Genomic DNA, 288358 nt, shown 5'->3' with positions numbered 1-288358 from the left:
TAGGAAGCAGACGACAAATCTCCGTGGGGCTTCAGACACCAGGTTTGTCTGCTGGTGTCTGTTCCCAGAAAAAGAATTCAGAGTGGAGAGAGAAAGGATTGTTCTGGTCAAGTCTGAAGATGAGGTTAAACCCTGACTGATGATGCTTCGTGGCTGATGAGAACACGACAGAGTTTTCGGAATCGTTATACAGTATGAGTGTATGTATTTTTTACAGAAGAAATAGAAATTGTCCCATTAAATGTGGACTATCCCAGACCTTAGAGCCACCAGGAGAATCTCTACAAAACAGGAGTGCGTGACTAAAAGCATCTCTGCGTTCTGGCGGCCGGCTAACTTTGTCATAGTCAAAAGCTCCCCCGAATACTGAATTTCCCTAAATTTATAAAAGTGGCTAGAACAAAGGTCAGAGTTGTTGCCCTTATGGTGACCGAATTTGAATGTGTAAAGGATGAATCAGCACAAGAGAGACAGAGCGAAGTAGAAACTATTCACCAAGTTGACCAGCAAGCTCCTTGCCACCCAGCCTGTCCCTACCCATTGTACGTGTCCCAGTGGAGATGCAGGCTCCCGGGGCAGCCAGCCTGGACTCTAACCTAATTCTGCTAATTCTCGTGCGAAACAGCTCTGCTTCCGAGCTGCCCTCATGTTCTACACGGTCTCGACAGGAGCTACCAAATTTCTCATCCATTTTTCATAGTGCATCCCATCCATGTGGCAAAAGAATTTGCTGTTGACTTCGGGTTTTGTTATATTCTCCCTCCCACGATTTGTCATCTATTTTTCCTGACTTTTAAATATCACTTCAGCTGATGCGCCTACTACATGAAACCGGTCGATTCTGCCGAGGTTCTGTTTTTGCTGTTTACCCTGCCAGAAACCTCAGGATTATCTCATTTAATCCTGTCCTTGGGACCACAACTTTACATTTCCCTGCGGAATTCTCAGAGTGACTCAAAGTTTGCTGCTGCCCCTGATCTGTGAAAGGCTTTTAGGCTCTTTTGTCCTCAGCACCAATGTTCACATTTCTCTGTCGCCCGGTCCCTTTTTACATACATACTGGTTCAAATCATTTATCCGTAGATTAATTCAAAAGCCTCTAAACATCGAGTTGGAGTCCCAAGGTTTTTGCTGCTCTTTATCATTTCTTTTTCCTGTTACCACTCACTGCAAAATGAAATCGGCATAAATTCCTTATAATGTATTTCCTTTATTTCTCATCTTACCGCAGAAAGCTGGCCTCAACCTGGATGCTAGCTGCCACACGATTATAGACATCGAAGAAGTTTATCTTTTGAAAGAAGAATTATTGTTTTTGACCCATCATGTTTTCCTATCGGCCAAGACACGGTACGAAACTTCTAATAAGACTTTATCTGAGAAATACCTGTTTACATATCAATCTTCACTCCTAGGTGTGACAGGTACCTGGCCTGGGTCCCCGCTGGATGAATGGATGCAGGAGTCTGAGGCAACGCCCCCACTGCAGTCGCTGAGTGTCATGTGACCGCGAAGTGGACACTTGACCTTTGAATGCCTCGGGGTCATCTTATGATCTTTGTCCCTTACATTTATGGGTTGATTGGTTTGTTTTCAAACTATAGAGGTGTCAAGAGCTCCTTAGTCTAAGCATTATATAAAACCGAGGAATCTGTAAGAGAGAAAGAAAGTTTGCTTTTTGATTAAAATGTTGAATAATCACTTTTCTCTCGACAGACATTTTCTCTGCAGAAGAGCAGAAAGTTTGCTTTTTGATTAAAAAAATCGAATAAAGGGAACCTTGAATTTCTTCAGGGAGACGAGCGGCACCATATAGACATAGTATATGTTACACAGACTTATATCTGCTGCTGTAGACACATGCGTGGGTGGCAGCCCTCTCTGAAGGTGCACAGTGTCGCTTTCTGCCCTCGGGAGAGGGGAAATCAGGAGTCAGCATTGCCGCTCCACGCGGGCGATCAACCAGTATGTGGAGGGTCCTCGCGACCCGCGTCTGCGACAAACCATGACCCCCTGAAGTACAGTTCCCCCTTCCTGATTGATGCTAAAGGCCTCTGGCCTTCCCAGCCTTCCCTGGACCAAATTCACGCAAATGTGTAAGCAGCTCTCTCCAGAAGGGCTCAGCTGACTGCGATGCCAGGACAGTCGTGCAGCTTGTACATTGCACAAGGCAGCCGACCCAGGGGGAGGTGCGGGCTGGGATCCAGCTCGCGGTTGGCTTGCCAGCCCTGAGCCCTGGCACTGGCTCGTGTCCAGGTGGAAGAAGGGGTGCCTTTCCCTTCACACAAAGGCGCGGTCTGCTTGCCAACCCCCGTACCTGTAGGCCCAAGGATATCCAGCGGTGGCACACACGAAAGTCCAGCCCAGGCTAGTGGGAGCCCTGGACGATTGTCCAGAGTGTGTGCACACGTACGCATGTATGTGCATTATAGTCACACGCGCATGTAGCTATAAGTGTGCCACCAACGGGCAAAGTGCCTGGCCTGGCTGCTCCATTTCTTTGCATGACGTGAAAAGTGCAGCATGACCTCCTTGGCATTTTCTTAGGCCTCCCACTCGAATGCTCTCCAGGTCGTCAGAGGGTATTCATTCCCTAACACCCCCCTTCTCTTTCTCTCCTCTTAAGCCCCACCCCATAAGATCACTTCCTAGCCTCCTCCCCGACGTCCCAATCCTCCCTAAACAGTGATAAAGTACCACGATTCTCCCTCCTTACCTTGGCATATTCCTAAATCACAGACATTTGCTGAATGCCAGGGTGTTTCTTAGTTACTCGTTAGTTATGAATTCCTCGAAACACAGCAGTTTAAAACAATGAACACTTTTCTCTCGACAGACATTTTCTCTGCAGGTGCAGAATCCAGAAATGGCTTAGCCGGGTCACTCCTAAGGCTGCAGACGAGCTGCGAGCCAGGGCTGCAGTCACATGACTGGGTTTGGCAGAGACCGCCCAGCTCACCGTGTGGCTACTCTAAGCTCCTCTTTGGCTGCTGGTCGGAGGCCTTAGCTGCTCACCGCAAAGGTTCCTCCCAAAGCCTGTGATCCTAGAAAGACAGAGAGTCAGTGAGTGGGAGAGCGCCCAAGACAGAAGCTGTAGTCTTTCATAACCTGATCTCAGAAGCGATACATCACTTCTACCAAACACTGCTGGTCACACAGACCAACCCTGAAACAATGTGAGTGAGTAGGAAACTACACCGGGGTGTCACTACCGGGTGACAGGGACAACCGGGGGCCATCGTGAAGGCTGGCTCCTCCAGATGCAATCCTTTGCTCAATGCTACTACTAACTCCGTAGAGGAAGCATGGTCCACCCATCATCCACTGAGATGTCCCAGATCCCATTTTTGTTCTTATTTTGAAGGTGAGGGAATTAAGCCTTGGACAGATTAAGCAATTCACCTACAGTCACAAAACTAATAACAAATAGATTCCTTTTGTCCTTTCTCCGACATAAATTCTTACTCTTTCATGTTTATAGTATTCTTTTCTGCCCTCCAGCTCATCCTTTATGCATTTATTGGAGTTATCTTCCTTCTCAAATATCTTTCAACTCAATAGAGGATCGAATCTCCCCATAACAGCACTGAAAGCCTACAGGTTTGCTGCCATCTACTTACGGTGGTTAATTTTATGTGTCAACTTGGCTGGGCCACGGCGCCCAAATATTTGGCTAAATATTATTCTGGATGTTTCTGTGAGGGTGTTTTGGGATGAGATTAATGTATAAATTAGTGGAGCTTGAGTAAAACAGATTGCTCTACCTCTCATGGGTGGGCCTCATCCAATCAGTTGAAAGCTTGACTAGACCAAAAGGTTGGCCTCTCGGAACAAGAGGAAATTCTCCAGCCGACAGCCTTCAGACTTCATCTGTGACATCGACTCGTCCTGGTCCACCAGCGGACGGCTCAAATTGAAACTCTTTCCTGAGTCTCCAGCCTGCCGGCCTCCTCCATTGGATTTTGGGCTCACCAAGTTTCTACAATTACGTGAGCCGATTCCTCCAAATAAATCTCTCTTCCTTCTTCTCTCTGTCCCGCCCCAGTCTCCAGTACAGTGCTTTGCTTGCTAGGACTCAAAGAAATGAACTGAATTCTTCATCTGTTTTCAAAAGATGTCCATATTTTATCACATCTCACTATATCCAAGGCAAAGGAAGAAATATATGTATATATATAAACCGAGACTGATATGCTAATAAATATTTTTAAAACAATAGAATAAAAGCTCTAGGAAAGGGACAATATTCTACCTCACCACTATTTAAAAACAAAATGACACATCCTCTGGAAACCTGGTGTGCTGGTCATCAAAAATGACCCTCCTGTTAAAAACAACTAAAAATCTGGGGGAAAATAAACATAATCTCCTTAAAAGCATCAACGAGCTGGCAAAAATGTGAACAATAACCAGGCCAGGGACTGAGCGAAGTAGGACTCACAGAGAGGCAAGAGGAACAATGAGCCTCGCTTTTGCCCTAAGGGTAAACTCGACTTTGGCTTTGTTTTTTTTTTTTTTTAGCATAAAGCATGATGAACCCCAAACTCAAGAAAAAGCCAGAAATTATATTCTTTGCAACCATGTAAAATCGCAATGTGAAATTTTGTAATGTTAACTTTCAAATGTGTGAAGGAGTACATAGCTTTTCCAAATCCTTTTGGGGGTTACGCAAACAAAAATATGAAGCACTTTGGATAAGGGGCATCATGGGAGCGAGGGTGATGAGGAAGTCGGTAATTTTTTTCCTTAAAAACTAGTATTTCCAGTTACAATACCTGGAAAGTTGACCTCATTGGATATTTTTAAGCCTCTCAGCAATATTTCGACAAAAAAGATATCGTCAAACTTTAATTCGATGCCCAAAAATACCAACGCTTTTTTTTTTCTAAAAACGCTTAACTTTTACATTCATGTTCTTCTTTTCAGAAACTTCGTCAATGCCAGCTTAGTTTTATTTCCTGTATTATAATGCGTTCTCTCTTTCCGCCTGAGATCACTTTCCTTCTTCCTGCAGAATGTCCTTTAAATTTTCTTTAGCAGGGTCTGCTGCTGGCCAGCTCTCTGTTTCTGCCTTCTTCCTGTTGAGCCTGTTTTCACCTGGATAGAGGGGGTAGAAGATAAAGACCAAGGCAAAAACAGAAACTCTGAACTCCAAAAGAGAACCCATTATAATGTAGGAAACCAAAACTAAGCTGCATTTAAAAAAATCATTATAATGCCTCGAGCTATTAAAAAAATATAAGGAATTTTATTTATATGTGGAATCTAAAAAACAAAAATGAACAGAGACAAAGAGAACAGAAACGGGGTGGGGGGGGCCACAAAATGGGTGAAGATGGTCAACGTGTATACGTTTCCAGGGGTAAATAAATAAGTCCTGTGATGTACAGCTGTGCATGTGACTATAGTTAATAATACCGTAATGCACATTTGAAAGTTGCCAAGAAAGTAGGTCTTAAAAGTTCATATCATGGGAAAAAAAATTCTATAACTATATACGGTGAGTCCTAACTAGATTTTTGGTGGAGATCATTTCACAATCTATACAAACACTGAATCATTATATTGTCCAACCAAAATGAATATAATGTTATGTCAGTCATACCTCAATAAAAAAAAGAAAAAGATAACATTAAAATACAGAACAATGATATCGTATGAATTGGGAGAAATAGAGTTGGAGTTACTGCGTTCTAAGATTCTTGTATTTTTGAGAGGAAAACAAAGATATCAACTAACTTAGACATTGTTAAATTAATAAGCTTGTTTTAATTTCCAGGCTAGTGACTAAAGAGACATAAAGTATACGACTTCAAAACTAGTAGAGGAAAACAAAGCAGAATGGGAAAATAAATTACCAATCAATTCAAAGAAGTCAATAATGGACAGAAACACATGAAAGATTTAAACCCAAATACATCAGTAATTACATTAATGGTAAACAGACTAATGTTTCCAGTTAAACACAAAGATTGATACACTTTATAAAACAAAGTGAAATCCAGCCATAAGCTGTTTTTAAGCAATACATCTAAAACAAAATACAGAATGATTGAAAAGGAAAGAATGGAAAAGAATACAAATTTAAATATTGACCAAAAGCCAAGGGGATATAAGCTATGTTAATATCAAATATTTATTTTTAAAAAGGGTCACTTCATAAAATGAGACAGTGAAGTCACAAAGAAGATAGAACAATGGTATATCTATTTGTACCTCATAACATAGGCTTAAAATACATAATGCGAAAAACTGACAAAACTATAACAAGTAATAAACTAATCTAGAATCATAGCGGAAGATTTTTCGCACAACTCATTCAATAACTGATACAGCAAGCAAATAAAAAATGAGAAAGAATATAAACTTTGAGCAACATGAGCAATAAACTTTATCTAATAGACATATCTATATAGGACATTTCACCAATTTGTGTAGGATACAAGTTCTTTTCAAGTTTTTATAAAATTTGACCATATACTGAGCTATAAAGCAAGTTTCAACCAATTTCAAAATTTATCATGTTATCTCATCAGAATGTAATTAACTGTAAATTAAAAACAAAAAGATAAGTAGAAAACCCCTAGGTATTTAGAAATTTAAAAAGGTACCCTTCACAATAGCCTTTTCCAGGTTTATTAAATACCTAAATGTAAAAGGCAAAATTTTACAACTTTTAGAAGAAAAATACTTTAATGACCCAAGGTATTTTTTATATTTTTTATATTTATATTTATATTTATATTTATATTTTTTAAAAAACAAGATATATAAAGGTAAACCATAAAGTAAGCGATTGTTAAATTCAACCACAGTAAAATCAAGACTTCTGGTTCGTCAAAAGATACCAGAAAGAATGAAAAGACAAGGGAAGAGTTCTTTGAAATATCAATAATGGGCTAGCATCCAGGGAATGTAAAGAACTCCTGTGGATCAATAAGCAAAAGATAGATAAACAATCCATTTGAAAAATGGGCAAAGACGGGACAAAAAAATGTACCTAAATTGTCAATAAACATCAAAGAAGCTCAACCTCGTTAGTCATCGGGGAAAGGCATATTAAAACCAGACTGGCAAAAACGGTTCAGGTCTGAAAATACCAAATGTCGACAGTGACCCAAAGCAATAGAAATCTCATACGCTAGCAGAGGGACTGTAAATATGTACGACCGCTTTAGAAAAATATTGCTTGGCAGTACCTAGCCGAGGCAGAATCCGTACGCCACGTGACCCAGGAATTCTTCTTCTAAGTATGTACCTTAGAGAAGCCTGTGCGTGTGTTCTAGAAGCATGCCTAAGAATGTTTGCAGCAGCATTGTTCGTATAGCAAAAATCTGGAAATAATCCAAATGCACACTAGCACAGGTAAATCAGTGATCATATGGTCACACCACAGAATAACCTACAGCACACGCTCTGTCTAGCCACTGACGTCACTTCAGTATTTACAACCACCTCGTCAGTCCCTCAGCTGACGAGCATATTCGAGTGCCAAAAAGATGCGAAATGTCATCTGGCTCTCAGGTGACCCTGGACAGTTCCAAACCCGTCCTGAAACAAATCGTTGGAAGTTTTCAGAGCCAGGACATTATGGCAATGTGACTTTTCACAAGAACAAGCCCTGAAAGGGAAGTGGCGAAATCTCCCATTTTTCCTTGATTTAATAACCAGACACAATCAAAGAAAGTTTAAAGGACATGTCGATAGGTAGCAAACAGGACTGCCATTGTTGGTACCATTCCATGTACGTGGAGCGTTCAGAAACTACTAGAATCTGGATCATCGAGACATGAAGTCTATGAACTGGACCAGGGGTCAGCAAAATTCTTTGTGTGCAGGGCCAGAGGGTAAAAACGATGGCCTTGCTTTATAATTATGCAAAGATCCCTATGGTAATTACGAAAATGACGTGCACGGTTGTGTCCTAATAAAGCTTTGTTCATAAATACTGAAGATCTAATTTCATATAATTTTCTTATGTGTCATGAAATAGTATTGTGCCTTTTAATTTTTTCTTGACCATTGAAAAATGCAGAAACATTCTGAGCTCACAGGCTGTACAAAAACACATGACAGGATGGCTTTACCCACGGGCCTTTCTCCCACGAAGGCAATAGGAAAGCTTTCTTACGTAAGCTTTCCTATTGCCTTCGATAGCAAAGCCCGGCTGGTCTTGGCCAGTTGTTTCGTATGCTAGAAGATGGTATATTCCACCCCAAATCATCTTGCTTAGCTAACGCGGGATGCCTTTAACACTTTAAATAGTGGAAACGAGATATGTAAAAACACTGAGAGATAATACAGAACAAAAACAGAGAAGAAAGGCCCGGATCGAAATCCCAGTGCTGCTTCTAATAGGCTGCGTGACCTTGGGCGTAATAACTCAAACCTCTTTCATTTCCTCATCTATAAAAATGGAAATAATAATACATACACAGGCATTTGTTATTTGCAGTTATGGATTCTTCTACCCTTGAACTTCGAAACCCATTCTTTTAAAATTAACTACATCCTGCTTTACTTTCCTGTCCCCGATTTATGTTTCTCCAATGTTCCACTCAGTTATTCTTTTATGCAAAAGCTTGTGAGAGTTCAGCAGGGCGCTAATACTCGCATTTCTTAATGCCCTTGGCATTTTGGTTATGGGACTCGAAAGGTCACCTCCCATTTTTGGCATAACTGTGCAGCTCTACGGTCCCCTGTCTGCTAAATCAGAGCGACGAGAAGGAACGCAGTTTAGCAATAGGTACCGATCGCCTTAAAATACTCTTAAAAGTAGTTTGACCCGGTACTTTTGCTTTGAGGAATCTATCCCAAAGTAACCATCTGAAATATAAACCAAGATTTATGCACAGAGACCACCACCAAGGCATAACAATATAGGATAATAACAATAACATAATAACAACGAAAGGGACTTTGAGGAAATTCTTCATTTCTTTTGGAAGAAATATATATATATGTATATATCTGTAACTCTTTATGTGCTTCCCATGGGATTACGTATATAATGTATCTCACGTATTATGTATATTACATTGTGCATAAAATCGCATGAATGAGACCGCCTAAAGCATGGATTCTATTTTAACACTAATATTTGCACTGTCTAGAACTTCGGCATCATAGGCAACCAGTATAATGGCGGAGTCCACGGACCCTACATCATTACATTTATTGAGACGCTCATCTGACTCTTGGTGAAACTGAACCTGTGATACAAGAAGGTGCTTTATTTATGAAGAGTGTCTTGTCATAAGTTATAACATTTCTCTCAAGATTTCTTTGACCACCTCAGCCATAAAGGACAGAGTACCAGATTTTATTCCACCATCCCCACATCGTTAGGTCATTGGGCCACGCCAAACACAGGACTTCTCTGAGAACCATGCGGTCTCCTCACATGATGCACTAGCCTGAATTTAATTGGACAACACCAAAGCCACATTTGGAAGTTCAAAGACAGCCTTTCTCACTCTACATGACCTGAGTTTTGCAAATCAAGAGCACTCACTGTTACGCTGCTGTCCCATGATGGATTTATAAGGCCTGATGTTCAAAGTCAAGGCCAGGCGAAACCATCTTTATTTGTCTACGTTATATCTATCATCCCTGAAAGCAACAGAGGTCCGTATTTCGACAGGTGGAGCTGTGGGGAAGTGGGAAAACTTAGGAGGTAACTAGGAATGAAAACACATTGATCTAATATTTTCAAAACCGTGACTTCTACTACCCCGCGGAAATCTACCTCTTCACTTAGCAGTCGTGAGGGCTGCGTGAAATGATGTCCCATGCCCAGCAGGTGTCCAATCTCACAGGATGCATCAGTAGACATTAGCAAGGAGGTGGAGAAGGTGAGGGAGCCAGCCGCTGAGGTATCGGAGCGTTGCAGAGAGAAGGTACACAAGTGCCAGCGCTCATGGCTAAGAAAGAGCACAGAGGCCAAAGTGTGTCGTTGGCAAGTTCAAAGCAACGAGTGGGTCAGGTCTCTTCGCCATGACGGGAGGGTTCTGGCCGGAAATCCTCGGAAGGTTTTGAGTAGAAGAGATTTTAAAAGGGCCACGCTTTTGGCTGTCGTCTTGAGACTGGAGTAGGAGAGCAAAGGTGGAAGCAGAGGACCAGGTAGAGGCCAGCTGGCAATAATCCCGGTGAGAGGTGTCGAAGGTCAGATGATTTGGGGCCTCAGAAACAAAAATGGTAGTTAGCATGAACTAAGATGGCAAGGCTGTGCCGGGAGTAGGTTGGGAGAGGAGACCGTTTGAAATCCGGTTTTTAGGCACGTTACATTGGGGAAGCCAAGTGGAAATGTCAGGTGAACAGGCAGACGAGTGACCTGGAGTTCGGAAGGGAGGTGCAGGTGGAACACGCCTCCAATCGGGCATTGTCAGTTCCAGAATCCGTGTTTCAATTCAGGAGACAAGACGATGGCACGAAAGGGGACAGATGAAGAACACGAGAGGCCCGAGGGAGGGGCCGGAGGGCACCCTGACAAAGAGCAGTCGGGGGGATGAAGCAGCAGCCCCAAAGACTGGGAGTGAGCAGCCCGTGGCAAGAAGAAACCAACCAAGTACGCCGTGCAAAAAGTTAAAAGGAGTCTTTCGAGCTGCGACCTCCTGCATCGAAAACTGCGGATAGCTCAACAGCGGCGAAAATATCTTCACGACAGCAGCGGAGTCGGTGACCGAAGCCGAGCATCGAATATAAAATCCTAAATCTAGGCTATTATATTCTTGAGGTTGAACTTTATCGTTCCCGTTCTCATACTCGAGGATTCAATAAAGGCCACTCTCTGTAAATCTTGGTTCGATTTTTAAAAATGTTCAATATCTCTTCAAATACCTAGAGTGATTAATAAGAAACAAAGATAGATGAGGTGCTGAGAGCCACTGAGATCCAGATGGGATTTAAAGACCCCGAAGTAAGCAGACGAGAAAGGAAGCTCCGAACCACTCGCTGAAGAACACGTCCTCCTTACTCACCTGTTTGGCAGCCAATTGGTGGCGAACTTCCGCTCCTTCGGGAAAACGTCAACAGCGCATTTAAGCAGGACTGCTTTTTAAAGTGACAATACCTATCGCTTCAGGAAGACATTATTTTTAGAAATGCCCAGGGCATCGAACCATCTCCCTCCTTCTGTGCCCAAGTTCCTCCTTCTGTCTTTGGCAAGTTCTTTCCCAGACCGGCTTATGCCACCTTGACAAAAATATTCCATTACCTTTAGGTGACCTTTCCCTGAGACTTGGAAATGGAGTGTTTCAGTGACAGGTCAGGCACTGGATGACTTTACTGGTGCTCTCTGAAAGACAAGGCTGATGAATAGCATTTGAACCCTGTTTCCCTAATCCTTCAGGCAGAATTAGAGGCTCTCTGTGGGGGAAAGCGTGAGTGATTCATGATGCCTGCTCCATCCAGCACAGTCGCACATCATATAAATACAAATTGACAGTTCGCACACACTGGCCTCATCATGGTATTTTCTTAAAATCCTCTCGAGTGCACTCCCCATGGCGGCCGTGGGGACAGCTCTCTGGTTAAGGTTAGCAAACAAAGAGGCACCAGCTTGTCATCTCCAGCCCCCAGACTTAAAAGAACACAGGGGTCTTTTGAACACTCAGCTCTGTTTTCGTGTCCCTTGGCATTTAATGGCCATTGGGTTGGGCAACTGGTTTGTTAGTTGGTTGTGAAGATAGTCCTTTAACAAACAAACAAATGAAAAGGCAGTTAACTGGGACCTGTGGATAACCTCTTCGGCTGTCCTAAAGTTTCAAAGATGGAACAAAAAAAAAAAAAAAAATGAGCCTAGGAAATTGTAATTGAGGAGGGGAAATCCTGGGCTATTACTAACCTGCTGAGAGAGAGTTTGAGACACTTGGGAACGCTATAAAGCCCTAATCGTTGACGATGTGAAGGGAAAAACTCACACAGAGACCCCCAAGAAAACATTTAATTCTGTTATCTTCCCAAAGGAATCCTGGTAGATAATAAAACTCCGATAGGCAGGTATCAATCAATGGTTCTTGATGTCCATCGTGTTTTCAACACTGGCAACCCCAGTGCCTCGAAGAAAATGTCAAGAACAGAAACACCACTCGCTTAGAGCGATGTCAAAGTCATCCACGCAGTAGCATCCTGGCTGCTAACCCTGGGCTCAGGAGGGAAAGAAAATATGAAGCAGGATTTGGAAAAGAGTGGAATTCGTGTAAATAAAAGCAGAACCAACTCGGAACCGCCTCGATGCTGGCTCTTAACACAGGCTCCTTTGGTGGGTAAACGCGGTGTGAAATAATCTTTTTAATGGTCACGGGCAGACTTGATTTCCTTTGTGTGTAAGCCCGTTATGTGTTTACTTGAAAGAGTTCCCTTCTCCTTTCTGGCTTTCTCTGACATTCGCCCTAATGCTCCCCCTTTTCTTGTCGGATCATGAAGCAGCACCCTTCGGAGATGAGGGTGGAAAGAACGTGCCACCCAAGCAGACAGAAAGCTGGCCCGACTCCAGCAAAGGCTTCTGGGAGGGAAGCTGCTTTCTTCAGGTCACCTGTTTGTACGCTTCGTGCAGGAGGACAGGTACGATATTATTTTATTACTGTTCTTAATTGGTAATCAATTCCCTTTACCATTTGGATCACCTCTTTGCCTCATACACCTTACCTTGAAGTTTAGAAGGCAGAACAAAAAAATCAAGGCTACGGATTAAGTAGGAAAGGATGAGCTACTAATTAAATGCTGAGGGAGACGCGGACTCTCAAGAGCACTCATAAAGCCCATTGAGGCTCTGCAGTGTGCTCACTGCATTCTGACAGGCACACAAACAACCTCCGTAGAGACTCTCATCATCGAGGTGCCATTTGCTTATGGCCTGACTGGTCTGAAGGTACAAATGCCCAGTCATCGGTTATAGTAACTATGCTCACAGGGCAAGTGGCCAAAGTTTTACAGTTTATATAAAACACAGTAATAATTTTGCCTTTTCTGAGTACATATAATATCTAATCCAACAGAGTCTAAAGATAAACTATACCAAAATCACAATATCCTTCTCTTTCTACAGACAAGCAACAGACTGGATGAAAATATTTGCAAAAGACACATTCGATAATGATCTGTTATCCAAAATATACAAAGATTTCTTAAAATTCAACGATAAGACAACAAATAACCAGATTAAATACAGGCAAAGACCTCAATAGACACCTCACTAAAGAAGCTCTACAGACAGCAAGTAAGCATAAGATAGATAAGAGGCTCCACATCATATGCCACCAGAACATGCAGATTAAAACAATGAAATACCAGCTCGCCCCTATCAGAACGGCCAACATCCAAAACACTGAAAACACCAAATGCTGGCGAGGACGTGGAGCAATGGGCACTGCCATTCACTGCTGGTGAGGACGCGGATGGTACAGACCCCCTGGAAGACAGTGTGGTGGTTTCTTATAAAACTAAACACACTTTTACCTCATAATCCAGCAATCCTGCTCCTTGGCATTTACCCAAAAGAGTTGAAAAGTTACATTCACACGAAAACATTCACACAGGTGTTAGAGCAGCTTTATTCATAACTGTCAAAACTTGGAAGCAACCAAAATGTTCTTCGGTAGATGAATGGTAAATAAACCGTGGTCCATCCAGACGATGGAATATTATTCAGTGATAAAAAAACATGAGCTATCGAGCCATGAAAAGACATGGAAGAACCTTAAATGCATATGACTAAGTGAAAAAGGCTATTTAGGGTGTGATTCCAACTACATGACATTCTGAAAAGGCAAAACTATGCACATAGTAGAAATATCAGTGGGGAAAGGATGAGTACAGAAGATTTTTAGGGCAGTCAAAATACTCTGTACGATACTACAAGGGTGGACACATGTCATTTATATGTTTGTCCAAACCCACAGAATGTATAACGTGAAGTGTGGACCCAAAGGTAAACTGCAGACTCTGGGTGACGATGACATGTCAGTATAGGTTCATCAGTTATAACAAACGTACCATGCGGTGGGGGATAGTAGTGTGCGGGAACGCCGTGTATGTGTGGGGGTGGGGCTCCTCTGTACCTTCCTCTCAATTTTTCTGTGAACCTAAAACTGCTCTTAAAAAAATAAAATCTTAAAGTTAAAAAAACAATCCGACAGTCCAAGGGCATTTAGATTATATAATTTGTGCAAAACGAAGCAGGGACATGTTCATATCTGATGGCAGAGGGGTCAGCATCCTCGGGGACTTGAGGAAGCCAGTGTCCCAGTCTGGGAAAGTGCCTGCATATTCCAGAGGTGACCTGGTTCACCTTACAGTCAAGCCACCTCGGTCATTCAACAAAGTGTGTCCAACAAGCATCTGTGGGGCCTCACGTGCGTTCTCATGTCCTCTGAGTTTTCATTCGGTGGGACCTACTGTCCTACGGTGCTCACTCATCCACATGCTCGGTGATGCCCTTTCACAGTGAAGGACTCTGAATTGCCTCCTCCTGGGCCCACCCCTCAAAGAGGTGAGCAGGTGAGAAGCATAAGGAGAAAGCTGGGTGCCTCAGGTACTGTTTCTTAAAGGTAATGTGAGAAAATTCTTACTTATTACTCAAAGAACAACTTGTAGAGTGGACCCTCGGGAAGTTTATGCAAGCCCACCCTCTGATCCTGGAGCCCTTTGTGACGAAAGGAATCCAATCGTCATCAAGCTCTGCTGTAATCAACAAGTTGACAAGTCTGCCATAATTTGCCTCTGGACGGGAATTCCGGTTGACACAGGAAGTCCCATCTGGGGGAGGACCTTTGATTGACGGGAAAGAAGGACTCCAAAGAAAGGAAGACCGGTGAGTAAAAGATGGTGTCACAAAAATTTTTCATTTCGACTGCGACGCTCTCCCATTCTCCCCTTTAAGTTATAAAGTGTGAGTTCGAGTTTTCGCAGTAACCCGGGGGAGCTCCGAAGGCCACTGACCTGGGAGAAGGATGGTAAGATTTGGAAGGACTGAAAACAAGAGTGACAGAGGTGGCCTCTAACGACAGTGAGGCCTGGAAATTGCCTGCAACAGAGACTGGACAGTACAAAAGTTAAACCAAGAAGCTTCCTGCGTGCAAAAGAAGAATTTGACTGGCAGGGGGAATCTTGGCTTCCGAGTGCCATTTCCTGGCTTTATTTTCATTTTATATCTCTTTTTTTTTTTTCGCCCCCAGTAAGTGTTTCTAACAAGGCAACTAACAAGTGGATTGAGCGAGCCACACCGTCCCCAGGAGAGAGAGGGGGCAGGGCAGGGAAACTTTGAACACCGAAGACACAGAACCAACAAAAATACCAGAGTCAATGTTTTTCTGGCGAGGATGTGGCCACGATGTCGTTAGATGATTCTGAGGTATGGTAGACAAGTTCGGCCCCCTCGGACTTTTTAACGTATGAACCTCCGAGTTTATTTTGGGAACGCACGACGCTCGCCACCCTCCAGGTGTCCATTAGCACATTCCCGCGTTTCATTACAGTCCTTCCGTCCTCGTCATTTGGGGTATTCATTTTTCAAACAGGTGAAGCGCGATCCTCAGAAAAGCAGAGTCATTAGCAGTTAAATAGAAGGGTACAAATAATTAAACAACGTCTCGAACACCACGAGGGCAGCTCGAACGGCGTTTTTCTTCCAACTCAGCCTAGAGGTTGACCTGAAATGGGGCAGAAAGATTCGGATTCCAGCCCTGAGAAGAAGTTACCCTTCTGGCTGCAACTGTTGCCCTTCGCATCCAGGAGAGTCTAATTCCCAATAGGTAAACAGCCCTGGTAGAATCGCGACTAGTTGAAGCCATCGGAATGCAGTCACATCTATTAAATAGAGCGTGGTGGGAAGGGCTAGGCCACCAGGACAGAAGTCTGCATCTGCCAGGTGCTCTGTCGCTGGCCGTGAGCCCCCTATAAATAGCGTGAGCAGAAAATGTATTAAAGGCTGTTAGGAAGCTCTCAGAAGCTCCTGCAGAGTCAGGCTCGAAAGCCATCCAGCCTAGGACAGTCCCCAAATTGCCCCTCCAGAGTGCTGCAGGCACAGTGCCAGACAAGGGACCCACAGAGGCCACTTCCCATCAGCAGCTCATGGAAAGATATGGAGAGGAAGAATATTAGGCCATATAATTTAACGGCATCCCTTCTCCATTGCTCTTCATGGATTCATTTCTATCGTTCCTTGCTTTCTGCTTTCAGAAATAATACATGCTTATTGTGAAAAAAGTGCAAGATACCAAAACAATATCCTAACCTTCTGAAATTTTATCGTATGTAGAAAACGTACACATCTTGCTGTGCATCTTGACAATCTGCGTATGACACACACACGTTCTGCACATACGTACTCAGGTTACTTTCCACGTAATTATTTTATAATCTGGATTTTCTTTTCTTTAAAAATGGAATGACAATTTTTTATCATTATAAAAGCAATGTAGGCTTATTATAAAGATGAAAATAGTAAAAACACTAAAGAAAAAATAATAAAACCATCTAGAAACCCACTACCAAATGGAAACTGGTGCCGTCAGCATTTCATCACAGTAGCTACGTTTTTCGCCCTCTTTACGTAAACAGATTAGACTAGAGAGAGATTTTTTTCTGATAATACTTCATGTATTCTTTTCTAATTTTTTTACTAACAATATAGTAAGATGAACAGACCTCGTGTTGTTAAACATTCTTTACAACATGAATGTGTAATGGCTGCACACAATCTTACCACGCAATTGTTCTACCATTTACTTAACCGTTTCTCTAATGTCCTAGTTAGGTAGTTTGCGATTTTTTACTATTACAAACAACTCTGTGGCGAGCATTATTTTCAGTTACCCTTTGCTCAAATTCAAGTTTTTTAGGGTAAAATCGTGAAGATGACATTATTGAGAATATCACCCTACTCTTGTTGCTCACGGAAAATCTGTTAGGTTCAGCGCACGCCGCGTGTTAAAACGCCATTCATCAGATTTAGTTTTGAGATAATCTCCATTCTCTAAAAAAGCCAATTGATTCCCTCTTTTTCAGAAGACCAAAAAGATATGAAATGATGCAAAATGAAAAGCGGTGGTGGAGTCCTGGGCGTGGTGACTGGATCTGAGCTGTTTGTCACACAAAGGCCCTCTGGTCTTGAGCAGAAATACCTTCAGCTCCCATGGGGCAGATGAGACTGTCTGCCATGACTGCCCTGCTCAGCTGGGGGTCTCCTCCCACACCCCACTCCCTCTCTCCCTCACTCATCCCTTAAACTAATGTCCGTTCTGCCCCTAGCCCTTTTTTCTTCTGTATTGTTAAATCTTCTGATGACCTCTGCTTTTAAATGTGTATGTATTGGAGAGGAAAAGCATGTGTATGTGTGTGTGTGTGTGTGTGATGCACGAGCATGCATGCAGGCGCACACGATTGTAGTGTGAACATTGCATGCCTTCCTTAGTCAAATGGGTGACATAACTTACTAACATTTGACTACACTTCATCCACGTGGTGAGTCTAAAATGCTGGGTTTACGTACGCCACCCATGGTTTGCGTGACCCATCGTCATGCGGGATTCGTAGCTACCACGGGCTGTGAATACTAACATATCTTTCACACTGAAGATGCCAATTGTTCGTATTGCTGAGTGGAATTTGTCTCATGCAAATATAGCAATCAACTAAATATAACGTTGGAATATTTTTTGAATTGTAACTTACAAATATCATCTTAAATACTCAGAAAGGTGATATAACTAAATGATTAAATGTATTTTAGAGCTTATACATTTCCAAAGATGATTATTAAAAGCTTAAAATGGGAAGACTGTGGGGAAATTGTCATTTTACTTATCGGAAAGGTACGTAGAAATAATGCATATTATCATTAAGATCAGAAAATAATTTAGGTCTTATAACTACCGATTGCAAATGATTAAATTTATTTTTACAGCTAGATGTATGTAAACATGAATATGGATTATGTAGACGCAGACAGAGATCTGTACCAGCCAAGTACAAAGCACTGCAAACGTTGCCTTTTATAACCTTCGTACGAGTCCAAATTCATCCTTAGCATCATGGGCTCTTTGAAAGTCCTATTATAGGTTACGTATTAGGGTTGTATTGACCCTTTAACCTTTAACAGGTATCTTTAATGCTAGTTTCATAAATCTCCCTAAAGTATGCCAGTGTCGGAGGAGGAATACTGCCGATATAAGAATTTAATTAATAGTGTTTTTATACAATCTACGCACAGAAACGAGGCATTCTAGCTCCTTCTACATTTGCAACCCTCCGCTCCCTGCCCTGACATCACAGGGGTTTCATATCTCTCCCCTCACATAACTACCCGCCACCTTGGTATTCTCAAAGTGGCAAATCATGGCCGACGTCCAATGCCCAGAGCCACCAGCCCTATCTTCCAAGAATAGACCCCTCTCTCTTGACTTAGTTTGCTACTTACGTTGACCACTACCTCCTTCTCCCCACCGATCCACAGTCTGTTTCTTCCTTACCTTCAGCTGTCCCCAAGTGTCCAAGCCCAACAGTCTATCTGAGCATCTTCGGGAAGAGTCGGCCACCGGACACAGCCAGGGTCTTCTCCTCACATCTAAAGCAACGAAGGAGACAAGAACCTCTGTCATCTTGAAAGAAGTAAGTCAAGACCCAAAGGTATCTGCCTAGACAAAGTAAGAAACCGCTCAAGTTCAAAGTAAACTCTATATTAAAACTGATGAGGGAAGACCATAGGCGTCTTCAAATTTATACAAAAATGGAAGTCAAGTCAGGGAAAAAACTCGTATTTTAATTCTAAAGAAAGGATTCTGATAACGTCCTTAGTGAGACCGTAAACTTACATTAACAGTTCCCACCACCCACCACCTCAGGTGCAAAATTTAAGGACGTGCAAAAAAATTCTGTAATCAAGATCGAAAAAATATTTTAACGCGACATTTTTAAAGTAGAAACTGATATCAAAATATGTATGTAATCCAGGATCATTTATTTTTTTGCTTTTAATTTTTTTTAATATCACATTAAAGTAGTCTTTATCTCGATTACTGAGTTTGCGCCTGACTCAAGTGTTTCTCTCTCTTCACCCTTGGATTCCAGTCTCCGGTGTGAGTTAAAATCTCGTCTATCCCAGGCAAAGAGGAAGAGGGTGGGCAAAGCAGCCTTTTCCTACAACCCTAGGACTATCTCAGGCTCAGAATTTAGCAAATAAAAATACCCCATGCAATGTGAATTTCAGGTAAGCAAGGAATACCTTTTTTAGGATAAGTATATCCCAGGCAATATTTGGGACATACTTATACTTGAAAAGAAAAATTACTCATTGTTTATCCGAAATTCAAATTCAGATGGGCATCCTGTATTTTATCTGGCAGCCCTACCTCCACTGCAATCCCACGCCTCCCCCAGGAAGCCTACCCTACCGAGAGAGATGGTCACTCTGAAGGCCCCTGTAGCAAGAACAAAAGAAATAAAAACAACAAAGGAACTGAAAGCCAGCCCAACGCGGAAAGAATGTTAGTGCACATTTGCTGACAGAGACCGAGGGAGATTCCAACATAAACAAGGAAATTTAATCTCTCATTTGCAAAAGCTTCCCATGTGCTAATTTGTTAACTGCTCATGTAGAGACACAGAACCGAATGCATTTCATCGAGCTGCTTTTTTCTTATATTATGCAAATCGAAGCAATCCCTGCTGATAAGTGCAGCAAGAGATACCAGAGGCGGTGGCTGGGGCTGTACCCCACGGCTCGAAGCTGTTTTATAAGCTAGTCGAGTCAGTCCAGTTAGCTTCTTTTTCTCAGCTGAATGGATTGTTTGGCCAACCAACTTCGTGAGTGACTTCAGACAAAAGTTGTGCATTCTGCCATTGTTGCGAGGCTATGAATGACCTCAGACCCCAAATCAAGGTGGGTTTGCCGGTTCATGCTCATTTTGGTCCTTCGGCCTGTTCTCTGGTTCCCAGGTGAGAGGCAAGGGCATCATAAGCCCCTAAGGAAGGCTCCCCTCCCACAGCTTCCTCCGCTGCTTGAGAATAAGCGAACAGGCCACGGCAGCTGGCTGCATCCGAATGGTTTTCATCGAGACATAGTAATTTCTCAGTCAAGGCTCTTCTTTCTGCTCTCTGAATCTGGGCTGCTGCCACATGTGGTGTTGAGGACTATCACGGTCCTGTGAACTCGATCTTCTACTTCCCAAGGAGATGCCCCTCACTGATGTACATTTAAGCTGAAGATCAACTAGAAAAGATGGTCTCTTCTCTCTTCTCTCTCTCTCTCTCTCTCTCTCTCTCTCTCTCTCTCTCATAACGTTTATTGCTCTTGTCATTTTCTCTATGTAGCTTTCCTTTGTTACAAAATTGGATTATATTTTTGTAGGCGATTTTGTATCCTGTTTACACCTTTGCCCATTTACATTAAAAAATAAATAAATAAACGCTCTCCACCTCCGTAGCATAGAGAAATAAAAATAAGGACTTATGCGCGTGTAAAAATTTTGAACAACCAACTCTCAGCCAAACTGTCCTTAAAACTAAAAAAACTGTCACTTCTATTTGAGACTAGAATCAACACCTCAGGTTCTAGAATGTGGAGCTGGACAAGTCAGTTCACAGTTTAGGCCTTCATATCTTCATCTGTAAATGTGAAATGAACCATTTTTACAAACGCTTCTAGCTCTGAGATTCTAAGCTGAAAACATTTCTGGTATTACTTTTTAAGGGTTTAAGAGGTTTGACCAACATGGGTATAGTAAAGAGAGTCTTTATATAGGAAGTTATAAGTCCTGAGGATGTAATATAAAACATGATGACTACAGCTAACAATACTGTGTTGTATATTTGAAAGTTGCTAAGAGAGTATATCTTAAAAGTTCTCATTGCAAGGAAAATAAATTAAGCGAGGTAATGAATGGTAACTAAACTTATCGTGGTAATCATTTCACAATATGTACATATATCAAATCATTATGTCGTTATCTTAAACTCACACAGTGTTATGTGTCAATCACATCTCAATACAACTGTGAGAAAAGGGAAGAAAAAGAAACCTGTGCTTATGAACACAACGTGATGTCGATATTAGGAGACTAGGAGTTATTTCAACAATATATCCTTGCTCAAAAACACCTCCAGTTAAACTTCCGTCTCAGGCAACCGAAAAATCTTCCCTACTCTATACCACTCTCAAAATATCAGTCCCTGACTTTATTGCAGCCATTACAGAATCAGCGAGATTTTTTTTTTTTTTTTTTTTTAATGAAAGCCAGGGTTTATCACCGGCCTTTTTTATAAGCCTACTTTCCACGCAGCACTTGGGTGCTTCTCGAAACCAAACCTATCAAAATATAAAATTCCTTACCTTTGTGTAAGTTCAGAGGAATATGTCATGGGCTGTGAAGGTGATATAAAAGAGAATTCTGTCGGAAGCCAGCCGACAAAGTAATTGAGGGTACCTGAAACGGGGAGCATGGACTGAGGAAAAGAAAGAAGACAGACAGAATTGCAGGAGGGAGCACAGATTCAAGCTGTGTCCCCGAGTTTATTTAGAACACACTATTTATAACATTACAATAAGAAAGACAGTAGTCCAGAACCAAGGTTAGCCAGATTACTATATCTAGTAGAACAATGAGATGCTCACAACTCAGAACTCTCTGCTAAACTGTAGCAAGGAATGTGCAGTGATGGCTATGTGAACAGTTACCTCCCGGTTTTTCCCAGCGCTTTACAATCTCAACTTCTTACATTGTTGCCAAGTACACAAATGTCCTTGTTCCTTGTTATACGATTTCACATGTCCATAAGTGACTCCCCACAGAATTCGAAAAACGGGGCTAGCCAATGGCAGTGTGGTTAAAATAAACATATAGCCCACCGAAGCTACCACTTAAAGCAATACCGTATTCATTCACGTGTCAACATCCCAGAATCTGTTTCCCAAAACATCTCAAATCATGGTCTCCAGTTATAAAACGGGTTTAGAGACAAACATGCGATTGTCTCCAATCTCTCCTGAAACCCCAATAAAAATAACAGTGAGGAGATTTATGTTAAGGAACGAATCCATAAGGACAAACTAATAGGAGAAGGGGGAGAGACAACAATTTTGGAAGAAGGATGATGCAGTAGGTACGAGCACGCCATATCGTTAGAGGTGCCATCGTGCTGCGAAACGCAGCGGCCTCGACCCTAAACCACAGCGGGGAAATCCAAGAAATGACATTTACCACCCAAACCCCCGAAAGGCTCAGACGTGACTGATAGGCGTCCCTGCAGTGGGAAGGGGACGCAAGGCTCTAAATAGGAAAGTGGGGTGAAATCATGTAAGAAGGAAGGAGACCCATGTTCTCTACGGTCAGGTAACTGCCCTTCCCCACCCTCACAGAAATCTGAAGGTTGATTCTCTGCAGAAGCTAAAACGAAGGATCTCTAGATTGGGGTAATCAAGGCACGATTAAAGTGGGCAGTGCCGCAAGAAATCAGAAGGATTAAAAAGCTGACATTCCACAGATGGAGGTCCCCCGCCCTCTCTCCCACTCACCCAGAACATTGGCACCTAAGTTTCTTCTTGTAGAATGGAGACTAGGCCAGTCCAGGACGTTATCCTCTAGATAAGCTGAGGAGCTTATAAAAAAAAAAAAAAACAAGCTTAAAATCTGATGTGGGGATTTCCCAAACGAATGGTCCAATCAGGTTACACCACAGAGACATCTACGATCAACACTCTCATGAGTACCGAGAATCCAATTAGTCTTTTTTAGCTTTCCGCCCTTAAAATATCAGCAGACACTCAAAAGAAAAGCCTTTAACAGGAAAAGCAGAGGCCAAAACAAATAAAGGCAACGAGGAAGAAAGACACACTATGTAGAAAAAGGAACACTTCAAAAAAAACCATCATCGATATATTTAAAAGGAGAGCATTCCTTTTAAAAAAGAAAAGTTGGAAAATCAAGAAAGAGCTCTTGAAAGTTAAAAATATATTATCATACGATGTTAATTATGCCTCAGTCAAAGAAATATATACATATATGCTATCAGAAATAAAAATCTCAGTCAAAGTGGTTATAAGTTAAGGCCTGAAACTGCCCCAGAACATAGAGCATAAAAATGCAAAACAGAAAATACGGTAAATGAAAACTAGAGACCGGTTCTGGGATTCTACAAAGAAAGAAAAGAGTAAAGAGAGATAAGGGTGAAATTATCAAATAAATTATTCAAGAAAACTTCCCAGGGTTTAGAAGCACGAGTTTCCAGGTTCAAGAGCCTGAATGCCCACCGGGTAGATGAAGAGAGAGCCTCACCGAGGCACAGCTTTGGGACGTTTCAGTCACTGGAGACAAAGAAAACAAAATCCTAAAATATCGTGGCGAGGGAAAAGATTCACATACACAGGATCGAGAATCCAAATGGACTCCAGGATCTAGAAGATGACGGGTAATGCCTTGAAAGCGCTCAGGAAGAGTGATTTACCACCGCACGCTTTACACCAAGCCCATTAAGTGTGAGGCGCATCTAAGGACATTTTCAGACACGTATGGTCTCAGACACTCCTCTCCCAGGCACCCTTCCCAAGGAAGCTACTAGCGGAGGCTCTGCCACAGGCGAAGTGAAGAAAGAGGGGGAGACGTGAAGACAAGGGAAGCAGGAAACAGGGTTCCGAGCCCCCAAAGGAGCACGGGAACCCCTAGGACGAGGCGAATGGAGACGGCAAGGCTACACAGTGATGTAATTGCCAGATTGATTGTCTATCGGAAGGAGAGGACTCTCCGAAAAAGTGAATGAAGAGCAGACCTGATGAGTCTGACTATATCGAGAGGGCATTAAAACAAGTGGAAGGAAGTTGGGAAGTTAGCGGTGATTAAAAACTAAGTGAAAACAAGACGATTATTAACTCCAGGAAAATGAGAAAGTTTTATGAGAAGGCAAGGTCGTCATGGTTGCGACCAGCATTTGCATAACAATGTAACAGACACCATCCAGAATGGGGAACCTGGATAGAGAGAGAGAGAGAGAGAGAGAGAGAGAGAGATTGAGAGAGAGAGAGAGAGAGGCGAGGGGAAAGGAGGGGAGGCTCGAATTTGGTGAAAGACAAGAAAGGTTTCATCTTCGAGAGTGGCAAGAAAATAGAAAACGCCTAATAGCGAGACTAAAGAAAGAATGCTAGAAAACGTGTCACTTTGAGATAATGGAGGTTAATACCGAAAGGAATAGTGAAAACAGTTGAAGGTGATTTCCTCCAAGAATCACGGTGTGTGTGTGTGTGTGTGTGTGTGTGTGTGTGTGTGTGTCGGGGTCGAAGCCTGTTGGGGTAGCTATTAAAAAAACGCTGAACACTGGGTGGCTTCTGTCTCACAGGTCCGAGGCTGGACACGTGGGAGCAGAGAGTCGCCAGGGTTGGAAAGGGTTTTCTTTGGGGTCTCAGACGTCTCACGGGGGGAAGGCATCTAGGGAGCTGTATGGAGTGTCTTTTATAAATGCACCGATCCCATCGCAAAGATGCCACCTTCGCGCCCTAAGCCCGCCCCAGTGGTCTCACCTCCTAACGCCATCACCTTGGGCCGGGTAGGGAAGGTAGGGCTTCAGCACGTGACTTTAGGGGCGACATAAACACTTAGACCATAGCAGGCGGTATCGGGCCAGGGGATGCCATCTATCATAATAAGCCTTGTAATCTGACTCTTTGAACGATGTGCATATGTAACTTTAATAAAATCTAAAATATTAAAACTCAGATAGGTTATGGCTACATCATTTAGAAAACCCAGGCAAGATGTGTAGACTAGGAAAAAAGTAAAAAAAAAAAACAAAAAAAAAACAAAAAAAAAACCACTGGTAGTCACAGGGAGAATACCACGAAATATTTGGTGTCAGCTCTTAGGAACATTAGCTGGAATTCCTCAGTTACACAACTGAATGAAAGCTAGTTGTAGATCATCTGTCTAAAAGCAATATGGCCTCTCTCTAGACATATTTGGTTGCCCATATGCAGTGCATTAAAAGCAATAATAAAGCTAATCAGAGGGGCCTCCCACACATATTTTTTGCTACGTAGACCAGACCACAACATTTTTCCTACTGCTACAAAAATGTCAGCGGTGATGTGTCAATGGTGGGAAGCTGTAACGACATCACAAAGTCTACTACTTTGTAGTAGGCTTATATCTTATTAAAATTTGTAATAACCGAAGGCCATAGAGGCAGAAAAGTAACTGCCTTCCCCTGGGAAGCCGGAGTATAATTCCACTCGAACGTGTTAAGTGAGTTGTATAACAAATTAAAATAGTCAACATTTATTGAGCGTTTTGTTTACTGTGTGCCAGGAACCGTTCATGGCTTTGTGTATATTAAGCCCGTCCATCATCATAGCAACTTTATGAAGTAGGTTCAATTTCTCTCATTTTAGAGATGGACAGGAGAGGCACAAAGAGAGGTAACTGGCTCAAGATGTCACAGTGGGAAGCGACAGATCAAAAGCAGACCGACACGCCTGAGCCCCGCACTGGCACGGATGGAAAGATGCTGTCCGCCCCTCTTCATCGGGACTGACCTCCCTCCCGCGTGAATCCCTTAACCGGGGACCAGATCTCGGATGCTACTCGCTGAGTCCTTAACACAGGCCAGGGCTCTGCTCAGCATCTCACAAGCGAGATCCCTTCTTACCTCCCAGCAGTCTAAGGAAGTCAGCATCCCCACGGCCACGTCCAGGTGGGCAAAGCGAGGTTCCCGGAGGAACACGAACCCCCTAGGTCCACGCTGTGATGAAGCGACAGAGCCAGGATACACACCCAACCGTCTCAGTCCAGAGCCTCTGCCTCTTCCAAACAGAAACGACCGATGGGGGAAAACAAAACAAAACAAAAAACAAAAAACGATAGGTCAAGGTTGAGGACGCCACAGGAAAGAACCCGGAAGTTCTTTGGCAGTAACGTGGGTGGCCGTCGCAGCCCGGGTCTTGTTTTCAGTCTTTTGTTGTTGTTGTTGTTGTTGCCATTGTTAAGAGATGATTTTCTGCTACATTTTAACTTAAATGACTAATCGCTAAAAATTTAACCACTTAAATGTAGGTGATTTAACTTGCTCACCATGAAACCGTCGGTAAGTGACAGAGACACAGGTGCGAGGCTCTGGGCTCGATGCTCTATCTTTGTGACCGCCCCCCTCCCACTGGCTTCTGTGCTTGAGAATGTTGATTTCCCACGTGCAATTTCAAGCCTCTCCTTAGAAAAACGTCTCGTGTGGTTAAGACGACATTCACTCAAGAGTCGTCAGAGTCAATAATTCCATTTTCCAGCGTGCACTGCAAGTTAAAGCTGAGTTAGAGGCAAAATCGCCATCTATGCTTATGAACTCCAAGAGAGGGAGAGGCAGGGAGGGGAAGAGAGAGATTAGGAGAGAGGAAGTCGCGCCTCTGGCCCCGGGGCAATCAGTCCTGTGGGATGGCAATGTCTGTCTTCGTTGAACTTGGACCGTAGTTTCTGTCTGTGTCTTTCCTTTGGGGCTCAGTGCAGGTACTGCTTTCTGTCCTTTCTGCCTGTTTAACTCTCCTTGTGTGAGAACCTTACTTTCCTCCAAGCACCTGGAGGGCTGGGACCTCGCTCCATCCTCGTCCGTGTCCCTGACCTCCGTGCCTTTGCACAGCTCAAGGCCACATACAGCCCGCAGCCTGACAAATACTTGTCGGATTTACTTGTTCTCATGGGAGGAGAGAGAACCGGATGAGAGCAAATGGTGGTACTTAAGAGCAAATCCACTTCCGGTACTGGAAAAAAAAAAAAACCCGGCTCAGAGTAGCATATTCTACTGATTTTGTTCCCTTCGTTGGTGCCACTGAAGAAAATGCTCCACGTGGTACTGAGGGCGCCCGGATGGAAGGAAAAGTGACCCTGTAATGCTGTAGTTGAGAATCAAGTTTCTCAGACAGTTCCGTCTCCATCAATGCTTCTGACATTTTCCCCATCTCTCTCTCCCGCTAGTGCTGTGGGCGTCCGAGGTGCGAATGTCGGCAAGTACTTGGAGCCGTGGGAGGAAGCACATCTCGCGATGGTGGCACTTGATCAAGAATCGGCATGAATAGCAGCAATGATAACAGCAGTGGCCCGTGACTTGCAACACGAAGATTTGGGGTGCTTTGTTTTTCCTGGGTCTTAGGCAGGATAGAACTAAATGGAGCATCTGCCAACCAATGGAAAGAACTTTTCAAAACACGGAGCTGGACTCTCAGGAGGAGGATGCCCCTCGAGGAAAATGCGTGTAGAGGCTACGGCTGGCCGCGCTCGTAACCCCTATGACGCAACCTCGGGTGACTCCTAAGTGTGCCTCAGCCCTGAAAGGACATTTCTTCGAAATCCCTTTGTCTGTATGTAGCACGATAAAGGTAGATTGAGTGATCTTTCAATAATCTCTATTGCTTTAGGATTTTAGAATATTTGGTATTTCTCCACATCAATGCACCCCGAAATAATGTATTATTACATTAAGAATTGAAGGAGCATTGTCTTTTTACTCTATTTCTCCTCAACGCCCCCTCTGGACCAACCTCCCCCACAAAGACAAACAAGCAAACGGATACGCCTTTGGTGCCTCTGGCACGGAAGGCTCAGCCGTGGTCAAGGCGAGGCATTCCCAGAGAGCGACAGCACCGGCTCCGACCCCAGAAGCCACAAGCAGCTGCAGGCTTCAAGCTAATCTGAATGTTTTCACCCGGTCAACAGCACGTGCTCGTCCAGGACCCGTTGGCCAGACCCCTGGCCTCACAAGGCTGATGGGCACCCTTTTGAAAGGACCTGCAGAGTGGCCCACTTATCCATTGAAACATGAAGACCTAGGCCTGGGATGCGTTTTTCAATTGGGACTCTGGCGAGAGGCTGTCATCGAGCTCAAAAAGGGTTCATTCCACTGGCCACGTTTTGATTCTTCTTCCTGAAAGGAAGGATGAAACTATCCTCGCTGATTCCATGGCTTATAATCAAATATCAGATGAACGAGGACACAGCGATATAGACACGACACACTTCTCTCAGAGCTTGAGGAGACTTTAAACCCACCATGCCCATCAGCAGATTTTCTGGCACATCCCACGGGAATGTGCCTCAAAGGCGACTGCACCTTCGGCCACATCCCATCAGCTTCCTGTCATCACGGTTCCCCCATGCCACACATTCACGACAGCCGTCAGGACGAGGGGCACACTCTCTGTACGTCGAGACTGTGTCCTCTCTGAGAGTCACCGACTAACACGGTCTTTTGTACCATTCCCTCAAAAAAAAAAAAAAATCTCAAAACGTTACCCATTCCTTTCTATATTTTTATTTGTATTCTATCTTCAGTGCAAGAACATTCGAAAGAAGCAACGTCACGGAGAGTCCCGACGTCCAAAATGAAATTTGCTCGTGAGTGGTGGACGTCAGGCGAGCTCATGAGAGGACAGTGGCATGAGTCGGGAAGGACGACCTCGGCCACGGTGGGCACCGTCATGGACCCCGCAGTCGCATTGAGAGTCTACTCCAGCAGACAGAACGTATCAGTGAGAAGTGGGCCTTCAGCGAGGGGAGAGAGCGCCCCAGGAACGTGTCTACACACTTAGAGAGGGTTCGCGAGCTTATTTACGAGTTGGACTTAACAACCAGCTCTGCGGCGTCCCGGGTTCAAACGCCGATGGCACTGGAAGGTTCCAGCAAAATGAAGCCTTGCTTTTAGACGTGCGTTTCTCAGGCCCCATCTCCCTAGTTGAAAAGATGGCAGCGTTGGACCTCCCCAAGTTACGCCGGAACCCCGTGACCCGGACCCCGACTCTGCAAAAGAATCAACGCGATCAAAACAGGATGAATAGGAACCACTTGCGGAGCGTCAGAAATGATGACGATTGCCATCTGAACGGCTCTGCAGGCCTCAGGCCCCACGATGCTCGCAGATCGCTGCCGCTGAATCCCGAACTACTCCTGGGCATGACACGGAAAGAGCTGTGTAGGGAAAATAGTTTCCGTTCATAAAAAAAATAACTAGAAAAAGCATTTTTTTGAACCATCACTTAGCTCTGATGGGAAACAAGAGAAAATCGAGTGGAGTGGGGGTGGGTGGGGGCAGGGGGCGTTTTTTTCAGAACTCGTTTGCCTGTCCCTGGTTGCGACACCCGTTTGCTTCTCCCTAAAAGCATCGTAATACTCCACCCCTGAAACTGACCTAGTTTGGTCTGTTTCTTTAAGAAAGTGAGTCCTGTGCCAAAGGCGGCCCTGGCTTGGTCCAGGCGTGACGAGAGGGGACGTGTGTCCGCAAACGTGGATGGACTCTTTCTGTTCCTCGGTAGCAGGCTCCAGGGGAGGCGATGCGCAGGCTGGCACTGCCCTGCAGAGACCACAGAACCCCAAGACGAGGCTGGGCTCCACCCTAGGCAGCTGGCTCATGATGCCAGACGTGACTTGCCTTCCTTCCAGCTCTTCTGCTCGTGTCTGCTCACCTGCCCTAGGAACCCGAGGTCCTGGATGCGGCGGTCAGCCCAGCCCGGGCCCTGCTGTGGCGCGGGTCCCATCACGTGGCGCCCACGCGCCCTCAGCTCGGGCACAACCCCGGCCAGAAGGAACCAGGCTCCACCATGGGTAGAACCGCAGCTCGGGGTTCAGTTTCAAGAATCAGAAATGAGCTCAAGCTTTTGCACGTTCAGACCCCGCTTCTCCCCTGGCCCTTGTCGCCCAAGCTGTCGGAAGCAGGGCGGCTCCTGGTTCCTGCCACCATCCTCGCTTGCCCTGTCCTTTCTCCTTCTCCCCCGGGGGCGGTCTCCGGCACGGCGGCCTCGCCCCTCTGCAACGTGCTGTCCCCGGCACCCAGTCCTCCGGGAGACGCCCGGGCCTCCCACACTCCCCGCCAGCGGTGACCTGCTTTCCCACCCACCCCACTCTGCAGGGGACCTGGGCCTTGGCTGTCCTCCAGCGGCTCCCCTCGCTCACAGAGACCGGACCCCTCCTCCGGCTGGCCCCCCACCCTGCTCCGTGCTGTCACACTTACTCCGAGACTTCGGGGTCGCCCGCACCGCGGAACTGGCAGAGCCCCAGCTCCCACGCGAGGAGGGTTCTGCCTGAACTGATTTCTTATGCTGATGCCAAAGGGACGGGTCCCAGGCCCTGCCCTGCTCATCCAACATGTCCTCGGTGGCGTCCTACGGTGAGACACCAACCTGGAAAATCCCCTTCTTACTGAGAAATCCTCGGCATTTTCACTTTAGGGTGCGATAAGGCTCCTCGGTGGCTCGTGAGTCACCAAATGTGATTCCATCATTCACCCCATAAACGACACCAAACAAGCCAGAGCTTAGTCAGTGCTGCATCCAACACGGGACCCCAGCGGGCTGGGATCAATGAAGCATTCCCGTAGCCCTCCAACGCTCCCTTCCTGCACCCGGAGACCTCCCTCGACCACCCCGTCCACCCTCTGCCCCCCAGGAGGGCTGCACAGACCCCTGAGAGCGGCCAGCCCCAGGAGAGGAGAGCCTCGACTCAGGCTCCCTTGCCGTCCTCCCTAACGTGGGCCCGCGGCGTGGCGGATTTGCTGGCTGCAGAAGGCAGCGTCAGAGGAACGCGGGCTCCCACGGCTAATCCTCTCCCCGCCGTTCGTCAGAATGAGGTCCCCTGCACGCTGCACCAGAATCGCAGGCTTCAGCTCCACCCAAAGCCCGCTGGCCCACAGGGTCGGGGTGGACACTGGCACCCTGCTTCTTTTAACCTAATCGTGTCTTCTTCACGTCACCACGAACTCGATTCCATTTTAACCTCCTAAAGACCAGTGCAGGTGGGAAGAAGGATGACTTAGCAACTAGAGACAGCTGTGTATGTCGACGGCCCCTCCGACCTATTAACGCGGGAGCGTCACTTGTGGGCCCGCCTGACCCACCAAGCCTCGCTGATGCTCCGGCCAGCCTTTAGAAGTCAGTCGCCACCCCAACCCCCACGCCCCTGTTGGCAAGAGAAAAAAGCATCTCCTGTCAGGCCACCCATCGGTTCTTACCTGAGACCCCAGCGAGAACAGTGGAGTCCTTAACCCTGGCTCAGGCGAGACAAGCTGCACAGGTGTGTGAAGAGCAGAGTGTTTGTCTCCAGGCTCCCGTGTCAGGTTTTTAAAGGTAAGATAAAGCTCCTGGAGGACAGGAACTAGTTCCTTCAGCGCTAACGATCTATCGATCGCCATGCTTTCTGTGGGACGGTCCGTTCGGATCATTTGTATTAAAGCAAAGAGTGGTCGACTCGTCTCTTCGGTCAAATCGGTCACAGTGGTAATGGACACGGACCCGGCCCAGAATGAATGGCTTGTGACGAGGCATCAGGACAGGACAAAAGCGAGAGAGATGGAGACTGAGCAGAGTGGTCTCTGCTACTTATAACGTAAAACTGCAAAAGGGTGGAACGCGCCTGAAAACGTGATATGATGAAAATGAGAAGAGGTGTGACAAGCGACACAACGTAGATCCAAAAGGGAAACAGGTTGTCAGTGCAGCTCTGTCCCGTGGGGGAACTATGTGAAAACGGGCGGGTTTAAGCTTGGGCATCTAATTCATACGTTTCAGCATCGTCATAGAGTACGTATATTTCTCTCTTTTATAATCGGGTCTTTGTGGTACAAATGTCTGAGTCTTTGTCCCCGATGTACTAGCCGACGAGCCCAAATACCCCCCGTTAGAAGTCCTCCATTTCTTCTGAAGTCATTTACAAAGCTGAACTGTGGGGAGACACAGAGGCCTAAGAGGGGAAAGGGGGGTTTGCTGAAGACGGTGACGATGATGTTGATGAAGACGGTGACGTGCGTGCTCTTTCAGACTCTCCCACAGAAACAGAACAAAAGCCCAAGGCACGGAGCCACAGAGAGCCCATCTGTCGACGGGCTATTCAGCCAACTTATTGTTACCAGTGAGATACCAGCTCGGTGTATCTAGAGAAAGAGGAAGTCCCAGGTTCCAAAGTGACAGCCATTAAGCTGGTGGGGACACTGGGAAAGCGAGCCGTCGGGCTGCCCGAGAGGCTGACAGTCTCTCTCCCTCCGGCTCCGTGCCGTCCCTCTCTCCCTCACATCCTCGTTCTTCTCCTCCTCCCGGCTCATGCTTCTTTCCTTCCTCTCTTTATGCCTTTCCTCGTCGGGGTCCATCTGCTGGAGGAGAGACCAGGGCCCTTCTGCGTTCCAACCGCACCCTCATTCCTGAGCGAGGAGCCCGGATGGACGACAACTGGGCTCCCTTCTGAGAACCTGCTGAAGCTTCCACTTATTTAAACAGCCGAGGAAGGGGAGAGACCGTTTCTGCCACCTCAGATGAACCTCAAACCATCCCCCCCACTTCCCTTGCAGGCGTGAGGGCTCATTTTCCACGCTCCACCCTCTCACCGACCACTCTCCCGCTCCGTAAGTCATTTCTTGGTTTCATTCTCAAGGGGCAAAGAAGCCAGAAAGGTGGGGCCGCCGACCTCGAAAAGATTCCTGCTTCAGACTGCACAGGTGCACCCGTCCCAGGGGCTCCCCCGTGTCCCAGTCTCGGGGGCATGTCGAGTCCCCACGGGGACACAGCTGGGGCTTCTCCCCACGACCATCGCCGACGTCAAGGCTGCCCTCGAGATGGCTGCGCTTATCACAGTTTCACGATCTAAGTCCACTGGGCCCTCGGAGGAGAACTGTGAGTGTGATGTCCACGGACCTACTCGAAGCATTATATGTAATTATAGAGAGTGAATCACAGATGGAAGCATCTTAAATGTAGGCATAAAAAAAAAAAATAATTAACCCTCCAACAGGAAGTCGCCGAGCTATCGGATTGCATGGTTTGAGAACCAAGAAAAGCGAGTCAGCACACTACGAGCCCGAGAAAAGCAGAGGTTATTCAAGATTCTGGTCATGGCTACAGCTGCATTTAGCAAGGTCCTTATACGAGCAGAAGAGGCTATTCAGGGGCTGTGAAACCGCCCGAGTGGAAACGCCTCTCTTTTTTCGAAAGCGACCTTCTTCAGAAGATCTATCCAGCCCGAATCCCTCCCACCCGAGTTTGCTTCACGAGATACTCAGCACTCGGCTCTACAAGAAAACGGCACCGAAAAGCGCACAAACACCACAGTTTTATAAAGAAATTTCATTCACGTGTTAGTTGCCCTCTGCTCGATTGAAAAAGCTACCTGAGAATGCCTCACCGGCCATGCTCAACATGATCACATTTCTAAGTCTCAGAGAAGAAGCTTCTAGAAATAAGGGGCTGCATCTCATTCGACAAAGTCCTGCTGTTTCCCGTGGCGGGCTGGGCCTGACCATCTAGGCCCACATACAGGACGTTCACGGGTGATGGCGGAAATCGGTTTGCTGGTGCCAGACGAAGGACAGCCTTGCATTCCAGGTTCAATTGCTCTATCTGCATCCCTGTGGTCCAGCAAGTAGCACCTGTGGCCTGTCCCCAGGAGTGCCAGTCCAAGCACTTCTGCCCACCGCATCTTCATATCAGAGTCGCCAAGGAAGCACAAAGCACTGGACAAAACAAGCTTCTCTGACACAGAGAAGAGACGGATAGAGCAAGATCGGCCTCAATTGTGGGCGTCCGTCTCCCGTGGCCAGGGGTCCCTCTGGGCAGCCGAGAAGGGCAATGGGCTGGCCCGCACCCCTCCTGCTGCTCCAGAAAGCCCCGTCCCCTTCTCGTAGGGGGCAGATCGAGCAGTGGTGCTGGCCAGTGCATTTCCTGGCATCTGCGGGCCCCTTCACAGCAGAATTTGGCAACAAAAAAGTTCTCTCTTTCACTCCAGTAGTAGTATCTTGAGTGTTCATTTTCCCAGTTTATTTTCCACTCTCTGAGAGCACCCACATCACTGTTCACCTTCCTCGTTAGACCCATTTCAACATTTTCACTCGCAAATACCAGGTGCCATGATGGCTGATCTTGTTCTCCACGGTCCAAGCTTCATTTACCAACTTGTCAATTTGCTTTAAAAAAAAAAAAAGGGAGCTCAAATTGAATACAATTTTGCCATTTTAAATGGCATCTTAGAAGACAGTTAATATAATATTATGCAGTTATTTGAAAAGGGCAGGTTATAAAATTATATGTAGTGACAATCCCATTTAACACCCACACGCACACACACCCTAACGATTGAAAATATGCATTGCATCAAAATATTGAGTAGTTATCTGTAGGTAGCGAGGACAAATTTTAATTTATTTTTCTTTGTGCTTATCTATATTCTCTATGGCTTCTAAAATAAGCATGCCTTTCTTTTGGCAAAAGGAAAGAAAGTTATTTTAAAATGCTTTTCCTTTCCTTCTGAACAAAGAAACACGTTGTACTAAATAAATCAAGGACACAGTTCTTCCTCTAGCTGAAATTGTCTTAATCACGGCTCTGATGTAAGAAAGAATAAAACAGTCGTGGATCGCAGTGGCTGCAAACTTTTTCCATAGTAGGGAAGTTTATGTCGACTCAATACACACATATAGGTAAACATGTGACTGAATTTAAAATTTCAAGGAAGACTGCATACTCTAGCACGTGTGATGCATTCTGATTATTTCATGTTTAATGCTATTCAAGTCCTTTCATGCTGGGTGCCTCAAACTGAATTCACCAGCCAAAGCTGGAAACGACCTGATCCATCGCACACTTCTTGTTTTGCAAAATAGGTGAGTGACCAGCGAGCTCGAGACTGCGTTCCAGGATGGAAAGCCATCGTCCTCAAGAAAGTTCTTTGGTGTGTCTCTCCACCTGCCACCTGAGGCCTCTCCAGGAATGAATCACAGTTCAGTTCTCAGATCCACAGCTACACGTTTCCAACGCCGGAATCAGCCAACACCAAGAGCTGCCCAACAGTTAAACTCGGGTGAGAAAGTGTATGATACCAATTTCTCGATTTTAAACATGGAAACGGTAGAGGCAGTGCTTCCTCTTGGCAATGAGGGCGAACTCTTCTGAGCTTGGAAACCAGCATAAATTTCCACAGAGCAAAAGAGGAGAAACTGGACTCGAATTCAGTTACGACCTAGCGTGTCACATGGGTGCGTCTCACGGCTTTCAATTAATTCTTGTCTTTTAACTAATGAGAGAAGTGGATGCCATTATATTAGTAATCATCTTCTTCCAGCTCACAGACTCTCAGATGCCACCCAGGTCATGAAGAATTGGGGACTAGTCACTATTTATAAGACAGGTACACATTCCAGAACATGGCTTCCTTTTGGGACACGGCGTCATGCAAACGGCGACGCTCCAACGAGGACAGGCGTGAAGGAGGCAGTCGGGACGAGATGCCATGCCTTTGACGACCCCGTTCTCCCATCAAATCAGGTGGCTCGCTCTCGCGCTGCCGTGACCCACGAACACCAACAGGTCCCTGTGCCTGCTCCTCCATCGCCACCTGATGACTTGCTAACCGGGGCGACTGAAACGCGTGGTCAGAATGCTTTCTAGAACGATTCTGCCACCGAGAGTGTGGTTGCGGCTTCGCGTCCTGGACTGTGGTTCCTGGAGTTTCCATCCGCGGTTCGCGCTGCGATGATCTGATTAAGCCTCACATCTGCTACGGGTTTGAGGTGGAGGAAAAAGGGGAACTGAAATGGCTCTCGCCTCATCAATTCTGACCACATCCTCCCTCTCCGATTACCCCCCCAGAGAATGGAAAAGAAGAGGAGGCAGGAGGAGAACGAGAGAAGGGAAGAAAGAGAATGGAAGGAAAAAGGAAAAGACGGGAAAGGAAAGAGAAAAAGGAGGCCGGACGGACCCCCGGAACAACGGCGTCTCAGGACGGAAATCTCCAAAGAACCGGAGTTTTGCTTCATCTTCGTTTTTGCTTTCCTTCCTTCCTTTCTTTCTCACTCTGTGTACTGGCTACACCATTTTAAATGACAGTCGTCTACGAACATCGATTCGGGGAACAGATATCCGGACATATTAAAATGGGGTCTTTATCCGCAATCCCATTAAGCGAAACTGTGTTTTTATGAGCACAGTATCCTGGTGTACTTGTTATAACGGTGGCGTATTTGAAAATAAAAGCTTCCAAATACAGCATGGAGGAACCTCAAAAATTTGAAAATAGGACGATCGCATGACCCAGCGACTCCTCTTCTGGGAATATATCCACAGGAAACAAAAACACTAACTCGAAGAGACATCTGCACCCCTGTGTTCACTGCAGCATCGTTTACAATAGTCAAGACACGGAAATGACCTCGGTGTGTATCGATGGACGAATGAATGAATATTATTCGGCCATTAAAAAAAAAAGGAAATTCTACCATTCGCAAACACATGGATGGCCATTGAAGGCATTTATACTAAGTGAAATAAGTCAGACGAAGATAGTCATCACTTATACGGGGAATCTAGAAAAGGAAAGAAATTCATAGGAAAAGAAATCAAACTCGTGGTTACCAGAGGCAGGGGTTTGGGGGCGGGGCTTGAAGGAAGGTGGTCGGAAGGTGCCAGTTATAAGACAAATAAGGAGGGATGTGATGTACAAAATAACGACCACAGTTAACGGTGCAGAAGGATAGACAGGAAAACTGTTAGAAAAGTAAGTCCTAAGAGTTCTCATCACAAGAAGATCCGTTTTTTTCTTTTTTCCTTTTATTGTCTCTATATGAGGAGACAGATGTGAGCCGGACCTATTGTGCTCATCATTTTATAGCAGGTAAATCGAGTCGCCACGCAGTGTGCCTTAAACTTATACAGTGATATGTGTCAATTATTTCCCAATAAAACTGGGGAGCGGGGCGATGCTTTCGAATAATGATTTTTCTTTAGTTTCCTAAGCGAAGGCATGCTGCTACCCTACCGTATATATTACCTTTCCAGTACAGTTTATTTCTTAGTGCGTTACCTGTGTCAGCGGTATGGAACCCAGTAGAAATGACAGGTGAAGAGGAAGAGGAAGAGGGTCCAGGAGAAAGGAAAGAAACAGAAGAAACACACACAGAGTCTGTAAGTCCCACAGCGCTCAAGCGTTTCGAAGTATTTGACCATATCCCTAAGCAACAGGTACATATTATACCCACAATGGGGCACAGGTTCTCAGAATTATTGCTGTCATCCCATCCACGACTTCCTTTTTTTATTTCAGGAAAGACCTGACCAGAATTTGCGTAACTTGCCTGAGGCCACAGCGTGGCTGAGTCGAATGTATAATTCGAGCGTCCTCATTGCTTCATTCTGTCACTGCCTTCTGACCACCAGCCAGCGTGAGCTTTTCCGACGCCGCCTGAAGTCCCGTAGAGCCTGCCCGTGGAGTGATACAAACCGCCAGTTCAAAAGTGAAAAACACAGTCAAGCAGCTTGTTTTCTCTACCGACAACCCAACAACTAGTTCGACTCCCCTGACTCAGTCAAATGGACTGATATTTATTTTTTTCAATGGATGAAACTAAATAAACTAACTTTTTTGGCACTCTAGAGACAAAGTCATAATGAGTCATTGGAACAGAAATGGTAAGATGATATTCAAAATGGCAGGCGATCAGAATATTACTGTTTCGAGAGATAATTGTGATTGGACCCTTGCTTCTCTGCCATAGATTACATGACTGGAAGACATACGTGGAGTCTGTAACTGGTTTTAGCAGAATATCTGGAAAGTGAGATCCATAAGAAACGGAGAGGTCATTGATAACTCGACAGTTTCCTTCACACATGTTTTTACTCATCCGTTTTATCGCGTGCCTCTTCTGTGCCAGAAACGGAATGAGATTGAGTGTGGTATTCGAAAATAAATAAATATGGTCCCTGCCATGGTGGATGAGAGATATAAAGTGAGAGATAAATATAAATAAATTAGGCAGGATAAAATAAGGACTGCGTAGAGGTGCTTCACAACCTCTGTATACAGGTGAGCTCAGAGAAGTGTGATTTATTCCCACAGCGAGGGCTGGGAAGACTGCGCGACAGGCTCGCATCTGATCCAGAAGCTCTGGGTCGGAGACGGAGCACAGGACTGAAGCCATAAAGATCCTCCAGGAGAGCTGAGGCCTGAACCAACCTGGGCAACCGAAGGAAACGCAGCCACCTGGCTAAAATCCAACGTAGGGAGGGAACCGCAAACTCACACTTCTCTTATAGGCCAAGACGTGGGGGATGAGGGTGGGCCGGCTCCTGCCAGAGTCTTGGGTAGAAACAAGTGGGGCACGGGGGCGGCAAGCTACATTCCGTTTCTTTCCACGTGTAAAGCAACATCTGGTCTCTGCCACAGCCTCCCATATTGAGTGTCTTTGTCTCCACGTTTCAGATCTCTTCAGTGGTTTCCGCTGACGGAAGACTTTCGCATACATTATGTCGTTTAATCCTCACCTTCCTGCCCAATAAGTAGGACAGAAATTCCCATTTTATGAGAGAAGAAACAGAGGCCTCGGAACCTCAGCAGCTTGCCAAGGGGAGGCAGAGCCACTACGATTTCCACAGCCGATTACACAGCCGGCCTCGTACACACACACTCTCCCCAGCGTGAGTTCACTTTTTATCTGCGTTACTAGATAATCAATCCAGTTATCTGAAATCCAGCTGACAGATACCCAAATGTGGAATAGCAGCCTCCAAATAACACCTCATGCAAGGTTTGGGAAATCCAGCTCCCCATTCTAGGAGTGACAAATGGCGAAGGCACGATGTTAGGAGGGCACGATTACGCCCCATGCGCTTGAGAGAGAAGGCTCAATCTGAAACCCTTATTATGTCTACATGGCTCAGGTGAGACGACACGGCCCCAAGAGCCCACAAAATTATTTAGGAGAGCACGTTGTAGATCAGCCTGGAGAAAACCCAAATCGCAATTGCCCAAGTCTCAACAAAACTTACCGAAAAAAAAAAAAAAAAGCAAGTCTCACTTGGCAACTGTGCGAACGCCACACCTTACGCTACACATACCTGGGTTTCTTCATTCTTGCATAAGGGAGTTTCAGAGCGGCCAATAAAAATTTCGAGATAAAGCTCTTTCGACTTTGAGCACAGTTTTAAAAGTCCCCGGGCAAAAGCAGGCCCAGGGCTTCTCCAAAAACATAATTCAGCAGCCACGGCGGCAAACAGGCGAGTTTGATAAGCTGCTGACTATTGCCAACGGGAATCTCAGAACAGCGTTTTCCCCTGAAAACTTCAACCACGTGGGAACTCGCCCCCTGAGGCCCACCGCAAAGCAGTACTGCCAGCCCGAGAGGCATAAAGACACAAGGAAGCTCCGGACACTTTCGTTCATTCCTGCCTCCTCGTTCAATCCTTTTTCGATTGAGGATTATTCTTCTTCTCAGAGGTCTCCCAAGCCCAAAAGAAGCCTTCAGCCATTTGCTCTCTGCCGACGTGCAACTCACTCAAGTCTGAACAGTATTCAAGTCTAAGCCCATACTATAAACAACCGCACTGAAAAATAAACACCACCTGAGGCAATAGGCCAAATACTACCAAAAAAAAAAAAAATCAGTATAAATCTAATGGGGGAAAAAAGGCAAAACAAACGCTGACGTTTCTGCGTCTCCACATAGCTCTGCCGAAAAGGACTATTCACCTAGAAGGTCCGAAGAGCCTACACTCTGAATCGAGAATACCCGTGGATCCGCTCCAAGCTCGCTGCGTATCTGTAAAACGAAGTCAATCATTTCATCTCCTCGATCTCTCATTTTCTCTTATGTAATAATAATCATAGCTGTGTCCCATCTACAACGATGGATGGAAGACTAGCAAGATACTGTCTGTAAAGCACCTGCTCTCCTCCAAGATACAGCACTGTGTAAATTTCAAGTGCCATTACGACCCCCTGGTAGCACACATGAAAACTGAAAGGCCACAGACCGACACAGAACAGTCGTCCCAAGGTCAAAACGGAGAAGGACACAGCACGAGGAGCGTGGACATCCAGCAGGTGTGGTAGGTTGAGAAAAGAGAAATGTGTCTATTCAAGGAGAAAAGCCGATGGTAAGGACAATCTGACCCAATTCTTGGGACTCGGTCACCAGACTAGAAATTAAAATAATGTGAACTAGAAGTTTATTCTAGAAGCTCCTAAGATCCCAACGACTCTAGGAAGGAGTTGGGGGAAAGCTGGCAAATTGGCCCCACTTCTATCCTGTCCATTCTGGGGGTTCGTCCAGAACTCGCCATTATACAAATTTGCACTTTCCACTGGTCTTAATCTTAATGTGAATGCTTTTTTTAAAATACATATATATAATTTACTTGTATATACTTTACATATCTTTGTGCCATTTTCTGCTTTTTCCTTTATATTGTTCCATTCCAATTTTGTTTTCTAATATTTTCAGACAAACATCAGGTCCAAGCAAAATCGTTTTTACCAAAATAGCTCATTCATTAATTTACTCGACTAGCATATACTGAGCACCTACTGTGTACATGAAAGAAGTTAGCCGAATGAGTTCGATGAACAGAAAAGCACTTATGGATTTGGTTCTAATAATCGTCTTAACAATTCTATATTCTATGTTCCTTTTAAATGACAAAGTATTTCCCGTCTCACCTGTTAAAAGAAAAAACAGCAAAATACCTGCTCAATCAATCACAACTAACCAAAACGCAACCCGAATGCTCTAGCGTTGATGTCTCAAATTACAGAAATGTATTCCCATGACTAGTGGGGCAAATATTACCAAAATTACGCCTCGATATCTATATTCCTTTATCCATGGAACTTCACCAATTTTAGGATAACTCAAATCACACAAAGTATTCAAGTAAAAAACTTTTTTTTTTTTTCGGCAAGGCGTGGATAATGGTATCAGTTTTGTTCTCAAGACTTCTCTGGTGGAGCTAGAACATCTCAACACCTGAATATCTTACCAGTTACTCAATAAACACCTTGTGGATGGATTGTTTGACGGCTCATGACCCCATCCACAGTCGTAGGTCACGTTCCGGGCTGGTAAGTGAGAGCTTGGGGTCAAGGTTTTATTCTCCCCGGTTCACTAACTTCCCCTTGCCCACACAGACACACACCTGCTACTTTTGTGCCCACTTACATTCTCCCGGGCTCTCCCTGCTCTGTATTCCCATAGTATTTTGCCATCCAAAGGAGTCAACTGCCATCAACGAACGAACTTGGAGATTTTTCTTGTGTGCTGGCACTGACCAAGGGCCTCTGAAGAAACTGCAGACCGGGTCAGCTCAGGCCTCGCTAGAGCTGTACTTTTCAGCCTTGAGTCCTCGTGGTCACAGGAGTGGGGACTGTCACAATATTCGAAGAAGAAAATCTAAGTCAGAGAAATCATAAGAGTAGGATTTGAATGCAATCATTTTTCTCCCTAAAAATGACACCATTTACCACTTAACGTAGTGTTTATCACAAGCCCTCTCACTCTCGAGTGTCTTGCAAGTGTCGACTCATTTAGTCCTTATGGTGTCCCTATGATTGTCCTTGTTTTTCAGATAGGGAAACTGAGGCATGCGGTAGTTAAATAACTTGCCCAAAGTCCTCCAGCTCGGAAGTAGCTAGAATTCAAACCCAGCAGAGCTGTCCGATGGGTATAATGCGAGCCTCATACATCATTTAAAATGTTCTAAGAGCCACATTTTTAAAATAAGGCCAAAGAAACAGGTAAAATTATTTTAGTAACATATTTTGTTTAATCTGATAATACAAAATATTATCATTTTGACATGTAATCAATGTAAAAATTATCGATGAGCTATTTTACATTCTCTTCCAAAATCTGGTGTGTATTTGATGCTTGCGGCACCGGTCAGTTCAGACTGGTCACATTTCAAGGGCTGGGGAGCGACATGCAGACACTGACCAGCATGTGGGACAGCGCAGTCACGCATCTGTGCCGTCTTTCCAACGTGACCATTCGGGAGACCGTAGAGCTTTCACCAGGAGGTGTCCTGATGCTGACTTGATGACGGAACCTGCTAGAACACTTCCAGCATCAGCCGAACTGCCCCGTCCCTTCAGCTTACTCGCGCGGCCTCATTCAGTTAGGCACGTGTCCCACAGGGGACCCGGTGTGCACCTGCGGCCTTGAAACGCACGATGGCATCGCGACAGGAGGACCTCGGCAGCGGGGTCCGCCCACGCCGGAGGAGGCTGGGACCTGGGGGTCAGCACTGAAAGACACGGAAGCCACATCATCGCACAGAAGCGTTCGTTTCTCAACGTCTCCACGTTTCCATCGGAACAAAAGATGGGACAGAACGCCTAGGGAGACCCCTCGTGGTCCCCAACTTAGCCTGGTGGCAAAGATCAGACATGTTCTAGCACGATGGGCTCGGGCCTGACTCCTGACTGAACTTGGGCTTAGCTGGTGAACTGGGGCACATCCGCCTTCTGGGAGTTGTGAGGCTTTAATGATGCATGAAATCACTTAACCCAGAGAAATGGTGACTATGGACCCCAGTATTATTCATATTATTCAACGATATTCTAGATTTGTTTTCTTTTTTAACTGTACCTATAAGCTAAAAAAATTGAAGCAACTAGCTGAAACTTTAAAAATAAAATAAGCTTGTCTGAAATATTAAAATATGTAGAAAATCAAAGCTAGGTGATAGAGATTTCTTTGATTTCCTGGGTAGTTCCTTTCTTTTTCTATGTGTAGAATCAACCTTATTGTAAGAAAGCATAATAAATTGGATTATTAGACCAAAATCCCAAATCGAATAGAATAAACTCTAATATTTTCAATTATATAAAGATACAAACTCTTCTACATATGTCTTCTTCAGTTCCATGGAAAACCTCATATCTTCTGTTTAACATAGAAGAGAGTTTGCATTTTAGGCAAATAAACGTTTGTGTTTGGTTCTGTGTCCATTTTAATGCAATTTTTTAAAAACTGCTATGTAACATTCCCTGATGGCTCTAGTGAAAAATGATATTGCAATGCCCGAACTCTTTATTTGGACCATTACATCTATTTGGTTTGCCTCTGAGCACACAGTTCCTTAATGCACTACAGAACTGACAATTTCCAGACTGACCAGAAATCAAACAAGCCCATCACCTGCGGTCATTTGATTCAATCACCGAAACAACTAAACCAGCTAAGATGCTGACTGGAATACAGTGGAGCCACTTCTTCTTAGTCATTAATCTGAATTAATGTCCGGTGTTCGCTCTGGTGGTCAGTATAGAAGGAGACAGACTCCTGAGATTTGTTTTGGCGGGTCACTCACCGTTAGCCACTTACATGTATGTGAGGCAGCATCGAGAGAGAGAGAGAGAGAGAGAGAGATGAGATGAGATTTGGTCTTCCTCTCTTGCAGTGTAGGGCTTTTTGTGTAGTTGGGTTTCAGAGCAGGAAGGCACCTAGGAGCACAGGAAGATTCCAGAAGACTCTCTTTACAAATCATGGTCCTACCTTTATCCAGGTGTCTTCTCACTGGCAGGAATTTGAAGGCAAACCCATTAGCTACCCCACAGCTTTGATTTAAAGACTTGGGTTGAATGATGTCCCTTAGAAAATACGTATTTCCTGTACTTGTGACCTAGCTGGTCTCACGCATTGGAAAACATGAGCAAGCGATGCCTGAACATTGTTAATGCAAAGAAAAGCCATCTGCTTGTGAACGGTGCGGCTGACCTAGAGGCTAGAAGACAGGGAGGTGCAGGTTGACCTGGAATGGGGAGCCATTCGCTACATTCGGAAAACAAGAAACCCTCCGTAGCATGCAAATACTGTTGTTTTCATTAAAAAATCAGGCCTTCCATGTGCGTATTTAATAACTTTCACTGGCTTCCTAATTGCGTTTGCCTCTGGAGATTTTTGGACCATTTAGGAATCTCAATAGGTGACCACAAAGATATTACCAAGAGCGCAGACTAGCGGTGGGACACGAGCTGGAGGGGGAGTTTTTTGTCGGTGGCATAGTCCCAAGGGAAGCGAGGAAAGCTCACATTTCTGCCAGTTTACCGGAGGAGGGGAAGAGTCCAGAAGAGATGGATTTGAAGGGTTTCTGTCTGAGTCACTGGCGACACGAAGCAGGCACACTCGGACTCAGCCAGGGAGGGAACTACAGGGCAAGAGCGAGAAGCCAAGTCAAATCGTGCTGATCCCAAATGCAAAGCAGGATTTTTTTTATTTATTTATTTATTTATGGTCCTGTTTGGAGTTCCCATAGGAAGTCTAATGAATCCCTTTTAAATCGTTTTTCTCCCTGCTGCAACTTCTGCGGCTATGGATTCATGGTGGAAATGACACTGGGCTCTTCAGGGGTCCCACGACTTGAAGTTGTGTGACCCAGCGAGACGACTTAAGGAAACGCGTCTGGGGATGCACAGCCGCCCACAGACGTGTCTCCACACGGCACTCACCAAACTATTTGGTTTGCCTGAATGTTTTTCTGAATGTTTTGGTTTTCTGAATGTTCTTCTGGAGATGACGAATGTCATTCTAAATTCCGAACTCACTGACTTCACGGTCGGCCATTCCGCGCCGTGATGCTCCCGGCTCCGCGTGGATGGAAGCCGTTCTTGGCGCTTGAAGAGCTCCCGGTCTAACGGGGCAGGCAAAGGAACGATGGCTGCAGTTGATGAATGAATGCTTTGACGCAGAGATACACAGGGCGCCGATGGAGCAAATAAAAGGCGGGTCCCTCCAGATCTCCGTGGAGGGGGGTGGTTTCGGGGGAGGTGACAACCTAATCAGGTGGAGGGGTCGGCAAGGCCACAGGGTGACGAGAGAGGGCTTGGAGGGCTGACTGACATCAGGCCCACGAGCTGAGTGGTGAGGGTTGGGGCTGAGGACGTTGACCCAGGCCAGATAATCTCCTCGGGACGGCCTGCTTTGAAGATAGGATGCTATCACGAAGACCATGGGAAGCTAGTGCAAGTTCGACAGGGGAGGGACGTGGTCAGATGTGCACGACAGAAAGACCTCGCTCTGGCAGTGATTTGGAGATAATTGAAATGGCCCGAGATGAGAGACAAGGAGACCTGTCAGGACACTGTTGGAAAAATCCAGGTTAAAAAAAAAAAAATGATGAGGGTTTGAACTAATGCCATCAGGATACTTCTTGAGGTAATATCAACAGGATTTTACGACCAATTAGAGGTAAATGAGGAGGAATCATGGGCCACTGCCAGGCTCCTAGTTTGGGCATGGCAGGGTGGCTCACGGTGCCATTTGCCAAATGAAGGAACTACAGTTCCTTCGCTTTGCCTGTGGCGTCTTCTGACCTCCGGCTGGTCCCATTTCTCACAGCCTCAGCAAGCCACAGGGAAATTCCGTCCCGTCCACTTCATTTGGCCATCTGCATCTACACCTTCTTTCTCCAAAACATGGGAATCAGGAAGAGCTTCTACCTGGGAGAGGCGTCACCATGAGACATAAATCAGTCAACCCACCAAACTGTCATCAAGATCCATCAGCCGACGTTCCTAAGCTGAAACACCTACGAAACACCGTGACCTAAGGCAAGGACACGAACGCCCCCATTCTGAGGGTGTGAATGCTTACGGAAGTCGGATTCCAAATTCACTAATGTCTTTGCAGAAATGAAGCCCAATTTGTGTCTTTCCGTGAGGCATACGGGCGAGGTGTACGTCATTGAAACAGGCCGTGAAATACATTTAGTCAATGACAAGTTGGCACATCTCAGAAAATATGGCGTATCTCACCTAGAGTGGTTGTGCTGTTTGAAAGTACAAACTCTTTTAAAGTTCTCACATCAGCTTTTCTAATCTGCCTCCATCTGTCTTAACTCTGTTAAAATGTCCAGATCCGCCTCCTGCATTTTGGCTTAGAAGTTGTGCATTTGAGACGATGACCACACCCCACACAAAGGTGAAAGGTTTGGGGAAAAGAAATGTTTCCTGCCACTGTCCCCCCCTCCTCAGTGGAAAGGAAGATACTAGCTGGCAGCAGCATTTGGAAGAATTAATGAATGTTTGTAGAGCACTCCCCGGTCTAAAGATGAAAGACAGTCTATGAGCGCAGCGTCTAATTAATGTTTGTTATTTTGAATGTTTCACTAAAGGACTTTTCTTATATAAATGAACTCTCATCCAGGAGCTTTGAGAAGGACATGGAACTGAAGAGTCTCAAGTGTGGTCTCCTACCCACATTTTTTTCCTTCATCAGTCATTTCAAATACAGCAGTTTCCCATTCAGTAGTCATTATCCCGCTAGGACAAGGTATTGACTTCAGGTGCTGCCATATTTACAGTCCAAACAACCATCGAATTCCATTTCTTTGGAAGTAAATGAATCCATAGATAAGTAAATAAATAAGCCCACACCTTCCAAGGGCTAAATCATTCCCTTTTCAATCTGTTTTTAAGCTGTGTTCAAATCGTTTTTTGTTTTTGTTTTTGTTTTTTTCTGGTATGTTGGATCTCAGACTAGGTATTTGGCTTGGCTAGGCTTTATTGTCTAATAAGTTGTTTTCATAATCCAAAGGCTCGAGGAAGAATCAAGTTGGTTTATTCAAGACCCAAGATAGGCACAAGTTCTCTTAATAACTTTGCAATAGTTTATCATCCAGGACCAACTCACTGCCCCGTTTGGTTGAATGTCTACGCATCCCAGGTTAGAAAGACAATTCAATGCCGTGACAAACCCACACACTAAGGCGACATGCCCCAAATCTAAACAGAGGAGAACTGACTCCTCAAATGATTTGCTTTTCTCAGACCCACGCAATCTAACAATCTTTCTTCTCTGTTCTTTCTTCTCTCCCTAAAGATTCATATTATTTAGGACAGAAGAAGGAAATTAAAAATTAAATCCACCATGTCCTCAGTTGAGTCAGAGCGTTAAGTTTTTAAATCAGCACATAAGACAGAAAGGACACTAGTAATCATAGATTAAGTATCACATTTTTCCAGTTTTTTTTCTTAATGGTACCAATAACTAAAGAAGCAGAGACAATCAATAAAGAATGGAACTTGGCCGCCATTATGTGGATCTTTCCCAGTCTAATTTCGCCAAGCCTTGGGCCTGCTATCCTAGAGCTGACCATTTCCAAAGGCTTTCTACTTCAGGAAACTTCTCTGGGATATTCGTGACTTCTCTCTCATGTCTCTGTCTGTCCAAAAGAAAACATTTGAGGTTGACTTTTGGCTCGTGGTGGACACTGCTCTAAGTTAAAACAAAAGAGCCAGTTGTCTAGTTTCCAAGCTGGGTGGGCTTGGGCTTTGGTGAAGTCCACGGTGCTTTACTGACTGATGAAGATTCAAGCACATGGGAGATTAGAGGCCGAGATTCACCTGTCATGCTAAAAATCATCTGAGGCCCTCTCGTAAACAAGCCTCCACCTCCACCCCACCCTTCATTCCAGAGAGTGGAACGCCCCTCCAGCCTTGCCGCCATTAAGTTTATCTCCTTCAAGCCTCCCTCTGGCTTTCTTTGAACAAGATTCTACTTTTTAAAAAATATTTGGTGGCGGGCGTTGCATTCCCTCTAAAGATGGAGATGAACTGGGAACATCTGAAACAGCACACCGCACTTGACCCTGTCCAGGTGAGGCACACGCAGAAGAGGCAGCGCAAGGCTCTCTGAGGGGCCCAAGCAAAGAGAGCCCCGTCCTGAAATCAGATTTTTTTTAAATAAAATTAAGCGAACAGAGGAGCAATGATCATCTGTTATGAAGTATACCAATGACAGTAAAAGCTTTGTTATCGGACCCGTTGGGCAAGTGGCTGCTGGTAGGCTAAAAATCCTGGTCCGCGAAGGCTTTCTTCATTTCGCCTCAGGAATTTTCCCTCTTATCTCTTCTCTAGCTCTCCCTTTTATAAATGAAAGAAAGTGGATCTGGTTTGTGCACACACTGCCAGTTTCAAAGCTACGGAGATGGAGAAATAATTCTGTTTTGCCAAAAGCAGCAGGAACAGTAGGCTCTGTTCCCCGTCACCCGGCCCTGCGGGTTCTCCCTGTTCTAGTCGGCTTTAGCTGGTCGCCTGGGTCAAGATGTCGTTTTCAGTTTGGGTTTTGTTTTTTGTGTTTTTGTTTTTCATTACTCTATTCAATACTTTGGGGTTGATTTTTACGACCAAAAACAAGATGCGCTTTTTATGACATAATCTCAAAGCCGCAGATGGTCGAAGGAACAAATTGGGAAAAGTGAACCCGAGGCAGCAGCATAGGTTGACAGAAGCTTTGTCCCCCGCTGTCCACGTGGCTCTCCCGTCTTTACCAAATATTACCCTTACGGGTTTGAGCAAGCCCCTTGGCTTCCTTGGCTATGAGTTTTCTCATCTGCGAAGCCCCTTCAATCTAGGATTCTCAAAATACGTCTCCAAGAGAGAAAATGTCTTAGGCTAGCTCCTCCTCCAGAAGCTTCCAAACAAATGAGTACTGCCCCGACGATCCGGACCATCTGAAGAGGTGACACAAGTGACCGTGGCTAAGTCCTCTCAGAAAGGAAGCTGGTTTTAGGTGAATCTAGTGGAAACTCTTTGAAAAACAAAACCGCTGACATTCGACCTAGAACATGCTAAGCTCCTGAGTGTGGGTGAGTTCTCACCTTTTTGACAGTCCAAGGAGGCCCGAGTCAAAACTTGGCCTCTGCTTCTTTGGTTGAACGCAAGACACGGCAGGCTGGATTTGGAATGAACGGGACTGGCGCCGTAAACAGGCCAGTGCTTCGTACCACCCCCAGGAGACGTGGGTGCGAAGCCCCTGCTCACCAGAATATGGGCACGACTCAGAACAGGATGAGGATCCCCGTCAAGCCACGACGTAACGGGCTGACCCGGTGGCGTGCCGTCGTGGGAGAGGCGTCGGTCGACTCTGAAGCCAGAAGTCTCGGTTTTGAGGCCTAGCGTGTTGCTTACAGTGCGACGTGGGGTCGATGGCCTAATCTTTCTATCCCTGAGTTCCCTTTGGTAGATGCCAATGACTACCTTTCAGAACGATGAGGAAGATGGGGTGAAACAGCATACAAAGTACAATGCGCGGTGTCTCGTACGTACCAGATACTCAGCGAATTGCAGCTGAGACAATTTCAGCGAGTGGACCGGGGAGGTCGGGGGTGCTTTAAGCAAAGCCTTAGAACATGTCGGCAGAAGCCATCTTACCCTGGCCACAGAGACGGGCCTAAATTATCTCACAGGCTTCCTTCTTGGGAGCGTAGGAAGGAATTTCTAGCCTGGGGAAGATTCTGGAACAGACAGGGGCAGGGTGCTCTTTGTCGAGGGCCTGGACTGACTCCTTCCTTCTGGCTGGAGGGAAGGGAAGGACTGAGAAGAACTTCAGGAACGAAAGGAATTGATGAAGCGACAAGGCAGCTCTGTGAGTCAGAGCAGGGAGTAGGGGAGAAGCACATGCACGGGAGCCTCAGAACACCCGAGGGTCGTGGTCTACACTAGATGAGGCAGGCCGGCTGGAGGACACGCGGGCCCACACTTCAAAGTCAGTTATTGGCCTTTCTCCATCAAAGGAAGCAGAACAAAAACACACGCTGGGGACCGATCCGGTGACAGCCAGCACAGGATCGGCTGATGTTTAAACTGCCACCCCACACTGGAAAGGGGACGCTGTAAGGGTCTTCCAATTGATAGTGTGGACCTTTGTAAACTGTGCAATCCATCTCCGGTCAAACAGCACCCAAAAACAAGGAGGAATTTCGTTAACCCATATCACTATAAAAAGAAAAATTAATTAAAAAAAAAAACCAAGGAGGAAAACCCGTAAAAGAAAGGCTCTGTCCCTCATTCTCCCGTTGAGCCGTCAGGACTTCCAGACAGGGTCCCGCTGAAGGTTCACCCTTCGAGGCTTTCAGGGGCTTCACCTTGGCGGGGGTGGGGGACCCAAAAGAAAGAAAAGCCTGAAGAGCAAATGCTCTCCGCACTTGGGTGCTGCCTCGTCTCTGTGTGACCGTCTATCATTAAAGATAATGGATTAAAGGATCATATCATTAAGCAGAAAAGAGAGGTCATTATTCGTTGCATCATCTCACTTTAAAGGGAATACTGGGAACAAAGAGCGAGAGCTACAAGGAAGTAGGCTGGGGACTCGCTTCAGCAGACCCGTCCTTGGTGACCTGATGCTGTGTCGTCCAGTGTCGGACAGACCCGGGCCAGTTCCCGGGAGTGACGGACAAAATGGAGCAGGAGTAAAGAGCGAAGGGGGAGGGGAGTTATTGTCTGAGGGAGACCGAGTGTCAGTTTCGCCAGGTGAAAAGCGTTCTGGTGACAGGTCGTGGGGATAGCTGCACACCGTCACAAATGCCTTTAACGCCGTCGAACGATATATACACTCAAAATGGTTAAGATGGTAAATGTTATGGTATGTGTATTTTGCCACAATAAAAAAAAAAAAATGGAAGGCGGTAGCCCACTCCCCAGGACTGCCGAGAAAAGCATCAGCAGGGCAGATGGAACCTTGGAAGGCCTCTCTTTCCCATCAGCCTCTGGGGTCTCCACAAGCCACAGGACACGCATTTCTGCTCAAAAAGACACCCACTGAAGTCGGAGGATGGGACAGTGGGGCCTCTAGGCTGTGGTAGGGAGAAGAAATTCACACTCAAAACTTATACTCTTGTGGGGAAAAACACCGATAGGCAGTATATCAAAATCTTGACAATAATTACATCAGAGTAGCAGAATTATAGGTGATATTCATTTTTTTCTCTGTATATTTTAAATTTCTAAGATGAATTTTTATTACTCCTGTCATTGGTAATAAATTTATCAAAAAAAAAAATGTTTAAAAACCTCTGGCTACCAAAACCAAATCTCATTCTTCTTCAGATTCAAAGTCAACCCACCCTATCGACAGCGAGAAGTCCTGGGCCAGAACTGCACATCGGCCGAGAGGAAAGCGAGAGGAAGCCATCTATCATATCTCGTTTTTATTCCGGTCAGTGTGTACCTCTGACCCCGACTTCTTCAGAGCCGTCCAGAGCTTGGTGCATTTGCAAAACAATCTCAGAATGTTTAAAGAAAAAAGAAATCCCTCAGGAACTTCCTGCCTCTAAAACTTACCTTCTCCCATCTTTTCTTTTCTTTCTTTCCTTCTTTTTTTTTTTTTTTTTTTTACATATTTGTGCCTATGACATCAAACTAGACTGGAAATTCCTTGCGGGCAGAAACCAATTTCATGAACATTTGTTGAATGACGAAGGTTGGATCTCATCAACACGATCTCCCCCCACCACCCCTACCGCATCTTGTCCCCTGCGTGGGCCTGGCCCGTTCCTCCTTTGTGTCCCTTGCACCTGCCATGACACAGAGAGAGAGCGAGCTGCATTGTGCTGATCTCTGTCTAACCTGAGGCCGTCACATGTCACTCACCCTGGGCCCTGATGTTTTGCAGCACGACCTCTGCTAACATCAGGAGATGACTCTAAACCTGTGGTGAGTCTCCCCGGGGCCAGCTGCCCGGCGGTGTGGTTCACTTAATAATAATACTTAACGCTTAAACTGCCACTTCTGCGAGCCTCTTCAAAGCCTCTTACGATCATTAGCTAATTAAGGCGCGGCCCTGCTCGGGTGACTACAGTTATAATTCCTACCTTACAGATGGGGAAACTGAGGCAGGTTTTAAGCGAACTGCCGCAGGCCAGAGTCAACTTCCGAGCCAGAATCAGAAGGTACAGATAACAAATTCTGCGTCGAAGCTGCTGTACCCCCTTCTCATTCAAAATAAATGGTTCCTGAGTGCGTGGGTGGACAGGCTTTGTCCCGGGAACCATGTCCACAGCTTTGAGTTTTTGAGTGTAATTTGTCATTCCATACTTTTTAGTAACTCTCTGGGCTCAAGTCGAGTTCAGCTTCCAACTGGGATCACAAACAAACAAACAAAAAGAAAAAAAAAAAAAGGGCCTGCCATGGGGTTTTATTTTTTGAAGAGCAACTGTCCACTGTACACACTTTCTAAGCAGATGTGCAGTGCACATGGTACGTTAGAGATGATTAAATGCTGTCATCCACTTGTGGCCCTCTCGCCAGCTTCCTTCTAGAATGAAATTTAAGAGAGAGAAAGAAAAAAGAGGAAAGAGACATAACCAAACTTGAATCTATGGCAATCCTGTCCTGCTGACAGAAATAACAACTAGCCACGGCTGAGTGACATTCGTAGCGTATGATTAGGAGGATTCATACTTCCGGCCGTAGAGGTTAAGATGCTAAGTAGGAAATTTTGATTAATTTGTTTGGCAGAAAGCTCAATGACTCAAACTATCCAAAAGAAAACCCGAGACTTTGAACGACGGACCGCAGCTTCCAACCACGCACCTCATCCAGCATAACACGTGTGGGATTTTTTTTTTAATACCAGGACTGGAAATGAATATCTGAAATTCTTATAAAAGCGAGTTACCTATCTCTGGGCCCTCTGAACTATGAAAATAGACCAAATACCAACGCTGAGGGCAGCCGGAGAGCAGGACAGATTGTGGCGTGGGCTCCTGACAGCCACCTTCTCAAGGACACCGCTGGAGGACTCCGCCTGCTTGGGCTCTGTAGGGACCCTCGGGCGTGGGTCACTGCAAGGGTGTGGCCAGGACATTCCACAGTTAGCACGCATGAAGATACAGAGATGAGAAGGAGGAAGGAGTCAGGGGACCTGACCAAAAGGACAGGAGTTGAAGCAAAGGACATCGATGACATAAATGAAAGAATTTTCTGTTGATCCAAATCAGACTCCTCATACATGGTTTCATGGAGGAAGCGGGTGGGGATCTAAGGAAACAATAGGTAATGCCAACCGAAACCTCGTGAAGTACAGACTTCTTGTGCTCAAAAAAAAAAAAAAAAAAAAAATCATTTTGTGGCAAGAAACTCTCGAAAGTGAACTTTACATGAGCAGCTTATGAATATCTGCATTTCTAACTCCCTGAGACTTTAAGCCAAATTCATCTCACGCTCATTAGCAATACGCTGAAAACTCAGAAACGGGGAACATTATTCCAGGACAAAATTAAGATCTTTCTATTAGGGAACAGTATAAGTTGGTTCCCAAAGCAAATGCCAGGAAAAAATTAAATCGTAAATATTTAAGCTGTAAATTCTCTCCGGCGTAAACTAGAGATTTTCGTGCAGAATAAAGAATTGAAGGGTTTTTTTTTTTTTTTCTGCTGTTGTTGTTTGTTTTGTTTTTATGGGATTAACCATTGGAATTAAAGTAATTAAATGCTATTAGCTTAACAGTTCTCGATTATTATAATAGCCCAGGCTCGAACCAGGTAGATTCAAAGCAAATTGCAGATCCCACATATATTTGCCCTTGAACCCTGTTTTGCTTCTTGCAGAGGTAAGAGGACCTAAGAAATAAATCCTAGGTGACTTGAAAAAGTGCAAGATTCAGCCCTTCCACAGCCAAAAGAGCACTGGACACGAACGTGTGGTAACAGCACCTGCGCTGGGCCTTTCTCATCCCAGAGCCCCCGCATCAAAGTGGATGAGATCAGAGGTTGGAGAGAATGTGACTGAAGAGAAATAACACCAGAAGCTCGCGTCCCCAGGATTCCCCTCCATGGGAAGTGGCCGTGAGGCACAGCACGAGAGGTCGGCTGGCTGTGGAAGAGTTAAAATGTTATCCATCGTAGCTAGGCTTGCCAGATAAAAACACAGAACACCCAGTTAAACTTGAATTTCAGATAAGCAATGAATGATCACTGAGGATAACTACGTTCCAAATACTGCCCGAGATGTGCTCGTACGAACAAAGGGCACATCGTTTATCCGAAATTCGAACTCGAGTGGGCGTTCTGTATTTTTATTTGCTAAGTCTGGCAACTCGATTCACAGCCAAACGATCGCAATGCGTAGAAGTGAAAAATCGGGGAAGAGGAATATAAACGGGTCATTTAGAGGTAGGAGAGCGACGTGCGCAGGAAGCTGCTCAGGGAGCTTTGAGCAGCTCGCTCTGGGAGGCAGGAACTGCGTGTGCGGACGGTTGGGGCCGGGGGTCTGCCGTTTTTCATAAGCCTTAGCAGTAGCCTTTGAATTTTCCATCGACGTGCGACTTTGACAAAAAATTAACATTTCATTTTTAAGAAGGAAACGGCCATCAGGGATTTTATTTTAATCCCTTTTCCCCTTCCAAAAAAAAAAAATTTTAAAAACCTAGTAGGCCAAGTTGGCAAGTTTCAAGGGCATATGAGAAAAAGGGCAAAAAATTTAAATAAAAAGAGAGACAGAGAAAGTGACCTGGTCTCCCACGCCTCCCTCCCTAGTCGGTCCACGGCGGGAGTGGGGGGTCCTCTCCTGTGGGCATGTGAATGCAGGACCCCTCACGGTCACAGTCGAGGCTGGTGGACCGAGGAAGTGAGGGACAGGTGGGTTACGAATCTAGCGACTATTTACTGAGCGCTGGCCGAGTGCCAAGCGCGGTGCTTAGGAACTGGACGGCAAGATCGAGATGTTACCCACCCTTCCCCGTGAGTCACTGAGGCCGGCTGAGGTCACGCGACTTGACAGAGGGCGCCCAGCAATGAGGCTGGGACGGGAACTTGGACCTGACTGATCGCCAAAGTCCCCCGCACTCAACCAAGTGACGCCTCATTTCCCGGTGTGATGTCGGGCGAGGGACCCCGGCCACAGCCCTGCCTGGGACCCAGGATGCCGAGGCGCCAAGTGGCCTCCTAAACGGCGGGCCACAGAGAGGGGCCCGGCACTGTCGTGAAGCGTCTGATGGCTTCTCCATCTCCGCCTGGGCCTGCACGTGCTCAGGCCGACGCCTCTGGGGCCACCACGTGCACTGGCATCGAAAAGCTGCCCCTCAAATGAGCCCCTCTCCTGGCAGCTTTGACTCCTTTTGAGCCGCACCTGAATACAACGCCTGGTGCTGGGGGACGCGTCGCGGTTCTGCCGCCTGCCTCCGTGTGGGCACGGAACCGGCGTCGGACAGAGAAAGCGTTACCACCGGGTGATGGCGGCTGCCGCGCCTCGTGGTCAGGATCGTTCTTTGCAGGATGCTTAACTGCACATTCAGCAGAGTTATAAACGCCCAGAACGTCATGGGAAATGTCATTCTCAAGGAAGTCAGCTGGCTCCCTTCTGCCAGCATCAGATACGGCTGAGATGATAAGTTTCAGGTCGCCGGCTGGAGCCTCTTCCAGCATTTGATCCCAGTTAGGGATCTGATTCCCTCCCTGGCAGTCCTCTTTGATGTCCGAGATTCTCCTGGGGATAAGGGAGGTGACTGCCTGGTCCTGGTCCTGGCCTGAGTCGGTTGTGACTTTCCTGTGGCTCCTTTGGAATGACTCTCGTCCTGGAGGCTTTCCCATCACGTGGCCTGTTTTGCGGGGATTTGCGTGGAAGTTCATGAGACCGCTTTTAAAAGCAAACGTCGAGAAAGGCTTTCTCTTCCTCTGTGCTAGGGCCATGAGTCTTTAGCCATCCAAAAGGTGTCCATGGTTTTAAGAAGCCGAAGGTGGAATATCGGTAAGACGCTGGCTCGTAGAAGCGCGGAGCGTCTCGCTTGTCCCTGCCACCGAATTGAATTTCTGCGTGTGTCTCACTGACTCACGGGGCACCGTGCAGCCTAGGGGGTAAACGCAATCGCCTACTTAATATTCAATCACAAATATCCGTGAGTCTGCCAGCCTGGAGGCCCCATTGTCCTCTCGGGCAGGTAAGTGAGAGCTCACTCACCTTCCTAAGAAGCCCGATCACTCGGGAAGCTGTGCCTTCTGGCCTGTCATCTCTCTGGTTGAGTCATTGAAAATCCCCACGCTGTCAGGGTACGTTGGGTACTATCAGCAGAAAATAGGGAGCAAACCTATTCCTTCTTCTTTGGTTGGCATTTGAGACTGGCCAGCTGGGGAATCGTGATGTGGGGTGAAAATGGGTTCGTTCCAAGTTCTCAACTTCTGAACCAGAAAAACCGTTCCCGCTTTCGTCAAATTCACACACACACAGAATTTCATCAGATTCACACCCCCTCCCCTAAGAATAATCAGTAGCTCGCTTATGAAAAGATCAGATCACAGGGTTTGACAAGCCAAGGCGGCCTCAGTCACAGAAGGCGGTCCATGATACCTTTTGGAGCATTTATTGCAGCCTGGTACCCCAGCTTCCCCAGCAGACCCGGGGACTTGCATCGATCTCATGACCTGGTTTCTCCCGAGAGGAGGTAGGTCGCCGCCCTTGGAAAGGTCAGGAAGGAGACAAACCCTCTGGCTCCTGCTGCTCCCTCTCCCACAAAGAATGAGGTGGGAAAGAATGAGGTGGGAGAGAGAACAAGCCAGACCAGGGGGCAAATTCCAACAGAGCTGAAGCCAACCCTGAGGATAACAGGATCCTTCTGCCCTGGCTCCTCCTTCCAGAACGACATTCTCCTAGGTTCTGAAACTTCTAAGTTAGGAGTGACTCCAAGGGCCTAGAAAATTCTGGAGGAGGCTCTCCAAAGAAATACCCACCACCCCGAGATCTGGTCTCTCCTTCTTTAAACCCTGCAAGCATCACCCTGCTCCCAGCTCGCCCTCCCCTGGGGCGGGAGGCAGCAGCTTCTGAGAGCAGCTTCCCACCCCCTTCCGAGGGAGCAAGGCAGCCCCAGCAGGTGTCTCTGCCTCGCCTTTCCTCCCGGGGCAGGAGGCAAATGCAGGTGCCTCCTGCCCCTCCCTCTTTCCTCCTAAAGGGAGCGGGTGGCTAGGGAGGTGTCCCACCACTCCCTCCAGCCCCCCAGGGCTGGAAGCTCAGGGCGGTACCTCTGCTACCAACACCCATCTCAGAGCTGGAGCCCAGCCCCCCAGCTTCGCCCTCCCTCGCTCCCCTCCCAGGGGCTTTTGGGGCTCCTCGTCAATTCTGTTTCCTGCAGGACCTTAGCCTCTTACTCAAATCTGCCATCCTTCGCTGGTACAGCCCCAGCCGCGAGCCAGCAGCTGGGCTTGGGGCGACATGGGAAAAACGCAGGAGGCAGCCTTGGCCTCGAGGCGTTTCCAGGAGTGGGCAGTTTGGTTCCGTGGATTTACAGGCCACCCAGAAGCTCTGGCTTCATGAATCTCTGACCCTCTGCTTCTGGGTCTTATCTGACCCCTGCCAGATCAGGACCTAGGGAGAACGTACGTCCTCTCTCCCACACCCGGTCCCCACACTGGGAAGGAGGGAAGAGCATTTTCGATGGCCGTGAAGGCCAGGGCTGGAGGATGGCAGCCCGATTCAGAGAGCCTCACGCCCAGGACCGCTGTGCGAGACTGTGTCCGAAAGGGTGATGGCGGGAGTGTGAGTGGGACGTGGAGGGCCCTCCCGGGACGGGGCCACCCTGCCCGCACGTGGACCCCTGCCTCGTCGACACGTGCGGTCAGGGCCACAGAGACGGGTCCAGACAGACTGACGTTAACCCGTCACTGGGTGGTCTCCCACCCCCAGCCCACACGAGCCCCTCGGGAGGACGGCCACCGAGTGGTGACACGATAAATTCTCTCACCTGGGGAGGGGGGCTATTCAGGGTCTCAGGAAACAGAGAACCCCGAAAACCCAAGCCGCCCCACATGCACCTTCCAGAAGGAATCCCAGAGAGAAAAGGCAGGTGAGAACGGGGCCGCGCTCCAAAGAGACCCACCCAGAGGCTGGCGGGGACAGCAAAGTGACAAGTAGTGGGGAGCAATGATCACTGCCCAGGCCTAGCCTGGTAAGTCCTCACCCAAAAGAGGTCCTGGGCTTTAAAAATAATCATGATTTTTGACCAAGAGAGTTCGTTGCTCTGCTCCAGGGACGGGGGACTGTTTTCCCCTTAGCAAAGCTAAGCCGGGCCCGCCGCCCGGGTGACCGAACACACAGACCGTGACAAGGAAAAGGGAAGAAGGAGAAGTGAGGAGAAGCAGCAGCAAACAGGGAACGGGTCGGGGTGGCCAGGGAGCGTGACGAGAAGGACAGGCAGCGGCCGGAGAAGGGGTAAGAGGCGGCTGTTTTCCCATGGCTCGTTGTCCATCCGGCTCTTCGGAGCCTTCTGGAAGGACGTGGACCAGCACAGACCCCCGCCCTGCTAGTCTCAACCTGAGCTGACATTCCAGAAGCCCCCCAGCTCCTTTCTGCTGAAAATCCCATCACTAGATGCTTAGGTAAAGGGGGCAGTTTCCAGAAGCAGTGGACCAGGATTTGGGGACGACCCCGATGACAGTCACTCATAATGGAGGCCCTGGCTGCATCCCTTCTTCCGAGAGCTGCCTGCGGAGCAGTGAGAGCCCCTGCGGCGCGAAGGCGCCGCGTCTCCCTCGGCCCAGGACACTGGACAACCGGTCTTCTCACGAGGGTTCCCCAAGCCAAGCTGAACACGGGCAAGTGTGTGTTTTAAGGACGGGGAAACTGAGGCACTGGAAGGGACGTGTGGCACCCGAGGGGTGAGGGCTCCATAGCAAAGATGACCCCGATCTCTCGCAGCCTGCGTGTGACCCGGGGTCCTTAGACCCCAGTGCCTAGTGCACGGGCACCTCGATGTCCCCGTCACTCCTGCAGCGAGAACAGGAACCTCTGCAGTGGTGGGTGAATCCGGCCGAGCTTCTGACGGCCTTCCTAAGAGTGTGTGGCCGCCACCTCCTAGAAAGGTGGTTTCTTGTCTCTGTATGTCCCGTGAAACTCCCTACAAGCAATAGAGCCACAACCAGATGAAACAGAATTCCAAGGTGGCGTGTGTGACTCCTGCGAGATTCTTCGTCACCCATCCACCGTCTAATGAGTAAATTAGATCTAGAAGGGTCTGCAGAAGCTTTCGAGACCATGCTCTGATTAGGTAGATGAACAAAGGGGTGACGAGGGGCTTCGTGACTTGCCCGAGAACACACGCTAGGAATTGACTTCCCCCTCGTTAGAACCCCAGTTTCGTAACTTCCAATTCATAATAATGAGAAGGAATTAGCATTACCATAATTCCGTAGCCACGCTGTACTAGCCCGTATGCAGAATCTGGCTGTGGGCACACTGCTTCTTAGTTCAACCTCGTTGCTATCCACAATTGGAGTTATATAATACTGTCAGCAATATCACCTATCGGGTAAAAAGACAGCGGCCCCAGAGTCTCGAAAAAAAAGGGGATGTGGATGAAAAGAATCTTGACGATGGGGCCCAAAACAGAACAGAAAAGTTAAGGTTTGCCTTACTTCCTGCGAATTCCACGCCATCGTGTCTGTGCTGAATTTTTGTAGTGGCCGCCTTCGGATGCACTGGGGAGCGAGCGTGTGAGATAAAGAAATCTTATGGTGAATCCTTTTTACTAGCAAAGCATCTTTTTACAAAGCAGAGAATGCCTGCCGGTGTTCGCATATCAGTTTTACTTACACCGAAGTGTGTGTGTGTGTGTGTGTGCGCGCTGGAAGCTAATCTTCCTGATGCTCCAAGTACAGCTCAAGTTCCATACAGGACGCTAGGCTGAGAGCAGCTTTGGGAAGAAAGCATTTCAGTAGGAGCGAATCCAGGAGACAGATCTGATAGATTTACTTCATTCCTAATTTCTCCCATCTCCTTCACCAAAGATGCAAATTCGAGGCCCCCAAATTAAGGTTTCTGCGGAATTTTAGGAAAGGAAAATAATTCTTAACATGGTAGACAGGGAAGCAGATCTTACGGAGAAGAATCAATGGTTCACTAGTTCTCAGCGGTATTCACCCGATGGGGAGACATGAGAAGAAGGATCGAGAAAAATGAGATGCAAGTCAGAACTGATTGACAGATGAAGCCCCTCCTAGGAGACCAATAAATATTTTTAGGTCTGTGATTTGTCGTTGCTGTTGTTGTTTTCAATAGAAGTAATACAACAATTAAAGGACTTGGAATTGCTTCAAGGGTAAACTGAGGGAGGGTCCACTCAGAGGAAAGGGGTGGCCGGTTTCTCTGTCTCCCCACAAAGAAGTAGAGCGGGGACCCAGGGTGAGCTCAAGGGAAGGTTGACACGAGGCTGGAGACTTCATATTCCTTGGAGCAAGATGACAGAAGCTTAGGGGCCTGGAAAATAACAACGGCTCATTCCCAGGGCCTCTTCCTCAGCCCAGAGCAAATAAGCCCGGGCCTGGAGAGATGCTGGCTGGCCCATCCCTGCCTGGCCCAGTCCCCGCCTGGCCCATCTGTGCTGTGAGACACCCGTCCAGGTGAGGGCGGAGCCCTCCAGTCCTGACAAATGGGAAAACATCACCCTGGGGGCACTGACTGCTCCTAAATCGAGTTTTCAGTTCAGGGAAAAAAATAAACCCAGAGAGGAATTTTCCACTGCCCCATTAATCACAAGAGCAGCCTGAGAGCAGGAAACACCGGCAGGCAGTCTGGGTCGGGTCATAGGGCCCACCCAGCCCACCCAGCCCACCACTGCTCATTCCCTAACGGGCCCGCCCTCCGCCGTGTCTGCCCTCGTGGGTGCTCGCTTGTGGGAACAGCGTGTGGGTGTGTTTTGCCTAACACACGAGGTGGGTGGCAGGCGGGTGGCCTGATACCTGTGCACAACTTGAAGACTATTAGAGGGACGCCCCTGACCGGATACCTTCCGATCTTGGGTTCACGGCGCCTGACACAACCCTGAGAATCGGCTCCTCCATCCGAGCATTTTCCTGCCCACGTTCGTCTCCCGAGACAGCTCAGAACCGTGGCTAAGAGGTCACTCCACCGCTGACTAGCTGCGTGAACCTCGGTGGGTCATTCAGCCTCTCTAAGTCTCTGCACCCTCACCTGTAAAAATAATAACAGAATTTCCTTTATAAAATTGTTGCGAAGAGTTGGCAAGATAATGCGTGTCCAGAACACGGTACCGAAACACTAAAGCAGTGCTGGTTGGGTGTCTATTGAACAATCATCCGTTGCTTATGGGCGGCCTCCGAGGACCTGTGGTTTCTGCCCGCAGGGAAGGCATCGTCCCGTGGGGGAGACCAGCGCTGGAAACAAACAGCTATGCCAGCACGTGGTAACTCTGTGAGGTGCGTGTTACAACCGCCCTCTCACAGATGACCTCATGTAGCTCCCCAATAATGCCACAAGGTAGAAATTACTGTGGCCGTTTCACACACCCAGTGAGGCTGAGGTCCAGAGGTCACCGGGTTAATTAGTGGACACTCGTAGACACGAACCCAGGTCTTCTGAGTCCAAGTCTCGTGCATTCACCCGTCCCTTCTTTTTCTCTAAGCATCAGGTGGGCTTCCTAAGCTTTGCTCAGAAGACCACGTGATGCTGGACTTGAGTGCGTTCACCCATTACGTGACCAGCTTCGCCAGGTCGATGCAAAGCTACCCACCGATTTCCATCAGCGGTGACTCACGTCGTTGTTGCTGCCCCTGTTCTTCGCCATTATAGAGATGCAACTCTGAATGTCACCCTGGAACGCGTGGCCCCGGGACCATAAACTGCCACCAGGCCATTGCTACTGAAGGCTGCCCTTCAGTGCCTGACGGTGATGGTTAAACATTGCATCCTGCACGGACGAACAGAGTGCAATACAGACGAGGGGCCGGGCTTCCTGCCTCTCGGGGAAGTCACTCTCTCATCTTTCAGAAAAGGAAATAAAAAGATCATGCGATGGGAATCCGGCAGAATAACGACAAGGAGGCCTGGGGAGCGGGGGCAGGGAGGAGGGTGGGGGCCGGGGAAGGTACCCTGGCCCCAGAGGCCCACCAAACACCTTAGCTGTGCACGTTCTAAGCTAAGAAGTAGAAAGCAATTTTATTTCTTCTAAATTCTCATGGCCTGTCCCACTGGCTTGCAGTAGTTACTGAGGGAATCAGTCTCAAAACAGTCAGCTGGCTGGCATGCCACGACATCCATGATCTCAATCTAATTTCCAACTCTGGTCCCCAGACTTCTGAGCATTGCTGGAGAAAGTCCCTAAGGTATTAAACATATTGATAGTTGGGCCCTTCTAATAATACTATTAATAGTCACCATCTGTTGACTATCTACTCTATGCCATGCACTTGGCTAACAGTTCTACCTATGTCATTTCATCTAACCACCAAAGAAATCCTCATTTTACAGATGAGAAGATACATTTTCTACAATCTAAAACTTGCGATTCAATGATTCTGTCCCCATGAGCTCTGCTCAAGCTCCGGGAACTTGGGGAATTAACCAGAACTTGGCCTCGGTGTCTAATTTTAAGAACATCTGAGTTTGTGCAGCCACTAATTCTCTTTATGACGAGCCACTCATACAGAATTTGCCACAGCTATTAATCAGCTCTAACCGGAAGTCGATAGGAGAGCAGAGGTAGGAGAAGCAGTCAGGCCTGTTTGTCTTAATGTGTCTGAATCATTTCTCTTTCAGGTTTGAAGTGTTAAACATCTTTCATGCCACTGGGTCACCGCTGAAGGCCTGTGTCTGGGACGGAGTGGGCACGCGATACTTTTATTGAAAATGTTTTCCTCTGTAGGAGGTAATTGAATTATTGTGCACGCACAGCCGTAACGCAAAACCAGAGAAGTTTGCCTTGATCACATGGAAACACACCTTCCAAAAGTGCCAAAGAGAAAAAACGTGCCTCCTCGTCTGCTCTAGGGTTCTACGATTTCCAGATTTGGGGAGAAGCAAAGACCAGAGTCCTAAATGATGGCTGATTGCAGCCTGTGCCTGAATGCTTCAGCAAACCGGTTTAGATAAGAGTTCAGAGAGTTAGTTGACTGACCCTTAAATGAAGCTCCAAGGACACCAACCACACACAGAGCAGAAGCCGGTCTACAGCGCAGAAACCCGCTTCCCTGGGGAAGAACAGGCCCTCTGAGTCCTTGTCAAGTTGGTCCCCAATCCGAACACGAGAGAAGCAGGAGCGGACCTCGCTGACCTTTCTCCAGTGAATTTCGCCCTACGTACAGAGAAGGTGACCCCGAAAAATACCCTCTTCTCCGCCCAAATACTAAGCTTCCGGTGTCTGCTCTGATAGAGGAGATAAAACACACGGGCATCTCAAGATAACGAATCAACCCAAAGTAATACATATTCGAAGTGAGAATCTCAAGATACACACACAAACACGCAAATGCTTGCACATCCGTGGAAAAACAGGTGGGAGCACACACTTTCAGAGATAAACACCCGCTTTTGTGACCACCCTCATTATGACTTGGATCCGATCCTATTATTGGAGGACAATGTCTCAATAGTTCTAAGTCTTATTAACGTGTTCCTTTTTCTGAGGCTTCCCCGATACGTGCGAGGCTAATAGCCACGCTCCCAGTATTTTGCACGTTGAGTCAAATAGCACGTTGCATTCTAACATGTTTTAGAGTTATTCAGCTACTTGACCTCAGTCTTAGCCCAGCTAACAACCCTTGGGGGTAACAAAAGAGGCCACAATGGAGCTGACAACACTTCCGATGGATACATCCTTCATCCAAGGACCTGCACGCTGTAATTACCATGATATTCCATGGTCTCGAAATGAGGAAACTCTAGCACAAGGAGAGCGAGCCCCTGGACCGGTATCACGTAACATGAGAAAGTGAGGACAAAGCCTGAGACTCTCTAGCAGTCTGGATATTTTTCATCACTTGCCGTCATAAACCTAGTGATTCCAAGAGGCAGGAAAAAAATCAAATTCGAGCCCTTGGCAAATATGCACTTCTCATACTGATGACTTTACTTCTCGCCTCTTGATAACACTGACAGAGAAAAGTGCAAATTAAAACCTGAATTGTATTGGGGGGGAGGGGGGCGAGCAGGAGAGTGACAGCGAGAGTGACGGCCGAGAGAGCACGGGCCCGCACGGGTGCCCGCCCCCAGCCTCCAGCGGGCCGACTGGGCCACGTGCATTAACGTCGCACGGCTCGAAGGCATGGCGCACCTGGATGTCTGCATCAAAAAAGGCATCTAGAATTCTTTCAAGACAGGAAAGTCTTTCTCCTCACCCAAATGGGCACATTCTGCTCAGTTATCAAGTTGGAAAATGTCCAAGAATTAAAGATACTGCGTCCCTGGGTCCCGTTATAGCCCTCGGCGTCCTGGCCGTAGGTTCTGTGACCGCCACGGTTGACTCTGTGTTGTGCCGTCGGCTCTTACATATAACTGGAGGAAGCGGGAATTTCATCGTGTGGATGAATTGATAAATTTCATCTAATTACTTCAGTGCCACGTTCGTTGGTCCTGGCTTTGTCCCTCTGGGGCGGAAACCAGAAAATTCTCAGGATAGCGTGTTCCTCCAGTACCATAAAGTCTGCCAAGCACACGAGGCGCCGTGGTCACTTCGTTGCCTGACGTCTAACAGATGGGTGATGAAGATGGACCATCACTGTCCTCGGATCCACAACTCGGTTACCAGAACCAAGCTCCATTCCCACGCTGTCTATAGCACCACTGGGTCATGCTCACGTCACCTTCATCCCTGCCTTATGACCCACTGGCCTCTCTGCGGGTGGAACACGGTCAAGGCTGGCATGAGGGCAGCTGGGAGAGAGCCCTGGCCAGTCGCTCCATCCGGGTTAGCTGCATTTGCTGCCACCTCGCTTGCCTTGGGATTCATTTTAGGAACAGCTGTAGCCTTTGGGATGTTTTTTTGGGTTTTTTTTTTGTTTTTTTAACCCGGATGAAATTAATTCTCAGAAACACAACTTCTGTGGAATCATGGATTCGAGAAAAGGTTAAAAAGTGACTTCAGTATCAACTGGATGAAGCCGCTGTTTTTCCTTACGATGTGGGAAATCGATAGAACTTTGAACGTGGTCAGGGGTCCCCGAAGGAAGTGGACTGGAGTGGCCAAGGAGAGAAGGCTGTCGCCTCTGAACAACGGAACGGTCGAAACGAAAAGCAGGTAAGACAGCGAGAAGCGTTTGGGGTAAAGCAATGGACGATTACAGCGGCGTCTGCTGTCCTTCAGATACATGAGTCGAAACCTTCACCAGCCCCTGCGCCGAAGGCCCCGGATCAGGCTGCAGAAAGGGGAGATCATTTTAGCCACGAGAGGGTTACGATGCTGGTTGTATGGAGACAAAATTCTCGACGATTCCCTCACAGAAGGTATCCCAAGAATAGGGGGGTGTGGCTCCCTAGAAACTGCATGGAAAAATGTCCCTGTGATGCTGGGACAGGTCAAGGCCCAGAGGTGGGAAGAAAAGTAGATTAGCCACTATTCAAATACAATTATTCGTTAAGTCCACTCCAGTACTGGAAAACTGTACGATTCCTAAAGAACGATGCAAATAGCCTCCTCTGGTTAAGGTGTTTTTTCCCTCGAGGGTCCCGTAGTGTCATGAGCTAAATATTTTTATGACCATTTTGAAATGGAGAAGCCATTTTGCATCTGCCTTCAAATTCCTGGCCCTGTTTGCTACCTCTTCCTCTCCCCAAAGGAAAAATACTTCTCCCAAGTAAGTCAGTTGTATTGTGTGTAGGGTTCTTCTATGCGCGCACAGTAGGGACCTCGCCTGCTGACATAGCTCTGCCTTTGCCAGGAGCATCTGCATGTGAGGCTTTTCTCCTGTTCTCAGTTGATATTTCTGATGTAATAGTCTAGATACTACAGAACTTAATTTGTCGGATTCCATATAAGCTCAGATGTTGTTACCTGTCTTTTAATAATGCTGATTTTGTCGAACCAAATAAAGATCAATGGATGTTCTTTATTTTCTTAAAAAAAATTTTTAAGAAAAAAAAAATAAAACCTGAATTGTACTCACTTTAGAATTCTAGGGCTTTGGTTGGAATTTCAGACGGACAGTTAGAAATCGGGCTTTGTTGTCTAAGTCCTTGGCGAGCAGCCGCCTCCGTATTCGTGTTTCGTGCCTTTGTGAATAAAGCAGGTTCGTTCGCTGTCCGATCACTGTCTTTTTAAAGCCTGGTAGCCGCCTCCTGGAAGGGAGGTCGTTTGGGTCTTCTTCGGCTTTGGGTCCGTTTGAGGGCTTCCCTCGATGGGGTCACTGACGACAGGCCGACGTGGTGGCACCTATTCGCACGGCACGGAATTGCCTGGTCTCGGGGTGCTCTGGCTTCAAGGGTAAGGCACGAGAAAACACCCTAACACCCAGCTTTGCCTCGGATGTCACAGGCAGTAACTAGTTGCCTTTCACAACCCCGATGAAGAATACCGATTGGCCTCCCTGAGAGGCGAGGCCGGCCCGCACTGAAGGCGTTCAGTACAGTCACTCTTGGGGTCTTAAACACACCCAGAAACCAGAAGGGCGCTGAGCCAGGCCTCCCGGGAACCGCCCCGTTCTGCTGCCCCCTCAGGCATCCACCCATCCTCTGTGGTCCCACCTTCTGTCCCAGTCTGGGCTGTTTATCCAGAACGAATTATTTGGACTCATTTCCCAAAGCATTGGGTTTGGGCTGACTTAGCATCTCCCCCCCACCCCGCCTCCACCTTTGCCCCCGAATGTGCTAGAGCAGTGCTTTCCAGGACCCCTGGAGGGCCCCCCTACGGGTTCTGCATGGGGGAGACAGCCCCCCGACTCTCCCCACCATCCGGGCACCTCTCCTATGACCCACCATTAACGAACCCTTGCCAGGTAATCCACTGATAACTAAACTCTGGGAAGACCTCAGTAATTAAAGGGATAATAATAACTCTTCGACATCATGGGCCGGAGTAGTGACTAACATCGTTCCCCGGACATCACTTAAATCTCCAGAATGACTAAATACGTGAATATCCCCTTGTGACAGATGGATCGACTGACGCCATTTGCTATTAAGTGACAGAGCCAGAATTTGCATCCAGCCCATCCAGCTCCAGAATCTGTGCTCTTTACCATGATGTCAACAGCTTAGAAGGGCGAAGGGACAAATGGCCACCTGTAACAGGGCTGACCCTGGCCTTGGCAGCCCCGTTTGCAGATCAAAGAACCCTCCTTTCAGCTCCTGCTTCAGGTCGAGGGGTGGCCACTCAGAGAAGAAAGCGGAGTCCGACAAGCCTCCGTGTCCTCCTACGTAAAACGGGGATGGTGAATAATAATACCTATGCGCTAGGGCTGTTAGGGAGATTAAGTGAGGAATCACCTGCAAAACACATGGCAAGCGCTCATTGTCCAGGGACACCAAGTCTAGGAACACAGACGCCGCCAATGGTTCATCGATATTGATTTCCTTACGGGAAAACAATTGCTACATTTCCAGACCTGGTGGCCGCCTTGTGCATTAGCCAGTATTATTTTTCAGCAAAGCGCCTGGTGCTTGGTTGCATGGTGCTTGAGAGTCACCAAAAGGCCCCTTTGCCCCAAAACATTGCATCATTCCTGGTGCCTAGAATTCCCATGAGAGCTTGATTTAGGTTTTGAGAGGTTCACGGCTTCTTTTACGTGCAAAGCTCAACCAGAGAAGCCTGCTCTTCCCTACCAACCTCCGGGAGAATAAGACCTTTTTTTAGGTGGAAGATCAGTTTATCCCTCTCGGCACGGCAGCCCGGTCTCCTGTCACCCCCGTGGATTTCCACACGGAAGCAACGAAGCCCCGTCATCGCTGGGAACCGGTCTCAGACGCGGAAAATGAAGACGCTCCTTTCTCCCTTCAAGTAGCCTGAAACCCACTCCTGACTGTCCACTGTCGAGTATTCCATTCTGTTTTATCTCTTAAGCCTTCTTTAAACATCCTCTAGAGGTGCCACCCGGGACTTGCGTGAGGCCACGCCCACGCTGGAGCTCTTGGCAGGGTGGGATCCAACAGGAAGCTGAAGCCATGTTAATTACAGGGCCAAAAGGTTGGGCCGAGGGGGGCATGGGGCTCCCGTATGAGACATTCCATATTTCACGTGGCCGAGCTTGATCCTTTAAGCACTGGAAACACCCAGAGGGCAAACTGTCAGCACCACGCACAAGAATCTTGCCCTGAACAAAATGACCTTTGAGTTCTTAACTGGTTTCATGTTCCTGAGGCCTCTGCATACACGTCCCCCTCCGCCTGCTCTCCAACACCTCCAGTGCGTTTATTCGCCGGCCGGGTTGGCCCTCTCTGGCTGGCACGGTCCAGTCTGCCAACGATGGAGAAACGTGATGCTTAACCAAACGAGGAAGCCTCGAGCAAGGCAACACATTGTGCTGATTTGCAAACTTGGGCCAGCCATCATGAGCATCCTCGCTCACTAAATGACAACTCTGTCTTCAGCGCAAGTCCGCTGAGAGACTCTAGGATCCAGTTGGGACTCTTTCTTGACACATCCTCGCAAACATTAGGTTCAGTGGCTGATGGGTGCAAAACACAGTTCTAAGACATGAAACAAAACATCCATTGAAGGAATGGGACTTTTTTTTTTTTTGGAAGACGTGAGATCATCCATTTGGGATAGCTGTATCTAGATATCGAACATCTTTTTGTCAGCAGGAAGCCAAAGCAGCATTTTTCTTAAGTCTTACGCTGGGAAGTTTTCTATGTTTTTACTGCTGACGCTGAGAACAGACACACCAGCACGCCACGGTGCGGGACAGGCCCTGGGGGACAGGCCTCTCTGTGTCTTTAGGTGACTCAGATATATCCCCAGAGCTTCAGTTTCTCAGGCTGTGACAGGGAGGGAACACAGGCCAGCAGCACACCGTAGAGGACATTGGGATGGAAAAAGTGGATTGATACATACCCCTTTCTCTCCTCCTCTCCTTTCGCCTTCGTCCAGCCAGCTGGCTACGAGGGTGCACATTCCGCCAGCTCTCGTATCTGGGTAATGGAAAACAGAGACACCTAATCCCCACACTGTAGCTCAGACACACCGTCGTTGGAAGCCTCCACCTGCGTCGGAGCTGCTGGCCACTAGGAGAGCCGGCCGGGTACCAGAGCTCGCCTTCCCTTCCAACGGATGTGCGGAGGGGCGGGGGAGGGGCCCGGGGCTGGCATCCAGGAGGGGAAGTTGCAGACGGGGCCTAACTAATCCACAAACTGGATAGTCAGCCTCTGATGGCGTCGGGGGTGTGGCGCTGCAGCCAGCGCAGCAGTGCGGGCATTAAGCTCCAAATCCCATCCCTTCATGCCCCAACCGATCACATTTAGGGAGCGTGAGTGGCAGCTCCAGGCCCCTGATCCAATTAGGAAGGCATGGTCTCCTGTCTTCTCTGTTATATGCACAGGACCGAGCATCTGAACCTGCTCAGCCAGTAAGCCAGGCTCACATTCACAATTTAATTGTTCTCAGGCACATCTTGTCACCCCCAAAGAGACTGTAAGCCTCTTACGGGGAGGGCTGACTTCACACGTAGTTGGATTAGATGCTCACTTACTTGGTATAATTTATTGGGAGCTGAGAGCAGGCTGTGTCCGACCCAGATATATTCCTGCTACTCACTTACTAGAGACTGAAATTTCATTCTATCAAACTTTCATGGGGGGTGAAATGCTATCATGGAGATGCTCTCACTTACACACCATTAATAGGGCAGAATAACGGGGTGACTATTGTTTTATTATGTTCAACCATTACAGAAAGGGTCGGGTAGCAAGAGAGTCACAGAGAGAGGGCTTCCTGCCCCACCCCCACCCCCCAGCTCATCCACGTGTCGTGACACATCCACTGTGAGATGGGCGAGATCACACTCCCACTTGGACTCCGAGTCGCCCTGCCAGATGAGGAGTCGTGTCCAAAACTGCCCTGGGCTTGAGAAAGGAATTTCTCATTTCCTTATTTCTTTATCTGATACCTTGGTGTCAGAAGGGACACGCGCAGCCAGTCAGGCCCACGCCGGTTGATTAATGTCCGGTGCAAACGAAGGCGAGATCGTGGGCCCCGTGTCCAGTTGGGGCCGGTTAACTGCAGAGTAGAAACACCGCCCAGCTTCCTGTCACACATGTCACCCCAGAGAGAAGAGAAGGAAGGGGACCCTTTCTGCTACGGTAGCCTCTGAACCGTATCTTTCCCCCCACGGGAGTGACAGTTACTGCTTCTTGACCAAAGAGGATTAGAGGATGTGAAGGAGGAGGCCAGAGGTCGGGGAGATGCAAGGTGAGGGCCGGGAGCCAAGGGAGGCAGGTCTCTGGAAGCTGGAAAAGGCAGAAAAGTTTCTCGGAGCCTCCAGAAGGGACCCTGCCTGTGACACCTGGCCGTGGACCCAGGGAAACTGATTTCAGAGTCCTCCAGCAGGGTCGGGGAATAAATCCATGTTCGTCGTTTGTTACAGCAGCAGCAGGAGGTGAATGCGGACTCGGGCTTCTCGGAGGCATTGAACTTGGCGCTGGGGAGCATCTGCCTGGAGCCACAGACTCCCCTGGCCCTGCGGGTCCATGACCAGGCCTCCGAGGGACTTGGAGCGCATCCTGTCTGCCTCACGTCTACGGCCACCCGGCCAGGACACGGGCAGACTGGAGGCCGCCGAGGCTGACGAGCGATTTTGACTTGTGTCTTCTGAGAAAGAGACCCGTGTACGTTCAGAGCAGTGGGGCGTCATCCTTCGTACACCCCACAAAAGGTGCGGAGTGCGTCTCACATGCCGGGCACAGTGCTACTCCCGGGGCTGCCAGGCTGAGCTGCTCAGGGCCACCCAGCAAAACCTCTCACCGCTGTGTGACTTTGGGCAAATGACTCGCCCTCTCTGCCCCACAGTTCCACAGTTCTCTTATCCATGAAACGAGGATAATAATCTTCCCGCTCGACAGGGCTTTTCTGGGAACCAAGTGAGAAATTCGTCTGAAGAGCTGGGCAGCTGGCCTCCCACGCGGGGCGCCTCGGTGGGAAGCGGAGCCGTCACTTCTTGATTCGACGGGTCGTGATCTTTGCTGGTGGCCTACATGTGTCATATAACAGCCCGTTCATTCTCTCGGGCTGACGCCTGTCGCCGTCCAGTCTAGGTGACTCCCGGGGATTGGGCTGAACAGATGACCAGTCCCCCATCCTGCTAGGAGGTCCCCAGGGCTCCAGGCAGTTGTCAGGACTCTTGAGGTCCTCAGAAGAGTGAGATTTGGAACTCTCTGAGGGAGGCAGCTTGGTGACTCTGCCCTGACAAGGCAAAGAACAGATGGCTTCATGCACTCAAGTCTCAAGTTCATAACAGACAGGTCGCCCTGTGGGCCGACCACAGGGACGGTCATCCACAAAGGCGAGAACTCGGGGAGAACGGACCTGGTGTTATAGGATGTCGGCGGAGGGACACCGTCAGGCCCCAGTCAGCAGTGACCGTGGGTGGGGCCGGCCGACGCAGGTGGCAGCTTCGGAGCTGCCTGGTGTCTGTGTTCCAGAAGCACGGCTGTCCTGGTGATGGCCGGGAGCGCCAGGCCCCATATGGGGCGCGGGGCCCCCTCTAACCATGAGAGGGAGAGGGTAGCCCTCGTTTACAAGGGCCGTGTTACTTAAGGACCCCTTCCAGCGCACGAAACGGGGTCTTAATAGCCCTCGAAAAATGGAGCTCCTACCTAAGCCCCCAGCCCCAAGCCCCCGCTCCAGGGCCACCAGACTCAGGGAAGAATTCCCGAAGACCAGCCTGTGCCCGGCCAAGTCCACAGCACCCCCAAAATCCTATTTCTTGGGCTTCTTTAAAAAAAAATAACTGAAGAGGGGGCTACTTCACAAGTTTGGTCAGTAAATATTAACTGATTTTATAATCAGAAAAAATTTTTTTGTTTTCTAGAACTTTCTTATTCCCATAGGCCAAAAGGAAAACAAAAAAAAAAACCCCAAAAACCCGATTGGCTGATTTCTTGGTCAACTATGTGGTAGTTTAGGCACTGTGCGGACACCCTCCAAATTTTTCTGCAGTGGGGTCCAACTGGGACCACTGCGCCACATCGGGGCCCGGTTTGGTCACACGGCATCCCTCGGTGGCACTGAGCTGGCCTAAAGTGGCTTTCTCAGGTGTTTGCACCTCCAGGTGTTCGCGCCTCTGTGGGCCGCTGCCGGGCCCGGTGGTGCAGAGGACTGCTTCATACTGCACCCCTTTTGCTGGGCCTAAAACCTGTGGGGTGGGGGCGGGAGCCAGGAAGGAGCAGGGGGAGCGGGCTCGCTCTCCAAATCCCCGCTCCAAAGCCAGCCTGCCAAGCCGTGCACACAGACACGACAGCGGATTATAAAAACACCATGAACAATGTGGCTCATGGGCCGACATCCCCTGCAAAGGGGCCCAAGAGCCCGGAGGTCCCAGGGCCACATGCAACACCCTAACAGGGACAGCTTGGGGGGACACCGGTCTACTTCCTCTTTCGGTCCCCTTCTCCAGGGAGAAGCAGAGAGGTGACACAAGGAAAAAGACAGACTGGACCCCAGCCGTCCCCCGAGACTGGCCTGTAAGTGATGCAGGCAGATCTCCTCACACAGCGGATGAGTGGCATGTGGGCCGCACTGCCAACATCAGCAGGACAGGCAAGCCCTGCGTGCTCGCTCCAGAGGGGTCTGACGCATTTCGGGAAGAGCGAGGACTCTGCAGACTGGGACACCAACTCCTGTCCTCGAAGGACAGTCACAAAGTATAAGTTAATCCGTGTTCCTTAAGATTGTACTAAGGACAGAGGCGTGTGGGCCTTCCCTGGGATACTAGTTCATAAGTTCTGAAATCTCATGAACTATGATCTCTCTCGGCTTTTAAAATACCCTGGTCAAAATTCGGACAGGGTATGAGGACACCTCTGCTAAGAAAGGACGTTCCCAAAAAAACAGGCAAGAAAAGGTCAATGGAATCATGGTGCCTTCTCCTCAAACAGGTCCTGAGATCATCATCTGAGCAAGACGGAATACGCAAAAATAAAAATGCCTTTCAGAAGTTCTTTCCAATTTGAAAGCACAGGAAAGGGCTTGGCGTGTCACTTGGCTGTTCGGGAAAATGGTTAAAGTTGCTGTTCTGTCTTCAAAAGTGTTCTATTGTCCTTTTATTTAATTTTTAACTTAAAAAAATGTTTTTAAGGGAACATTCAAGGCAATTTATCAACAAAAGGAGTCGATAATGACTGCTGTGCAGAGGAGGTCACGGAAATGGTTCTAGATTCCGGGGTGGATTTGGGGTTGAGACAGGGGGATGAACGAAAGGGTCCGTGGAGTGACGCTGCATCTAAATCTTTCGACGTACACGGGACACTTTGCCATCGCGAGGAGAGCGCCAGAGGCAGGGAGTCGGGGGCACTGAGCCAGGACGTTTGAAACTGTGAACAGGTGTTTTACTAAACTCAGGTCAGGCCCGCAGGACCTGGGAAGAAGGCACTCGTCCCTCCTCCCCGGAGTTCTAGACTCCGGGAATGCTCAGATGAAGTCCCGTGACGAAGAGCAAGCTTTACGAAGAAGTTTAAAACCTCAGAAAGGTTTAGACAATTGACACTGATGTCAGGAGAAAGGCTCTGGGCGTCACCACTTCGGGGGCCCGCTGGCTGCCTGGCGACCGAGCCACACAGACTCAACTGGCAACCTCGCCGCGGCCTGTGTAGCTCTCTCGAGGGGAATAACATGTAAATGTCAAAAGTAAAAATGAGACACTGAAGTCTCGGTTTCTCTATTTCCTGATCTGCTTAAATATCAAACAGTGGCTTTAAACGGACTTCCAGCTAGACATTCACTAGGTATTTGTTGAACACATAAAAACAGCGTTTAAATTCGAAACTTTTACCTCCTGTTAGACATATAAGGAGTTCATAACTTTTTCTATTAGGTTGGCTTCTTAAATGTTTCAGAGAAATAATCCCGATTTTCACATGTTTTTCTCACGTAATCTATGGATGAGTTCATGCAGCTAGCTATTTCAAAAGTGAGGCAAACACATTGAAAATTAAATAGGGGTACAATCTACTCAAAGATACTTGGGCAATATTTTAGACCTACAATCTCGTTCTGTTTTTCTAGATGAAACTCTCTAGTGCCGATCTTCTAGTGTGTCTTATATTTATTTTAAATGAAGGGGAAAAAAAGAATAAAATCACTAAAACCATGAAAACATACAACTTTCTAAAGAAGAAACTGAACCATTGCTGTTATACATACATATATATTTTTAAATCTTTTGTATCATCTTCTAGAAATATCTTAGAACGTTGATGTACAGAATGAAAAAAAAAAAAAGACAATTCTCTGAAGAAGGAATAGGATCAACTACGCCATTATCATCATCAAAGTACCTAAAACAAAATGTAGCTAGAGTACCGGGTTGGGGATTTTTTTTACGTGCCCCCTTCTCCCCACCCCAAGAATGTCAAGAATTTGAACTCCCTGTTCCTTAAGGTGAAAGGGCATTAATTAACTCAGATCTGCTCATGAAGAAGAGGGGTGGCAAATCCCGAGATGCTGGAACCATACAATAAAAATTTCCCAAGTTTAAGAGGATGGTAAGAGGACGCTTTCCTCTGGTGCCTCGGAGGTCAGCGACCACGACGCTCGAATCGCGGGCCGTTAATCAGGAGCCGGCAAGATCTCCGTGTGCATCTCAGTGATTCTCTACTTTATTTCGACATTTAGCTTTAGGTTTAAAATATTTGCTAAGAAAGCAGAGAGGTGATTAACAGAGGTTTTAAAATGTGCGCCATAGTTACACGTTCCGTCAACAGAGGCGAAGGAAACTGTACAGCATAGGTTACAAAGCGGTGATCTCACAGTTCGCGGACATCCCAGCAAACCCTCCGTGCTGGTGGTGGTCGACGGCGGCAAAGCAGAGCGGAAACGGACTCAAGAGCCAGCTCGGCCCCTTCGGGTCTCGCAGTGGGGCATCATCCCGATGCTCCTTCGAGAAGACCGTCTGCTGGAGATGCCCAAGGAGGAGGCAACCACAGCCCCCCCGGGGGACCGCAGGCGTTACCCCAGCCCCAGAGCAAACCCCTCCGGGCTGCACGGGCAGCTCGGAGGATGCATGGCGTCCCAAAAGGGCTACATGCGGCCAGCTCGGGGTCTGCACTACCTCCCAGCGGTTGCTGCTTTTGAAACTCCTTTTTCTCCCATGAGCNGGGGGCGGGGGGAGGGCGAGGTCAACGCCAGATGCTGCTGCACCCTTAAGAAGCTACTTAATAAATATCATCAAGAAACAAGATGCAAAAGAAGCCCTCTGGGGCACAACCGCCTTAGATCAACTGAAGGTCGTCTCGTCTTCTTTACTCAACTGAGATTTGAGAGAGAAGGAAACTATGAAAACAAAAAAACAAAACGAGAAAAGCCGATCTTAACACTAGCAGTAAATAAATTTGTACAACGATTCAGTCTGTATAGTATGATGAAATAAATCTACATCTTTTCTTATTTTGGTGCTTTGAATTATACATACAAACAACAATTACAGGGACTTGTTCACGCAGCGTGTGGGCCCGGGCGAAGGGTCTCTGGAACCCTCGACAGCGACATGGGTGTTAAGACGCCACTGCCCGGAACTGAGAGAATTTTCCAGGCCGGGGGGGGCCCACAGCTCTGAACGAATGATTCGCCTACGACATTTTTTTTTTCTTTTTTTTTCTTTCTTCTTTTTTTTTTTTTTTTAATGCATCAAACACTTGTGGCCAGTAAAAGGCAACAAAACTGGCAGTGTGTCCGTGTGGATACCAGACCTAGTTCCTTCTTAATTCCCATACCTTATTTCCCCCATATTCCTTAAAACTCTTGGCGTCCTGCACGCCTTCCTTACAGCTACCCGCCAGATGCGATAAAGTCGTCTTCGAATATACAGTATGTCTTACAATATAAGTTATATGCAACGGTCCGCATTTTTTTTTTTCTGGCCAGCACTAGAGGAGGACCCTGTTAAATAGGGAATATGGATGAATCTGAATGAAAGCTTATTCACAAATGGGATCAGAATTCAGTGATTGAGGCGCGAACAGCACAGTGAGCTCCTGGTAGCCAGTAACCAAACATCATTCTGCTTTCTGCCTCAAAAAAAAAAAAAAAAAAAAAAAACTTTCTGAGCGTCGTCGGTTCTCGACTTCATGATGCAGCTCCTGCAAAATACACACAAGGGGCGGGCCAGCGTCTGCGCCTGAAACCTGTGGCGTGGAAGCGGCGGCGTAACCATGGCGACCATGCTCGCCGACAGGTGGTGAAGTCGAGAGACAGGCTGGGCAACGGCCTTGGCGGTGCATCGGCGTCGTCGGCGTCGGTCAGCATGTGGTGGCTGAGGCGAATGTGGCGGCGAGGCCGTGTGTCTGGAAGAGCAGCGGGGAGGTTGAAGGCAGCCCTTGGGGAGATCCTCCAAAGTGAAGCGTGGTCGTGCTGCTGTTTGCCTTTTTGTTGGATTTGCTGAACATTTTCGGTTCTGGTCTGGATGCCTTCTTTCTTCATCGTCGAGGTCTGTTAATCTAAACAAACATCGATTTTTTTTTTTTTTTTTTTACTTTTTTTGCCAGCTCTGAAATGCTGCAGGTTTTCGCACCCCCACCGGGCTTTCCTCTGGAGGCCCCGGCTCAGGGATCTGCTTTCGGGGGGCCCCTTCCTGCCCCCCTTTCCCCGGGACCCAGAGTCCCGCAGGCTAGGTCTGCGATGGAGTTCCGTCAGCCTCTACCAGCTTCAGAACCCAGAGGCCACAGGTGAGCTGTTCCAAGCAGAGGCTATTCGTTACGTTTATCCGCATGGGTCATTTTGGGGGGCAACTTGCCTCAGGAACTGGGCATCCTCAAGGACACATATTCTAGAGATCTACCTGGTATGACTGCATTTCTAAATGACAGAACTTCAGGCAACTAAAATCTAAGACCTGGTCTTACTTAGCGAGGGTTTCCTTATCAGCACGTTTCATGAGAATGGAAGCGGCAATCTAGGCATCTTCAGGGGAGAAACGATAGTCTGTCTACCCGTCTGAAATCCACATCGGGGCGTCAGGGCAACGAGGACTGCACCCCCCTCTTCGGAGAGGCATTCGGGTGCCTCTCTCCTACCTGGCCTGTTCGCAGTCGAAGGTGCTGGCAAATCTTCCCCAGAAAGGTGTACATTCTGGGGTCGTATTTTAATACACATCTTTCCAAAAGGCCCTCTCTTGCCCATGTCACAGCAACTGTGATGACTGAAAGCTGTCATCTCTACCCAGTTCTGACCACTCGCTTCTTCTAACCAGAGGAAGAGCTAAACAACCAAGCGAGAAGTATTTAATAAGCACTTAGGGGGTGCACAGTACTGTGCCAGCACGGAAGTCCTCTCACTCGAATATTCACAGACCAGGAATGAACTGAAGGGACAGAAGCAACATTCCGAGGAGACTCACTGGTTTTGTTTATTTTTAAATAGCTTTGCTCCGGGACGTGGGGTGGGAACCAAGAGAGGGAACATCACACAGCCACAGAGACCACGCCACAGAGACCGTGCTCCACAGGGAGTCACAAACGGGCGAACCGCAATAGCAGACATCTGCCCACGAGCAAAGCACGCATCTGGCCACATGTCCAGGAAGGGTGCCAAAACAGCCCAAGGAGCAGACGCCCGGCTTCGGTCATTTCTGACTCCATAGGGGAGAAACGCCCTCCTCCTCCACGATCTACCTGTCTGCTCCAAACGCGGGCAAACAGTGAAGAAGGGAGGATGCAGGTGATCAAGAGGGACGGGGTGCTGACAAGGCTCCTGGGGGCAGCAAACACACAGCTTCCTGGGGCTGAGATGGGAGAGGTGACCGTGGAGGGGACACAGAACCTCACAGGGGAGGTGAGGCCTGGCACCAGGAAGGCAACATGGCACCAGGAAGGCAACATGAAGGCAGGGGAGCCAAAAGGTCCATGCCAACAGAACATCTCAGGGTTCCTTCTTCAAAGTTATGATCGAGATGAAGGTGCAGCCAGCAGAGGTGATAGGAATCTACCGTCACATCAAATCTCCCCCAGATAATGTCTAGACACACAGCTCTTTACCCGGATATCTAGATACACACAGGCAGCTATCTAAATATAATATCTAGTTACACAGATAGCCACACAAACCCAGATAACTAGTCCCAACACCGCCTAGATACACTGATACTGAGAGACGTGTAGTTATCTAAACACCTAGATAAGCAGAAAGGAACTAACTTATGGCACACACACACATCCGGGTATCTCCATGAGCAGGGCGAAATACAACGCGATGAGAACATTAATAGATTATCATCTCTTATTGTTAAACGCACCTATATCACACACATCAATCACCTCCTTTCATAAATTCTTCCAAAACAAGAGAAGACAGTAAAAGGACTCTTGACAAGCGAGCTTCTCTCTCCCACTGCAGCCCAGCCACGAACTCAGGAGCTATGAGACCGGGCTGGGAGTGAGCAGTGAAGAGGGTTCCTTGACTCCGATTTGATGAGAAATTCCTATTCTCCAGAAATAACAAATAAATAAATATATATATATACACATATATATACACACACACACACCACACACACACACACACACACACACATACACTTTTTTTACAATACTTGTGTATATATATACATATATATATTTACATTAGACACAATCGAGATCATTTCTCACGATGATTAAGTAGTCAAAGAAATTTACAGCTGGTGAATTTCCCATAATTCCTATACTTCTGTGGAAGGAGAAGAGAAATACATAGACCTGCACGATTCCTTGCTCTGAACTGAACTGGGTACATGCTAACAGGAGAAAGCGTTCCCATCCCCTTCGTCCTGACGCCTCCCAGGAAAGCCCCCTGAACTCGGTCCTGCGTCTCCACTTCATCAGCCACGAGTTTACTTGCTTCTCTGAGTCATAATTTTTTCAAGTAAACTGGAAATAAAAATAAGTTCTGCCCCGTCTACATCCTGGGACTATTTGAGGGTCCAGTGTAATCAAGTAATGTGAAAGTTCTTTGAAAACCATAAATGACTACCCCAAAATAATTTTATAGGCTATGCCGATGACTGGTGGCTCATAAACTGTAATGCCCCAAATCTGGCAGATTTCAATCACAAATCTGCTTATCCCCCACCGCAGGGAGCAAGTAAATTCCCCCGTGAAAACGGGGTTTGGGTTGCATCGCTGAGGACTGGTCAGGGGCAGGGGACGGACAGCCAGCCGACTGTGCGAAGACCCTGGTTCCATCAGAGCTGGCACTGCTCGGGCACCGTGTCAAGAAGGGGTGACACCGAAGGCTGGTAGGTGAGTTTCACAGGGTCATCCCTGAGAATCAAAGCAACTTATCCCCAAAAGGCAAAAAAGGACTGGCGTGCTGGGGTCACCCTCAGAAGTCCTCCTGTGACTCAAAAAATTTAACCAGAAACGCTTCCTCCCCAGTTCCCAAGTAGTCATGGGTGAGATGAGGTGATGGATGCAGACTGGCCACAGGCAAAAAGCTCTGCCTTTTCCCCGTTCAGCTCCAGACTCTTTGCCAGAGAGAGAGAGAGAGAGAGAGAGAGAGGAAGTGGTTGCAGTTCTTTCTTTGGGACTAGCCTCATTAGGTCTGCCAACCAGAGTTGTTTGGGGGGAAAAGTTTTAAGGTAAAGACGCTGCCACACGGGAGGACCCCAAGTTAAAAGGTCAGAAAGAGCAGAGCCGACCCGCGGTGGCTGACTGGCAATGACCACCCTGCTGATGTGACATGGAAGGAGAAATCTGTGTCTCTCTGCCCGGGCGTGGCGAGCTCATGGGCTGCGCCCCTCACCTCTCCTCAGTCTCTGTTTATTGGGAGGACAGAGGCAGCAGATGACACCTCTTGGACATGTCACCTCGTGTCTTCTACACGGAGAACCCATTTAAAATTCACAGCGCAGATTCAGGGACTGAACCTCCATCGCCCGGCCTTCAGAGCGCGTGTGCCGTGCACCACGATTCTGGGCCCCTTTCACCCTTGCTCCCTCTTCGCCCTTTTTTTTGACCTCAGCATAAACCACAAGGAAACATCAAAATATAACTGGTGACTTTTCCTGTTTTCCAAGGGGAAGATTCCTTTCCCTGGCCCACCGCCCGCGCTGGACTGCTGCATCGCACACGCTGTCCGCTGTTTTCTGTGCCTACTGAGGGACCTGGGTGGCCTGTTTGTGAACGCGTCACGCTCCGCAAGGCTACGCTGTAGGAAGCAGTTTCCTACCCTGGGTCTGGCGGCATCGACTACCCGAGTCCCGTTACGTGTGGCCCAAAGGAGGATGATACAAATCGAGAACGGGGACCTGGAAAGGGGCATCCTGGGGACCCAGCATCATCGGCGAGGGAGACCGGAGTGGCTGGTCCCCGAGACACTTACATTGTGCAGCTTGTAGTAGAGCCCGCAGGCGTTGCAGACGGGGTCACCATTGGCATTCCTTCTCCAGAGGGTCGTAGTGGTGGTTTGACAGTTTGCACAGGATGTCCCTGCTCTCCTTGCTGCTGACTGAGGAGTGGGGAGAGGGGAGAAGGTGGGGGTGAAAGCAAAACAAATGTTAAATGTGTTTTCAGAACTACAGAGACAGACTTTAAAAAAAAAGAAATTATCAATGAAATCAAAACTAGCAAGTGGCCCACATGAAAGTAAGAAAGATCCCCAGGAGCAGCCTCGAGAAGAAATTACAGCCGATCCACTGGCGGAGGGGCGTGCCGGCCTGCGGCCCGGTGGTCAGAGTTTAGCCTGCTGTGCTCCCGTGGGGAATTCGGGACGATCCGAAAGCCGAAGCCACCTCTCTGAGTTCATTTTCTCCCTATCCCCATGCCCCAAAGTGCCCAGATGTTTCCTTTCTATGGGCGGCAATGTCGAATTAACCAGACTAGTACCGCGCTTTCAACAGCATCATCCGCCAGGCCCAAGAGGTCCCCCTCCTCGAGTTCAACGGCCGAGATACGACGTCTACACGAGGCTCCTGGCCATCGCGATTACCAACAGCAAAGGGGGAGCAAGCCCAGGCACCCAAAGCGCCCAGCCGCCCCAAGAGGAAAGGAAGGCCGGCGTGTAAAGAGAACGGGGCGCTGGCAGAGTGCGGAGGGGTGCACGCGTGTGGCAGAGGTGTGCACGCGTGTGGCGCGCTTGACTGGGAAGGCACCGAAGCGGGACATCAGAAGCAAACGAGACCCCGGCGTATCTGCAGCAGCGCGAACGTCACGCCGCCCACGCTTTCGGACTTGGTCACTACGGGCACTTTCAGACTCTGTCACTCACGGTGACGGTCATCTCTATTCTCTTGGTGCGGCTTTTCGTTAACGAGACAGACTGTAAAGCAGAAGGAATCGGGGTTTTCGACGAGGACACGGCCCCTCCTCCCCCTCTCATCTCATTCCCCCTTCTGGAAATTAGGTATTTCCTATTTGCCGTGCACAGAGCAGAATGGCTGCAGGTCAAATGTCACCCTCGACTTGAATTTAATTATTGGACTGTGCCACTGCCTTCGCCTCTAAGAGGGAAATGTGCCTTTCGCTTTTACATTTATAAGGGCGCTATTCTCTCTGTCTCTGCCTTTAAAAAAAAAAAAGAAATCAAACTGAGAAACTTTTGAAAGAAAATGGAATTAGGTCACTTCTAACATCCATCTCTCAATTCCTCAGCCCCTGCACCACATAAAAAGAAATTTTTCACTACGAAATTTTTCCTGCTCCTGAACGAGACACATTACCAAAGGTGTAATGTGGAGGAGAACGCGTCCGGCTGGGCTTTACGGGCCATCGAGACAATTCCAGCGCGGTCACAAAAGCATGGAACAGACACGGCGGAGATCACTCTCCACGTTTCCATCCATATTTTTTTTATCCGTCAAAAAGTTGGGCCCAAGACCGGACGCTGCCAGGTATGGCAACCCTGGTGGCAAATCTGAATGAACCAGACTGACTGCCTTCCTTTCAAAGCCACTAAATTGTCCCACAGACTTGCTCGTCCTTCCTATGAGTTTAAAAAGTAGAACCTTTTTTTTTTTTTGGTAGTAATTCTTTATTTTCTGCGTTCTAAGGCACCGCAAATTAAAAAAAAACTGCCCTTCTCTCTCTTCATCGAGAAGGTTCTACTGTTTGACTGTCCGTTTTGAAAATAATTCTCCCCGGCCCCAAAGCGCTGCCTCTAACCCCACCTGCCTCTACGAAACGTGATGAATTAAGACTGTACTCGTGGGAAGAAAATAACATGTTACATCATCGGTGCTTAAGGATCCTGACAATCACGCTCTCATGCGATTATAGTCATCGTCCTGTACCTTTTTTCTCTCTCTGTCTTTTCAGGCACCGTATCTCTCAGCCTCACAACTTGGAAAGCCTAGGACACAGCACGTTGGGCCAATGGGTACAAGGAGAGCTCCAAAGGATGAGGGTCCCCCTCTGCCGTGCATTGACAATATAAGAGACACATGAGCAGGCTCAGAGCACGTCTCCGAGCCACGGCGTTTGGCTCCCAAGCAGGAATAAAGTACCAGGCCACTCAGCTGGTTGTTAGACACCTGTGAGAACCCTGGTGACACTGGAGGGAAAAATGCCACGGTTGTTCCTTTCGGTCATTCTTCCTATTACCCACGCAGAGTTTACGCAGTGTTAAGATAAGCATCTGACAGAGGGGCCAGCTACGTGGGGATGGGCCCGGAGGTCCTCGGTGCGTCCACGAACGTGCAAAACGAAACTAGCCGACTGGAGAGACAGAGCTGGAAGGAAGGGGCAGGAAATATGTGACAGAAGAAAAAGGAAGGTTCTGGGTACTCAGAAGTCAAATGCACCTAAGGGCGAAAAAGGGAAAAAAACCCTAGATGTGTGTGCTCCGAGTATCTCGTTGAAGCACACGAATTCCATGGAACGAAAACGCGAAACCACCCAGAACAGATGAGTAAGACAGAAAAGACAGCTTCCAATGTGACAGCCAATGAACTCTAGAATTCAGAGTGAGTATTACTCAGAGTCTAGAGACTTCTTATGAAAGGTGAATGAAGACAAAATCATATAAAATGCCAGTAGAGCTTCCTATGCCATCCGCCCAGATAGAAGAAACCCCAAGAAAATGGCAAATGCACCCTTGTTCATCAATCAGCACACAGTCTGAGACTTGACTTCCTCTTTTTCTGTCTTGACTATTACCTTTAAAAAAAAAAAAAGCTCAATTATGGCCGTGCCATGACTTATTTTTAACGAGGTTTTTGTTGTTCGTTTTTTCTTCCCTTTTCTTTTCCTTCTTTCTTCCTTTTTTTAAAAAAAAAACTAAAAAAAAAAAAACCAAAAACTAAAAAAGGCCAGGCTCTCAGTGATTCAGAACATTCTTTTGTGATGTAATCATATTCATTCTGTGCTAACACCTCCAGACTTTTTTTTTTCTCTCTCAAACACGTCTTGTTCTGATACGTTCAAACATCTTGATGTTTAGATTGGGAAGCTGAGTTGTTGTTTATGAGTTATCTCCAGAGCTCAGATATCCGGCAGCTTTTTCCTAGGAAGTTAGCTTTGCACATGAGAGAAAGGAAAAAAAGGAAAAAAAACACCAAAGCACATGGGGACGGGGAGGTTGAGAAAGTTGCAGAAAGGGGCAAAGATCAGAAAGAATAAAGTCTAGAGACTGAGGATTGCCAAAAATTAGTCACGTGGGTACTTCCATCCCTAGAAAGTTTTTCCTTCTGCTGAAGAGGATGTTGAAGGTGTCGAGTTGCAGTAAAACTGATGGGCAAGACAAATAATTCTTTATGAAGAGTAGAAAAGATGTGGATTCCCCCCGCCCCGCCCTCGAGAATCGGATGGATGCATCTTCATCCAGTAATCTGCATGGGGAAACCCCCTCCTCTCCTCTCTACACAGAGAATGTCATCGCCGCAAAAGGCATTTTGATCTCTTGCCTGTGGTTAGGGTGATCATCTGCCACTCTGCTTTTACTTGTCTGTTACCTCCACTTGCTATCCGAGCTGGCCTGAGCTTCCAAGGACAAGCTGACAAAGGAACCTCTCCTGCTAGTTTTCCTCATCCGTGTTGGACTGTGCCAAGTTTTCCCGAGCATTCTTACAGGTCGAGAAGTTTAACAAAGGGGAAAAAAAAAAAGGTGGGGAGAAAAGCCATCACTCTAGCGATAGCAGTTCAAAGACGAGCTAAGACCAAACGGATGGCAGGTGACCCAAGAGGCCAGCCAGGAGTCACACAATTTTCCCCACAGGAATTATCTGTGGACGTTCCTCAGCTACTGAGATGAAAAACTCCACGAGTTCGAGGGCTCGGGCTTGTGCCCCTGGAGGACCTGCTCTCTCCCAGCTAACTGGCCCCACCGATCTGAAATCACTGGCACACGAGGTTCCTCCAGCACTGAGGCTGTGATCCCCACCCAGGACCCCTCTTCTACGTTCTGGGGGGGTGCCTGGGACAGTCCCCCCGCGCGCTTTCTGTCCAGCAGTGACTACCAGTGCATCTTAGATCAGTGCCCCTGGGCCGTTAAAAGAAGTCCTTCTGTTAGGGGACGCATTTCAGATGTGAGGACCAGGAGGCCGGCACCCCGAAGATATTTGAGAACTAACTGAAGAAACGTGGGAGGGAGGGGAAAGAAAGCTTTTTCGGTCGATCTAATTTTTTTTTAAGGTGGGGAGGGAGAAAAAAGCTCTCCCAAGCAAGCTGACATGATTTTGCGCTGTCAATTTTTTCTGCCAATTTCCCGCAGAAAGCTGTCGCCTGAAAGACGGAAACGGACAAGGCCACACGGTGCGCTTGGACGGGTGCGTCCCCCCGACGACTCACCAGTCTCCGCTTGGGCTTAATCAGGGGTCGGTTCTGCCCGTTCATCTTGTGGTAGAGCCCGCAGGCGTTGCACAGGTAGTGGCCGGTGCCATCTCGTCGCCACAGTGGGGTGGAGGTGGCCCCGCAGTTCACACACTCCCTGCCTTCTAGAAACAAGACCACACGTAAGTCACTTAGGGAAGGGAGGTCCAGCCGAGACGCTGGCCGCGCTGGAATGCGGGAATGACAGTCAGAGACCTTCTTTCTTTTCTTTCCCGTTTTTCGGGGGGCTTCCCCACCCCCACCTCCCTGGAAGGTGGCTCCCAGGCTGGACGGGGGTTTCCCGGTGGCCCGCCCAGGGCCTCTCCCGCACACACGGTGACGTGGCCCATGAATACACCGCAGCAGAGGCATGCTCTGGGCCTGCCCCACACCCGAGAGAAGGGCAAACTGCCACTTCTCACAGTTCCCCCCACCCCCCGAAAACTCTGAGCCCCAGACCCCGGCGAAAGCAAGACATCCGGTTTCCTCCAAGGAAAACGAAGGTGACCCGTTCTCATCCCTCCGCCTGTCTATACGGATCGATTAAATAACGAAGGTTGGGATGGGGAGAAAGGAAAGATGAATCAATGGCGAGACAGATCAACAGATAGTCAGAAGATGCATAGATTGATCGATCGGCTGATTGATTTTAGCGGTGAGGGCTTGAGATTTTATTTCCAATAAAACTGTAAATGTCCCTGGCCGGCAAGTAATAGATGAAGACCCAGCAAAGTTCATTCCTCCCCATCCTCCTTTTTCTCTCTGGAAAAGGCCAAGGCTTTCCATAGCTTCCCAACCACTGTGACAGGGACTGAAGTGACATCTTTAGGCAAGGGAACTGGAGATGGGGTTGGTGGGGGGCGGGGTTGGGGGCAGAAGGATCAGGAGACCAGGCCAGTTAGGAAAAGGGGGTGGGAGCTCCTGGTCGGCTCGGCTCGTTAACCAAGGCCTGCCTACAGTTGCTCTTTTTCCAAAAAAACAAACAAACAAAATAAGCAAAAAAACTGGCCAGGCCAGGTTCCCGCAGCATTCACTCCAGGGGTGAGACAATGAGTCAGACCCTCAAAACACCCTGTAAGGACACTGATGGCTTTTCGTCTTCTGCAGGGGGAGGGTGGTTTCTGGGTGTATCTGCTCCACTGTTGGGGCCTAGTCTCCCTGCCTGGCTGCTCCAGACAGGACATCCCAGGGATCCCCTGTTCCAGTCCCCCGCTGGCCCCAGATCTCTGCAGGAGCCAGTGGCCCCACTAGCCTGAACCCTCCAGGGGAGGCCAGCCCCGAGGGCAGGGTTTTGCTCTCTTTGGGATGCTGAGAGGGAGGCTTTGGAGGATGGTAGGGGAAAAAGGTTGTTTTGATTTTTTTTTTTAAAAAAAAAAAGAAAAAGAAACTCAATTACCCCAAAACTATCAGGAAGGAGAATCGGGGTGCTGGGGAACCTCGACACCCACAGGCAAGTCTGACCTGAGTCGGGCCTGTCCTGTCTTTGGAGACCCCCAGGCCCAGGATACGGGAACTGGGGGGCTGACACCTGTGAGCCTATGCTTCTCTCCAGGGACGAACTGGGAAAGGAAAAAGACTTTTGCAAATGGAAGAGGGCTGTGCCCCTTCCACACCGGAGTCCGTGCCAGTGCTGAGTAGTTTCTGCCCACTTCCTTTTTTCAAAAAAAAAAAAAAAAATTAAGGGAGTTAAGATTTTTTTTCCCTCCAAATTCAAAAGAGGTTCTTAACCCAGGGTCTACACGGCGCCTTCCAAGAACCCCTGAGAGTATCTACAAAAACATGGCCCGGGCATGAGCATGCCAGGGGCACTTTCCAGGGGACCAGCGGCATCTGTGGGTTCTCAAAAAAGGCTTTGGACTGAACTGCATCTAGACACCTTTCTCTGGGGTCCAAGCCTGCGGGCTGTGGCCGGTGCATGCGGGGGAGGCGTGGGGCGGGGGGGACGGGGTGGTGTGTGGGTGAAGAGGTGCCAAGGCCGCTGGAGGCAGGAGACGGGCCGGCTTGGCGGGCTGCGTGCCCCAAGTGGCCGCTGGGTCAGCCCCTTCTGGGGGTGGGGATGCTGGCCTGTCTTGGCTGGGGCTGCCCACTCCCCACCCCGTCAAGAGGGGGACCCCTCAAGTTCCCAGCCATTATGTCCCCTTCCTCCTTGGGCGCGGGCGGAGCTGGTGTGAGGTCCCTCTGGTCCCACGCTGCCTCCAGTGCCAGCTGCTCGGGGCCGGAGGCCCTGCTCCCAGGCACCTGGGCTGGGGGACCTCCCAGCCTGACACACTTAGTCTAATTTCCTTTCCTTTGTCAGACAGCGGGGAGGATGACAGCTTCCTTTTCGGAGGGACCTTAAAAGCTAGCAACGGTCGCCTCTTCGGCAGGGTTCTGCGCAGTAGAGCAATTTTCTGTCCTGATTCACTTTGTGAGTTTGCGATCGCCTCGTGTGGGTTTTCCTCTCTTTCTTTTTCTTTTTTTTTTTTCTCTCTTTTCTCCTTGTGGCCTCTAGTCTGTCACTTCAGTAAACAAACGATTTTCCTAATGGAGGCCCTGACTGTCTCCTGCTTTCCTCCCCTCTCCTCGCTCACTGCCTGGTGTGAGCTGCTCAGACAGACACCTCTCTCTCTTAGGTGACAAGAACCACAAAGCTGGGAGGCCTCTTGACATTCAACAGCCGTTTTCAAACACCCCTTCGCCTCTGACTGAAATCCTGAAACTGGGCTGGATGGAAGGGGCAGAGGGCAGGGCGGGAGGTTGTAAAGAGGAAGGTGGAGAGAGATGCCCACGGGAGGTGGGTGGGGAGCCGGGTGGGGAGCCCTGAGACCTGACCCTTTGCAAAAAGGCTTTGTCTTTTGTTTGCAAAAATACATCCCAGCTCCGACAGACGGCCCGCTGGCTTTACAAAAGCAATAGGTGCCCTAACCACAGCTTCAACCGTTTCTCCAAAATGCGACAGCCCTCTCCTCTCTCGAATCCTCTCTCTCCTCTTCGGCAAGTACGTTTTGCAAAGAACAGGTTTAAAAAAAAAAAACCAAGGCAACCGCTAAAACCGAGAGAATCCCCTCCTCAAGAATTCCCACCACTTCCACCCTCCGTGCACGGAAGGGGTCTTGAAACTTCCCCTCGCCGCTCCCACACTCCCAGAAGCCCCAGCCCCCTCGAAGCCCAGGTGTGCTGGCCTTGGGCTTTTTGACTGTGAGAAAGGAATCAGAGGAGGAAGTAAAAAGCCGAAATTAAATCGTTTCCTCTCCTCTGCCCCCACCAAAAATAAAATAAAATAGGTAGAGAGGTGCTCTTGGTTCTGGTTTGGAGAAACCACAGATCTCTCCACAACCCCCCAGATGTGCAGAGTCTTAAGGAAAGAGATGACAGAAAGAAAAAACTGAACCAGAGGCCGAAGGCGTGAGGGGCTGAGGGGGAGAAATCGACCACGGAAATCAGGGCAGAGAAACCCAAACCAGAGGCTTTTGGAAAAGTCACTCTGGCCCCTCCCCCCACACAAACCACCGCACCAGCCTCAGATACCACCATCTCCCCCTAAAACTTTTAGCCCTACCAAAAATGAAAACTTTAAAAAAAAAAAAAAATGCCATCACTACTCTCCAAATGCACACACAGAATTGCTCTCTTTGCCATCAGCCCCAAGCCTGGACTAATCCCAATTTTCTGTGGGAAGTTGCACCCCTACGTCTCTCCAACCCTCCGCCCCACGCTCAAGTCTGCCCCCACCCACTCCATCTGAACCAGACAGCCGGGGCCCCGGCTGGCCCGCTCTCCCTCTCTCTGCTCGCTCTCTGCCTGCAGCAGCGAGCCTACCTCCCTCTCCTGCTGCCGACTTTCATGCACTGAACATGCAAGGCTGAGTTTTTCTGTCAGCCTAACCGCATCCGGGCTCTATTAAAGTTCCTGGCGTGGGATAAACAATGCAACTGTCGCGTGCAGCAGTCTGAAAATAATTGGATTAGCTAAAACATATCAACTAAATAGAGACAGTCCTGCCCAGGCAGTCAGAGTGAATGTCACCCTGGAAAAAACCCCTCCTGAAAACTGATCTCATGGTCGCTGGCCTCCCAGAGCTCTTGCACGAAGATTTTTCAAGCGGGGTTTTGCCAGCTCTGTCTCGAGACTGCTCATCTCGTCCATAAAAGACAAGTGATTTGTGCCACTTCTACAGGGAGGGCACGGGCAAGGGACGGAATGAATGAGACAGTCACCCCCCCCCCGTCAAAGGGACACCCTCCCCACCACCCAAGGAGACACAGCAATCAATCTTCACAAAATCATCTCTAAAAACATAAGTCAACTTCATCTCAGAGAACCTCGAATTCTCTGATTCTACTGCTTCGGTTAGAAAGAAAATTCGTGGTGGAGCATTTCGTTTTTTAAAGCAAGAGTATTTTGTGTGGGTTTTTGTTTGTTTGTTTGTTTGTTTGTTTGTCTTTTCATGCAAGCGTCTACACCAAGAGAAAAACCCGCGCTGTCAGCCAGGGTGTGCTTTCTTCATCTTCAGGGAGGATGAGCAGGGGAAACAGACACGCACACCTGGGGAGCTTTTGCAGCCCTTCCTACCTCCTCTGGCTTCAGATCAATCGAGAAATATGTCCTAAGATGCCTTCCTGCCTCTACCTGGGCTGTCAGCACTAGACGATGCTGCAGGTAACCGGCCCCGGTGACTTTTGCTTTTCAGGCGGCTGCTTCCCAGGGCAGAGCCCACCTCGCTCTCCCTGAGGTCACAGCCCCCAGCCCCCTTTGCCACGCAGAGACCACGTGGACTGCTTTCGCCAGGGCCATGTCGCCCACAGAAAACACAGACCCACGCTCTGTGCACACGGCTGTCTGAGGGGCTGTCCTCTACTGACTGCATGACCCCGGCTCAGCTGGGCGGGAGGCACAGTCAGCCCGACTGGGAGGCCGGGCAGGGTCAGGGTAGGGACCTGTGTTGTTTAGGTTCCAGGAGGTTTCGGTTTAGCGTTAAACACGAAAGAGTTATTCCCTCGCCTTCCGTTTGGGCTTGGAAACTGACTAAAGGTTCCTGGCAGAGCCCAGAAGGCCCAGCGGGCGGGAGGGAGAGGGTCTGTGTTTGTGTTTTCTCTTTCCTCCCCCGGCTCTTTGGGGGGTTAAATTAGATGCCACTGGAACGAGAGGGGACACAGCCCATGCTTTCCCGCATCTGAAATCACATCTCAGGGAGGCCCGGAGCACCGAGCGCCCAGGTCCCCGCGGGGCCAGCCGGCGGGGATGGAGGCCAAGGCGGAGGGGGAGGGGAGACGGCCCCCGGGGCGCGCAGGCGCCTACCTGTGCTGGATCTCGCCTTGGGCCTGGACTTGCACCCGAAGCCGGTGGGGGAGCCCCCCAGCAGGCTGCTGGGGGGGAAGAGTCCGGAGCTGTATTCCGGGACGTAGGGCGGGTAGGTGGTGATGGGGTGGTGGGCGGAGGCCGCCGCCCCGCCCAAGGTGGTCATGCTGGCCCTCGAGTGCGTGGACTCCAGCTTCATGCTGTCGGCCAGCGGCACCTGGTACTTGATGCACTCCTTCTCGTCCTGCCGGCCGGAGCCGGCCGAGCCCGGCGTGGACAGCGACGGGTCCGGGGAGACGTCCTTCGGCGGGGTGGGCGGGAAGGTGAAGAGGTGCGGGCTGGAGTGGCCGGCCGACAGGGAGGAGGACGAGGCCGGCGGGTAGACGGAGAGCGGCCCCGGGGAGCCGTGGTGGATGGACGTCTTGGAGAAGGGGCTGAGGTTCCAAGGCGAGGCGGTGTGGTGGCTGCCCAGGGCTTTGCCGCCGTCCAGCCAGGGCAGGGACCCGTGCAGCAGAGGCGGGCGGCACACCTGGCTCCCTGCGGCGAGGGGCGGCAGAGAGAAAGGAGGGTGAGAGCAGCCCGCGGCCCTCCGACCCCCCTGGGCGGTCTCCCTCCCACCCCGGCCTCTCTGTCAGGAAAATGCCAAAGCAGGGGGACCTGGGTGCAGGCCCGCTCCCTCTAATCCAGGCGGGGTCGCGAGCACCTTGTCCCGCACACACTTCACCCCCGTCTCCCACACGAATGTCCCATCCGAGCCCGCAGAACGAAGGGCCTGTGTCTGGCACCCAGGAGGTGCTGCCATGGGGTGGCTCATTGGCCTCTCCAGATACACTTTCTAAGTCACATCCCCTGAGGTCCCCCTCCAGAACCTGACTTGATTTATTGGTACCCTTCAATGGCCCCACGACCCCCGCCCCACACCTAATCCCAGCCAGCCTGATAAGAGGCCCTGCTGTGAATGGTGAGGCCTGAAGGGCTGAGCCTGGCCGCCCATGAGCAATGCCAGGAAGAGCCACCACCAGAGACACCAGCCTCCCAAGCCCAGGGCAAGAAGGGCGGGGGGGTTGGGGGGGCGCTTTGGAGGGGTAGAGTAACCCTACTTCGTGCTGGCTCATAATTGGCAAGGCCTGACATGGGATTTGCAGGGAAATTTTAATCGCTCAGACTGTGGGAGAAAGTTTACAGGGCCGGACGCACCCTGGGACGGCCCTGCCACCCTCCCAAATCCTACAGAAGAAAATAAAATAAGCCCCACGGGCCCTCAAAGCTGTGATTCTGCCAGTGCGACATGTGAATTTTCACCTGAGCCCGAGACACGAAACTCCAGTTGGTGTGTCTGTCCCACTCACACACGGGTTAAAGGCAGCCGAACCCCAGACCAGGGAGTCCACGCACCCTGAGAGGGGTCGATTTAAACTGCAAGTTCAAATCCACACACTTATTGATCTTTTAATCCAGTACCTGCCTCAGCATTTGCCGGTGTGTTTAACCATTAAGAACAATACTGAAACTAAAATCTTAAGAGGGAGGAAGGGGAGGAGAGTGAAGGGGAAGGAGAGCTCTGTGAACACCGAGGGTCAAGATTCATATTATGCAGGAAGTAGTATAGTAAATAATATTAGGTCTGCATCCACCCCGTTTCCACTTAACTGCCGATCTGCACAAAACCAGCGCAAAGGGCGCCCCAGCCACAGAAACAATTGTTCGAACCCGGTGACAGCAGGGCAGAGGACGCCTGCTGCCTGCTGCCTGCTGCCGGAGGGACTCTGTCATCCGCGCCAAGTAGAGGGACTGGGGCAGACCTCAGGTGGTGGGGGCACTGAGGGAGCCTCACGTTTTCTCTGCCTGAAACTCTGTTGCTATTTCTTCTTCCTCAGGAGCACACACACAGCTGGGGAGCCTTAGAGCTTTTGCTCCTAACTGCACGGGGCTGGGCTTCTTGGAATGTTTCCGAATTCTCCCCAACTTTTCAAGGTGGAAGAGAAAGGAAAGACAGGCCACTGGAATGGCCCCTCCAAAACAAGGAGCCCTGGCGGACTCTCGGCTTCCTTTGGGAGCCGGGCGGCTCCAAAGTCGCGCAGGCCGAGAGGAGAGAGTGAGGTGACCCGAAAGCAGGAAAATTCTGTGCAGCCGGGAACGGAGGAAACCGCCTGTGTCTTAACCTTAGGACATGGGTCTTGCCACCCAAACGCCTTCGAGCACTAGAATGCCATTCCTGGGGGCCAAGCAGCAGCAGGCCTGCCTACACAGCAAGTGCACCAGCTCTGGGGAGAGGGCAAAATCAGGGGTGTGAATAGAGACGTCTCTCGGGCCTTCCTGGAAAAGTGTGGCAGAAGCAGGCTCGCTGGCCGTAGCCCCCGAGAAGGAACTAAGGGGAAACCGCGGGAGCGAGGCCTTTTGCAGGAACCGAGCCCTGGACTGGCCGGGCCGGGTCGGGCCGGGCCGGGCCGGCGCCGCTGCGGGGCCGGGGAGCCCTGGCCGCAGAGGCAGAGCCTCGGCCCGCGGCGCCTGGGCCCTCGGAGGGAGTCGCAGCCGCGCGGGGACAGAGGGTTGCAGCCCAGCGCCCGCCAGGTGAGCGCCAGGCCCCAGGGCCACCAGCCGCGGAGAGGCGCCTCTGCGACGGTTGTTAAAAACACACTCTTGACAATCGAGAAGACTCCCTCGCCCATTTCCGGGCCCCGATAGTTTTGAAGTGAAGCACTAACTGGGGGCTCAGGCCGGGTCTCCCCACCCCTCGCCCTTCCCTGCCGCCCCGGACTCACCGTGGTGGGTCGGAGGGTACCGCTGCACCGTGGCCCTCACCGAGTTTCCGTAGTAGGACGGGACGTGGTTGCCTTGCCCGTCGATGTTAAAAAGTACATCCACCTCCTCAGGCAGCGGGTACTGCGCGGGGTCCATGTAGGAGTGGCCGAGGCCCGGGTGGTGCGCGTCCGGGTGCTGCCCGTTGAGCACCGCGGGGTGGTGGTGGCTCACCCAGCGCGGCTGGTCCGCCGTCACCTCCATGGCCCCGGCTGCGCTCGCGCCCTCTCGCCGGGCCCGGAACCCGCGCGTGAGAGGGAGGGCGGTGGGCTGGGCGGTCAGGGGCGTGGGGCTGCGGGCTCGGTGGTGCGCCGATAGAGCGGGTCGTCATCAGTGGGGGGAATGGGGGAGGGTGGGAGGAAGCAGATGAGCAAGGATTTCAAAAGCCTTCGAAAGGTAGTTTCGCAAAAGAGAAGAAGAAACAAGAAATTCCAAGAAAACAGGTACGGAAGGATAAAGGGGGACCAAGCTGTAAAGGGGGTGGGGGGAGCGAGGACGGCTGGAATTCTGCAAGCGAGGCTCCTCTGTCGCGGCGCCGAGGCTGAGTCCCTCTCCTCGGGTCACCTGCGAAGGAGGGAAGGGGAGACCTGGATGAGCTCCTGAGCACTTTGGCACCTGGGTTTAGGAAGTCGCACCGCCCGCCCGCGCCCGCGCACCCGGACACGCACACGCGCGCGCAGGCGCCCGCGCCTCCTGCGGAGCACGGAAAACCGGGACGCTGCCGGGCAGGGACCGACTCCCAAGGACGTCCCCGCAACCCGGTGTCCCGGGAACCCGGCACTGCCTGCGCCCTTCCAGCTCGGACGACAGCTCCCTCCCTCCGGGGACGCCGGTCCCGGACCTTCCTTCCAGCCTCCAGAAACTCTCCAGAAGAGGAGGGTTGAGTTTTAAAGGTGTTTAAAGTTCTCCAAAAGGCAGAGGGAGGGGAAACCAAACTTAAAAAAGAAAAGAGTCGTTGGTACCAACCTGGGCAGCGAGGAGCAGAGAGGAGAAGGAGGCGTGTGACCTGAGGAGCAGAAACTGCCCGGTCGGATTGCGTGGCTCTTCTGGCTCGCGCTCTCTCGGTCTCTCTCTTTTCTCTCTCCCTCCTCTCAGTATTTTTTTTTTTACAGGGAATGCATTCTTTCTGAAAGTATCAAGACGGCGCCAGGCAGCTCAGTGTTCGCAGACAGCTGTGGCGCGACGCAACTTAAGGAGGTTCTAGTGTCATCCGCGCCGAGAGGGAGGAGCCTGGAGCTGGCAAGGAGGGGACAGACTCCCCAGCGCAAGGAAACTGCAACCCAAACCCGCTCCAGGACTTCACCCCCCGCCCCTCCTCCCGCCCCTCCACTGACCGGAAGGGACGCGGGAGGGCGGCCGGGGCTGGGGGCCGCGGGGCGGGTGGGCGAGGAGGCGGGGGTGGGGGCGGAGGGGGCGGGCAGGAGAGAATTCGCGCTCTGGCCCTTTAAATGTGACTCTGGCTCCTGCCAATTCTTTCCGGCTGGGTAGATAATTCCTTGCCGGGGAAAGCGGCCTGCTCCATTCATAAAGTTCATTTCTGCAGGCTGCCTCGCTTTTCCAGACTTTTTAAATGAGCAAATATTTTCTTTTTTCGATCCAGGGAAGTACTGGGAAGTTTATGGATTTGGGGCTACGTGCATGTAAAAATGATCAGAAAATAAAATTTTTATTGTCAAAGTGCTTAGAGAGTTGCCTCTCGAGAGAGAGAGAGAACTGCCTAAGAGGTCGAGGGAGTCTGGCAGGAGGAATATGCCTTTGATTGAAATGTCCGCGTTACTCTGGGGGTCGTTGTCAACATGCTTTGCAGCCTTTTGCGTTATCAAGCCTCTCAGACGAATGTTTCAGCTGTTGCAGCTGTCCCTGCCAGACCTAATATTTGTAATCGATGTGTGCGTTTGATGCGTGAACAGGACAGAGGAAGAAAGACCCGAACTAGTTTCAAGTGCAGTGAGAGGGGGTCGGAAAGAAGGAACTCGAGTCTTCACTGCAGCTACCTAATTTTTCCCTACTTAACCTGGCTCCCGGCGTGTTTCCCCAGCCCCCTCCACCGACGACCACCTGGCCGCGGAGCAGGACCGCGGAGACCCTCCCCAGGCCCCGCAGCCCCGGAGGACTCGCTCGGCAGGGCCCGGCCGCCGCGGGAGGAGGGAGAGCGGCTCCGAGACGCCCCTCGAGGGGCGGGGCGGGGGCGGGGCCGGAGAAGGGGCCAATCAGCGGGCGAGGCTGCGGCCGGGCCGCGATTGGCCGGCCCCGGGGGCTCCAACCTCCGCGGCCTAAGTCTTGGTCCTTTGAGCCACTGCATCCCCTAGCGGCGCGGAAGCTCCTGCAGCCTCCCTGCCGGTAAAGGCAACCGGGGTACGCAGGGGTCAGGCGGGAAAAGAAGGCCCAGGTTCCACCCTCCACTAACCCCCGGCAATGTGTGCGAGGAGAGAGTGCGGGGTTCTCTTGTAGGTTTTCCCACGGACCGTACTGAGCTTGATGCGAGGTTCCATTTGAAAGGAAGACATTACACCCTCTTGCTCCCCTACCTCATAAAATTCCCTACAAATACAGAAATTCGAGCGAGAAGAGACAATCCTTAAAATTAGGTTCTGTAGGATTCTTTTCCTGCGGTGAAGGAAAAGCATCAATATTCAGCCCTAATTTGGTGGTGAGGCGGGCGTCTTTTTTTAATACACAACCCTTGTAGGAAGATTAGTAAAATTTATTTGAAAAAAGCTGTGGAAACATGGGTCCCCTGTTCTTGGATTTGGAGCTTCTCTCGAGTCTAGTCTCCATCTTCTTAAATCTGACGTTTGTTAGAAATCAGGGTTGAGTTCCTAGATGCAGAACAGGAAGAAAATCCTCGTATTAAATACATACCCGCCCGCATGTTTCTCCTGAGCCCCTTTACCCCCAGTTTCTGCGGCGGCCCAGTCAAGGAGCAGCATTTCCCTCTCTCCCTGACCACTTCTCTCTGGGGCCAGTCAAGCCGCCAGCCTCTCCTCCTGCTCACTCCAGCGCGCTCCAAACCTTTTAATTATTTAGTTTCTGTCTAACCTACACAGGAAACCGCTCACAATCGTGGACAGACGAACGCACACACGTTTTTGCTCAAAGTCCCGAGACTAAGATGAAGGGTGGAAGCAGAGGGGGAGAAAAAAATGAAAGGCGCTTCCTCGCGTGTCAGTCCAGGACGAAGAGATGCTCGCCCGCCGGACCCCTGTCCCAAGCCACGCGGGAGTTTCCCAGCGTGGCTCTGCGGTCCTCTGCTCCCACACCTGGAAGCCTTTCTCCGCGGCGAAGTGCTGCCGACGCCACGACTTGAGAATATTAACTTCTGACGCTGAGAACGATTTTTAAAGACAAAGAGAAAAGATTTGTGAGAGGAAGGCCTTCCGGTGCAGCGGCGCCTTACTGATAACGCAAAAAAAAAAAAAAAACTGGGGGTTGGGGGAGGGGGGACATTATTTATTTTGTACTCGAAATCACGAAGCGCCAGTCGGTTACCGGATGGTGAGCCCCACCCCACCCCATCCCCAAACTACCTTGAAAAAAAATAAAAGATCTCGAAGGCCCCTCTTCGTCTGGGTGGTTTGGAGCTGGCAGAGAGGCGTGGGGGGCTGCGGCTGGATGCCCGGTGTAATGGAGCCAGCCTGTAGGGGGTACTTAACATTTAATTCCCAGCCGGTCCGCCCCTGTTCCCGGACTGACAGTGGGTAATTGGGAAAGAGGACGTTGCTCTTTTGATGGCCCGCGCCGGCCAGTCTCGCCGACGCCACACTGGGTTTGACGTCACGGGCCCAGCCCCAGAGCCGGGAGCATAGAGCAGGGGGAGGGAAAAGGAGAGTGGGACAATTAGGGAGGGAGGGCGAGGTCGGCCCCGGGACCCACGGGGAAGGAAGGGGGAAGGGAGCGCGGCCGGAGAGAGGCTGCGGCGCGTGGCCTGAGGCGCAGAGCGGGGCTGCGGGGGTCTGGGCTAGGCCAGGCGCCGGCCTGACCCGCCGTGCCGGCAAATGCAGGCCGGGCTTCCTCCTCCGGGGGCCAGGGGGAGGGGAGGGGAGGGGGCTCGAGGCTGGGAGAAAGGGAGGGAAGGTGGTCCGGATTCCCCCTCTGCCGTCCCCTGCAGAGCTGATCCTGGCCTCCTGCGGAGACGCTCAGTGCCCTCCAGCAGACCTGCCCGCCCCTCCCCGGGCATCCCGGCCCAGGCCTGGTCTACGAGCCCCCCTCCTCCCCTGGAGCGGCCGGCGGAGCTCGGGTGGAGAAAGCCGGGAGGAGACCGAGGACGAAGCTGCCGCCCCGGGCTCCCGTAGGGCGCGAGGCCTCCCTCAGCAGGGTAAGGGGCTAGCCAATGGCCTGGATGCCTGGGACCCTGGGGGCAAGTATCTGGGAGCCGAGCAGGAGACGACGCAGCCGCCGCCCTCCCACCACCACCACGACCCCACCCCCCAGGAGCCGAGTCCCTGCGTGTGGCGGCAGGAGCCAATTTGGCCTATCTGCAACGCCAGGCCTCGAGGCGGCTGCTTTAGGCGTCAAGTTGAGCGGGGTGTGTGTGCCCTCTTGGGGAAAGGGTAAGAAATGGAGCCTGACTTTCTCTCCTGGGTCGGGGTAAGCTGGGGGACCCCCCCCTCAACAAACGCCCATGTACAGGTCCCACCCACCCTCCCTCCGCGAGCGCAGAGGCTGCCCGGATGGAAGCGGGGAACCCGGTCCCGCGGGGCAGAGGGGAGGAGCTTGACCCCCAGGCTCACCCCTGGGGTCTCGGGACCCAGAGATCGGAGATCCACGAAGCCAGCGTCCCCCACCCGAGCCTGCGACGGGCGCGTGCAGGCGAGCTCCGCGGGGCCGAGGTGCCGGGAGCGGCCGCCCCGGGCGCCCGCGCGCAGCCCGCAGCGGGAAACCAGAAAAGCCGAGCCTCGGGGTCGAAGTCATAAAGTTACTAATCCCGCGCAGGGGGAGTGAGCGTGCCTCGGGCCGCCTGGGGCGGTCATTTGAGCGTGTTTACTTAAGGACTTTGCAAGCGGAGCGCGCGCGAAATAGTCGGATTTCCAGCGAGGCAGCAAATATTTGCAAGCGAGAGAAAGAAGCGGAGCCGGGCCGCGCCGCCGAGTCCCTCCCCCCGGAGCCGCGGCGCCGGCCTGGGCGGACCCGGCCTCACAGTTAAAGACAGAAATGAAGCCGGGGACCTGCGGGGCTGGGGGCGGGGAGGGCGCAGAGCGACAGCAAAGGCCAGAAATTGGAGCGCGGCCCCGAGGCCCAGGCGAGCCGGGGGGCTGGGGGAGGAGAAATCCCTTCCCTTTCCAGCTCGATCAATCTTCCTTGGCTGCGATCGGTCAATAAAAATGGTGTGAACCAGCCGTGGTCGCTGTGCGTCTGGGGAGGAAGTGGAGGCCAGAGGTGCCGAGGCCGGCGCCGGCGCCCCTTACCAGCCCGGTTCGCACCTGGGCGGTCTGCAAGCCCCAGGCCGGCGGCCAGTTCGTCGCGGGGAGCCCAGCGCGGCCCCGCGGGGCCTTTAATTGGGTGTCTCCATTTTAATAGTGGCCATTGTTGGAGCAATTAGCGAGAGACAATCACCGCCAAGAGGCGTTTAATTCGATTCCCCGCGCCGGCAGCCGCCCGGGCGAGGGGACTCTGGAGGAAGAGCGAGGGCTGGGAGGAGAGATCTGCTTTAGGTCCGCTCCCTTCCTTGCGGGTTTTTGTCTGAGGTGTGGAAGTTTTAACGGTGGCGAGTTGAAAGCGGCGCGAGAGCGAGCTGGTCCTGGTTCTGGACAGGGAGCACCGGTCCTGGGCCTCGCTAGCCCCGCGGGGCGCCCCCGGGACCGCAGCGCCTGCTGGCAGCACGCGTCTGAGCTGCGGCTACGCGCCTGTCCCCGGTGCCTGCTGAAGGGAGGAAAGCGGAGACGACAGGGAGGTAGAAACCGGTCTCCCCTCTCCTTAGCCCCGGGGAGGCTAGCCCCCACCTCGATCACGCGAACCGCGTCCCAGTTTCCTTCCTCATCGGGGAGGAGGGGCAAGGCAGAAAGAAGCCCCTGTGGCGCGCGCACCTCCCTCTCCACTGAGCCAGCCTCACCGCCCCCTCCTCCGCCTCGGCCCTCGGATTAGGTTACCGCGGCCGGGCGAGGATTTTTACTGGATACGAGAATAGCACAGGTAAAGCTGTATAAACAGCCCGCCGGCTGCAGGACGGGAGGGTTACGCCGGGGACACGGCCCCAGGCGCCACCGCCCGGCCCCGGCCGCGCGGGTGAAACGGCGCGGAGCCGGCTCCGGCGCGGCGCCCCGAGACGGCGCAGGTTAAACACACGCCACGTTCTCTCTGTGCGGTGCCCACCCAGGCCCGTTCCCTCTCCCGCGTGAGCTGAAATGCAGAGTGGGGAGCGAAATCCAAAGGCGGGGAGCCACGAGCAGGCAGAGCGGGCAGTGGAGCTGTTCTCTTGGAAAGAAACACAGCGAGTGAGGGACCTGGGGGAACGCAGGGGGGAAGGGGACCCTCAAAACTCACTGGCAAAGGGAAGATGCTGGAGGTGGAAACGTCAAAGGGGAAGCCCGCGGGAACTCGGGCGCAAAGGGCTCCGCGCGCGCCACTCTCTTCGCGTCTCCCACGCCCACCCGCCCCAGGCCTGAGTTCCACCTGCCCTGGGAAATGAGCCATCGCTTTGGGGGGCGGGGGGGGGGAGTGGTGATGTGTGGTTTGATTTCATTTTTTTTTTTTTTGCTTATTCATCTATCACCGGTTAAAAATCGGAAGGAAACCCGCCCCGGCCAGGAGAGGAGCAGCGAAAGATGCGAAGCGTCAGAGAGAGATGCGCTGGGAGATTACCGCTCCCGCGCCGCCCGCCGCGGGCCCTGCCCTCCAGCTTCGAGGGATCCTGGCCTTCCTGCCGCGCCCCTCTTCTCCCCGGCCGAGAAAACCCCTCTCGGAGCGAGATAAAAAATGGGGCAGGTGGGAGTGCAGCGGAAAGGGGGAGGAGGGAGCGAGAGGGCAGAGGGTTTCTGTTTTGAAACTGAACGACGCTCAGGTCCGGGGGCTGACGGAGCGGGGAGCCCCGGGGCTGGACAGGAGAGGAGGATTTCCCCGGGGGAGGGTGAATGGAAAGGAGTGCGAGTCACCCTGCAAGGGGGGCGGAGGGAGGGCGCACCTCCCAGCTCCCCCCACTCCCTCCCCCCCCCCGCCCCGGCCTTGGCGGTTAGGGGGACAGGTGGGCGCCTCAGAGAAAAGGAAGGGATGGAGGGCTTCCAGCTGGTCCACGCGGGGCCCCGGGGCCACAGGCCTCTGATCCGGCCCTGAGCGGTCCCACCGACTCTCAGGAGGGGCCCGCGCGTCTGGACCCAGGCTCCTCTCCGACGGTGTCCTCAGGCGACGCCGCTAAAGCAGCCAAGACTCCCAGGGAAGGGAGCGACCAGCATGCCCGGGGACGTGGTCGGCGGGCGGGACTCACCCGGGTGAACCCCAGGCCCCTGCATTCTTCGGGTGAGGGCGGGTGCACGTGGGCCCCTCACCCACTCCCCAGGACCCGGCCTCGTGGCTTGGCGCTGGCCGCCTGACCGCCCTCACCTCCGGCCCCAGCCCGGAGCCCTGGACGCGGGCCTCGACCGCCTCTCCTCCGGCCACTTCGGCTTGTCACTTCAGGAGGAGGGCTTTATCTTGGGGCTATTGTGGCCTTACTTCTCTAGCTTCGCCCGAAAACGGGGGTGTGGTTGTCGCTGGACAATCGCCGGTGGGCTTCAAGGGGAGGGGGCGCCCACACGGGGAGCGGGAAGACGGGGGAGGCGATTTCGTTCTCATCAGGAGCCGGTAGACAGGAGCTCCGAAAAGCGGGAATTGTTCGCGCCTTCCCTCGGACACGCCGGAGCCCCCGCGGTCACCTCCGCGGGCCTGCGCCCTCCGCTCCCCGACGTTCGCCCTGCCGGCCGCCACCCCGTGGACCCCAGGCAATTGATTATATAAAACCACACAGCAACCTCACGCGCGCGCCCGCAGACCCGCGGCGAGGGACACCCAGGGAACTGGCACAACGTTCTTCTCGCCCTTCCGAGGACCACACCTACCGCCACCAGCTCTAGACCCTTGTGTCCAGCGGCCAGAAGCAAAGTGGGGCTCGGACTCCAGCCCGCGGGCGCCTTGGCCGAACCGGCGCTTGCGGAACCTCTCTGGGTTACTTCGACCCTTTAGAGAAGGATGTGGTCCCCACACAAAGACCGCGCGAAAAGAATGTGAGCGCGGCCGCCCTGCCACGCGGCCCAGAAGTGGCTGCAATAACCCAGGGACGGACACCGGGCTTTCGGACTCTGCCCCCACACACCTTATCGGCTCCCTAATGCCACAACCGACAGTTCCTGCCACACCTGGCCTTAACCTCCGCAAGAGGGGTTCTCGGCCACCACATGCCGCCACCACATGCCGCCACATGCCTGCCCCTCCGCAGGCTCTGTGTGTGGCCCTGGGCTGCTCCGGGTCGCAACAGAGAGGCTCCCTCAACCAGTGCTGTGGGCGCCCATTCCCGTCCCTAACTCACCCCCATGCCATGTACCTTCTACAAAAAGGCAGGGCAGAAATATCAATAAAGGAAAAATGCAGCTCCCCCTGCCTCTGCGCTTTTGCTAGGCAAACCAACCCACCCCCGAGTCCCCAGGGCTGGCACAGGTATCTTGTGTGGAGTGGAGGGTGGGCCCGCGGGGTCCATGGCTTGTGTACCCAGAACCACTCACTGGTATCCTCAAAATCCAGCTGGCTTCTCAAACCAGGAACCTTAGGCCTGCAGGGCAACTGGCTGGCCGCTGGGCCTCCTGCTCCATCCCATGCGGAAGTCGACAGCAGCCCCCCAAAACCACGTGGGGCTTGGACACCGCACCCCAGCCCGGATTTAAATGGGCAGGAAACACTTTCCTCAGAATCGCACAAACGTGTAAGAGGTTTCATGGCCACCCCCCTCCCACAACCAGCCATCTAGGCCCTGCAAGCATCTCACATCCAGACACCTGGCTCTACTCTGCCGGCCTCGCTGGGACTCCCTACCCCAAGCCTGTCGCAGGACCGCCAGCCCCTACACACACCTTCCCAACACAGCCGCCAAGGGGGACGACAAGGGCTGCAGATGCTACTTTATTATGTCCCTTTAAATTTCATCATCTCTCATCCACAACCCAGGCGTCCCTAGTGACTGTGACTGACGGAGGAGAAAAGGACCAGGAGACATGGGGACCAAAGCAGAGGGGGGACCCCGCCGGGGGCAGTCCGTTCCTCTGCCCTGGACCCAGTCGCCCGCGTCAGTCTCGTCAGGACCCTGGCTGGGTATCTGGAAGGGGGCGAAAATGTACGAAAGCAGTCTCTGCCCAGATTCTCTCAGCCTCCCTCGCATTTTAACGTTCTCTCCCTTGGTTGGGACCTGCCTCCGATTAAGTGACGTCTTGGAGGTCTTATTTGTCGGTCCAGTGTCCCAGGAGAAAGTAGAATTCTTGTCCCCTCTGTCCAGTGTCCCAGGAGAAAGTAGAATTCTCGTCTCCCCATGACCCTGGGCACCCTCTCAGAGCCTACGGTTTTCTTACCCACTTCAGGGCGCTCCAGGAAGCAAAGGCGCCTCCCAGTCACCAGGTCCCCCCCTCCTGGGGGGATGCCAGATGCCCACACATCTGGGCTCCAACTTTTATCTCACAGAGCACAGCTGTTTCTTTAATTATATGCAGAGACAACGAGCCTAAACACACACTTGTAAGCGGAGGGAAATAAACACGAAATTGACACTTGGACCTTGCAGCCACCTTCAGGAGAAGGCTGAGCTGCTTCTCCGCAAATGGGCTTTTCCCCCCCCAGTCCTCTGCACCCCTGATATGGAAAACACGTGTCTGGCCCGTCCCGTGTATTCCCACCACCTTTATTTCTCCGCTTAGTTTTTCTTCGCGCGCCTCCCGTTCCCAGCTCCTTTCTCCAAACAAGGACACACACGCACATGCACACACCGTGCTCGCCCAAGGTCACTGCAGAAAAGCCCAAGATTTCCAGTGACCAGAAAGAACAATAGGACCGAGGTCTCGGTCACTTTCTTCCAGGGGCAGCTGTCCCTTTGCGGTCGAGACCTCCTTTTAATTCTCTCCACGTGGAGCGCGGAAAGCGGGTGCAGAGTTAGAGAGGATAGCGACATTCACTGACCTGGGGGGCTCGCTCCCGCCGGCCAGCTGTTTTTTATTTTTTCCCCCCCACGACTTGCCGGAGAACCGAAGGCAGAACTGACAGGCAGACTTGGCCACCGTTGTTGCCTCCGTGGTCCCCGCCGCCCCAGCTGGTTACGGCATCTCACGCAGGCTTCCAGCAAGAAGTAAACCCTGGGCGATGTGCATCCTTCCTAGGAAGCCCTCCCTCCGCCTTCTCCTGCTGACTGTAGACAGCAGAGCTCTTCCGGGTTGCGAAGGGGGAAAGGGAGGGAGGGCAGAAGACTGAGCCAGGAACGAATCTCACCCCCTTTTGCAAACATGCAAACCACACGCGAGGGGGTGGGTGATGCTGGCAGAGTTTGGGGGATGGGGAAAGATTGCCTGACATGTGACCAGCCCCTGGCTCCTGCAAAGCCCACTGTCTCTGGCAGGGTCAGAATTAACAGTGTAAATGTCATCGGCAGTTGACTGAGTCGCTAGCTAGCCACCGTAGGTGTAAAGACTTTTGTGGAGTTTCCTCTCATTTTTGGAGGAAGTGGGGACCCCGTGGGAGCATCTAGAGATACAACTGATGGCCACCATTACAGGGCCTATGTCCCATGGGGCTTTCCCTCTCCCTTCTGACTCTTCCTCCTGTTTCTTTTTATACTGACACCTCAGAAACGCCTGCACGCTTCAGCCACCGCCGGCCAGTAAGTTAGAAAAAGCAGGATGGATGGTGGGGGACTGGGCTCTGGGCCTCCTCCCAGTCTTTGGCCCTCCTCCTGGCCGGCGTGAAAGCGTTTGGGGGCAGGGGTGCCTATGCACACACTAAGTAGAGGTTTGGGGAGGGGCTCTCTGGGGGTCCCAACTCATAAAGAATTGTAGGGAAAAGTTACCTTTTAGGACAGTGAGATAAGAGAGAGAGACAGAGGTAGCTCTGAAGATAAAATGTCTAAGGCAAATGACCTGTGAGTCCACCCACTGGACCCAGCGAGCTCCAGCCCTCGTGTGAAGCCCCCCACTCCCCTACCGCCCCTGCGGATACGAATAACCCACGGAGGAGTCTGTGGAGAAAAAAATTCTGCAAGAGTAAAGTGAAACTCTATCAACACTAGGGGAGAGAGGTCAGAGTCCGTTTGTTTTGACAGGTAGAGCTTTCCCTTCACAATATTTATACAATGAGAATATGGAGACTGACTTTAAAAATAAATACATCTTTGGGGAGAAATAAAATAAAACCTGTCCATTGCCCAGAAAGGAAGTCAAGAAGTTTCTGGTGCTGGAACCAGGTAGGAAAGAGTCGCCGGCTCAGAGGCGCACAGTGTTCGGAGGCGGCTGTCGGGTTGGAGGGAGGCCGAGGCCATTGGACAGCAAGGCCAGGGACAGCTGGGCAGCGCCAAGGAGCGCGGCGTGAGGGCAGAGCTGGCCGTGGAGCCTGGTGTCCGGAGAGCGGGTACAGACGCTGCCCAGCCCGGGGAGCCTCGCGCTCGGGACGGGCCGGAGCTGCGGGGACGCGGACGCGGCCTCCAGCCGCCCCCGGACCCCGGACACCGCAGCTCCCGGTCGCGCCCTCCGCTCTCACCCTCGGGGGTCCGGGCCGGAGCCGAGAGCGCGGAGCGAGGGGCTCGTCGTTTGCCAGCCAGGCCAGGGGAGGAGAAGGCCGCCGCCCCCGGCCTCCGCCCCGCCACGGAGGGGGCCCCGGAGCCCACCTCCGTCACGGGCTCGGCCCCTCCTCCGCCCTCCTGCCCTCTCGCGCCCGCCTTCCGCCACCAAGCGGCCGAATCCAGCTCCCTGGCGCCAGGGCGCGGAGTCGGCGGCGCTGCGCCTCTGCGGACGCGGGGGAGCAGGCCCTCCTCCTGACGGCTTCCACCCCACCTGTTGCCCGGCCCTCCGCAGGGGGCTGCGTGGGCCCGGCCGGGGAGGCGGCGACGGCCCGGGGGCTCCGGGGCCCTGTAGGATCCCGAGACCCCATCGCGCCTTGTCGCGCGTGCTGCCACTTGGGGAACTGGACTGCGGGCCCCGGGAGGGGTCATCCGTCACGCAGACGGTGACAATTGTCTCCTCGGCCTCGGTGTTAGCTGTACCCCAACTCGTCGTCCACTAGGCCCGTGGGGGCCCTTTGCGTCTTCCTCCGAGCTGTCCTCCCCGCTCTGGCCCCTCTGGGAGGGGGGGTCACAATATCCCACGTCCTCCCCCCCCACACACACACACCCCGAGATTCTCCTCCAACTGCAAAGCCCAAGTCCCGTCCCTTCGGTCCCTTCGACCCAGATCCCGCCCGCAGCCCCGGAGCCAAGTCTGGTTCCCGCTCCCGCTCCTCCAGGCGCTCTGGGCCACCGCGGCCCCGCGCGCGCCCGCGACCTCCGGGGTTCTGGCGGGGCTGGCGGCCCCTCTCCGCGTTCCTTTTCTGCCGACGCGGGCACTTGCTCGTCTCCGGGTCTAAAGTGACCGGTGAGGGACTGAGAAACGTGATCGTACGCGCCGCTCCCCCGTCACCCCAATACCACCTCTAGCAAAGGAAGGCTTCATTGGAGGACATTCGGCTGCCAGACACTCAGACTTTTAAAAAGAAAAACAACCCAGCGGACGCAATGAAAATCTAACTGGTTTTCAATTTGATGGTCGGACAGAAGCAACGCTCAGCGAAGAAATGCCAGCTGGGCACTCACTCCCTGTCTTAATGGACTTACGGGCGGACCCCGCCACTAGCTGGGGAAACGAGAGCGAATTATTCCGGGAGGGTTGGGGGAGACCTGACGTTGGGGCAGGTGGGGTGAGGAAAGGAGAGAATTTATCTTGAGAAGTAAAGTGAGGCGCTGGGCGCTTCGTCGGACGGGCTGAAGATTTATTCACGATTGGTGGACGCTGGCCCCTGCACACTGTAAAGATGCTGCTTTAATGAAGCCACAAGTCGCTTTCTGAATTTTAAAAGCTCCCACTCTGCCTCGCTGATTCGTGGTTCGGGTCTCTGTGCGTGTGTATATATATTCGCGCGCGACAGACAGAGCACAGCGGCCCTACGCTGTTCCCCGGCGACTGTCTGAGTTAAAGGCTGAGGGCCAGGGGATCCCCGGGTGCTCAGAGCCTGCCCTGGTCCAACGAGCCAGGGGGGATAGGGTGACTTCCCTCCCAAGATTTCGGCACTCTCCGATGACCCGTTTTATTGAGAAGTCCTTGCTTGGGGCGAGCGAGAAGGCAGGGACCCAGCTCTCTGCCACGCACAGACGGCACATGCCCCTCAGGTGCCTCTCACCTATGGCCAGCACCCCTGCCCACCGTACCCTGCTGCCCCTCTTGGGGGTGGGGGGAGATGAAAGACCGCAGGCCTCTTAACCCCTTAACCCTGGATAGGAGGTCCTCCTTCCTGGGTTTAGATTCAGAGGCTGAACCAGGTAGAGACATGTTCTGAGGCTCCTTCTGGGCCTGGGACGGAGCTTGGTTGGGGGTCCTTCCCGGAGGCAATCGCGCCATGCTAATTATACGGCACCAGCATCCACCGCTTTAAGTCGCAGGTCGCATGGGGCCACATGCCTCCAAGCAAAGGCTTTTGGTTGAATTTTAAATATGAAGGGAAGTCACCGGGCTTGTGGAGGTGGAAGGTGGATCAGTAAATGACTAAATAGATAACAGAAATAGTGTGTCCTGGATCTCTGCCACCAGCACGTAGATGTGAAGTTCACCTGTTGGATAAAGAAAAAGGAGAGAGACCTTATGGGGAAGAAATAATCGCTGGCAGGATCTTCAATCTTTCTAAGATGTGAGGCCACTTAGAGTTGCTCTACGCAGGGCTGGGGACACCGTATATTTATTCTTCCGGGTTTCCAACACCCCGTTTCTTTCCCCTAAAACACAGGTGGTCTTTTTCTTTCCGCCTACGGGTCTTCGGCATCGCCTCGTCCTTTTTTCTACCTTCCTGTACATCCCCTCACACTGGTTTAGTTCTTTAAGTTCCCTCTCCGCCAGATGAAAACGCACTCAACATTAGCCTTGGTTTGAAAGTTCTAATCTTTCAATTCCACTCATTGAGATTTAATTTATTATAAATGCGTAAGGGGGGTGTTGTTGAGAGGCTGTAAATGGGATCTGGGGTGGGGACAACCAGTTCTTTCATTTTTTTTTTTTCTTTTTTAACGGCATTTTATGAAACTCAACTTTCAGGTCAGTAACTTTGCCTGCTCCCCCAAGAAGGCGGGTTGGGGGGTACAGGGGGTTGGACCATGTCCTGTGGTCGGGGGCGTTGGGTAGCGTGGAACCTTGGACGTCTCAAATGAAAGTTTCACGAAGCAGTGGCTGGAAATTAAAAAAAAAAAAAATTCAGACCTATTCCACCCAGGCGCCCTAAATAAATAGCCCCGTTTGCAAATTCCTATCAATTATTACATGATGGGAAAAAATCCTATCTGAAAATAAAGCACGTGGACGTGGAGAATTTTAATTAAATCTTACTGTGGATATAATAACATGGAAGTGATTTTTCATTCGGCGCTTGCCTGCTCACCAGTGTTTTATGGCGTTTTCTTGCCTCTGACTTTATTTTAAAATATTAGACGAGGTGGAGAATTATAAACGAGTCTTTCCTTATCTGTACTGCTCACATATCCAGGATCAGAGGAGCTGATTAAGAAAGAAGTCAGAGGCAACGTTGGATTCATAATGATTTGGAATAATGAATCCTTATCTCTGCTTTCCAGATTATCTGCCTTTCAGCTCCCAATGTTTTGTTACATGGGATAATTTATTGCATCTAATACATCACAATGAATCTGATGGTAGAAAGTGATGGCCAATGTTGTGAAAAGGGGACTCTTATTTTTTATCCCAGGGCAATGAAACTGCTTTTTGCAGTTTTTAATTGGGAAAATATAAGGTAGATCTGATAAAAAAAAAAAAAAGCGCTGGGTATAATCTTGCCTGCTCCCCGCTTTACCATGCTGCTCTTTAATTAGTGTGTCAATTTCAGGCTGAAATTAACAAGATCGACCTGAAACCAGTGCTTAGTTTCTCCCCAGCGCCCAGATCCTAATTTTTAACATGATTTATTTTTATGAAAAAGGAGATAATTAATCATAAACACTGACTAAAGCACAGAGCCAAGTTAAGATAAAATGCCATTTGCATCTTTATATTGAAAGATAGCAATAATGTTAATTTTTCTGAGATTTTCTCTCTCCTAACCATCTCCTGCCCCCACAAAGCGCCCATTCTGACCGCTGCCCACCCCAGCCCCATTCCAAGTGAACGAGAAAAAAAAAATCAATTCCAGGTTTCTTTCAGAATTCATTGCTCTCTTTTTCAAAGTATTATACTTATATGTATATGTGTATATGTGTATATGTATATATATATATATGGACAAGTATATATGGACGTATATGTGTGTATAGCTTTTCTGGCTTTGTCAGCACTTGCAGAATGTGCATGGGTGGTGGGTGGACCTGCCTGTTGTTCTCCTAGACACCCCTCCTAGACCTACCCTCATCATCTCCCCTCCATTTTCGAGTGAGAAAGCAGAAGACACACATCTCATTTAATGGTTAATTAGTTACAATAATCGGCATTTTTGTTTCCTTTGTCTTTTGCCCTAACGCCAAAGGAACAAAAGCCATCTAAACGCAACAGGCTTTACTCTCTGCCCCTTGTAGGATGGATTTCAGAATCCAAGGCTATGGCCAGAGCCTCCCCCGCCTCCCTCGATGACAATAGCAGCCACCTCCAGGCTTCAGGAAGTTGAAGGGGCAGGAGCCACTGGTAATTTGCTCTTTAAGCTTTTTGTGCCTGTTGATTACTTTCTGGTTGCTTGGATTAAACAATTGTTGCAAATATGCAAACCAGTGAGGAGAGATTCATACATATTCGCTCTCCAATCGTCCCTCCTGACGTCAGATCATAATTTGCTGGTAATTGGATGGCTTGCACCCGAATAATGCTCCTCTGAAATTCTCCACGTTTCTCTAGGTTGCAGTAGATTTCGTACTGGGAGGTGGGAGGAGGACTTGATCTTTTTTTTTTTTTTTTTTGAAAGAATTCTTTTCTGTTTCCTGTAGTTGCTATTGTCTTTCTTCTTCTCCTACACTTAAGTACATTTACTTCTGAAATGCGAGGATATGGAGTTTGTTTCTTGGGAATATGATTTTACAGACGGTCTAGGTTGAAGAATGTTGAACACAGCGGGGAAACATGGAGGAAGTGGGGATGCTGTTGGGGAACAGCATCTGGGTATAATCTATAGCCCAGACTCCTTTTCTGCCTTGGCTTAGATCTACAGAGTCCTGGATGTCACCCTTCCCACCATTCAGAGTTCCTCTCTTGAGACTGCCTTAGGCTCCCAGCTAGCTGGAGTTCGAGACTCAATTCCCAAGTCTGTCCCACACTCTCAAAGTGGGCAGCCACGTAATCACAGATGTTAGAAGCTCGAATCTCGATGATAAAGATATTTCAGATTTTGGGTGGTGTGAGAGAGGAGAGAGAGAGAGAGACCTGATTTTCTGGGATATTTTCCCTTCCTCTCTCAGTTCCCTTTGGCCTTAGTGGACGGACCTCAGACGTCTGGTTCCAGTTTCGTGTTCGACACTGTGTGACGCCCCCTCCTTCCTCTCTCCTTCTCTGTCTCCTTCTCCTCCCTCCTCCTCCCCTCCCCTCTCTTCCTTCTTGGACACATTACTCCCAGAATTTCAAGTATCAATTATAAAGAATATTCATTTCTCAGCCCCAACCGGTGAAGTACAGATGATCTGATAGGAAGAAAAAACCCAGAGCTCCCCTAGATGAAACAGGCCAGCGGAGCCTACTGGGCCGTTCCCATGCCCAGGTGAACATTCAATTTCCCAGCATTATCTCCGCACTTAAACTCGCTTTCTCCATTTCTGTGCCAAGATAAATTTGCATAATATTTGCAGCTGTAATTAGCTGATGAGCATCTCCCAGCCTCCCCTTTTGTTTCTCTCTGCATCTGGTCTTCCATTGATGCCACGTTTGATCTTTAATAGACAGGATTCCCAATAGAGGACCGCGTATCTTATCTCCTCGGCTCCAAGATCTTTTAAGAAGGAGGGAGGAGGGAGGGGAGGGGAGGAGGAGACAGGGTCTGGGGAGAGAAGCAGTGAGTGAGGAGAATGAAGCTTCGCTCATCAGAGTTTGAAAAGGTGGCGTCGGAATAAGTGTAAAGTGATGGAACACAACCAAACCCATGGAAAATCACAGTGGGTGGGGGTAGGGAGAGGCGGGACCGGCCTCTGGGAGTGGGGGAGTCTGGAATAAGCGGGCTATCATTTAGAGAATTCGGAGAGGGGTCGAGCGTGGGCTGAGACCTGGAACACGGATGGGGTGAGGGGACTGTGAGTATCAGCCAGCCCCAATCGCGTGGCCCTTCCTCCTTTTCTGGGGACACGTCATTGCCAGGGTTTGGAATAAGACACTCTGTTGGGGGCTGCCCTCAAGGAAAAACTGGAACTTTTGAGACCAGACGACAGTGTATCTGCCCATCTGTGTGTCTCTCGCTGGTAGAGGGCACAGCAGTCCTGAATTTCTCTAATGCTATCGACACTGTGGAAAAGAAATAACTGCCCCCTTAAAAAAAAGAAAGAAAGAAAGAAAAAGGAAAAAGAAAAGAATCAGAAGAAAAAGAGAAAACAGGAAAGACGAGACGAGGGACTATTAAAAGGAGGAGACAGGGCGTCCACCTCAGCGAATAGAGTCACCTGCACAGGTGGAGCAGGACCAGAAAAGTGTCCCCTCGCCTCGTCCTGCTCGCCATTGTTCTGTTAGTTTTTCTGACTTGGGTGGCGGCGGGTGGGTGGGCAGACGGCTCGGAGGAGCCACTGGGTGGATCGGTATTTGTGGGAATCCGGAGGGGCACAGGGAGAAAGGAAAGGGAAGAGGGAGGAGGAGGGAAAAAAAGAAGACGAGAAAGAGTCGCCTTTCATGCCAATCATTGGAACAAATAGCTAACATTTAACGTTTACACCCGCACTGGCGGCGCCCTGGCGCTGCGCGGACCTGGAGCCGGGCTAAAATGTCGCGAAAGCCTTTGGAGAAACGAGTCTCCAGCTATCAGGTTCTCCTCATCTCCCCCTTTCGCGAGGCTTCGGTTTCAGGCTGGACTTGTCCAATGTCTGCGCCGCTGCTGGGAGCTCCTGCATGAGTGTCCAGGAGGCCAATATCAAATAGCGCCGGGGTCAAGGCGATTTAGTTAGCCGTGCGGGGCGCTCGGGACTTGGAACTTGTGTGGGACCCGCGGGGGAATGAGGCGGGCGGAGGGAGGGAGGGAGGAAGGAGGGATGGAAAGAGGGAGCGGAGGAAGGAAGGAAGGAAGGAAGGAAGGAAGGAAGGAAGGAAGGAAGGAAAGGAAGGAAGGAAGGAGGGAAGGAAGGGGAGACCCAGACACAGGTGGGCTGAGAGAACCCCACACGCCTCCACACCCTTGCAGGGCAAAGTAAAGCTCTCAGTTTGCGAAAAGTCCCATAAAAGTTTTGTTTGTTTGTTTGTTTGTTTAATGAGGCCAATTTTCTAAAGTGACTTTAAGAAACTGGGCTGTCGTCAATGTGTGCCTTTGGCACCTGCATTACCTCAGGGCCTCAGTTCCCCCCACGTGCTGAGGGGCTTGAACTTGATGGTGGTTAAGGTCCCTTCCTGCTGGGGACAGAGGGTAGGCTGCGGGCGTGGGGCGGTTACAGGGGAGGGAGTGGAGCGTGCGGAGGTGACTTGGGGACCTGGGACCGCAGCCTGGCCACTCTGACTTCCAGCAGAGAGGGCCATAAACCTCCTCAGCACAAGTGCTGAGGGCCCCCCAGTCCCCAGAGCTCTGCAGTCAGAAGCAATAGCCACCATTCTGGGGTCCCCGCCTGGGGCAGGCCAGCTTCCCTGCCTGGCCCACTAGGGTCCTGGGGTGCTCTCTCCTGGGGGTCTTGTGCCTCCTACGGGTTTGCAAAAGGGAACAACTTTTTTGGGGTGAGGAAATTCCTAGCTCCAGTGTCGGAGCTAAAGTCCCCGCAGGCTCCGCGCCCAGAGGAGGAGTTAGGAATCGATTAACCGCAGGCGGCTCCTTAGGAATTGAGGTCTTCCCCCCGCCCAACTTTATTTTTGAGCCCCGGTTTCTGTGCTGGAGGTAGAGGCAGGCACGTGCGCGGGTGTTTCAGCCTCGCTCCAGGCACTGGGGGGGCGGGTAACAGGCGGGAAGTGGGGTGCACCATACTCGACGATTCATTTACGCGAACCCCGAGGCGAAAATCGAGTGGAGGCAGCACGCAGCCGGCAAGAGGCTGCTTCGAAGGCTGCTCTCAGGCTCCAGGGCTGGGAACCGGGGGACTCCCAGGCCCCATCACTCCCCCTCCGGTGCTGCTCGGGGGTCCGGCCAAGGCTGAGCGCCAGGCCCGGGCCTCTCTGTCCAGTGCCCGTGAGCCTGCAGCGTGGGCCTCGGTGCGGGAGGCTGCGGGGCAGTGGAGGGTGAGGACCTGAGCGAGCGGGGCGGGGGGCTGGGGGGGGGCCTGTCTTCTTCAACGCCCTCTCATGGGCGAGCTCCCCTTCCTCCCCTGGGGGGTGTGTAACTCATGAGGTGAGTCATGAAGAGAATCGCGATGCTACTTTTCTCCCTTCTTTTCAAATTAAACGGAGGAGAGAGAGAAGACAGAGAGAGAGAGCATTTAGAGAGAGAGAGAGAGAGAGAGAGAGAGAGAGAGAGAGAGGAGAGAGAGAGAGAGAGAGAGAGAGAGACCCAAGCGCACCTCCACTAGCGTCCGGGTTCCGGAGAAATTCTCAAATAGAGCAGTGTAATTTCTCAGTTGGTTTTGATTGACATGCTGTCCCTGGGATCATGTGTTAATCCCTTCTTCACTCAAGCCTTTTCATAACTCATTTCTCTCTTGCTAGATGGGGCCTCTGATGGTTACCGAGGCAACGACGATAGCACTGAGCTATTTCCCTCTCTGCGAGGAGACCATTATTCCGCATGCATAGGCCATTTGCAGCAGAGGTCGTCACAAAGTCATTCACAACACAGCACACGTTTATTAAACTTTTATTCTCCTTCCCCCCGACACAGAAACTAGTTTGCACTTGTACCGGGGGCGCCATCGTCCCGCTCTCTGCTGGCGGCGAGTGCGCCGAGGGCGTGGGCTCCACGCGACACCCCTGTACACACCTGTGCCGGGGCCAGGGGGTGGCTCCGCGTCCCTATCCGCCCCTGGGGGTCTAGTCCGACGCCACCTCCGGGGCCTTGAGCATAAGAAGAGGCGGTGGCAGCATCTAAGCGTGGGCGGGACCGGCCTCCCGGGTCAGGCCCCCGCCTCCTGGGGACTCGGTTAAGGCTCCTTCTCTGCCGCCCTCGCACGCGGCCCCCTTTTGGTGGACACTTCCCTCCTCCCCTGCTCGGGCTCCGCCCCGGCCGAGGCCCCTCACGGGTCGTGCTGGCGGCCGTGGCTCTGCAGAGGCCACCTGCGCGGAGCGGTCTTGGGGTTCTCTCCCCAGTTTGGCCAGGAAGGGTTCCTGCTGGGGCCGGGGATCCGTGCGTGGGGCGGGGGCTGGCGGGGGCGGGGACGAGACGACCCCGGACGTCGAGGACGGTCCGCCGAGGACAGAATGACCAGTCTACATTGAAGCCACCCTGGCAAACATTTGTATTCTGGTCGGGCAGGGCCGCAGGACCAAAGCGCGGGCCGGAGGCCTCTGCTGCGCGCTTTCTCCCAGCTCCGCCCCCCTTTCTGTTCCTTCTGTTCCTTCCCCTTCGCCCTCCCAGGCTTTGCTCCGGGGTGGGGGGCCACTCCGGGCTCGGCGCAGCCTCTGCGGACCTGACCCCGACTTGACCCACCCACCGCCTTTGTGACCCCTGCAGCCCCCAGCGCCCTGCTGCGCTCGCCATCCCTCGGCCAGGGACGCGTCCGGGAAGAGTGGTCTCCCCGCCACCTCACTGGGGCCTGTCTGGGCACCCGCCAGCCAGGACCAGGCCGCGGAGCTGGGCCGTGCCCCGCAGACACCGGGCTGGGACAGGGCTGGGACAGGGCTGGGACACAGGTCCAGGATGGGCAGCTGGGAGGGGTTCCCCAGGCGCTCCGAGGGACCAGCGCCCTCCCAGAGCCGGGGATTGCCCCGCCACCTGTCGCCACCCTGCAAGAGGCGTGGTCGTCCAGAGGGCATGCCTTTTGCACTGTGACCCGCCACTTCCGTGAGCACAGGCAAGGACGCTCTCCTTAACTACGGAGGTGACATCCTTGCCCCAGCCAGAAGGCGCCTGGCTGGGGGGCGGGCCTTGGGCGCCAGAAGTGCCCATAGTTGGTCTGCCATGTGCCAGCCTTCTCTAGCCCCCTAGAGCAAGGGCGGGGGGGTCCCAGGGAGAAAGGGAGGGAACCTGCCACAGGAAGTCGCGGGCTTCTCCTGGGTCTCTCCTTCCCAATCTAGAATTGTCCCCAGAAAAATAATCTAGAGAAAGGAATCTCAGGCCACCTGGGCTTTCTGCGAGTCCTTCCCAAAGAGGTGTCTGCATGCTGGCATCTAAAGCACCTGGCCGCAGGAGCTGACAGGGGACGTGGGTGATGGGAGGGCTGCAGTGGCCTGAGCAGAGGCCACACAAAGTGGGGTGAGTGTGGGCGGCTGACCTAGCCTTTTCGAAGGAGACCCCGAGTGCCAGGCGTGCAGGCTGAGGGCTGGGAGGGGGCCAGGAGGAAGTGGACAGAGCTCCTGCACGGGCCCTGCCCTGCGGTTCGGAGGGTCACAGGTCACATCTGACTGTGCCTGGGTGTTGGCCAGGAGCTGGAGACCTGGGTCTCTAAGTGTTGGAGCCTCACATTGAGGGGGTGGGGAGGGGAAAGCCACAGAACTTCGGGGTGTTGGGGACATGCCCACGTGTGCTTCAGGCTGAGGGCCAGCTTACAGGTGCGTGGAGGTGGGAGGTAAGCGTAGCGCTCCAGTGGCCAGGGAGCCTTGCTGAGGGTCAGGCTTGGGTCTCACGAGTCGGCGGTCCATGTGTTTTAAGGCACCGCATGTGACACGACTCTTGGCCCAGCTGAGTTATCCTGGAGAAACCAGACTAGTGGAAATTCTGTCCCAGGAACACAGCTGTCCAGGTGATCCGAAGCTCAGGCATGTGTAGCAAAGGCCATAACAATATTATTATATAATTACAATAACCGCATCCATCATAAATACACAGGTTACAAGAAAATGCTCATTAAATACTCAGAACATCCTATGAGATAAGTTTATCCCTTTTCTCCGGGGGGGCCCAGTCTGTCCGACGGGGACTCCCCTTCTCATCGCTGCCCGTGGACCTTCCTCCAGGAGGTCTCGGGGACACAAAGGAATATCGATAGACTTTCGAGCATTTATATCGATTGATTCATCATTCTTTCCTTCCTTCGACACCGAGTCCCCCTAATGGACACCCTGCTAAGCTCTGAGGCTACGAAGTAGGAAACTTCCTCCGTCCACGGGTGGAGTGGGGAGGAAGACAGCAAAGTCATCGCGGATGCAGTAGACACTGTCATGAGCGCGGCGTGACGGTGCGTGCGCCCTGGGGGGCCCCTGGCATGTGCCAGCGAGGCCATCAGGGGACACCCAGGACCTGATGAAGCAGAGCGGGGGCCAAAGGGGCTCCGGGAGGGAACGCACGAGTACAGCGGCACGGGGGAAGGGAGAGCTTGGGACACGTGACAGGGTGGCATCTCGAAAGTCAAGCTGAGTGGCTTTACCCTGTGGGCACGGGGGAACCAGGATGGCTTTCAAGGAGGGGAGCCGCCGGCTCGGAGGCAGCTGAGTTATGGACGCGAGGTGACGTTCTGGCCACTGGCTTCCCCCTTCCCTCAGCCACACACCCGAAACTGAGGTATCTGCCCTAATATTTCCAGTTGTATAAGGTAAGCGAGTAATAACACTGTGTTATTTTGTTTTGTTGTTGCGTTTGATTTTTGCAGAACACTGAGCAAAGGCAAACACTTACGCCAAAGCTCACGTTTCTCGTTGCGTTTCATGGACACTGCTGCGTGCGACCTCGGCCCACGCAGCCGTGTCGGGGTGTCGAGAACAGCGGCCCCGGTCCTCGGCTTTGTTTCGGAACCACAGCTTCGCCTGGACCTACAGCCCTCTGAGTGTCCAACTAGTGCAACGGAGACGAACCACCGCTCAGGAGCTTCGCCACCGCCCGGAAAGCCAGGCTGGCGACCGCGTCTGATGGAGAGACCAGACAGGAGGGAGCACTCTCGCGAATATATGGCAGGTATCTACAAAGCCTCACGCTAATTGATGGGCTCTCTGTATATCATCCCAGATAAAGGGCCCCTGTGCAGTAAATGCTGATGGTTAGAACATCCTGATAGGGCTTCTTAACAAGAAGATAACGGAAGAGCAAGATATGTTTGTTTAGCTGCCTATAGATAAACTCAAGAGGTCTTTGTTAACTTTTCATGACTGATGGCAACCACTAGCCATGATAAATAATCCTGGAAAAGGGAACCTTATTTAAAGTGCCAGAAACGAGGCCGAAATTTTTAGCTCTTTGGAATGAGGAGGGGGTGTTCTCCACGTGTGAGCACATGTATGTCACAGGACGTCAGCTCCCGATTTCCTCTCCGTCATTTTAAGCCATCAGCCGAACCCCCAAAGCCCTGGACCTTTCCCAGGGTGTGCTATGTTCCAATCGTTTGAAACTGAGCATGTCTAAGGAGTTGGATGCACAGGCCGGCCTTCAAGAGAGCGGCAGGACCTTGAGAAACCAACGTAAACGGTTTTCTCGTGACTACGAACAGGTGAAAATACGCTTTTCGATCCTTGTAAGGAATGTGGGAGGCAGAGATGCTTGTCCTTGCACCACGCTGGGAGCTGCAATGTCTTACTCCAAACCGACGGCCGAATATTTATTTTTAAAAGCTGAGGAGTTAAGTTTTTCTCACTGGTTTTAAGCGATGTCTTGCCTACTTAGTCCACCATCCTGTTAACTAGAGAGTCACCAGTATTGCTATGTGCAGAGTTCACCCAGACTGAGGCCGCCACGTACGTCGAAGGCGGCTATTTCATTCCTCCGGTTCCAGAGACCAAACTTTCGTGCCGTTATCATTACACCGTTATCTTTAATGCGATCTTTTAAGAGAAGGCCATCACTTTTACTAAAAACTTCATTTGAATTTTATCTGTGCTAAAACGCCAGGGAGGAGGGGTAGGGTGATCATATAAACTTCCCTAACCTGCAGGCTCATCAGTTTTGATGGGAGAGGCGATATCGGGTCTGTGAAGTTAACTGGATTCGCCACCAGTAAATGGAGGTCCCAAGTGGTTTCCATTCTAGTCCACTTTTTAAACCTCACACCGCGGTTTGACATAAGATGCACTGTTTCTACTCGCCTTCGTCACACTGTCCGATTTCCGATGCTGCTCCAGTTAATATATATATATATTTTAAAAATTTTCTTGTGAAAAAAAAAAATTGGACCATGCCAGTGAAAGAGCGGCGAATGGCTGCGTCGAGGTCTGTTTGCTTTAGTGACACGAGCCGTCAACCCACCTGAGCAGTGACTGGGGGAAGACAGCCCACCTGGACCTTTCCTTAACGTCGTTCCGACCTTTTTCCCCCCCCCGATCTGTGAGCACTGATCGGGGGGGAAAATGAAACACGATGCACAACTTTTTGAAAAATAGGGGCTTGCAAACTCAAAACCATACTCTTGCTTCCAAGCGCACTATACATATTAAAAACAATAGCCATTTAATGCCGCTTTTGCCTCCGTCGACCGCATAACTGCAAAAATTCTACGTGAATATATGTAAATACGAAGTGTGGTGAGCTGTATATGATAAGTGCATCGCGTATTTTTATATAAACATCCTTCGGATGAGTCTACATACACAACGTTCAATGTGCTTCTCAGAGACAAAGTGGGCCACTGTGACATCACCACTAACCTAAGTTGCTTGGGAAAGGAGGTGAGTAACCTCTCATGACAGAAATACCATCTTGCGAATCCGAATGGCTGGGACTTCCGCTGCATTAAATTGCCGTATTGTCTGTGGCTACAAACTGAAACACTCTGGCTGGGTTTTGGTAATCTGGTAACTTGAAGCCCACAAATAGGGCTTGGTATTTTGCAATCAATAAGTGGACCTTTTCTAGTGTTTCTAGTGATTTGAAACAAAGTCAGTGACAATGATTTGAGCATAAAAACATTTGAAAAAAATAACTAGCCATCCAAGAAATGAAGTAGATGTTGAAAGGGCTTATCTTACCCTCTTAGAGGCTAGCAATCTTAGAGAAACAGTTCAAGTGTCGGCAGGTTCAGTGTCTGTGTAAGCACCTCCTATGTTCGTATTAATGGCGAAGTCAGAGCAGGAGAACGTTCTCACTAAAGTCTGAGACGAACCGCTGATATTTTGGACACAAGGTGCAGGCTCCTGGATACATATGTACTTAGTGAAAGGTGGTTAGGAAGTTGAAAACATCAGGCTCTGTCTACTTGGCTTCTTTCGTTTTATTGACAATTAAGCAGCATAAATGCCTGTCTGCTGTTTTATTCAACCTTTTGTAATTAAAGATACAGGCTGTGCAGGGAATGTTAGTTAACGTGCTCCATTCTGGTCAGCTAGAAATGTCCTTCCTTGAGCCTTTTGGAAATTTGCTCTTGCAAGAGGAAATCAGTCTGAAAAGGGTGACTTCTGTACCTACTTTTTGTATCTTACTTTTCTTTCTTTTTTTTTTTAACTTTAAAACTCTTCTTCATGTTATTTTCAACCAAATCTACACTTTAAAAATCTGGAGGGTGAACACATGATGCAATATATCTATCTATCTATCTATCTATCTATCTATCTATCTATCTATCTATCTGTGCCTTACTGCTAAATTGTACACCTGAAACTTACTGGATTTCATTAACCAATGTCACCATAATAAAAATAAATAAATAAATAAAATTTTTTTTTAAATGTGGAGGGGAAGCAGTTTCTGACCGGGTTCTAGCCACACAAACGCACGTAACCCTTCACCCGCGGCTCAGACGTCAGTAGGCATTGGATACGTGCTGCGTGTCACTGTCTCTGAAACAGAACTTATTTCTTCGTACCTTTTCCCATCGCGGGCACGACAGCACAGAGATCTCGTGCTGAGGTCCGTGGACGATCAGGGCACACGGTTAGCTGAGCGTGCTTCCTACCACTCGCCTGACACGGTGCTCGCCGGCCACACAGAAGAGCAGGCTTGCGGCGAAGTAGCGAGGGCCGTACGCACCTTCGTGGATGCTCGGGGACTGCGCTCTGCCGTGCAGCAGCTACCAGCCACTTGTGGTTGTCTAAATTTCAATTAGTTAAAATTAAATAAAATTTGAAATTCGGTTTCTTAGTCACATTAGCCACATTTCAAATGCTCTACAGCCCATGTGGCCGCGGCTACAGCATCAGAAACTACAGACCATTTCCATCGTCACCGAAAACTCTACCGAACAGCCCGAGACCTGGGATGGATTGACTGCGGTGACCAAAGAACACACGCTTTTGAGTGTGGACAGTTCTAAATGCAGAGCAGAGGCGCCTGCTCCACTAGGGGGCGCGCTAACAACGAGTGCATCCCTGCAGAGGGACCGCATTTACAAGGCTGGGAGGAACCTCTCATTTTAAGTGTAAAGCTGGGTTTCCCCCCTTTATCTGATATATTTACCGCACCAGGACTACGTTGTTCAAGAATAGACATGCCATCATGGACCTGCTGAACGCAGAAGCCAAACCATGGCTTGTCCTCTGTGCTTAACTATTCCATTTTCGCTGAGACTGTTCAGTGTAATGATTAGAAGGCCATTAAATCAATTACATTTTGAGGTTGCAGATTACCGTTGGTTATACGGTTAGGTCTGGGGTGGTGCAAACTTCTCCCTGAGCTGGAGAAAAAGGGCTCCGGGAGGAAGCCTGTCCCCGCCAGTGACCTTCTATGTCCAATAATCAAATCCTTTGACAATAAAATCGACTAGTTAATGTCTTGTCTGACTTCTCAAGCCTTGATTGTAATATCAAGATCAGTCTTTCGAAGGGGGCGTTGAAACTCAGAATCTGAGGCTCAGAGAAAATCCAGAGTTCATAGAGCACTGGAAAATTATTGAAAGAGCAAGATAAAACATATTAATGGATTCGACTAAGAAAAAAAAAAAGCCACAGCAGATGCTGTAGCCACCATTTATTGAGCTCTTACCGTGTGTTAAATGCTTTTCCGGTAATGTCGCTGTTTTCGCAACTCTTCAAAGCAGATGTTCTCGTTCTTCTTTTACAGAGAAGGAAACTGAGATTTAGAGAAATTAAATGATTTATTCAAGTTCATTCAGAAGTTGAGCAACAGAGCCAGGATTCATCCAGTTCTGACTTAAAAAGAAAAAAGAAAAAAGTGTGCTCTTGGCTACTATCCTATCTCGATCCCTTAAAATTCAGGTAAAGGTCTGAACACAATCTGAAGACATGTAAAGCGGAAACTCTCAATTTAATGTGCGAAGCTCATCAAACCCCGTAAGAACTTTAAGTGTGTGTGTGGGGTGGGGTGGGGAATAGGTCTGGCTGATTCAACTTAATTTCTTAAAGTTGGTAAAAACATGGTAAGACGAAAACATTTCTTTTATCGTACTTCGAACAATATTTGACCTGAAGTGTACTTACTAGACAAGTGCTTGAAGGCCTAGGTGCCAGGTCCCCAGACTCAGGCAGGTCAGCTGACCACATCACCCCGAAGGCAAATATGCCCATCTATAAAGGTTTGCAAAGTCAAGTGCTTACAGGTCTGGGCTACACTCTCCCCAAGGCAAAATAAAACCAGAAAAGCCCGCCGACCGCACCTGTGGGCCTGCGTCCATTTGCGATTTGGGGTGGAGAGTGACATCTGAGAGGACATCAGCTGAGCTTCTACAGGGCGTCATTCTGAGCATCCGTACTGGGAAGTGGCCGTTGCAGCTGGCCTCACTATATTCCAAAGTTAAAAAAATTGCTTTTCTTCATACTTTTTATATTTAAACTCCTCAGGTGTTTGTTAATGTTTTTCCCCTCCTACCCTACTACTTCCTTGGTGAGAATTCACCTTACTGTTGTTCCTTTAAGCAAAACTCTTCTCTGGCATCTAGTGTGCCCGGATTTACAAAAAATTGACTCACCCAAACTAAACACATTACAAGAAAGGACTACTATAGACCGATAAAAACAAACTGGACTTCCATACACTGCATTGGGAATACATTTATTTCAGTAGATTGATTTTGTCTCTCTAGGGAGCTCTGATCTTTTGTTTTTATTCGGTTTCGAATCCAATAATTCTTCATAATTTTGTCAGCTTCCTTCCCCTGCCCCCTCACTATTATTTTTTAAATTGTGGAGAATTAGCACAAAAATAGCTAACGCTTACACCCAGTTTTAACTACTGGTTATACAGTGAGTCTGTAGAACCACTTCCCTGGTAGAGGAGATGTTTCCTGTACCCCGACGCCTGAGCGTGCCCTTGGCTTCCCATCCAGACTCCCCCGGCCCCCGCCCCCCAGGAAGCCGCCCCTCTTGTACTTGGATCTCCCTCCTTTCCTCCCTAAACCTATGGCGTATGCTCCTCTGTTTGGACTTTACATACAAGGAGTCACACTACAAATTCTTACGTCTGTGTCCGCTTGCCTGTGGTGGGACGTCCCTTAGTCTTGCCGACCTGAAATTGAAAATTAATCGAACAGTAGTCAGAAGTGACCACCTTTCTCTGAACGCCTGGCTTGGCTCCATTTTGGGGGCGCACACTGCATTTCTAACATAACTGCCTATCGGTCACAGCTCTCTGCGACACTGGGGACGCGTGTCACTCCGCCTTTGCATCCCCACGGCATGTGGTGTGCCTTGCCCGCAGAGAGTGGTGACGATTCTTCTGAGGAGTGTGTGGCTATGTCTCAGGGGATGACATTCGGGGCCTACTATTTGTTTTTCCTTATGTTGTAAACAGCCACGTCAAAATGGACAGGATGAAGTAAAGATGAGGGATTGGTCATTTAGCAACCCACTTACAAAGAATTCCCTTTCTCAAAACTAGCAAAAATAGTTTAAGCAACATTCCAAACAGCACGTGAGAAATCATCGGACCACAATCTGGTAATATTTTTGGATGAAATGAGTTAACCAGAAGCAGCGTAAATGTTTTGTTCATACTGTGTAACTTGGTGATAGTCAACTCACTAAGGGCGGTAACCGTGACATTTTTTGGGTTTGTGCTGTTTTGCTTAAGGTAGTCAGTCCCATTTTAAGCATTTCCTTAATCAAAAACAAGATCAAACCAAACCAAAACAAAGCAAAAACAAGAAACCCCACAAAACTTCAAAGGGTTAACAAAATACTGAGTAGGTTTCAAAAATATAGATTATCACTTTGGGAAAAGTACCTAAAATATGCTTCTGTTCTGAAAACCCAACACATTTATACTTCATGGTGTGTGTGTGCGTGTGTGTGCACGCGTGCGTGTATATGTATGTGTACATCTCCATACAATGTCGACTCTTGTAGTTCCTAGGATGGTTAATGTAACCACTTGCTAAGCTTTTAAACATTTTGTCGTAAATCTAAACATTGCAAAGCGTAAAGCTACATCCTTAAAAACCACTTGTCACCTAAGGTGGACATGAAGATTACGTGTAGAAAAATGGGAAAAGACCGTACGGAGGATGCTTGGGGTTCGATGAAGCACATTTTAACACATAGCGCATCGTGGAAACAGCTGGAAAACTGCAGAGAAGCGACTGAGCCCTGCGGGAGCCAGACCACTCAACACGCCGCACGTGGGTCTCGAACTTGCGACAGCCGGGTGGACGACCCTCGGCGTTTCCCGCTGTCCCTCACCTTGAAAATCGAGTCGTCCAGGATGGAAAAAGTAACCAGCCGTTGTTTCAATAACTCACGTCAACGGAATGTTCTCTTTAAATGACATTAAGAATAAACCGCTCAAGTGTCCATCTGATTATCTATTTTCCAGTGTCACCTACTGGCCTGCACACACGGATTGAGAGCTACTTTACTCTTTCTGGGTACAACGAATGCGAGATTCTCGAAGGAACGGTTTGCTGACGGGGTGGCTGGCACTATTGTGGGGAGAGAGATGACTCAGAATGTTATCTACGTCGCTCGTCGAGGCGACTCAGCTACGTTCAGACTTAGACGCCTGAAGAAGGCTGCCCGCGTGCCCTTGGCGAGCTTCGTCACCGGCATTTGTACTGGCCACATTTCGGCATCTCAGTTCGTTTTATACTTTCATCTGGTTAGTAGGTCTTTGTTTAATCATCTTATGGAAAGAAGGACAAAGGCGGGGAGGGTAACATCACATTTTATCTCTGAAAAAAAAAAAAGCCGGACAAAGCCAGAAGGCTCTGATGGCCTCCGATTTTCTTCGGGACATTTGGCACCACGCATCAGCTGGGGGATAAGTATCCCCCTCACCGTACTTAACTGCGGACAGCTTCAGAACAGAAATGACGCTTTGCCAGCTGCACGGGGCTGCGAAGGCAGATTATCTCCCCAGAAGGGCTTCTGTGTCCTGGTGGGGAGGGCGTCTGTTTCTTAGATGCCACCCCCTCTGATAAAATCACTAGCCAGGGCAGTTCCCCCGGACAAGGCCGTCTCTGTACAAAGCATGCCAGTAAGGCCAGGTGACAGAGCTGGCGTACGTGGGGACAGCTCACGAGCACACCGGCCACTGGATGGCTTCTAACACTGCAAGGGGCCGCAGTGGCCACTCCTTTGCTTGGAATTTTGTCCCAGTAGCTCAGGCTCCTGCTGCTCTGAGACTTCCCTCCAAAGTCAAGACCCATTTTCTTCTTCCTGTTTGGGTCCCTCACGTTTCCTCCAGATGAAATCACCTTTCCCAAGGTAGAGCTCTCTCCTCATCCCACACACGCTGCTTCTTTTTCTTTTGTTCGACTTGATTAGGGAAAGTGGCTCGTCCCCACGCGTCGTGGCGGCCGGCATTTGGAGGCTACCCTCTGTTCCTTCGGCACTGCTTTGTGGAGAATGACCGTGGCCAACTTCCTAACTTTGCTTTGGGACACAGGTGTTTTATTTTCAAATCTGCGTTTCCCTCTGCAGTTTGCTAAACTTCCTTCGGTGGGCGTATGGACAGCTGTCCGGCGGAAACGGAGACCGCCAGTCCCTGACGCACAGGTCGCCCGGGTCCCTAGTGACTTGGACTGGACTCAACTCACTGACCTTGAGGTGAAAAGCTCTGTACCCCATTACTAATCCCTGGAGCTCTCCGGCCCCCTGAAAATGATTCTTTGGTTTTCTTATTGCAAAGGTCATTTATAAAATCATGAACTGGATTTAGGAAAGCAACCATGAAATAGCAAGGGACAAGGCACTGATTGAAATTCCTTCGACGTCGTATGGGCTGAGCCTCTCAGACAGTGGGACTGGGGGAAGGTGACATTATCGGCACCCCCATTCTTATTTCAGTAGCATGACCGGCTCACTTAGACGTGTCAACTTTACACCCACTGACCATGCCTCGGGGAACTAAATCCTAAATAAAGAAAATGGAAGAGCAAACTATGAAATAGCCAATAATCTTTATTTTGCACGTCCCCACCCCCATCCCTCTCCAGAAAGCACTAATGGGTATATTTGTGCATGTGAAAATATTGTATAAAGTATTTAGAATGATCTCAAATTAATAGAACAAAAACACAAATCTCAACATAGATGTTTTGCTTCTTTGCAGGGATAGAAAAATTTGGCTTCTAGAACAAGAAGGGCAATGAAATACCACACTCTTCAAAGGGCTACTCCGTTTCCACTGATTTTCAATTTAATATTCATGGCAGAAAATCTCATTTCTCTAACCACATAATACGTCTTAAAATATGACTAATTCATACACTAATATCAATTTACTTGGCATTAAAAAAATCACAATTTCTATTAATATATTTATATTAGGTTCAAAGCCCATATTCTAGCATTTAAGATATCTATTACACTGGCCCAGGTTGAGATTATTTCAAAATCAAGTAAAAGTCCATATTAATTCCAAAGTTGCTAAAATATGCTAATAAAATTAAATTTGAGGTTTTACATTAAAAATAAAATATTTGGTTTATTTCTTAGACATCTATAACATATAATAAATAATGGGCAGTATAGTAATATAATAAAGTTTTGTGATACCCTGAAATTTGATGAGTTTTCTTTAAAAAAATCATAGTATTCTTCATTTCAGCCTTAAACCACAATATCAATGAATAGATCTGCAGAAATGAAACAATATAAACACAAAATGCTACAGTTTTTTTTTGTTTTTGTTTTTTTTTTACTTTTGGGGAATCTACATGTCCTTTTAGTCAAAGTAAGTCAAAGAAATGTACAGAAACAAAATAGATAACATAACATTTTCGAATCAGGAACCATGGGTTGAACTGTGCATTTTCCTTCCACCTGCAGGGCCGTTTTCCCGCCTCGTTCTGGACCCTTCGCTCAGTCAGCTCAGACTGACGGCTTTCGGCTCCGGCCCAGTTTCCCGCTCCTTTGCTTATTATATACAGCAGTCATTACAGACATGGCTGAGATTGCAGTGGATTTCAGAGAAAGCCAGAATTAAACACGATAAAAAATTTAAAAAATAACTACTTCATAAATATTTATTATTTACAGGAGGGGGGAATCTTCTAGTCTGGAGAGTTCTTATACAAGCCGATGACATGTATAAGCCGTGAGAAGAAGGCCAGCAGTTTACGGAAGAGCAAACTCAGAACCCAACAAAGGTAGAAAATACGTGAGAGTCGACAAAAATAATCTGCACGAAAGCAAACAGGACATGATAGAAACCTTTTTCTTAAAAAATATAAGGTATTTCACAAAAGCCCGAACATTTACATGTTAGTACTAAAAACGGGAGGAGGGGAAGCTTCATATATTTTCATCACAAAAATATTTACCAGTACTCCGACCGGAGTCCTCTTACGCTCTTGTGATTATCCTACTGGAGACAGGAAGAGGCTGAAACCGTATGCGGACTCACGAGACGACCCCTACGTCCCAGTCAAGGCCGTCTGCGCATCATCTTCCCATCTAACACCTTCGTGAAAGGCCCTCGACAGAATCAAGAAGCCGCAAGGGAAGACTCTGGCCTTTTTATTGATAATACTCGTCACCGGTAACGGACACGGAGGCGGGGCGGTCCTCGGCCACGCCGGCCCTGAGCTCTTCTGCGTCTCAGCGCGCGGGCCACAGGCGGTCTGCTCCCGGGGAAGCGGGGACGGTCCGCGTGGCCGCCGTCCTCCTGGCCTCGGCCTCCCGAGCCGCCACCCACGGGGCGCAGGGCCGGGGCGTCAGTGCGCCCGGTGCTTTCTCTTCTTGTGCTTCTTGTCCTTCTTCTTGTTGGCACACTTGTTGCAGAACCACTGCATCTCCTCCGGGGGCGCGGTCATCAGCCCCACGCAGGACCTGCACGTTCGAAGAAAGAATTCGGACCAACGCGTTCTTTTTGATTCTATGCTTTCAAATCATTTTAAACGATTAAACAAAACTTTACGTCTACGGTCTCGGTACCAGACATGCGAGTGAAACAGCTCTGATTTGCGGAGTGCCACCGGGGGTGGGCGGACGAGGACAGCACGGTGTCCCTGTCGTGGCCAGTGGAGAGGGCCGCTGGCTCACCCACCCCGTCGGCCGGGCCGGTGACCACCCTGCGCCACAGCTTTTGTCACCTTACGGCTGTCATGCACCCTGTACCCGAATGCATTTCTATCTTTTCACATCTGATATTTTAAAAGTAAAATGAGATTATCTGCATAAATGCTGGTAGCATTTCCTCGGCTGTGGGAGCTACTGACGAGGCGTAAAGGACAGATAAGCTGTCTCTTTTTCTGCAGCTTATGATATGTGTACAGAGCGGCTACTTCAAGGTCACTGCCAAGCTCGGCAGCTCTTAGAGCAGTGACTGGCGAGGAAGGAAAGGGGAACCCACCTCTCCTCTTTTGTCCCATAGGATACATAAGTTAAGTGAAACGTCGGGAACTTAGGCTCCATAACGATGCTGCAGATACTGGATTTTTGTGTGTGATCGACAAGAATCGCATCCTACAGGCTCATGGCCCGTGCGACGGGAGGCGGTGGGGGGAGTCGGGGGAACCCTGGTGGCCGTCCAGCCTGCACTAGGCGAGGTGCCTCCCCTCCGGGCCCAGGCGCTCACCAGTGGTACCAGTCGTCACAGTCGTCACACCCGATCATGGGACTCCCGTCGTCAGGCTTGTCACATCCAGGACAGATCCAGATCTGATTTCCCCACTCATCTCGGATCTGAGGATTTTTTTTGGCGGGGACAAAACAGAGATCGAATGGTGAGAAGGGACCAAAGAGAGGGCGAGACGAAACCGATCACTTTATGCTGCAAACCCAATAAACCAACTACTGAACTAAGGAAAATGCGCTAGTCACGTTCATAAAGCCACGACCGCCACGGTCGTCACTATTCCGGGACCACGTGACAAAAAGACCAGCTACTAAGTGCTCGGTGATAAGACATTTCTGTGAATATCTTCAACTGTCTTTTGTAAGTCATAAAAACAAAGCATTCTAAAATAATTTCTGTGAACAATATGACCTGTAGGCACCTTTATCTAAAAAAATAAAGTTCTTAACGATTAGGGTCTTTATGGCAGTGACAACCGATCCTTTTGACTGCTATCGGGCTCAGCTGCGCCCTGGCTCCTCAGTCACATTCACGGGCGTGGATTAATCCATGCGGCCAACTGTGCACGTACCGCCTCATTACTTATTAGCCAAACCCTTCTCCTGAACCAGCTGATAAGATCAAGGATATAAAAGAGTCGTTACTGAGTAACTTTCCATTCCCTTTATGACATTTTCAGGAAAGTACAATCACGAAAGGGCAAATGAAACAAGGGACTGAGGGAGCCAACGAGCTGCACATTTTACCATTTTGAAACAAATACGCGGTGCTCCGGAGTTGACTTAACTCCAAATAAGGAGCATCCTTAACTGCTCCGCATGCAGCAGACCTCGGTGGGAGAAACGATTCTGTGGCGGGCGGTCAAAAACAGCAGCGACTAAACGCTAACGTTCAAGTTCTTGTAGTAACAGGGCATGTGACGTCATTCAGCTCATTCTGCAAGGTGGGGTTCCTTCACGTTCGGTCACACCAGTGACTGCACGTGCAGAACACAAAGGGCGTTCTTTGTGTGCCATGGTGTATTGCGCGGACAGATGTTTCATTCTACGGATGTGCTATTTTAAAGCCTGCCATTTTTGAAAAAGTCTCTCCAAAGGCAAATGAGTTCATATGAAAGCTTCCTAAAGAAATGTGTGGGCAGTGACACCAGGGACTCAGCCCCCTCCAGGTCCGAGGGGAGAGGACCACCAGCTCCCCGTGCCAGCTGTCCACAGTGACGACCCATCCCGCATCCGGGGCCCTGAGGCTGCCTCGCGTGGCCAGCCCCGCTGCTGGCTGACCTTTCTTGAACTTAGAAGGCCGTGACTGTTGCTACATGAGAAATGTGACTGGAGAGTCAGAAATTTTAGGGCTAGAACACAGTACGGTGAGCACCTAGCCTAGAGCAGACTCCTAGTTACAGATGGCGAAATGAAGGTTGAGGGGCTAAACATCAAACCCTTCCCGATCGGCCCATCTGGGGGTCTGTGGCCTCAGTTAAACACCAAGGGCAAGTGGTCCTCGAATAGATCCATCTGGTGCTCACAGATTATTCTATCACATCCTTATGTCTTGAATTGTCAATTTAATATTTTCCTGTTAGTTTTCACGGCTTTATAGCCTCTCTCAATACTTTTGAGATTTTCTTCTTATTCTTTGTATCATTATAGTGCCTCAAATATTTAATGATCTGTTGAAACCTCCTTCCGAAACGCCTGGAAGAGATGTAATATTTGCATAACTTATGACAATCCCGCCGCCGTGCAATCACTTCTATGCAGAAAGGGCTGCGCCATCACTGGGCCGATAGGTCAGTCTCCAGATCTGGTGGTCCCGGCAACGTCAGACACGCTCGGATGCTCGGGGAGCTCCGTGGTCTGCAAGTTCATTTGCATTGTGCGCCTTCACCCACACAATACTGTCATTAGTGGCTACCAGAAACAGCGGCTGGCCCACCAGAGCTGCGTATGTTATGTGAATTCTACTCTTAAGTGAATAATTTAATTGCTTGATCGAGAAATTGACTGTGGGATTTAAATATCACTATTTCTCTCTATATTTATACTTTGATATTGTTGTATATACATATGTAGTCATATTCTAAAACAATATAAAGAAAAACAACACTTTGATGTTATTTATGGAGACGAAATATGCAAACACTGTAATACAGTACTTTTCGGCCAAAAGCTGGAAAATGTAATGATAACACCGTTCCAGTTATAAAGAATTATCTTTGAAATTCAATCCGATACATATGACTTAGCTTTTTAATTGCAAACGCTTTCATGATAAAATAGGAAGCTGTTAAGTGACTTTTTCGTAAATACTATAAAAATAAATGCAACGTACCACGTAAGTGCTGACTGTCTCCGTTACCACGCTCCGGACGGGGGCTTTGGAACTTCCAGCTCCAGAGATGGCAGGGGATGGAGACGCCATTAAAGCGGGGGACACGGTGGACTGTGTGAGGAGTGGCAAGGGCACCGGGGGAGGGGTGACATGCACAGGGACGGGTGCGGTGGCGGGTGCGGGTGGCGGGGTCTTGGGTCTGTTCAGAGAGGGAGCTGCCTTTGGCTCCGGGGCTGGAACCACCTTGCTGATGACGCTGTTGACAAAAGAGGAAAAAAAAAAGTCAAAACGCGGCTGCTGACTCCAACTACGTATTTTAAAACACCATGAAATAACTTCTTCTAGCAGCAACTACTCTTTGGAAGTGTCCAGACGTGCTCCAGGCCTCAGAGTTCAAGGCCTGCACGAATTAACCGCAACCTGTTCAGAGTCGTGGCTGGGGAGGGACGCTGAGTGGCGGGCGGTGCCCGGCTCCTGGGAGGGAGACGGTGGCCCCGGCCCCTTTCCCGGTGACGGTCCCCACCAATAGGCGGGACTGGAGACCGCCGGCTGTCTCTCCATGCAGCGTCTCGTCCACAGACCTCGGGCGGCCCGGGAGGCGTGGGCTCAGAGTTGGGACGCCTGGGTCCAAATCTTAGATCTGCCACGAGCAGGCTGTGCGGCCTTGGGCAAATCATTTAAACACATGACTTACGGAGCCCCTTAAGAAGTTGGCTATTACACCTGGCACTTTACATGTATCGGCTCACTCGGTCCTCACGACGGCTTCAAAGGCGTCATAGTGATCCCACTTTGCAGACGAGGCAATGGGGCTACGGACAGACGGGAACTGGGCAAATGGGTGCCAGGCTCTGAGCAGAGGTCTGGATTCCACAACTCTTCCAAGTTTCTTTATTTGAAAAAATTATGTATCATTTGAAGCATAGAGAAAACAATATAGCAGATGGCTTAGGTAACAGAACGGACAGGGCCTCTCGCCATATTTGCTGCAGACTGTCCTCCTCCTGCAGAAGTCATCACTGTCCTCGACCTGCCAGGTATGCTTCTGTAATTTTGTTTCTGCCTCGCAGAAACCCATAAGCAATCGATACGGTACTACTCTCTTATGTGTTTCAACTATGCAAACTGAATTTATCCTCTGTAACTAGCTTTCCTCAGTTTCTTTTTTTTTTTTTATTAAGATATAACTGACACATAACGTTGTGTAAGTCGGGTGTGCACTGCGCTGGTCTGATACATTTGTACATCCCGATATGATTATCACACTGGCTAATGTCTTTCTCATGCCACATAATTATCATTTCTTCTTTGCCTTGAGAAAAGTTAAGATCTAGTATGTGCAGCTTTGCAGTTTCAATAAGTGTTGTTGGCTTCAATCTCTATGCTGTGCGTTTGATCCCCAGAACTTACTCGTCTCCTAGTTAGTTGCCCACTTAGTTTTAGGTCTTGTGATCTGTCCGTGTTGATACGTACGATCTACGTTATTTGTTACACTTGTTCAACTGTATTCCATGGTGTGAACAAGTCAAGGGGGTTTTACCCATCGCCCCACTGAGTGGAGGACATACTACCTCGTAAATGTTACACGGTACCTGTACATATGCTCAGGTATTTCTCCAGGCTATATTCCTAGAAACAGAGTCGCGGGGTCACAAGGTGTGCACACCCTTGCCTTTACTGGGGACCCCACGCTGCTCTCTAAAGGGACTGTGCCAGCCCGTCTCCTTCCGCTGCCCCACACATCGCTTTCTAGGCCTTTCTAGGCCAAGAAGCGCGTCACAAGCTCCGTGCGATGTGAAACGTCAGCACTGGTGCCCTCCTCATGGCCGTTGCTCAGGGCAGCCACTGGCACCATCGCCACCAGCCTGGATGGTTCCACTTTCTCAAGACACCGCCCCCCAAAGCACGGATTCTTTGCTTTGCTGATGAGAAGTTTATAAAGCATTAATTATTGCAAAAATGCCCTCGTTATATAAGCGAAAAATTAATGCTGTCTAATTGCTCTCAACTTGTTTCACACAAGTGTGACTGCCTTCCTGACTCGAATATAGCCCGAGACTAGAGAATTAACGTGGCCCGTTTGTGAAGGAGACACTCGATAAGTGCTTAAGATAACGAACAGTGAACATTTACTGAACACTGACCAAGTACCCAACTGTTCTAAGCACTTGAAAGCCAACAGGATACTGGGCACCGTGCTACATGTTCACCTGCCTCATCTCACTTGATCCTCATGACAACCAGATGAAGCAAGCGCTATTGTTACTCTCCATCGGAAGACACCCAGGCACAGGAGGTTATGGACCCTCGCAGATGCGCAGACCTCTGTGTGGGAGAGCCAGGATTCAAACCCGGGCAGTCGGACTTCAGACCCACACGGACACTGGCGGAGCGTCCTGAATGAGCTCTGCCTCACACACGAGGTGGGGCTGCAGAGTTCTTACTGTGGCATTTACACTCATAGGGCAAGCACTCCCTATTTTTACGGTTAGACTAAAATTTTAAAACACACTATTTTTGGAGTCATTTCCCATAATGGCCTCAAACATTGGTGCTGGAACCAGAACCCAAGGAAAAGTGGGAACCAGAGAGGTAAGTAGAACCCAGATGTTTCACTCAAGGGCATCTGCCCACAAGGCGAATCTGATCTTTGGTTTTGATAAAGAGGACAGGTTTTGAAGCCCAGGGCCTGGCAAAGTGTGCAGTCTACGAGTACTCACACCTCTCCACATGAAGGCCTCTGAATGGGCCACACAAATTAGGTAAAGATGAACCAGAATCTGGTGAACTCTCAGCCCTGGTGGCCCAGGACATTATAATTAAAGTCATTTAGACTAGTAATGTGCCCAGGTACCCAGCACTAATCACCTTGAGAGGAACTAACATAAAATCCAGGACTTGTATCGTTAATATAGATAATTATTTAAGAAAAAAAAGCAGCAGATAATCAAAGATAACCAAACATACAAAGAAGCAACGTAGCATCAGGGAGAAGCAGAAGAAATAACAGACAGTATAAAGAGACCTATAAAAAACACAGATACAAGAATTATCAACTACAAAACAACTCCACTCATGTTTAAAAAATGAATGGCAAAGCCTGACATTACCTGCAGGAAATAGGAGTAACCTAGTAGATCTGAAAAGAACAGATCTGGAAATGAAAAGTGCAATTAATAAAATTTAAAAGAACAGATCTGGAAATGAAAAGTGCAATTAATAAAATTAATAGATGGTAGAACTATAAACTGAATAGTAGGACAGAAGAAATGATCTAGAACGTAGTCTGGAGAGGAAAAGAGAATATAATAAAAAGGTCTACTTAGTACATGTTTGAGCATAAATCTAGAGAGAGATTGGAGCAGAGGCAAAAAGAAAGAATTATCTGAGACTTCTACACAACTGATGAAAGATATCAATCCACAGACTTAAGATGCCTAACAAACCCCCGGCGAGATACATAAAAAGAAATCTCTACTTAGATACACCAGAGTGAAACTATAAAACATCACAGACAAAGAGAAAAGCCTGAAAAGCAGCCAGAGGGAAAAAAGAACAATTATTTTCAAAGAAGAAACAGCAATGATGAACTAGAAGACAGTGGAATAACATTTTCGATTTGCTGCAGAAAAGGAAATTTTGTCTGAAAACATCTTTTAAGAATAAGGATGAAATAAAGACATTTTCAGGCAAGCAAAACCTGAGAATTTGCCACCAGTGGATGCTTAGTAAAAGAAATTCTAAAATAACTATTTTCAAATTATTTTTACATTCTTAGAAATTACTGAGAAACCCAAAGAGCTCTTATGTGCATTTTTTCTGTGAATATTTACCATATTAGACATTGTAAGAGAGAAATTAAAACATTATTTAATAATTCACTTAAAAGGAGCAGTAATAAACCCACTACATGTTAACAGATAACATATATATATATATGTTTAATGAAAAGCACGTTTTCTAAGACAAAACTGTTTTGCGAGAGGACTGGCACTGTTTTATATTTTTGCAAATCTCCTTACTGTATGCTTATGTAACTGGAGAAAGGAGGGGAAAAGCATTTTAATGGCCTTTTCAGATTACTGTGTAAATTCTTTGATGCTGCACCAAAATGCAACCACTGGCAGTTTCTTAAAAGGCAGTTGGGTGTCTACAACCTGAAACTGTATCAAAGCTTTTCATGTTCTGTTACATAAAAACCCACTGAGCTGTCTAGCGCACTAAATAGATGTTTTACCCGTGCATAATTTCATAAATTCTATATTGATCATCTGGAATGCTGATTGACTGAGTTATATGGATCTTCCAAACACAAATTTTATTATACAAATATTAAAAAAGTTACATTCGTTGGTGTTACCATTCAGCTCACCCAAAATTTCTTAAAGTATTGAGGAGCTGTCATAATGGTGTGTTTTCTAAACTAAATTCTAACTTTTATTTACAAGCGTTAGTTTTATAATTTATAACAAATACTCTCAGGTCCTTTCTTTGAAATAACAGGCTTACCGTATTCATTTGTGAGAAAATGTTGGCCAAATATCCAAGTCTGAATAACCACTGTTTGTCAGTTGTTCTTTCAAGTAAAAATGGTATTATGTGAGCAAAGCAGCTAGTTTAGTTTGCAACTTCGACAGCCACACAAATGCTTTTCCTCAAAACAACCACTGTGTTTTCATGCGCAGCGGAAGTATTTCCCATTCACTACCTTCCACTCCGGCACACACACTACTGAAAAGGTGCGCGTTCCAAGGGCCCCGGGCCACACCTGGAGCACACCTGGGCTCTGAGGGAGGCAAGCACTCCCGCTCAAGACAGATCGTCTCACCCGACGGCCTGAGGTGCAAGGAGGAGCGGGGACGAGTGACAGCGTCGGCGAGGCCGAACAGACGCGGACGCGAGAAAACCACAGCAATACGGCAGCCAGCGGGGCTGGCCCGAGCGGAGGCACTCCAACGGCCTCTACGATCTGGAAGGAGGTGTGAAGGTATTGACTTTAAAATGTCGTAATACCTAGGGTGTGTGAGGATTAGGAATAAAGAATATATATAGCCGCTAAACTCGTATGGAGAAAAATAGAATGATTAAAAAATAACCAATCCGAGAGGAAAGAGAAAAAGAAACGCTGAACAGTAAGACAAAGAGAGAGCTTTAACAAGGTAGATTTTTTTTTTTAAATTCAAAATAACGATAATTAATCATGTAAATGGTCTCTGAGATTCTGGTGGCAGACGGGGTGAAACGGTGACATCCAACCTCGTCTAGCAACAGAAAGGCAGAGAGGAGGAGGCTGGGAAAAGAGGCCATAGCACTCAGACGCTTTTAAGGCAAGGGCTCCCAGTGACGACGAAGGGTACTTCATAACGATAAGAGTTCCAATGTGCCAGGGAGAGACGACGATTTAAAATCTGAATGCACCTAAGAATACGTCCTTGAAATACATAAAGCGCAACTGGCAAAGCTGTAAGAAACAGACAAATCCACAGGATCATCGGGGATTTTAGCATGTCTGTCTCTCTCTCACCGACAGGGTAAGCAGTCAACAACCAATAAAGACTTAGAAGGTTTGAACAAAATAGCACAAGTAACAAAACTGAAAAGTAATCTGGGAGTGAAGCGGATAGATATGTTAAACATTGATTACAGATTTGGAAAAACGAAACAAAACTAAACAAAACAAAACTGACCCAATGGACATTTTAAAAGCTCTGTATTCAAAGAATACAGAATACTCGCTCTTTTCAAAATGACACCAAAAAAAATTGACGGGACAAATTTCATAAGGCTGCAGAATGACTGAAGAGTCTGTGCACGTATCTGTCACCCTGCTTTCGACGGGTGGAAAGCCTTTCATGGCTCCCAACGTGGGAGCTGGCGCTTAGTGGGCACCTCGTACATCCGAACATATGTAATTTCACTGGTCAAACAAACAAAACGAACAAAAGCTGGCCCTGAAATTGCGAGTTCCTAGATGAAATGATATATTTAGCGACGTAGTAATTTTGTAGATGAAATGATACATCATTCATCTGGTCAATAAAAATTATGGGAAAAATTGTGCAGTAACATGTACTGTGACGTGGGAAGAAAGATGAAATAAAGGACAGCTGGGGGAACTGTGGGGTACCAGTGAGGAGAGGAGAGAGAACGAGAGGAAGGAAGGAATTACGGATTCAGCTGAGGGGCCGGGGGATCCCAGGCACCGTCAGTTCTGGGCTCCGGGAGGTGATCACGGGAAGAGAGCAGAAGACAGGAAGCAGGAAACGGGTTTGTGATTCACTGTCACCGGGGGCAGAAGTAAGCCAGAAAACCTAAGACAGCGACAAGAGGTTACTGGGAACAACGTTTTCTATCTTATACCTACCCACAGAGTTGACAGATGGGACTCAGACAACTATTTGCAAAGAATTTGTTCCTTTCATCGCTTTATTTCATGTTCACTATCTGTTTGCTACACTAGTGGGAGATGTCGGCGTAACTGCTGAATCTACTATCTAAAATGATTTGTAGATATTCACGTGCTCTAATATATAATGACCATACGAAAGTGAGAATTAGCTGAGCTGTAAGACGATGGAGTTAACTTAAAAAAGAAAACTCAAATTACAGCTATATCACAAACCATAAATTCTAGAGGGATTAAAGATTTGGTCAAAGAAAACATAAAACCATAAAAATACCCCAAAAAGTAAGTCAACATATGTTTTTGATCTTTAGATTGGAAAGATTTTCTAGGCATCTCACCAAAAGTAGGAACCATAAGGGAAACACTGAATTGATTGTGCAAAATCTTTTAAATATCATAAGCAAAGTTCAATGGAAAAAGGCAAAATGAAGAAAATTATGTGAAACACACATGATAATGAGTTCAGTCCTTATATCAAAATTTCTTTCGAATCAAAACCAAAAAGACAAACATTCTTGTTAAAACACGAGTAAGGGACACGAGGCGGTGACACAGAACAAAAGACACAAACGGCCGACGGATGGGAAAAAGTGTTCCGTGTTCACGGAAATCAATGACATGGGCATGAAAACAACGAAAAGTACCTTTTTTGGTAAAAATGAAAAAGACTGACAACACTTAGTATTATCAAGATGGGGGAATGGGAGAGGCGGTTGGCACGTATTTCTGAATGTTATCGAAACCTTAAAAACGTACGAGTCTAAACCAGCAATTCCATGTCTAGAAATCAATCTTGTGAAATGATTAGATAGCTATGCAACGATATGGGGTAAAGAACAGTATTTACAGCATTATTTATGATTGCAAAAAAACCCCCCCAAAACTAGAAGAACATAATTTTAAAAACTCCCAATAGAGGAATTGGTTAAATAAATGATAATAAATAAAATACTATGCTGTCATTTGAAGCGATGACAAACACACACATACACACGATATATCTGCCCCCCAAAAGGTTATGGACAGTATGTATAATAGGATCCAATCTGTGTAAGAAAAAAAAAGCAAACAAGAATGCATGAGTGTGTACTTAGAAAAAGGTAAGAAAAAAAGGTCCAGAAATTGGCTCTGTATGGTGGGACTGTTGGTATCTTTTTCCTTTTGGTTTGTCTATAATTAACAACAACAAAAAGAATAAATTAAAAATACTGTCATATACATATCTAGTGCTGCCGGGAATTTTTAGATGGTTTAACGAGTTGTACATTTTTAACATGCTCACTTTATTTCACGTAGGTTGTACTTTAATAAATCACTGGGGAAATACGATGGCCTGGCTAACGCCTTCCAGATGGATGCTGACCGTGGTCCAGCTGTAAACTTGAAGGCTGCCTGGATGAGGCATCCAAACTGAGTGCACCGTCCTCGACAGAGATCAGTAGGGAAAGGGCCCGGGGAGGGGAACATCCTAACACTACGCTGTTTTGGTACGTAATTAAAATCATCAATTTGAACAGCCTGCAGACATTAAGGTTGGCGCACGGTCTTGGGTCCTTGCAAAGAAACATAACATCCGCGGCCACCTGCGCCCCAAACGCGTGCACACCTGCCCCTATCACCCACACCATGCAGCTCGCTGCTTAGGAGTGAATGTGTGTCTCACTCGCCTTTGAGTTATCTGCAGTATTAAACAGTGACCTAACCCACATTCATCGCCTCTAATAAGCTAAGCCTGACGCTGCACTGAGAACGCTCCTATGAAAATATTTTACTGTAAAATATTTTTGTCTGTTGAAAATGCTTTAAAATAGGCCGATTTCCCCTTTCTCCCCTTCCTGCCTCCCTCCTTCCTCACTACGTAACGAGTTCCAAGACCACTGAGACTCCTGAGCAGCTGCTCACTGTCAGGCCCAGAATATCAGCATACAAACAAACGCAAGGTGTGACACACCACACAGGTCGCCCTCCGCTGTCGCCCGGAAATGCTTTTCAACTGTTCTAAGCTGCACCAAACACACAATGAATATTATTTGCCTTACTTGGCTGTTTTCCAACCCCCTTTCATTTTCTCTTTCTCTTCGATTTCTCCCTTTCCTATAAGGCCTGGGAACGGTGCCCGCGAGAATGGGTTGGTATTAGCAATACAGCTGACGGATGTAAGCAGACTGCTGACTCGTTTTCTGGGGCAGCACCTGAAAACCTCAGAGACGTCTACTTGTGCATATCTTTTTATTTCTCAATTTAGAGAAACAGCATTTGGGTGAAAATAACTCGTAATAAAAATAATCCTTCCAAAACGCCTAATATTCCCCTCCATTTCAGTTAAATTACTCCTTTAAAATTACGTATTTCTCATTCAAATTTTCTGAGCAGCAAAAGGACAGATGTCAAAGTGGTCAGTGTGGTTGAGACGGCCCATGTCCCAAGCATGCTCCTGGAGAGCAGATGGTATTACGTAGGCACTAGTGTGGCTCATTCCTACCAATCCTTTTGAATTTCACGAGAAAATCCACTAGAGTTTGAAAGTTATTTTTGAGTTTAGCTGCTCAATTACTTTTGTGGTACGTAGAAACAGAGTTTTAGGGATGATCTTTTTATTCTCTTTTCAATTTTGAACATAAGCAGTATAACATGACATAGTTTCTCATCACCTGGGATAAACTATCATCACGTACCTAATAGGGTGATTGTAAAAGTAACGCTGGCTTCCTACTGGCCTTGCTCGCCGACGACCTTTATTGCTGCCCACTTCTGAGCACTGTTCTGCTGCTCCATATTTTTCTCCCCGAGTATCACTTTTTCCCTATTTAACTGCACAGTGAGCTCTCCTCTAGCATGTTGTTGAATGAGCGGAGTCTGCCGAGTAACCAACACCGCCCACAGCTGCGTCCCCAACGGCTCAGGCTGCTACCATTACATCTCTGAGGACTTGATCGGGGTGCTCTAACTGTGATAAACACAGGTGTGATTCATAAAATGTGCAGAAGGAGGGATTTTCAGCAGGATTTCTTTACCTGTTTCCCCACCACAAAACAGTGAAATAAACACAAAGGGTCACAAGCTGCTGGGCCTGTAATGTAAACTCACGGCGTGACAAGTCAGTCAAGAGCCAATTGTCACCTGTCCGGCCACACAGAGCCTCCGAGGTTACCGAACACCGTTTGGATGCATCTGCACGGGAGTGTAATGGTCCTTATTATTCAGGCATTGTGTGCAAACACGGTGAGGCCGGTGACCCAAATTACCAAAGTCTCAGTGACTGGGTACTGAGCTGCACGCAAAGTTCCAAAGCTCCCTCGCAGTGGCTTACTTATTTACCCTTGAAAGTGAACTGCTATTTAAAAATGGTAACAAAACAATGCCACAGGTAGAGATTATTGTAATCACCTCCATGAATTTTACATCAACTTCTGAAGAGAGAAGTTCTTGAGCGTTTAGGAGAAAAAAAAGCACAGATAAAAAATATGTTCCTTAAGCCACAACTCCCTTTTCTTCAGATTTAAAATTCTAATCAACCTCAGAAATAGCACGCACCTTTAGAAATACTATATGAAACATCCTCATGTTGTATTTTAAACCGATCCCTCCTTACCACAAACAAACAAAGCCCACTGAGATCTCACTATATAACATTACTACAAAACCACAGAGTTGGGTCAGTGGATATATATAACATTACAGCTTTGCTTTCTTTTATTTTCAAAGCCCCAGAGAGACTAAGCCCAAGCGTAGCGGTCAGCTTTGGATAGACCCGCTCCCACTCTTCCCACACTGGTGCCGTCCTTCGTAGAATGGGCAGGCTGACTCGGATGGCCCATGCACAGGACACTGGGAATGTAGTGGTTTGTGTGCGACATCCGAGCTAGGTCGCAGAGACACTGCAGCTGCCGCCTTCCTGTCTTCTGGATCACTCGATCTGGGGAAGCCAGTGGCTAAGTCGTGAGGACACTGGTGCTGCCTTAGGAAGAGGCCCGTGTGACCAGCAACTGAGGCCTCCTGCCAACAGCCACGTGTGTGAGCTCACGGCACACTATCCAGCCTTGATGAGGCTTTCCAAAGACTGCAGCCCCGGGCGGCAGCTTGACTAGAGATCAGGGTCTGAACTACCCAAATTCCTGGCCCACAGGGAACTAGAAGTAATAAAAGCTTATTGCTTTAAAATGCTGCTAAGTATTAGGGTCATTTGTTATATAAAAGCAGAAGATATATCGAGTATTTATCTCATTTAGGTATACAAATAAATATTCAGAATTTAGGAGAAATCACATTTTAGAGTATCGGTACTTAAAATGCCAAATTGTAACGCAGTCATTTCCATATTTCACATTTGAATAAAAGGAACAAATACCCAAAGACAATTATGAGAATCGGTTTTATGTTGATTTTTCAAATCAATCATAACTTCTTATTCTTGATCTTTACAGCTCAACTTTTTGCATTCACATAATTATAACTCGGCTGTAAATGGATTTGATTCCTCAAGCTCACAGGGCTTGCCTCTTGAATATTTACATCATCTCACAAAATGGATAGTTTATCTTGTCATAGCTCAAGTACATATCAAGTAGCAAACATTTTATCTTTTAATTCAGGCATGACCTATTTGAAACAGGAAACAAATTGCATGAAGTAATTAGAGGAAAATATAGCCATTGTAGAATCTTCATTTCCAAAGGAGATAGCCAAATGATTATACTTTGTTGTTAAATGTTCAAAATCTGTAAAATATCCTAAAAGGGCATTAATGCTCATAAATAATAAATAATGCATGTTTTTAAAAAACCCTAGGATAATAATAAAAAAGAAACAAGAATAGTGACCTATAGGGAAAGGGATACAAACAGACTTCTCATTACAGTTTCAACGTCTTACATATTCGGAAAATTAATTTATAAAATTGCCTGCGAGGTGAAAATAAGCGGAAAGGAATGGAACTCAGTGTATATCATGCTGGTGACATGACCACACAGAAAAGGGAAATCAAGTCAGGTGACTTTAGGAGGACGGACTTTTGGTCATACATCCACAGTGGATTTATTTTAAGAACAAAGAGATTGAAAAAAATCGTAATCTTTAACTTCATTCAACAGTCGTCTCATCGACTGGAGAGTGTAAACTCATACTTTGTTTCTTTTCAAAAAACGCCCATTTCCCACTGCTGTCCGTCATGAAGGCGTACACGATGAGCAAGGACTTCGCAGCAGCAACGGGCACCTCCGCTACCGGACTATGATTCCTAAGAGGCAGTCCCCACAAAAGGGCACCAACGGCCCCCGAGGAATGACTGATTCCATCCAGGTCTGGAGCAGGAAATACCGAAGATAAACCGGAACAACTAGTCCAGGAAGAAAGAAAGATGTCAAGATGAACTGGGTTGTGTCGCTGTCTCAGACATCAGGGACAAAGTTCCACTGGCCAAGATGGGACAATGTGAACATGAATAAGGGGAGGAGAGGGGGAGGGAGGTCTTTTCAAAAGCAAAACTCAGCGGTCACCACGGGAGGCAACTGTGGCATCTGTGCCACCAGCTTCTTACACTGGAGTCTGGGGAAGGGGGAGAAAGAACGAAGCGTTTTACTCCGCTTTCCCTGTCTGAACTGTATTTCTGGACAACCCGAATGCTCTAGGTGATGAAAAATTCGCCTTACTGAAGGATTTCAGCTAATAAATGTGAAAGCAATAACTGAATTAAAAAAAAAAATCTATCATTTCACAACTCGCACTGAACCGACGGACCTGGTATCACTAAGATGTGACAACCAGACGTTCCATGCCTAACGACGCGCAATGAGAAACAGACAGCAGTAAAACACCCTTGTCAAAAAAGCAAGCCTGATCCAACCACGTCGTTAGAGCTGAACGCCCGCTGCAAGGGCAGAATGATTTCAGTGACACTACGAGGAGGTAAACAGAGTCCGAACGTGGGCGTCTCCTGGACAAGCGGTCTGGCTTCCTCAGCGTGTGAGTCGCACGGCAAACGGGTGAGTGAGGGCGAGGGTGAGGGCACGTGGAGAGACGCGGGTCTGGTTTGGACCCTGATTCAAACAAACTGGCTGTCAAAAGATATTTTTGAGACAAATGGAGAAATCTGAATATGGACTGGGTATCAGAGAATAGCAAGAAAACCGTCTGCGGATTTGATGTGGATAACGGCACTGTGTGAGACAGAAGAGAATGACCTTAGGCCTCGATTTGGGGTCAAATGCCCGAGGCAGGAAGAAGGCAGGATTAGGCCAAGCAGAGTGGCGAAATCGGATCCTTAGGTAGTCTGTTAGGTGGGGGGTACATAAAAGCTTATTACTTTTCTTTTATGTCTGAAAACGTTCATAATCAAAAATTTAAAACATGTTGGTAATATGCATTTTATCCAGAATGATCGAAGATCATAAAACACGATAGAACTGGGGCCCATAGGTACTACTATGCTGAATTTCAACAGCATATTATTGAAATTTCTTAGGGTAAATGTGCTTTGCTTATTTGCCTTAATACAGGAGTCTCTAATCCCCGGGCCGCATAGTACTGGTATAGGTCCTGGCCCGTTAGGAACTGGGCCGCACAGCAGGAGGTGAGAGGCAGGTGGGTGAGCAAAATTTCATCTGTATTCATAGCCGCTCCCCAGCGCCAGCATCGCCGCCTCAGCTCCGCCTCAGTTCATCAGGCACTAGATGCTCAGAGGAGCCTGGTCCCTCGTGCCACAAAGGTTGGGGACCGCTGGTCTAGGGCACAGTCAGGGTTCCTTTCAAAACCAAATGAACTTCTAAAAGGTTCTGTGATTTCAGAAAGGCTTCTGCTTCTCTTCGGCAAATAAGAGGGTATTTGTAGCGAGAAAAGCTAAGCAAACGAAACTGAACATTCAACGTAAAGGAGACTTTACTTTTACAACTAGTCTCTGAGCCTAGAGTCTACAGAGGATGTTTCTTAATAATTTATGTAAAAATACACTAAAGTTGCAAGTTAACCATAAAAGAGAAACATCCATTCACTCACTCATTCTAGGATTAAATAACATCCCAAATTATTTTAAAACATTAAAAGCAGTAAGGTGACACTCAGTAAACTTGAAAAATAAACAAGATTGTGATTAAGATTTGCATCTCGTTGGAATGTTATAAAATTCAGTTGTTACTGTAGCCATGCTTGGAAAATCGACGATACTACTTTAAAATATATTAGAATCTGGTAATAGCTGCTGTGGCTTCGCCAAAAATTACCATGCTTTAACATAAATTATCTTCCTCTGTAAACAGCATGGAATATATTATATGTATATTTACAGCATGTGATATGATATGCGCATATATATACATATATGTAATTTCATCTTTGTGAGCTAAAACAAGTAGATAAATGAATATGTTTTATACAAATATATATACCCATATACTATACTCCTGACAGTTTTACACACACACACACACACACACACACACCGGGTGCCTTTTAACATTCAGCATATCACTAGATTTGAGCAAGCTAGAAGGAAACTTAAAAAAAAATCAAACATGGCACTGCAGAAGGGTCATCAGTGGTGTCTGCCTACTTACGCACGGCACCCACCTCCCCTCCGCGTTCAGTCCACAGAGTGGGGCAGCCTTTGCCTTCCCCGACCTCCGAGCCAGGACACGGCAGCCAGGCCCAGGAGGGCACCACAACTCTACGGCGACCGTGACTGCTGGGGACGGACAGAGGTTCCCAGCCGGGACAACCTCCTCTGGGTCGATGAACTCGTGGAAAATGTACCTGAACTCACGTAGGCCATCTCTGCCACAAGGGGGACAAGGCCAAGCTGATACAAGATCGTCTCCAAAATGCCCGGGAAAAAAATCTTTATAATAACTGGAAAACGGGCAACAAACGTAACATTGAAACTCATATAGACAAAATTCTTATTCTGGCACCCAGCCAAAGGTAAACTTTTAAGTATAAAGGACAAACAATGCAGCATCTTAGAAATTCACAAGGGATTTACAACAGACACTCGTTTTCAACAAGAGGAGGCACTATCGGAAGGGCTAAAGAAAACGCCCACTTGATGACCTCGAGGTTACAGCAAATACATCAGCCTTAAACCTTTTTTTTAAAAACTGTGTATTTCAAACAACTGAATAAATTCACCATACTCACCACATCCCTTTCACAGATTAATTTGACCCATGAACCCCAAGGCAGAAATACTGTCACTGAGAGGGAGGGAGACTCCCCATCAACCCACGTGCTTCAGAAGCCACCCGGGAACAGGCTGGGCAAACACGCCAACTGCTCTTACATCAAGAGCTCCCCCAGAAAAGGGGTCCCCACACAGGAACTCACAGGTCCACGAGGGGAATCTAGCTACACATATAAAATGACTTCGAATTTCAGAACTGTCAATTTAATTGATCCTTCTTACGTATGGTCATTCCAGTCTCATTTATGGCCGATGGAAATTTTAATTAGTATGGCCTTTTGGATGATAATCTGGCATAATAATCTCTTAAAAATCTTACATGTTCACATTCTTTGATCCAGCAATATTTGATCTACATGCGAGGCTGTTGGTTATTTGTTTGAGCAAAATCTGGAACAACTCAAATGCCCCAAAACGGGTGACTGAAAAGACAAGTCCGTTCTGATACAACAGTAAAATGAAAGACCGCGTCCTACAGAGCCGGGAAGGTGCCTGCGACGCAGCTAACGGGAGGGGCACGCGAGGCGCCGAGCCGTGTAGGGTGACTGACCCCCCGGTTTCTAAATTGGCTGAACGCACGCCAAGCAGTGTCGGTGATTACTGTGAGAAGACTGTGATTTAGGGCAACTTTTCTAAGTTACACCTTTCTAAACAGTGTACCTTAAAAAACAAACAAACCACCAAAACCAAAACACTGACCATGTATTATTTTTATAATCAGAAAAGAAAGTTCGGAAACAAAGCCAGGTACTTTCACATTTAGTTAGCACTTGTTCAGAATATGTTTTGAAAAGCCCCTTTGCTTTTTATATCTGATTTCATCCAAAGGATATAAAAGAATATAGGTAACATCTTGGTGAAAGTATCTCCCTTTAAAACAAATGTCAACAGTCGGCATTAAAAGGAAGAAAACAGATGACTAACATTTATTGAAATTGGAGGCTCTGATCTCATCATAAAGAGATAAAAACCAAGATAAAGGACAAAGTTGGGGAAATAATGGCACGTTCAGTTTCGGAAACGCTACGGCTGGGGTGCCTGTGGTCTGTCCGTTCAGAACTTTCTCGTAGGACAGATGAGTCTGCATCCTGGGGCAGTCTGGGCTGGAAATGAAGATTTGGGAATCATCGCATCATTTAGAAATATAAAGAGTGAATAAGGAAATGCAGGGAGGAAGAACAGAGTAGTCGGCTGAAGAGGACAAGAAGAGAAAGAAAAAGAAGGCCATAAAAGAAAAACAGAAGGACGGCTAAGAGAGCATCAGACGAGTGAAGTATCAGGAAAAATGAAGAACAGAACTGGAACCACACGTCTAGACAGCAGAGAGGAGACCCTTTCCAGGGCCGAGCGTGGCCGGTGGGTGCATTTCAGGGCCTCGGAGAGAAGCTTCAGAAGTTTCTAGGGCAGAAACCAGGAGACGGTGGGCTTAGGGATGAAAAACTGGAGGAAAGTCCATATAACAGCAAGTTTTGAGAAGCTGGAATGGAAAGAGGAAGTCACACGCCTTTCTGTCACCTGAGGAGGCGTGGGGAAGGCGAAGGGCTGGATGGGAAAAGACGAGGCCCAAGGGAAGACACGAGAAAGAGGGAGGAGAGGGAGACAGAGGCAGGAAGGTGATGAGGGAAAGAACTTCTGGGGTTCGGGGGTGCAGGAAGGGGAAGGAGGGAGGCACAAGAGGAAGGTGGATCTGAAAGCTGAGAAGGGACGCCGCGCTCCTCCCTGGAGCCTGAGGATGGCTGTGAGGAGAGGCACAGTTCTGGAACCCAGACAGGCGACACGCGGCGAGTCAGCAGCTCACGGTGACATGTCCCTCGACCCACGTGCTGAGACTTGGCACCCACGTTTTGAAAAGGCTGCGCTCTCCTACATCACAGAGGCCCCGCGGTGGCAGGGACATCCGTCTCCCGAGCTACTGAGGCCAGAGTGGGGGGTGGGGGTGATGGGACACTGAGACTCTGTGACTCTCGGGTCTCTATGTAAGCATTTCACTACTGCTATCGGCCCATAAAACGACAGGACGTAACAGAAGGCAAGGAACTTACACACCCCGTGTGGTTCTCAGCAACGATGAGGGCGCCTAAGCGTTTTCAGCACGTACGTATTCTTTTTAAAACACCAGAAGTGTGAGTAGTTTGATCTTTAGGGGAAATTATAGTCAGATAATATCCAAAAGGTTACCACGATATAGCTGAATGATCTCTGCCTGTCACAGGTTAAAGAACATTTAAATTCTGGAAGCTCACGTCAGCTTTTTCCAGATAACAAATCTTAAGTGCCTTCCTATATTCACTCAATTAGCGATCTGGGGCCTTGATAGCGCTGCAGAGAGAAACTTTCCAAGTATCGTTCAAATCATATCTGAAAAGGTGGTCATAAATATTTTAGAGCCTAAGTGAACTAATAAGACCTAGACCCATTAAGGATAAGATCTTTTACAACAAATTAAATAAAACAATTTATTGAAGTCTGGGCTCGAGATAAGCTAGATTTACTAGCTGACCTTTTATTCATTTAAAGAACAAAATTAGCTCTAATTGCATTAGAATGGAATCCAGTAAATTTTCCTGAGTCTTCTAACGCGGCGTCCGCGTACGAACTGCTGTAATTGTTTACAAGGAAGATGGAAGCGCCTTGATTATGATCTTTCCGCTTGTTCTACTATGTAGTAAAAGCCAGTTTTTCTGACAGCACTGTAATGTGCCAGGGGAAGACAACAAACTTGGAGATTCCGTCATAATCTTAGGTCAGTGAAGATGAGAGAGTGGCGGAAGGAGGTCAAGAACTGCGAGTCGAGGCAAAACAGAAGAGGGCAGAAGACGGGAGCCAGAGCAACCCCGACTCCCGGCCTCCTCCGGACGCGAGACTGGGACCCGCAGGTCTGGGGCTGTCGCCTTTATTCTGTAAAGGCAGTGAGAATGGCACATATAATCCTCGACTTGTGTTTTTAGTCGTTCAGCGGCTAGAGGATTTCATTTGCAATGTTACCAGCTTTCGCTGGCATTAAAAGTAAGTCATTTACCATAAATTTTAAATATAGTCACTCTTAAGGTTTTTGGTCATTGTTCTTGTTATTTAGCTCTAATACAGGCGAAATACCTGTGAAATGTTTTGGTGTCAGTGGTCAGTTAACCAGGGCAAAACGCAACTATCGACCCTTCCAATCTTTTTTTTTTTTTTTTTTTTTTAAGCAAAAGCAGACAGTTTTATCGGAAGAGAAACAAATTAAGAACAGAAAAGCAAAAGGCCTTCCATGTGTGACAGGATGACGCTCTGAAACGTCCTAAACCATATTTCTAAAGGGTCATTTTATAAAACCAACAAGTTTCTTTGCTCTGCTTCAACACACTTTTATAAAAACACAAAATCTGACGGCCTTTTCCCAAAATAAAATAAAACAAATAAAATGATAAAACAAAGTAATAAAAAATAAAATAAAATAAAATCTGCCCTCCATCCCTTAATCTGGTAGGAGAGTCCTCCTTCCTTCTGGAACCTACGGGGCTGTGTCCCCTACCACAGGGGCGCTGACGGGCTGGCCAGCGGCAGTCTGTGATGGGGACGGAGAACGGATGCTGCTCGCCGGGGTCACCGAGCACCGAGAATCAAGCGTATCGGCCTCGAGCGACTCGGGCCACCTTTGCCACCACAGAGAGGCAGGACAGAGAGACAGATGCCAAGCAGAGCCCGACTGACACTTTTCGGCACTGGCACCATGTCACCCAAAGCCTAATGTACCCTTTCACTCTGCTCTGTGAGCTGGTGGACCTGGGTTTGTGCCGCCTGCATCCGAGAGGCCTGACCAATCCGAGAAAACAAGAGTGTTTCGCCAGAGACAAGGGCTCTCGGCGGTCGTCCTCTTGGCTGAGTGGGCTCCCACGCTGCACCCCCGGATTGGCGGTTGGCGGAAGAAATTGTCAAATAAAAAATGCTTTTGCGTCTGCTGTAAAAGCTGCTGTGGAAGACTCTGCTCCTGCTATCTGGCTCCATTCAGAAATAAAGTTTCAAACTTAGTGCCTTGAAAAACCTTGTCTCTCCTGAGAAATGAAGAGGTGTTTCCCTTTTTGCCCTGACTGCTAGGAAGCCATAATCATATTTGACGTGCAATCCTTTGCTTCTTTTTCCTCTCCTTGGTCTGAGTTTCCTATTTCTATTTTGTAGTAAGTTAATTACATGTTCTCTTTGAGTTACCCTAAACTCGTTTAGATGGGAAATAAATTATATACGAATCAACATTTCAAATATAGAAGGAAAATTTGGAAAGTGAGATAAAAACCATTTGCCATTATTTCTTTAAAGAATTTATCACGAAAACACCACTAAACGTTTCACGCTGTTAAATGTCTTTTGGCTAAATCTGGCTACATTTTAAAACAAAAACACTTTATTTAAAAATATTTTAAGTGGTTATTTTTGTAATTGTCCGTGATCCTTCTCTATTTCTAGTGTATTGTTAAAAAGGATGAATCACAAAAAGACAGCAAATACCTATAAATATTGTTTTTAAAGAGTAAATCCTTATGCTTCTCAAATTTAATGAGCAAAGTTTCTGCTCCCATTTTCATAGTATATATAGATAATTTAGAAATCCCAACTATTCAAAAGCCCCCTCCAAGGCATAAGCTGAACTCTGTAAACTGTAACAAGAAACTAAATTACTCACCGGAAAAGGAAAGCATCACATTTTCAGCACCTCTGCCAGGTGAGGTATGAAATTGTAAGAAATCTGATAATACTCATGGTTATGTTAACATTGAAAATCGGAATTTTAGCAGAAAGAGAATTATAATTGCCAGCTGTAAAGTGGTCACTGACAAATACCTCAGCATAATTTGCGTACCTTGGAGAAAGAGTTAAATTTGTACAAGAAACTATTGTGACCTTCTCGGTCAAAGAAAATGCAGAATTGTCATTGACAATAATACTATTCTCTAAGAGGCATCATTAACGATTCCGTGTCACCTGATCAACTGCAGTATTACTGAACATTATTGGACGTTTGGAGGGTCACAATTAATAACCCCTCCTCTGGCGAGGCCACTGCATAAGGGCAGCTGACGACTTCTCCAACACAGTAACCCCATAGACCGTCCTGGCACTGATGACAGAAGGGACAGAGCCTCCTCCCGGCACCCGCCGGGACAGCACTGAAGAGACATCTGAGAAGTGGCAGTGGGGGAGAACACTTAATCCCCTAACTGCCATTATTCATCCTCAAATCTTTATGTACATTTGTTTTTTCTTAATACTTTACCAATATTTAAAATTATTATTTTTTCGTGAGAAGCTCTTTTAGCAGTATTTTGAGCTTTGTAAATACAGCCACACATTTAAACTTAGAAGTTGTGGGTCCTGTGCTGCCATGTCGTTCCTGACAGCCCTAAGATACCCATCACCTCACTTCGCTCTATTTTCTTCATAGAAATGAATGAATGAATGAATGAATGAATGAATGCCATAAGTTAGCCCACTCTTCCTGTACTTGCTCAAAATAAACTAACTCAGAAAACAGAGAACACGTGGATGACAACATGACAACTGTGTCGCCGCCGCCCCTCCACCGCACTAGCCCTGCCCTTCGTCACTGAGTCCAAGGGGGACCTCGGAATCCTGATCAATATGGTTCTAGGCAGCTGTTCCGGACAAGCTGAAACCCACCCGACTGTCAGACCGGGATCGGCTATCTGTTGGCAATTTACCTGAATGGCCTGTTTCTTCCCATTCATACGACTCCAACAGACTTCGCAGGTGTTGAGACGGAAATTTCAGGGTGAGTATTTGAGTTTCATCTTCAATACAGACTAGGGGGCTCTGGATACCCGTTAATGGGGACACAGCAAAAGAATCGGAGGTCCTTGCAAAGTCATCTTGAATTTTAACACCATCGGGCGGAGGTACTGACTCGACAAAGACCCTTTAGAATATAATTTCCAGGCACGTTAAATCAAGGCAAAAGTAAGGTACCTTTGTCTTGCTTCAAGGCACAATAAGAGAATAGAGGAGATAATCTAACCTCACAGCACTTCCCTGGATCAAGGGCAGAAGACATAACGTCTTTATTTAAGGAGATTTAGAAACTAAATATTGTCTTAAAGATCTTTCAACGAGAGGGTATAATTTGAACCCTGTAAAGCTTTTTCTTTTTCCTATAATTTTGAAAGACTCTATTCTCTCTGCCTGTTTTTCAGCAGTAAACGACCCCCTCCCCAGACTATTCAAACCCCAAGTCTGCTCGTTAATTTCACTTCAAAAGAGTATCACTGCCCCCCAAGTGCCACAAACCGAGCGGGTACAGGCACATCTGTATGAATCTGCCGCTTCTTCTCCATTATTACCGTGGGGAGGAAGCCGCGCACCCTCATGCTGCAGCGCGCAAGAGACTTTTAACTTCATGTGTGATAAAATATTACTTTTTACATTTTTTCCACACAAACACAGGCAGCGGGATGGACCTGGCCCATGGGCCGCGGTTTGCTGACCTCTGATTTAGATTAAAAAAAGAAAAACTCTGTACTGATCAAGTTACATAACGTGCATTACTATGTGATGTGTGCCTCTTTTCCCTCTCTTATTTAAATGTAAAATGTAGTATATTTCACTGAATTTATTCTTTAGTTCATTATAAGTATTTCCTCGAGTCTGACTTTGGTTGAATGATTATTACTCATATAACATGGCAGTTATATCTGAAAGTTCATCTGCTAGATAACGTACTTCATGGGCAATTCGTCTATAATGTCTGGGTACTGCAACCCCCAAAGCTGTATCTTCTGTTCCACAGTAACGGAATCTATTTCTCACAACTACCGGTATCTCAGGTGTATGAGTGACTTACTGAGAGAAGAAAAAGTCGATAGAATGACTGAAAGACGCTTAAGGGTGGATGAGATGACTATTATTATCACCGCTCCTTTTTACAAACCCCATTTCTCCAAAGGGAACGTGCAAGCCAAACACGTGTGGAAGTAAAGATTAAGTGACTTACTGAGAAACAGAAATAAACATGAACTAGTAGGAGAAAAGTATTTGTTGACTGACATATAAAAACATCTTCCCCTTAGAGACATAAGCCCAAACCCAGAATTCCCGAGAAGATGGTACGAACAGTTACTCTGGTTGGGTCTCCTTGCTGACCGACCTCTGTCCCCTACTGGTTGAGAGAGATAAGGGTAAATTTATTCAAATTTTTGTAGGTAAGGTCGAGGGCACCAGGTATACGAGTAACTGGTTAATAAAGAGCCGAATCTACAGTATTTTTGTTACGCTGTCTAAGCGTCGGCAAAACCACTATCTACTCTACCTACTAAACAAATCCATGGGCCCTATTTTCATTTTTGTGGTTAAAAACTGAATGAAAATTAACTGTCTTGTAAGCCTATTTTCTACAGAATATTTGATTGTTTGCAATGTAAACTAATCCATTTTCAGGCTTACTGGTAAAAAAATAAGGTTGTCAACTTGTACATTTAGCTTGTGAAATTCATTGAAATGATATATAGTATGATTTTTGAATAAAAGGAAGACTTCAATGTGATTTACAAAAAAAAAAAAATCCTTATTAGGATCACAAAAGAGCATTGTGGGCCCTAATTCACACCCCAGAAATGAATAAAGAAGCACAGCCACTTCATTCACTTTCAAGAAAGGTGGGGGGCTGATGTGAAGATGTTGTAAAAATTAAGACAAACAGCACACCTGGGGTTTACGTTTAAGTTCTCTCTTAAAAATAAAAGCAGGTAATTAAGATTTCCGTTATTATTATGTACTGGTTTATGAAGCCTTTGGCAGTAGCTTTGTTTCATAGATACAGAATAAAGCCATGTGCCATCTGAGCGAGAAGAGAATCTCGGTGTCTGCGATGGTGACGGGGAATACATACTGAGAAGGTGTAGCATTACACCCGCCGAGGTGTACTATGGCAGTTCATCTCTTCAATACATAATCTCTTACTTACTTTTCAGATAACCAGAACTGTAAAAGCCAGGCAAAAGCAATGTTATGTGCTCGTACTTAATAAAGAGAGAAAGAACAAGAAAATTAAAAAAAAAAAAGAAAAAAAAAGATCATACATGTTAAAGAAAGCAATATGCATTTACTCTGCAGAAGAAAGCAATACGAATTGAAAATGAAGGATTCTCAAAGTAAGGCTTGAGCCTGCATTTCACACCGGGTGAAGGAGAGCTCCGAATCCATCAGGCAAGAGAAGAGACGGTTCAGTTCAATCCACTCCACTCTAACTCACACGCTCATACTCACATCTTGTCTTGGCCAGCACCGACTCGGAGGGTTAATCTGGGGATAACCGGACTTGGGGCTGGAACAGCTGGCTCCACTTTTATCTGTTGAAGTTAGGACAGCAGAGTGAAATACAGTTTTTTTTTTTGTTTTTGTTTTTTTCAACAAAAGTACCTCCTACTGCTTCTCCTACTTCCCCATCTCCACAAACCTGATAAGCAGGTTTAAGCCTCGAACGCGGCTAGAAGACTTGCTGGATGCACAGATAACCTGGGCCACGCAGGGCTCTGGCTTCTCAACGACCGAAGGCTACCTGGCATCGTGAGAAATTCTACAAACTTTAATCACGTCCTGTCAATGGGGTCGTCATCTCTCTATTTTCTTAGTTTTGGTTAATTTCTTAGATTTTACTGTTAGAATTTTTTAAACAGAAATTGTTATCTAGAGCACCTGGTGGAGGGCTGAAGTAGTTGCCAAACTTACCATGAACAGAAAAAAAAAAATACAGTGATCTCTCCGCTATAAAAGGCATCTATTACGGGATTTGTAAAACTGTAAACTCACCTTAAGTCTGCATTATATAAGAGAGCTGAAACATCAAGTGTGACTATAGCATTAAACTGCTCAATTCCTTGGCTAGTAGAACAAAGATCCGAAATACTATAAAGAAACCAAATACGTTTTAGAAAGGATGTGTGGCGAAGGCAGCGACTGATGGAGAAGTTAAAGGTCACAGAGAGTCAGAAAGGGGGGGACACGATTAAGCACAGTGTCAGAGGGGCCCTTTCCATTTGGGTGAAGACCCTATGGAGTAACAAATACATGGAATGAATAGACTGAAAAAACATTATCCTCTATATCACAGCTTTGCAACAGGGGGTTTATTCCCATTTTTGGTGGGGCAGCTCTTTGTTGAGTGGGACTGTGCCGGGCACTGCCAGATGGTGACCGCCTGGGTCTCGGGTAGTACTGTAGACACACTGCTCGTCACTGTGACATCCACCAGCAAACTACTGATGATACATTTCGAGCTTAAGAATTAAATCGTAATGAAACAGACTGGTGGTTTTAAAGGAGAATGAATATATAACAATACCCAAGATATTATATCATATGACTTATATATTGCACATTGAGCAAATCTACTCTTTTTTCATATATTTTTACCTGTCCTCTTTTAAAGTTTATTTTTAATGTTGTTACATCAAGATCTATGGCCTGGACCGCTAGGGGAACTGTCAAGCCCCCACAAACTCGTGTCCCCGACTCCACTAGGGCCCACCTCCGCGGTGTGCTAACACACCTTCCCCCATCGACGAGCCTGTTCGTTTCTGCATTTTCGACTTCAGTCCCATTCAACATTTTCATATAGCTTTTACAAGTGCTTGACTTCATCTTTTCCTTAAATTGTCTTTTCTTCAGTCTCTAGCTTTCCACGGATTCCTCAACCCGCTCCAATCTACTCTCAGCCCAGCCACGCCGCCGAGCCCACTCGCTCTGGAGGCCACTTACTTCCTAACGTCCCTCATGTCCCAGGACGTTTCTCCAGGGTAGGTCTCCTCCTCCCTCCTCCTCCTCTCTTACAAAGCCCTCTGCTTGTGCCTGACCTTGTTTGGTCCTCTCTTCCTGTCATCCCCCAGTTTCTTCAGTGATCCATCCCTGTCCGTGGTTTTCACTGTAAGCCTTAAATATGCCGTGTCTCCAGACTCTCCCCTAGGCTGGCACTGAGGGAGCCTAAGACTGAAACCTAATGTTGCTGACGGAGCGTTTTCAACCACAGAGCTGAATGGTGCTTCACCTCATCACACCTTTAACTCCCAGCTTCCCCAAAGACCTGCCCCTCTCCATGGTACCACCTTTTCTGGGGGGGAGGCGGATGGCCCCTTCATCTGCGTAGGTCTTTGGATGGTATAGCCCAGCCATTTTCCTTGAACTCTTAGGGGATCAAGAGTCCGTGGGGTGGGGTCAGAGCAAGACCCCTGTACAATAAGTGAGGTGACTCTGCCACACCTCAATGCTGAGGTCTCGCATAAAGCTGTCCATTTTGTCTGCAGCGTCTTTTACGATGACTGACATAGACTTGTGAGATGGCTAAGGTTGGTGGTAAAATATTTTTTTTCTCCATGGAAGGCTAACTAGTTTATGTGGAAAGTGAGATTAACTTTGACCTCACTTCCCCTCAACTAAACTGCCTGGCTTTTCGATGCTGTCTTAAATGGCTTGGCGGGGCAAAAGAGTCAAGACACGGTCTATTTATGACCCACCATAAAAAAATGTTAAATGATGCCACATGTAAAAAATAAGAATAATAGAGATACTTCTTATAAGTCAAATTAAAAATGGTACAAATGTAATCTGAAGACAAGAGCTATTTAGTAAACCTGTTGAGTTACTGAATGATTTAGAGCCTGTTACCTCAGCTCGAAGTTTTACCTGTAATGAAGATGACCACACAGTCCAAACAGCGATGCCTCTGAGAGTGAAGGCGGGCAGAGTTATCCACAGCACATGAGCGGTGCAAGCTGGACTGCCCTGGACAAACCAGGACATCCGGTCACCCTACCTAAGATACTCAAGTGCCTTCATTTCATTCTTAAAGAAGCTAAATCAGATTTAACTTAAAGACAAAAATCCAGCAAGTGTTGAAAAAGGTTAATAACAATGCTAATAACGCAGATAGAGAAAGTACAATTTCTAAATAAAGATTTCTGTGCTTGCTTCGGCAGCACGTGTACTAAAATTGGAACAATACGCAGAAGATTAGCATGGCCCCAGCGCAGAGATGCCACGCAAATTCGTGAAGCGTTCCATTTCTTAAAACAATAATTAAAAAATAACAGAAATTCCTCACCAGACTCTTGTTTACGCTAACTTTGTGCAAATGCCTACCAAGGTAAAGAGACGTTTCCTACAATCCTAAACCAATTTCCCAGAAATCAACAAACGAAATGACAATTACTTCAATCGCTTAAACAGTATGACTAACGCCATCTTTGAATGGCGTGTAGCCAAGACCTGGGGACGGCGTGGGCCTCTAAGGGTTAAAATAAAAGAAGAGGGCTTTGGAGGGTTGCTGAGAACTGGGGCGCGCGGGAGAGCATTTACAGTGGATTACCACGTCCCGATTCTCCGAAGAGGCAAAGTCCAGTAATGTTAGACTCCTTTGTGGCTAACTAAAAATACATTGTCAGTGGATTTGTCCAGTTTTATGTATAAGCAATACTTCTTTCACCTGAACTAATACTAGTAGTCATATAAGCCCCTTATTGCCATGTGCTGCATTTTTTTTGCTAATCTTCAAGGATTTAGCTTCTTTGCCACATACCTCAGGGCACCAACTGATAAAGCTCTAACTCTCCATTTTTCCAGGACACCAGCAGTGCGGCCTTGCAAAAAATGAAAATCGCTCAAGAGATTTAAAGGGGAAATTTATTTTTAAAATCCTGACTTGAAGCAAAGAGGTGGATTTTTAAAAAGCTTATCTATAAAGAATCAGTTTAAATTTAAATTCTATCTTGGAACTCTTTCATGCATTCCAGCTTTAAAGTTTATCTTCTGACAGGGACTTTCTGCAAAGGTAATGGGCAGCTTTGTCAATATAATCTGGCCAAGTTTTTATTTTCTATTTTTTCTTAATGTTAAACTTCTTTCATTAAAAAAGCCCCATGTATGTGTGCTAGGTAGGGTAGCAGCCAGTTCAGCCAGCACTAGTTCAGATTCCTGTCTATGCTAGTATGTCGGAAAAATATCCACAAATAGTGGGGATGGAAAGCCAAATTTAATTACCTAACGACCTGGATGTTGAACTATGACAACTGGTAACCATCTTACTGTCTTTCTTAGCAGTCGAGGTTTTTACATTATTTCCACGTAGAAACATAGTCTAAGTAAACACTGATACACCATTTAAAATACTAAAAGGATGGTCAAAGAGAAGGTGGCCTACGCTGTGGTCACATAGGACAAGTAGAATCCAGCAAGGACAAGAGAAGAGTCAGGCTTTAGTTAAGCGCTCGGTGTTCACTCACATGAAGACTTGGGGATGGCCTTTGGTAAACGTCTATAAATTCAAATGTGCTCATTTAAACATCAGTTACTGGTTTCCTCTTGGAACAGTGATAAGAAACAGGAAAGGAATATTTCTCTCTTTTTACTGGGTTATTTTATTTACCGAAAACCCTTCATTTCACTAGTTAATTATGAGAGCAGTTAAGACTGGAAATGAGATGTTACTTTAAAGAGCAGGGAATAAATTATATAAACGTCTAACTAAAACAAATAAATAAACAAACAGATAAACGAACAGAAGGGAAGATGATGAGAACCTTTTGTTACAGGCACGTGGCAGTAAGACTATCATTCTCTAAAGAGCAAACTGTTTAAGTGCAATAAAAGACTATTTTGGGGGGCAAATGCTGAGGATTTGGGGATAGACTGAGGAAATGTTCGACACTGTAACTGTTCATTACTGAAGCCACAGAAGCTTCGAGGCCCTCCACTGCCTGTCCCTTCAGATACGGCAGCTGAACAGGAGCTCTCTGAGGTCTCTTCAGGGACTAAACTTTTCTAGATCATGACGTCACCTTGCTCGAGAGGATGAAACTGTGCCTGTCCCTGTCATCGGCTTCCATCGGAGGAGATGGCCTGAGGAGGCTGTCTGGTAACAGAGAACGCAGGCTTTGCTCAGACAGACCCGGGGCGAGCTGTGGCTCTTCACTCGCCAGCTGCAAGTTCCCTGACCTTTCCGTTGTCCTCAACAGCAAAGCAGCAGCGACAGTACCAAACCCTCGGAGCCGTTGGGGGGATTAATTAATCGAATTCTGGCCAGGTCTGGCAAGTACCAACTGTACGTACTCAGTAAATGATGGCTGCCAGCGTCACTATCTGGGTTAGTTCATGCAAAAGCTGACGTTAGCTCAAATAAAACGACTCATCAGTAGGTAGGATAATAACTTGGGAAATCCTTTATAGAACTGATGAGCTGTCCATTACGAGCAAATCTCAGTCCTCTACGAGTTGACTATCGATGTTCATTAGCTGTACGAAAATCTGGAATTGTCACAGTCATCTACTAGTCTTAAATGACACAAACTAATCTTGTTTTCTATGAAAGGGCTGAAGAGAAGGCCTGTTAAGCCACAACATTGTTAGAGAAGGTAGAGGTGACCCACAGTGCTGTGTCGCTATCTTCCCTAGTCCTGAATGGGAGGAGGGAGGCAGAGGGAGGGAGAGAGGGCCGGCAGTCAGGCGAGGCTGGTGGATGAGCTGAGTTTAGATCCACATTGTCTGACTGCTGAAGCCCATGCCCTCCGTGGGCCGGCCCGGGGCCTCTTTCTCTACTGACGTCATCGTTTTGGGAGTGAAACTCTAGGATGGCGTCTTAGATCACATTCCAGTAAGAGCATAAAAACATGTTTCTAAGTTTGACTGATGGATTTGGGCTCATCTCCTACATAAGGCTATCTGTAAAACTGTTCAATTCCATTAACATAAATGAGACGTTCTCTTTAACAGTGATCCTCCTCCACCCCCCTAAAAAACACTTAAAATACTAAATTTTAATTAACGCAGTCCTGTAACATTCATCTAAACCTCAAAGATCCACGGCTAATAAATTAAGTCACACGATACATGCACCGACACAAACACAAAGTTCTTAAACTGCTCTGAAAGTTACTGCTGGGTGTGTCACGCGTCGACATCATTGCTCTTACTGTTCTCCAGATAAAGTCGGTTCGGTTCTGTTTTAAAGAGGGAGAGCCCAGACTCCCGGCCCCGGCTCATGTGTGATATTAACTACCAGCCTGTGCGTAAGTCGCCGTCCTCTGCATTACAACCGCGACTGGGAAAACGAGTTTGCTTCTGATGGCGCGTCGGCCCATTTCAAATTCAATGCAGCAGAGCGCAGTGGTTAGCGAGGCCGGTTACGGCATCCGATGGCCTGGGCTGGACTGCGCCTCCCGTTCAGCCCCTACCTAAGTATGTGATCTTGTGTGGGTTTGTTAATCTCTCTAAGGCCCAATTTCTCATCTTAAAGTGATAATAATTACAGTAACTACCTTACAGAGTTGTGGTAAGGACGTAAACTTATAGTGTTTAGCATATAGTGATCACTCGATAAATGTTAACTCTTACTGTTCTGTTGTTTTAAAAAAAAAAGTGTGATTATCATATTCCTACTTTAAAGATGAAGTACCTGGGGAGTAAAGAAATGAAAAAGCTTGTCCTGGCTCTTCTGCTGGATTCCAAAGCTCCAGGCCCCTTCTCACTATGCAGATCCCCGTTTAATAAATGGTACCGTTGTTGGTGCTTGTACTGGTAAATGTGGATGTGACAGGTAAAAACTCCACAGGTAGGTAGAAGAGCTATGGGGAGGTTACTTTCTTGTATTATGACGACACCCTCGCTTGCTGCTCTGGGTCAGTGTCAGAGAACTGCTCCTGTGAGCTGGCCGGGACGAGGGGGAAGGACGAGATCGTGAACAAAGACACTTTCTGGGGCGACTCACATAGGCCTCACCTTGATCTGCCCTTGACCCTTGCTGTCTTTCTTCTGTGGTCAGGAAGGGGTTTCTTAGAGCATGGAGCACACCAGCTTTGGCATTGCTTCTGTTCGCTCACATGGCTTGAGACTTGGGGGGATTCAGTGGGGTTAGAAAACAGTCAGTGTTCAAGTTAACACCTCAGTTTCTACTCCTTGTCGATGGCGTTTCCATGGGCTGCCCTGGCTATGTCTTTTCCTAACTGCATAAAGCACTGAAATTTAAAAGAGTGCCCAAGGAGCAGAAATAATTTTTGAACACCGTGACCACGCTGACCTGCCCTGTCGCACATACCTTAGCTCGTACCGTCGACGGTGTAAAAACTCTGGGTTTCTAGCTTCCAGGGGTTGGCTCGGAGTGGAATAACAACACTCGCCACCAGCATCACCGTCACCTCTGTTTACGGAGCGTTTGCTTACGTGCCAGACACAGCGCTCAGCGCGTCTCGGCGGTTATCTCATTTGCTCCTCACAGAACTAACTTGCCCGACTTCACGCAGCTCAAAAAAGTCAGGATTTGAACTCAGGTTTAACTCTAGGGACAATACTGTTTATTTTTTTTTTAAGACCTTATACGATAACTGACTTTTTAAGTATTTCTTTTTTGTCACTGACCTGCTCCATAGCCAATCAAAACTGACACAAGGCCTTGAAGGCTTCTGTGAGTGAAATGTGTCACTTGGAACCGAGCCTTTGCCTCCAGCGAGGGTGATCAGAGGAACTTTGCCTTCTCACGGCCAGACAGATGCGGAGCAGGCATGGGCTGCTGCCGCAGATCTAACCTGACTGGCTTACTCGGATTCACGACGGCCCCACTGACTTCCGAAGCTGAGACGGTGCCGGAAGCAACAGTACCTGTTTGGTTGGCTGGAGGCTCGGGCGCCAGGTTGCTAGGTATATGATGGGTAAGTGACTGATTGCGGCCAGGCAAGGTCTCTGAAACAGGAAGGACATCTGTGTGCACGCGACCTTGGCTTGGACAAGTCACTCTGGCTCAGTTTCTCATCGGTCAATGGTGATAACAGTACCTGCTGGACCTATGTCCCAGGTGTGTTAGGAGAAGAAAATAAGGTATGTGGAAGTGCCAGGTACTACATAGGTGATGAAATGACTTTTAAAATAGCAATAAGAGTTGGATTTCTGTGTCTTGTTAACTTGCCCACGTTCGGTTCTTAATCAGAGTTTTATTCTACTTCTTCATATTTTAGAATACCCAAGGGCTATTTACTAAAGTTAGGCAGAAAAATGTGAGGGTTGCCGTCACTTCTGGTCAGCCCGACGAGTTCTTCTAAGTTTGAAATGAAAAATATTGCCCAAGTATTGATAATAGATCTGTGGTAGGTCAAATAGATCATATTTTATCAAGTGAGAAAAATGACTGTGTATTGTTTTGTAGCTAGCCTCAAAGAGGACAGCCTCTAGAAGGCAAGAAAAGATGTCTGAGGACCTAACTGTACGTCTGCTAGCGGGAGTTCCTGGAAACTTCTGAAGAAAGTTTAAAAGAGAATTTCGAATCAACCAGTCTACCGCTAGGAATCCAAAGAACACGGACTAAAGAGCCAGGCTGTGAAAGCAGAGGCCACGCCTCGCACGCCCGAAGGATGGCGGCCGAGCTCCCACGGGACTGCGGGATGGCGACTGGTTTCTGCACTGTGCTCCACCAAGCCCGCCTGACCCGCAGCGTAAGACGTTCGCGGTCGCTTTCCTCCCCCGACCCGGGCTGCAGATCAGCCCGGAGACTCGGAAACAGGTCCTAAGCTTACCAAAGCAGAACGCAGAAGGGCGAGGGATGCCACAGATCGTAGCAGACACCATGACCTTAAATATTTGCAAAAATGGCTCACTCAGAAGAAAATCAGCAAGCAAGGAAGGACCCAGGGTCTTGCTAACTAACTTAAAATAGTGCCGTGGTCCTGCATGCTCTTGGAAAAATGAATGCTGTCCTCTTTGGGTATCTAGTATTTGGGTACAAAACGGTATGTAGTAGACTCGATCCTTACAAAAATATCGTTCACGGTTTAAGATTACCGATCTCTTTAACCTGCCAGAGATTAGTATGGTTAATAGAGAGCTGATGGTCTGATTAGAATCCTCTTAAATTTTTAACGCTTTCTAGTGTATAAGGGGCTTAATTACAAGTCTGTAAGTTTTACAATTAAAGTTAAATTTTGTAACCCCATTACCAACACGTTTCCAGTGACATGGGTGACCTGCATCCAAAACACGGGCATAACTGCTGGCCGTGTCACCTGCATTTTTCATCGTCACTGGGACCGTGTTCGGGTCGTGCTGGAAACAGGCAAGTGCTTACTTTTTCGTGCTTGTGTTTCTCCTTTTCTCGCTCTCTCTTCTCTCTCTCTCTCTTCTCTTTCTCTCTCTCCTTCTCTTTCTTCTCCTTTTCCTTCTCCTTCTCTTTCTTTTTCTTCTTCTCCTTTTTGTCCTTTTTCCTTTCTTTGTCCTTAGGTTTCTCTTTTTCTTCAAACAGCTTTTCGGGCAGCATGGGCGACAGGGAGGGCAGCAGGGCCGGGCCCCTGGCGGCCGGGACGGGGCTGAACAGGGGCAGGGCCACGTCCTTGGGTGGCAGCACCAGGGGGGCTGGTGGCGCTTTCCCCTTGTCCTCACGACCCTTCTCTTTGACCTTGTCCCTGTCTCGCTTCTCTTTCTCCTTCTTGCCCTTCTCTCTATCTTTCTTCTTATCTTTATGCTTCTCCTTGTCCTTCCTCACGAGCCCGTCTTTCAGCCGCACTTTGGAGTCGACGTCCTCGAATTCTCTGATTTTGAACTTGTAGGGGTCCGACTCGTCCTCCCGCAGGAGCTCCTTCCACGGGGACTTGGTCTCCTTGCTGGCTTCCTTGTCCTTCTCCTTCTCTTTCCCTTTCTCCTTCTCCTTACTCCTGTCCTTGCCTTTGTCTCTCTCCCTCTCCCTGTCTCTCTGCTTCTCTTTCTTCTTCATTTTCGTCTTCAGTTCCTTTTTCAACTTCTTTTTGACGTCCGCCGAGGACGGCGGTTTGGCCCGCTCCTCGTACAGCTTGTGCAGGGGTTCGGGCGTGGGAGGGGAGATGGAGGGAGACGACAGGTAAGGGAAGCTGGGGGGCACGCCGGGCGCCGTCCCCATCTTTGCTTTCCGTACGACCTCGTCGATGGAGGCGTCCATCGTCCAGGAGTTATCCGAGCTGGACGTCCCACTGGCCAGAGGCAGCGGCGTGGCCCCCGCCTTAGTGAAGGTGTTGGCGGGGGCGGCCTTGGGAGTCATGCATTCCGGCCCCGAGATGCGCTTAGGGCTGGTGAACATGTCGCCTTCCGATTCTGAGCCCGAGGAGAACTCGAAAGGGTCCGGCTCCCTCTCGGCACAGGCCCGGGCGATCACGGCGTCGATGGAGTCGTCGATGGTTTTGTCGGTGACCGGGGCCTTTTTGGGCGGATTCTCAGTGCTCAGCTTCCCTGGGTCCGGGGGGATGTGCACGTGTGTGACCGCGGGGGCCTCTTTGCTCATCTTCTCGCCTGCTGTGGCCGAAAGGGTCCTGTTTGGCGTCTCAGGCCTGACGGGTGTTTGGGGGACATGGGACACAGCCTTGGGGCTCTTGGGGCTTCGGGGGCTCTTGGAACGTCCAGGAGATTTCTTTTCTTTGGACATCGTTTTCGGGGACCGGATGGGACTTCCGACCATGGCCGGCGCCTGAGGAGTTTTAGGGGACTTAGACTTCTGTCCCGGAGACGTCGTTTTCGTCTTTGCCTTCGGCGTGAACGACTTTGTCTCTAAGGGCTTTGCGGCTGGCAGCTGTGATTTTGCGACGGGCGCTAACATCGGCGGCTCCGGCGACGCGGGCGCGGGGTCGCTGCTGTCCTGCACGTGGACGGGAGACAGCAGCGGGGGGATCTTCTGCGTGTTGATCGAGCTGAGCGGCTCCCGAGCTTCCGACAGCACCGCGTCCAGCGCGTCCCCCTTGGCGTTCAGCAGTCGTGGCCGCTTCACCGCGGGCATCTCCTCGGCCTCCGGACTGTCCAACGGTCTCTTACCCAAGAAATTCTCGTCATTGATGATCTCCTCCTCCTCCAGCTCGTCGTCTGCTTCCAGGGGAACCTGCATGGCTTCCGCCGACGTCCCCCCATCGGTGGGCACCTGCTCTTCTTCTTCTTCTGGTGAAGGAAGGAAAAACAGTGTTATTGGTGTATTTCAAAAAACAAAAAACGAAACACGTCTAACAAATAAAAATAATACTTTCTAGGAAAGGAAAAAAATGATTTCTAGGAAAGAGAGAAAATTTTTGACAGTGTTGAGAGGAAAGTTTTCGAGGATCTTCCAGACTCGCACATCGTCATTGTCTGAGGAGTGGCAATCGGTGACGGCCACTGAGACAAACGACGGGGCCCTGTCCGGTGGTTCGGCCCTACCTTCGGGATCTGGAGTTTGCTAAGTATTTCTTGTCTGTCATCTGCTTCCTTTTATTAATTCTTTTCCTGACCCGACTAAATACTTTCTCTTTTCCTCTTCCTCGTGTACACACACACACACACACACACGCACGCACACACACACATGCTTCTCAAAATCAAGATGTTGGTTATTACACGACTACTACCCTTGGAAATGACGGCAAGGCATACACTTTTCAGGACCTTTATAACATGTAATTCTCGAGGTTCGGGAACGGGAAGCCTCGACCCGGGCACGACCCGCATGCTCCTGACGCCCTCCACTTCGCCTGTGTGACACCCGCCGCGTTGCGAGGTGACGTGCCGCAGCGGCACACGTGCTGGCGGGCGCGTCGGCGAGGTGCTGTGTCAGCCAGCGTTCCGGCACTACAGCGGCAGGCCGTAGGCAACCTCTCACGGCTCTGAGCCTGTTTCCCGAACTTTCCAAAGGGGCCAACGTTACTCGCCCTGCGACTCGACGGGGCTGCCGTAAGGTCGGATCACTTCCTTCTGCGCGTGTTAACTACGCACACACCACGCGCAGCACACAATGAAGGCCGGGAGCACTCCTGGACTCGATCAGAAACAAATCATGACCTAGGAGAGCTTGTGGTTTAGCAGGGGACGCTGTACAAGTGCATCAGACACGGCATGAGCAGCGCCGTAAGACAAAGCGCTGCAGTAGCTCCGAGAAGCAGGTGGCGGTGATGTCACAGGCGGGGAGACCTGACTGGCTACGCGGCATTCTGGATTTCTAGTGCTGGGGAATAATGAAGCACAGGAACGGGTGACAAAGAGACGGAGGTGGGACACAGGACGTGTAGAAGAACCAGGGAATAATCTGTCTGGAAATCAGGGGACAAAATGGGGGATAAGTTTAGAAAGTAAGTTTAGTAAGGTCACATCTAGATGCCAGAAATTTTGAATTCCAGAAAAATGAACAATGATTTTCATTCTACTGGTAGTTTGGACTTAGTGAAGATTTTTAGACAAGGGAGAAAATGACATATATCGGGGCATATGTTAGCAAAATTATTCTGGCAGGAACACATATGACGGATGGGAGGTAACAGACACTAATGCAGCGGTGACAAGTTAGGGGTCACTGAAATGACGAAGGTAAGTGACAGTGTCTGAACGAGAATAGTGGCAACAAGCAGGAAGTGACAGAGGCGGATGACATGTGAAGATGGACGAACAGAATCTGATAGGTGACTGGTGTAAGAGTGGAGGAAGGGGTCACACGCCACATCCAGCCTGAGCCCGGGGAGAGAGGGGAAGCCGGTCACTGACGAGGCGGGAGGCAGATGGAGGAGGAGGACGGCTGTTAATCGGCTCAGGCGCAGACGCGGGGTTTGATGCACAGCTGGCCACTGGTGTCTCCCAGGGAGCTGAAGTCGTCCTGAAGTTCGGGACACGGGACCGGGTGTGTGTGCGAGGTCTGGCGACATAAATGAAACCACGACAGTGGACAGTATCAGCAGGGGAGGGACGAGGGGTGGGCAGGCCCGGATGCTCTGAGCAGCACCTGCGCCTAACGACAAGAGGGAGCAGGGGAGGCGAGGAAATTCGCGGGGATCAGGCGACGTCAGAGGCAAGGTAAGAGTTTTCAGGAGGAGTGCTGGCGAGCTAAGTGAATGCCTGCGAGGTCGACCAGCGGGAAGGGGCACGGCAGAAGTCACGCCACCGGGGTGTTAAGGAGTGACCAGGAAGTGGGTGACCCCATGAATATGAAAGCGCTTTGTGAACCACAGAGAACAAGGCCCATGAGAGACACAGTTACCACCGCTGTTACTTGCGAATGGCATTACCGCCTGCCCGCCGCCCCCCAGTCAGAAGCACCCCCGGATGCCTCTCCTCGCCCCCTGCTCCACCGCCGGCTGTGGACGCAGCGGTGTCCCTGGAGCCTGAGGGTCTTGTGGAACCCTTCTGGGGCTACTGCACGTAGACTGGTCCCCTGCTTACTACTAAATGGAAGGTTACGCCTGAGGTTCTCCATTTAACATGCTGAGCTCCCCAAAAAGCTCTTTGTTGGGAGGCCGAAACATGTTGAAAACCACCATTCTAAAATACAAAACTCCAACTCCGCAGCATGGCCCGCAGGCGCGCCCTCACGCAGCTCAGCAACCCCCACGCCCACCTTTTCCGCTTTTCCGCGGTTACAGATCATGGTTACACAAGCAACAAAGCAGGCCTAGCATAGCTGCTACCTGGTCCTTCATGGAAGAGATTTGCTGACTCTCGCCCGAGACCCAACCTATTCAGAGAACTTGAACGTTTTCCCCTTCCCGATCCTTATCGGAATGGCAGGATAAACTTCAAATCTGCTCAAGGGTAATCGTACGACATTAGAAAGAAGGCGGCTCTGGAATACTCTCCAAGTGAGCGACAAAGTTCAGAATGCTTATTACGGTTACGTTTCTAAGTCCCAAAGAACCACCTGCCACCCCGCCGGCCCAGAGGTTCGGACGTCCCACGGACGCTGAAGGTGGGGAGAAAGGATCTAAGGGCGACACGTCAGAGCACCTGTCCTCTCCCTCTGGATGACAGCCCGGAGCCTGAGTCCCCAGAGGGGGCCTCGGTGGCCGCTCTAACGTAAGTGGCCCCCGGAAAGGGGCTTCCTGGGACCACCAGGAAGACAGAGCCAGGTCCCCCAGACGGGAGGCCCGTGTCATGGCTGGGCCCACCTGAGCGTCTCGCGTTCTTGGCACAGCGTGTTATTTCACTAGCGTGAGGGTCTTTCGATCCGGAACTGGCAAGACGGACACCAGATACGCATTTGAACTGCAGGGAGCACAGTATCGAACGAATTCATGGTGGCTGTTCTCGTTCAAGGGGAAAAAAATAGCAACATAAGGCTTGATTCGGAGTGGTCTCTACAAGCCAGGAGGGGTTACTGTTTTTGTGATTTTTGCTTTTATTGTTTATTTTCATTTTTTTGTTTAAGTCCCTGCTGCTAAATTGTATGCATCTAGAAGCTTCACGTGGGTTTGAGGAGTATAAATGATTTATAAAGCTAAGCTATTACAAGTCCTGATTTTAGGAATACAAATTTAAAAATACAAATGCTAATTTTAATAGTTTAACTTACGATTTCTTTTTTACGTTTAGAGATTTTATAAGGGAGAGCTTCCATTGTAGCACTGAAACTAACCAAAACGAAAAAAGAATTTTGCTGGAAGAGCCTTGAACTTTAATAAGATCAGAACAAGTATGAAGAGATTTACAGCACTTTTCTGAATGAGAAATTCTCTGATTCGCCCTCTGCTCTCTCCACCCCCACCCTCACCCCAGGCACCTGCTCTCTCAATTTCTATACGTTCGCCCCTTGTTCCTTTACAGCTTCATCATGTTTGTACCCAGTTTGCTTCTTTGCGAACTTTATGTATGTAAGTGGTATCAGGCTATAACGTTCTTTGGATTCGGTCACCCAGCATACGTCTGTAAGAGTCACCTGTGTTGATGCTGTAGTTCATTCGCTGCCACGATTATCAATCCATTCTCCTGGGATGAAAGTTTTCCACTTGAGTAAATATATTTAAAATTTTAAAATACTACAAGAGTCCAACAAATGAATACAGTTGATCTAGCTTATGCTTGCTCAGACACAGATTTAACTGATGATTACACATCAATTTTTTTTATTACATGAGTGATTTTAATTCTATATTCTAAGAGTTTGGAATAAGATAAAATATGTGATGGCTACTGAATGGTTTCTCCTTCACGGTCACCCAAACCCCAACCTGAATGTTAATTTCAGTTCGATAACGGTTGAGTGGCAATAAAGTATTCTTCGTGTGTATGTGTATTACAATAAACACCATTTACCAATAATCTATGAAATATCCGCAAGCGTTTTAATGTCCTCTTATGCTCATCCATGGGAACAGTTTTGCTATAACAGCATATAGTTTGGTTTACAGAAGTCGACTATTACAAGATATTTGACCTTGACATGTCACTCCACATAGGTACCAGCTCTAACTTAACACAGCAGCAGAATAAAAGCTGCGTTCCCAGTCAAAGGGTGACGTCGTGATATGAGAAGTATTTTAAAGGTGTTTATTTCCACAGAACGAACTCATTTCCTGTTGTTTCAATATTTGGAAACTGGAGGAAAGGACTCTGTATATATGTGATAAACAAATATTGGGGAAAAAAACCAGTTCAAGGAAAACTATTAGTTGTGAGATTTTAAACAAGTTTCTCAACTTCTTAGTGCTTAGTTCCTTGATCCAGAGGACGAGGACATGAGCATCATTTGCCTCGAGAGCGCAGTGAAATTAATGGCTAATTAGAGTTCAGTAAGTATTCGAACTATTAGATAATGCTGGTCAAAAACAGAGATATACATTGTAAAATTAACCTTGCAATCCTTTGAGAAGATTGAGGGAAAAAAACCCCTCTCTTAGCTCTGAGCTCCCTCGAACCATCGAACAAGAGCACAGGGCCAGTTAGCCTCTGCAGGTCAAGTGAGTACCACCACCTCAGCCATCTGTCCCAACAACTCTCCCCCATGATGGAGGCAGGCTGCATTCTGGGGACACTTTTTAGGATAAGATATTGTTAGTAAAAGAAGCTACTTCTGGGTAAGGGTTAATGCTCATGTTGCTGAAGGTATAGTAAGGAATTATTTACAAAACCAGTGTTTTCTGCTTGTGTTAAAATGCAGATAAAGTTAACAGTGATAAGACTTTTGATTTGATTATCTTTGGTGGGAGAATTTCTTCAAAGTTATGACATTTGCTATAAGTATTAATTAGCACTGTGATTTGTCAAAGAATACCATAAATTATGACATGACTCCTTTACTTCTAGGAGAAAAAGAAAGATGCTAACAATAACAAAAAAAGACACACGAAGAGCCACACTTAGACCAGCGCAGGAGCCCCTATTATCAAAATATATCAAGTTCCTGGTAAAGGTTCATGTCCACTATCGACAACTTTTTAAAAAGATCAATCCACTAAAATAGGAATGCTATAATTCAATCAAAGGGAAATCCTACTGCATTTAAGAAGTAACTCCATTCTGCCAAATCCTCTGCATAAACGGTATGCGTTCGCATTTGTCAAAAAGGGGAAACAATCTGAAACGACAGAAATGACTCAGCACAAATTCATCACCACAGGCAGACATGCAATTTGAAACAGGTATTTAATTAGTAGCGGAATATCTTATCAAAACGTATGGGAAAGGGGGAGACAGAGATGATCTCTAAAGCATCTTCTCATTGAAATAATCAGTGATTTCAAGGCAACATCTGATTGCAAAATTATTTAACTTTTTACTTTGAAATAATTTCAAATGTATGAAAAACGTGTAAGAATACTACAAAGAACTCATGAATACTCTGCACCCAGATTCACCCACTAACATTCGCCTTCAGTGCGTGACTGTAGGACAATTGTCAAAATTCTTTCTAAATTATCTAAGAAATAAAATGGATTCGTATTAATGTACATCTTTTGAAAACTTCATAAATGTTGATGGGAGGGGGGAGACTCTACAAAGTCCATTCCAATTTCCCTTCATTAATGATACAAATAAATAACCCACACAGCTACATTTCCCAGAGGAGTAATGAGAAAAATATGCTTCTTCACCAAACTTCTCGAACAAAAACAAAACAAGGCAATAAGGTCTGAACACACCAAAAGGAATTTTTAGGGGTTAATTCTAAGCTACTATAAATATTGACTTAGAACAAAATATCTTTTTAACTAGAAGAGTAAATGCCTTTAAAGAAACTCTATAATCTAAAGAGCTTATGGACATTAGGAAAAAAAAGGAAATTGCTTGCATATGGCATGAAAGCTTTTTATCTCATTAACTACACAGATGCATGCAACTTTCAAATTCAGTGGCATGATCTTCAACTAAGCAGAAAATACACTTGCGGTTCTAAATTTTAAATATAGAGACAATAAAATGCTATATGCATATATTTCATCCAAAATTAAATGTATTTAAAATTAGATTTCTGATTTTTTGGGAAATATACATGAAGAAATTAATCTCTAGCAATGTCGACTTTTCTATTTTCCTATTAGTTTATGCATCCCACTGTTTTTATGAGTCCTCTTTTATTAACAAAAATGAAAGAATTAACTTAAAATACATATTTTTTTCAAGAACACTATTCAATTTATCTGGATATTAGGTATAGTTATTGAAACCAGTTCTTTGAAGTAACTCAGTGCTACTAATGCTCATTCATTCACTCCTTACTCATCCATCCACCTATCCGTCTGTCTATTCATCCATCCATCCATCCATCCATCCATCCATCCATCCATCAATATACGTCCACCCACCCACTCACTCAGCCCTCGCCCCTGCCTCCCACCCCCCATCCATCTGCTGAATAACTTCCAAATACCACTGCGGCAAGCACTATGTTAGATCCTAGGAAATAAGGTTGAATAAGACATGATTGCCTCTCTTTAAGAATCAACCATGTTTTGTGGCCATAGTTCAGGTGCAGTGGCGGGGACAGGTACGAGGCACCCAGGCAGCCACATCCGGGGACGTGAAGACAGAAATCGCACGTTGACTAGAAAGGGAGCTGCACTGACACCTGGGATCCGGTGCCAGGGCCGCGACTGAACGGCCCGTTTACTCTCCCAGACCCGAGTCTTCTCATCTGCAGAATGTAAGTTCCGAATTGGACATCGACAGTTTCATTTCCAGTGCCATGTCCACGTGCAGCTGGCCAGGCACGTGGGAGGACCCACAGGGTAGGACGGGGCTACTTCTGCCCCTACATGTCTCTCTGACCACGTGCAACGATGCTTGGCATTCTGACCTCTTGATTTACATCTGGCATAAAGGCCGTATCTTGAAAGTTCTGCCACTGAAATATTTTTAAGGCTATAAAGCTAATGATGCTATCCTACTTTATGAGGTAAGGAGACTCAGAGAAAATGGAACCTAAGTGAGGTGACTTGAGAATTCAACGGGTCTGGACCACAGGGTGCTGTCAGGGGGGAAGGTGCCGGGAGGAGGGGAGGCCCGGGCACCTGGGAGACAGGCAGACATGGGTGCCCGGGAAAGACAGCGACCGCAGCAATACAGACGCAATCGTAACCCCATTCAGCGGTTATCTGTGAGTTCCAAATGAGGCTAAATTCTAAACCCCATCTATTTCCCCTGCCTGTAATATAACAGAAACTAGACCCTTAACACACAACTCAACATGGATAAGTGGGTAGGTATTTTGTAAACAAACCTATTTACTTAAAAAAATGAAACTACTAGCAAAGGCAGGACAATTAGGCGATGACAATCCATCCAGTACAACCAATCAATAACACAAAAAATTAATGGCGGAGGGAAGATGATGTGTTGTAATACCTATACACACACCGACCTGTAAAAAAGCACCTTTTTACTAATATTCCGCACAATAAAAAACTAAAACGCTATATAAGCGAGCCAACCTGAAATGACACCTGGCATTATAAATGGCCTAATCTATATGTTAATACTGTTGTATCACATCACCGCAGCGGGAGTGAGATAACAATGTGACTTTGGGTTTCTATGGCTACGTCCTGGGCCGGCTGCTGACACCACGCAAGCGTTCTGAGTGCTTCTTTTTGGTTATTTATGATATGATTTATGATAACGACAACATCTCCTATTTTCTCTCCTCCTCAGATACAATGAATTGCTATCGTTAATCACCCTTCTTGGTTCAACTATGATTACAACAGCATAATAGGGGCTGGCTATGGTAGTGCTGTGGATTTTTAAAGAAAAATAAATACGAAGAGATCTCTTCAGACAATGTCAGTATCTCTAATATTTTAATCATCTTCCTTTAAGTCTTGCAGAGTAAATTCTAATACAACTGAGATCCCACACCCAGGACGTAAGCCCTGGGTGCAAATCGAACCCATAACCGAGCGCCACACACTCACAAATCACACTAACCACGATTCTGGAACAGGAAGACTCTGCATGGAATACAGTTTCTTTTCCATGACAATGGCAGTTGTTTCTTTCCTGTATTTGTGAAACCACAGTTTTTTTTTCTCCCCAGAACTAGACAAATTAGGCAAATTGGCCATTCATCTATCAGAAGGCAAAACGGCAGAGAAAGAATAAAAACTCTGCGATCACACAGACGTACGTGACCCGCCTCTGCCAATGACTGGCTGTGCAGCTGCCTGCTCGTTCTGAACTTCAGCTTCCCTTTACGCCTATTTGGGTTCACAGAGAGTCCTACCTCTGGTTTCTGACGACCAGAAGCAAGTAGAGAACCCAGCGAATTCTTCATGTTTGAGTCTGAGTGTAGAAAAAAGAAGCCCTTCCCCTCCCTCATCTACGCCATTTCCACGGGCCGCCCTTAGACATGGAGCCTCCTAGGATATGGGTGGCCACGTAACTTGCTTTGGCCGATGGTCAGAGTTGGCAGATGCGACAGAAGCACAGGCTTGAAAGCCCTGGCATGGGGGGCTTGCCCTCTTGCTGCTTAGGAGAAACTTGCGACCACCCCCACGTGAGCGAGCCCAGGTGAGCCTGCTGGGAGGTGAGACACACACGGCGTGGCGCCCCAGCCACATCGGCAGACGTAGGAGTGAGGCCACACTGGTCGGCAGCTGATGGCAAATGCAAAACCGAGCCCGGCCGCGTCCAGCAAAACGATCGCACAGCTGAGCCAACCCAAAACACCAACCCGCACAATTGCGAGCTAATGCACAGCTGCTGTCTTAAGTCACTAAGTTTTGGGGTGGCTTGCTGCGCCGCGCCATGTCAATGGTCTGTTCATACATGCACGTACGGTGGATTCGTGTCATTCGTAGGGGTGACGTTCTTAGAAAGGTGCCGCGAGCACTAACGTAGCGAAAACTGAACCGCTGCTTCTGAGGGAAGATGGCTAGGTTCGCACGAGGCTCTCACCAAACGTTTTCGCTGGTGGATCAGTACGTAACCCCGTTTCACGCGCGTTTCTGTTTAAGGACACCTCATTTACGATATGTCGTTGATTTGGTGGCACTGGACTCACGGCCAAGAGCGCTGTGTCGTGCCGGAAGGAAGCTGCTCTGACACACGTCGTCTCTCTGAAGGCTCAGTTCACCCTCTCGCATTCAGGAACACTAGCCAGCAGGTCAACATTGTGTCTGGGGTCATTTTAAACGGCACAAAGAGCAACAAAAAGCGAAAAATATGAAAAACATGGCACTAAACAGACCTTGGAAATGACACCTGTTTACAGTATGAAAGCTGAAATAACGAGGCAGAGGGTCGCCTTGTTCAAACTCAGCTGCAAACGTGTGTGCTGGGCAACTCAAGTTTTTTGCTACTCTGCGCGTCTGAGAATGAGCGTGAAAGTGATTTTGAGGCTACATTTTAGCAAGTGGGTGTAATTGCAAACACGGAACCCATGCATAATGCGGATCAACTATATATAATTACATGGCCATAACCTCATCGACACCGCATGCTTTTATGGAGTACCGACTTAAAATGAAAGATTCTCCTGCAAAGTGATTCCAGTCCTTAGAAGGCAGTTAATGAAAAGATTAAATAAATATGCCTTGCGAACTTTAACACTGTGACCATATCTGGCAAGACAGTGTTCCAAATCCAAACTGGGACATATTTTAGTTTCAATCCGAAGAACTAGCTATGTGCAGAACGCTCTGCTCCAGCCGCATGACCATTCTTTGAATTTCTGGAATACACCAACTTCTCCCCCTCTTCTAGGTATGGACGCAAACACACTCTGCCCCGCTCTGCTCAGAACGCTCTTCCCTTCCTTACTTCTCTGCTTGTCCCTCTCTTGCCTTTTAAGTCATGAGCTTAAGTACTGTCTTCTCAAAGAAGTATTCTCTGGCCACCCGCCAACTCCAAAACAGAGAGTTAGAATCGGTAACTGATTGTTAATGCATTTCTTCTTACCTGTTCCCCCAACTAAACTTTGCAAAGACACAAACCACGTTTGCCTCTGGCCGCTAAGCAATTAGCACAAGCTTACAAATATTTTCTTCAGTAGTATTACTATTAGGAAAATAAGAAAAATTTTATCATATTTCATTCATTCTAAGTTGTTAAATATGCAATTCTGAAATTGCGATGTGTTTTCTAGTCAACAGCATCTTGTCTCTGTCACTTGGACAAGCGACAGTGACACGGCAGAATGGCCTGAGCATGGTGAACTTGACTGTCATTCTTGGTAGACTTACTGGACACTGTAACTCCTGATGTTTCAGTCAACAAACCATTCACACTTTAAAGGAATATTTGTTCTATGTAGTTAGAAACATTGTATATGATAAGAATTGTTTCATAGTCCAATTGACACTGTGTATTTTTGTTTCTTTAGTGATACATAGAAGAACCTTGCTTCTGACTGATGGTGTCTTAGGATCAATGAAATATGACAGTCGTTCTAAATTAGTAAATGCTTACTCTGTCCTTTCTAATATGGAGAAGCCATTTTGGTTATTAAAGCAACATTAAACTGAACATACCTAAAATCCAAGGGCCCAAGAAAGGGACACTTACAACCTGTGACTCAGAGGGAAGAGCTTAGATAAGTGGTAACTTGGTTGATGCCCTATGTTGTCCATTTTCTTTTTCTTTTGGTACCCACTTATATGGGACATATAAGTGGGTACCAGCTAGGTCGTGCGTACCCATCTTTCTCCCAGGCTGATTCGCCCCACCACTCTGGTTACGGGACCGTGTTCAGAGCACGTTCTTTATTTCACGCCGCACGTTACCATCAGGGCAGCGTTTCTTTACCATGGAAACGGTGATGGACTAGAAGATGACCCCAGTGTCCGGCACCAGCCCTTTCTCCTTCCTTCGCACCGATGAGCGCGAGATTCTTTATCCAAACACACACGGAATATTGTCGACCCTACTAACTTCACAGGATTATCATGAGCCATCGGCGAAAATTCAGCGTGAAATCGTCCTGAAAACCGTTCACACAGACGTTCAAAGGACGCTGGCAGCGGCGGCAGTGCAGACCGTTTCACGGCCGTCACCCTCCACTCGCCTGGCCTACGGGGAGCTGCCCCGCGCCCGCCTTCTTCCTGACCCCCAACTATGTGCATATAGTCCTACAGGTTTTAGTGAAACCACTAAAAAAAGCAAGCTCGGTATAATTCACAACGGCTGTTAAGAAGCAAGATTAGAAAGAAGCCCAAATTTGGCGTGATCTAGTTTGAGACTGTAAGAGAAACATTGATTCAGTACCAAATGATAAATTTGACAGGGAGAAAGAAAATCAGTTGTTTAAACTTTTGGTTTTTATGTCTCTACTCATGTCTCATTTCATCAACTCCAAAGACCTTAATGTTCAGAAGACAGCCTGTAAAATCGGCTGCTGGTCTCTCAAAATTTGGTGGCTCAGAACAAATAGACAAACAAAAACCACCCTAAGATACTATCCATATACAAGCCACAAAACAAGCAATTTGCAACGGTATAAAAATTGCTAGAAAAACGCTGTGAAATCACGGTCAAGTCTTTCCTGGCATAGGGGAGCAGCGGTGGAGAGGGGCGCAGAGGTTAATCGATCTGTGTAATATGAAGTTATCACATGCATCGACTACCTGTATTTTTTATCTATAAAAAAATCTTAAAAATCAGAATCAAAAAGTACTGTATTTAATTCTAAAACTTAGAACTTCATTTAAATTTTCTTTGATGAAAAGTACGTCAGGAAGTCACAGTGTCTCAGGGATGAATGTCACGATATTACACTTGTGTGACTTTGCCAATAAATAGTTTTGACAAAGAAAAAGCGACATATGACTGCTGTCTATTCGCTATTAAGGTCACGTGATGGATGAGACTGGAATTGACTTTCTCCGACTTCAAACGCTAAATCAGATCATTTCTCTCCTCCAAGGCCTCCAACGGTGTCCCGTCACAATGACAATGAACCGTCAACTCCTTACTTTAGGCCACGAGGTCCTAAGACCGTGCCCCCACAGTCTCTACGCCTCCTCCCTCCCACACTGGCCTCGAACTTGTTTCTCGAACTTGCCAAGAAACCCGGCACTCTCCCAACGCCCCGAAGGCCCTTCGTCCAGGGCCTCTCGCGGCTTCGCTCATTTTACTCACATCTGCCACGTCACCTCGGGTAGGTCTTCTGTGGTCGCCAGCAACCTGCAACCCTCCCGCCTCTGGATCACCTCCACGCCCTGCTTTACCTCTGCTGTATTATTTATTTGCTTAGCTTTTTTTTGTCTCACCCACTAAAATTAAGCTTTCTGAGGGAAGGGGCTATGTCATCTGGGTTGTATTTCCAGTGTCTAAAACAGAAGCTAACCCCAAAGAGGCCCTTACTATTTGTTGAGCGAGAGCTCTTAATGACCATGCTGCGCTGCCTACTGTCGTGTGAGGCCACGGGAGCAGGAACGGGCATCTGGGGACATACGCAGGGTCAGAGGGCAGAGACCCAGGGCAGACATCTTGGGACACCCCAAAATTTCAGGCAGTGGCAGGGAAGGAGCCTGAGGAGGAGCGTGAGACGGGACAGCAAATAAGGTGGGAGAAAACCAGAACAGAAAGTGTAAGAAAAACGCGTTTCAGTTCGTAGGGAGTATGCGATTATGCCAAAGATTAGAAAAGCACCAAATACACCAAAAAAGTGTTACGATTCGTGATAAGGGCTGTGAAATGTACAGGATAAAGTAGTAGGAAATGACAACTAGGGGGGTACGGGTGAGGCATGACACCTTCTTAGAATAAAGGAACTATCCGAGCGCTGATTAACTAAACAGAGAGCTGGATAACCAGACCCGCGGAGACCGGCCGGGGGAGCAGTGTTCTCGGCACGTGGAACAGCGTGTGGAACAGCCACGGCGGAATGAGTGTGCGCGTCCGAGGCACCGAAAGGCAGTCAGTGTGCAAGGGCAGAATAGGTGAGGGGAAGATGGAAGGAGACGAGCTGGAGAGGCAGACGGGGCTTCCCGGGTCACGGTCAAGAGTTTGGATTTTATTTAAAGGTTAAGGGGAAGTCACTGATAGTTTTAAAGTAGTTTGATCTGCTTTTGAAAAAAGATTCTTCTGGCAGCTGTGTAAAGAGTACTAATTAGGTTATTGGTGACCTGAGTGAACAGCTTTGGTCTACTGCGGGCGGAGGCTGGGGGGCAATGAGGGTAGAGAACGTACACAAAACAGTTTCTCTTCCCCATTCATTCATTCATTCATTCACTCACCCAGCAAATATTTATTACCATCCACGTACGACAGGCAACATCGACATAAGTGAACGCAAGACAAGGTTTCTCTTCCCGTGGACTTTACATGCTGGGAGGGCAGACAGGCGATAAATAATACAGAAGATAATTCACGGTGATTAAGTGCCAAGGAGATCACGGAACGAGATGTCGCGTGTGGGCGGGGAACGGCCGCTTCAGAGAGAACGGCCACTGAGAACGTGGGACGCTTCAGCTGAAACCAGGCTCACGAGGAAACCACAGCCGGGGGACGATGATGCTGTGAACAAGCATTTCGGGGAGCAGAGCAAGCTGGGCCCTGCTGTGGGAACAGCACTGCCGGGCTGGTGGTGGTGGGGGTGGGGGGCCGTGGAGCAGAGGTGCTGGCCGGCGCGGGGGCAGGCCTGCTGTGTCCCGGGATCTGGAGTGTCTGAGCACACTGGGAAGCCACCGGCCATTTAAGCAGAGAAGCTTCATCAGAAGACAGGAAAAGAAAGCTAAAGAAAGGTCTTAAAACGCTCCCTGTTCAGATAAACAAGATAAGCTATTAGGTAAAATGAACAAAAGAAGCGGAAAATAACAGTTCTTTATTCCGCTAATGGGGAAAAAAATAACAGCAATACGAAGCTAAAATGACTGGTCAGATTTAAAACAATCATACCTAAGAGAAAATTGATTATTATGTGAAATGATATAAAAATAAAAAAAAAAAATCACTAAGCACGCATGAGATCAGCGTTATTAGCGAACGTATCCATGGTAAAGCAAACAGACAGGCCAGAAGAAGTGGACTGAGAAAGGCTGTTTATCTCTGGAATAACATCATATTCTATTTTACACAGTTACTACCATAACAATGAAAGTGAAGAAAAAAAAATCACACCTACGTTTTTAAGTTGTTTGACGCTATAGTTTCATATTGTATCTATTCCTAGATACAGATTAACACATACTTTTAACCAAACCTTTATTCTAACGCAAGACTGTCTCCATGCTCTAAATGACCTTGGCAAAATTCTGGAAGAACTATCTCAAGACCTGGGGCTCTAAAGCTGTTTTAGAATTAGCTCTGAATAATTGTCCCACAATATGAGTTTTTTGATTAATTGCTTAAGATAAGGTCTCCTTTTCGCTGTGGCCTCCAGTGGCTCCTTCCAGCTCCCGTAATCACTTTTGTCTCATTCTTTCCTAAACCCTGGAAGGCCACGAGAAAAATCAGAGATACCCCAATTCCATTACTTGAGGATTAGCTAAGAGATAGCCCTTTGTGTTCCATTACTGACCATTATTTGAGTAATTATTCAATAACTACCCTATGTTTGAAAGATGCACTAATTGTTTTTCTGAGGCTCACTCCCGCTTCGTGTCAGGCAAGTTAAGAATGTTACGTTTTTAACGGTTCAAATCTACATTTGGGTCACAGGAGAAATATGACTAGTAACTTTTACTGCATTTCATTTTGCTTTGATTTCTTTTCCTCAGTAAAAAGTAAAAGCTGAAACGTGAATAATTAGTCTGTTGAAGGTCTTACTGACTAACTAGAAAATTAGGACTCTACTTTTGCCCGGATTTATGTCTTACAGGAGTCAAATTTCTGCATAATTTAGATAGAAAATTGGCAGGGGGTGGCTGTTCCATCTAATTTCAGCAAAATTAGTATTCAGCAACCTGAATTTTTGGCAGTATTCCAGTATGTTTATCCAACGCACTAAGTAGACAGAAAATAAAATTGACAATAATGCCTAAAAAGTTAATTTCTCTTCAGCTCCTTTCCCCACTCTCTCTCTCTCTCTCTCTCTCTCTCACACACGCACACACAAACATTAAAAAAGTGAGTGAATAATTTTTAAAAAATATTTCGTGAATGGATTCATGGTTTTGTATTCTTCTTTTAATATCAATTGCAGATAGAACAAGAAAACTCACCGCAGTTTCAAAGTACAAAGAACCCTGTAATAGTGAGGTGACTTGAAGATGGTTTACTGAGAGGTAATAGTTTTTATTTTCTAATTACTTAACCTCCAAATAAAGCAAAACTGTTACGTCAATTCTTGACTATCTCTGTTAATAGATGAAAATGACAGACAATGATTCTAATTCATTACGGACTGCTTTGGAATGCGTCCTAATAGAAAGCGGAAAATCCACATAACTCATTTTCTCTTACCTCGGTTCCTCCTAGAACTCAACGCTGGCCCAGAAGAAAAACAGTTAAGAGGCACAAATCGTGCATTTAACATTTACTGAGCACCTACCACCTGTAAGCCTTGAGCTCAGAGAAAACTGAAAAGTATTTCTTCTTCGAGGCTGTATTAAGTTTGTGTCGGCAAGTGTCCAAGTCTGACAAGGCTGGGAGCCGAGGGGCAGCGGTCGGTGGGAGAGGGGGTTCCATTCAGCGAGCGTTTGCTGCACACCTGCTCTGTGTTGGGCCCCCGTGCTAAGACGTCAAATAAGTAAGAGACCCCCGAAATGCTTACCCACGAGAAACTAACAGACCGAGAAACAAACACATCATTTAAAATGAGACAGTTTGCAATAGTAAATTGTAGCTGTTGTTATTATGACTATTCCCTCCGTTTTGTGCGCGGGATTCCCTTTCTTGACTTATTTAATCATCCTTCAAGATGCAGTTTAACAAGGGAATGAGAAGACAAGCCACAGACTGAGAGAAAATACTTGAAAAAGACATAGCTGATAAAGGACTGTCTTCCAAGATACACAAAGAACTCTGAAAACTCAACAGTAAGAAAATAATCTGATTAAAAAATGGGCCAAAGACCTGAATAAACACCTCACCTAGGAGGATACATAGATGGCAAATAAGCAAATGGAAAGATGCTTAACATTATACGTAACTAGGGACACTGAAATTAAAATGAGATACCACGACGCACCTACCAGAATGGCCAAAATCTACAGCACTGACAACAGCAACTGCTGACAAGGATATGGAGCAACGGGAACGCGCGCTCACCGCCGACGGTGCAGCCGCCTTGGAACAGAGTTTGGCGGTTTCTTATCAAACTAAACCGACTCTTACGACATGATCCAGCAATCACACTCCTTAAAAGCTGAAAACTTATGTCTACACAGAAACCTGACCATGGATGTTTATAGCGGCTTTATTCATAATTGCCAAAACTTAGAGGCAACCAAGATGTCCTTCGGTAGGTGATGGATAAGCAAACTGGTATTTTAAGCAATGGAATATTATTCAGTGCTAAAAAGTAAACTAGTAAGCCTGAAAAGACATGGAGGAAACTTAAATGCATATTTCTAAGCGAAAGAAGTCAAGCTGAAAAGGCTCCATACTGTATGATTCCAACTACACGACATTCCCAAAAAGGCAAAACTATGGAGACACCTGAAAGATCAGTGGTTCCCAGGGGCTGGGGGAGGGGAGGATGAACAGAAGGAGCACGGAGGATTTTAGGGCAGTGGACTACTCTGTATGATGCTCCCATGGCAGACACATGTCATTACATATTAGTCAAAACCTACAGAATGTACAGCACCCAGCATGAGTCCTGATGTAAACGACGGACTTTGGGGGACAGCGACGTGTCCGTGTAGGTTCACAGACTGTAACAAACGCACCAGCTGGTGGAGGGTGCGGATGATGGGGGAGGCCGCGGGGAGGGAGCGCATGGTAGTCTCACCGTCGTCTTCCTAATTACATACAGGGTTGGGCATCTGTCCGTATGCTTATTTGCCATCTGTGCATCTTCTCTGTCGAGGTGTTCGTTCAGGTCTTTGGCTCATTTTTTTTTAAAATCGGGTTTTCTTATTGTTGAGTTTTAAGAGATTTTTGTATATTTTGGATGACAGTCCTTTATCAGTCCTAGCATTCTCTGCTCGATTTTGCTGTGAACTTTAAACTTCTCTAAAAAATAGTATATTGAAAAAAAAAAATGCAGTTCGAGGCTCACCTCTTCCGTGAAAAGCCTGCCGTAGAATTCTCTACGTATCCTCAACTCTAAAAGAACTAGCTGACATTCGATTCTTAATCATACACTGACAAACTGTCACTGAAATTCTTCTAGTACACAACACCTAGCACATTATTTTTAAAAGTTAAGCGAGGCTTATTTCACGAAAATACTGTTACCTACACAGCTTCCTTTTCAATGTGTGAAGAAACGCACACCTGACGTTTACACCGCCCGCCTGCTTCCATGCCACGGTCAGAACCATGCCACCTCTCAATTTAACACACACCTGCCTCGCTGGTCCAGGATGTCATCGTCTCTCCTGGGGGGCCCCGCGGACGTGGAGCGGGCTTGCTGCCTCTGCCTGTGCCCTTGGCGGCCGGCAGCTGGTGGGGCTGAGATCACGTTGCACACAGCTTCCTACGCCTGCTGGCCGGCCTCAGGACACCCTCTGTCGCCCTCCTCACGGTCCACAGATGCCCGATCTACATCACTCCCTCTCCCGCTTAGTCAGCGCCCGCCACTCCATTCCCTGGAGGGCCTCGCTGCGTTCCAGCCTCAGGGCCTTTGTGCTGCTGCTTCTGCCTGCAACCCGCCCGCAGGTGCAAGCAAGCCTGCCCCTTAGCCTCTGTCTCCTAGTTATCGCCCCTCAGAGCGAGCCCCGCTCGGTGCCGTAAGTGACACTGCTCCGCCCCCTCCCGCCAGCTGTATTTTTCTTCTCAGTATTTACCTCCTGACAGTAATATTTGTTGCTTGATGTATACTGTCCTGACAGCGAGTGCCTCACGGGGGGACTGTGCCTAGTTCTGACATGAATGAATGGACCGCTTGACACACGGCCAGCAGTCGGTGTTCAATGTCCACTACTGCTTCTCAAAAATGATCACAGTGCTTTTTAATATTAAAAAAGTATGTGATTAAGGTCTTTATATAAGGAGAGCATAACTGCTGTATTTCTTTGAATCTAAGATGTCATCGATTATAAAACACACTTATTTTATGTACCAGTAAGAAAAAATCTCTGGCAATTAAATGATGAGAATTAATGACTCAGAAATTTTATTTTAGACTAACTGACCTCGCTGTCTAGACTTATTTAGATTTTAACATCTCACTCAGTTATACATCAAAAAGTGACATTTGTTAGGGTAGTTCTAAAACTTTATACTTTCAGTGTCTAACTTTAATTATTTTTCAACCCTGAGTTGTCAAAATTCATGCTTTACCACATAATATCAATTTCTATACCATTAAGAGTGTTAGAAATTTAGCATTCTGTGTTCCATGAGCTTCTCTGACACTCACTGTGCACGTCTGGACGCGCGTGAACTGGGTAACAACTACGCGGCGGCAGCCACCAGGCGGTGACAGCGAGATGCACGTGGAGCTCAGAAATGCTAAAAACAGAGAAGCGAGCATCTCAGAATCCAGAAAAGACGTGTTTTCCTAATACACAATTGCAAAGAAAATGTTTACGAGTCTTTCCTGAATCTTGTGGTTTGTATCGCATGCTCATTTTACGTACGACCATTTTCTCTCGTTTTTCCCCTGCTTTAGACTACAGCAGGAAGAATCCTCCCTAGAGACCTATGGGAGACAGCGCCGATGCTCCCGTGAGCTCGCGCCTGCGTGAGTGTGCCAGCCAGCGCGCCTTCCTACCTTTCACCGCGTGGCAGCGCCCCACTTCCCTTTGTACTTGGACTTAGGGAGCAGGTGGGAGGGGGCAAAGGGAACCCAGCACAGAAATTCCCCGCATAGATGCTATCACCGCTGGCAGAGTTATTTCAGGAACGGGTCTGCGCCCCTGTGGCACAGCGAGGCTTCGTCAGAGGTGGCACTGTCGCTGGCGTGCGTGCGGCTCCCGGCTCGGCACCGCGTGCCTCACTCCTCAGGTGGGCTCCACGACGCCGTGACGCTGAGAACATGCCGAACGTGAGCACAGACGATGAGACGAACTCTTTCCGCTGTATGTCTCTGATCTGGAATTTATTTCACGTAACTGACATTTTAAAAAGCAAAATGCCATAGTGTGTGCGTGTGTTCTTAAACTTCTCTGTACATTTTGAGTGACGGTATTTCAATTAACATGAAATACACACTAAAGATGAAGGGAATCTTGAAGAGAATATAATACCAAGTCATTTTTTAGCAGAAAGAATCCAACTCAAACTATAAGGATTTAAGCAGAACTGGGTTTCCTCCTAGTCTTGCTCACTTAGTATTAAGTATAACATAAATCAATGTCAGTTAAACACTGGTATTTTGGGCTAAAGAATGAGGTTAACACAACTAGTCTTCACACATCTGGCTTGACTTTAAGTTAGAGAATAGAGACGTTTGCGTTTCACTGGTGATTCTAGCTGCACATTTCTAGTCTGGTCCCACACATTATCAGTCAGTGTCTGTCTGTCTGTCGGTCTGTCTCTTCCTCTCTCTTAACTTTTGGATATCTGCTGCTGAAAGCATCTAAGCAGTACTTCTGGCATTTGTGCTATCAGATGGAATACTGACTGGCTGAGATGTCATTCTCTCTACCAGACCGAATGCAGGCTTGGCCGGTATACAGAATACTCTGTACTCAATGAGCTTTTGTGTTTTCTACGAAGAGGGGAGAAAGACGGAGATTATCAGCGCAGGTGAAAACCGATATCACTCTTTGGGGCACAGATCTATCCTTCATACCATTTTAAACAGGACCGATTGTCACGATGACTGATACAGGTGATCTCTCCTTTCCAAGAACGTAAGAAACAGTGGGGAGGGGAAGGTAGGAAATGCGGAGTTAAGAGAAAATGAGACCAGTAAGGAAAACAAGAACTGGGCTAACACTGCAGTTAACTGCATGTTCACCTTGCTTTATTATTATTATTTTTAAATTGACTATACTCTAGTTAAATTTCTAAGACTCGTTTTCCCCCCAAAAGTAACTAAAACACAAATCCAGATGGGATCCTTTCATTTCTGCATCTCCACGTTGGGTAATATAATAACTTTCTTGAATAACTATCATGACATGAAAACCATACTCTGGAGGCGTGACACTTCGCAGCACCTTGTACTCCTCAAACGCCCGGTGCATTTCTGTCATTTTACCTGCCACACGGTATGGTAAACGACCTGTTTAGGCATTTGTCTTACAAGGCCAAAGACATACCCCGATTCTTCAGAAGGCGGGGACGACCATCGCCGTCTCTGTGTGCCCGGGACCTGGCACACGGTCACCACCTATGAACGTTAGTTAAGCCAGGGGAATGGGTGCTCAGTATTAGCACTTGTCGCCTGATCGCCTACAATCAATTCACATAATTAAACTGCAGCGCAGACAAAATATTCATAATCTAAGATTTGAAAACATGGGCTTTTTATCTCGCATTTTCAAATCTTCGAGTTATAATTACCATCTTCTTACATCTCAGAACCTTCATGAAAATCTGTGTTCTGTTATTTACAAAACCTTACTGTATCAGAGATGCAGAAGAACTGAGGGCCGACCCCCGTGCCCTACCAGCATTGAACTTGTGGGCTTGAATTCCCTGGACCAGAGCCCATAGCTAATAAGCCCATCTCAGGTATCTGTGGCAGACCCACCCAGGGTGAAAAGAAAGGGAGCTCTGAGTTCATCCTTGAATGAACTTTAGGACAACAGAAGTATAAACACGGCATAGTGATTAAGAACAAAGTTCCGTGGGGTTCAAGGTCCAAGTTTGCCACTGATTGGCCGCGGCACGCAAACAGGTTACTTGGCTTCTCCGCGTCCTCGTTCATCATCAGTAGGATCAGTAGGGATCATGATAACAAAACCAACTCTTAGTTACCGTGAGGAGCGAACTGAATGAGACGCATGATAAATATCAAACACTCAATACACATGAACTAGTATTTGGGTTATTTACCAGGCGTTACATCTAAATAAGGCAGACAACAAACGAAAACCACAAACAGCCAGAAAAACTAGGCAATGCTACTAGTAATATTAGCTGCTCTGACTGGCATCAGGGGGCAACGAACAGACTCAGCTGGCAATGAGTGCGCACGTTACGTTCTTGTTAAATTTACAGAGTGTACCAGATCTGGTAGATGACGGCTTGGAAAAGGGATTTCTAAAGACAAAGATCCTTTCCCCTCATAGAGATATTAACATACTGTATGTGCCACAAAAACGCATGCCCTGTATTTTCCCACGCTAATTTTGTGGTGGTATAAGGAGAATGAACACCAGCATCAGGAATAGCTTTAGCGTTGCTGTCTGCAAAAATTAATCATTCAAAATCACTTTATCAGACGGACTCCGTTTCTTAGGGAATACTTGACCTTAACAACCTACTTAGGGACGATCAAGATCAGTTATAGATAATTCAAGTAAGTACATATTTGTCTGTCTTTTTCTCCTTTTCTACCTACCCACCTCCTCCTGCAAAATATACCCTTCCCCCTGTAACTGCCACCCTTTCGGGATCTCTCGCAAGCTGTTTCCTTTGTATTTACTCAGATATTTCATTTCTGACTTGGGTTCACTGACTCTGACTTCCTTTTCCCGTTCTTCTCACCTCCAGACATTTTCTGTTTGCATCTCGCTACTGTAGAACCACCTTAATTCACCTTAATTCACACAGTCGTCCTTACCTGGGAGAGGACTGAGCTGATAACGACAGGGATTTAGAAAAATTGTTATCAAAAATAGAAAAAAGAATATACTTCTCTCAATTAATACAAATGAAGAGATTCTTGTAATTCTAGTTATAGCTAGTAAGACCTGTCTCTGCATAAAACATTTTCTGATGTTTAGAACTTAAACCCTTTTGAGTAGAAAAAGAGAAAGGATAATCTTGATGGCAAAAAAACCTCCTTAAAACATAACTCTGCACTGCAGAACAAATACAGTTATCATATTAAATTCGAATTTATGAGAACTTTGCTTATGATAATAACTAAAGAGCAAATATTTTCTTCAACATGCCTTTAAGATTATCAACAAATATAGAACTCTAAAAGATCATTCTGCTTTGGAAATGAAAATGTTAACGTAAGCACATGCCTTCGACAATCTTATGTCTACTTTTCTAGAGGTCAGGATTTTCCTCTAAGGTTTAAAATTGATCTCCCGCCTCTGTCAGAAAAAAACCCAAAAAACAACAACAAAAAACCCCCACACAGATAGTGTTCCATTGGGGTGGTGAGGTCATAGGAGTTGTTCTTTTCTACTTTCCATTTTTCTGTAACGTTGGGCATATTTAAAAAGAAAAAAAAGAATAGGTTGTTTTAAAAGAACATTTACTTGATCTTTTATAGGGTCAACCACCAAGACAGTGAACTCTTAACTTCTACCAAAAGAAGTGAGTTTAGTGTTGGAAAAGGTTAAGAGAACATGGTAGACATATCCCCATAAAGATGTGTAAATGACCTACATGCTTGACTCCTGTGTTTGTTATTGTTTGATAGGCAGGCCACTGGACTTCACAAGTGAGGTTCATGGGGAATTTCAAACTCCTAAATGATAAATGAAGCACAGAACTCAACCCAAAAGCTCAGACTGCTGAGATGTACCTTAAGATGCGAACACGCTAGCGGAGAACTGTTGTTTGCTTCAGTGTTTTCGTACCAATATATTTTCTCATCAGGTTGGTACAACATGAAACCACCTTGGTGTATCCCACCAGAATCAGCTCGGGCTTTCTGTTTCTCTCTCACCTCTCAAACACCGTGGCACCGAGCACAAAACAGTAAATAATAAACACTGTCTAAGAATGAAGTAGTCAAGACTTATTCGTGTTGATTGTAAAGAGGCTGGATGCTTCCTTTTTAACGACATGAGAGTGCTCAAGAAGAATGTTTAAAATAAAATTATAGCCTAAATATTGCCAACTGCATACTTCAACTGTCCTAGTTTTTCTGTTTCTATCAAATTTTATAAAATTCAAGTATGAAATATAATTTATACCTTGGAACATCCCTTTATTTTCAAAATGAAAATAGCTTTATTATTACTTCACATCAAATGTTAGCTCTATACAAATTTTTTATTTGAGATAACCTAGCATTGGTTTTTATATAGTCAATCATGTGTGTAAAATTTTAATTCTTTCCCCATTTATTCAAATACAATGGACTATCAACTACAGCAGTATTTGTAAAGGGAATCAAAAAAATTGGGGACGGAAGTCCATGTTTTGTTTGCATTTCAATCAGGAAGGTACTCTTTTAAAAAATTATCATCATGCATCAACTTCTGTATTTAATTCAGGATGAACATCAAAGTACTAGAAACTAACGTGACAACTAGAGTTGGAAGGAAAAAAGGCTATTTTGCTACACAGCAAATACAGTAATACTAACTCCAAAAATAAAGTCGGAAAAAAATAATTAAGCTCCTTTTGAGCATTTTAAACATAAAGATGTGGCAAACACAAGAATAAAAATTAGCATTAGTTTTCATGAAAGGAATATTACAGATGATAGATAACAAACAAAGCCCCCCTCCAAAGTAGCCAGGAGTTCACTTTAATGACACACACACATAAAACCTGTAACAAAAAGGTTAATAAACAGACACACAAACTATACATTATTATTTAAGATGTGATAAAAAGCAATTTTCAACTGCATCTGATATCCTGCTCTTATGACTATTTCTGTCCACACGCTACGAATCAAGAAAATAGAAGGCCAACCTTCAACTTGAACTGTTTTGCTATGGGGGATTTCTGTCATGATCGTAATAGGATTTAAACATAGTTGCTCATTTTAATGACTTTCATTTACATACAGAAAGAAAAAAAACTTTTAATAAAGATAGTATGAGGAAATGAACTGGTTGGTAGGCAGACCGGAAACCTTACACAGTAGAAGATTTATACACATTAAGAGAAACTAATGTTACTAAGTGGTTTAAATGTATAAGCTGGGCGATACGAGTTTTCTAATAAACCGATTATTTATGACAGACCAATACACCACTCCAATTATGCATTGTAATCTGCTTTTCTATTCTCTAAAGTGATATACAGCTGAGGCAGAATGAACTCCGAGTGCTTTCTAAATGTTTCAAGGAGTAGCAGTATTATTCTGTAACACGGCTTGAAAACAGAATACGTTTTATATGTTCCAGTACGTGAAACTGGCATCAGTAGTCAAAATATACACGGGACACTAACAACTAAGTAATAAACCGTGATCAAGGGATTGTTAGCCATTTGCTCTCAAAACCGATTGATTACCTAAATGAGGAGAGAGTATAACTGTTTTGAGTCAACAGTCAAGTCCAGATCACCAGGCGTGAACTCAGTTAATTGTCCTATTATCCAATTAGTACCCAGAGAAGAACACCACGCCCACATTGCTAGTCAGCACAGGGTGATCAATGGGCAAGGTCCCAGGGATTCGAGTAATGGATTATCTTAAAGTAGATACTGAGGCATTTGTTTGATATTTGGAGTTTGACTTGATTATCATCTACGTTCTATAGAAGGGGAAGGACAAGTTTGGAGAAATTAAGGGATGGGATTCAGATAGCACAAATATCACAATGGAAAAATCCCACCGGTTTTACTCACAAAGTCGTCTTTCCCCGATTCCAGAAAACACAATAGAGATATCCACCATATCAGGACTCAAATGCAAACCTGGTCCAAAAATTTTTAACAATTATCATTAGCTCAATGATAGTTTGTTTATTTAATGAGCAGAAAAAATCCAAGTAGGAAGAAGTACTCAATTATAGCCTTGAGAAATCTGAGGATTCCAGGGGCAAATGTTTCTTTTAAAAATTCCTTTGAGTTTCAATACCGAGAGTTGAATTTATTAAGCAAACAGGTCACCATTTTTAGAAAGAAAAAAATAAATATTTCAACATGGGTCTGACAAAAAAATTGATTGTAATTCCTTGGAGATGGACAATTGTACCTTATATATATAGCTCAGTTTATCTATTAATTAGCATGAGATTCTTAGTAAATGTTTTTTGACTTGAGAAGCATGTGTGCTTAGCTTTGGCATTATAGCTTTTGATCATATTCAGAATCAGAAAATAAAAATCACTTTTAAAAAAACACTGACTTTTAGACTCTCTCCTAACAATAGTATCAGCCATATAGCTGAAAGCTCAAGATTTTAAAATGTAAACTTGCGAAAGTTTACCTGAAATGTTCTTTGTACTAATTTGTGCAAAGTTTTCAAACTTTGATGATGACCCACAAGTAAAAAATATTTTACATTCTTCACACTCACGTAGACACACACACATGTAAGTACAACAGACATGTCATGAAATAACATGGACCCTCAATATGAGCGATTTAGTCATTGAATTTTTTTTTTTGATGCTGATTTCAACTCACTAAACTTGACTAAACGACCATTAATGGGTCATAACCTGAAGTCTGAACGACATCTCAGTTTTGTTTAAAGGGGCAGGGGTCTCAAAGGGACTTAACACAGTCCTTAGTTTAGTTTTGACCGAAATATTTTGGATAAGCCGTAGAATACTAAGAAGTAAGGATTTTTAAAGGCAGCGGGGCGACAACGTCCAGCTCAGTAGCCTGAATACATTATATTTTTTAGCAACTAAATACGGTGAAAAGGACAGAAGAACCAGCAAATAAAACTCCTCTCACTTCCTACTTCAAAGTAAAGTTAATTATGTCTTGTACTAATTAGATTTCTAAGAGAAACAGTATGTACTATCAACAAGACCGAGGAAGAATTAAGAAATATCTAATGTCTAAGACAGCTGCCGACCTAAAAAAGAGCCCCTGGGAATTATCTGGAGATTCCGACTTCCCTCAAACAGAGACCACTAATGTCCTCCAGATTGGCTGGCCCAACCCCTCGCCGTCTCAAGAAAATGTTTACATTACAGCTGGGTTCAAATGCAAGGTCAGTTAGCTTTAAGATTTGGCAAACTAGCGACAGCTTTTTAGCTACAGTATAAATCACTGTGGCCAAAATTATTCACTTTCTAAATTAACAAAAATAGTGTCACTCTACTTCGGTGCTACCAAATTTCTTTAAAAGATTTGGTACAGAGATAAGCTTTGTTTAAAAAATGTTTTACCTGCAATCAAAAAGCTTTTCAGGTTTGGCCATATTATGTTAAAGAACAACGATTAACTCTAACTTTTATCTGCATGATGATTTCAACAGTGCCAGTTTATATCCAATGAACAGATAAGGCATTTATAGTGTACAAATACAGAATTGTTCTTTCAAAATTGTTTCTGTGAACAATACAAAATAGACACCAGGAGATTATTTTCTATTTCATTCTTTGCTACACACAAATCGATATGACTTTATTTGGGATAAGATAGATAGAAATACATTTTATCATTTATGTCAGAATAAAATGGACAGCATGGAAAGCATCAACATTATAAATAAAGATGGGGATCACAGAATCCACCCACAGCATTCATCTAGTGTGGGAGAAGACCCAACAAGCGAACCAAGCATTTCATTCATATTTATATTTATATATATGTATGTATGTATATAGACGTGTGTGTGTATATGTATATATATTTTTTTGAGGATAACATCAACAAATGAACAAACGATTATAGAATATGAGCAAAATCTAAACATAGGAAATGTTTTTCTATAAACACGCATGGGGGGGAGGGCCATTAGGCACCTCCTCGAGCCCCGGTCCCTAAGCCTGGCTGGACTCTAAAACACAGAAAGGCCTCTCTCTCCATCTTCCTGAAGCTCATTTCACACCTTCTCCTTTCTAGTCACACTTTCCACACCCCCCCTTCTCCCTCCCTCACTCTCAGTCCTTAACTGCCTCTTACTTCACTGGTTTCACCAGTAGAAGCGACCAGAACTACCTTTTCTCCCAGATTTGCCAGCTCACTCAAGGACGGTGCTCCTCCGCGCAAGCCCTGTCTTAAACCGCACAAGCCCACGGCCTCCTGTCGACCAGGCCCCCGTGAGCGGGCGCGCCTGCCGTGGTCAGACACTGTGAAATCGCCCCTCCTTGTCGGGTCCACGCCCTCATCTCCTCCTGTTCTCTCTCCATCCTCCGCCAATCGGGCTTTCATTCCCGACTCTCCCCCAAAGCTGTTCTTGTCAAGGTCAATGACAGCCTCTATCTCGCCACACCCAACGGTCCACTCTCGGCCTTCGTCTTCCGTAACTTCTCAAAAGTACGTCCTGCTAATTGCCTTTTCCCTCATTGGCTTCCGAGTGTCTTCTTTCCCCCACACTCCGCATCCCATCCATTGGCACATCCACGTGTCGGGCTCTCCACTGCCACCTCTGTGGCACACCCTGACTTTCCCACTCTCCCGAGCCCTCCCTGCTGGTCTCCTGAGAGCAGCCGGCGTCATCTCGTTAAAGCATCGGATCACGCGGCTCCCTGGACCAAGGTCCTTTAAAGTTACCACAAAGCCAAACTCTACTCCGTACTACGGCCCACGAGGGCCGGGGCTGCGTCTCAAGTTCACCGACCTCTGCACAGTCCTTTACTACATTCGCTCCGGGCTCTGTCCTGCCATAGACTGCCCACTTATTCTAGAAAACAGAAAGCTTGTTTCCATGTGAAAGCACGTGTACTTCTGCGCCCTCTGCTTGAAATAGTTTCACCTAAGATAGCCACAAGGTTGGGGTGGGGGGAAGGTACTCCTGTGGATTTCTTCACTAGCTCTGCTCAGATGACACCCCGCTCCGTCGAAAGTAAGTCCTCTCTAAGTCCCACCCCCACCCCTTCTCTCCTTGCTTTATTTTCCTCACAGCACTACGACCATTGGAAATGTTGTCAAATGTCTACTTAGTTACTTTTATATGTCTGCCTCCCCAACTACAATGTGGCACCAGTAGGGTTAAAAAAAAAAAAGTCTTGCTCATCACCGTGTCTCCGTGTAAAATGTGTTTCCACGTGCCGAGCACATGGGGGGGACTCAGGAAATGTCTGCTGAACGGACGAGCTCGGTAAGCAGTGGACAGGCTTCAAAGCCAGGTCGCCATCGTCCTGCAGCCCGAGTTCCATCCAGGACATGAAGGCAGTACTGCTCAAGAAAATTAGATAAATGAGTATAAAGCTAATTAGGTTACTGTCTGTCATTCAATTAACTTACTTCCAAACTATTTATTATGTTTTAAGATAAAAGAAGCTGCACTAGAGCACTTAGATTTTGATTTGATCTATAAATTAAATCCACACACTTTCATTTTTAAAATCACATCTGTTGTGAAAAACATGCCTTTTACAAGTTTAGTGATCTTAAAAGTTACGCTAAGTAGAAAATTGTTACAGATGTGGTGTTAGTTATTAAAACAAACTATTAAAACTGAAATAATGGAGGTACATCAACAGGTACACTGACGTATTTTTAGGATTAATTCAGTTTTTATATTCTTAAAATTAATTGACTTCTTATACTTATCGCTTTCATGACCAAGAGCTACCTGTGAAGCTGACGCAATGGTTACAATGACATGAATCACACCATTCTACTTCTGCATATGACTGAAATTTCTAGAACAAAAAAAATTTTTTTAAAAAATTGAATATTCCATATGTTAGCATCTACGTATGTATGTAACTTAAAAACATAGTCAAAATAAGAATACCTACATTAATTACTGAAGAAGGTTAAGACAGAGACACAATGTAATAGTCCATTAACCAAAAGGGAACTAGCCAGGCCACTGAAAACATAGTTTCTGTTTTGTTCGGACCTTAACAAGTAAGCACTGGGTAGTGCCCAAAATAAACATGTTTCAGTGTAGTTTTTTTACTTACTTTGGAGTAGTCCAAAGTAAGTAAAAAAACTACACTGAAACAATTTACTTACTACTCCAAAGTAAGTAAAAAAACTACACTGAAACAATTTACAAACCATTCATGCATTTTGACACAATAGATACGATAGCTCATTTAGACTCTCAGGGAGGCTGAGGCTTTAAAAGCTACATGGCGTTAATAAACTCAGGATGACATAGTTCTTTAGGAGCCTGAACTCTTCGCAAGAATCCATGCTCCTGTAGGAAAGTGGAAGGAAAGGGAAGAGGAATGGGTCTTCAAGAAAGCACTGAGGAGCAGGGAGAGCGTGGGATTCTAAGGTTCGTGTTGTAAGTATTCGTTCACTGTATATAAGTAAAGGCCTAACGGGTCAGTGATTTAACAACAAAGTTTTACTCTTTTAACACTGAGATAATGGAGGTACATCAACAGGTACACTGACGTATTTACTCTATTAACAGCAAAGCACCAGCTATCAAAGGAACCGCTATTTGAACGTCCGCATTTACCTCAGATTTGAGTTCTCAAGTACAAAAGCTTAGGCGGCACTTACTGTCCCCTTCCCCGACCCAGAAAGGCATGAGCAAAGAGGCTTCAGACATTTACAATAGAATATAACAATTTACAGTGCACATCCAAATTTTTAGTGTTTCCACGTATTTTTAGGATTAATTCAGTTTTTATATTCTTAAAATTAATTGACTTCTTATACTTATCGCATTTCATGACCAAGAGCTACCTGTGAATGTAGCTCTTTGGAGCTACATCCAAATGTGGAAACACTACAAAGCAAACATTACGTGAGATCAGATTTTCCCTCATTTACTCTTCTGAGGCAGCTGCTGAAGGCCTACCACATGCCGCGGAGCGGACGAGGCTCTGAGCATGAAGTGGGGAACCAAGAGTCCACTGTCCGGGGGTGAAAAAGACAATAAATAAATAGAGACGAACTCACAATTACAGTTCCTAACAAACGCTGTGAAATACACGACGTGACAGAAATTAGCAGCGTGGGGGCAAACACCTGCTCTGGCCGCGGATCCCCAAGGAGGGAACGGAAGCCAAGAGCCGAAGGATGGGGAACCGAGCGTCTCCCTCTCCGACCCTGGCGTATCTGAACACAAATCTCAGCTATCACGTCATTTCACCAGTAAATACTTCCATATGTATTTATAACAGAAAAGACGTTTTTAAAAAGTGTATAAGCACACTGCCATCACCCCATCTAGAAACAGTGACGAGAATTTCAGCGCCCAGTTCACATTCGGATTTCCTCCGAAACTGCAGGAGATTTTTAGAGTCGGTTTCTTTGCATTAGCCTCTACGCAGGAGCGCGCTGCAGTGCGCCGATGTGTCACCGAGTTTCTTTTGAACAACGACAACAGCTCCCCCTCCTCTCTTTTTTCGTGCCATTTATTTGCTGGGCCATGTGCTGTGCAGAATGCCACATTCCGGATTTAGTCGCTTCCCTCCCCACGGGACCGTTTCTCCTGCCCCGCCACCCTCCGTGTCTCCCATAAGCACGCAGCTGGATCTAAGGTCTTGATTACACTAAGGTCAATTTCTTTGGCAAGAACACTTCATGGATGCTGCAGAGCACTTTTCGCTGCGTCACACTGGAGGCACAAATGTCTGGCTGTCTCCCTTTTCGTACTGTCAGGATTCATCAAGGGGATCTGAAGAGCGGGTGGAAGAGCGTCCCTCACGCAGGGGACAACAGTGAGTGTCCTCAGGCAAGAGGGGCTAGGTGGGACACTTGACACCAGGGAAGCTAGAGGAGATGCGGTTCTACAGAGAGGTTTGGAAACTGGGTAGTGAGTGAGCTCCTCATCGAAAAGGGCTTTAAACACTAATTTTAAAATGCTATGGAAATACTATGGCATAACTGGGTTGGCGACCTTTTAGAAGTGGGGCGCGCGTGCTTACCCGAGTTCTCTATTTCTATTATTTATGAGATGAAGAGGTAGAAACAGGATACCGGGGATTGCCTGGGGCAAGCAGGGACAGACAGTGGAAGTAGCTGCTGAGTGACATTCCTGTGTTTATCCTGCATTCAGTAGAAACCAGTTATTTACTCTTATTTCATCTCCATCTGAAAACCTGATGGGTGAGAGTCACTGGCAGAGGGCGTTCTGAGGTCCGATTCAGGAAGAAGAAGAAAAGCACCATGAAGACGGTTCACTCCCCAGAGGGTTTCCACGGGCGCGGGGACCTGAGCTGACAGACGAAGCCCCTGGCGAGTAGCGGCTGGGCTGGATGTGGAGCCGGCGGGAACGGGAACTGACGGACTGGATGGGCTCTTCTGTCTGCTAGGCTTCTGCCTGGTACACCTGCCCACTCCCAAAGATTCTGACTGTTTCTACCTTCGGAATTACCACACAGTCCAGAAATTAAGAAAATGGAAGCTTTCACACCTGGAAGGGTTAGGTCATTCAATCTTAATTTTACGGATAAAACCAGGATCTGCTGGTGCCACAGAGATTATAAGGCTAATTAGTCGCATAGGGGGTCCCAGAACGAAAAGCGCCTTTTACACTGTGGTTCTCTTTACTTCATCATGTTGTTTCTTACTCATAAAAATTACTATTTAAGAATGGTTCTCCCAATTGTACTTGGCTTAATTATCACAGATAACATCAAGTTCAAATTTTCTTGCATCTGTTGGTTCTTTATTTTCTGTTTCAATTCCTCAAAGACGTGTTTCCTGAATGATGAGATAATGACCATCATATCTTCCCTAGTATATATAATCTCTCTCAAAACAAATGTATATAAAAATAATAAATCACCAATAATCACGATATCGGAATTCTTGAGGACAATATTATTAAAGGGAACGTGACTCTTTGTGATAGCCTAGGCATTGTTTAGAGTAAGAGTCTCAACCCAAATCCCTCTGGGGACCAGAAAAATGCAGCCAAGAGCGAAGCAAGCTGGGTCTATCGCAGAAACGAGTCCTGAGCCCACTGCGAACTAGAGAGGACAAGGCTCAGCTCCGGGTAATTGTGGCCGTCACTGGAATGGAAGCTCCGTGCTCTCAAATCTTCCGATTTTTAAGGAAAAATCTAAAAACTGGTTATTTGGTTATTTTAAATTGCCAATTTAACAATGCTGGCGAGGAAAGAAAAATTTCAAGTACACAGTGTCACTCAAACTACACGTGTGCGGATGAACGAAAATGACCGGCCACGCCCACTTCATTTGCAACTGCTGCTAAGTGCCCTGCTGTGGCCAGCCATGGAAATAAAGCCAAACCACACAGTCTGCACAATTTTATAGAATAGTATTGTACGAGGGCTGTACTATTACACTAAGTACAACGAGGTCATTTGTTAAAATGCATTATTTTACTTACTTTGCATCTACTTCTCTGCCAGGGGGCAGAGTACTTGCAATCAGTGTCTTCTGTGAAACTCATGAGCAAATGCTCATTTTTGTGTACAACTAATTTCAGTAACAAAGTTTTGTGTACAAAAAATGTAAGTACTTTTTCTTAAAAATCTAAATTTATTTTCTGAAATGACAGTAATCATCATTCCAGATAGGCCAGATTTCATTTATCGACTCTATATAATCAAAATTACTCATGGTTTGAATATTCCAGCCTTTCCTCATATTCACTTGTTTACCATTTCTATTTTCTAAAGAAATGTGTTTTGATCATATCAAGAATTAATACATTTTTTTAATCTCAAAGCACCTTCTTGAAAATATCTGAATAGTATGACGAAACTTTCAAATTAGAGTTTTTTTCACTCAAATTCACAGAATCAAAGTCAAGATACCACACGAACCCCCAAAATGTATCACGTCATGTATCACGTCACCCAGCACTGCCGGTACGGCAGATAACAAAACCTCGAAGATACTTAAAGCTACAGTCGAACAGCTGTTTTCTTTACATCAGGAGCGCTACATGACAAGCAAGATACCATTTTGAGTCAGATACCATTTGTTCGAGTTTTGTTCTTATTAAACAACTTAAGAAAATATGAATTTTCTGGTTTGCACTTATTGAGATATTTAGAAAAAAATTCTAGCCTGGTTCACAATTCCATATACAAATAAATATTTAAATTCAGTTTAGAATTCACCAAATTATTCTTAGCTTTTGATTAGTAGTTAGGTTAGTGTCCCCGAAAACAAAACAAAACAAAACTTAGCTTAATACTCAGAATTAAACATGTTTAAAATTTATAAGGTATAAAATTTATTCCAAGAGCCCTGATATTTAAAAACTTTTATGCTGCAGTAGTTAGCATTGTGTATTGACGCACATCATACTGTGCGATATATTTTTGTTAGATGCTTCGTAGCTAAACAAAGCGAGAAAACTCGGTGTCTACAAACTGCAGTGTGCAACATCAGGAGACCGAGGGGCGGTGGGCGCCCCAGGCAATGGCGACCCCAGAGCACAGGTGCCAGCGTCGCTCAGACCCGGGTGCAAAACCTGCCTCTGCCCATTCCCAGTGATTCTATTCTGCGATGGAGATATCTCTACCTACTTTGCCGTAGCGATTCTCCTCGCCGTTACGAGAATTCAGTGGGGCCTAATAAAGCATCGGGCACATGTCAAACGATTAAAAACGTTCGTTTCCTTCTGCCCTGGATTTGTGGCGATTGACCACAAATAGTATTCCTGACATGAACGCATCATCCTTTCCACGTACTTGGCTTGTCCTCCCACCTTCTCGTTCTCTGTAAGTGGAATGATTTTTTAAAGTTAAGTGATGCAGCAGTTGATCCAATGATTCCAGGAAGGTGAAGGCCAGAGCAGCTTCTGGCAGAATCGGGACCTTTCGGTTTAGCAGGAGTGCTGTTTTGTGGGGTAGAGAGTGGTGGGGTCAAGTTCTCAAAGTGGAAAACACGGTTCTAGCCATGGGGCGTTTCTGGACCCGCCCCCTGCTTCTGAGTAGGGCTGGCAGTTCTCAAACTTAGGCACGGAAAACAATCAACCAGAGACCTAAAAACAGGTCCTGGGTCCTCAAGAGATTCTGGCTCAACAGGTCTGGGGCAGGGCCCATGAACTGGAATTTACCGAAGCTCCAGGTCACGCTGATGCTGCTGGTCAGTGGATCAGCTTTGTCTAGACCACCAAACGCATTCCAGACACCAGGCCTCCAGGGAAGAAGGGATGGCCGCAGCTCTGGCTGGGACGTTACCCTCCTCCTCAGACACTTTGGCTTTGGAAGCAAGTCTCCTGATACTTAAAATGTAACCTCTAAGCACAGTAGTTCTCAGTTGCGGTTCCCCTAGGCCCCCAGCAGCAGCAGCATCACTTGGGAACTAGTTAGAAATCAAAACTCTTGGGCCCCTCCCAGACCCACTGACTCAGAAACTCTGGAGTTGGGGACCAGAAGTCGGTGCTGTGAGCAAGCGTCAAAGTGATTCTGATGCAGCCTAAAGTTTGAGAACCACTGCTCTAGCCAGTTCCCATAGCCACTTCAAACAGCAGATCCAAACGAACTTTTCTTAGGCACCAGGTTTCCACGTACGCACTGGCTGAAGAAAGGGTTCTGTCGCTTGAAAACTGTCTGGGATTAGCTTTTGTCTCACTATGCGCTTTGTGACTGGCAGTGTGGAGTAACCTGGATACTTTGTCGAGAAAAAGCTCTGTGCGTGCGTGTGCGTGTGCGTGTGCGTGTGCGCTTTTCTGCAGCAGCTCTTAGTGACTCAGATTCAGAAGGCGGAAAGGTGGATAAGTATGGATGAAGATGATGATGATACTGGGTAGTGACAGATGACATTCATAAGGTGTTAGGTACCTTTCATCTATTAACCAATTTAATCTTCACAGCCACCCATGAAATAGCTATTGTTAGAATTTAATGTATTTAAAGTTACCAATATTTAAAAACCAGGTTTCAATTAATACTACGAATTTCCAGTTTCTATTTTTAAAACTTAAAATCCTGGCAACAGAGGGCTTACACTCCTGCCTCGCACTCCTCCTGGGCTAAGCAGTAGCCCCCCGATTTTAGACAGAAAAAGCACTCTCCAGTTCCAAGACTGCCCTCCCACCCCCAAAATCATTTTCATTAATTTCTGGTTCTGGAAGTTGAGTTCATTGCCCCTCCTTAAAAAAATGGTTTAGGTCTATCTGTATTGAGAGAGGATGGGGACAGTGGAATTGGAGCAGGTGGAAAACGCAGACCGGAGGTGTTGATGGGAATTACCTGTAGGTGTGGGCACAGGGCACATTCTACAGGCTACTGTATAAATCACGAGCATCCCTCACTCCTCCGTCTCTGGAACTGATCACCTGTCTATTCCTGATGCCGCTTGGTTTAAGTCTTCGTCAACTTTCGCTGATTGTTAGAACTCACCTCACTAGTTCCTTTCCTAGTCTTTCCCGGCTCCCGCCCACCTCTGCACTGCCCGAAGAATGCTCCGAAATACAATCTAATCGTGCCGCCCTCTTGCCAAAAACCTGTCATGGTTTCATATTATTGTGACAGCAGCTTTCAAACTAAGACACAGAACCTTCTCTCTAATGAAAAAGCTCACCTGGGAGACAAACGTATTAAAAAGATGGCCAGAGGACTGCTCTGGTTGGCCCCCACACGCGGTTCTCGCCTGCTTCCCGGCGCCCGTGGTCATCCAGCTGGGGGTCCTGTCTGCGGCCGTCCCTGAAGCAGGAGGCAGCTGTGTGGCCGAGGACAGCTCCGGTGGGCACGACAGGCAGCGTGTCACCTGGGAATCATCCGCAGGTGACAAGAGCCTCCATGGGTTTGGGGACACACAGCTGGCGCTAACTCGGCTTCCACCATGCAGACTGGGAACTGTGCGAGGGGAGAGCCAGGCCACACGACGCGAGAGCCCGAGGCGCCGAAGGACACCGCGGAGGACCGCTGCAGCGAGGCTGGGGAAGGCGCTCTCGTCTCATCCGAGCCTCTGTGTATCGGGCCTTTTCATTACTGCAGCTCAACTGAATACAGCTTGATTTGTGGGGTTTTTCTAATGTAGACTTTTAACCTTTTTGGAAAGCGAGCCAATGATAAACTAAGAAAATTCTATGCTCCCCAAATAACAAAATATTGAAATAACCACCCGAATACCCAAACTAACAAAGTAATGCACATACTGACTATTGTGGGGAGAAAAAAGAAGTTGGCAGAAAGAAGATATTCATAGAAACTTCCCCTCCCAGGGCGAGGGGAAGGCCGGCAGCGGTCGATTTTCTTATTTTAAAAAGTACAGCCAAGCAGAATACGACATCACGTAGAAAGCATGTGTTCCTTCTGTGAAGAGCAGCGGAGGGAAGCCTGACGGGCGGCGTCCCAGGGGAAGAGACAGGCAGCTCTGACGGGGGCCGTGCCGTCCTTTCCTCCTGAGCTGGGGTCGGCGAGTAAACGGCGCCGTGCTGCAGAGGACGGGACAATGGCAGAGCCGCTGCAGGCCACCGACCAAGCCGCGAAGCCACTTCACTTCTCGTGTTTTTCCTGTGCTTCAGCCGGTCACAATTTCCCAGACGTTTCGCATTGGTCTGTTACCTTAATAATATTTTGCAATATTGCCATAACCTCGAAATTATTATCCTTTTATTAAAATTCAGCTAATTGCTAATATATATGCCCATTTTATCCTTGTGCTAAGCAATACCGGTGAAATCACCAGATCCTTGTGTTCAATTTATTTGTCTGATATACATTAAAATACAAAAAATAAACCTAAATGCTCACTGGTTTGTCACCCACTATCACCTCGCTTGCCAGCCTACACTCTGGGGAACACTGGATTTATCTATTTATTTGGGGCTGGGGTGGGGTGGGGGGACTGGGTGCAAACACCCTCACCAGCACCACAATGCTGTGCTCTAAGCGCAGCCTCAGGCGACACCTCCTGGACGGGGGTGGGGGGGGGCGGCGGCTTCAATGGCTCAGCAATGGGGGCAGCTCAGCCGACGAACACGTGCGACGCCCAGAGTGTGCGCGTGCCAGAAGCTGGGGCTGCTTCTGTGACAGCTGATGAAGTCACTGAAGCCATTCTCCTCTACAGGAAACTAAGCCAGGTGACCCAAGGAACATGTTCGCCCAGCGACAGTCACCGAAATTCCAGTGTGAAATGCAAGGGAGAAAGTCAAGGGTCTTGAAAAGGCGAGATGTCGCGTGCACAGTGCTGCATGAGAACCGCGTGATTAGGCCAGGGGCGTCGAGGGCCCCAAGAGATCAATCAGCAAAAGAGTAAGATGTCCTTGTCGCTGCCGTGCTGGTTCCACAAAGTTACAGTGACCTGGCAGAAACCTGTCAGTTTTCCTAAAACGGCCACCTTTCTAAATCTTTCTGTATTTTACTGGTTTTCCAAAGTTTCCCTCTGAAAGGAGAGAGAGCTTTGGAGTAATAAATAACCTTAATGAGCAAATCGCCCCCTTCTCCATCAGACATCAGGCTTCTCCTCTGAGCTTCACGGGAGTGGAGAGTGAGTAACCCAGTCCCGCTCTCTGTGACGTGGCCATTCTCAGATCCCTTATTCATCCTGCCTCTCGGCTAGGATGACGTGCCAGTGATTGAGAGCAATGTTAATACCCAATGTTCAAATTAAAGATGAGACACAATGAAACAATAACTTCGGTAGGAAAAACTCAAGGAAATTTGGGGGAAAAGAGGAATTGGACAGGAGAAGGAACGTATGTGCTAAAGTACTCAAGCAACAAGAGAAGAGCCTCTTCGTAGGATCAGCTCACTTCCTAGGAGCCTTTAACTAACTACCCCTGACACCATTCACTAAGTCACAGTCTATTAAACTGCCTTTTGCCTGATTGGCAGTTGCCAAGAAACTTTTGGTAGATAACTTCCTGCCAAATTGTTGCTTTTACCATATATTTTAAAAAGTACAAACGACATAAATTGGAACATTTGCCCAATTTTAAGCTTCGAAAGGAATCTTACTGTCTTGCAGTATTTTTACCCCAAGTTGTAAACTTCTTAAAAATACTTAAAAATACACTATAACACACGTGTCTTCAATATCTGAACCCTTTCTACCCAAACTCAAAGTGCGAATGAATATGGATCGCAAGGAATACTTATATTTCCATTCCACATTAAAATAAACAGATTGTCTAAAAAAAAAAAGGTAAAATAATAATTTATTTGAAATTAGGAAAAACAGTCAAAATTCATGGCTTCCCACCAAACCACGTGCCTCTCTCCCGACTCTGCAGTTTCTCTCAGAGGCGGCACCTGCCACACGTGCTGGAAGCCCCAGCCTCACGGCTTTCTCTTGCTGTCTGCCACTTCGCCTGCAGCCCTCAGCTCCCCTACCGTCCACGGCAGGGGCCTCACACTCTCTCACAGGGGAAGCCGGCGTCTGTTCTGTAAACGGCCCCTTGGCGTGTACTCTTTCAATACGTTCACCTTTTATGGCCCGTTCAAGACCGAGAACACTCTTCACAGCCACAAATCAACACGCTCTCATCTTTCTAAGAATCTTTCATTCTATTTTTGTGTTTTCCACTTTTAAAAGAGACATGGGCACAAGAAATATGCCACTTTTCCTCTTAAATCTGCCAAGGAAAAGGAGAGCACAAAAAAAGAACAGTGTGAGAAAAATGACAAATGGCAACTGACAGCCTCCTGGAGGAGTGACGGGAAGTGGACTCCCGTCACTTCCTGCGGCGGATGGAGTCTGCACGCCCGACCCAGAGTGGGCAACGCCGCGTGCTGAGCTCCGGCCCATTACGGCAGGCTCGAGAGAAGCCCGAAAAATCCCACAAATGAAACAGATTCCGCTACCATCTGCCAGATGCAACCTCTGCTTGGGCCTTTTCTCTTTAGTGTTTTTATTAGAAACAAAAGTTTATTTTGACTTTTCCTGCCACTGCTAGCTGCACAACAAGTTCATCTATCCACGCCTTTAGTTGTTCTTTTACTCGCTTTCTGACTCATTCGGATGCAACAAATACGAGACACGTATGGTGGGCCAGGCACCATGCAAGGGAGAGGACAGTCAATTATGAGTATGGCAGACAAGGTCTTTCTTTGCTCATGGCATTTACATGGAACATAACAGGGCAGACAGACATTAAACATACATCGAAGGTGATTTAATTTCACCTGTATTAGGGCTACGAAGCACCAGCAAAGACTCGGCTCTCTGGCACGGGACCCTACCGCTTCACTCAACCCAGCCCCCCCCCATCTACCCCCTAGCTGCGATGACCAGGTCCCCACTTCACCACTCAAAAGTAAACGGGCCCGCACTGCCTGTTGGATTCAGAACAAAGTCAGCCTGACATTGAAGGCCTCCCCAAACCGGTTTCAAGCTCGTTTCTAGCCATTTCTACCACTCTCTTCTTCGTGGCCCTTGCTTCCAGGCAGGTAGGGGCCCTGCTCTAACTCAGACACCTGTGACAGTTCTCGGATATCCTCATTCAGATCGGACCTGTTTTCTGAATCCCTACGACACCACACGTATTTTATGACACTTGGTGTCATCTCACAGTATGGACGTCTGAATGCTTGTCCTGGGTCCCCTAATAAATTGCAAGCTCCTCAGCGGGAAGATCTGTGCCCTGTTTATTACCTCAACACTCATGGACCTATCTAGTACAATAACAGACATTTCTTGAATAAGCACATGCTAAATAAAAAATAATAATTTTGTCTGCCTGAAAAAAGATCAAATTCAAAAGCGATCAACATTCTCATCTTTACTATGTTAGCAGTCTTCTTCAAATTATACTTCTACAATTAATTCTAATGTCACATATTATACAGTGCTAAATTCCACATCATCTAAGCAACTGCAAAGATGAACTAATCATAACACCTCCCTGCTTCATAGATAAGGAATTATTGCTGAAGATAAAAGCAAATTAAGCCACAGATTTTAATGCAGTTGAACACTTCTGACCTTAGTAAAAATCATGAATTTTGCCAAATACTATTCTCCCACTAAAAGGAGCAAAGGAAGGCTTCGCGGAGAAACGGCTGCTTGCAAGGCTGAAATACAGAGAGGAAAGTACATTGTGAGCCTGGAACATCCTGTTGTGCCAGAAAGTAAGAAATGTTCCATGGTTACATTTGGGACAACGTGAGCAGCAAGATATATAACAACACAATGACAGGACAGATGATTACATATTGAATAAAAAAAGAATTCTGAGTCCAGTCTAATAACTTAAAAAGGGGATAGGAATTTTTTCTAGAAGAATTCCAATGTAGAAGAAATGAAAGCAACTGAAAAATCAACATTTGACAACCACCATTATTATATTAACTGATTTAAGCAAGACTCATCAGTGAACACTGGAACAGACTATCCATGTAGTCTCAGAATGCCAATGCCCCCTGCCGATTACTCAGCGATTGCCAGGGGGCAAGCCGCCTTTATGATGGAGAAGATCCGGCAGGCACTACGTTGACTTAATATCATCACCACCCCCAAAACTGGATAAACTGACATCATACGCCTCCTGATGAAATGCAATGAAAACAGCATCAGCTGTGACGTATCCTGAATCTAATCACGAGGAAACAATCACACACATCCATACTGGCCTGGACTCGTCAATAACATCGCTGTAATAACAGGTTTCGGGAAAAAGCTAACGGTTAGACTGAAAAGATACATCTTAAATGCAATGTACGCCCTCTCACTGGATCCTGAATCGAGGGGTAAGAAAGATGGCCACAAATAAATTCAATGGGAAGACCGGAGAAAACCGCGCTTTAGACAACCATGTGACATCAACGTCGAGTCTCTAAGTGTGCGCTCTGCGGGTCCGTAGGAGAAACGTCTACACGCTGCGGGAACAGCATCCGCAACCTCGCTCACACGGTGCAGCGAATAGTCGGGGGAGATGGGGGTGTGTGTGTGTGTGTCTGTGTCTGCATGCGTGTGCGTGCGTGTGTGCGTGGGTGTGTCTGTGTGTTCAAAGAGGAAGAAAGCCAGTGTGGCAAAATGTTAAAATGATCACGTTTGCAGTACACCTTCCAAAATGCAAAAGGTATTTATCAGCCAAAGCAGCACATAGAAAAGCAATGTGAGCGCTTATTTTCCGAAACAAAGAAACAAACAAACAAACAAAATTAAATATAACTGTCACAGGATTTAGTTGACCAGATGGAAAAGTTTTTAATAGTACATTGTTGAAATGTCTTAATATGAAATACTAATTTAAGAACTTTTCTGATTACTCCCAGTAAATATTAGAGGTTAACTCTGTTAAACACTAAACACACAAAATAGCGTGCTGAATGCACACCTCAAAGTGAGTCTAAAATAAAACGAGCCATTGAATTCAAAGATCATGGGAAGAAGTGGATGATCAAATGTAACTGGCCATCTAAACAGCTACACACAACATCGTTCCCATGCAAGCCTAATTTCAAAGGAAAGTCGTTTTCAATGGTTGGTTGGTCAAAAACAACATTAAGTAGCAAGCACTAAAAAGTTAATTGAATGTTTGCCAGAAAGAGTATGACTCGTTTTTATATGGGATAATTAATTTCTTTGTTTTTATAAGAATTTTAAAGAGTGACCGACATGCACCCCGTGGGTAATTAACTTCATTCAAGACCTCTTCCATCTGCGGCGTGGACTGTGCATAGGTTTGGACACACTCCAAGAATGTTTTTATTTGTTTTAAAATTTTATTTCCTCTAGTATTTTTCCTTCATCTTAAACATATACGTTATAGTTTTAAATTCCATTATAAATAGCTTTAACTATATCACTGACACTATACCATAAAGAAAAGAGGTTTATAATATGAGGCACTCTGAATTAAATTAGAATCGAATGCAATGGATCTTAGTAATTTTAAATATGTAACCTAAATTTTAGTTTTTGGATTATTAGTTTAGGTTTAAAAGAAATCTGAACATTTGGAAAGGTGCCATAAGCATGCTGAAAGAAATTATATTTATATATAATACTACTTCATGAAGCATAACTTTAAAAGATAATTTAAAAGATTAATATGGCATCCTAAATGCAAATTATTTTGTGATTAACTTAAAAAAATTATGATCTTAGGATAAAATTCACATGCTTCCAATCAAAATATTTTCTTAGTATGAATCCTAAAAAGAAAAAGGTTCTGTGAAACAGAGTACGTTAAAAATAAATAATAACCTAAGGTATGCAGGTGCATTTTCCTTTTGTAATATCCCTGAAAGCTAGGGAAACTGCTGTATTTTATGACGATTTTTATAAAAATTGTTTTTCTGCTGCAGTAAATCAAAGAATCTGAATACTTTCTATTTTCTGAGACCGGAATGCATTACAGGGAAGAGGGGCACAGGGTTTCCGAGGCGGCCAGCGTCACGATGTTTGCGCTTGTTTTCTTGGTTCTTTTCGGAGTCACCAAACAGCAGCTGGCTGACCGGCTCTATCCACCTGTTCAGCCGCCCTTCTGGCAACGGTAATTACATGTGACACAGTCACTCACTTACCTGCAGCCTTCTAGGTACCAAGATCAATTGAATCCCCACTCAGTGATACAGTTTTCTATTTATTTCTTCATTAACATGATTTTCAGACAAATGCCTCCATTAAAAGCATAGTTTATCAATAATTGCTATAAAACATTATTTGTACCCTCTATCATTTTTCTCCACTTTTTTAAAGAACAGAAGACGTATTTTGGCAGTAAATGACCCGGTAAGTAAGATGGTAAGCAGTGGAAGCCTTAGGTAAAGACAAGTGCTGTTCAGGTAGGCGTGCTAAGGTAGGCGCACCAAGTAACACCGGCCGGTGCATTTCGCTGTGGTGCAAGCCTCATACCATGACGCGAATATCTACTACTTATCAAAATATTCTAATAGATGGTAATGGGAGACAAGTAAAAAAGTCCTGATTTCCTAGCAGATACAAGGAGACGCTAGTGAACATGGCAACTGAGCAAATACGGGGAAAGCCAGTCCTAATTATAGTCCAAAAGAGATATTTTTTAAAAAATCACCATAATCCCACAATCCAGATTTTTAAAAAATCAGTTAATTTTGGTGTTTACATTTTCTTTTACTATTTTTCTACACATATTTCAATTTTTTCTCTACTTAATTGGAATCGTACTTTAGAGTTCATGTCCTATTTTCACTTTCCATTACGTAGAATATATCCCTAAGTAATTCACCTTCAAAAGCATGATTTATTTAATGAGCACTCAACAGTTTATCATATAAGTATATCATTTACTTAGTAACATTCCTGCTTTTGAGCATTTAGGTTTTTCCCCTAATTTTTTCCTTCGTGTTCGTCATCAACAAACTGGAAGCTTCCTGAGGACACAGACTGTCTCCTTGTCTGGCCCTCCATATCCAGCACAAGGATGTACATAAAATACACATTGAAAGTTTGTTGACTTAAAGAGGGACCATACTGTAATCTGGTCCCCTATGTCACAAAACTGCATTTTATAGCGAAACCAAGATTAAATAATCATTATTGAACAATCAAAGAAGGGAGAACTTCTGGATCAATGAGAATGAGAGAGGGATATATCTCTGCTCTCATCTAATCCTCCTGCCAAAAAAACCAGAGTTAATAAAGGAACTTAAAACTGTGTCGAATCCACAAAGATAAAGCAACAGCAGTGAAAATAATGAATAAAGATGTCAGCGTTTTTAGAAGATGGACAAGGGGATGAGTGAGCGTGTTCACCTTTCAAGGGAAAAGAAAAGCTGATAGTTAAAGCGCCCTGCAAGGAGAAATGCAAGTGAGAAATAAGCTGCTTCCGGGGACATGTCATGGGGAAGCTTGGGAATCGGAGGCACCAGGTCCCTTGAAGGTGGGGCATGGGGCTAACGAATGGAGGAACAGGTGAATGCATTAGAAGCCAGCGACCCAGGCCTTCTCAGTCTTGAACAGCCAGCGGAAGACAGGGGGCTTTGCATCAGGGAAGGGAATGGAAAGGGTACACACCAAGTGCCAGCAGGTCAGTGAAAGCAAAACAGAAACCCACACAAAGGCGTGTCATAGTGGAATTTTAAAACACGGTTATAAAGAATGCGAATTTGCTAGAGAAGAAATACTGACAGTATATGAATGACGGGAGTGCACGTGGTACAGGGTTTCTCAACTATATTATTAAATGGTAAGATAATGGAGTAATGTGTTCAAAATTTCACAGGAAAATAAATATCAACCTAGAATTTTTTATTCAGCCAAACGATCTGTGGCAGGCAGAATTCTAAAAACGCCTGTCACTTGTGTGTCCTCCTCTCCCCTTTGAGTTCGGTGAAACCTGTAAATATGATGCACTTGCTCCCATGATTGAGTAAAAACAAGATAAGCCAAGTGGGCCTGATCGAGTCCCGTGGATCCTCTGAAAAGGGTTTTCTCTGGCTGGTAGCGAAAAAGAAAGGCAGGGGTTCAGAGCATGAGAAAGATGTGACGGGCTCTTTTTGACTTGAGGATGGAGGGGACGCGTAGTAAGGAATGTGGGCAGCCTCCGTGACAGCCAGCTAGGGAGCAAGGCCCTCAGCCCTAACAGATGCCAGGAGCATGGCATCTTTATCTGCAGATAAAGAATAGCGTGGCCATGGGTCCCAGGCTCAACCTGGCTGACTGGCCCGTGAGACGTTGAGGAGAGAGCCGGGCTGAGCCGTGGTGGACTTCTGTCCTACAGGACTGGGAGACGGCACATCAGTGTTGTTTTAAGCTGCTAAATGTATAGTGTTTGTCACGTGGCAAAGTAAAACTGACATACTAATGATCATTTCCCATTCTCTTTCTCTCTCTCTATATATACACATATATATATATACACACACATACATATATTCCTTTTTTCCTAAAAGCTAAGTGTTGAAAGGTAAAAAGCATATTTATGAAATAGCCCTCACTTAACTGAAATTTAGCTAATTCTGTCCCAAATGAGATTTCAGAAGGAGAGGTTTGCTATATGCAAGAAAGGTCTGGCTCACCAAGGTAGCTACCCCCATTGAGGACTTACCATTTGAAGGAAGGAAGGAAGAGGCTTGAAAGCACATTAAAAATGGGGAGCCGGGCGGGGAGAAGCTTGGAGGAGAACTTAGGGGAAATGAGGGGAGGGGGAGCGGGGTCAAGAGCAAAAGACCCTAATTTGAATACAGTCTGAAGGTAACTGGAGCAGTGAAGTTTCCCTGTAGAGCACAAGAAGGTGTCTGTGGTCAAAACATCAGCAGACTCACATCTAAATAAAGTCTTTGACTACATCGCTAGCTCATCAAGAAAAATCCTCTAAGAGAGAAATACACTAAAATGGTTCCATTAAATATTTGATTTTATACATTCAACAAATGTATATAAAAGTTTCATAGTTGATTTTGACCTTTTTATAGTAAGTGCTCAATAAATATTAACCGAGTGGAGAGAAAATAGGTTCCCGAGAAATGAAGTCCAATGTAAGACACTGACCAAGAGAAATTCATGATGCCACTTTCACCACCTCATTGTTCAGTCACCATCCGGGAATCAGTGTGCTCACTTACAGACCACAGCACAGCTGCTAGGATAGCAACCTCTCCACTTAGAGACCTACATCCAAAACCAGACAGCTCTGAGATATGATACGGGCCACGGTTCTTGGTTGCTTGTTTTTTTTTTTTTACCTTTTGAGATCAGTTTCTTCTTATTTGCTCATATGACCAAATATGTTTCTTGAGGGCTGACACTCCCTGCTGACTGACAGTCAGGACAGTAATTATTTGTCACTGAAGAACGTGTATTGGTTAGGGGAAGACTACAAATGTGTGATATTCCACAGAAAAGCTGGCTGTCAGTAGAGAGCTTACTCTAAGACAACACAAATACAGAAAAAAAGAAAGGATAATTTTAGTCCCAGTGAGAGAAAACGAGCAATTCCTTTGGTGGGCACATTCGGAGGGGCCGACCAGCTGGAGAGAAGAAAGGCGTTTTGAGCTGGACGTACCTTGTTGGTGAAAGGTTGTCAGTGCGGGGAGGAGCCCCGCCCTCCTGTTTTTCTTAAAGAGTTCTGAGAAGGATGACTAAATAAATAAGGGGCATACAGAAATATAAAAAGAGGCGGCATTTCAATGATGATGATGAATTTATGTAAGAAAGCTCCTAATAAAGATGGAGAATATCTGATAAGAGGTTGCTGTGGGCCAGGCAGGGGGAAGAAGCTGAAGCTGGAAGGGCGGGAGAAAGAGATAACCTTGGTAGACTCGCACGAGAGAGGCCAGGAAGATGCTGGAAGCAAGGAGATCAGGGGAAGGAAGTGGCGACGGTCACAGCAGAAGATGACCAGGAGAGTCCTGGCTACAGGAGTGTAAAAGAAGTGACAGTACGATCGGTGGTAAGAAGGACAGCGAGCAGCTCAGGCACAGAAGCCAAGTGACACATACGAAGCGCAGAAGAAAATACTCGAGAAGACGAAAGTTTGGCACAGTTAAAAGAACCACGGGCTCGGTGGGGACTGTCACCACACAGAACAGATTTGCGGCAACTGACACCTTGCGTAGCTCCTCCCTACATTCTTCCATGTTTATTATCACTTCTTAAAAAGCAACATATCTTTCAAGTGATACACTTAACCAAATTCAAAACCACAGAGAAAACATTTCTCTCTGTTAGGCCTAACTGATTCCTCATTAAATAACGAAGCTGTCTTTCAGTAACTGGTCTTTACATTATTCTCTTAAAAGATACTAAGTTCAAAAAATAAGTAGCAATTTTCCCAACATACATCTCAAATAATCAGACTGTATTTTAAACCCTATTTATAAATTTTAATAAAATATATTGAAATCATGCAAAATTACTTCCATTTCAGACTGTGATTCCCAAGTACAGATGGACAGACAACTGACCAAATGACTGACCAACAGATCCAGCTGTGACTTTGTAAGAAACGCTGTGTTTCAAAAACCAACCTAAATTTCACAGCAGAACTGATCATTTGCGACAACAAATATTTTTGTTTTAATAATTTGACAATACTTGACCAGGTTAAGAGTTGCTATTTTAATATAGTAAAAGAAATTCTGAAATACTACGTGCTGCTTTAAAAAAACAAAAAAACATTTTTTAAATTATAACAGAAGAAAAACTAGAGTAACTGAGTTTTAATTTTTTTTTTCATCTTTAAAAAAAAATATTTGCAACTTTTGTAATCAAGCAGAACAAGGAAAAGAAAGTCATGGTGCCCCTCATGAAACCGTCCTTGAAAACAGGAGTGGTGGGCCCACGTCGAACGTGCAGGAGCTCGCTGGCCAAGTCTGGCCACCGTCCCCAAAGGGCGCCAACCGCGGAAGTGGCTTGCTGATATTTTTACTTGAGTTCAATTAATTATTTCTTAGCCGAGCCCTTAGGAAACATAAAAGTATACGGAAAACCCAAACTCTTCCAAAAAAAAAAAAAAAACTGGTCAAAATAAGCATTTACAATGTAGATCTGAATTTTATAATATATCGAGTTATATACATGGTAATTGCTCAGTAAATATTTAATGACTGAATGAATGATTGAACATCTGCGTTTGGAAATTACATTTTTAAAAGAGGAAAATCTCTGATTTGTTAGTATGAAAATTGATTATAAGTTAACTATCAGCTAAAGTCATTCACTGTTACAATTTACACGCGTATTGTAACACCACACAGTACTATTGTGCTTGAGTTAACAAGCAAAGTAGATATTCCATTTATACTGGCAATGTTCCACAAACAACAAAGCCAAGTCCAGTAGATACAACATTTTCAAAATGCATGTAAACTATTTAGATGAATTCTTTCTGCCGACAATCCCAGGGGAGAGAAGAGAAAATGATGTGTTTTACCCTAAGAGCTCAAAGCTCTCTAGGGAGGTAATTCAATTGAAATTTTACATTCAGCCTAGCCAGGCAGTGATAAACAGATGCTTAAATTAGCTGCCTTATACCATAATCAAAAATCTTAAGAAAAAAGTTTCTCTATAATATAGAGAAGAAGGTAGAGAGAAAGCAGAAGGGAAATAAAACATTTTTAAAAGCTTACTGACATTCTGAGAAAAATGTTTTTATACCTTCTTCTGTAAGTAAGTGGTATATCGTAGGCGTCAACCATGCTTTTCAGTACATTTACTGGTTTGTCGGTGCCATGGGGCCAGTTGGCACACAAATAATCAATTAAAAATAATTTTTATGCTTTTAAAAAAATTGACATAATTTGCAGTTTTAAAATTGGTTGCATGTACATTGTCTTTTATGAGTGTCTTTTTCTATAAGCATCTTCAAGTCTTTTTTGAAAGCACCTAGTGCTACAAATAACAAATCATAAAATTATTCTCCCATATCAAAATGGGTAAAATTATAAAAGTAGCTAAAAAAAAATTGACAACCAGCAACCAAAAGGAAATAAATTAATTTATATTAAAAGTCTGTAACTTCCATTTAACTGACTTACTAGGTTAACTAATGCTTTCCATTTCTTTTCTGTAAAACGTATCTGCTGACACTCCCAGTCTGCAGAAAGCATGCAGCCAGTAAAGACGAGCTGCCTCCAGCAGGCCCATTAATATTCCATCCACTAGGTGAGCTATATGCTCACCAAAAATCAGTTGTACTGTTCTCGAACTAGTTTTTGAGAGCTGTACTTGTTACTGTAGCTATGTTACTTAATTAAATATTAACCAAGAAAATATGAGTGCGAAAAAGAGACTTATTTCTAATGAAAACTGAACCAAATGCTTCAGGAAGACCCAATGTAAACTAACCATTGGGGGAAAAACAGCTGTTGATGTAAGCAGGGGCAAGTATTTTATTAAAAATTAGAAGGATTAGAAGTTAAAATCTGGATTCTGCACTGATTACTTTGCAAGTTTTTAAAGTTCTAACTTTAAAGAAACAAACTTGAGCACACAGGTGATATGCTGGTGTTTTTTATGCAAGAAAAGCAATGTTAAATGCCAAATGAAGAACCAACACACGAAGAACCTTGACCCCACTTAAAAAGACAGGCGAATGTACCTTTATATTTCTTAACTGAAAAACAGAATGCTAAGGATTTCATAGATGAATCTTCTTTTTCCCTTTTAAACAGGTCCCTGCTTTAACTTCTTTTCTGTGATTACCTGGCCGGCTGTGATAGGCTAAGAGGCTTCTACTCTACAAGAACACAGCAGCTCACACGTGGGTGAGACGATTCACTAAGATGCCACACGACAGAAACAGGAACGGGATGCTAAGAGCATCCAGCTAGGCCTGGATGGCAAGGCGCGGTTGAAGAGGAGCTGGAATGAGTTTGGTCTTAAAAGGCATCCATCAGTTCTGCAGGCGGGTGGGGACAGGCAGAGGTGAGACCACGGCACTGCCAGGGGCCGCGGCTTAGGCTTGTGAGTAAAAGCCCAGGGAGAGTGATGGAGAGTGAGGCCCGTCTTACCCGCCATGGCCAGGAGTGCGATTTTTTATCAGGAAGGCAAAATGATTTGAGGCAGCGCGGCAGCCATCCTTCTACTTCGGAGGGGCTCTTCGGCTGCAGGGTGGGCTGGGAGAGGGAGGGCGCCAGCCTGGGAGGGCGACGTGGGTGAAAGCAGAGCGGCTTGGGCCCGGGAAAGGGTGGGGTTCACCACCTGGGAGGCGGAACTGGCCGCAGCTGGAGAGCTGATGAGAAGCCCGCAAGCGGGGAGCATTTCAGGGGACCGCAGGGGCTTTCGCCATGGCAAGGAGACAGATGACAGGCGGTTTCACGGGGTCCAGATGACGGGCGCGCCCAGTGCATGGAACGAACTGTCAGCGCGGCCTTAGGGGTGATGCCCCGGGCGGAGCGGACTCCGCGGGCCCTGACCGCGCGAGGGGCTCAAGGCTGGAGGGGGCGTGGGCGGCGCCGCTGGCGGCTGCGAGGACCAGGGAAGCGCGGTCCCGGGCACCGCCACACGAAGGCCGTGACCGCGGGTGCGCTCGGCCTCCCCAGGCCTCGCCTCCCCAGGCCTCACCTCCCCATCCGTCTGGGGTGGGGTGCTGGGGGGGCTCCCCTCACAGGGCTGCGCGGGCGCGCGCGCCCGGGGACTGTCTACAGGAGCGGCTGCCAGCCCGGTCCTGGTTGTCACCGTAACCAAGGCTGTTCCTGCCGCTGTCACCATAACCAAAGTTAGCGGAGAGGCTGAGCACCAAGTGCGAAGAAAGGGAGGAGATGAAGAGGAAACCGCAGACAAGCCAGACGTAAGAGGCAGGGCAGGGGACGGGGAGGTGAGGGGAGCAGTTTTGTCAGAGAAGCCACAGGAGTCTAGTCTCCGAGAAGTCCATGACCTTGAGGCCACAGATGGTAACCTAAGGAAAGTTCTTAAGACGTCAAGTGGGTTCAGGAAGTCCCCCAAGATTTCACCAAAAGCAGTTTCAAGAGGATGCTCCCCAACCTTTTTATGATTATAAGCCCCATATAAAAAAAGATTTGTCAACTGTCCTACCTAGGCATCTCTATCAAACACACACCTACACTACCGTGGAGGGACCACACAGGCTTGAGCGTTTTCCTACGCTGACAGCGTAGACATAAAACTCCGATTCCAACAGTCTGATTGAGCACGTCCAATCTGGGGGGTGATCTCCTGCCAGCTCAGACTGGGCGGCTGTCTGCCAAGCCCTGCGTGGCCAGCAGCCAGAGCGCGTACCAGGCGCCAGCCGGTGAGTGCGGCCACTTTCCTGCTGCTCAATGGCACTTGTGCCCCATTAGTTCAGTGGGTGCGGCCGGAGGCTTTGAGGCCAGTGTCTTTTTCATATTAGGTGACAATGAGTAAATACTGGCAATTTCATCACCTGGGCAAACCATGTGACCCGCAAGCGCTCAGCTGGCCCCAGTCGGCGTTCCAAAAGCACATTGGACGAGTGAGTGACCGAAGTTACCTCTCAACATGGCGGGGCTGAACACAGCGTACCGACCAGGGTTTAAAGCATGGAACACAAATAAATCAAACGTCGTTAAACGTAGCAAATATTAATAAAGATTTTTTTTTTATAAATTTAGATGAAAAGACATAGAAGTTAAATTTGCTCTCGCTGTGTCCCAAAACGTCACCCGTGGGCCCTGCCTTGGAAACCGCTGCCGAAAGGTTGATCAGAGAGTCAGGACGCGAAGAAAACGCGCCGGAACGGTCCCGGGAAGCTTGCTGTACGAGACAGATGCCGTGTGGAGCCCGGCCTGGAGGAAGACAGGCTTCACCGTGTCCCGGGACGGGAGAGGTCTGAGCGCGCCTGCAGGCTGCGGGAAGACGCGAGGGAGACAGAGAGCTGGAACTGAGGGTGATGGGCGTGAGCAATGTGCCCCGTGCCGGCAAGCTGGGCCAGGTCACCATGATGGCTGGGGCGTCTTAAAATACGGACTCGCAGGCCTGGACATCTCCGTTAAAAAAGCCCCCGAAGTGATTCTAACATCGCTGTTCCGTGGGATGGACCTGGAACCACTGGCCTAGCGGGTTTTGTATTGAACGGATTCGAAATGCTTCACTTTTCCTACTCTATATCATACCCCGGTGTTCTGTTTTAGATAGCCAATGAGAATTATAACGAATTTTAATAACCTAAAGGTACAATCAAGTATCTTCCTCTCTAATCCTTAACTCTTCCTTTACCATCCCCAGTTCTCGCTTGGACTGAAAGCCTTCCTTGAGGTTTGTTCTCAGACTTCAGATGATTCAGCATTCAAACACTCCTGGGGCTCTTATCTGTTTCAGTCACAGGCAGTCACCTCATCTTGCCTCAACAGTCCACACTTATCACCAGGAAAGTCTTAGGCTGCATTTTCTTCTGCTCTGAGCTCTGATCTGCTCCCTTTCCCTGTAAGCGGCAGAAGTGGGGAGAGAAAAAGAAGAGAGCGAGCGAGAGGACGAGAGAGAAGAGCTGCAGACAGGATTTCCATCGTGAGGAGAACGCCTTTCGTGACTCCTCGGAGTGACAGAAAGTTCTCTCCACACCGGCAACGATTTTGTGAGCAAAATTCCCAGCCGGTTCACAGCCGCGCTGTTTGACGTAAGACGGCAAGTCTCCGTGTAATTTAATTTCCCCAGCAACCCTTGCAACAATGATATCAGCTCAGAACCTGCTTTAGAGTCAGCTTCCCTCATCATTTCCTTAACTAGCTTGGATCCTGTACATAAAGAACATTTCGAACAAAATATAAAGATACTCTTCAGGTATTTAAAATGGTTTCAATAAGAGATTACTCCAGTGTATGTTATTTTTCTATTAAAGTCATGAGTATAAGTTGCACTTCCGAAATAAGACTGACACGTGACTTGAAAGCAGAGATCAGGTTATAAGTGTTGACAGTAAAATGAATATTAGTATTAAAATGGGAAAATAGGATGGCATCAAAATTTATTAGATATCTGTTACGTGCTCTCATGTATGTAAGTTATCTCATCTAATTTTTACAACAACCCATGAGATATTATTACCCTCGCTTTGCCGATAAGGAGTCAGAGGTTAAAAGATTTCCAGTTATTAATCGGCAAAGCCAGAATTTTAAGCCAGGCCTATGAATGCGAAGCCCAAGCTTTTCTTTGGTTTTTATATATTGTGAGTAGAGAGAAAAATAGTAGTAGTTGTATATTCAGGGGAAAAAAAGAAGGGAAATATGGAAAGATGGCAACAGAAAAGGGAAGGGGTGGGAGAGAGCAAGCAAAGGACGTACCTGCGAAACAGAGGGGGTGGGGGCGGCCAGGTGACGCCAGAGCTTCGGGGCACAGAAACAGCGGGTACAGGTGAGGGGTGGTGGCTTACGCCCAATATGGCTGACTCGTCCAAAAATATCAACACAGGGAAGATCTGCCCTGAACTTAAAACCCTGATGAAAGGTAATCAAAAATAATAATCTGGAGGTAAGCATCCACGACAACGTTCAGCTCGAAGAGCCTCCGTTTAGAGAAAAGATGTGGTAATGAAGGCAGGGCATTTTGCTAGAAGGTGACGACAAAGCACGTTTGCCCCTGTAAGGAAGAAAGCTTGGTCGTTACGGGAGAGGGGATACCTGTGGGTAAGTAACAAGATCAAAAGCACAGAAAAAGGTATTTGAACTAGAACCGCTTATAATCAAATACAGACACAAAGGAGAAAATGGATATAAAAGAGACAGGCAGGGCGAAGCAGAACAGAATGAGACTGGTCACCCACAGGGGTGGGTGGGGACAGCGGGAAGGATGAGGGGTGCGGCCGTGGGGCATACAAAATGAGGGTGACACTTCCCTGAGTATACTTCCCATTTCCTGGAACCATGTTAATATTTTACATAAGGAAAAAATCTCAACCTCAGGGGGTGTGGGGGGGGGTGGGGGCTAAAACAGAAATAGAAACTAATGAATCGAACTGTGTTTTAAAGGAATAACATAACCATTCGGGACGCAGGAAAGGGAACTAATCCCAGTGACTGTGTGCGTGGTGAAATATACATAACATCAAGTGTGCCATTTAAGCCGCTCCCAAGTGCACGGTGCAGTGGCATCTGTGCAACCGTGGCCTCTATTTCCAAAACTCCCTCGCCCCAAACAGAAACTCTGTAGCCATTAAGCAGTAACTCTCCATTCCTCCAGCTCTTCCAAGTAACTTCTGAACCAAAATTCTAACTCCATACCTTCCAACTAAAGATTCAAAAATAACTGTGAACAAAACTGAAGTCTAGTTAGCAGGTTTGCTTTTCACATTGCCGTGGGTTAGCAATTCTGAAGCTGCTTTCTGTATATTCTAGAATAAGATCATATAGATTATTAGAATAAGCAAATAAGAGAATTTCTGTGCTATGGATTGATGGATATATTTGGAGTTATGAGTACGAACCCATGTTTTTACTACTTACGGAGAGAATATAACGGAAACAGACACAGATGTGTGTGTGTTTCTTCGCTATCTGCTAAGAGCGGCTAAAACCAAGGAAACTAGTTGCAACGATCAGCTCCAGCGCCCAGATCCTGGATTCTAAATTCCATTCCTCAAACAAAAAGCGGCCAGGGCTCTCTGGGGAGACAGCGGATCCCAGGACCGGAGCTGCGAGGTACAACGAGAGCCTGGGCCACCTTGCTGGAAGTAAGGAAGTGCTCCCAGAATGACAGAAACGTGTCACAGGACACTGGGGGCAGCGTGGGGACGACATGAGCACCAGGATAAATGATGACAGCAATGGAGTATGACACTGACTGTAACTAAAACCCACAAGTGTACCCTGGTAGGGACACATGTGTAAGTAACTGGGAAAGGGAGGGGGCTCGCCCTGCAGGTAGAATGCCACTAACACATGCAGGAAGAGGACAGAATTAACAACTTACCCGCCAGCACCTGCACCGAAAATAACTCGCCCGGGGAAAGCTTGTCAATGGACGCGCACACTGGGGGTGAAACTGGGTGAGAAGCAATATTCACACATTCTCAGCACCTCCCTACAAGACGGGCTTCGATGACAATGAGGAGAACAATAACTGGTAGTGCAGGGAGCTGGCAGGCGCCACCTTCGCCAGGTAAAATTTACACAAAATCGACGTCACGGGGCCCTTCGCATGACACACGAGAAGCACATGACACCACTTCCATGGGATTCTGGACAAAAAGACAAGTAACCTGCATCTCAGGGGGAAATATCCGACAAACCTAAATCGAGAGCCATTCTGCAAAAGAACCAGCTTGTTCTTTTCCAAAAATGGCAAGGTCACGATGGGCAGACACGAACAGAAGAATTGTTCTAGATTAGAGAAACTGAGAGACACAACTACGTGCCACAATCCCTGACTGGGGGCCGCGCCAGACACATTTTCAGTCTCCTGTGCTACAGAGGACATTACTGGGGCAACTGATGCCATGTGAATGTGGTCTGTAGGGTACATAATATTATATCGAAGTTAATTTCCTGGTATTGATAACTGTACCACGGTTACGCAGGAGAAACTCCTCATTTTTAGAAAATAAACACAAATACTCAAGGGTAAAGGTGTATCTTGTCCACAACTTGCCTTTAAACAGTTCAGAAAGACAAAGCAAAGCAAAGCGTGTGTACACACAGAAACAGGATGACGAGGGAGTGAGGAAAGATGCTACCATCTGGGGAGTCCAGATGAAGAATATGTGGCAATTCTTTGTGTTATTCTTGAAGCTTTTCTCTAAGTTTTGAAGTAAAACAAAATCATCCAGTATATAAAACCAGCTATTGCCTAATAATGCGTTGCAAGAACCTCATCAAGTGACCCAAGGCAATGCCTGGATAGCACCAGTGACGATGTCGCCACCTCGGCCGCCTCCTGTATGAACTGCATCTTCGGGCCGCTGCGATCCGCAGAGCAGTCTTATACTGAGTGGAACTCTATCCCTGTTTCACCCATCACACCTGGGTGCCTTTTCCTGTGGTTACAAGTCATCTCCCTAACTCCCCTCAAGGGCCTCGCATCATCCTTTAGGCTTAATTGTAACTCGTGCTTCTTTTTGTAAAGACCAGGCTTCTTGCTCTTATTTTTTGCTTCCGAAGATTCCTTTTCTCATCTTCTTAACGTTATTTCCTCCGCTACACAGTGAGGTAGCTGGACAAGAAGGCCTCTAAGATCCTATCACGAGACTGAGTTTCTCAGAGCAGGGTCGGTGGAGTATTTGCACGCCTGGCACTGACTTGTAAAGGAGGAATACGTGGGCCGGACCGACCCAACTTCTAAGAGACTAAGATCGATGTTTCTTTGATATTTTCCAGTAAGCAGATCTCTGCACAGTGCCACCGATCACATGTAACTTTTCAAAATTTGAATAAGAAAACGCCTCGAAATTTCTAATTGTTTCCCTGTAATCCAATGAAATATACATCGCTTTAGGAAACACCTGTGTTCGTGAAAACTCGTGGAGACATCAAACTGGCTTGATTTCCGATTTTGAACCCACTGCAGGCGCCCGGTCCGCATCTGTCTGACTGAACTTCCTGCCCCTTTGCCTTATTCCTCCACGACACCCCTGGGAAACCACAGGGACAGCTGTGTGGAAGCTGATCGACATCTTACATCGACAACCTCTCGGGATATTATCTCTGCTTAAGAATCTCACAGTGCAGTTCCGTAATTTTTTTTATGGGTCAAGCAGGGCAGAGAAAGTAACTTATGCAAAGTTACCCAGTAAATGAGATTTCAAGTTGAAATCGGAACTCAAGCCCGAAGGCTCCCTGTCCGTCCTCCCGCATCACTCGGCCACCTGACAGGAGAATGCTTCCTCCAGGACAATCTTTTTGCTGCATTTCAATACACAATTGTTACTCGATCACATTTTGAGGGGCTTTCTAGAAATTGAAGGTATATTGCTCTATTTGTAAAATAGAGCATATATTTGACATAAAAAACAAATTATCTATAAAGTTCGTGCTGTGTTGCTACTTTTGTACTAAACCTGCTATCCATGTTGTGTGTTTGAGAGACACGAAAGTCTTCTGTTTGTCTCCTTCCTAATTTAATTAGATCACCCTATTGCGTAACATGGGGTCTTTGAACGGAATTCTGGAATTCTGATCTATTGCTGACATGCAGGTGTTAATTAAAGGCAGCTCTCGAAGGTTAGAGACTCATGATAATAAAATATAACTGAAAACTCTTAAGATACACCACAGCATTGCCACACATGGTGGGAAAGCAGTACGTTAAAAGAGCTAACTTTTTAAGGGGGTCCTTTGGTGGGGTGACTAATTTCTCCCCATTTATCTCTTTGTCCCTCTGACCACCGATATGCAGGATTTACAGAAATTTAGATAAGTTACTATTAGTAGGTTATGTAGTTTAAATGTTACACATTCTGTAGTACTCATGATCAAAAATGATGTTTGCCAAATTACAATGTAAATAGCTTACTGGTAAACGGGAAGGAGTTGGTTCTGATAACCTTGGCCTCAGAACACAAACCATTCAGAAAATGGACACAGACGAGGGACTTAGCGCCTGGGAAGATGCGACTTGTTCTATGCAAAGTAGCTTGTTCTAGGAATATGACCCCATTTACAGGAAACTGCTCTCAAAAGAAAAAATGGCAGCATGGTGATGCCTCCCATACGGTCTGAGGGTGGGGGCAATATAGGAACATTCAGATGCAGCTTCTGTTACTCAACTGTTTACTCAAATACTCTTAAGTATTGTTTTACAGTGCTGGGGTATCGGCCAGGATAACTGTCTATTTCCGATTTCTCACATCCATTAATTAATTCCCTATAGACCATCGCCTAACCTATGAAATTTTATGACAGATGATGACATTAACTAGAAAAGGTTTTTTGTTTTCAGATGTGTAAACATGTTTCAAATGAAGGCACTCCTCTACATTAGGTTTTATTTTCCTTAAATGTCTAAGGAATGGACTTTTAAAATGCAAGTATGTATTTTTCTTTATACGCATTATCATCTTTAATAATACAGGTTGACAAGACTCTCACTCTAAGAAACAAATTTAAATTTAAAAAGCCAGACAAAAAGCCAGAGAGGTAAATAATTATGGTCAAATCGAGTTATCCCACAGGTAAAGGAAGGAAACTAAATATCCTACAAACACCTCCCACCATTTTTAATGCTGTCTGCACAATCTTACATAACCTGTTGTTATACTTTGTATTTCTTTTAGAGGTCTACTTTGGGACTTATTAATAAAATAAATTTCTAAATATCATCTAAAATAATAACTATGCCATTTTCCAAATAAAAGTTCCTTATTGTTCATTTTAATCTTGCGACAAAGATGAGGGTAAGCATTATTTTTTTATCGTGCATATATATAATTGCATTTCATTAATAGTATATAATTCCAAAAATCTTTCGTATATAAGTTTGCAATTATTATAATTATCTACCTACAGTTTAATATTCAAAATTGCTGTATGGCTCTGGCTTCTTTCATTCAACTTTATGTTTGAGGGATTTTTCCACATTGTGCGCCCTAGATGATTTTTCATTGCTATATAATATTCCACGCTATATTTATCCACTCTACTGCTGACAGGACTTTGAATCTGCTTTTGCATTTATTTTGCATTCATTTTTTTCAAGAAGGCTACCAAAATTATGTAAGCTTTAGGTTTTACAAAACCAGGATCTGCTCCTAGGGACATCCATATGATGAAATGTCTTGCATTATTTTTAAAGTCATGTTTTAGAATAATTAATAGCATGGAAGGTCAGTGTACACGACATCATTTTGCATGCTAGTGGCACACAGTTCGGACTCATAAATGTCTACTGAATAAATATCAAGTTGGAAAGTACAATGAAAGTCACTCAAAGGAAACCCTGACAGGTAAGATGACAGAAACATTAGCTCAAATGTATTTTAGATCTGAACTGTCACTGCCCTGTAGGAACTACTCCCCTGGCTGGGCCTGTCTCAAAACAACACATACGATGTGCAGTGGGCATTGAAGGGAACACAGGGACCTGAATTTATGATACGGTTTTTAAAAAGTGGAGTAAGAACCAAGAAACCTTATTCTATCCCTATCTGTCACGATCCAGCTTTTAAGACTTTGCTCAAGTCACCTCACCACTATGGGCCTGAACTGCCTTATTTTGTAAATAAAATGAGTGCGATCTGAGGTCACTTCAGCTCTAAAATTCTTAGATTCTCTTACCGTGAGATCATAATGATAAAGGAAAAGCATTTCTAATTTTTATTTTATTAAGAATTTGAAAATTCTAATAATACATTATACCATATTCTCATACACATTCCAAATATTTAGGAATTAAACAAACAGGTACTTTTTACAATAATTTTTTCTCTATGTGTCTTAAAACCTGAGCGAGAAATTTCAACTTAAAAAGAAAACCTTTTGCTGACAAATCTGGGCTAAGAAATGTGTCTACATATTTTACTCAAAGTTTTAAAAATACTAAGAAATTAATTATGTGAAATACATTCGAATGTGAAAGGACAAAAATCTCACAGGGATCCACGACCTCACTACCGCTACACCTCAGGTCCCTCCTGATAATTCACGAAGTCACGAGTCCAGGCATCTTTTAAAAAATGTATGAAATCGGTATTAATTACTCCTAAAAACTCTTGGAGGCACAGTTTTCTCACTTATTCCGTAAGGTTCGCGACTTATCTAAATTTGTGGTTACGAAAAGGGAGTAGCAAGTTATAAAGTATTTTTAAAAATCCAAAAAAAGACAGTAACAGAGGAAAAAATAAACATCAGATGTGGAATCTCCATTTCAAAAAAAAAAGTAGTGAGCAGATAGAAAAGTGAGCAATTTGGGTAAAGGAAGTTCAAAGAGATTTGAAAATCAGGATGACAGTTTTATTTAGATTTGGTAAAGATAAAGGAAGCAAATCAAAGTAAAAGTGATAGGTTTGGCATTGTCCTGTTTCCAGCAGAAGAAAGAAATCTGGAAGAAGAATCACTCTCTTTCCAAAGTTTAAGCAGCCTGTTTGGGGAGGTGGAAAACAGTCTTAATAGTAGGCAGAAAATGTAAAGCACAGATGAAAACTTCAGTAAAATAACAGATTTTGGTTATACCCCAAAGATAAAGAAAATAACCAAAGAACTTTAACAACTGTTAAATAAACTACCTAAAAATGAATACACAAAATAATAATTAATACCCAAGACTGGGAGCTCAGCTCGAACATATATGAATATGTTAAGACTGTCATTTGCTTTTTTCTCCTTTGTGTACAACAAATTAATTTCTACTAGCGGCATTTCAATAGCTACGGTATCAGTAAATAAGCTGTTCTTTCCAATTTAATTCTTACAAAACCGACAGGAAAAGTTTTAGAAAATGACTGGTACTTTAAAATACCTGCACATGGCCCATTTCATTCGAGATAAAATACCTCTATGCAACAGTTCATAATTAAATTCACAGATGACAAAGTCCACAGTCAGAAATATGAAGACCCCAAAACGTGAAGCTATTGTTTTCAGGGAACAATCTTTTTAAACAACGATTAAAAATACCCGCTTTACATTATTTTAGGAAATTAACCCTAAACAATATTCTCATCTTTCTCTTCAGCATTTTCTATTTTATGACTACTCAGGAACGAAGAAAAGAAAAATGTAAATCACCGCACAAACTAACTTAGACACACGTAACATTTTTGTTTTGGTCATTAGGTGTCTCTCGTTATTATACAGAAGAGACAACCCTTAAGTGAGAAGGAAAACAAACTTTCTGTTGGTAAATGTAAGTTTTTAAAGTTTAATAGTAATATGAGATTACTATCACTTGTTTGGAGTCTGATTATTTTCTGGCAGGAAAATCAGTCTTATGAGAGAAAAAAAAAAATGAACATTTTAAACTGTGTTTGCATTTGAAACCAAGTCTGCTTTTATTGCCCTCCTGATTAAAGTAGAATTAAAATGTTCGCCACAAAAAGGCGTAGACACTTGCCACTTTCTGCGATGGACTTTGCCGGTGGTGGATAAGGGTTTCTCTCTCTCTTTTTTTTTCTTTTCTGTTTTGAGTAATTAGACACCAGAGATTTTGGGGGGTAAATTCGCAAACTAGATATACTTCAAAAGGACCATTGTTCTATTTTTAGGGCTCTAATTTTCCTAATATTGCGTTGGGACCACCACACGGAGGTAACTTTTGGAGACAGTCACCTTCTGTTTCCAACTCGTCTTCAGCGAGGGGCCAGCGGCACTCTTCACGCCTGCTCTGTCCACAATGCGGCCTGTTTTTGAGGGTTTTCCAGACTTTCTTCCGTACCTTTTAATTTTCTCTGTGTTATAGCATGATCTGTCTAATCCGGCAATAAAATAAATGGACCTAATGTTGAGGAAAAATTGTCATTCTTCAGCCAGAAAGAGAAATGGCTAAGTTGGTGGAACTGTGGGCCCATATTATAAAGATTAATAACTGGAAGGCTCCAACACCATTATTTATAGGAACTTTTAAAGAAAACGGTTACAATTTCCAGAGATGGTGCCAGATGTTTATATTACCTTCAATTTAAATGGTTAAATAAATAAACAATGTACAAAGTATGGCGAGAGAGAGAGAAATAAAGAAGGGACAATTACGACAGCAGTGGAGCATATTATTGACCGTCATATAAATAAAGACTGATAAATAATACCTAAACATCAAAACAGCTTTCAGTCTCCTTATTCCACTTAACGGCTAAGATGAGCAAACTTCATTTAAAATGAGAAAAATCTATAAACTGGTATCAAAGTTCGTGGGCATCAAACCTACAGACTGGGAAAACGAGGACAAACAGCGCAGTTTGGAGAATTAAGAAGCATGAACACGAGCAGGCAGCGCAGGACTCCAAAGTGCGAGCCCGTGAAGTTCAGCAAAGCCTTCTCCCTCGTGGCAATACTGACAACGGACAAGAACCCGAGTGTGAGACATAACGTCCTCAGTCGTGTGTTTTCACAGGGACGTGCCAGCCGCAGGAAAGCCAGCGGTGGCTCCCACGTAACCTGCACCTACAAGTATTAACTAATTCAACTGATATTTCTCCTAGTGTGTGGTCGTGTTTCCCACAGAAATTAACAGGAAAAATTAAAACAAAACATATCCTTTCAGAGCCTATCTTTTCTAGTGTTCTCATGAATATAAGCCATGAGAGGACTCCTCTAAGAAAGAAAAGAACAATGAAGAATCCTTTTTGTCTTTAAACATATAGAGCTTATTTATATATTTAAGTTAGAACGGAAATTCTATAATAATGAAATACCATCATCTCTTGATGAGTATAATAGGTCTCTTTTTCCACCACTGTTCCCCAACCAAGGAAGCAGAAACCTGACTTAGCAGGAAAGCCCATGGTTAAGATATATATAACTGCATAAAAATGATTATCTTAACAAGTAAACTCAAGTTATACTTGTAATTTATAAATGCCTCGTAATATTTATTCTTTGGCACGTCTTTTAAAAAAAATAGCCTCTAAAACGTAGTACGAGTTTAAATCTAGAGCAATTAAGGACTTCTAAAAACATTTATCTGTCCCTAAGTTTCTTTTCTTTAAAATGTCTATAAAATTAATTACACTCCTAAGCTCCATACAAATAAGTAAAAACAATGGGGGTATATTTTATGTGACAAGCTCACGGCTTTAAAAATTCATTAAGAGCTTGGCAATGATATTTTCAGTGCATTTTACTATTACCTATCGATCCTAATGCACTTGACTTATCTGGAGAGATAAAAACTTATCTTGACCTTGCTGAATACAAATAGCCTAGACTCAAACCTGCCGTGGCCTCTCTGGGGGAAAACGGCAATAATCATTACCACGATGCTACAGGAACTGACTGCAAGCCACCCCCCCCACCCCCCAACGAATGCTTCAGCAAAATGAACACCTGTTGGATTCTCACCTTGGTAATAACGAAATGAGGAAACGATTGTTTTTATATCTACGGAGAAGTAGCGTTAAGTTTCTCTCCCTAATCGACCTAACGTAGTTCAGTTTCCGAACGAGAAACAAGTGTTGTTTCTGGAGGGTTCTTCTGTTACTTCGCTGCTTCCGCAAAGCCCCAGCCCCACGGTGTGCCCTAAGCACAGAGCGTGGGCCGGACGTGAGGAAGAGGACAGAACTAAGAACTAGACTGCTTCCTTCGGGGACATCTAGAACATCAGAGCAGCTTAGGAAAAACAACGAGAGGGCATTCTTAGGGTGCATTTAAGTTTTCAGCTCATGCTTCATTCTAATTTCACTAAAATATTCTAAAATTACACCTAAAGTAACTAACGCATAAAAGGTTTTTCTAAATGTTATTTTTTTTAATTTACATGATACGTTTCTTCAATAGTCTTTTTACCCCCACATTTTTATTGTGAAAGTAAACAGCTAAATGAACATGAAATGATCTACTCTGCTTGTCAAAATCTGCGATACATAAAGTAAGCCAATTCAAGCCCCTTGCCTTTTAATAAAAAGGCCCATTTTAAGATAAACTCAATTTCAACCCTTAACTAGACTATATCATAAAGTTAAAAAAGTAACTCCTTAACGAAAGTGCTAGTTATTTCCCTAGTTTCACATGGCTACCAATTAAAGATTAAAAAATCAGCCATAAAGATTCCTAACCTCAAAGACTTTCCTTTCACAAATATTAAAGCATGGAAAGAAATTCATTTCAAACATATTAAATGATTCCTGAAATTTGTTTAAGTTCCTGAAAATTACACGGCTAATAATCTGTAATCTGATTTGCAGTAAAATTTGTGTTTTTAAACTACTTACAGAGACCTTGGGACTTATGGATAAATTATAACTTTATGGGTTCGTCTCGCAACTTAAAAATCAGGCTTGGATTCTCCCTAAATCCCCCGCCCCCAACTCTTCCCAAGGTGGCCAGGCAGTGAATGTATGTTCACTGTCATTTTACGTAACATTCGTGTCTCTTTAAGAGAGGCGTAACTTTAATTGTGCTTTAATATTCACTATTTTAGTAGATATCTATATCAATACTGTACGATTTTAAGGAAGCACAAAAAAGAAATTACATAGAGACTCTGCTAAATAGATCAGTGGTTTTTTAAAGCAGTGTACTAATGTTGATTCATTTTTAAAAACCCTGCAAGAATTTGTTGTCCTCTATTATTATTCAGGGCACCTGAACACAAGATATTATTACTATGGCACATTAACTCTGCTATTTCTCAAGGTAGAACCAGGAATTTTAAACGTTCCTTATCGAATAATTTGCTCAGAGCACCTAAATGAAACATACTGTAATTTTATGTACTTCCATCTACAATATTGCTTAGTGCTGATAAACCGCAACACAACTTTCTGTTTTTAAAAGGCGATGATTTTGGCATTGGCTGTAGAAGAGGACAGACTGAAAACAATAACGCCATCCACAAACTCCGCCACAGAGAATAGGGCTCCACTGCTGATTACACAGGGAGCTGATTTTAATTACACAGCGAACACCGCTTTTAAAAACACTCTTCCAAACTGCAAAGGCAGATGGGGAGTTGGTGAAGCAACAAAACACTTCTACCGTGTTACAACAGTGCCCTCTACTGGTAAGTGTGGGACTTTGCAAGGAAAAGGACAGAAAAGAAAGCCAGGAAGAACTTTTAATTATGGAAATGTTGCTGACTTTCTTTAATATAAATAATAAAATACAACTTGTATCACTTCAAACCTAAATCAACATTTAACTTTATATCTGAAAAGCTTCTTGATGAAATCTATAGTTTGAAATAACTAAGTTCAAGAAATACGGCTTCCAACTATACACCATCTGGCTAAAGGACAAGTGATGTTTTCTTAAGCAATGAACAAAAACAGGAATATATGGGTAATTCATCAATAATATTTCTTAATCTAAAATTTGCATATTGAGTAGAAGAAACTAAAATTTCATTAATTAAATGTATGCATTTTTATCTAATTCTCAGCCTGTCGTAATGTCATAACGTCAAAATAGCCATAGCTACAAAGTCAACTTAAATTCAGAGAAAATTTATTTCTTCCACTTATTTCTTTTAACCAGCAAGTATTTCTTTAAACCAATAAATATTTCTGTGGAGAATACCCTTGGTTTCAGCACAAATTAGCAACCTATGCTTAACACATATATCTCGATGACAAAATACCCATAATTACTATTACAGTTTCCTTGTTTGAAGTAAAAAGTCTACCACATATAAAAGTCTGATTTACGAGAAATCACAATGTGAGACTTAAACTTACATGTACTTTAGTCTTTGATTCTTATATTGCAAGATAGGAAACTTTCAAAAAGTGAACTAATAAACTTTAAGAACAAATACATTCAACTGACCCCAATGTGTTATTTTAATCTCTGGCGAAAATAAATGATTCCTTATGCCTAGAAATGAAGAAAACTGCCTGTTTGTCTTTCCTTACATATAAACAGATAATTTCTATCACAAATACATATAATCGAAGTTATGGAAATGGTACTTATAACAGTAGTACAAGAACTTCATGACTGTAAAGGAAACCCATTTGATTTACATAGCAGACTCTGAATTTCAAGAAAGGTGATGCCTAGAATACATTCTTTCAGCAACTTAAATATGGAGGGGGGGTGAAGAAGGAGGACCAAGAACAAAGCAGCTACAGGCAGGAAACTGTCAGGCAAGAGTGTGAAGTCTTTGGGGGGGTGGGGGGGTGGGGGAGCTGTGGAGAAGTCCAAGGAACAGACAGAAAAAGAGAAGGAAACAGAACTGTGTCAAGTTCTGCTTCTCGGTAAAAGCTAAGACTTTCAAGTGCGAAGTTCTGTTGATGGTTTAACCAGTTACTACTCTGGCTCTTCCTTCAACAAAAGACCCCACTTCTCGCTAGCAGTGAACTTCTAATTTTATATAATGGAAATTAATAGAAAAAGAAAATTCACATTATAAATCTGATTTGATAACGAACCACCAGAAAGTATTTTCGATCAGGCGATACCTATGTAAAGAAACTGTATTCAAACTGACCAGTGGGAAAAAAGAAAACACAAAAATATGAGAGCAAGTGGAGAATTCCGTGAGAAGTAAAAATGGAGACCACATCGCGATGGGTCTGAAGGTGCTTTTTGAAGGCTATCTCCCTGAAAAAGTCAGAATTGGTTTGATACACAGTAGTTTCAGAGTATGAGGGCTGCTAAGAATTTCAGAATTAAAGGAGTCACGGTTTACAAAAACATAGGATCCAATCGATCATTCTTGGGATCAGAGTTTTATTTCCTGTTCACAAGAGTTCCGACACGTAGTGGGAAAGAAGACAAATCCTCAGAGCGGGTCTTTGATTTTTTTCTGCTGCGTGTGATTTTTAAAGGAGTCAGGGAACATTTGTTTTTGAGCTCCAATTTAAACACTAGATTTCCTGAAGCATCAGCATTATAATTACAGAAGTGAGCGACTAGGCACTAATTCCTTACTCTAAAATACAAAATAGTTTTCAAATGCAGACTTGAAAGCACATCTTTAAAAACTGCTTTTTTCCCTTTGGAATTGACACTGCATTATTGACCTAAAATTTAATTTATCTTTTAAATTTGGAATTATGAGTCCAAAGAGGCTACATTCACTGTGCATCATAAAAACACGTTAATAAATGTCTTTTCCATCCTCAACGAAGCACCCACCTGACACGTTTCACACAGGGGGCTCCTGACACCGCCTCTGCCTGGGCTTCCTAGGACCTTCCTACCCCCGTCAGCTTCAGCCTTCCCTGCAGCTCTGTTCTCTTTCTAATAACTTACACCCCTTGGCTGGTTTCCCACTGCACTCAGGTAAGCTCCTCATTCCCCTCCCTGACGACCAGGTGGGAGTTGACCCCCGCGTCGTGTCCCACCACTGAGCCTCTCAGGAGCGTCAGACACGCTGGGAAACGTCAGGCGTGATCCTGCTTCAGAGCTCTGGCGCCAGCGCGCCTCTGCCTAGCGCACTCGTTGTCCCCGATCGTGACCCACTCTGCCGTCGCCGACGTCGGCAAAAGACCCCACTTCTCGCTAGCAGTGAACTTCTAATTTTATATAATGGAAATTATATAAAATTTCCGATGCTAAACGCCCCACAGCCTCTCGGAGGAGGCTGTCGCTGAAGTCCCGCGGTCGGCACGATGACACCCCGTTTCGATGCTCTGCGCGCATCACACACAGCATCGCTTCCTATTTTCTTATTTGCTGACGACGGCTCCCACGGGCACCAAGTGCCGCGAGGCTGGACCCTGCCTGATTCACCCACTGCACATCCCAGCGCTCGGACCAGTGATGGCACCAGGAGGCACCGGATGTTCAAAGAACTCGGTTTACCTTTTGAAATTTTCTAATCATGAAAGTAACACATGCGCACTGAAGGAATGGAGAGAGAGATTTAAAAAATCAAGTTGCTCCCAAATAAAACTGCTATTGGTAGTCCGGTAAATCCATCACTAGGATGGTGCTCAGACATTCTTCACGGCTAACAGCTCGAAGTGCTAAGATCGATGGGGTAGGCAGTTAAAATGAAAAAGCTCCGTGTCCACGTCCATCGTAGGCTGCGCTCTGTGTAGGACGTGGGGGAGGGCAAAATAAGTCGTGGTTGCTTGTGTTCGCATAAATAAACTGCAAAGAGAAAGGTAAAAGCGAGCGCCTACAGCGACAAGAGGGAACGAAATGGAGGCAAAGCCCTGGGAGAAACTTTCTCAGTGTTCACTTTTTTATGTTGTTTAGATTTTTGAACTAAATGAAAGCATCGCCCATTCAAGACAAACTCCTTGACTAACTTTTCTATTTCTCTTTCGCTCCTGCCTCTGAAAAACCCTAAACCTGAATGAACTCAACTGCCACTTTCCCCGTGCCCGCATCCACACCGCCGGACGCCGCGAAAGCGAAAGCCACCAGAGGCCAGGGACCGTGGCCAACCTCAGACGAGCCCTGGCTACGGCCTCGCGTCCCGAACGGCTCCTCACAGCCCTTCCGCTCTCCTGCAGCCTGACGTCGCTTCCTGTTGACATCACTGTCCCCTAATCATGCTGAGTCTCACTTCACCCAGAAGCCATCAACTGGGACCTCCCTCTGAACCATGTCACCGAATCCAGGGACCTGCCTGTATCGCTACTGCGATTCTCTCCATAACTAAGGAGAACTGTCTTATCGAAGACAATCTCCCCACACATATCCGGCCAAGTGATGCTCCACAAAGAGCCGAGGTGATTCAACAGAGAATGGATTACTTTTTAACTAGCGATATGGGAACAACTGGACGTCCATACGCACCAATAATAAAGAAACAAACAATAAATAAAAAACCTCAGCCCATTAAAACCGACTCCAAATGGATCATAGACCCAAATGTAAAACCTAAAACTATAAAACTTCTTGAAGGAAACATGAGAAAATCTTTGCGATCCTGAGTTAGGCAAGGATTTCACAGGAATCCTTGAAAGTACAAATCATAAACAAATTTAAAAAAACTTCATCAAAATTAAGAAGTTCTGCTCCTTGAAAGACTTTATTAATAAAATGAAAACACAAAACTGGCTGAGAGAAAATATCTGCAAAACACGTACGTATGTGATAAAGGACCAGTGCCCAGAATACGTAAAGACCTTTCACAGCTCAGGGACGGAAAGACAAACAGGCCACATGACGTCGACGACCTATTGCCAGACATTTCCCCACGGAAGATGGGAACACATGGCTAGCCATGAACGCTCGTAACGGTCTTTTCATCATTAACTGCCTAAAGCTTTTTGTAAAGTTTCCATCCGCTGGTGAATAGATAAATAAATCGTAGTATTCATAATATGGAATATAACTCGGCAATAAAAAGTGATGACAATTCGTACATACAAAATGGATAAATCTTGAAAATTCTGGGGAAACTGAGGTAGCAGTAGCAGCAGCATCTCTGGATCTCCCTGAATCTCCACAGGAACACATCAGACCCACTGAGAGAGCTGACGACAAAACTAAGGGGTGAGGTGCCCCCCGCAGGTCCAAAATGCAAGCAGATGTGGACAAGCAACCGAGACGCGCGAGACCCGTCTGTCATCAGCATCTGTTACGGAAAAAGTACAGGAGAGCGACAGCCTTTGACGGAATCCGAGAACGGAGGAGCTCCCCTAATGACCGACAGACACCCACTGCAGAGCGCAGGGGCCGCTCCGACCCAGACAGGTCCCAGGGCCCCAGGGCCAGGTCTGAAGGGGCCGGGATGCCCAGCCTCTGTGACTGCTGAGCACCGACCTGCTGGGGCCGCCTTCTGGAATAGGGCCCCATACAGAGGAGAAAGTCCTGGGACGAGCAGAACAGGGACAACTGAGATGAGAAAGATGAAGTCATATGAAGTGGACAAGGGACACGGTGCCAGCTGATCTCGGACACCGAGCTGCTGCATTCTTTAGCACCACATGCAGACACCAAAAGAGGGAGCTCTAGGAGGTTAGATCGGCTGTCCAAACCAGGCCTTCCAGAAGGTCAGGAGAGCTAATCGCAACAAAAATGAGCATTGGAAAAGCATCAAGGTCACGACCCAAACAAAGTTACTATACAAAAAAAGAGAAGCAGCAGATTAACATCCCACCAAAAATAAAAGCAAAACTGAGAACCGTTTAAAAAAACAGAATTTCAACAGTGAAATGTGCCATTTCAAAACAAGCTAAGGAACATTTAAGAAATTATATAAGATATGAAAAGATAACAAATTAGAATTAGAAAAACTCAGAAATGAGGTGATAGAATAATTTAAACATTAAAAAAAAATAGAAACAAAGATTAAACTAGAAAACACAAGAGTAAATAAACCTAATAACGTCTAAAGATCAACAGAAAGGGAAAGGAAGGAAAATTCCAAAAGTCAAAATGAAGAGGTTAAAAAGAATTAAGAAGAACAACACTGATAAAGGGCGAATGGCTATCAGAAGTCCTGAGAAAGAAAACCAAAGTAAAGGATGTAGCAAACACCAAGGCAAGACTTCCAGAAACATTTTCTGGAGATTTTAAACTATACACGGAAAGAGGACAGAATGTACCCGAGAATATCAACTGAGAACCACCAACGTCAAGAAATTCTGGTAAAATCGGTAGATTTAAAAAAAAAACAAAAACAAAAAACAAAATCCTTTGGGCATCTGAGCAAAAGGAACGAGCGACATATAAGAGAAAAAGACGGAGAGACAGCAGCCCACCCCGCAGCGAGGAGCGCCAGGCCCAGACAGTGGCCGGCGGCACCGTTTCCCAGGGGCAGCTGGAGCACGGCGTCTGGTTTCCAGTTCGGTCTCCTGTCACGGCTGAACAGCGCACGTCAGACCAGGCCTTCCCCAGACGGCAACAGGGAGCTGTGGACGAAACGCCAAGCGTGCTGATGGGAAGGCACCGAAGAGCGACCAGAGCGGGTGGACTGTGAAGGGCGTCGCCGCTGGGCAGAGCAGTGGCGCCGGTGGTGTCCCCGTCCGATGGGTTTCTGACTAAGGAAGGCCCACGTCTGTGCTTCGCACGAGGACTAGACTCAGACAGAAAGCTGCCGTCTTACCGGCTTGAGGAACCAGAAGACAGAGCTGTTAAGAGGGGAGAATCCTACAAAGGGGAGAGGCACAGAGGGGGCGCTCCAGTGTCCGCTCATACATCCTGCCCGAATCTCTGACCGACCCCTGAAATACGCATGAGCAGGGCAGATTCCAAGAAGATCCAACGAGAAAACAAAACACAACAAAAAACTAAATACTTACCCAAATGAGTTGAAAATGACGTCTACACAAAAACCTAAACAGAGATATTTATAGCAACTTTATTAATAATTGCCAAAATTTGGAAGCAACTAAGGTGTCCTTCGGTAGGTGAATGGATAAATAAATGCTACGACCAGACCATGGAATATTATTCAGCACTAAAAACAAATGAGCTGTCAAGCCATGCAAAGGCATGGAGGAATCCAGCCTAATGCATGTCGCTAAGTGTAAGGAGCCCATCTGAAAAGGCTACATGCTGTCTGATTCCAATTATAAAGCATCCTGGAGAAGGCAAAACTATGCAGACACTAAAAAGATGAGGGGTAGTCGGGAAGGAGGGGTGAACAGGCAGAGTGCAGAGGTGGTGGAACTGTCCTCTCTGATACTACAATGGTGGACGGGTGTCATTTTACATTTATCGAAACCCACAGAACAGACACTGCCAAGAGTGACCCTTGGTGTAAACTATGGACTGTGGGAAATAATGACGTCTCAACATATGTTTGACGATCGCGACAAACGTCCCATCTGGTCTGGGTGTTGACAGAGGGGGCTGTGCGTGTGCGGGGGCGACGGGCACATGGGAAACCTCTGTACTTTCTGCTCAATTTTGACGTGAACCTAAAACTGTTCTAAAAAATAAAGCCTATTATTTCTTAGAATGCCATGTTAAACAGCATTAAAAGTGTGAAATACTTATGGGTAAGTTTATCAAATATGCACAAGAGCTGTGTACTGAAAACTACGAAACACTGCTGAGAACAATTAAAGAAGAGATACCACGTGTCCACTGATCAGAAGACTCAGTGGTGTTAAGATGTCATCTCTCTCCAAACTTGTCTCTAGATCTGATACAGTCCGAATGCAAATTCCAAGTCTTTCTTGTAGAAATTGATGGGCTGGTTCTACATGTTACATGGAAATGCAAAGGACCTAGTGTCAAGAACTGTACAGAGTCTGAAACACACTTGCGAGCTAAGAAGTTAGTCTGCCACAGTTTCATGAATTCTGGTGGAAGACGCTAGACCGTTGATAAAGACTAGTTTATTACCCAGAGACATTCCACTCCTGGGTATTTATCCAAGAAAAACAAAAGCATAAACGTTCATAGCGACTTTATTTGAAATAGCCCCAAACAGGAAACAGTTGATGGGTCCATAAATGGGTGAGTGAGTACATAAATTGTGACATATTCACATAGCTGAATACTACCCAGCAACAAAAAGGAATAAATTATGGATTTATGAGCAGCAACAATACAGATGGATCTCAAAATAATTATACTGAGTGAAAAAAGCCAGACAAAAAAATAGTATAAACTAAGATTTTATTTACATAAAATTCTAGGAAAGCCAATCTACAGTGACAGAAAGCAGGTCAATGGTTTCCTGGAAAAGGACTCAGGGTGGAGGGCAGAGTGGACGGCTTGCAAAAGCCTTGAGAAAACTTTTTGGGGTGATGGACATGTTCATTATTTTGACTGAGTTATTTCACAAGTATATACATATGTTGAAACATCAGATTGTGTACTAGCTGCTGCCTAACATACGAGAGACACAATTTGGAACCTGAGTTGAGCCAAGTTAACTTCCTGCTGAAACGAAAACCAACACTCTTCAGAGGAACAAAACAGAATCTATACTCCCTACAAGCTATCAATGATAACGTCAAGAACATAACAAAAAGTTATTAGACATATGAAGAAACGGAAAATCTGGTCCATAACCAAGAGAAAAGGCAATCAATTGAGACCAACCTTAATGGCCTGTAACATCTGGACGTATCAGATAGCAAGGAACCCATCAAAGATCGCTAGGACCAAGTCAAAAGGAATGAGGAGCAAATATGAAGAGGTTTCAGCTGGCAAAAGATTGGGCAATGGGGCTCTAATATGGATAAGAACTGAAATGGATTAAAATCCATTACATATGTTTAAATCAATGAATTCATAACCACATAAAAATGCAACTAGTACTTTTTGTAGGTGACAAATCATTTTGTTAACTTGAGAACTGAATATATAAAAGAAATCAAGCATTTATCCTGCCTTTTATTTTATATGGACTATCTCACTGAAGTAACCAAACAGTACATGAGGGAGAATATCTCCTTATAAAATAATTTCAATATGTAATCAAAAGTCAGTGTAGAGGCTACTTTTGGAGAGAGGAGGCAGCTGTGATTGGGGCCGGGCAAAATAACTCAATAGATCATTTCAGTTTCTTGGTTCTAAACCTCTAAGACTGCTTTCAAAATAGGTAGAAACTTTCAGTTTAAAAACGTCAGCATTAGTAATGCCTGGTCTGGGATGTGGAACTCTGAGCAGGTGTATGTATTAGAAGAGGTATTATGATTTTCAACAATGTATTCTGGAAAGTTCTCAATGAAAAGATGACATATGAATAAGAGACTGAAGAAAACAGAGCAAGCAGCAAGGCAGAAAACACACACACACACACACACACACACACGCATATATGCACACATATACTGCAAAGGCCCTGGTGTCGACCTCACCAAGACTCAGGCTACCTAACTTAGAAGAGAAAGAACATAATTTTTAGAAGCCCTGTGCATGCCCAATTATTATCCATACTTGTTTGATACAAGACTAATTAAGAAAAAATAAGAGCAGATACCTGGAGAGTCCTACAAAGCTGGCTTTAAAACTTGACCCTGCCGCATAAGAAGCGCATGACCTTAGACAATTACATAACTTATCTGGGCCTTGGTTCTTCCTCTAAAACGAGGACATCATGCCTCCCTCGCAGCGTGGCTGTAAGAATGACAGAAAAGCTGCCTAAGACGCAGAAAGCAGCGACTGTGCCACCTGGCGGCTCTCGCAGGAAGCTGATTCTTTCCCAGCCGTGACCGCAGTGACTCCGGGCCAGCCCCACTCACACAGCAGACAGCGTGTCAACTGTGGCCTCTGTCTGAAATCGGATGACACCGAGCCTTCAAAATCAAGCACTGTCTGAAGGTGCTGTAGGTCAAAGTTGTAATAAAATTTTTTATTTCTTATTTAAAAAAATTTTTTTTTAGGCGAGGTAACCCTTGGTTGACCTCACAGATTGCGAGGACCTTGTCAGTTTACAATCCCTTATTTTTTATTTTTATTTTTTACACCTACAGCACCTGGTCTTCGTAGGTGGCCTCCCATCCAAGTACTAACCAGGCCCGACCCTGCTTAGCTTCCGAGATCAGACGGGATCGGGCGTGTTCAGGGTGGCATGGCCGTAGATGGTCAAAGCTGGATTAAAACAAACCGTGAGAGACTCTCCGTGCTTACACTGGCGTTCTGCTGAGTCATACTTCTTGGGCTATGAGGGCCTGGGCAGTTTTGGTCAGACAGCACTGTCAATAAAAGACACGCTTATGAGATCTGCTTATGAAATAAATAACAAAACCTATTTCGCGATTTGGGGAGGCAGGACAGAGCACTGAATTCTCGCTCCCTCCCTGTCTGAGGACACCCAGCTTTCCACTTCACTCCACTCTGAAGACACTGCTGTCGGACAGGTAGCAGAGGCCCAGGCATAGCTCTGTGAGCACGTCCTCATGCTTCTGCTCATGATCTAAAAAAAAAAACTCGAACAAACAAAAATGGAAAACAAACAAACAAACCTGTCACGTGCCCATGGATTGGATGACGACGACGATGTGACAATTAAAACAGTAGCTGCTAACAAGCACTGTGTTTCCAGGCTGCTCTAAGTGCATTGTGCGTATTAAACACAACATCCCTAAAGTAAGTTCTGGTTAACAATAGACATACCTTTGAGGGTGTAAACAAACAGAAAGACAGAACTCGGCGAGGTGACTAAGACGCCGCCCAGCGTGAGGCAGCTGGGCATTCGGGAGCCGACGTCAGAGCCTTCCGACTCCGCGTGTGGCCTGCGGGTCTGCACCCCACTCACGCGACAAAGCCTGGAGTCTTCCCAACCAGTCGGCAATGACCAGAACTCATGGAAAACGAGTGAAGTAAACATCCAAGAATACACCAACCATGTCAACTGTAACTGTAGCCTGGCTGACTTAAGTGCCTGTCGTACAGGGGGTTCTAAAGCAGCGAGTGCCAGGAAGAAAAACTAAATAAACAATTCGGCGACAGAACCAGAATCCAAGTCCAAATTTTACAAGACTACTAGAAATCGCTTGTAATATCAACTCATTTCTTTATGATTTGTAAACCAGTGGTTTTAGAATAAAGATGAGGATTTTGCTTGTCTACTATTAAAATTCTTCGGGAAAGAATTACTATTTTGAAAGAGTAGTTCTTTCACGATGGGACAGGATGGAAGGGAGAGGAATGTGATTTCACGTCTCCATCTGTAATGTAACCGAACTCAAAAGTTAATATGCTACCGAAGCCTTCCAACCCTATGTGTAGTCTGTCAACCCCACTAATCCTTAAATTCCACGCTCACCTACTCCTACCCCCTCGAAAATAATTCAGCTGACAAACAGATAAAGTTTCTGAGAAATGTCTAAGGTTGGTAGAAAAAAAAAAAACAACTTCAGAAACGTTGAAAAGAACCCTGGTGTGTGACACAGCTGAAAATCAGAGTATTCCCCGAATGAATTCAGAGAGCTAACAGTTTCATAACTTCTCTAATTTTCTCCTACCTTTTTCTTTCTTAACCCTAACAAAACATCACTTAAGATACTGAGGTAAATAATCATGTAAAAAAGCTAAGAGAAAGCCAAGAGCTTTTCTCAGATGATATTTATACCCGTGTGAAAGAAAAAAGTCATTATTTCCCTTAAATCAAAATACAATTACCCTTTCATGAAATAACTCACAAATAGGATGAAGAATTCAGGCAACATAAAATCAAAATGCCTTTTAAAACTTCAGACCAAGTCTGAGTAGAGTCCTGTGACAGTCCACCCAATAACACACGATCCAGTGTCCACTTTCATGTCCCAAAGACTGGCCGGCACCGCGCCCGACTCTCTGGGGGTACCGATTGCTATTCGCCAGGCACTCTGCCAATTCCTCCTCCAGTTCCAAAGAACTTTCTCTTAGATGTCTCGTCTAAGAGAGCAGCGCGGGGAGGCAGTTCTAACTTGCTAAGGGGACAAAACGATGTACCTGTGGCAGGGGAGACAGTTTCGGAAAGATAAGTTTCTTTCAGTGGCCTGCCTAAGACCCTGCGTTTTAATTCGGTTAATCTTTGTTTTCTTTTTTTCGTTTTTCTTACTTTCACATTCATTTATTTGAGGCATCGGCATGACTACCCAAACACTATCTTCTTAGAAACAAAGTGCTTACTTGCACTGATTATTATTCAAACAGAGGAGTGAATGTGATTCCATTAAGAAGAAAATTCAAAAGAAATTTTAGACCATTAACTAGGGAATTTATAGTTTTCAAGATACTCTTTTGTGACAGAACTATATTATCATTATCATAATATTCAAAGCTAAGAGTTCTAGATGGTTCTCTTGGTTTTATGGTCTTCATTGTGTATAGACAGATGTCCTCGAGAAACTTATCTGAGGCTGAGGTCACTAGTTTTGTGGAAGGATTCGTCACTTTACAAAAGATTTGGGGCAAGCGTCCTTCAAGTAGGGAGCATTTTGGCTTTCTTTTAGTCTTTATTTTTAAAAATCTGAGTAATATCAACTTTTTTAGATATATATTTACTGCAAAAAGGGAGATCCGCCCAGTGGTGTGCTGGAGTAGGTGTACGATTTAAAATTAAATCTTATAAGCTTACCAATGAATTACATACAAACAAAAGTAATGAATGCTTAGAATTCATCACTCCTAATCACATTATTCTTTTGGTTATTTACATCTATTGTATCTGTATGGTGAAAACACTAGATAATAATGTAAGTTACCAGTTCTCTTCCCAAGATGTCACTGCGTTCAGTGACATCGCGTTGATGCTTGGAATTGGTCACGATGGGAATATTTACATCATAGAAATGGGCAAATGCTACAAAACAGAATGACTTGCTGTTTTGTTGAATGTCTAGACAATAAAGTGGTGGAGAACATGTTAAAAATGCAGATTAAATTTAAAAGTGTGTCATGTCTATAGACAATCCATTGTAAACAGCACAAAAAAAGAGAAAGTATTCTTCTAGTATTCAAAAACCAGTATCCAGCTCAGAAAAGAACTCACTCATATTATGAATGGGTGAAATTTCAACATACATATTGGTTGTTTCACTTCTGCCTTCCTCATTAACATAAGGGAAAATATTAACCACCATTCATGTTGAAACTATACTCATCTGTCAGTTGCAACTGTGGTTTGGTCATGGACATGAGAGTTTAGCAAAAATCAAGACCATTCGTTGCAAATCAGTTACCTATATGGAATTTACAATAGAGAATGTTGTTTAGTTGTTATTATTATTATTATTTGTAATGTATATCATGCATTTTTATGCTAGTAAAATTTAAAATAAACTTGTAAATGCACATATATGCTTCCTTCCTCCCTTCGTTTTCTGAGAAGCAGTTCTGAGACGTGTGTCAGGACACTAGTGAGTGGGACCCTCTTTAAGTTGGCTTGTGGGTCCTTCTGACACGGCCCTCGCCGTCTGCCAGCTTTCTTGCTATCTAGTATAACAAAACAGTATGTAAATGAATGGGCACAGCTGCGTTCCAATAAAATTTTATTTATTAAATAAGGCTGCTGGCCAGGAATAGTTTGTCGACTGGTTTAAACTTACGTAAAACAGGGAAGACGTGCTAGAACTCCCCTTGTTTGCCAACTATGTGAGCAACTGAGCTGAACCACATGTAACAGTTTTAGAATGTTGGAAGAATGGTTTTTCATTTTTTGGTACTATTTACCATGGAATGGCTACAGGTACTGCACATTTTGAGGTTTAATCTATATTTTCAACATTTTTCACTATCACTTTCTTAAGTCTAGACAATCAGAAAAAACAAAAAACAAAACAAAAAAAAAAACAAAAAAACTATAAATCAAGCCCTGATCTGTGGCATTTGCCCATTTCTGTGACATAAGCGCTCCCGCCATGGCTGATTTCCAGTTACCAACGCGACGTGCCTGCCTGTGGAACTGGGAGACGTAGGCAACATGCAGTTACACGGTATTCCTACATACAGACACAACAAATGTAACCTCCAAAATAAATAACTAGGATGTGATGAGTTTTGAGTACCTATGTTTTTAATGTAATTTATGTAATTGTTAAGTCTACATGATTTAATTTTTTAATAAAAGCTGTGTTTAACCAATCCACAAACTTTCTGAATATTTAACAATATTTAGTATTTGGCTCTCACAGCCAGCTCCAGCATACCGCTCACTGGTCCAAGATGTCAAAGATGGGACAGTATGAACACCAAAAAGGATAATAATGACTGCGATGGATTGACATCCATCAAATTTGTTTAAATCTACGAGTTCCTAATGATACTTAGAAAAACACATGCACAACTAGTTGGCAATGCTGAAAGAATCTAGCAAACCGATTAATTGCTTTGAAAACTGACGAAGAAACTAGATCAAACATTTATCCAGCCTTTTGTAATATAAACGGTACCACTATGTAACCAAATAGTAGATGAAGGGAAATTTTTCTTTATAGAGAAACACAGTAGCTAATAAAAGAAGGAGGAAGGGTAGAATTGGACTGTCACTATTTTGCAACTTTTGTTGACGTTGACTTCATGATTGGATGTTTGCTAAAATCACTCACACACACACACACAATGACATTATGTATCCCTTGATGGAATTACACATCCCCAGCTATGAAATAGTGTTGCCAAACAGTTGAAAGTGACAATAATCAAGCTTTTCCATCCAGCTCCAAATTTGCAGGATACACAGAGGACCATGTAAAACAAAACCATTATGATGCTATAAGCAAAATTGAAACTATGAAAAACTCTACAGGACAAACAACATAGTTTCTTCAACAAATATGCAAATACAGAAGGGGAAGAGAGGGAAGGAGCGGGAAGGGGAGGGGGAGAGGGAGAGAGAGGTAGGGATATCGACCAACCACAGTGTGTTATTTGGATCCTGATTCAAACAAAAAGGAAATAATAAACCAATAAACATTTAAGAGACAATTAAAATTTTGAAAAAAAGACTTGTGATTTGATGATATTAAAGAATTATAAATTTTGACGATGTGATAATACTAATGTAGTTGTAAAAATAGTTATCTTTCAGAGATACGTACTGAGACATTTATGGACAAGATAGTATGGTACCAAGGATTTTCTTCAAAAACAATATGAAAGGGAGAAGCGAATGGGGATATGGGTGACGCAAGCATGGCCATGAGTGGAACTGTTGAGGCTGGGTGACGGACACATGTAAGGTAATTTTCCCAGCCTGTTTACTTTAGTGTTTGAAATTTTTCTAACTAAAAATGTTTTTCTATATGAAAACGCTTCGAGAGCTCTCCATTCCACTGAGAGTGAGAGGCTGGCTCCCGCCACAATGCCTCCACGTATGTAACACCTGACCTCCTCTGCGACACTCAGCCCGCGATCCCCACTCTGCTCCAGTCACGCGGACCCCTGTGTCACACACACCGCCATGTGTGGTTTTTTTTTGGGGGGGGGAGCAGGCTTTGCTTTCTCTGTCCCCAGATGTCTTACAAGGCTATCACCCTCCTCTCCTTTAAATCGTTGCTTAAATGTCCCTTTCTCAATGACATCTACCTGATGACCACATTTTTAACTGCAACTTTCTTCCCCACATCCCAGCATTCCATTTCCCCTTTTTTCCTCATAGAACTTATCTCCTTCCAAAAATATTATATAATTTATTTCTTTGTTATGTTTATTATTTCCTGTCTATTCCACCCACTAAAGTGTAAACTCCACAAGGGGACAGATGTTCCTCCGTTTTGTTCACATATATATTTTTTCTGTGCTCCTAACAGTGCTTGGCACACACAACCAGAGATCAACAAATTGCGCTGAACGAATTAAATAAATAAGAAGTACCATAACACGAGTATGTACCAGGTACCAGAAGGACAGAGCGCACGACTAACATACAACTAACTTAGAAGGCTGGGGGGACTGGAAAATAAATCTGAAACCCACAAGCTAAAATTTTCTCTCTTATATACTAGAATATATATTACAAGGCCAGTATTTTAAATTACGTCAATTTTTAGCTTCAAATTTACATATGGTATGGATTTTGCCTTCCACATTAGACTTCCCAAATTGACAGCATGAGTCGCCCTATCAAATCCAAAATAAAATGAATGCGCTCATCCGTGAGAGCAAATCAATGCAGAGTGGTAACTGTCAAGTGTGCCTCTTAATTAAAACAGCGCAGAGTTAATCTACAGGTACGTCATTGAGAATAGGAAAAAAACAGAGTTTCGCAGTTACTGTTGGCTGAGCAATTGACTTTGGCCCATCAGAGAGGATTTATCAAGAGACGGGGATCCATGTTAAGCAAATCCTGTAATATGTCAATCAATGGTTCCCAGCCATTTCTAATAAATAATGCCCCCTTTTTAACATAGAAAGATTTCATGAACCCCTACAGCAATCGTTCTAATTCTGGTATATATTAATTAGGGAAATACATAATAACAAAAAACTATGAACTAAGCAATACTAAATGAATTTGTGTGTTATGAATAAAAACTGCTACACGCATTTAAAATACGGTTATATATACACACACAGACATATACATATTTAAGATTTTTTTGGACTTAGCCTATTTATAATGCTTAAGCAATACAAATTCACATATTCATTCAAAAACCCTAAGACTTTGCAGAAGTCCAAGATCTACAGGATAAAACCAGTGGCATAGAGTAGCCAAAACCTTTCTATGGACCTTTGAACCTTTAAGATAATGCCTTGTAAATGGGAATATCACTTACGGTAATAGTAATTAAGCAGAAAATTAGCTCAATAAGTTATTTATCATCTTTACACCTCAAGTTGCTCAGGCATAGAATGAGGATGATAGTCCTTAACACATAGAGTTATCGCTAGGATTAAATGAATTATGTGTGTTATTGGATCTGTTGTTATGAGTTACTGGTCTGTGTGTGGCACCCAAGTCAGGGTATCAAAGTGTTGTTGTTTATGAAGTTTCATCAAATTCAGAACTTAGCCTCTTGTCTCTCAAGGTGTGGAATGTGTTATTCGTGATATGTGATATGTGACCACGTGTTATTTCTTCTCGTTATTAAAATGTAGAAAGGCAAAATTGAAAGAAAGTCTCAAAAAAAAAACTCTGCCATGAAACATCTGCTGAAATGTGTAATATCTGCTCAACTATAAACATGCATTTACCGACAGGCTCTAACGTCACAGTAGGTTAAATCCTACTCTGGCAGGCTCGACAATTACATAGTATTTGTAAGACTTACGAGATGTACCACAGAGATATGTAAAGGTACAGAATTTCATGCCACTCGTTTTGGTTTCCCAAAGCATTTTTCTGAATACCACAGAGGACAGTTCTAGCTATCCTTTCCTTCCTCACAAAGCCAGCCTTAATAAAAATGAATGCAACAACAACTTCATTTGAAGTTGAACTTTAAGAAATCCTTTAATGCAAAACTAAGTGTATCCCTGTTTCATATTTAACTTGTAATAGGATATCTAGCGGCTATCAAGGGACGTGGAAAGGTTTGTTAGTTGATGACGAGATGCCTGCTGAGCTGGGTTCCACACACAGGTAATACCCAATTGCAGACAAAATCTTCCGACCTACATCTCAGCCCCCTTTAAAGTTAATCTGAGCACACTGTACATGAAAGGAAATGAAAAGTGAGTTTTTCTCCTTTACTGTGGCACTGGGACTTCCTGAGTTTTTCACTCCAGCACTGATTGGTCCAGGACCACTATTTCCTTCTAACTATTCCCAAGTGGGTCTGTCAAACATAATTAGGATTACACACTAAAAGAGAAGTGTTAAAATGTAATAATGCCATTAATTCGGACAAATATTTTTTTACTTTAACCTTCAATATATCAGGAAAAATAGCCATTACCATTTAACATCTAGGTCTAATGGAATCTCTATATTTTTAAGCCATTTTATTAATAATTTACAGAAGCGTGAATAAAAGAATAGTGAAAACAACTTTATTAGAAATTGTAGTAAGAATTTAAACATAGCGAACACTTTGAATCATGTAAATTTTGGTGTATAAGCATAAACTATGAAAAAATATTGTCACACATCCTTTTAGCAAAATGGGATGGTCTAGGTTCTTGTCATAAAAATATTATTACATGATTAAACTCTTCTCGTTGAATGACAAACTGGATGAGAAAGATACATTGTTTGTTTTTCCTGAGAAATATTGTTCACTTGTCAATTTTAAATTGACAAAAAAGGAACTGTCATTTGAAGACCCAGAGTCTGAGATTTCATTTATATGATCAATTTCTTCATCTTCATCATCATCATCATCATCATGAGGCCGAAATGTTTTGATCTCTTTGCATTTATATTTTGATTTCTCTAATAACTGTGAAACGTGTCAGTTTTCCTCTTTTCCATTTTAAGTAGAAAATTAAAAATTCTACATTTTCACTGTGTTCAAGGAAATCGAAAAGTAAACTAAAACGATGATGCTTATGGTCTTTAATATATTCTTGAAATACAATATAATACTCTGGTCACACAATTAGAAAAATGAAGGATGACAATTTATTTCACTATTGGATCGTCCTTACCTGGAAGATTTTGTCATTCTTCCATCTGATTATTTTAGTCTTTTATTTTTTAAGCAAAGTTGGCAACAATTGATGAGTGATGATGACTAATAATTAAATTATTCTTATGATGATAAAATACCAAAATGTTCTAAGATACAGGAAAATATGATTCATTAGATCCCATAATGTAACCCAGATTTATAAAAAGGGTCAACAGAATCCAATGGTAATAACAAGATAGAGTGCATTTTATTCAATAAAAAATGTAAATGTTCTCTTTGTATTTTGAAGGCCTTTAAGAAAAAATAAAAATCATAAAATGCCAATGCTTTCAATATAAGAACTGCTTAAAAATAAACAAAAACAAAAACTAGGAGCCCATGGATTCTAACAATACTCCGAGGGGTTAAGAACACTTTTAATCAAATGATGCCAAATGTTAGTACCAGAAAAATTTAAAAGAAAAAATGCAAATAAAATCATCTATTAAATTAGAAATATTGTTTTAAATGAAAAGATGGAATAAAATGAGTATTTTGCAGTACTAGTGGTACTGTCAATTAAAACTATAATTGAACTATGTTAAAATCAGCTTGTGTGTATGCGTCTGTGTGCTCACATGCACACACACTTGGAAGACTGTATCACAATAACTATAGTTGTTATATTCCAGTGGGAGATTTGTTCAGTTCCCAAATTTCAACTAAGAAATTTAAAACAAAATGTCCCCCTCAAAATGTGTTTAATCTGAGTTTGCAACACACACACACACACACACACACACACTTTGAAATTCAATTCCATGAGACTGCCAGGATATTGGTATAATCATACATTCATCATGGCATCATAAAATGATACAATTCTTTTGGAAAGCAATGTGTAATAGATGTCAAAAGCCATAAATGTGTTTATATCTTTGACCTGAAAACTCACACCCTGGGAATTTATCGTCAAGAAAATATAAAACAGAAAAAGATGCATAAAGATATTCGATACAACACTATAATGTTCAAGCACATTTAAAGTGTCTAAAAATAAGAGAATAGCTAAATAAATTACAACATGTTCTTTTCCTCTTTTTTTTAATCATTATTATTTATGTCTACAGCAGCTGGTCTTCCTAGGTGGTCTCCCATCTAAGTACTAACCAGGCCGACCCTGCTTAGCTTCTGAGATCAGACATGGGGCTTGTTCAGGGTGGCATGGCCGTAGACCATGGACCATGGCTCCACAGGGGCACAAACGAAGGACCTTTTGCATGTAAAGCAGATGTGCTAACCGCTACACTATAGAACCACGTCCAGCATATTCTTTAAAAATAGTAAATATAAAATACATAGGAACAATGAAAACACAACAAAAATGTTAAGATTAAAAACTGGAACATAATGTTAAATACAAAGAGTAAAAGAAAATTGTATTAACTATTTCAATAAACCAAATACTGTCTTCATAAACAAAAAAGGAACGGGTGCCCTAAAAACTAAGAAAAACTGTTATGGAGGAATGGGGAAAATATATGCATTTTTAAGATATCTTCTAATGGGACTTTGAAAATAATGTTTAAAATCAAAACTGGAAAAGTAGATACGAATGAATAATAATTTCAAATTTTTTAAAAGAAAATCTAGAGTTTCAGAAAGGATAACATAAGACTTTTGCTAAATGACAAGAGTTTCCTTAAGGAAAATAAATATTAAATATATTCATATGTAACTGCTCTAACCAAGTTCCAGAGAAGTTAAGTTATTAACGAAATTGTTATTATTCTTTCGAAAACAAGCCAACAGTGCTTTAAATTGTATGCTTTTTCTTAAGACTTTGAAAACATTTTTGGGCATTTAACTGGATATTCATTAACACTAACAGAAAAGGAAAGAGTGCCACCTACTGAACTGCGATCACTTCCACATTAAAAAAGAAATCAATTTTCATATCTACACTTCCGAGTTTCAAGTCTCCTGAAAGAAACTGGGTGATAATTAAATATTACTAACTAGCAGAGTATTTTAAACATTACATTTTTACTATGTAAAAATTGATACTTGATAAAAACAAATTGTAAATTTAAACCTAGTCTGATCACGTGAGGGAGAAATAATCAATTTAGAGTGTTGACTGTGCACATGGCAATGTATTAGAACGAAACGTCAACAATTAATCAACACTGTGACATAACATCACAGCGCTCACAGGGAGGAAGGGAGAGAGAGAGAGAATTGCTACTTTCCTGGGTAAAATTAGATGCAAATAACTACACTTAAATATTATCTAAAATAAAAATTCTTAAATACATCTAAGGGTTAGAAAAAGACATGGATGGACCTAGAGGTTATTATGCTGAGTGAAATAAGTCAGAGAAAGATAAATACCATATGATTTCACTTACATGCAAAATCTAAGAACCAAAGGAACAAACTAAATGAAAACAGATTCACAGATACAAGAATAATCTGGTAACTGCCAGAGGGGAGAGGGTTTGGGGGGCTGGGAGAAAGGGGTGAAGGGATGCAGAAGTATAAATGAGTAGTTACGAAACAGTCACGGGGACGCAGGGGACAGCACAGGGAATGCAGTCGACAGTGATGAGTTGGCTGTGCGCAGAGCCAGATGGATGCAGAATCATCGGGGGGTCGTTTCACAAACTACACAAACGTCTAACCAGTGAAACTGTACACCTGAAACTTACAGTGATCCGTTAAACTGAAGTCCATCTCCAAAACACAATGGAAGAGACAGAAATTTGAGAGATAATTGCAAAGCTCTGGCCAAGGCAACGTGCCTATTCGCATACATCTTCATTCTACTTCTCTCAAAGCTGATCAGGGTTATAGATTCTGAGTTGTGCTATGTTCTTTGGCCTGAGCGGACGCACCAGCAGCGGCCGGAAGTGCTGTTTACCGGAGTGGTGGGCCAGCACTCACCTAACTGGGGTGCGGGCGGACCCCCCGAGCGGAGGGCCGCGTCCACTCTGTGCCCTAGCACGCCGCACGCCCCATCTGGATCTCCTCATTAGGAATACCTGGTGGGTGTCATCACGAACGTGCTGTGTCTTCTCCGGATGTAGCGGCATGACCACCGTTACGTGTGGTGCTGAGTGTCAGGAACAAGTCGTAAAGTAGGCCGGCTCCCAGAAGACCATATCAAACACCAATAATAGTAGGTAACAGTGATCTCATTCAGTTATAATAACCCCATGGAGGCTGTCATCCCCATTTTACAAGTGAGGGAACTGGGGCTAGGGACAGGAAAGAACAGGCACACGACAGTTGGGAGAAAAAAAAAAAAGGCTTTAAATTGTCCTATTTCAGCTACAAATTTTTGGTAGTCAAACATCACATTACTAAAAGGAACGTGAGGCTTCACTGCACAAATGTTACATATAACTTTAAGCCCTAAACTAATAAACGAAAGGCTGATGTTTCCTCTTTTATAACAAAACTAATGTTAGGTGTTTTTAAGTAATTTCTGTTCTAAGAACACAAGGAACACTAAGTCAGTATCCTACCATTGATGAGCAGGGACATCTTCAAATAAACGCACTGCTCCCTGAGGCCAATGAAAGGAGAGACAGACAGACAGACAGACAGACAGACAGACACACACACACACACACACACGGATCACGCTGCCTGGCAGAGAGCGGGCCCTCTCTAAGTAAACTAGTAATAACAGCCACAGTAAGCAAACCGGCCTTTTTAAAGCAAAGTGCCCTTACCAAGCAACAAAGTCTGCCTGTGTCCCAGGTTCAGGCCAGATTCTGTAATCGTGAACTCTACCTGATCCCTGTTTTTAAAAAAAGAAATAAAAGGTTACGCTAGATCACCACACGGGGGATGTAAGGTGTGTTCTAAATCTTACCTCCAGAGCAGGCTGCTCTGTTTCAGACCTGGATATTTCGATATTTAGATTAGCTACCCTAACTGCTCACCGAACCTTAGCTCTTCTCTCTGTCATACTCTCTGGAACTTCTCTATCACCAAACCCTGGCCAGTCAGCACCCCCACATCTGCTCCTTCCTCTGCATCATTCCCCGCAGTCAAAACTGGCTCCATCTTCTCTCCCTGGGCAACCGCAACAAGCTCTGTCAACACTTCCAGTGGTCCCCTCCCAAGTCCACCGCGCCCATAACCCCCAGAATTTACTAATCTTGTCATCTTATCCTGGCTATTTAAAAATTAGCCATCGATTCCCTCATTCCTTATAGCATAAAAGGTATATATTCCATGTTATAATTTGAAATCACATGTAAATATCAGTCTAATCTCTTTTTCCATATAGATTGGAAGTTCTAGGGAGGCAAAGACTGTCCTTTCTTTGTGTCCACCTCTGCATCCCTGGAAATAAGCTGTGTGCCTGGCATACAGTAGGTTCTCCATAGCCACTGGATGAATGAATGAAAAAATAATTTAGAATTTCCCTTCAGCACTAATGGGACAAGATCAGTATATAACCACTGTAAATGAAGCAAATAACGATATTATTTTATCTGAAATAGGAAAGCTCTATGTAGGCATAGCAGGTAATTAGTTAAGTAAAATGCAATTACTGCGCTGTCCCAGATAAGATTCAAATTCAGGAAAGCAAGACAAAATAAATCCTAACTTACAACAAAAGCACTAACTTTGGGGTATTATGCCAAGTCAGCCATGTAACGTTTATTGCCCTATTCCTCCTCGGCCTCCCTCACCCCCCGACACACACGTGGGAACTTTTCCAAGAAATATAATTGGATAACAGAAATGTTAAACTCCCAGAAAACTTAAAATTTGGAAAGAAATAACAAAATCTTTTTTCCTGATCTGGATACCTGGAAGGGGAAAATGACAAATTTGGTGGTCATGGTAAGTAAAGTATCAAAATACTTAATTTTTTTAAGGCATCTGATGTGATTACTTATTGACTTAGAAACATAAAAACTGTTTTACTATGACACTGAAAATGTGTTCTTATTTTTATAAATCCAGACAGATTAGAGGAAAGAAATTTCAGTAAAGAAGAGAATTTTGGCCAAGTCTACTATAAACCGCAGTTTAATAAATCTGTGCATGCTGGTAGTTTTACTCTCTATTTTGAAGTATACACGTCTACTTAATGAGCTAATTTTGGTAGTCTGAATGCGAAGCAAGAGATAATTCTATTTAAAATTTTTAAAATTTAATCTTTATGCTGTAGGGAAGAAACCATTTCTAAGGATAACAACAGGCAGAAAAAGTAACATGCGGAGAAGAATGGAATGAGATGTTATCAAAATATGATAAAAAAAAAAACTGCATTCAAGAAGTCAATTTCAAAGAAAAAGAAAAAAACGTGAAGGGTCACAAGATAAACTTTTCTGTGTTTTTATACCTACACTCAGAATAATACCAGGGTAATAAGTGGTGCAAAGGTTTCTGGGCTAAGATTAAGAAGCTGGGACTTGATGCCATCTCTGTCCCTTAACAGCTGTGTAACTTTAGATCAGCTACTTTTTGAGGCTGCTTTCCTAACATTCTCAGCAAATTTCCCTAAAGACAGCAGTCAGAAACGTTCTCTCGTGTCTTGAATTTACATCTCAGGTAGAGTAATAGGCTTTGGGTTTTGTGTGAAAGGCGAAATGGAGAGTGAGTGTAGGATTTAAACAGAAAGCAAGATCAGCGTAAGTTCTGGAGACAGATGAAACCAATCGTTAGAACAAAACACATGAAGGTGAAGGTAGAGATACACATTTCACGGGCGCGCACGGGAGCGGGGCGAGGGAGGGAACCAGCCTGGGTGGAGACACGAGGCACAGAGCTCCTTCGGGGGAAACAAGCAAGGCAGCGATTCTGGCAGTTAAAACCAAAGCAGTGATGGGCGGGAAGATCACGTGTGAAAGGAGGCAGCTCTGGAGCTGACACGGAAACTTGTACTGAACGCCACAGGCCAGCCACCACAAGTCGGCCCTTGATGTTGTTTGAGACACAACCTTTAAGGCTCGGATGCTGGAGGATTGAGAAAAACAAACAACACAAAAGCCTCCGGACAACTCCCTGGGGTACAGAGAGCCCAGACCCAGGCCCTCCCCGCATGGTCACGAGGGCCAAGCATCCCAGAGGACCACGGAAGGGGCTCGGTGGACTTTGGGGCGAGGGGGCATTCTGCGAGCCTGTCCACGGGGAAGACTGCTCAGTGAAGACCGGCCCGTCCGCCACTCCACCAGAAACATCCTGCCCAAGCAGAGATTTCCAACGACCAGAGAAAGAAAGGCCACAAGTGGGGAGGGCCGTCTTATTCATGTCCCCAGCCTCGGCTCCAGATCCTGGTGCAGGACTCGACGCGTAGCGGGCACCCTACATGCCGCACTGGAACCGGCTAACTCCTAATCCGGCTCTGCTCCCGACTCACAAGGACACGCGAGGCAAGTCACTGCACCCTTTTTTAAAAATCCCACTACTCCTTCTGCAAAACGGGAATGACAATAGCATCTGCTTTCATGGCCTGTTTCAAGATTAGACGAGATCATGCTTCTGAAAATACCATGTGATATCAAAGACAAATTACTGAAGGCTGCTTTTATATTTCTATTTTCAAATAAACACAAATACTAATATTTTAGTGAGTAAAAAGCAGTGCAAATTTCCTCATTAACATCCTTCTATTCATTTAGTAACTAATCTCAGTTGGAAGAATAAACATCGTTTCTCTAGAATAGTTAAAGCTATTTTTATTTTGAATGAAAAAAAGAAATGCTCTCCACAGGCATTTTTGGTTTTCCTTGAGGAAAAAGGGTAGTTTGCGATAACTGTAAGCAGAGAAAGCTAATAAAGTGTTTTATACTGTAAAATATACTTCTCATTTAAGTTTTTCATAGAAGATAAGGATAGTTCAGGTAAGAGATATGTAAGATTTTAACAAAGGGATCAATGCGGAAATATTTTAGACATTTTTAGGAAACAAAACTGACAGAACTGTTTGTGGGGACTGAAAAAAGCAGAACGAGCGAAGGAGTCAATGGCATTGCTCTCATTTCTCGCCGGGGTGAGTGGGTCTTAGACAGTGCCGCCAAAGGAAACAGGTAACAGGTGTGCTGAGGGCAAGCTGCCGTGTGCAGCGTCTGACATACTGATCTGGGGTGCTACGGAAAACGTGGAAACAGCCCACTGACAACTGGATAGAGAGTCTGAGGGGTGTGGTGGCATGGGGATGCAGTTTGGGGTCATCGGTATACGCACGGCAGCTGGAACCATGGGAATGGAGAAGATCACACACTGAAACTGTGTACAGTGGGAAAAGCAGGAGGTCGAGGATAAAATTTGGGGACCACCAACACTTTAGAGGTAGAAGAGCTACAGAAGACGAGCCCATGAAAGGCATAGAGAATGAATTAGTCACACAAGCAGAATTAAGAGAGTATGACGTCACGGAAGAAAAGCAGTTTCAAGGAGTGCCAACAGTGACAAACGCAAGAAGACGCAAGAAGATGCAGTAATGTAGTTTTTGGTGCTTCCCGAATTGCCACATAAAAATAGAGCAATTAACATAATGCAGTGACAAAGTCTATGCATCGATGCCAAAATGCAAGAGGGAGAGGACTAAGCACCGAGGGCCGCGAGACCGGAGTGTGACCCACCGGGCAGGGGCGGCGGTCAGAAGCTAAGCGGAGACTGGCCGGAAGAGGGGAACCTTGAAAAGCCAGCCGGGGTCCATGGGATGCCTGGCGGGCCCTGCGGGGAGACGGGCTGAGGCTGAGTCAGGCCCCTGCCTTGAAGTGCAGCGCTGCTATTTTCTCCAGGACAGAGCCACCGAGACAGGACAGAGCCACCGAGAAGGACAGAGCCACCGAAGGACAGAGCCACCGAAGGACACAGCCACCGGAAGGACAGGACCGAAGGACACACAGCCACCGGGAAGGACAGAGCCACTGGGAAGGACGGAGCACCGGAAGGACCAGAGCCACCGAAGGACAGAGCCACCGGGAAGAGACCTGCTGGGGCAGGAATCACAAATGGGTAAGGAAGGAAAGCCAGCACTAAGGAAAGAGAAGCTCCAGGCCAAAGTGGCGGAAGAGAAGAGAGAGAAGCTCTCAGCAAGCGAGCTCGAACGTGACTCAAAGACGACGAAGAGGGGGCTCTGTGAAGTCAGACGAACGACCTGGGCTTCCTTCTAGATGTTCGGAAAAACTACACTCACACGCACAACTTCTGTAAGGACAGGGAGATTAGATATCAAAATCACACCCCTACAGACGAGGAAAGCACACGATGAACGCAAAAAAAAAAAAAAAAAACCAGATGAAAACTGTAACGTTCTATTTCACAATGGTCTAAAAGACATGACAAACAAACCAAAAGTAGAAAAACTCAGAAATGAGGTGACAGAACTCAAGAAAGTGGCTATATGATCTGACAGTGTGCATGGTACAATTACAGAAAACTGGGATAACCGGGTAACATAAGCAAAAAATAAATCTTTTCACCTGTGTCAATAATCACGAATGACCATGTCAATATTAATATTGATATCTAGGATATGGCAAATGCATAATTACAAAATGTTCTAGCATCTTCTTTATCTCTGGGAACTAGAATTCTTGTTGTGGACAAAAGTATCTGCTGATGTAATGTAAAAAGTAAAAACCTTATAGCCCTGAATTTGAATTGGAAATATCTATATGAATTCATGTGGTACCTTATTATCTATCCATCCACACACATCTATATGTATAATTTTGAGTATACGTATTTATTTAATTATTGCCTAGAAACGATGACCGACCCAGTTGTAATAAGTACCCCAAGTGCCCAGACTGTGGATTTAAAATGCCATTTGCCAAGCCAGGGCTTCTTGGACAAATGACAGATCCCAGGTAGGACGAGAACACACAAGATGAGCACAGAACGCTTTGGTATACCAGATCGCAGGGGCTCTCTGAGAGACCGCCAGCATCTTGTCAAAATGACTCAGAAGCCAGCTTGAAGAAGCTGCCACTGGCCGAAGACGGGACAATCTCAGCTGCAAGGATAAAACTAGTCACCTACAGGCGACCAGGAATCAAGTCATTATCTTGAACACTGGAAATATAAAATGAAAGAAACAAGCGTTTCTCTTCCTTTCTCCCTGTGAATTGTATCACTAAGTAATTCAATAAGAGATGAGATAAAGGATTTCCTCATGGAACTAACTAAAGAATGAAATAAAAACAAAATGATGGAAAATCACTACTTTGCAACCTCTAATGAATTAACGGATCTAAGCGGTGAGCATGAGCATCGACGCTGCTCATGTCAAAGAAAGTGAAAGCCAGACGTCGGCGTCCTAGAGGCACATGACGCTGCACGCATCCTGCGAAAGTCCGGTCCAGCCTCGGGTCCTCGCTGCCAACGTGCAGGAAACACGCTGAACTGTACTGAGCGCCCGCCAGCCAAATCCAGGCTGTGGCGACCCTGTACATCGAGCCACCCAGATCCTTCAAGAGATACACTGGGAGAAAAAGGGACCTGGCAGGGGGAAGGGGTCGAGGAGTGGGGAGCTGTAGATCGAAACAGATCTAAAGACATGTAAAATAAAGACATGCTAAACTAAAGTGTCGTGGATACACAGTTGGCTGATAAAACTACAAAGCAAGGAAATAATCCCTATAAAGTTAGGACAGTGATTATTTTTGGAGGGAGGAGGGGGGGCACTGTGAGGGCGTTGGACACATGCAGGGTCTTCTGGGATAGTTGGTAAAGTTTTATGTCTTAAACTAGGAGGTGGTGAAAAGGTATTTAATTTGCCTTCTAATAATTCACTAAACTATGTCTCCCCAAAAAGAGGATGTGTAAGGATAAAAACTTCCTTTAGCTCAGCCAATTAGGTAGTGATTGGTGATCTCGGAACTGTGCAGGAAGAGGGGTCAGAAGCCAGATCGCAGGTTGGGAAGCACATGGGAGGTGCCGAGGCAGACATGCACCTTGGTCTCCTTAGAGACACAGGCCATTAAAAGCTCTAGAAAGAGTCGCACCTGTTGAACACGGTTATTTTCGGGGAACGGGAACAGAATACAGTAGGCAAGAATTCCTCCTCGGCCATCTCCTCCGGCACCTCCGCACTCAAACAGCTGCTCCGTATAGAACCCGCCCAGCCATCCACGGGGCTGGCATTCCCTCGGGCCCCGAGCGTATTACTGACACTGTCTCGTAATCGCGACGTTCAGAAAAACTGTAATTACTCCGATTGTACAGTTACTTCACAAACGTACGCTGTATTCAAATTCGATTATTCTTATTGTAGTTACTTCATGAATGTACATTGTATTTCAATCCAAAAGTAAATTCCTTAAAAACGAGGGAGGCAGAACAGCAAGAGAACTAACATTCATTGCTGTCCTGTTTTATATAAACGTCTTACAGTGCACTGAATCCTCACTTTCGCCCCTGTGGTAGGTATTATTATTATTATTATTTTTGTTGTGGTATAACGGACGTAACATATTGCAAAATGATCACCCCACTAAGTCCAGTGAACACCTTTCACCATAGTTACAAAAGTTTTTTTTCTTGTGATGAGAACTTTTAAGACCTACTCTCAACAATTTTCAAATACATAATACAATACTGTTAGCTGTAGTCGCCCTGCTGTCCACACATCCCAGGACATCTTTTAGAGCTAGAAGTTTCCATCTTTGGACGCCCTCACTCATTTCATCCACCCCCACCTCCAGCAACCACTAATCTGTTCTCTGGATCTATAAGCTTTTTCTTCTTCTTTTAACAATTATTTTTATTTATTATTATACCTATTTTACAGACAACGACTACGAGGTTCAGAAAGGTAAAGGAACTTGGTGAGACCGTCACTCGGTAACTGGCTGCGTCCCGCCTGACCGGCTCCGTGGGGTTAAGCTCTTCCCGCCACGGCCCTCGGCCCGTCCGCCCTTCCGTTCCCACACTCACCCCCGCACAGACATTCGAATGCTTTTCTGACACGAACCAAGTTGAGGAATCGATAAGATGGTAGGCCCATGACAGCCCTTTGCTAATATTTTACGACCAAAGTTAGGCATGTCGCATGTGGCTCTTAAGGAAATTGAAGGAAAGTGAAGAACTTGGTGAACAGGTGTCGTTATTAAGGCCGTTCCGTCTATACCACACTTCGCTCCACTGACCAGACAACCCCGACCTTTCCAACACGCTGAGTCATGGGCAAAGAAATGCTAGACTATAACGAGTTATTACGTTGACTTGGGTGGCTCTATTAAAAAATGGTGACCACAGGACTGCATTTTATGTCCTTTTCCCTGAACAGGGAGAAAAGGTTTTGATAAGCATCCTATTAGGCTGCCTATCATTTAATGTGTCCTTATGAATCATACGCACCGCCTATGAATCAGCAAATTTCTATTCCTTAAAGGATATATAAGTGTTAGCTAAAAAAAAGAAGAGAGTGTTCAGGCTTACGTTATTTTCCTGTTATATGTTTATAATTTATATTGCATAAAAATTCAAATGAAATAAGATCTTCTTTGCTTCAAATATTCCAGAAGAGAAACTCAAAAATGTACTGCAGTAATTTCAGACAGAAGTCAGTATCTAAAATCACTAACGTGCGTTTCATATCCTTTACTACCCAGTACAAATCTGACATCTTAGTTACATTTCCTTGGGAGTATTTAAACATGATAACCATATCACTTTGAGAGAATTTTACTGTGTATTATCTGCACGCTATGAAAATAAAACAAGAAGGACTTGGTTAACTGGAGATCAAAGTCCTAGCCTTGGCTTTGAGTGGTGGCTCGTTAGAGCTTATTTGTAAAAACTAATTAAATAACTCTCTAAATGAATAAATGCAGGTTATTCATGGGGCCAAGATAAGCCTATGCACAAGTCAAGGATTAAGATTAACCCAGAAAAACCTAAACTTATTTTTAAAAAGATTAATCTAATATCTATCTGAGTCCAAATTATTAAACAGGTCAGAACAAAAGATCAAAGAGTTTAACTGTTACATAGGAGGTATACTAGGAGACAGAAAGATATGCAAACCACAAAACAGATTTAGAAAGTTCCAGAGGGCAGAGAGAAAACGGGCTGAAGTTTTTTAAACGGAGAAGACAGTAGTACCTGCCTCAATCTCATGCCACCCGATGATGTGCACGAGTCCGGGCTGGTGCACTTCGCCACTGCCCAATTCACTGATATAAAACTCAGGTCGCCTATCACTCCGAGAGCCACCGAGGCGCCGTCATTCACTCAGCAGCGCCTGGCCTTCAGGGTCCCCCTACGTGAAATCTTAGGTTTTCTTCCAGCTGTGGATGCCACTCAGGTTTTCTTAGCGCGATTCCAAATTGTGTGTACTTCTAAGTGCCTTTCGGCTAAAAATTTCAGAGCCACACAGATTATTCTTCAAGTACGAGAGGACATATCATGGAGTAACACGCAGCACGACTTCCATGAGGCTATCTAGGAAGCTTAGTAAATTGTATGTATCGACACTAGCAAACCGGGGAATTCCAGGCCTACGTGGCCTGTTGTTAAGAGAAAATGCAGTTCCCGTCAATCAGGACTCTTCCCAGGAAACCTGTCTTGAATGATGTTGATACTGAAATGCATCTGTTATGTTTTTAAAGTAAATAAATACGTGTTTAGAGAAGTCATAACAAATACGAGTTTCTAAGGTCACAAATGCTGACGTTAGAAAATGAGAGGTTTAAAGGGAATGACTTAATGTGGGGCGGGGGGAGGTTAGAAACTGTAAGATTTCCTCAAGGATAATAAAGGCTACGAATACAAATAAACCCGAAGGTGAGGAGGAGACAGACTTTCGGCAGTTACAAAGAGCTGGGGGTAGGGGGAACAGGGAGATGCTGTGTAATGGTTACAGAACTGGAGAAGAGGAAAAAGTTCCGGAGAAGGGTGGCGATGGCAACGTGACAGTGTGAGTAATGCCACCGAGGGGTACATCTAAAGCTAGTTAAAATGGTCAATTTTATGTTATGTATACTTTGCCACAATTAAAAAAAAACCCATAAAAGTTCTTTCTGCCATTGTTTGCATTGCTCTGAAGTACATCTATGGTTCTAGAATTAAAAAATGAAATGAATTGCAACATGTCTAGTTTTTACAAGAAAAATCATTTTGTACCTGTATTAGAGACCACAAATTATTTATCTCTTTAGAATCTTAGTGAACCTGAACGATCGACATGTGAAATCACGCAGGAAAAAAAAGAACTCTGCAGTGACTACTATTATTATTTTATAATCAAAGATTCTCTATAACCAAACAATAAACATTTCTACTTATGGCGAAAAAGTGGAGAGAAATCTGCGTAATATTAGTAAATGTTCACTCACTGTTTCCAGTATCGTCCAACTCACACAAATAAGGGGGAAGAAAAGAGCCCCCCCACTTTCTCTGTTTCAGGGTTTTCTCATTCACTCAGACACGCCATTCATATACAGTATGTCTCCCGAAAGGCTTCTCTGTGTCACATTCTCTTCTCCCCTCCTTAAAATTCTGCAAAGTGCCTTAGGCAGAACCCCGGTTATGCCACCGCTGTCTGGTGATGCCAGCTGCAAGTGTGTTGACTTAAAGGTTAGAATAATCTGTACATGACATTAAAATATTCTGGCTGAATTTCTAGAATTTCTATGGTAGCACAGCATTTTATAAAATTCAGTTAGGAAAACGAGTTAGGTGAGTACACACGAGTAAGAAACAAACGAACGATCGCAAACCTTCTTGAGAAGACACGATGGGTGGCATGTAATCAGGAATGTATTCTTTTCTTTCCTCTGCATCTTTACTTCCAGGCTGAGGAAACTGGAGTACGTTGTTCTTGCTAACAGGAAATGAAGGGATCTGATGTGGGAACGTGACAGGCTCAATATTGTGAATATAGTCTTCTAGTTCGTGAAGGCTAACCCCCATAAGCTGGAAAGCTTCACCAACGTCATCCAAAATTGGGTCTGTTCGGCCATCTGGAACAAAGTCAAAAGCAAAGCAAATTAGTTTAAAGAAATTCCATGGATTTTTAAAAAAAAACATATTAAGAAAAAAGTATTGAGCAAATATGTAGCTCAGAATCAAGTATGTTACATATCTAAGACCTAGTTATGGGAAATAACTTAATAGATTTTAAATAGAGCATATTATTTCAACATTAGAAAACTGATTCCTAAAGTCCATTTTAAATGGGATCTGACGACCAACCAGAACACCACGCACAGTGCACAGTGGATACTAACAATCAGCTGGTAAAGAACAAACATCAAAAGCAGTTTAGGGATGGTCAAAGTATCCGGAACAATGGCTGACACAAAGTAAATGAGCAATAAATGTTGCCATTATTATTTTTTATCAAATAACTAGAATGCTGTGCTGACTAAGTAAGCGGTAATTACATTTTCTCTACTGTTTAATGATGCATCTCTGGAACCTAAGACAGTGACTGGCAAATAGTTGGCATGTGACAAATATTTGTTAAGTGAATTATACCCCCGAATCAATTTTTTAAATCCAAGGAAATTTACAGAAAGAACATAGATCATCAAGGTAATTTACGTATATATTCTTAAATGTAATTAAGATACCACATAAAAGTTATATAGATATATATACACAACTGTTAAAAGTTAGATGTAGTAGTATTCTCTTTAGAAAAGGAAGTTTCTCCTATGCCTACCCTTAGCAGAACTTAAGGTTTCTACATCTTTTAAAACTTCTATGAAAATTCTGGTTCCCAATTTCTTATAGCCTAAAGGATATTTCTACTGAAATCTCCTTTGATCACTTCAAACTCAGTATGTCTGAAATTAAATCATGCTGTAAAGTAAAAAAGAATAATCCAAAGATTGTAAAAATCGGACACGTTTGCTCAGGTGCACACAAGAAAGCTCTGGAAGGATTCTATATCCACCCGTGAACAATTTAAGGGGCTGAAAGCTGTAGTACAAGGGAAGAGAAAAGTTGAAGCAGGAGACTTCACTTCTAAGTTCAAACACTTCCTCAGTGTTTGAGGTTTTCTACAAGTATGGGTTCCTTCTATGATGTATAAAAAAGAATAAAATTAATATTCATTCTTCCTCTTAATGATGCAGATATGCATTTCAACTCTTCTATTCTTATTAAAAGCATTGTTATTCTCTCAGTCTAAAAAATGTAATCATCTTGAATTCCTTCCTAGGCTTCGCAATTTCAACCTAAAACCTGGTCCTTTCCGCCCCCGCCCCGACTTTCTGGCTCTGGATTTCAGAATTTTTTTCTTCCTTGTCCTACTGACACTATCTCAGTGCAGTTTCAAGTTCTTCACACTTGAGTCTCCCTTGCACTTCAACAACAGCATGATTTTCTTAAAATCTCACTTTCATTAGACAGTTGGTCCTTTAGTTTTTCCTACCACATCTTAATTTCTCTGTCTGTTAAGTCCCTCCCTAGCCTCGTTCACTGTTTAACCTTCTCCTCTAAAACACTCCAGATGAACTGGCTACATATGGCAGGCTGTCCGCCTCGCTGGTACTTTGAACATGTCGATTCTACTTGGATCTCTTAGTTTATGCTTTTCTCTAACAGGGCATGCTCTCTGCCTTTATACAGCCATACTTCATGGCTCAACTCAAATCTCAACTTTTCTGTGAAGTAATCATGCCCCAGATCCACAGCCCACAACCACCTCTCCTTCTTTTTGCATTTACTGCCTAAACCATGCAATTACTAAGTTATAGTACCAGTCCTGGAGAGTCCTTCTGAAAGATTAAGCACCTGCTTTCAGCTCACGCCCTCGTATTTTATACTTAATACAGAAACATGAGCCCCGAATGTTTCAACAAATCGTTACTTTAGGGAAATTTAAAATCGTGTTACTTGTTGAATTAATAGTAACTTCTGATGCTTGCTTTAACTTGAGAGCTTTAAAAACAAAATACCATCAGTTTGTTTTTTCTTGATGTTCTGACACCCATGTACATACCTTATGGACAAGGATTATGTATAAATGATCTTATGTCTCCAGCACTTAGCATGCACTCAGTTCATAAGTGGTACTCAATAAATGTTTGTCAAAAAGACAAAAAGGATTTAAGGGAACAGAATATAAGACTGCATATTAGTCATCTGAGGTTACAGAATTGAAGTTTAAAAGAAGGATAAAGGGACATGGTTCCATAGTGTAGCGGTTAGCACATCTGCTTTACTCGCAGAAGGTCCTAGTGGAGGCACAATCCATGGTCTACGGCCATGCCACCCTGAAAAAGCCCGATGTCTGATCTCAGAAGCTAAGCAGGGTCGGGCCTGGTTAGTACTTAGATGGGAGACCACCTAGGAAGACAAGTGCTGTAGGCATAAAAAAGAAAAAGAAAGAAAAAGAAAAGATAAAATAAGGATAAAGAAAAAAGAATCTAAAAAACCCTGTAACTAATAAGTATACAAGGTATTAGTATTTTAAAAAGGTCACCAGTGGGGAATACCTGATAATGCATTCTCACTGAAAGCAAGAAAACCTACTACGGAAACTGAGTAATTAGGAAAGGGATGCGCATTAACTTATAACAATGATCACTTGATGACTTCGGAGTCCCGGAGTGCCAGCACATGTTCTGGTTCTGTGTGAAAGGCAGGAAAGGAACTATGTATTCAGGGATCTTCTGATTATCTAAAGGTTCGGAACATCTGTCCTTTTTTAGGGAACTTGGAAGCAAACATACAATCTGGATTATATGTTACCACACAGGATACCCAAGGACCATGAAGAGGAGCAGAGAGAAGCAAAAACCCAGAGAGCACCGCAGCGTGCTGGTTGGTGGTGCACTTGCAAGATAACAATGGATGAGAGTTCCTGGGCAGTTCCACACTGAGAGCAGGAGCATCAGTGAAAGCAAGCATTCAAAAAATACACACTTTCAAAACTCAAAAAGTGAGGTGATTAGATAGCTATCATGGTAGTGGGTTATTAGTTCATTCATTTATTCGACAACTATTTCCTGAGCGCCTATTATATTATGGTAGCATACTAGGTTACAGAATACAAATATAATAAATTTGTCTCCTGGGGAAGAACTATGAAAGGGTGAGAAATATACAAATGATTATCAGCCAAGGTGTGAAATGACACGACAGAAATATACACAGACTTATGAAAGCAGATAACACGAGTTTCCGAAAGCAAGTGGTTAGTGAAGTTTCAAAATATTAGTTCTACTGGTGGACCAGAGGGCGAAGGACACTCCAAGAAACGGCATGTACATAGGAATAGATAGCTTAAAATGTTCTAGAAAAAGCTGGTAGCTCAGCATGGTTGCAATTTAGGATGGCAGAATGGCAGAAGGTAAGAAAAACGCTAGCTCACGAAAGGAACGGCGTGCTACTTAAGAGTTTAGACTTTCAGCCTGTATCCAACGGAAATTCTTAAGAATGACATGATCAGATTTGCAGGTGGGACAGATTTTGATAGCACTATGGAAGCTGGAATGAAAACTGGGGTCTAAGAAATAAAGAGTTTGCATGGGTCTCAATTTTTCAGTCTAGGGATCACTTTTATAAAACAAAATATCCTATGAAACACTTCGCCCACGTCTCCAGTTCACTGCCTTAAAAATAACGACCTGAAATTTATATGAGGGGTAGTTCCCCTTCCACACACACAAACACAAACAACACACCTATGAGATGATGTGTGGCTTCTATGAAACATTCCAAATTATTAAATGCCATCAGCCACAGACACCTCCAGGCATTCGCTTAAAAACCGTAAGCACTGTATCCCAGATTACCCGGGGAACCTTGTAAATTGCCTGAGGTCCCTCTACCTCACTTTGATAACTACACTGACAACAAATATAAAGGAGGAAATCAATGGGTAACTGAGATGTAAGTGAAAGTCAATCTCAGTGAAACTGACGAAGTGAGCCTTAGGGAAAGAGTAAGTAGAAACATTGTCTACGAAATGAACAGATACAGAAAGAAGAGGCAGTGTCCCTAACGGAGCAGAGCTGTCAACGAGTCTGTGCTGTTACAAGCTGAAGAATGGCCAGCCTTGTAAGAAGCGGCCGGTAGACGGAGCGCCTGTGACAACTAGTTGTAGTAGTTTGCAGGCAAAGCAGGAAAAGGACCCAAGTGAGAGAGGCTGAAAGGCATTCTGGAGGTGGCTCTCTCTACAGGCAGCAGCACAGCACGCGACCCCGAGGCAGACCGATGCGCCTCCCGGAGGAGAGCAGCGTGAGAGGGTGTGGGGCCGGGAGCCGGGACCCGACTCCGGGCTGGAGGCGGGAAGTTGGCGGACGAGGAAGAGGCAGAAGGGATGACCAGAGTTTCCAGGGGCAGTGGAAGCGGACTGGCGACCGGGGCCGAGGAGACGCCCGATCTCGGGGTAGGGGTGAAGGACGAACACGTCGGAGACGCTGGGACGGCGAAGGGGACACCGGAGGTGTCACTCGTGACTGTCCGGAGGCAGCCCTCCCGCACCCAGCCCGGTACTCACAGAGCTCGGAGTACCGGTGGCAGCCCCGTCCCAACTGCTGCAGATAGCGCTGCAGCACGTCCGTGAGGAGGTGGCAGGCGCTGAGCTGCACCGAGTCCCAGCCCAGCGCCTGGCAGATCTGCGCCACCGAGACCCTCAACAACGACCTGGAGTAACTCTCGCACATCCCGCTCCGTGGACTCCACCGCAGCGCTGGCTGCCGCTGCTCTCCACGCCCGCCGCCGAACCTTAGCAGGGCCCCCTATTCATCCTCCAGGGCCCCCGAGGCGGGGAAATCGTGCCCCCCGACCCCCGGCGACCACCTCAAAGCCTCCGCAGCACGGAGCGCGCCAGCCTGAGAGCCGCCATCTTGGGCTCGCTCCGCCCCCCGCTGGACGGCCGCCGGGCCCAGGCAGCACCAGCCGAGCGCCGAGCGCGCCGATGGGAAGCTCCGCCCCCACCCACCCCCCCGCGCCGAGCGACGCCGCCGGGCTCGGCTCTCGGGCCTGGGCGGCCGCCGGAAGCGCGGGCGCTGGGCGCAGGTGCGGGGCACAGCCGCGGAGCCAGGTGCCGGGTCCTGCCGCGCTGGGGGCGGAGTCGCGGGGCGAGCTAGGGAGAGGGGACTGCCGGGGGCTTCGGGGCGAAAGAGGGAGCTCGGGAGTGAAATTAAAATCGCAGATGCGTTAGAGAGAAATGGGGACCCGGGAGGCTGTGAGCGCGGGAGCGGGGTTGGGCGTGGGAACGAACCTAAGTGCTCCCCCGACGCGGCTCTGATCCGGTCTTGCATCGGCTCAAAACAAAATAATCAAATTGATCTAGTTACCACTGTATAGATTGGATCAAGTTCAAGCTGTTCGGCAGGCCGTTCATTCAGAGCCTTTCACAGTAGGACCGGGACTAGGGGGAGTGAGGCCCTGGCCTCGGTGCAAAATTTATGGGGGCAGCAGAAAACTTACTCAGGATCAATAATATTTTAATACAGTAGATATTTTTTAAAAGTCCGAACCGCTGCCAAAAAAATTCCTGTCTCACCTCATTCTAATCCGGGTCCTGGTTCCAGCAATACTTTTATTTATAAAAATAGGCCGCAGTTTGCCGATTTGGCCGTCCGCCAGCCACTGGCAAAGGAAAAGAGAAGTCAGTTGCCCGGAGAGGCCAAATGAGTGCCTCAAATCAGCGAAGCCGGCCGAGGGCATGGAGGACTGTCGCTTACTCGGAGCCTTTTCCTTGCTGCAGCCCAGTGTTGCTAGACCTTTCCAGTTTGCCAGAAATGGGGATTTTTGTGATAAAAACCTCGATTTTTAAATATTGGGAATACATTTTTAAAGTTTTAATTTTGAGCAAACTAATTCCAAGGTCAAGGCAGATTCAGCCAGGTTTGTCATGGCAGAATTTACTGCTTCTTAAATATGGGTGGGTAAAGGTGTGGGTGGGTGTGTGTGGCACGCTTGTGTTTTTTCCAACAAGCAAGCCCTGACTGTACCTTCCTCCTTCCTCCCTTATCGCTGTCCTCTCTGTATCTGGCTTTGTCGTTTCTAGTCTTCTTTTAACTATCTTTGTATTTAGTATTCGAGTTTAGATATGTACCTCGCACAAATTGTAGAGTTTCTGAAAGCATTTCAGTTGTGCCAGAACCTTTAACATTAGAGGTCTGACTTTAAAAGTCTTAAAACCAATAGAACTGAAAATATGGTACTTCAGCTAAACATCATCTGTAGGGAAGAGCAAGGTGTTATGTTAGAGGGTGCAGGTGCTCACTTCATTTTCTCCACTCCATCTTTTCTGGACCCTCAAGATTCTCAGAGGCCTTTCGATGCTACATCTAACCTTTGCTTGACTAGCCCAGGAAGCCAAGCGAACATTGACCACCTTGATTTCAACTCTAAAATCTGAATCTCACAAAACTTCACCTTTCTAGTACCTTCGAGGTTCTTTATGAGTCCTCTCGTGTGTGTGTGTCAGTAAGCTTTTAACCCTCAATGCCACATTTTTGAAAATTTCCAACTACAGGCAGTTGAAACTGTAGGTGCATAAACAGGGCTCCTTATTCTATCTACCCAATTGTCAACATTTTGCCATATTTATTATATTCATACACATCAGCCTTATTTTTTCAAAGTTGGAAAATAATTGCAAATTTCATGACCCAGAAATACTGCATGTATTCCTTAAACAGCGACATTCTCATATAGTTTTTGTCACTGTCTGTTCTGGGAAGCCACTTGAGCTGATTTCCTGCTGCATTCCTCCTCCTGGGAGTGCCTCGGGATCACCCACCGGTGGGAAGGAGGCTTGCAAGCCACCCCAGATCCGATCCAACTGACCGATCCCAAACCGCGATCTCAATGAGAACGATCTTGTCCAGAATACCTGATTAACCGCGCCCACAACAAACTGGGGAAGCTACCTACCTATTTCTCACGGTTCTGGAGACTGGAGGTCGGAGGTCAGGGTGCCAGCATGCTCGGGCGAGGGCCTTCTGTCCAATCCTCATAAGGAGCTAGGGAGCTCTGTGGGGTCTTATGAGAGCGTTGGCCTCATCAGCGGGCTCCTTGCTCGTGACTAGTTACCCTAAAGGCACCTTCCAATGCCATCACGTTGGGCATGGGATTCCAACGTGTGAATCTGGGGGGGACACAGACATTCAAATCTTGGCAGCTAGGCTCCACCCCTTGCACCCTGTGGCCCACTTCTCAGTGTGTGAGGCCCAGCCATGCCAGGATTGCGGGGCCCGTCTTTCCTGGAGAAGACATCGAGGAGGAAGGACAGGAGACACATCATGGCCCCTGCTGTCACCGCCAGGCCTCCGTTAATCCGTCTTCCTCTGCCTTCCATTCTAGATTTCTCTCACCCTCAGCCAGCACCACTACCAGTCAGTGCTGACCTAGCGGCACGACCCAGGCCATCACCTGCAGGTCTGAGCCCCAGCTTTCCATGCCATTTCCAGACTGTGGCTGCCAAACCTGTTCACAGACGGTCATTAGGCAAGAGCACCAGGTGGCGCCCAGCCAGACCCCTCGGGCGCCAGCTGTCCCTCCTCGCCCCGTGTAAGCAGCCTGACCTCCTGGCAACACGGGCCAGTTACTCCTGCCCATACGGGGACTCCTCTCTGCATGCCGTTTCCTGGCCGAAGTGCCCAGGTGGCAACTATAGCTAATACTTTGGTGAACTCCTTCTCTGTCCCCTAAGGAAAACATTTTCCCTTTTGAGAACTAGGACTCTTGACCTGGGGCAGCCAGAGCTGCAAGGACAAGGACAACTTCCCAGGTGGGTCGCTGGGAGTGGGGCAAAGTGGGGAACTCCGGCTTCCACCGCACGTCGTCTACCTCTTGGGAACCTGGCACTACAGACAAGTCACTAACCTAAAGTGTACGTGGCATCCTGGGGGACTGCGCCCCGTCTTTGCTAGGCTGGCTGCAAACTGCTGCTTTCACTGTTCTGTGGCTCTGCCAGGCTGACAGCTTCTGAGTGGTGTGGTGTGTGTGACATGACATTTCACGGTCATGTGTACACTCCCAACGTCCTTTGCTGTAAAATGTGTCACTCCCTTGGTGTGACACAGCTTGACGTGGGACACGAGCATATCAAACATCGTGAGCGGGAAAGGCCAAATTATACAAACAGCTGCACTTTCTAGGATGAAACAGGCCCCTGGGGTCAACCTGCCATGTGTTGACTTTATAGTGTGCTTAGTCACCTCTGGCTGCCGGAAGAAAATGACGGACTGGGAGGGGCTTAAACAACAGATGTTTATTTTCTCACAGTTCTGGAGGCTGGGTGTGCAAGATTGGGGTGCCGGTAGGCTAGGTTTCCTCTGCGTCCTCCTCTCCTTGACTTGAAGCCATTTTGATTTCTGAACCTTTGTGACGTTTTCCTCTGAAAGCTTTTAGGTCTCTACCAGCATTGCTCTGAAATGTCACATGGTCTTCAATGAATGAGCATCCTTCTTGAATGAATGAGCAAGGATGGGCCAAAATGAGCATCCTCGGACAGTCTGCACACCTGTATGAGTACTTTCATACACTAGGTTATTAGTGGAATTGATAAACTGTCCATTTTTTAAATTTAATAGACTGCCAAATCTTACTCTCAAAGAGATTGGAAGCTTTCACGAACAGCACGTGAGATCGATTATCCCTACTTTCTAAAACTGTCTACCTTTAATCTTTAACAATCTGATGGGTGAAAAGACAGTGTCTATTGTCTATTTTTTAATTGAGGTTTTTTTTCTCATTGAAATAGTGCTTTGCCTGTTGGTGACATAACCCTTTTGTTACAAATCTGTGTGCCCACTGTTGGATAAGACTGAAGATTTTCCCACTCTGAAATACCATCTGATTACATGAAGGAAAGCGATACCGAATGGGGGGAAATGGCAGTATTAGAATTCTGATACTTCTCTCCCACTGCTTTCTCACAGACGGTGTCTTGAGAAATCAAACTAAGCAAGGGTGTAGATTGCTTTACCGACCACACACAGGAAAGGTCGTCTTACAAGCACAGAGCAGTGGTTAAGAGCTTGGACTGGAGCGAAGCCTGGGTTGGAATCCCAGGCCATTCTCCCCACCCGTAACCTTGGGCGAGTTACAGAATCTTTATCCTATGTAAAATGGAGATTAAAATAGTACTTCCGTTATAGGGTTATGAGGATTAAATGAATCAGTGTTAATACATATGACACGGGGCAAGGCTCTGTGATAAAGTGCTGCCTGAACTATGTAAAAGCGATCATCAGTTCTAGATAGAAGCCACTGGCATTTTTAAACTGGAGATACAATCAAAAGTCTTGAACAAAGTAATGACAAAATATAAGGGATATAATTGGTGAGCTCCCAGGAGGGACACTCAGCCCCATGTGGGGGGAGCCGAGGGGACTGAGAAGGCGTCCTGCCGGGAGGAAGAGATGTCTCAAATGAAGCCCTCAAGAACCGGTGACCAGCAGTAGGAACCAGCGGTAGGAATTAACGAGTAACTGCTGGGGCGGGATCAACCTGGAACAGTGACCCGGGGCACAGGCCGTGCAGCTCACACATGGAGAGCAGTGAAGAGCAAGCCTGAGTTGTTCGCCCAAGTTATACCCTTTTTATTTTGCAAAGTGTCCTAACAGGGCAACTATAATGACAAAATGATTGCATGAGTAAAGTTTGTTAAACTGCTATCCTGTTTTCTCAGGAAAGCAAAGAGAAAACCCAGGCTGTCTGTACCAGACTGGGGACACCACCAGACGACATCCCACACTCGGGGCAGCCCAAGGGCCGTGACCGCCCGCTCCCCTTCCCCCTCCCCTGCGCGAGTGTGCCAGTCAGCCTGAGGTAACTGTTACTGTAGGCTTCAATTCCCACTTTCCCTCCTACCATGGCCTAGAACATTCGATTCGTCCTCACAGAAGTGTTCCGCTAGCCTGGAGACTGGAGGTGGACCACGGTGAGTTCAGAATCAAGATCACCAATGTTCCTGAAAGGGACTTGCCACCTGGTTCACAGGGCCCTCTGCCCAGTGCCTCGCCCGCGGCCCGCTGTGCTTCACAGCTGCGCCTGGTGGCCCACCCCGAGGTGGCTCTTAGTTTTAGGGGAGCTAGAATCGACCCTGGGCTCATTTGGTTTATCCCCTGGCAGCCAGCTGCTCTTAATGGCATTACTGTTGTTTACTTGTGCTGGCTGACTAGTTTTTATATTGCTGTTCAATTCATTTTTATAGTTTTTTACAAAATAAAATATCTGAATTCTTTCTAAATATATGTATTTATTTAATGTTTTTTTAAAGTCGAGTAATACACATCAATTAACGGAGAATGAGCTTTTATTTATATCTTTTTATAGTTCTGGAATGTTTTTAGAAATTATGTTACTTTTATCATAAAAAAAGTCCCTATTTTAAGCAAATAGGAAAACCGCCGAGATTCTGGCATGGCCAACTCATGGCGCGGAATCAGTGAGGCATCTCCATGTTCACATGTAGATACCATGGCGTGGTATCTACATGTGAACACGGAGCAAATATCACAGGGGAATGTTTCTCAGTGCTTAGGAGAGATTTTTAAGACTTTATTTAGGCCACGTGTATGCCTGGAATCCTACATCCCATATATGAGAAACGGCAAGGGGCCCCAGCGGCATTTTTACTTCGCTGTGTTGCTGCTCTTTGAAGACGCAAAAGGACGGTCCCTGGGCTGCGGGTGTGGCCCGGCGCCTCTTGCATCCACCCTGACCCCAGAAGCCAGACTTTTTAAGATTGTTTAGAAAAGCCTCTTCAATGATTTTCCCACCAAACAAAAAAATTAATAGTAGGCATGTTAATAATTATAAATATTTTAGCATCTCATTTCGAAAACTGTAAGTGTTGTTCTGATATACTAAGACAGTGATTTTCTTATTTTAAGTTGTTTATTATGAGGTAATTTACAAATATCTTGCCATCTTTAGTAATTTAAACAATGGACCGATAATTTCTTCTGACCAGGACAGCAATAAACTAAAAACAAAATCAGGTGGCTGGATTTTCCTTCTTTACCTGAAAAACAAAGTACAGAACAAATAAAAATCAAGCAGTGTTTCTGAGAAAATAATGACATCGAGAGATAAATATACCCAAGTGGGGTTTAAAGAACGGACTTTACATAATAAAGCTGTTACTCTACACTAGCAGTTCTCAAACTGGGGTCTGGGGGGCCGTTCACAGGGTCTGTGAGGGCAAGATGGTTTCCATGGCGATGCTATGTGCCTGTTTTGTTCTCAGTGTCAAGAGTGTGCGGCCGCGTCCTCCTGAGTGTGGTGTCAGGAGAGAATGAACACAAGCCGATGAGCTAGCTGATCGGTTAAGTGGGAGGTCCTGAGGCCGGAACGTCTGAGAAACAGCTCTCTGCACCGGTCCACACTTAGTGTCTTGACACGGTGCTCATTCTCTACCCTGTGGTCTACGAGACTGATCTGAGGGGAAAAAGCCCACTGCACCGCCCACACGCCCCCGGCCACCGCCACGTGACAGGCCGGCATCTAACTGTCAGCATCAGCGTCACTGCTGCTAAACCAGCTTCCGTTAGCGGCTGGGTTTCTTTTCTGAAGAAGGGTGGGGAGAGCATGTAAAACGTCACCACTTTACCTCGTGTCTGAGGATGAAACTTGATTTTCGTTAATCCCTGGTTATTGTATTAGAAGGAAAAAAACAAACACAAACAAGCTGGTTAAGAAGCAGTCCATGCTCGTTAATCACGTTCGCCTCCAACTAAACAGAAACATTTCCACCCGCTCCCCGAGTGTGCCGCACACTCACTGGTCTTAAAACAGACTCAGCAACGACCCTTAATAAAGTTATAGATTTCAATCTGGTTAAAAGCAATAAAACCATCTTCATGCAAATAGGCAAGACTGAAAATATTAAAATCACTACTTTTTCTATAAATAGCACACAATATATGAACATTTTTTAGGCTTGCAACTAGTACTTGACACCTCAAATATTATGGTTTATTCATGCTTTTTACTTTATTACTTAAGAACCAAATGTGTTTGTTAAATAGTAGAGTTTTTAACCAGAATAACCATGAGTGAGCGAATGTGCGAGTCTGTTCACATGAACGGGCCAGCTCTGGCCTATGCGGCTAACTTTATGAAAGACGGACACAGCCTTTCTAGAAGGTGAAAATTTACGTCAATGTCCAGTTGCTGGAATTTCCTTTTTAACTCCCAGTTTTCATGTCGCAACTGCCCTCTCCCCATTTCTCTCTGCAGCCACCCAGCAGGACCCGGGTCTCCAATTCCACGCAGGTTGTACCGTCCCTCACCTTCCCTTCTCAAGAGCAAACAAAGAACCTGATTCCCTGGGCCTCACAGCCAACCCCACCCCACCCCCCGGCCCTGAAGGACGCGGTTCTTCCCCCTCCCACACCTGCCATCCAAGAAATCAGCTTAGCATGTGACAAGGATAATGGAAGAAATAGTTATTTGACCCGTGGGTTAGTCCTATGTTACAAATGGCAAAACTCGGTTGCAGAGAGTATTCGAACCCGGTTTAGCAAGATGTTAGGTGGCAGGCTGCTCGTCACTGCTCTGTACTCCCCGATGCCGAGAGAACGTCAGTGCCAGGCTGGGAGGTGGCTTAGTCTTGAGAAATATGCACGGACGGCATTTAGGGAAGGAAGGACCCTTAGGACAGCAGAGCTGATGGACCTGATACCTTGTGGCATGGTCCTGGTCAGTTTTGTCTGCGTCTCCCTGGCATTCTGAGCAGCCCTTACCCCGGCTGACACTCAGGGGCCATTGAGGGTCCACCAAACTGATGACCTTTTCCGATTCTTAAACACGGACCCACGTTTTCACACACCTAGTAAGATGTCATTTCTCCCTCTTCTGAATGAGCTTCCAGTTCTTAATATACTATGGCACGTCAATCATTCACTGGACATTCACTGGGGAAGCACGTGCCAGGCCGTGGGGCTATGGAAGTTAAGACACGGTCCCTCCCCAGTCTCAGGAGCAGAAGGACAAATAACAAGGCCATCCTAATGCATGTAAGCACTGACATGTGGGCGCAGAGGCTGCTAAGCGGTGCCCGCCCACGCGCTGCAGGGGTGCTCTGGGGGCACGGCTCCCGGCTCGGGAAGGATAAAGGGGGGCCTGTCAGACGGAGAGCCGAGGTGCGAGGGGAAGAAAAGAGGCGCTTCAGGCGAAAGTGCGAGAACGGGAGGTGTCTGCAGACCTGGCTGGTCCGCGGGAGGCAGGACGGGTGGTGGAGGGGACGGGGCTGCTGAGTGGGAGCCGGCGGCCAGCGACTGCTGGCTCGCTCGGGTCAAGCTGAGCTGATTTTGGGATGCCTGAGAGAACGGTTCTCTTAACTTCCCTCAGACCACTGTGACAGGATCGGCACGTTTTTTCTGTAAAGAGCTAAATATTTTAGGCTTTGTGGGTCACATACTGTCTCTCTTTTTATAACCCTTCAAAAATGTGAAAACCATCCCTAACTCCGGGCCGCAGTCTGCTGACCCCCATTCTACTGCAATTTCTAATTCGGCTGTCTGTGTTCCCTGTTAGGGCTGTGAGCTCCCTGAGGGCAAATACTGTCACCAGTACATCCTCAGGGCCTCGTACAGGGTCTGGCGCTTAAGAGGCTCTCCAAAAATATCTTTTCTTATGCAGCAGATAAATGACAAGGATCTGCATTAAATGGGCATAAAGGAGAAAGAGTCAAGGGCTATTTAGAAAGAAAAACTTAAGAGAACTTGGTGAGGAATTAGGAGGGGAGAATGAGTCAAAGATAACATGCGACATGTTTTCTCCCTCACGACCATCTGCGTATTTTTTTTATCCTACTAGAACATTAACACCTTGCAAGGAGGGTCATGTTCTCTAACACTAAGCCCGGCACTCGACTTTGCATTTAATGGGTGTGCGATTTAATCGTTTTTTGAATAGAATCCTCACTACCTTAACCTGGTTTCACAAACATTAACATATCTAGACAACAAGAAATTTTAAGGAAAATGGTACTGATACAGAAAACTCAATAATTAAAAAATTCCTGGACTTTACTATCATTCCATGATTTAGAGATTTCCAGTCCAACCCAAAACCCCAAACCAGTCCTGGTTTATAATATTTTAAGTTCCAAAGACAAATTTTATGATACTGAATTATTCAAATCCTTATCCCTAATACTTTGGTGAAGTGAAAGCTGGTAACATACTGATTGCTAACAAGAAGAAACGGAGTTTGGAACCATCAGAATAAACCAGAGATTCCATTCTCACCAGATTTTTATGCTCTAAGAGCAAGGTTACAAGATTAATGGATCATTTCGTCTTTAACAGACAAAACACACGCAAAAACTTTCAAACATCCCAAGCTTAAACCAGCAGACACAGAGATGAGAACCAACTCTCTGCAGGCCATCTGCAGTTACTTACAGAGCCGCAGCACCAGAGATGATTTCGATCAACTCCTTTGTGATGACAGCTTGACGCGTGCGATTGAAAGTCAAAGTCAACTTGTCAATCATCTCAGCTACAAAGAAAACGGAAAGATTAGACAAAGAACATCTTCGTTAACCTGCTCATAGACATTACATTGCTTATATAATTTAACAAGAGAATCCTAGTTTTTCGGTGGGGGGAGGGAGGAGGAGATAGGGTTGGGGGAAGGGTACCAAAATTGGCCTCTCAAAAAATTTCAAGAAGATATTTCAATATCTTCCATGGGACTCGTTTGCCAGACTTGCAAATTTACTGCCTACCAAGAAAGATATACTTCCTTTAAGGCAGAGTGCATTATTTTTCTATCTTCTCAGATGAGAAAATTCAAGCAAGGAAAGATGGTGTTTGGTCAAAAATTTCACAGAACCAGTGCAGAGCCCAGGACTCGGTCCTCGCTCTCCTGCTTCCAGCGCTCTGGAAGAATGGCCCTGCTCTGGTGTGAGGTCTGCATGCAGAGACCTCTCTCGGGCATCTGCTGTGCTCACAAGCGTTCTTGCTGGCGTTGTCCATAGCCGTCATCCTGGCGCTCTGCTCGCTCGTGGTGGACTCCTTGAGAGAGTAGTAGATGATGTTGGCCAGACTGTACTCCTGGTAATTCTGCAGCACATCGGCATCAATGTCGTCATAGATGCTCATGCTCTCTGTGAAAACAGGTGATAAACTCTGAAGCCATATGGCACAGAGACCGATTTAATCAGAACAGCTGACTTGTAAAAACCCTTCATAACTACACAGCAGAGATAAACATAACACAGGTCAAGACTCGGCCCTAGGAGTTTCATCCATTTCCACACTGCACATCACAGCGGACTTTCAGCAAAACACGAACGCAGAGCATTGTCCATTCTGCGTTAAGTAACTTTGTTACACTTCATGGTTATGAGGCCCTCTAGAGAGTCTGGCTGAGCGCCTGGCACAAAGCCAGCAAACATTCAATAAATGTTTCTTTCAATAAAGAAATTGAAAACTGAAACTAATACAGTGTAATACAAAAATCCCAGTTTCCCCTTGTGATTACTGGAGAAACTAAAAAGTATCAGTCAGGAACCGAGAGAGGGAAAACATTTCTAAGACTGGAAAACTGGGAGAACTAGAGGCTGATGTGGACATCAGTCATCGTGCTGCAGGAATTTAGCTGCAATGTCAGAATTCATTCAGCAGGGAACGCTGTGACAGGATCGTCACGTCAAACGTAAGGTGCTGTTATAACCCGCACGCCATCTGACGTGCCGTTAAGAAAGGAAATGACACAGCCAGTTAAAAGTGGCGTCCCGCTGACTGGGAGAGGCATCCTGGCCGCAGAGATGTTAAAATGTAAACAAGTGTACATCTCAGGATAGATGAAACACGACACACCAAAGGGGACAATGCCTCGAGAAAATGAAATCGGTTCCAGAATATCATTTCTAGGGTGCTCCTCTGAGCAGCGGTGGCTTTATTCAGACAACGGAACGAAACCGACTGGGCCACGTGAACGAGCCGTGAGCCTGTTCAGAGTGCTGGAGCCTCAGGTGGCGCTGGAGCCGCCCGCAAAGGCCCAGAGCCGATCTCCAGCTGGACTCTTCAATCCCCGGGGACAGAAAGCATGTCTGATGACGGCCCCCGACAGACGTTTATTTGTTTGATTAATGAAGCAAATAAAGAGTTGTCAAACAATGCGTGAGCGGAGACATCAGGAAAGCCACGAACAGAGGGTGAGAGAAACGGCCCGACGTCATTTTGCCACTGCGCAAAAGGCCATCCTGAGAAACGCTGTTTTCCTAAATGCACAAATCTCCCCTTTCTTCACGGAAAATACTGGTCACGCAAAACTACGCACCAGAACTCGCAATGGTATTGAGGGAAAAGATGGGCTTTTCTTCTGTTTTGTAGGAGATGACAGACCTAGAAATGACGAAAGCAAATGTAAATTTCAAAATAAGAACTTTTGAACCGTTAAGCAGACATGTTTTAAAACACGACCATAAACAAAAAACAGCTTTAATTTCTAAACTTTCTTGCCTGAACTGATTAAAGATGATAGACCCCTCATCAAACTCATAGCCAGAGTTTAGTAATTCCAGGGCGATGACCGACGCGTCTCCAAAAGTGGGGGGTTTTCTTCCCACTTCTTTGAATGTCACCAGAAACTGGTCAGAGTGAGTCCTACGAGGAAATAAAGTGATCATAACATAGTTTAACAGAATAATTCTGCTGAAAGAACACAGGGAACGAGGAGGACATTTTACCGCCATGGATAAGTGTTTTGGGGGCAGGGAGTTCACTAAATTAAGTCGCTCCACACAGTACGTGATCACTGCTTCCCACCAGCTCCTGCAAAGGACTAAATACCAGTGGTCAGCCCGTCGTGTGTCCTACCCCTGTGCCCTGTCCTTCCAAGCCCGGTGAGCTGTCATTCCTTCCTGACATTTCTGGGCTGTGACAGCCCCTCAGAGTTCAGTTCTCATCTTTTAAAATGTCGGCAGCTTTTGATATTCCCACTGCATTCCATTTATGGTTTGGATAAAGGAGAAGCAAAGGTAAGTAGCAAACAGGGAAAACCTATATCTTCTAATATATGCTGGAAGAAATAAAACGGAAACCCCTCTATGAGTACAGAACAGGTAACCAAAAAAGGGCACCCTGCTAAATACAGTATGGAAGAAACTTCCATTTATTCATTCTTGCACCCTTCTAAACGTAAGTAGTATATGTTTGAATTACCTATGAAGTATACCCCTAATTTTATCGCCAACTCCAACAATCTTAACTTCCTTCCCGGCCGCCGTGAGTGTAGCCACCTCGTTTTTCATCTGCTTAGCGACAGAGGAGTGGATGGCACCACAAAGGCCTCTGTCCGAGGACACTCCGATCAGGAGGTGTTTCTTCTTGTCTTCGGGCCCCTTAATGTCAGCTTTTTCATAAAGAGCTTAAAAAACAAACAAAAAGAAGCGAATATTTTATATGCAATTTATGCTAAATACAACATTAGTCCTTAATTTATAAGAGCTGGCTATTTTCAAAACGAAGCATTTAAATTTAGGTGGCACTTGCCTAATATAATTGAAGTGCCTGTGGACTTATTCCATTTACGATCAGGATGAACACCACAAAGGTTTAAATCTCTATATGACAAACGCTCCTAAGGGCCCATTAGTGGCCACTATCTTGAACACAGACTAAAAGAAATCGCTAGTACAATGAAAGAACTTCTAAAGAGGCCAGAGTTACAGAAGTACCAACTTACCTAGATATCAGACTTCTAAAGAATGCAAATCTTCAGTCTATAACCAAAAAGTAGAAAGCAAAGTTTCCTGAGCTATTCGGATAATCTGCATGTCAAGCTTTACAAAAACTGCTGAGGCTAAAATGATGCTACTTTATTTGGGGGATCACTGTAAGAACTTCGCTTTGTTGGTCTAGTTTTCCAAGAAGCAGAGGACCCGAGAGGATTTGGCAGGATGAAGCACACACGGGCTTTACTGGGAGAAACGGCGGAGGGAGAGAGACAACAGGGAGCCAGAGGCGCCACCACACCACAGGGCAGGTCTGAGCCACCGGGAGGATGGGCAGGAAGGTCGGGTGGCTGTGTCAGGACCGTGTGCAGTTTAAGGGAAGCTCAGCACAGCTGCAGGTCCCAAAGGCCCCCGAGAACATGCTGCCCGGCCCGGCCCCTGCGGAGCGGCTGGCTAGGAGCAGCCTGCGGGACACACGGCCCAGTGTGAACACACGACAGACGTCAGCGGCTGGCGCTCCCCGTGGCAAAATATTCCCGCGTCTCCGGGGTGCCACGCGCAGCCTGTGCGACGGGGTTCTGGGTTTCTGGCCAGGCCTTTTCCAGCACAGAGCAGCGATTCTCAAACACCAATACCCGGACCCCCGCAGAAAGTGGAGAAGCAAGCACTCAACTCCGGGGTTCAGCGGAGTGGGGGAAATATTTAAGTCTCTTTTCATATTATATATTGTACAGCATAAAATGCCTGCTTTACATTTTTAAATATTTACAAATGGTCAGCCATCGAATATTTACCAGTTAGTATTTGTGTTTGTTTGAAGGACTTTAGAAGCTGACTGGCAGCCTTGACCCGGATTTTTTCTATTTCACCACAAATAATCAGATCTCTAAGCCAGTTTCTTTATTAGATAATGTGCGGTAATACACTTTTGAAAGGAACCACATTTATTATACTTGTTCGCATCAGCAAGAAAGGTGACTAGTGAAAGGGCTTTCCTCTTTCACATAAACAGGCTAGAGAATAATTTACGAACCAGCATTTACTGAGCTTAGAACTGTGCTTGGCAGAGAAGGAGACTCACGACAGCAGATGGCTGGAGCTGGCAGGGGTCGCTAAAACCTAATCTAGCAACTCCGCTCGAGGGACACCGAGTATGGCATTTCAAAGCAGGGAGCCATTGCCACTGAGGCCTATGGCTCTATGATTTCTTCATAGAGCAGTATTTAGCAGTGTACATGCGTGTCTGAAAAATAAGGAAGAGCACAAGAAAACTACTGCACGAGACGATTTACATCTGTGCATGAGACAATTTACATCTCATACACAGATACATTAACACACAGATCGATACAAGCTTATTTTCTTCAAGTTAAAAGCAAACACCGCCCTGTTTACAGCTGACGTTTGAACACTGTGCTCCCGACCACCGCGGCTCCGCCAGCTCCCCACCGCCGGGCGCACACCGCCCGCCCAGCCCGCAGGCCCACAGCATCATGCGCGCTTCGCGGATGGCACCAAGCCACACGGTCTCACGCATGGCGCTTCTCAGTTCTTTCCACGGCGCACTGAGCAGCCCAGAAAGTTTTTCAAAGGTCCTACCAGTCCCCACCCTCAGAGGGCGCTGTGCAAACGGATGTGTGTCAGACACTCAGAGCCATCACCTTGGTGAGCACGAAACAAACGCCAGTGCTCTTCAGAATCTGCAATCACATTGTTCTCTTACCCAAAGATCCTATTCCATACACGCGAGCCGGTTTCAGCTCCCTCTCAGCTCGGGCATATTTGGCTGCTGCCACCATTTTCATAGACTTGGTAATTTTCTGGATGTTTTTGATTGACTTTAGTCGCCTGGTAACTGAAAAATAGAAGTGCTTTGTTAAGATAAAAGAGTTATAATTTCATTTGCCAACTTATCGAAATGTTTTTCTGAACTGCAATGTAGAATAATTAGCATTTAGACCATCAATTAACCACATCATGCTAAACTGGGCTTACTTTTAGAATGAGTACTAATAAAAGGTCAAACCTAGCTGCTACTCAGGCCTGACAAGCGAAATGACAACATAAGAGGACAATAAAGTATCCATTGAAAACATTAAATGGTACTGAACATGGCCTTTAACTACACATTCCATAACATTTTAAAGTATATATACAAATAGTATAGTTTTTCTTAGTTATATCATTATCGTTCTACAGACGACAGAATCAGAAGAGCCATGTGTCACCTCCCACTGGTCTTTTCTAAAAGAAGTTCAATGCCCCACACATGTGACATAGGCTCATTTTGTCAGTTTTGACCAAATATGTAACAGGCTAAAGCAGCACATTTTCAAAAGCATTTTTGTCAAAATTTCGTTTCTCTTAAGTCATGTATTGAGATAAAGTACTTACTATCTTTCAAAGTTGCCATATTTCGAACTTGGATCCTGAGAATAAAGGTTTAAAAAGTTATTTTAATTTTTTGAAAAATAGCTCCATTATACAAGAAAAACTCTGAAACTCAAAGTTTATTCAAAGATGCCCCATGAAGAATCTCTTAAATGTAGGGCTCTGAACGTACGTATATGCGTACGTGTTTAACTCCTTAATACTGACGCCAAACCCTGTGGCAAAGGCCTCATTCAATTCACTCAGCTAACATGGACCTTTCTGGAAGCCACATGGTATCCGCTCACGCTCCAGCCTACTTCCACGTCTCTGCTGTGTTGTTTCCATTAGACTGTCTAACTATCAAAGTCAGCCAGCTCCAAAAAGCTTTCCGCGACTTCCTCAGCTCGTTAAATCACACACGTTCTAACACGATGAACCGTGTGAAAGCAGTGTATTTAAACCAATTTTTAGCTCTTCCAACTCGACATCTACCAAGCAGCTACTGTGCTCCAGCACACGGTCTCCAATCACAAGCAGCAACTATCGCCTCATAAACAGGATTCATGAAAACTCAGATTTACATTAAATTTACATGAAATTTCTAGTCTTTAAAGTGCCAGTGCATGAAAGTCAGACTGATATATTTAAATGCGATGTTAGTGAAAGATAAACAAGAGAGGGTCCCACCCTAAGGGGAGACAGCACGTGCTCCAAGGCCCTTAGACCTGAACAGGGTCCCGCACTGGCCTCGGCAGCGCCGGGACTGAGGAGCCAGTCCGCGCGTGCGTGCATGAGGAGGGCGGGGCGTTCCCAGGGACGCGGTGCGGTTCTGAAGCCGGGACGCAGGCCAGGTAATAACATTTAATAGGGAGTAAGAAGGTGATGCGTGTTTATAAGCCCACAAATCACTTTAGTTTTTCAATGACGTATCTTGATGGCAGTGAAAAGCACAAAATGACGTTGGAATATTGCGGACATGGTGACTAAATAACGGGCTGCTGTGGCTTCTGGATGAGGAGCTGGACTAAGATATTAGCAAAGCAACAAGACACTGGAGAGTAAGCTTCTTATGAGTGAAAAGGAAAACAGTAAGAATGACCCGAAGTATCCTAACTTAATAACCTGAATGGACAGTGCTGTCATTAACCACGACAGGCAAACTGGGTGGGGTGATGTCCCTGGAGATAATGACTTAGTTAAAAAGACTGGGGGACCAGGCGGAAATGTCCCAAGGGTCTGAGAAACACGGGAGGATTTGAGATACAGATTTGTAACTGTCAGTAAACATGGTAGTTGATGCCCAATCGCCAAAAAAGAAAAAAAAATTAGAAGCAACTAGGGAACTTTCCTAATTCTACAAGGCCAGCATTACCCTAGTACCAAAACCACATAAATATGTTGTAAGAAATGACAATTGGAGAACAATCTCTCATAAACATAGATGTAAAAATCCTTAACGAAGTATTAGCAAATTGAATTCAATGATGTATTGAAAAGAATTATAACCCACAGCTAAGAAGGACTTATTCTAGGTATGCAAGGCTGTTTCATCATTCAAAAATCAAATAATATCCACCACATCAACAGGTTAAAGAAAAACCGTATCAAAGATACAGAAAAAGCATTTGACAAAACCTAACACTCTTTCAAAACAAACACCTCTTAGCAAATTAAGAACAACTTCAACCCAATAGACCATCTGCAAAAAAACTGTATGGTTTAATGGTGAGAAACTAGAAGCTTTCCCTCTACCTAAGACTGTGAACAAGATGTCGTCTCTCGTCACTCCTATTCAACATCATACTGATGTTCTACCTACTGCAGTAAGTCAAGAAAAGGAAATGAAAGGCATACACATCGGGAGGGAAGAAATAAAGCTTTGTTCATAGATAATACGACTGTCTATGAAAAAATTCCAAAGAATCAGCAGGAAAACTCTTGGAATTAACCACCTATAGGAGAGTTGCAGGATACATAACAAAAGTCATTTGTTCTCCTTTGTACCAGATATAAACAATTGGGGTTTTGAATAAAGAAAACAAAAATACAGAGTGTAGACTTCAAAATGGTTATGATGGTAAATCTTCTGTACATTTTACCTTAATAAACACACAAAAGACTTACGTGTAAATCTAACAAAATATGTATAAGATCTATATGACAAAAAATTCAAAACTCATGAAAGAAATTAAAAATCTAAATAAATGGAGAGCAATTCTATATTCATGTATAGGAAGATTCAATGGCAATTCTTCCCAACTTGATCTACAGACTCAATACAGTTCCAAGAGGAAAATCTCAGCGACTTACTTTGTGGTTACCGATAAACTAACTTTAACATTTGCGTGGAAAGGCAAAATACTAAGAACAGCCAACACAATAACGAAGAAGTACAAAGCCAGAGAACTGACTCTGCCTGATTTCAAGACTTGCTATAAAGTCACAGTGTTCAGGACAGTATGGTACTAGCAAAATAAAGGACAAGTAGAAGATCACTGGATCCAAACACAGAGCCTGGAAATAGACCCACAGAAATATAGTCGGCTGCAGTCTGATAAAGAAGCAAAGGTAATTAAGTGGAGAAAGGATACTCTTTTCTACAAACAGTGCTGGACCACTGGCCATCCATGTGCAAAAATATTAATCTAGATAACAATCCTACATATTCGCAAAAATTAACTCAAAATGGATCCTAGATCTAAATGTAAAACACAAAACTATAAAACTTTTACAAGATACCAAAGGAGAAAAATCTAGGTACTTTGGGTTTGGCTATGAGTGTTTAGATAAAACACCAAAAGCATGATCTATGAACAAAAAATGGTAAGCTGGACTTCATTATTTTTAAAAAATTCGCTCTTTAAAAGACATTGTTAAAAGAATGAAAAGACAAGCCACATACTGGGAGAAAATATCTGCAAAACATGTATCTTTTAAAGGGCTAATATCCAACATATTCAAAGAATTCTTAAAATTCAACAATAAGAACACAGACAACCCAAATAAAAAATGGGCAAAAGACTGGAACAGACACTTCACGTCCTTCAGCGTGAATGAATGGGTAACGAACTGGTACACCCTTACAGTAAAGTAATATTCAGCAACAGAAATAAATGAGCTCTCAAGCCACAAAAGGACATGAAGGAAATCTAACTGCATAGCGCTCAGTGAAAGGAGCCAGTCTGTACAGGCTATACATTGATTGCAACTATATGACAGCCCAGAAAAGACAAAACTATAGCAACAGTAAAAAACTCCGTGGTTGCCAGGATTTCTGGGAGAGACTTTTAGGACGGTGAAACTATTCTGTATGATGCGGTAGTGGCAGACGCGTCATTATGCATTTGTCCAAACCCGTAAAACTACACAGCGTGAGTGGCCTTAATGAAACGATGTGCCTCCGTTAATAACCTGTCGGTACTGGTTCACTGATTGTAGTACATCGGCCACAATGATGCGAGGTGTCACTAGCTGGGGAAACTGACTAGAGTGTGGTGGGGGTATGTGGAAGTGTCTGTGCTACACGCTCAATTTTTCTGTAAGTCTAAAATTGTACTAAAAAAATAACATTAATAATAACTTTGAAAAAAATGAAGTTATAAAATGATGTGACCCATTTCTGTAATATGTGTTTATGTGCATGAAAATAAGTCTGAAAGGTCATAACCAAAACAGTTATCTTTAAAAATCTCTTGGCTTATGTATCTTACTGCTGGTATTACTCAGCTGAAAAAAAATAAGAAAAATAAGAGGAAGGAGATTGTACGGAAAATACTAGGTTTGGTCCTAAGAATGAACCGGCTAAGGAAAAGATTAAAGCTGTTACATAGTGACGAGCTTTGCTCTTTCGAGTACAGACTCATCTGACAGAATGACTGGTCCTTTAACATTTTTCCATAAGGGCATTTGAAAAGTGACCCCATTTTTTGGACAATTTTTTCTTTTTTTTTTTTGGTGTGACAACTTTTTCACTTAAAACGTTCTAAATTTATCGATTATAAGGAGTGACATTTGGACACTGTGGCTTTAGGCGGACATTCCAATTTAACTGACACAAGTTTCTAGTCAGAGACTATGACATGGAACAAATGTGAACCAGTCGCCATACCTGGGCGAACACAGAACGTTCTGGTTTCCGCCAGTATCCCCAGTGAGGGTGCGACATCACATCATCTGTGATTTCTTTATGCTGTGCGCATGTCCTAATTTCCTGTTTTGAAGCTTGAAGCGCTCTCATGTTTAGCCTTTATTTAGTTCCAAAGATGTCCATCTATGTTACAACTTTGTTTTTGAAGCACGATTTGGGTACAGAACAACCGTGAGCTGATCTGTACTCTCTTTAAGGATAGCTTGCTCTACGGAATGCACAGTTTTTGCAAATGAAAACATGTATCGAATGCAATGGATGGGAAAATCACTGGATTACCATGACCTACTGTGACCACACAGCACTGTCAGAAGAGCTGAGAAGGCAGAGGTGGAGGGGGCAGCGAGGCTGCTAGAGGAGTGACGGAGCAAAGGAAGTGGAGAGCCCGAGAGGATTTTAAGGAGTTTACAAACGCTGTATGAAATGAAAGTTAAGGAAGAAGCCGCATCCACTAAGAGTTAAGGAACAGAAAATTCTGTCTACTTCTAATATCGAATGCCTGAGTGACAGTCCCAAGTCTATCCCCTGCGCCTCCACCAAATGACTCCCTGGCACTTCTTACCATCCACCGCCCACCGTCCAGTCTTCTTTGGCAAGTGCAAGAAACCTTCTCACTTGGGATCTTATGTAGAAACTAATTACAAACTCGTTTTCAACGGACACATCTGGACCCGCAGCAGCCTTCTCCCGCTGCCCTGGGTTCTTTATAAACACTGACTCACTTCATCCTCGCGCTCACCATTAACTGTGTAGTACTATCATTACCTCCACTTAACAGATAAGAAAGCGGTAGAGACAGACACCAAGTAACTGTCCAAGGTCACACAGCCAGGTGAGTGGCAGACAGGATACACCCCCAGCAGTTCCGCTCCAGCCCATCTCGTATACTACACCCTGATGCCTCGCGGTTTTTCCAAGTAAATTATCTGCTCTCTCAGTCGCAGGTGACTCTCTCCCTTTTCCCTCCTGAAATGCCATCTCCCCTCCTTTTCAATGTATACAGTTCAATATATGGTGACTGCTCTACCACTTTGAAATAGTTCCATTTTAGAGAATGTGGAAGACTAGGAAATAGAAATGCACTGTCCCCTAATTTGAGACAGAAAAACCAGACTCATTCCCCAAATTTCTTATTTCCATTTCTTTAAAAATCAGCTTCAATTTCTGAAAGTTTAGGGTTCTTTCTGTTCCCCTAAACAACAATTTCATCAGGATGTCAAGTAAGCCTCGTGTTTAGTTAATGTTAGCACCTAATCCCTCTGAAACAAACTACACAGTAACAAACTGCACATTTAAAAGCCTTCAATAACCAAAACAGAACCAAGGAAATGCCACCTCACGGCTCTTTTAAAACGAAGGTGTTTTTCTTCCTGTCCAAATTAATTGTGGAGTGTGAAATATTAAGATGGTTTTCATTTCTGAATTAAAAAAGCAGTTGTAATGAATGGGAAGCAAAGAGGCAGAAGAGGCAAGAAAGAGTTCAGGCATCCAGTGATGGAAAATCTGAAAAGAGCATAGAATATGCTTTCTACAGTGGAACTCCGATGTCTGATGAATATTCATAACCGACCAATTTAAAACCAACATTCCAAAGGGATGAAGATCAGTTTTATTTGCTGAGAGAGGTCCCAATTTAGGGTCCTGCCAGTAGCTGTCTCCGACTGAGAGACAACTCTAATTTAAAACAATTCTTTATTAAACGATCTTCGAATTGTCTTACAGGATTTAAAATAAGTAATTTTTACAGTTTTACGTAAAATATTTTGTCCTCATTCCAGGAACTCTTTGCAGTTTTTAAAGATCAACTTGGATACCACTTATGATTCTAACACTGACCATTAACGCGTAGCGAGATGGGAAGGAGAGCTGACGTCTCTGAGCACCCCTGCATGCCACCCACTGTCCCACTGAGCTAAGACCATGTCTGTTTGTTCACCACCACATGTTAGCACTCTTCACAACCCCAACTGGATGCAGCATGGGCACTTAACAAATGTCAAATGTCTGCTGAGTGGTTAACAAACAGCATGACCTACATGACTGAGAGTTCCACTTATGGCGACTTCTTAATTTCCATAAATACTTTTTCAATATTAGGAACCCCCCCCCCACAAACCTGACATCTAAGACAAAGCCAACATTTTTATGTAGCTATTTCACATAGCATTTAATTACATTACTCTGAAAATTGTTAGAAATTCTTTGCTTAATGAAAACCATATCGATTTCAATTAATGTTTTACAGTTCTTTCACATAAATAAGGATACAAAATTCAAGTTCAGTGCTGTAAAACCGGAGAATTGCTACACACAGCCTATAGCTAATAATCTCCTTAGCGCTGTCTGAAATTCTCCCACTCTTGCTTAGCCTCAAGATATTCCATTCTGTTATATGGTACCAGCACAAACCAGCTTTAATCTGGCTACTCTTAGGCCTCCTAAAGCGCAATTATTTTTCCGGAACCGACGTTTAAAATCCTTAGAACTTGCAAGGCAGTTAACAGGTGACATTTAAATCTCCTTCTTCCCCTTAGGGCCTTGGGACAATTTCATGACCTTGCAGGGCAACTGCTTCAGCATAATGGTTTCAAGATACTAATTACCACGTCTTTCCCTTCCTTGCTAAAAGACTTTGCACCTAAACTACCATCAGCCCACGAGGGCACTTATTTGGTTCGCCAGTGCCCAGGAAAGCTTGTCTGCTACATGGCAGGTGCTCAACGAACGTTCAGCTCTTAGAGGGTTTCCCCGCTCAGCACGGTCCCATGCAAACTGCCCAGCCCTGGAGGGTTTCAAAAGGCGTCAAGGGCGTCAAGTACAACGTAACCTTCCCCGGGCCGGGCCTTGGGTCCTCCCTTCCCCCTCCCTCACTTTGTGGGTAAAGACTGCGTGACACTCGCTGCGGGCACGTAGCAGGAGCTCCCCAAGTTTAATTAGCAGCTAATAATCAGCCGGGTGAATCCAAGACCGCCCTGAATTTCATTCGGACCAAGGTCTCCAACCCGCGGTCCGAGATGACCCGTCCTCGTGGCCCGCACCCCGCCCCCGCGCCTCGGGAGACGTGGCGTGACTGCTGTCCCTCCAGTCCCTTCGCGCGCCTTCCCGGGGCCAAGGCGCCTCCTGCGGCCTCCGCGGGACTAGGGGCCCCGCCGGCCGGCGACCCCGGGTAGTCTCAGTCGCCTCCGCCCGCCTCCCCTTCCCCCTAACCGAACTCCTCCGTCCTTCGCAGCGCTCCCGTCCCGACCGCAAGCTGCCATACCATTGCGGCTGCACGGCCCAGGCCGAGACCCCAACGACGCCCGCCCGAGAAAACATGGTGCTACCGGCCCCGCTGAAGGTCGCCCAGTCGGGCCTCACCGCGCGTGCGCAGCCGACTCCCCGCCTCCCTCCCGCCCCGCTTTCATCCCCAGTCTCGCTTCCTGCCGCCAGACAGAGGTAAATGTCGCGAGAATTGGAGGCTCGGCCTTCCGAAGCTCCACCTCCTTCCGGCTCGCAGCTGGCATTTGCCCCGCCCACCCCGTCAGCCCCGTTCCGCTTCCGGTCGGCGGGGTACTGAGCTCAGAGAAGTGATCGCTTTGGTGGTCGCGATGGGCAAGTCAGATTTTCTCACCCCCAAGGCTATCGCCAACAGGATCAAATCCAAAGGGCTTCAGAAGCTGCGCTGGTATTGCCAGATGTGCCAGAAGCAGTGCCGCGACGAGGTAAGTGGGCCCGGGTGGCCCCATGCCCGTGCCTCGGCCTCTCCCCTGCGGGGTCCGGCTGGCAGTCCAGGCTCAAGTCCCTTACGCTGGGCTGAAGGCGCGGATCTCAGGTCCCCAGTCAGGCAGGGGGTCTGCACTGGGTGAGTCCGCTGCTCAGCATAGGAGGGACATCCCTCTCCGCAGCCCCGGTCCTGGTGGGAGACCAGTGCTCTTTGACGCCTCTTTCCTCCCCAATTTGCCCCCCCAAAAGAAATGAAACAAAAGGTTTTGCAGTTCTAGTGGAAGCGGTCCTATTCAAGTTGCCATGAGACGGAGGCCTGAGTAGTTAAGTGCCGGGCGCCTGGGCAGTAACCATCACCTCTGACCTGACATGACTTAGGAGAAACCGGAGGATTAGGATTCACACCTCTTTTCGGGACCAGATGAAAAAGGAGAAATAAGCTCTTGCACACGCCTCGTCTAACGTTCATTTATTGGGCACCAACAATGTGCCAGGGCCAGGACGTTATTGTTAACGCGTGAACTCGAGTCGGACTGTCAGAATTAGGAAGCCGCGCCACCTGCCAGCTGTGTGGGCTTGGGCGGGCTGCATTCTCTCTGCTCGGGTACTTGTCTGTAAAGTGGGAACAGTAACTGTACCTCCTTGTAAGGTCGTTGTAGGTTTTAAATGAGTGAATTATGTGTAAAGCGACACGGGGTCATCGGGCAGATCTTGAAATTTATGCTGTGCTGTGGATGTTACACCGTTTCCCATTTGTGAGGTGGATGGCGAAGGAGCCTTGAAGCATTGAGAGCAGCAGGCTAGTAGTGTGAGATGATCATATTTTTCTCCGGAGATTAAATTGAATAAGGACAGAAGAATACTGGGCAATTGGAATCATCTCATCCACTGTTTCTGTGAAAGATTTGATGTTTTAGGTGAGACTCACATTGAATAACATCGATATGGTTATTCTCTTTCATTTCTCTTTAGTTCTATTTAAGTCCAGATGAAATTCTCAGACAGAAAACTAGAGACAAGTACAATAAGCATCCGTATATCTATTATGCATTTAACATTTCAAGCATTTTGCCATATTTACTTTTTTCTGAAATATTTCAAATTATAAACATCAGGATATTTCACCTCTAAATACTTAGATATGCATTTCTAAAATATCAGGATATTTTTCTACAGAGCCACAATATATGTCATCACACAAAACAAAATGAATAAAAATTCCTTTGTGTCATCTGATACATATTCCATACTCAACATTTCCTAGGCTGTTCCCCCAAACGCTTTATAAAGCAGTTTTTTAGAAACCAAGATCCAATCAAAAGCTATAAATTAGGGCTTTTTAAAAAATAGACTTTATTTTTTTGAGCAGTTTTAGATTCACGGCAAAAATGAGTGGAAGATACAGAGATTTGCCATCTATACCCCTGCCCCCACATATGTGCAGCTTCCCCCGCTATCAGCATCCTGCAGCAGAGCTTTACATCTGTTACAGTCAATCACACTGACACGTCATCATCACCAGAGTCCGTAGTTGACACTAGGGTTCTCTTTGGGTGTTATTCATTCTTAGGCTTTGGACAAATGTATATAAGGACCTGTGTCCACCTTTACAGTATCGTATGGAGTAGTTTCACTGCCCTAAAAATCTCTGTGCTCTGGGTTATTAAGACTTAATTCTCTTTAAATTCTAACTTTAGAATAGAGCCTACCCCCCCCCCCTTTCCTCCCATCCCCAACGTTTTTCTTGACACTGATTGGAAGAGGTCAGTCGGTTATCTTGGAGCATTTCCACTTTGTGGATATGTTGGATTATTTCCTTGTGATTGTCTTTTGCCTTCTTTCTCTAACTCTTGTAGTTTCCATGAACTGGAACTTAGAGCTAAAGGCTCGATTAGGTTCAGGTTAAACATTTTGAGGAATGTTTACATTTCATAGGCGATCCAGTGTATTTCATATTGCATCACATAAGGGAGCCCATATGTCTACTAGTGCTAAGATGATTGAATAAACGTGACAGCCTGTAATGTTAGAAAGTAGTATTTTCCCTCTTGCAAGAGCAAGTAACTAATGGGATGATACTTTGGAATCATGGCCATATATCTACTTTTCCCATCAACCTTTTACCTACGTGTTTTAGCATCCTTGCCTGAGTCAGTTATTTCATTAGGAGTTGCAAAGTGGGTTTTTTTTTTTTTTAATTCTTTTGACATTTATTATTGGCATCCGTTCATTTGTAAAAATGTGCTTTTTCTCATCAGTTAGGGCTATTGGATTGTCCTCAAATACCATCCTGAAATATAGTCCCTATGGGAAAAGAGAGATAAATGCTTACTTTTTTCCTTCAAGGCATTTGCAGTGGTCTGACCTTTTTGCCCCCAGATCTGTTCATTGCCCTTCCCTACCTGGGCAGACAACCTGGGGGAGGAGAAGTTGACCCCTATAAGTTCCCTCCTCTGTCTTTTGTCTCTCAATATTGGAAGATCTGCGGGGAGAAAGGTCGGATCTA

The 288358-nt window shown here is 46.0% G+C and overlaps 4 protein-coding genes, 3 long non-coding RNA genes, 2 other non-coding genes and 2 pseudogenes across 11 annotated transcripts in view; 6 read left to right on the top strand and 5 right to left on the bottom strand.

Moving 5' to 3' along the window:
- Positions 1-63525: 63525 nt before the first annotated feature.
- On the top strand, positions 63526-69976 carry LOC120609712 (palmitoyltransferase ZDHHC6-like; annotated as a pseudogene).
- A 5808-nt stretch (positions 69977-75784) lies between these two features.
- Positions 75785-92502, bottom strand: GATA3 (GATA binding protein 3). 2 transcript variants are annotated; one of them, XM_039871043.1, is made up of 5 exons: positions 92159-92502; positions 89397-89933; positions 84099-84244; positions 79699-79824; positions 75785-75839 (listed from the first exon to the last, which is right to left on the bottom strand). In XM_039871043.1, exons 1-5 carry the CDS (start codon positions 92397-92399, stop codon positions 75819-75821), a joined length of 1071 nt encoding a protein of 356 aa, XP_039726977.1. In that variant the 5' UTR covers positions 92400-92502; the 3' UTR covers positions 75785-75818. The 2 variants fall into 2 exon arrangements, with proteins under 2 accessions (XP_039726977.1, XP_039726978.1); XM_039871044.1 differs by having other exon boundaries at positions 84099-84241.
- A 1107-nt stretch (positions 92503-93609) lies between these two features.
- On the top strand, positions 93610-95617 carry LOC120609021 (uncharacterized). The gene is made up of 2 exons (XR_005654608.1): positions 93610-94642; positions 95243-95617. It is a non-coding gene; the product is annotated as an uncharacterized LOC120609021 (long non-coding RNA).
- On the bottom strand, positions 94879-102539 carry LOC120609020 (uncharacterized). The gene is made up of 2 exons (XR_005654607.1): positions 102321-102539; positions 94879-95014 (listed from the first exon to the last, which is right to left on the bottom strand). It is a non-coding gene; the product is annotated as an uncharacterized LOC120609020 (long non-coding RNA).
- A 21266-nt stretch (positions 102540-123805) lies between these two features.
- Positions 123806-262843, bottom strand: TAF3 (TATA-box binding protein associated factor 3). The gene is made up of 7 exons (XM_039871041.1): positions 262473-262843; positions 257737-257979; positions 160434-162259; positions 151604-151686; positions 128775-129030; positions 126444-126550; positions 123806-125695 (listed from the first exon to the last, which is right to left on the bottom strand). The coding sequence occupies exons 1-7, from the start codon at positions 262636-262638 to the stop codon at positions 125581-125583; spliced, it is 2796 nt and encodes a 931-aa protein (XP_039726975.1). The 5' UTR covers positions 262639-262843; the 3' UTR covers positions 123806-125580.
- LOC120609770 (U6 spliceosomal RNA) lies at positions 154293-154399 on the top strand. The gene has a single exon (XR_005654833.1). It is a non-coding gene; the product is annotated as a U6 spliceosomal RNA (small nuclear RNA).
- On the bottom strand, positions 235517-235635 carry LOC120609895 (5S ribosomal RNA). The gene has a single exon (XR_005654852.1). It is a non-coding gene; the product is annotated as a 5S ribosomal RNA (ribosomal RNA).
- LOC120610145 (uncharacterized) lies at positions 260224-260338 on the top strand (annotated as a pseudogene).
- Positions 262844-262965: 122 nt separating the features above from the next.
- On the top strand, positions 262966-263785 carry LOC120609678 (uncharacterized). Its single transcript, XR_005654814.1, has 2 exons — positions 262966-263018; positions 263536-263785. It is a non-coding gene; the product is annotated as an uncharacterized LOC120609678 (long non-coding RNA).
- A 5030-nt stretch (positions 263786-268815) lies between these two features.
- On the bottom strand, positions 268816-285559 carry ATP5F1C (ATP synthase F1 subunit gamma). Its single transcript, XM_039871040.1, has 10 exons — positions 285410-285559; positions 278025-278059; positions 277354-277485; positions 275119-275323; positions 274417-274560; positions 274235-274299; positions 272901-273056; positions 272350-272446; positions 269550-269586; positions 268816-268961 (listed from the first exon to the last, which is right to left on the bottom strand). The coding sequence occupies exons 1-9, from the start codon at positions 285463-285465 to the stop codon at positions 269580-269582; spliced, it is 897 nt and encodes a 298-aa protein (XP_039726974.1). The 5' UTR covers positions 285466-285559; the 3' UTR covers positions 268816-268961; positions 269550-269579.
- A 106-nt stretch (positions 285560-285665) lies between these two features.
- KIN (Kin17 DNA and RNA binding protein) overlaps positions 285666-288358 on the top strand; it is a 21144-nt gene continuing 18451 nt past the window's right edge. The window contains exon 1 of one of the 2 annotated variants that reach the window (XM_039871037.1): positions 285666-285851. In XM_039871037.1, the coding sequence (XP_039726971.1) occupies positions 285738-285851 (114 nt within the window). In that variant the 5' untranslated portion in view covers positions 285666-285737. The remainder of the gene's footprint in view (positions 285852-288358) is intronic. The other variant, XM_039871038.1, reaches the window with a different exon arrangement.

This window comes from Pteropus medius, unplaced genomic scaffold, assembly GCF_902729225.1.
Source record: "Pteropus medius unplaced genomic scaffold, Ma_sr-lr_union100, whole genome shotgun sequence".
In the NCBI taxonomy this organism is placed as follows: domain Eukaryota; kingdom Metazoa; phylum Chordata; class Mammalia; order Chiroptera; family Pteropodidae; genus Pteropus; species Pteropus medius.
Note: the sequence above shows the minus strand (reverse complement) of the source record. Positions and strands in the feature narration are given on the sequence as shown.

Excerpts from the sequence above, each read along its gene's own strand:
- ATP5F1C (XM_039871040.1), bottom strand. The coding sequence starts at position 285,465 with ATGTTTTCTCGGGCGGGCGTCGTTGGGGTCTCGGCCTGGGCCGTGCAG. Across the intron at positions 274,561-275,118 it reads ATTAGGGGTATACTTCATAG|GACTCACTCTGACCAGTTTC; the intron begins GTAATTCAAACA and ends ATTTCCTCGTAG. Across the intron at positions 272,447-272,900 it reads CAACGCCAGCAAGAACGCTT|CTGAGATGATTGACAAGTTG; the intron begins GTGAGCACAGCA and ends TTTTCTTTGTAG.
- GATA3 (XM_039871043.1), bottom strand. The coding sequence starts at position 92,399 with ATGGAGGTGACGGCGGACCAGCCGCGCTGGGTGAGCCACCACCACCCC. Across the intron at positions 84,245-89,396 it reads CAAGGCGAGATCCAGCACAG|AAGGCAGGGAGTGTGTGAAC; the intron begins GTAGGCGCCTGC and ends TCTTGTTTCTAG. Across the intron at positions 75,840-79,698 it reads TCTACTACAAGCTGCACAAT|ATTAACAGACCTCGACGATG; the intron begins GTAAGTGTCTCG and ends ATGTTTGTTTAG.
- TAF3 (XM_039871041.1), bottom strand. The coding sequence starts at position 262,638 with ATGTGCGAGAGTTACTCCAGGTCGTTGTTGAGGGTCTCGGTGGCGCAG. Across the intron at positions 162,260-257,736 it reads CATCGTGTCTTCTCAAGAAG|AAGAAGAAGAAGAGCAGGTG; the intron begins GTTTGCGATCGT and ends TTCCTTCACCAG. Across the intron at positions 125,696-126,443 it reads TGTGACGACTGGTACCACTG|GTCCTGCGTGGGGCTGATGA; the intron begins GTGAGCGCCTGG and ends TCGAACGTGCAG.